The following is a 235,779-nucleotide window of genomic DNA, read 5'->3' as shown; positions in this document are numbered from 1 at the left end:
ATGTTTTCAAAGCACTGATGAAACATTTACTTTTGGAATTTTTGTTCCATTTGCTGTCTGTCTCTCTCTCACACACTCGCAGACTAAATTCTGGTAAATATATTTGTACAAAGACATTAGGTGAGTAAGTGCTAGCCACTTTATTTTTAAAACAAAGGTTATTTATGTTTGGAATTTCAAATCTCTTCTTTAATTTACATTGTCTGTAGAATAATTTCCTCTGTTAAACATCCCCCCATCCAGTCATTGTAAATAGCACCCCTCACCATATAAATAACACCACAATAACGCCCAGAGGAACAATCCATGGCATGAAAAAAACCAAAACTGATTGTGTTTATTGCCTGCTCCCAAACATGCCTTCTGCATGTACCTGTGTCTTTAAAAAGAATGTACAGAAAGGAGGACTTTGTGCACAGCAGAGTATGGATGATGGGGAATTCATTCCACTATAGACTCCCATGAAACTGTGTTGCAGCCAGCAACCAGGGAACTACAAACAGCACCCTAAACAAATTGTTCTTAGACAGCTCTACTGCCTGTGACATTATTTCAACAAGTAATCATGGCAGAACACACCTAGAAATGGTTAGAATTTCTAGGTTCAATGTGCTAAAAGGAGGGTGCTTTGTTCAGCAAAACATGAGAACAAACAAAACTATCATTGATCTCTCCAACAACTCAGATGCCCAGTGGTTTGCTTTGTAAAGATCCCAGTAGCTGCTGGGTGACTATTTGTACCCCTGGCATAAGAGCATAAAAACCAGACTCTACAAAACTCACAATCCAGATCCTGTAATTAGGTTCGTAGCACTTCGGCTAAACCACCAATTTGAGTGCTGCAGGAAAATGTGTTGATGATAAAGCCCTCTTTGGGGCAAGTCAAGATTATTTAAGATTATGCACTCAGAGGGTTAACATATGCTTAAGTCATATACTGTAGCTTGACTGATGAAAACATTCATTGCTTCTATCCCCTTTGAAAATTATATATATATATATATTTATATATATATGTATTAGAAAAAAAGCAAAATAGTCTTAACCCTTTGAGGATCATATTTAGCAGCAAGTCACAATCTAGACAGAACAAAGATGATTTCAGTCATTTAGGAAATTATTATTACAAAGATACTGTAAGCACCCTTTCTGTGGTTCCTTCTTTAAGCAACTGATACAGACAAAAAAAGAAGGAGAAGAAATCAAATGAAACAGTTGCACACAGGTTTGGAGGATTTTTGTTTGTTTGTTTTCAGAATCTCAAAGGGTTAAGCCAAGACTTTCAGCAAAAGTGTTTTATTAAAAGGGTGAATTAGGTGAGCGAACAGTCTCAGATGAACTGGGTGAATAGTCTTCCGATTCGGAGTTGAGATCAGGTGGTGCTTGTTGTGCCTTGCAGCGCCCCCTCACATCCGGGTTGCGTCTTCGTCGGAAAACCTGCCCCTCCTTATCAAGAGCGGTGGTCTGGCAGGGGCATAAAATGAGAATAAATGAAATTAGGCTGTGTATGAAATGCCATATCTGGCTACCATATGTTCTCCATCCCACCCTTTCTTTTCCCCAGGACTGGGGCTAAAATCAGTCCGGGTCAAATCAAAAACTCTTCCTCCATCCACCCTTCTGTTTCAGCCAGTTTTTGCTGGATTTAACTCATAACACAGATAAATTCACACAAAAGGGCATGACCCAAACTATTAAGAGGCAGCGTGACATCGTCAAGCATATACAGTGTGTGTGTGTGTGTGTGTGTGTGTGTGTGTGTGTGTGTGTGTGCACATGCCATATGTTAAACTTCTGGATGCTATTAATTTCTTGGAGTAAGGGTTCAGGTTTCAAGGAGAATGCGGACTGACCCTACAATTATTCCCTTTCCAAAGTAAGCCTCTATCCTGACAGGAAAGGTTAAAAGGTGATTTGATTTGTATGAAGGGGGCAAATATTTGCCAACATTAAAAAACAGTGAAGGTGTCAAAAAAAAACCCAGTCAAACCCAACCCTACATTCTTACAAAACTGTCAGACTAAAGTCAAAGAAAGGGAGAGGAAAGCCAACTTCTAAACAGAATAACCACACACTCATTAGCAAGAAGAGATGTTATTCTACACGTCCAGGGAGCTGGTGTTACCTATATTTATAGTATGTACATCTGTGTCTATATTGCATATTCCCAAATATATCTATATGCAAAGCTGGATTTCCCCTAAACTATGAAGGGCAGAATAGTCAGTGCTTTGCCCAGTTGTTATTAATCCTTAGATCAGCCTTTTTCAACCAGTGGGCCCCCAGATGTTGTTGAACTACAACTCCCATCACCCCTAGCTAGCAAGGCCAGAGCTCAGGGATGATGGGAGTTGTAGTCCAACAACATCTGGGGACCCACAGGTTGAGAACCGCTGCCTTAGATGAAAATGAGAACAACACAATCAGAAGCAGTATGAGGTGTACATGGAGAAAGAACCTGGCCTGGGGAGAACCATCCTGCAGATTGGTTTGATCTATTGCTAAAGAGAGAAACAATGTTCACAAAGTGGTTTGTCTCTTTGGTAATAGGAAGAGCTGCAAGAGAAGTGTCAAGCGAACCCTGAAAGCTATGCGTATTTACTGCCACCAGCTCCGCAAATACATTTTGGGTGTATTTATCCAACAAAACAGTTCCTCTAGCACAAATAATTTTGGCTCCCTCTCCCCAACCCCCCCCCATATGTTCTGGGGCTTCCTCCAACTACCCAGAAGAGATTTAGGTGGCACACAGGGAGAGGACGTTGTGCAGCCCAAAGTGCTTGGGCTGGTGCAACTGTTTTCTTGGATGCCACCCACTGCTTCTGGGATTTCCAAGTTGGCATTAATTGTCCAATTTAACACAAAGCATAAATATGGTGCTTAATTTTCAGAGAGCCTCTAAGTTTTGTTGATTTGGGAGGAACTGTCTACGGTGAATTGACTGCACATGCCAGAAAGATAAAAACTTGGCCTCTAAGCTGCAGATATATCCACTTGGGAGCAAGGGAGGCTAAAAACTACTGGATTGTCTAGAAACCAAATGAATGCAAGTGTTAAGTAGGAAATGTTGGAACGACTTCTCTTTATCATGATGGGCTCTTTTAAAAAATAATGCAATCAAGAGGTTATTCTACTTCAAAGGATGTATCATTTTCTCTTGGGACGTGCATAACTGTTTTTCTTCTGGAAAATTTACCAGTTAACTGTAATCCTGGTTAGAGAACGGAGATATATTTATAGACTGGGCATTTCTGAGAACAAGATGAAAACTAAATCCATCAGGTTAGGGCAGAATAGCATTATAGCAATCCCTGCTCTAAAATAATGCAATCAGGGCTTGAAAATGATGTAATAAAGGCAGAAGACCGAGAGGGTTTCTATAGCAAATGGATTCAGTTAGGCTGAATTGTTCCACTAATAGTTTCATAGTTAGAATCTTTAGAGCAGTAATACAAAGTGGAGGAAAAATCATATTTGGGTTTTAAACAACAGCAATAATTTTAAATAAGAATGCTAAAATTGAATTGCGATGGTTTGCCAAAGGTGCTTTGTTTACTGCTGATCCTTTGGTAAAGGTTGGACCAGTTTTCAAGGCCCCGTGAGATGCTTGGCCTTAAAACCAACTTTATTATTATATTTTAATATGAAGCAGAAGACAATCCAGATCATATTCACGTTGCAAATATAGCATTTACAGTATATAGTTCTCCAAAAGCAATGGAGGGAATGGCATATATTACCATTCAATGACATACAGATTTGCATTTTAAAGTATTTTTTATGCTCCAAAGGCGTTTATTTAAAGGTTTGACCCACATCACATAATTTTTATATTAATCCCAGACTCAAGATGAAATTCTTCCCTTGGTATTCAAGTCTGATTTAAAATATGAAGGCTGCAATTTAGCCTCCAGCGGTGTTCTGCAAGTCTTACTAAAGTCAGTTGCCCTGATCTAGGTAGGGCCATGCAGAAAAACAGATGCAGACTTCTGCAGATGTATCTAGCTGTCCGTCGAAGTTAGGAAGTTGTCTTATACTGAACCATAGCATTCATTCATCTGGCTCATCTAGTCTACACTGACTGACAGTCACTCTCCACTGTTCGATCCTAACCCTGCCTATCGCTGCCAGGAAGTGAACCTGGGACTAACAACGCATACAACGCAAGCACTCTGCAACTGAGCTATGGCCCTTTCCTATAGTATAGCACGATAGGTGCTATGTGTGTAGCCTCCAAACTGCTACATCTACCCAAACCACACCACCTCTCAGAGGTCACGTGCAATATGCGCACAAGTTTAAATGTGCCTAAGTTGTGGGCTTGCTGTATATAAGAGTTTGGAACAATCCAACAAACCTCAGGCGTTCATGAGCACACTATGATGGGAATGACGTTTCTCAGCTGGTGGGAAGTAGCATTCAGAGTTCCAATGAAAAGTCTATATTGGTAGCAACCTAGTAAAATTGCATGATTCTTACAGGGGATAGATAGGCAGCTACCTATTGCGTATTTGATTAGCAGATTGTCTTTAACAGGTCAGTGCTAATGAACTCTAAAGCATCCTTCAGGAAGCACCAAGGTCTGCAACACCATGCAGACATTATGCTGGCCACGGTAGACTTTGCCATAACCAACGTCATTCTGAAAGTTTTCATTGCAGCCCCACAACTTGGCCTATTGCCCTGGCTCTGGAAGACACACCCTCCACCCTCAATTGTAGCAAATGTGAAATACATGGCATATTTTAGCTGTTGCATAATGCTTTGTCTACTAGCTCAGGAATCACTGGAGGGAAAATATTCACTTTTTATGGCCACGGTGACTCCCCCCCCCCCACTTTCCATTGCTTTTGTTTTACTGCTAGCCATGCACATACAAACATATTCGTTTCATTAATAAAAGAATACGGGCGTATGTTTTCCCTCTTAGTGCATGCATTATTCATATTAGCTACAGGGCTGCAGTGAGGGCAGTGCCAGCGAGATATGCAGCTGTTCGTGCATTAATCTAAGAAAGGTTCCCCCGCCACTCTCTCCCTCTTTAATTCTGTAGGATGCCTTTACAGTTTGCTTGCCATTTTGGATATCTTCTGTTCACTTTGCTGAGCTAGGGCTATATTATGTACTGTTGCAACATTTGCTCAGAATACTTTAAAAGCTCCCACAATCACACCATTCTATTCCACTTCCATTAGCATCCAATGGCCAATGCTTAACAGTAAAGGTAAAGGTAAAGGTAAAGGGACCCCTGACCATTAGGTCCAGCTGTGGCTGACTCTGGTGATGCAGCGCTCATCTTGCTTTATTGGCCGAGGGAGCCGGCATACAGCTTCCGGGTCATGTGGCCAGCATGACTAAGCTGCTTCTGGAGAACTAGAGCAGCACATGGAAACACCGTTTACCTTCCCGCCGGAGCGGTACCTATTTATCTACTTGCACTTTGATGTGCTTTCGAACTGCTAGGTTGGCAGGAGCAGGGACCGAGCAATGGGAGCTCACCCCCTTGCGGGGATTCGAACCACCAACCTTCTGACCAGCAAGTCCTAGGCTCTGTAGTTTAACCCACCCGAGTAGCATCTCCAAATTGCCTGGCATTCGATAACCCATCAGCACTGCTGGAATCTTTAAAAGGAGGAACATCAGAGCCCGTCTGACCTGTGTGAAGTGCAAGTAGCTCTCCCAAGAGATGCCTTGTGGGTGGCAATGAGAGATTGGGGAAAGGCAGGTTTAATTCCTAGCATCTTTAGGTAGGGCTGGGAAGTGTAGACAATACTGAGCTAGATGGATCAATGATTTGACTCAGCATAAGGCACATTCCCCACATTCCTAGTGGTCCTTTTCTGTGGTTGTCCTCCAACTATAGACTATTCTCTCACCAACACTGCCATCTTTTTTGGCTCCAGAAGATGTACAGTGGTACCTCGGGTTAAGTACTTAATTTGTTCCAGAGGTCTGTTCTTAACCTGAAACTGTTCTTAACCTGAAGAACCACTTTAGCTAATGGGGCCTCCCACTGCTGCCGCGCCGCTGCTGCATGATTTCTGTTCTCATCCTGAAACAAAGTTCTTAACCCGAGGTAATATTTCTGGGTAGATGGAGTCTGTAACCTGAAGCGTATGTAACCCGAGGTACCACTGTATTTCTTTTTTCAGGCATTTGGACATGGCCTGGCTATGGGTGAATTTTAAGTGCTCATTCTTTTTTGAAATGGTGGCGGGTCTTTTATGCTTTGGGATTATTATTATAACAACATACTGTGGTATATTTGCATTATATTCTTTTAATTGATATTGCTTCCCCACCCCCTGCCACTTTTTGCACTCCATCTGATACCGGATGGCGGGGTTGAGTGGTTATGCTGCTTTTACCTGACCTCCTGGCAAGTGCGTCATTCCTGATTAGTGAGAGGGAGAGTGGGAGGGACAAGGTAATAGGGAGGTTGATCCTGTACAGAGGTGACAGCAGGAGCACCGTAATGCCTCTGTCAAGTGCGCCACCTTGCTCCTTCCACTCTTCCTCCTGGTAAGCAGCAGCGACCCATCTTCTGGGAGGTCAAGTAAGGGCTGCCATCCCACTCCATTGTCTACTCCTGACTCCGTCTTAAGACTGTTACATAAAGCAGACTTTGGAACATCATAGATGTTCTCCCTCTCCATAACTCAGTTTGGCAAACCATTCTGTCCGAAAAAGAGTTCTGAAGAACTCACAATGTTGTTCACTGCTATATGATATTTTAGTAAGTTCTATTATTATTAACATTATTATTAATATACCCCACCTTTTCCTCTAACAGGACCAGTGCTATTTTTCTAGAAAAAGAGGTGCCAGAACTCCTCCCTCGTTCTCTTAGAATGGCAATGGCGCCCACCTGAGAGGTGCCAGAACTGAGTTCCAGTGAGTTCTGGCTGAAAAAAGGCCAGAACAGGACTCAAAGAACCACTAAATTCTGAGTCATCTAGGCCCTTCTCTTGGTCCTGCCACCTTCACAGGCACACTTGGTGGGAATGCAGGAGAGGGCCTTCTCGGTGGCTGCTCCCAGACTCTGGAACTCCCTCCATGGAGAAGCTAGACTGACTCCCTCCTTGTTGTCCCTCCACCAGCAAATGAAAACTTTATCGTTCCAACATGCTTTTGGGAATGGACAGCTTTTAATGAAAGAGCTGGTGCCGTTCTGTTTTTATTGTAATTATTTGTATGGCTTTAATAGATTTTATAGGTTTTATATTGTTTTACTCCTAACAATGCTTAATTGTTTTTAAATTATTGTTTTTCCTATGCTTTTAGCGCTTCTCATTTTTATATGCAAGCTGCATTGAGTCCCATCAGGGGGAAACGTGGCAGTATAAATAAATACATAATCATTATTATTACATTCCTTTGCTGATAAAATCACTTCGACTTGGCCAAACCTGCCCACTGCTGCCTTAGCAGAGTGTGAGCCAGAACTGTCAGAAGTTCCAACTTGGCCCAATTGCATTGGATCATTTTTGCCTTGGATCATATGAAGATGCAGCAATATCCTGTAATATTTGAATAAGGCAGTCGTCAGGTTTCTCCTCTACAGCCCCTCAGAGCAGGAATGACCTGGCAAACTTTAGAAAGTCTAAATACGCAATGTCTACTGGAGAACTCTTACCCATACGCTTGTTGACACTCTCAAAGAACTCCAAAAGATTAGGTAGGGCTTACCCTTGTGGGAAACAGTTCCTCTTCAGCAAAACTTGTTCTTCTATATGCTTGATGATTCTGTCTTTAAAAAAAATCTATCCACTAGTTTTCCTGGAACAGATATTAAGCTATAACTGGCTTGTATTTTCCTGGATCTCCCCAGCATCCCTGTTTAAAAATTGTTACTACTTTGGCCACTTTCAAGTTCTCAGGTACAGAAGCTGATCTTATGGGATAAGTTACATATTTTTGTCTGAAGGTCAGCAAATTCCCCTTGGAAACTTGTTCTATGTGGGGATGCCCTAGAAGAGAACTCAGAAGCTCCTGTTGGTCTAATATTTAATTCCAGCTGCATAGGAGTATATACTACTATTTCCACATAAGAAGCTGCCTTATGTTGAGTCAAGGCCATTGGTCCATCTGGCTCAGGAATGTCTAAACTCAATGGCTGTGGCTCTCGAGGATTCCAGACAGGGAGTTTCCCCCAGTCCTACCTGCAGACTGAACCTGGGACCTCCTGCATGCAAAGCATCTGCTTGAACTGACTAATTAGCTTCAGAGCTCAATTAAAGGTGCTGTATCCTTAAGCTCTTGACAACCTGGGACCTGCATAATTACAGGACTGTCTTTCTTCATATGCACTCCCCAGCTAATTAACATTAGGCGACCTGCTCCACATTTCATCACTCTGCCAGGCCACGTTGATCTCAGCAATATTCCCCCCCTTTTTTTTTTGCAATGCAATGCAGCTAAAGTCATGGAATACCTTTGCTGAAACACATCCCTGTAGGACCTTCTTATTTAGAAAGGATATGGGGAACGGTTGTTATTATTTTATTCTTATATCCCCACCCTCTACTGCTCCCCCCAAAAAGGAGCCCAGTTGAGCTAGGCACTTAACTAGAGAAATTTGGGTTGCTGAAGTGGTGGCCTCTTGTGCCTTCACACCATACCATGGAATGGATATGAGCTGTAGCCCAAAACATCAGGAGGGCAGCAAGCTGGGGAAAGCTGGTATAAATGATAAGCTTTCCTGAGTCAACTTAGCTCCAACCCCATCACCATTATTCACACGTGATGGGGGAACTCCAAAATACTGTTTAATGTTTAATTATGTTTTTGTAAATGCTGGATGGGCTGTTGGATGGGCAGGGTACAGATTATTATTATTATTATTATTAGTTGTTGTAGTAGTAATTTGAACAAGTTTTTTTTTTTATTTCACAGGCCACATGCCATCCACTCAACAACTCTGGCTCCCATGAAAAGAATCTGCCGTAATTACCATTTGCAGTCTCAACGAAGGATTCATTATGAATTAATCAATGCAACTGCCATTGTCATTACAGGATGGAGATAGCTTTCTATACATTGCTTCCCATATTACGTTCATTAGACTTTAAGCAAGGTCAGTGAGCAGGACATACTGCAAGCTATCCAATCTTAAAGAGAAAAGTCGCAGCTAGCCTGCAGTTGCCGCTCTTATTCTTGTGCACCAAAATCAAATCACTAGAAGGAGGCTATCGGAACCAGGTCAAGGTGTTTTTTAAAACTCAGATGTTAAATATGTTAAGAGTAAGGTTGTTCAAGGCTGGTTAAATATTGATATAACTTGCTCAGTGAGGTGTGGGAACTACAATGGAAATGTGAAGGGTTACAAAAACCCTGTCAGTTCTTTCTCTCAAGAGGACAATGTTTTCCCTTCCCTCCCTTATTTTTCTTCGTGTTTAAGCTTTCTTACTTTTATCTTTCTGCATCCTGAAAAGGGCAATTGGGTGTCCCAGCAGAAAATCATTTCCACATCTGATAAAGTGTTAAAAACACATGGTATGGCTCTCCCAACATTGCATCAGTTTAGACTGACATACCATGTTTAAATTCTCTCCACACTGAAAAACAACAACAATAACCCTCTCTACCCATAGAAATCAAGCACACGGAGGCAGGAGGAGGACGTTAGCTAGGGGTAGCCAATGTAGTGCTCTCCATGTATTATGGAATACAAATCCCATTATCCCTTGGGGGGGTGTATGCTAGTCTACAATATCTATGAAGAATAGGGAATTTTTAATTCCTCCACCTGTATTTTGGTGTAATCCCAAGAGAGCATTTCTAGATGTGCGGTTTAGCTTTGATTTTGACCTTCCAAGCAGTAGATGTGTATATATTCTGGTGCATATATCTACTTCCCTCTGGCACGGATAACCATTTGAACAGTGAGAGTCACTCAAAATAAATAGGGGAGGCCCTTCAGGCAGGAAATATTTTGCACCCAAAGCGGGTCACTGGACTGTAAAGTGGGTTATGTTTGGGACTTAAAGGGTCCTTATAGCAGGATGTCAACAACAATTTTTTAATATTAACTATCAAGCACTTTGCCCATTTTACAGATGGACAATGTTTTGGTTGCACTACTTGAAAAGCAGCTATCCACAGTCGTGTGCTGAAATTTTACCATGTCCTGTTTAACATATATTCCCTGGTGTTTAATGCCCTGCTTAATATTTATTTGTATGCATGTACATATGTATGTTTGAATAATCCAAAGCAGAATGTGTATTTGCCTTTGTGTATTTGCACAGTTATGTCTTCCAGAATCCTAGGGGTAAAATGTTGCATTAATATAGCTCCTACCTTCTTAAGTACTAGAATCTTTCCAAAATTTTATCCACTCTTAAAATGAGCTTATACCGATGCCTTATTAAATCTTCATTTACTCTTCGACTGCATGCAAAAATTCAACCATGTTGTCCTTCATACTATAAAGTAGAGGTAAATCTGTCCATATAATACGAAGACATTTCGATGGTTATATTAGGATGTCAGAGCAGTAGCCCGCATAGACATTGCTGGTATATACCTAATAATTTAATCTGGTATTAGCAGCAGTTCCTTGCAAACATGTGAACATTTGCTAGTCTTGGGTCGTCAGAAAAATGTGCATTATTTGTTTCTAACATTGTCCATCGGAAAAGTTAAAATACTGATCAAAGGCTTAGAATACTTAAACAAATATGCCATTTTAAACATCAATGGGATGGCTTACATCAATAGAATGGAAGACCGCTGAGCATCTCCTCTACTGCAAAGCACCCACTCTGATGATTATTTAAGAAACAACATCTGTATATATATATATATATATATCGAGAGAAAACTATTTCTTCTGGCCCGGTCTGCTGCACTTTGATCCATGCATTTTAGTTAAATTCTAGAAAGGGGGGATACTGAATGCACTGTAAATGCTTGCGATGACTGCTGCCACCATTATGATAATGAAGGTAAAATTGCACACACACACACACACACGTGTGTGTGTGTGTAATATACATTTTTGAAATCCTAGTCTTTTGAGGTAAAATGCATTTGACAATCCTCTGGCAATCCGCTGCTGCATCTTAAAAAAATAAAAAAATAAAAAATCACAAGCAGACCTGAGGAATATAAATATTAAAATCTAATAAACAGCCGCTGGATAGATGAAGAAGTGATTAATTTAGGAAAGGCATAGCATCTGTTTCTGTAGCAAGATTAGACGTTTTAAAAAGAAAACACATTGCAAGTAACTACCCCGTTCTCCATAGACATAATCACAATCCTATCAACTTTGTGCATTACAGGATAGTACCGAAGAGGAGGGGGATCCATGCAATATACTCTTTTTTTTAATCTGTTGTTTAAAAAAAAGTATAACAAAATGTGCATACTTTAAAACACAAGCTTACCAGCACATATACAATGCATTTTATTTCGTTGAACTGGGGGAAAAGCTTCTAAATACTATGTTATGTCAATGCATTGTTCAATCTATAAGGCAAAGGTAGTGGTTGGGGGTGGGTGGGAGGGATTTAAAATGACAGTATATAATTTCACATCTCATAGAGAAAAGGAATATAAATCTATACACGTAGGTACTGGTGTCCTGTTGCCATATCGTGGGTCTAAAACAGAAGGGAGCACAGGACAGTAGATGCCTTAAAACCATAAATGTGAAAGAAAACATCGCTTGAGCATATCCATTTTATTTTATTTTTTCTGTATACACTGTCCTTTTAACTATAGGGATAACTTGAATACTGAGCATGTGCAATGAAGAAAAAGCTTGCAATGTCAGTGTGAATAATGGGGTGAGGAAGGGGAATGAGGGGTGTGGCATCTCAATCAAAGGTTAAAATGAAACTGATAAAAGCAGCATATGGACTGGATAACGAATTAAAAATAAAATATAAAATGTTTATCCACTGAAGGAACTGGTTAATGGAGACTGCCAGCACGTTGCCATGGAAACACTGACTGTTGGAGCTGTACCATCTCATACCTTATCCAATACATTCCTGGTTGTTGGTAGTAGTCCAAAGAACCTGATCTCTTGATGGTAAAACCGTGGTCCAGCTGAGCAGAGAAAAACGGGGCAACTCAGTGGGTCGACATTGTGCTAGAGCATTAAGACCTCCAGACCAACACTGTCCCTTACTTAGTGCATATTTAATGTTCACTTTCACAAGATAGTACTCTAACATCCTTTTAAAAAATAAATAAAATAAAAAATCTATGCACTGGAAATGGGAAAATAAGAAAATGAAAAAATAAATAAATGAAAGAAAGAAAAGAAAGAAAGAAATTAGCCCTAAAAAATTTACCTGGCTGACTTAAGACTAAAGTGAGATAGGAGAATGCATTTATTTCAACTTCTGACAATTAGTCCGTTTATATAGCAACAAAAGTAGGCTGCCCCTTGGGTTTCACATACGTATATATCCCTCTCCCCACCCCCTGTTTGATGGCAAAGGGTGTGTGGTGTTGTTGCTTTTTTATTAAAAAAAAATAGCAAATCGTAGCCATTCCTTGCACCGGAAGAGACCAGACTACACAACGATCAAGTTATGCTTCTTCATATTTGTCGAAATGTGCAAAGATAAAAGAAACACATTTTGACATTCCCATCAATCTTTGTATGTCAGGTTTTTGGTTTTTTTTTAAAAAAAAGATCTTGTAGACAAGGGATACTCAGGAGTCCTGAATAACTGTATATTCCTGTACCGTACACATGAGGCAAAAGGAGTAAATAAATGGTTGCACTGTAAAATATTTACTAACTTGTACTGAAATCCAAGTTGTAAGCTTAATTTAATATTTTTGTAGGGCGAAGTATATTGGTACATGTGTAGGGGGTGGGGGGGGAGCACATGTTCCATTTATTTCTTCAGTTGTACGGAGGCTGGGTTAGCAAAAAAAATAGAGGTGTTATTTTTCTAACTTTTCCACAGCGAATTGACACGTAGGTGGGTCACTACTTAACAGGTAATTAAATGTTGTTTTAGTTCTTCAGAGAGCGAGAAAGGCACAATGTGCAGTTTAATACTGGAGAATGCTATAATGCTAGAATTGTTACATGGAAATCTATTAAATCTATATTTATTTTTGTTTCCCTCATTAGACGTATAATGTGGTGACATAATGCTGAATGTTTAGAATTCATATTACAAGAGGCAGTTTGAAACATTTCCAGATTTTTACTTATTGAAGCCCACACCCTGACTCTGAATCCACACAAGGCATAAATTAATATGTTGCTTTGTTTATTTTGTTTCATTAACCCGTGCTTAGTCTTATGCAAAATATTTTAAAACATCCAAAATGATTGAACATTTCCTGCTGAAAATATGAGGCCCTTATTATGCGTGTGTTACGTCCTAGACTGATCCATGATTGCCACCTACTGGCACACTTGTGTGACGCATTTGCCATACACAATAGTCAACCTTCCAGGGGGTTTCCATTCAAAATATTGCATTATTATTTAAATTTCTGAATTATTGTAATGGGGAGACACATTTGACCACATCTCTCTCTCTCTCTCTCTCTCTCTCTCTCTCTCTCTCTCTCTCTCCCTCTCTCTCTCACACACACACCTTTTCTCTATTTGCTAAATACAGTGCTGCTGTTACTTTAAACAAAATAGGCTAAAGGAACAGATTGCAAATAGGACCTGGAGGAAAGCTGAAAACCAAGTAATATTTGAGGAGTGACACCTAAATAGCAGCTTATTCTTCATGCTGACCCCAGCTTCTAATGAGTGGTGCACCTACAAGCTGCCTCCATTCCCCCCTCCCCCCGTTTTATCTCTCTCAGCTGAACCCATGGACATATATTTGCACAGAGAAATTTAAGGCAAATGGCCAGTGAACAGCTGGAAATACAAGGAAGTCCTGCAGATCCATCCACAATTAGAGACATTGGGTGGGATTTCTAAGCCAACCTTTGCTCGTGTGGAGACTTCCAGGCATTTTGGACTACAATATCCATGAGCCTGATTGGTTGCCGAAGGCTGTTTTAAGCTGCCAAATGATCAACTTGCTCTCAAGTAATCACCTCGGAGGGAGTGCACCTGGGTAAAGCTGGTAAGAGGGTTCAACCTTCCAAGATTACTTGCAGGCCTCAGAAGAAGCCATGAAAAATGAAGAGGATGGCAAAGATAAAAGGAATGTGTGGGGTTCTCTGCCTTGTCTCCCTGCCATAAAGACAGAGGAAGTGGAGCCAACACTCTAGAAAGAAGCAGGAAGCCAATGTCCAAAGCACTGAAGAGTTTGGGACGCCCTGCCAAACCCTGATGAAAATCAAAAGCGGAAAGTATCTGCACTAAATATGAGGTGAGAGTCCCAAGTGGGGTTCCCCACCATGCAGACACAACTGCTTAAGTTCTTGCAAGCAGCCTGCTAGGGCCAGTCTCTCAATTCTGCTTGCACTTTACCCCAAGGGTAAAACAACAACAACAACAACAACAACAACAACAACAACAACAAATGTATTAATTATAGCTTGAGTTGGGGAAGGGGAAAGATCTAATCTCTTGAAAACTGGGGTGGGGTGGGGTGATCCCTGGCTCCTCCTCCGATAGAAGTTTGTAAAACTAGACTGACAGTGCCTTTTGTCATTGGTGACCATGCCCTCGTGAATCCTGGCAACACATGATGCTGTCAGCATAGCTTTACTAATGTCCTAGTAGGAGTAGGGAGCCACCCACCACAGATGGCATCAACCTAATCAGAAAAATGAGGGTCCCCCACCTTTTGCAGAGGTCATCGCAGGCACTGGGCTATTTAGCAATTTTTGGGTGGTGAAAAGAAACACTCAAAGGGCCCCCCTGATTATCAGGGTAAAGGCTTGTACTCTTTGCCCATCACTAATATGCACAGCATCATTCTCTGCACAATTCTCTAGATGGGATTGTTTTTTTGGGAATAGAGGTGGAAGCTGCAGTTTCATTTCACTGCAGTTCTCAGGAAAATACTTCAACATTTCAGTGCAGAGTTCTAATAAACACATTTTTGTCTGCTCTTTTGACTAATGTACACTTTGCGCAAGCAATTTCTCCTAATATAATGCATGCTTGGACATTATTTTCACTAATATATTCATTTTTATCCACACTTTCTCCCTATTCATGCATTTTTTTGGAAACATTCTTTGGCTGGATAACCAGATTGCAAAGTCTGGATAGGATGGCTCTGTTTTGGTTCTCACATTGTTTTTCATAGAATACGTGGATATGCTTGATTCAGCTTTAAATGTAAACTGAGTCAGATTCTTCCCCTATTCCTAGCTGGGAGGGACTGTGTGGACTGCTGAGGCTGGCTTTCATGTGTGCACTGGCTTAAGTGCCTGCAGGCTGATGTACACGTTAGAAAGCTCCAAAATAAATGGTTCTTGAAACACATTGATTTCATTTTGAGAATGAAGGATTGTAAGCTTTAATGGGTGAATTAATCAACTCCAGCTTGTTTGGCTAATTAACTAGAGAGGGTTAATTTAAATCAGCAGGGGCTCAGGGGGTGTGTGTGCTCATTTTGGAGACCATGTTGGTTTTGGCAATAGGAAAGAAATATTAAAGGTAGCCTTTCTTTCCAAGAATGAATGAGTCTTAGTCCTTGCTTGTAACATTGTATGTCACTTTGGGCTACAATATCTCAGAAAAGAAAGAAAGAGAGCAACCTTTGAGGTTTCTGTAACATGTAAACTATTTAAATGTGATGAATTAATCAGTTAGAAGACAAATAATTAGTCCACTAAAAATTCTTTACTTGCCGACAGCTGCACTAACAACTCATTAAGGCTGCAGACATCCCTCACTTAAACAGAAGAACCTTTACTGAAGCTACTAAGTTTTTTCTGCAATGGTATATTTTAAGACTGACTCATAGTTTAAGATGAGAGAAGAAGGTGACACAGCAGCAAAACAAGCTAATGCTCTTCTAGGCTGCATCAACAGAAGTATAGTGTCACAGTCAAGGGAAGGAATAGCAATAGAACCACTCTACTCTCCCTTAGTCAGACCACACCTGGAGTACTGTGTCCACAATTTAAGAAGGATGTTAACAAGATGGAACATGCGCAGAGGAGGGCAACCAGGATGATTAAGGGTCTGAAAACCAAGCCTTATGAGGAACGGTTGATGGAGCTGGGTATGTTTAGCTTTGAAAAGAGAGATGATAGCTGTCTTCAAATATCTCAAGGGCTGTCACATGGAAGAGGGAACAAGCTTGTTTTCTCCTGCTCTGGAGGCTAGAAGAAGAGGAGTTTGGATTTGATATTCTGCCTTTCACTCCCTTTAAGGAGTCTCAAAGCAGCTAACATTCTCCTTTCCCTTCCTCCCCCACAACAAACACTCTGTGAGGTGAGTGGGGCTGAGAGACTTCAAAGAAGTGTGACTGGCCCAAGCTCACCCAGCAGCTGCATGTGGAGGAGCGGAGACGTGAACCCAGTTCCCCAGATTACAAGACTGCCACTCTTAACCACTACACCACACTGGCTAGGACCCAAACCAATGGCTTCAAGTACAAGAAAGGAGAGTCCAATTAAACAACAGGAATAACTTTCTGAGAGCAGAAGCTCTCTGACAGTGGAATGGACTCCCTTGGAAGGTGGTGCTCTCCTTCCTTGGAGGTTTTGAAGCAGAGGTTGGATGGCCATCTGCCATTGATGCTTTAGCTAGGATTCCTGCATTGCAGGGTCCCTTCCAACTCTACAATTCTATAGCATCCAAGCCTTCTCCTAAACATACTTGCCTCAAGCCACACAGAACTCTCACAAGAGCCAGTGATAGGCATCAACTTGGATAGCTTTAAACCATGGAGCATAAGTCGATCATTGGTTACTACCCATGATAGATATGCACTGCCCTTGGTATCAGAGGTGGCAGTTCTCTCAATATCAGTGCTAGAAATCACAGCTGTTTGCCCTTAGGTTCTGCTTGTGGGCTTCCCATGGGCTTCTGGTTGACCACAGTGAGAAGAGGATGCTGAACGACATGGACTAAAAATTCTTGGATCTTTGCACTGTTGCCTTGTGTGGCAAGCCACCACATGTGGAAACAGGTTGAAGGGTTCTCTGAGGAGGCTCCTGGAGGTGACTAGGCCCACCCTGTCCATTGGCTTTCCCTAATCCTCTAATCATTTCAGGTCAGGCTGGAAATTTGTGGCTAGCTGAAGTACAAGGTATGGTTCCTAGGGCTTCCAATTCTTGGCATCTCTGGGCCTAGAACTGGCAGAACTTCCTCAGTGTTTCCACCAGGGGCTTTTGCAATGGGATTTAAATATGTCTAATGTAGTAGGTCCTATGGAGCAAGCTTGTGTATCTTTACTGAGAAGGAAATACCCCCAAGTTCAAATAAGTGTACATAGGAAGAGGAAGAGGAGTTTGGATTTGATATCCTGCTTTATCACTACCTGAAGGAGTCTTAAAGCGGCTAACAATCTCCTTTCCCTTCCTCCCCCACAACAAACACTCTGTGAGGTGAGTGGGGCTGAGAGACTTCAGAGAAGTGTGACTAGCCCAAGGTCATCCAGCAGGTGCATGTGGAGGAGCGGAGACGCGAACCTGGTTCACCAGATTACAAGTCTACCGCTCTTAACCACTACACCACACTGGCAAAAACCTGTTGTTTGACTAAGGATTGCAGTCTTAGTCAAACAGCAGGGTTTTTGTTTTTTTTTTTGAGAGGGGTGGTTCATAGTAGCATGATGCAACTTAAGTATGGAAAGACAAATTCATGCAATTTGCAGCTCATGCTCTGCAGAGAGTTCGGCCTTTCCAATTAGCCACTGTCAAAATGGCATTTACATTTTATTTGGTGTTCCTGGTAATACATTTGAAGCCCTAATCCCCTCATACTTCCAATTTTACTGAATCAGTTTGCAATCAGAGTAATTTTCCAGGCAGGATGCCATTTTTTTATCCTACTTTCACCTTTCTCCCTCAGCACCGCTATATGCCTCCTGCAAACCTCAAGCTGAGATTTGCTTCTACGGCTAAACCTAGGAGCTTCGTTAAACTAAGCAGAATGTTATCATTAGCCTATTTTCTTCTGCTTACTCAAGGATGACAACACACACACACACACACACACACAAAATTGTGTCTCCACACAAACACACATGACTCAACATGTTAGCACTCATAACTTTAACTCAAATTGAATTATACTTGGCCAGTACATTAAATTGTGTGTTTATCTATTTAAAAATTAAAAATCACTTGTGTGTATTAATTTGCAAATGGAAAAGTGTTGCTAGTCAAATCTGTGGGGCAACACCATTTTACCACAACTTCTTCAAGACATCTGTATTCAGTTAAGCCATAATTGTCGGCTCTCCTCAGTGAACGGAGACTCTGGCAGGCAGCAGTGAAGCCACTAGTTTGAAACACTCAAAGAAAACAGTGACAAGTTGATAGAAAGCCTATTTATAGTCCTGAAGCAATTACTTGTATTTTTAAAAGCATTTCTCAGGCTTAGGAGGGTAAACAACATAGAGAAGAAAGGAGCATTCATTGACATAGCTTACTCTCTTGTGTAGCTATAAAATCACAACTACAACCCGCAGAGAGAATACTATATGTTTGTTTTATGTAAAGCTATCAATAACAAAAGATTAGCACTGCCGTGGCTGCAGGCCTCTTGTATAAAATTCATACTTCTCAGGTCTGAAAGACACTATTTGGCAACATATTTCATTTATAGGAGATTTTCTAACCAGACCTTCATCATATGACCCCAGGGCTGGCTACAACACACCAAATTAGGAAAACACTACAGTAAAACCAATTCAACACAACTTACGGAAAAGTGCAGCATCATTTTAAAATGCATTACAAAACTACCACTGATACCAAACATTTATTTGCATGAAAAAGCTAAGTGCCGTACATATTAACACCACAAGTTATCATCAGAGTTCATCGCCCTTTTTTTTCTTTCAATGTTTCAAATGGCAAATGGTAAAGATTGGGAACCTGTGGTCCTTCAGAGTTTGCCGGACTCCAACTCCCACCAGCCCCAGCCATTGATCAGGGGTGATGGGAGTTGTAATCCAGTTACATCTGGATGCCCCCTGGTTCATTAACCCTGGCGTATGGGTACAAGAGATACGTGACTATTACCACTTTGCAAGAAATGTCAATTACCTTTCATTTTCAATGAGTAACCCTCACTGGGCAAAATGCTTCTTGTTCTTCGAGGGGGAATTGAGAGGCATGATCAAAATGTGCCTTTACTAAAGCCACAAGGAAAGGCAGATTTAAACACTGTAATTAATATCCTTCATTGTGAACACCTGTTCACTTCTAGCTTATTCATTCTGGTTCACTTCAAGCAGTGCTGGCTGATGCCCATTGGGACTGATAGGGTTGAAGACAGGAAGACCAACAGTAGGAGGTGCCAAAGCCAATATCAAGTCCTACTAATTCTAGTTTTGTCTCCATCACCTGCCTCCTTGCCGAGCTCTCCAAGGGCAACTCTTGAATCCAACAGCCTGGGCCACACTCTCAACTGCATGATAAGAAGAAATGACTGGACCAGCCTCAACTGGCTTCAAGAGGAGCCCTCCTTTCAATAAGAACAGAGGTGGGTTCTGTGCTACGTATGCATCCAGTGCACAAGGATGATCCAATGTAAGCTACAGCCCTTCCCTGTAATCATATTCAGTTGCTACTGAGCTTCACAAACCTTCCTGGTTTCCCCATTTAAAAGCCATCTAAGTCTGGGACATCACCACTTCCTGTATGCTTCCTTGAAGACAATGCCTGTAAGGCTAAATTGGACACACACGTACACAAACCTTGTAAGCATTTGCATGCTGTATTCATCCACTCATGTTTACTGTACGTTCAAACTATTTTAACAAAAAAGGGAGTCAATTAACTTAAGATTTCTTAACACTAAATTCTGGCACTTGTAGAGTATCTAAGTTAAGAATTATACCAAATGCTATCTTATAATTGATTTAAAGCCTATCTGCCACTGCATTTTAATTTGAGCAGCTGGCCTTACAAAAACTGGATTTAGGCAGCATGCCAGCACTTAGTTTCCTAGGAGGAAAAGTGACCTCAATGGGACTAACTTTTGAGTTGCAGGCAACTCTGATTTTATTGCTGCTGAGACTGTGCACTGGAACATGTGGGTTTATTAGCGTTATCTTGCCTGTTAGCTTTTAGAGGTGCCTCACACTACAGAAATCAAATCTCTCTATATTCAGAAGAGAGCATTCCATGAAGGACCCCCTATATTATGAAATACCTTGCCAGAAGAGGCAAAGCACAGTGTGCTGAGAAAACCTTTCTTATTTCTGCAAGCATTTCTGGAATGTTGATTGTACCAGGTCACTTTTAACACTCTACTGTTTTATTTATGGTGTGTGTTATTCCGTATTTTATTTTGTTGCAAATTCTTTAGAGGTCTACTATTACAGGGGGAATCATAAATATTTTTTAAAGAAGCAAACAAGCACACATTTATATATGCATGGTGAAAATTTGTTCTCTGCGTTTTTGGAAAAGTTAGATGAAGTGGCAGGGCTTGTGTGCACATTCATGATAAATCACAGTAGTGAATTACTAGCAGGAAAACGCCAATCTCCAGTACTAAACAGACAGGGTGCCAATATTCAAATAATATAGTGCTAAAAACCAAAACAAAGATCCGCATGTCATTCTATTTCTATGCCGTTTTCGGTTTTCGGCGAGAAGCTGCATTGCAGTGTCTTTCCTCAATTAAAATATCAAAACTACTTAAAGCAATCAGTTTCCAGTGCAATTGGTGCAAATTAAACAAAAAATAAACATAAGCATAATAAAGGCGGCGAAGGATGGGTGAAAAAGGAGCTGGCAAAGCATTTTGAAAGAGCTTTTGAAAAGCTATGAAATCCCTCGTGTAGAGGACCTGAGCAAGTGCTTCTCATGGACAAGCGTGCTGGCAGCCCAATTGAAAAGGTTTTCAGCTGGGCAGTTGAGAACATACCTTATATTTCATATGACGAATGCACATAATGGGATGTTTTAGTTGTGGGAAACAGCTACTGTCGCTTTGGTTTTAATGGAACATTTAAAAAAAGCAAATGCTGACTGTATTTTTAGCCAATGAGATGAATAAAAACAGTGACCAAACCTAAGGAAAGCACGAGGGAAAGATTACCTTCCATTTTTGAGGCAGGGATTATTTATTCAATTTTAACAGCTAAAGAAATAAAATCATTGGTGGGGTGGGAGACGATGAGGGGAGGGACAAACACTTGCAAAACCAAATAACTCTGGAGCAAGCATCCAGAAAAGATGGGCTGAGCCAAACGAGCTGAATTTAATTCATGCCGACTTAAAATCCACCCCAAAAGGGCCAAGCCAAAAAAACTCCCCAAAACCGTGAAAGTGGGAGAGCTACACGAAAAGGGGCTCCACCTGCACTTTATCCAAGCTGGGAACAAATGCCAATTAATCTGGTATGGTCAATGGTTATTATGTTTGATGCATCATTCTGACGGCTCTTTCTGGAGCATGATTAGTAGGCACATTTATGAAAGGAAGCTTAAAAAGCACAAGCAGACGTAAAGAAAGAAGATGGGCATGTTAAAAAACAAACAAACCCAGTGACTGCTCAGTGATATTAATTTAGGGAAACCCAATGACTTCTGTGCATGTTTGTGGGAAATGGATAAATGATAACCCTGTTAGCTACTGTTGGCCTTTCTGTATTTATGGTTGGAAGAAGAGGAAGCGAGGAAGCCTGGTACATTTTCAACTGTGCTATTATGTGCCACTGAGATTTTAACAGGGCTTCTGCAGAGAATTGCAAAAAAAAACAAAACAAAAAAGCATGTGCTCTACCAGAAGCTTTGTACGGAGTTCTGTTTAAATCTCCAGCCAGTTTGATTTCTGTCTGGAGGGAAGCAGCTAGCCAGCTTATGTCCAAAGAGTGATATGTACACTGAATAAAATCTATGGGCACATAGATTTGTATCTTATAATGAAAATGGAAGTTTCTTCTCTTGGGTGTCTTTAAAAAAATGAGAGATTCGTTTAGGTTATTAAAATGCTCCTATAATTCTATCAGACTGTGATGGAAAAATTAGGGCCTAGTCCTAAAACCATATTAGGCATTCCACTATCAGTATCTTGAGTTGTGGGGGTGGGGACATTGCACGGCTGCCATTCATGCACATAGAATGCTCCATGGATCAGCTGTATACATGCCACAGCATGTAGGGCGTTAGGAGCCAATGCAGTGGGCTGCATATTGCTAATCCGTGCAGTATTTCAGTGCCAGTTGGTGTAGGCAAAAATTGCTACTCCAGAAGCAGTTGCATTTCTTGACACCTAATGATTTCTATGTGCTTGGTGTAAGGAATTCCTGCTTCGAATCGGGTTTTTTTGCTCTTGCTACAGGTAAGTATTATAACAGTCCAATTCATGAAACAATTTTAAAGTAAATGATCACAAGCTTAAATGCCACATTTGTGAATGCACATTGGATTTTCTCCATTAAGGGATTGATTTTCAGAAATATATAGGATAGTGTGTGCTGCCTAATATCCTTGGGTGATGATATGGGTCTCAAGATGAAGAAATTGGAAGAAGATGGGATAATTGAAGCTTTGTTTTATACTGCATTAAAGGCATAACTATCTGCTGAGTTTTGGGTGCCATCTCCTCAGCACAGACCCAATATACAGACGCTGAGGGAGAAAAGTTAAGCATTGTATTGCAGATGCTTACTGCTATAACGGAAACTCCAGCAGCTGTGCTGTTGGGCTTGGGGCCTGTGTTGAAATGCTTTTTGATCTTTCCAGCTACAGACAACTGATGCTCATTCTCTGGAAGGCCATCATCCTGCAAAGCAAAAAGAAGCATTTGTGAATTATGATCTTCGAGGAGTTGAAGGACAATTCAGGAGACATTTTCTAGACCACTACCAACAATATATTAATTATTAGGACCTATTAGTTTTAACTGTTTTATTTGGGAACCTGCAATTTGCAAGATCTAAAAGTGCTTGGAGGCAGCTGACTAACTTTCTACTATCATGAAGTTATGTGCTGAAGGTTGCCAAGTGTTACACCATTCTAGTTTTGTACGGTATTCATGAATGACCCAGTTGGCTAATTCAACATGCCTGAAGTTGACAGCCTACATAGACTAGAGTTTGCCTAGGAATAAGGCCTTAAAAGACCAACTTGCTGGGTACTTCCATGCGCTATTAAAATAGTTCTGGAGAATCCCCCCAAAAGAATAATTTCAGGGTATGTGTAATTAATAAACAGGATACAAAGACAGATTGCTCATGGTGGATTGCCACAGTCACTCTTACAAATGGGTTGTATTTTTTTGGTCATCCACAAGTCAGTAATATTCATCCTTCCCCCTCAATGTGCTGTATGAAACATAGACTCATAGTCTCATAAATAATGGCTGAAGTCTTTAAAAAAGCCCTTTAAAATAGATTTGCCCCACTCTTTCAGGTATTTTGGACATATGTACATCGACAACAGACCAGCATCTTGATACTTAAAGCTTTGTGCCAGTATCTCTGCAACATAGGAGTAACATCCTGTTTTGTAATCCGAAGAAGTGTGTGTGTCCTATGCTAAACAATAACGTACTGATGTACTGAACTGGTTAAGGGTCATAAAGCACATCTCTAGTTTTTTTGGGGGGGTGGTGGTTTGGGGGGGCAAGGGGGGAAAGAGGGAGGGGAGGTCCTTGTGCTAACGGGACAACTTTGTTGTATAAAACCCTAGGTCTAAAGTAAAAGGTAAAGGGCCCCTGGATGGTTAAGTCTAGTCAAAGGCGACAATGGGGTTGCAGCACACTTCTCGCTTTCAGGCCGAGGGAGCTGGCGTTTGTCCACAGACAGCTTTCCGCGTTATGTAGCCAGCATGACTAAACCGCTCCTGGCACAACAGAACACCGTGACAGAAACCAGAGGGCATAGAAACACCGTTTACCTTCCTGCCGCAGCGGTACCTATTTATCTACTTGCACTGGTGTGCTTTCGAACTGCTAGGTTGGCAGCTACTTGTGGCATGTGTCATATTTCTAAAACAGCAATTCAAAAGACTTCACAAGCAAATGATAATTTTTTTTAAAAAAAAAGATAGCAATGTTAAAATAAAGCTGTTAGCCTTTAGATTTACTTACATTAACCCATGGGTGTTCAAGGACTTGCAAAGCCGAAAATCGCTGGTCAATCTCTACCTGTAGCATCATAGTAATAAGTTCCTGTGAAATGGAAAGTTCCATAGTTTAACTATATGCTGTATGAAGAAGCACTCCTTTTACCTGTCCTATATATTTCAGTGTTCAGCTTTGTTGGGTGTGCTTGGGTTCTAATGCTAGGAGACAGGGGAGGAAATTTTCTCCATGCCATGCATAATGCTATAAACTACTATCATGTTACCTCTCACTTGCCTTTTCTCTAAACTAAAACATTGCAAATACTGAAACCTTTCTTCATAGGGGAGTCAGTCTTTTCCCTCAATCATTTTGGTTGGCCTTTTCTGAATGTTTTCCAAGTCTACGATACCCTTTTTGAGGTGAGGTGTACGCAGTATTCCAAATGCGGCCGCACCATAGATTTGTATATTGTGTCCTCCCTAAAAGAGGGCACGTGTTGCGGTGAGACCTGGAGAATGACCCCCTGTGTTGTGGGTGGGTTTGATTGGTCAGCCACAACACCCAATTGGTAGGTCCCTCGATGTTGGGTTCAATTTGACCAATGGAGCGCAGTCCAAATGGATTGCAGGACCTATTATACCCATGCACGTGACCCAGAGCTTCCTCTTTCGGCTCATGCATTCAGAACACCTGCCCAACTCTCCCTATTTTTAGGGCATTGTGCTTTGACCTTGCTTTGCCGTCGTGTGTTGTCTGTCATTGGGACAGGGGCACGACAGGAATTTCCCCACTTGGCTGATTGGCTGTTGCCATTTGGGTTTCGCCTGCCGCGTAGCAAATCGTCACAACTTGTAAGTTGCGGATAGGCTCTGGTTCAGGTGATAGGGATGGGAGAATGCTCTCGCCATCCCTATGTGAAGGGTATTCCATTAGAGGAATCCAGGGACTCGATGGTTTGGTCAACCCCTGAGAGGGGGTTGTGCCCGTGCCTGAGTCCAGGGGGGCATCTGGGTGGTGGAACAGTGTCTGTACCCAGCTTTTCACCTTCCCAGGTGTTCACCCTTGGCTGACCTATGCTGGTGCCCTGGGTCAGCGCTGCCTGCAAGAGTGCAGGGAACTAGTCAAATCAGAGCCTATGCAACCACTCACCTTCTGTAATCAATAAAGTTGTGGCCTAAATTCTGCCAAAAACCAAAACTAAAATTTGTGTCATGTGTGAATTTATTTAGGGGGGAGGTCTCTGGGTCTGAACACGCAAAACAGCATAATGATATCAGAAGTTTTATTTTTCATTCCTTTCTGCAGCACATTGGGTTAGCATCTTCATCTGGACTAGTTAAAACTTTTTGATCTGCACCAGTTGAAACTTTACAATAGGCTCCTTGAGAAGGCTTGTAAAGAAGGCTGTCAGTAAGATATAAAAAAAGCAAAGCAGCACAATTTACCTTTGCAGAGTCAGAAACATTATCCCAGTAGGGAGATGGAAAGTCTACTTGTCCCATCAAAATCTGATCAAAAAGGACCTCCTGATCTTCTCCACTTCTACACGGGAAGGAAACAAAAGTGTTAAGTTTCCACCACATGGAAAAAGATAAATACATGAAACAGCAAGACTCTGCTCTTAAAGCCCAGTGCTTGAGGAAAAATGTGTTTCTCCCATTTTGCAGAGTCTACCAATCAGCATGTATTCAAAATGTGAAAGAAAGAAAGCTCCTAAGAAACAGTTGCCTTTGTTAATTCATCAGACTATATCTGAAAATTGCAAGGCTCTGCACTTCTACTTTTAGTAAACATATATTTGATATACATTTTATACCATTCTAAAAGGGCACAGCATAATATTTAAATTCTGGGAAGAACATCATTTTTATCTTGTTTGTTTTTTACCAGCAATGAATTGCATAAATAAAAATAAATCTATGATATCATCATTTCACCTATCATGATACTGTTTAGGTAAATTACATTGCCTCACACAGCAGGGGGGGAGAAGGACGGGGAGAGCAATGAGCATTATACTCGGAGAGAAAAAACATTTGGGTTTCCAATAGCACAGAAGTGCATTGTTAAAAGGGGAATAGAACAACATTGACCATACCCACGGAATGGAGGAAAACCACACAGCAGGATGTAAGTAATCACACCAGCTGCCCAGATGTCCACCTTCAGGCCATATCTACAAGTGACAAGAGATTATGATTAATATTATAAAGAATGTGTGATCAATAGTGCAAAATAAAAGCAAAGAGAAAATGATACCATGGCAAAGACCATCATTAAATTACACGCCGTTGTCTTAGTAATAGCTATATTTTACATGGCATTTTAGAAAGTGAAGTGCAAGAATTAAATCTAAAATATTAAAATTCAAATACAGTGTGATTTATATTCAAATGGACATCCACTATTCACGAGAAGAATATGGATCTTTTTCACTAGATGACAGTCGCTCTGCACACCGGGCACTAACTGAAACAGGATATAAAATGAAGGAAGAGAGATTGTAAACAGCAGTAAGCAGCAACTATCATTAATACTACCTTAGAAACTTGATAAATGTTTGATTGTTGCCTTGGACCTAATCTTCTCAAGATGTTCTTCTCAAGATTTAATTTACAAATTACTAATACATACTAATACCAAATGTGTTACAAACCATCTTACCCAGTTTCTGCAATGATTTCTGGAGCTACATAAGTAGGTGTCCCACAGACGGTGTAAAGAGGTCCGTCAACGATAGTGGCCAGTCCAAAATCTCCCAGCTTCAGTGACTTGCTTCCATCTTGGTGCTCATAAACCTAAACAAACAGTCTTCTGATTTAGTGTGTTCCCTCTAGCAGGAATCTCCCTTTCCCTTAACAGTCAACCTTCTATTCCATTGTGCTTGTGGCAGTGAAGGCCCCCATCCCCAAGCATGCCTGAACACAGCAGATGTGGGGAGGCTAGAGCCAGAGGTGAACAGAGAGTGATAAAGGGGTTGGAGTGAACTTAGCTTGCACTTAATAAACATGAAACAGTAGCCAGAAGCTTTAAACTGAACAAACAGCACAGTATCCTTACTGTAGGGATGTAAGACAGGTTGCTGGAGTTGCTATAGAGACAATCTATTGCCATGCAGGTGGTATAGTCCTCCAGTATTCATAATTAAAATTAATTTAATAAGAGCAGATAGGATAGTTTAGTTCACTCTATGAGGCAGAAGGATCTTTGAAGGTCACTTCCAGCTTGGTCATCACTTTTCTATCAGAAATTGTCCATGGCTGAGAATGAAGTATAGGCCAAGCAGGTTTCTCCCTACTACTTAAGGATATCTGCTTTTGGCTGAGTTTTGGACTTCATGCCATTAGGCACCTCCAGATCCATTATTCTACATTTCAGTGGCCATTGACCACAGGGGGAATTTGTTTTTATTAATAAAATTGCCTCTTATCTCAGATTCTCTACAACACTTCTTTACCCTTTAAATTGTGAGCTAGGCAGCCACCAAAGCCGATTGCAAGAGAAATGCAAACTACACGTAAATTGCACGGCAATGGAAACACACCGTAGCATCAAACACATATTTTGAGAATATGTTTTGCATTCAGAGGCCTATCCCCCCCCCCCCCTTCAACTGGGTTTCAGTGAGCTCATGAAACCGGAATTTTGTCTTCGAAAAGGAGCAGCAAACAGAAATTTTCAGCACACACTGGCTGTGACAAAGCCAGAATGAATATGGGTAGGGGAGGAGGATATTTAAAAATGGAATTGCTCTATTATTAAAAATGCGAGTTGCTAGGCACATCTGGTTTATGAATCTTTAAGAAAGTGTTCGCTGAAGTGGCAGCAATAAATTATTTTTCAATGACATTTTTAATTAGGGATTGTGCACTAGGTTTTGTAAAGACTTTGTGACTAGGACATAGAATGCAGAGCTACCTCAGCGTCTGAATTTACACTAGGCAGAATACAACATTTATTTTTAATAAACAACTCCAGGCATATTTTTTCATTGTTTCTAGTGTGGGGCAGGGCAGGGGAAGTTATTTTGCAAAGTATTCAGGCACTTAAAACATTAAGTTTGTTGGATGTCTATTAAAAGAACCAATTTATCATTTCATCAGGATTTTTTTAACTAAAAAAAAATCCAGAGATGCATTTTTTAATATATATACATAACTTCTCCCTGGAGCTTTTTACAAGTAAGGGTTTATTTTCTTTTTTAAAACCCAACCCTTCAGTCCATTTCTGAAAACAAGTAAACAAGCGGTGGGCATGGGGACATGCTCCCTCTGCCCTGGTAAGTAAGATTAAAGACAAAAATAAGGCTTCAATGTAAAGCGGTAATATTTTAATTGTCTGCCCTGCGAAGAGCAAAGAATGTAGATGATCATTTAAAGCTCATCTTACTAAGAAAGTAAGCTCTTTACAAGTTCTATTTTCCTTTAAGCCCTGAAGGGCAATTAAAGAGATGTGGATTAGTGCAAATTACCCACTATGTAGTGCTTTCACTGTTTTAACTAAGCAATAAAACTGTGTAATTGTACAACACTAATTGAATCCAGCCACACATAATTGTGTGCTACCATATGTATCCCATTACTCTAAAGACTGTCCATATTTCCTAAGCTGCTCTTGTGATCACTGCAGATGGCAACAGTCAGAGAAGTTGTTCTCCTGGGCTTATTATATGGCTATAAAGCTATCCCATGATTTGACAAAATAATCATGTTAAATAGGAGCAATTATGAAAAAATGCTCCAATTAAAATGGAAAAGGCATGCCTTCCAGATGAAGGGAATGTAGAGGTGAAGTATTGCAGCCTTTTCATATGACTAAGGCTTTTAGCTTGGCTTGCTAAAATGGTAAAAGAGCCAGCTGATTAATAGCACATGTATTGGAATGGGATATGAATACCATGCATGGTAAAATCAGCAAAAGAGGTGTGGCCATAATTTAGTAACCCTTTTACACCCACATGTGTCAACCTCTGCCTTCATCCAAATCAAAATCATCCATATTATGCGCGAGCAAGATGTTCAGGCATTATGTTGTTATGATTTTGGGGTGTTAAGATGGGTGCCAGACCCTTCTAACCCCTGGATCCACCAAGTGTTAGAATAGGCTAAACGGGATGCGGGTGGCGCTGTGGGTTAAACCACAGAGCCTATGGCTTGCCAATCAGAAGGTCAGTGGTTCAAATTCCCGCGACGGGGTGAGCTCCCATTGCTCGGTCCCTGCTCCTGTCAACCTAGCAGTTCGAAAGAACCTCAAAGTGCAAGTAGATAAATAGGTACCACTCCAGTGGGAAGGTAAACAGCATTTCCGTGCGCTGCTCTGGTTCGCCAGAAGCAGCTTAATCATGCTGGCCACATGTACGCCGGCTCCCTTGGCCAATAAAGCAAGATGAGCGCCACAACCCCAGAGTCGGTCACGACTGGACCTAATGGTCAGGGGTCCCTTTACCTTTAAAGGCCAGGCTAGCCTCCTGGTGAGGTGATAACCTAGGTAATTTGCCATTAAGGAGGATTAAGGGGCTCAGTCCAAGATGTTAAATGGGTGATGCCACCTTCCTAAGCAGAAAAGGCAGAGTTTAAACTAGAGATTTGGGGAGTGATGTGACCTAGATGTAAAGCAACAAGCTGGAGAGTGTGAGAGCAATGTTTGAGAAGCAATACCATCTTGGGGTGTTTATTCTGTCAATTGCAATAGGACCGAACTGGTGTGGATTAGCTCAGATTAAGCTATTTCCCCCAAAACCCAGTCAGAAAAACAGCTTAGCTTCGTCTAAGCCAAACTGATGGGTGCCAAGGACAGAACGCGCAGCCAACAGGTGTTTCCTGCTTGGCAGGGGGTTGGACTCGATGGCCCTTGTGGTCTCTTCCAACTCTATGATTCTATGATTAACAATTTTGCCAACCATTTTGCCCATGTTTGGTACCTACCCCAATTCAGTGAAAGGGGAGGGGACACACCGCCAGGCCAAAGATCAAGGTGTTACTATTAATATAGTACACATTTTTTGTATGAAGTAAAGGCTTGGGATGAGATTTCATGGACATATGTGTGAACTAGTCCTATATCTAGATATAGATATCTAAATGTGTGATCCTAAGAGAACTTCTATGGAAGTTAAGTCTTAAATCAGTGTACCCAATTTCTATGCAATGTGCTTAGGACTAGCATGTGGCCACGGATATTATTTTAGCTAGTATCCATATTGCATCTGGATAGCACAATTCAGTTAGTGCAAAAAAAGCATACTAGCATTTGGTATGCAATACTAAGAACAATATGCCCCAGGCATCTTGAAGCTGCAAAGGCAATCTTGCCAGTGATAGCTGCTTAGAAATAATCACATCTCAACAAACTCCCATGTGCTTTTGTGCAGTTTAAACTGATGGAAGCAAAATACACAGACATGTCCTTTGAGTGCAATTGTCTTAGTAGGAAAATGTATTGACTAGTAATCAGTGTGGAATGTGCACAATAGCGCAGGACTATTGTGAGTGCTCTGGACTGCAAAATACACGAAAACATGGTTATAAAAAAAATACCCAGCATAATTGCTCGTGGTAGGTCAGTCAATGCTATTTTAAGAGGGAAAACAACCAAGAGGGTGAGGGAGAACTTCAGTCTACTGCTGTCAAACTTGAGAAAAGTTTGAATACAAAAGCATTGTAAGCGTTTCCCCATGAGACCATCTCTGGCATTCTCAGAAACAAGAGTCTAATGAATCTTGACATGTGATTGCACTAGCTTAGATACACAGCAGTGCACCAATACTAACATTCAGACTTCGATATGGCAAAGAATACACTGCATTGTTGAAAAGTGGTGTGTGTGTGTGAGAGAGAAATATTAGTTCCACAGTGCAACTGAGCCTAACTGCAATTATTCACAAGGAACAGGCTAGCAGGGTGAGTGGATGGTTGGGTTCCATTTGTTGTTAACGTTGGACCCAACACTATTATGCTGGGCCCTACACAATCAGGACAGAGCTGTGCATAAAGATCTGCCACCCACACATTTGATTTGGCTCTCAGCCTCTTTCCTAAACAGTAACACACTTTCCTATTAGCCCAGGTAAACAAAAAAGGCAGAGGCAGCAAAATTATACAAAAGATAATTGTCACACTGTACTTTTAATGTGCTGTGAACTCCTATTCCTCTCCCAGAGCTAGAGTTCTCAGAGTGGTTTAGAAATCAATCCCTCTTTGTGGCAAACTTTGGCAACTGAAACTCTGTGAAGGGAATAGGAACCTCCAAACAACTCACAGAACCCTAGAGCAGATTGGAGTGGGTGGGTGCAAGGGGCTTCAAAGGGAAGGATGAAACAGCAAACCCTGGCAATTTTCCCTTTCTCCTGAAGAAGACTCTGCTGGATCAAAGATCAGCAGACTGGGACACAACTGGATACAACTCACAGATTCTATAGAAGCAGCAATACTTTTCTCAGGTCTCCTCACCAAAGGGTTCTAGTTTGCAGGAAGGTCCTACCATAGCTTTTGGTATGAGGGTAGAGGAGAGACAAAGCTGGTAGAAGCAAGATGAAGTTGGTTTGCAGCCTGGTATACTTGGGTTCAGATGGTTGGGGAATAAGAAATGGGCTTGTTTGTGTGGGTTCTGAGGTACAATGGGCCAACTGGAGGCAGTACCAAGGCTACCAAAGCAGTAGATGAGTTGCAAATGATGAAACAGCATGAAACATAGCACCCACAACATAAAAGGTAGACAAGACACTGTGGCTTTTCATGTAATTCAAAGTCAGGAAAAAACCTCTTTTGGAGTCATAGAGAGAACAGCACTGGAGCATCATAACACTTCAAAGGTTTGTCTTTAGAAATAATATTAACAATGTTTGTTGGACTACTTGACAGATTCAGAAGCTCAATTCTCCAACAGCATGATCCTTGAAATATTGCATATAGCCCAATCCCTTTATCTCTAAAATAGAAGTAAACCATTTGTGTTCCACAAGTAAAGCATGAATCTTCTGTAGACAGTGCAATATTTGCTAGACTTGAAATGCTTCTTAGGGTGAGCATTTTTATCTAGAGATACGTATTTCATTGAAGCTGTGAGGCAGGCTGCCAACATCAGCCGTATGAACAGAAATCTCCAGAACATACCAGAGGTTAAACTTACCAGCAGATTCTCAGGTTTGATATCCCTGTGGACAATGTTCAAGCTATGGAGATATTTAATGGCACTGGCCAGATTGTACAGCATCCCACTAGCGTCCCGCTCTGTATATTTGTTTGTGGAAGTAATGGCATCAAAAAGGTCTCCGCCCTGGAATAAAATAATTGTCATGTTTGAACACCATTCCACTAAAAACAGAGAGGACTGAGATTCCAGAAACATACTGTAATGAAAAGCATAATCATATTCTTTGAGAACAGAACAGAGGACCCATATAAAAAGATAGGTCTAATATCTGTGGTGGAAATTTTGTCTATCAGGCTGAACATGATGGAAGAATTCAGTCTGACTGTAGCAGTAGATCATTGTCAGGATCATGGGACTCAGCTACCTCCCCCCCCCTTTGGCCGTAGATAAGCAGGACAAAGCGAAAAGAGTCCCTTATCATTTAAAGAGTCTTTAATGATTGCAGCAGAACATAACACATCCATTCTCGGAAGGAAGGTGTTCCCAATTAAGGATTCCATCCACTTTCCCCCTAGTTTTGACCTTTAAAGCCTTATGTGGCCTAGGACCCACGTACCTACAGGACCACCTCTCCTGGTATGCCCCACGGAGGACCTTAAGGTCCACAAATGACAACATTTTGGAGGTCCCAAGTCGCAAGGTGGTTAGATTGGTCTCAACTAGGGCCAGGGCCTTTTCAGTACTGGCCCCGACTTGGTGGAATGCACTGTCACAAGAGACTAGGGCCCTGCGGGACTTGACATCTTTCCATAGGGCCTGCAAGAAAGAGCTACTTTTAAAATGAGGCTGCATTTTAACCTGTATTTTAAATTGATCCCCCCCCATTATATTTTTACTGTAATTTTACTGGTGTTAGCTGCCCTGAGCCCAGCTCTGGCCAGGGAGGGCAGCGTATAAATAAAATTTATTATTATTATTAGTCACTTCCATCTTGCAACCTGATCTCGCAACCACCCTGCTTTTTGTGTAGCCTCCTTATCTGCTCTGTGTGACCTTGGACACTTTCCAGCGAGAGAGAGAGTCTGTTAGCTCTCTCTTTTACAGTTGTTCTTCACTTTGCTGTTCATCCCAACTTTTGTCGTCAGAACTATGCCCCTCTGCAAACCACTGTTCCAAATCTATACTGCTCCACTGCTCCTGGGCAGCTTCAGAATTCTGGTCAGGAGCAGGGGGAGGGGGAAGGGGAGGGTCCCACCATTCTTCATAAGAGCTGTATTCCTCAGCCTGGTCTCTGACAATCATGTGCTTCAGCTGCTCCTGCACTTGACCACTTCAGGACTCCAGGTGGGGGAGATCCTTGGACTAAGTGCTCTACTGCACACAGAAAACTAGATGCCAGGGAAACATACCATTAGTTCACCCTCCTTGATAATCAGGATTTCCCCTTTATTTAGTTCATTCACATTTTTTTTAAAAAAAACACAGTGATTTTCTAAACCTTTTCCATCTCTACAATATTTTTCTTGAGATGTGGCGCCCAGAACTCTATTCCAAATGTGGTTGCACTACAGATTTTGTAGAAGGGCATTATGATATCTGCATTTTTATTTTCAGCTCCTTTCCTAATGATCCCTAACAGGGATCTTTCCACAACTTTTTCACAGCTGACACACACTGGGGCTGACATCTTCACTACAACCCCAAAGCCTCATCCCTGCTCAATCACTGCCAGTCCATACCACTTGAACATATATCATACCTTGCAAGTGCCCCAGAAAAACCAAGACAACCCGTTTTTTCTTGCAGGAGGGCAGAATCCATTTGGGGCACGGTGATCTTGCGATTTCTCTGGGCCACAATCTCATGTGGTGTCCCAAAATGCACATTTTTGTGCACTAAGCCCCCAAAAGCGGCTTTCTGGGGAGAAATCATGCTGCAAAATCGCATGAAATCAGGATGCCCCAAATGGCCACCATCCTCTTGTGAGAAAAAAGAAAACAGGAAGATGGCATCCCAAAAGATGGCATCCCAGTTTTTGTCTTTGGAGGGTATGACAAAAATGTGAAATGAAGAGTTTTCACCCTAACATGCATCACTTTACACTTACACTGAATTGCATTTGCCATTTTACTACTAATTCACTCACTTTGCAGAGGTCCTTTTAGAGCTTTTTGCAATCCGTATTTGCTTTAATGATCCTGAACAATTTAGCATCATCAGCAAACCTGCCCACCTCACTGCTCTCCCCTAACTCTAGATTGTTTATGAATGTAAGAAAAGCTTCACTGGATCAGGTTTTGAGTCCGCCTATTCCCATGTCCTGCTTTTAACATTTCTATTCCCATTACATATCTATATTTGTTTTATATTGATTTAACTGCTGTGGTTTACCCAGAGAACCCTGGGAATTGTAGTTTCGTGAGGCTGTTGAGAATACTCCAGCAGAGGTCATTAGCAGCCTCACAGCACTACATTTCCTAGAACTCCCTCAAGAGAGAGAATACTATGAAACAAGCTTGTAGTGGGGAAGAGAGAGGCCCCCTTATTGGGCACGAAAAGGCTTCATTTCATGGCAGGCATATAATAGGTAAATTAGACCCTTGTCATATTCTATACGGGCTGTACAAATTTAGAATGCGTTTTTTGTTCCTTTGAGGCACATCTACATTAATATCCTGGTTTAATCCATGATGTGCATCACTGTCTAAGTACCCCCCCCCACTGGCCTTCTCCTTTCTCTCCCTACCCCCCAAACAACAAAATCCTGCCTCTGCCTTGGAAAACACCCATATCTGCTGTTTGTATGCAGAGGAAAGTCTGGATAGCTGCCTGCAGTTAACCAAGATAGGTGTTCATAGCACTTCCGTGGGTTCTCTTCCTATTTGCAGAGCTGTGGGGATGGCTCTCTGCCAAAGTAATAAATAAAGGGACTGAGTTGTGTCAGCTTACACAAGGAAAATACATTTTCACTTCTACACTTGAGGAAAGATTAAAACAAAGGAATAGTAATAGTAGTTCAGGGAGCTATGGTGTTAAACTCTTTCCTAAAACAAGAATGTTGAGTTGTTTTAAAATAAGTCTTATTTAATGTTGGAAATCTAGACCAAAACCCAATTTTTAATCAACACTTACAATCTTAAGTTACCAGTGCTCTAATGGTTTCATTCCATCTTATTTATGAGATAAATAAGAGATCCTATCAAATAAGATACATCTTGTGGGTGTTTCACAGTGAAGGGATATCGTATACAAATGACTTCACCAAAACTCCCCGAAACGGCTTTAAAAAAACCCCCAACCACCTCATGAACACATTTTTTTTTTACAGATTATTTCTTCGTTTGAAGAAAATTCTGTGAAAAATGACTAACATTTATTTTATAATAAAACTACCATCATTTGATTATCAGCTGTCATGAAGTACCAGTGGGAAGTGGAACAGCACACACTTTGTATCCAAATGGCCACATGTTCAAACCCCAATAAAAAAATACCTATCACTCTAAGGCCTTATTTAGAGCGTCACTGCTACTTGCAGTAGAAAATACTGGGCAAGTTGGCTCAAGAGCAAACTTTATCTTCATTGATGGTGGGAAATTTAAACCCCTCACCACTTTCTATTCTGGCCTCAGATAACCCAAACTCAGTGGCAAGTTAGGAAAGAGAGACTGTCATGGAACCTAATGATCATAGTTGTTCTTTGGTTTTCGTCTGATGTCCATTACGAAATACAGTTGACTCGCAACTTTCATGCATTTAACTTGCGTGAATTCAGCTTTATGCGCTTGGCCAAAAAAGGGAGCAGGTGTCTGGGGAAAACTGTGGCAAGAATTGGAAGAATTTGAGGACACCCCTGCTTGTATGGTTGTAAGCAGAATTTAAGATTTGTACAGTGCACCTGAAGGAGGTCCCCATTTCAATTCTGCACACATTGTGCAGTCCAGGTGTCAGTATATGATAGATTTCCTTAGGGTTCCTAAGGAATAATGTTGGTCGGGGCAAATGGTTAACACTATGGATAACCTTTGGGGCATGTGGGGTCGCCATGGTGATTTGTCCCCTGCCAAAGCCGCTTGCTCTCAAACAGTCCTTCAAATTACATCTGTAGCTGGAGAGCAAAAGTCCACCCACTCAGGAGACCCTCATGCGCCAAGAGAATGACTCATAGAATGGGCTTTGCCCCTCACTAGCAACAATAATTTCCCCAAGAGTAACTCTTCAAAGAGGAGGGAGGATTTTGTGTGTGGAGAAAAGAACATTTATTTTGAACACATGCAAAATATCTCAAGTTTTGCAAGTACGTGAATGAAATGCAAATATGTAATGTTTAAACTGAATGGGCCACCATCCCCCTTTTGGATAAAGACCTTAAATAATTAACTTTACAGTCAACTTTCTTGGACAGCACAGAATTCCACCTTTTCCTTCACGTAAGGGATCATGCCAATTTCTGCTTTACTAACTGACATAACAGGTCGCCTGCTGCAGTCAAGGCACTGTAGAAGATGGACCCAGGATCCTTAATGTTTTATCAGCCAACCCCTCCCCCCCTTCTGCATTTTCCTGGAATCAAGACAGACTAACAGAAGCATCTGAATGTATTTTTTAAAAGAAAAAAAGAAGGAAAAGTCTACCCTTATCACCCATGAACATAAGGCACTGAAATCCCGAAGTACAGTAACCAATTATTTATTTACTAGCTAGCAACATAAATGCTGTAACATTCCTTTTCTCATGTGAAATTGAAATTAGATCCTTGAACAGCAGGAGGAAACCCTATAATAAATCATGCTTGTTAAAATAGCTAAACCAGTGCTGGGCTTGAATAATAATTTGGTCTCACTATGTGCAATGGCAGCTCGCCAGCGACCACGTCCTTTCTCCTTTCCACAAGCGCTGCTTGCAACATGCTTTTATTTGTATTTATGAAGTGCTTTCCTCACACTCAAGGCCTTTTACGCAGCAGCGAGTGACGTGCCTGCCATGAAATGAAAACGTGTCTGCAGCAGCAGCCACCACTTATATCAAACTTGTAGCTGCCAATTAATGCAAAATGGTAGTAGCCAGAAACTGGCGCTCCACCACATCAAGCCTTTTCCTCCCAAATATCTTTCCCATCTGTGAACTTGATTTAAACTTGGGTCTTCAAAAGCCAATCCACAGCAGATGGTTACACAATTGTAAGGGGCATGCTGTGCAAGGGATAAGGCCAGCCGTTGTTGAATCAACAGATCACATCTTCCCAAATGCGCTTGCTTCAGTACTTAGAGAATAAATCACAGCAAGGTTTGTTCAACTGTCAAACTTAATGAATAAGAGAAGGTGTCACACCTTATTTAGAATGAACTTGTCACACACAGTTTGCGACAGCTCTCACAATATCTTATTGTAGCAAAGATCCTATTACATGGAGAAATTTCAGTTTCGTTTGCAGCTATGAAAACCTGCTACACCTAACCCCACACAAATTATTCAGTTACGAATCCAGCTTTTTCCATAGCAGGTAAGTGAGAGAACTTTGCAGGCAAAACCCCTGGCATTTACAGCCTTGGGTAGCAAGTTTGGGAAAGATCCCTGCGTAATTCAGGGTCATCCAATGAAGATCAAGAGTGGGAATGTGAGAATACAAAGGAACCACATCTTCAGAGGGTGCATGGTTAAACTATGGAATTCATTATCCCCAGGTTCTTGTAACCAACTTAGACTGCTTTAAAAGGGGATTAACCTTATGCTCCATAAATTTGTCTACTGTTGGCTACTGATCATGATGGCTGTATACTACCTCCAGTATCAGAGGATCCATGACTCTAAATACCAGTCACTGGGGAGCAACAATGGGAAGGGGTTAATGCACTCATGTCCTGCTTGTGGGCTTCCCATAAGCATCTGCTGGGTCACTGTGAAATCAGGATTCTGGTTCAGATAGATCTTTAGTATCTCTCCAGAAGAGCATAGCTCTTATGAGACACTTTGCTTCCAGTTGACAATCCTGGGCTTGATGAACCAGAGCTCTCTTGAGAACAGCCCCAAATCAGACCTAAGATCTATCTAACTCAGCAACTTGTTTCTTGCTGTATTTATTTATTTGACTCATGTATTCATCCCATCAGGATCACAGGGCGACACAATATATATAACACCTAAAAATAAAAAATTATATCCACAAGATCATTATCCACTAAACATAATAAGACCAAGAGCTTATATACCTCATGTCGGTGGAGCAAACAATAAGAACAATTCAGATGACCCAACCATACATCCATGTCACCCAAAAGCCTGAGTGAAATGGTGTATCTTGAATTAGTGACCAAAGCTCAGTAACAAGACTGGTTGACACACCTCCAAAGGGAAGGTGCTGCACTAGTCAGATGCCACCACAGAGGAGGCCATGTGTCACGTTACCACACAAAGGGCTACATCCAGAGGGCCTCCTCTACAGATCACAAATTTCAGGAGCTGAGCAGATGTCTCTATGAAATCCATAATCAGAGCATGAAGGCCACAGACTTCTCCTGTCAATGCTGCCCTGCAACTAATATTGATTAGCTTACTGCTTTTGAACATGCAGGTTCTTCATATCCATCATGACGGATAGCCACTAATAGCCTTACTCTCCATAAATGGTCTAAACCCCCTTTAAAGCCAGGGGAAAGAAGTTCCATATGATTTCCCCATGTATGTCCATAAGAAGTGGGTTAGCTCTCTGTTCTTCCACCCCACCCCATCCGGATCAATCAATAATATGGAAGCAGGGATTCACTCACTGATCCCTATCAGAATCTGATCACCACACTTGGATATCCCTATCTATCTGTGGCATATGTCCTGCAAGTAAGGCTAACTCACAAATCCACCAAAAGTAACAAAGTTGGAAACCTGGTTTATCATGTTTATACAGTGAAAACTATGTATATATTTCAAAAACCTTAGAACAGAATAGCAATCAAGACAAAAACCAAAACACTACCTTGCTGTCCAGAGAGCACCTACTTACCTCTAGTTCATTCTTCATTCTGCCTGCCTGTCTCTACAGGGCTAAACCCTTCTATAGATTCTTCCCTTTAACAGCTGCTGTGTCCAGGGGGTAAATAAAGGCATAGACCCTTCCTAGCTCATGTCAATCTGTGCATCAGCAGCTATCCAGTCCTTTAATTTGAAGCCTAGTGAATGGTTGGTAATCTGGGAAATAGCAGGTGATCCTTCTCTCATATATATATATATATATACATACCTTTACAAGCTCCATGACAAGGTACAACTCAGTGGGCATATCCATTTCCTCAATCAGAAGAACAATATTGGGATGCTTGACCCTTCTTAAAATGGCCACTTCATTCTGGATCATATGCTCCTGCCACAAAACAAAAGAAAACCACATGTAGAAAGACAATGGAAGAAATCTATCCATCTGCTTCAGTTCCCCACATTGTGTTTCATGCAGAATGTGTGGGATAAATATCAGCCTTATAAAACCAGAATGCTTAGCTCAACTTAATGCATGAAGGGGTTAAGACCATAGAGTAAGCAGTCCTTCCAGACTTAGTTAGGCCACACTCCCTCACATAGAAAGGGTTACCAAAAGCCTTTGTTCACTTCCCCACTACCCACCATGAAACCAACCACAAAGGACATCTGGGCTGATTGCTCCAAGTCATCTTATGTTTCTATACAAATAATTTAGAAACATTTACCAATTTTGAAACTAAGTTTTTCTGTCTGTTTTCTTGCTATGTCTTGTCCCTTGGCACACCCCTAAATCTGTTCTGGGGGTCCCCCGGACAGGACAGGACAACCATCGGCAGGATCCGTAGAGGGGGGAAGTTTCACTGACCAAGTGGAAATCCTTACAATGACAGGACATTAGTTGGATGCCACCCACAATAAATATAAAAGAAAACACATTTTTTATTATTTTTATATAGATTATTGTTATTTGTACTGTGTTTGTTCATTTGTTGGGGAGCTTATTTGGTTGTAAGCATTGACAATTTCAATTTTAAAAGAGGCAAAAGTAAATAAATACATGAAAGTAAAACACAAAACCATAATATACAGATAAAATAGATACAGCAGGCAAGTGCCAATAAGATTACCAATATGGCACCAGGCAAGATTCTCTGTTCCATAATTGGATGCCACAATGGAAAAAGCCCTCTCCCTGGTAGGTTACCCACCTCACTTCATTCAGTGGGAACGCCTGGAGCAGGGCCACTAAAAAGGGGGATACAGTGGTACCTCGGGTTACACACGCTTCAGGTTACAGACTCCGCTAACCCAGAAATAGTACCTCGGGTTAAGAACTTTGCTTCAGGATGAGAATAGAAATCGTGCTCCGGCAGCACGGCAGCAGCACGAGGCTCCATTAGCTAAAGTGGTGCTTCAGGTTAAGAACAGTTTCAGGTTAAGAACAGACCTCTGGAACGAATTAAGTACTTAACCCGAGGTACCACTGTACTAAAGTTAGAGTAGGTGAACATGGAAGAAAGAGATACAATGGGGATCTTCTGTACTTACTTTTCCTCTACATTTACTTTTTTTGATGATTTTCAGAGCATATTCTCTACCAGTTGACCTAGAGAGAGACAGAAAGAGAAATCAACAGAGAATAGGAAGATGAAACAATGATTTCTGTTTTCAGTTCAAACTGCCTTCAACAAGTAAAGCACCAACTACTGCTCCTTTTTGTTTCCACGGAAAGGCTGGAAGCAAAGAATACAGGACGGAAGGGTTAAGCTCCATCTTCCAGAGGCTGCTCTCCTCCACCAGATCTCTTGCATCACATCTAACTTGGCCCTAAGGCTCTGCTGCAACAGTATTGGCTCTATTTTATGGGGGTGGTTATGCGTGTGCTCATTTCTGTGATACTATGTTTATGTGGAAAACATTTTCTCTCTCTCCAGATAAAATAAAAGAAAGGAAATTATGAAGGACCTAAAATGCACAAGGGGCTCACTGGAAGGACAGATCCTGAAGCTTAAGCTTCAATACTTTGGCCACCTCATGAGAAGAGAAGACTCCCTGGAAAAGATGTTGGGAAAGATGGAGGGCACAAGGAGAAGGGGACGACAGAGGACGAGATGGTTGGACAGTCTTCTTGAAGCTACGAACATGAGTTTGACCCAACAGCGGGAGGCAGTGGAAGCAGGAGTGCCTGGCGTGCTCTGGTCCATGGGGTCACGAAGAGTCGGACACGACTAAACGACTAAACAACAACAACAAAAATGCATGAGACAAATATGCATATGTAGCAGTGAGCAAAGAAGGAATGACCACTGGGAGGCATGCAGAGAAATGAAATGCGGTAGTGCATCTGCAGCAGCACAACCAGACGCCAATTCTATGATTCTTTGGCTCTCCCACATTGGTCTCTATAGCCACAGATACGCTGCAAGCTTCCAACAGTTTTGCTTCACCCCCAAATGCACACTGCTCCACTGTCTCCCGAGACAGATGGATGCCAAGTATCCTTTATGAAAGCAATGTATTCCCATATGTGGGAAACCAAGTATCCCCCCTAACATAGAGTTTACATTCTCATGTTTTGTTTTGCTGCAAAAGGGCAGATGAATAGGATGGATTATTAATATTAGCAGAGACAGATTAGAGAGACAGCATGTAAAGAATGATGAACGATGTAGTCACATTATTTTGAAGTAACAGCCATATGGTGCTTTTTAGATTTAACAAAAATGATTTTATACAGCACAAATACAGAGGCTCATATAGGGTGGTTACACTATTCACCATTCCTTGAGACCTGCCTTTCCAGTGTGCCACCTGCAGTTGAGGTTTGACTCATGGTGACATGAGATGAGCCATTTTAGTGGCTTCACCAGCACGGCTGCCCAGTTAACACCCCACGAGAAGCCCAACGTTGGCCTAGCAGGCTGCCAGAAAGCAATTCCCAGTCTCCGATTTCTCATTTGCTCCTCCTAAATTCTGAGGGAACTCAGAAGTGAAGCTTCTGCAGGGAGAAGATGGGGGGAGCATAAGTCCTTGCACTAGTGAGCCTATTTAATTGGACACTGTCCTTTTAATCCAGCAGGCTCCTCCCCACCTCAGTACCCAATGTTTTATTTATTATCAGTTGACTTTCATTGAATTTATTGTTTCATACAATAGTGAGATTTTGTAACTGCTTTAAGGCACTAGAAGGGCAAGGCCAAAATTTCCACATAAACAACAAACAAACAAACAAATAAACAATTAAGCTTGCAAAGCAACCCAAAAAGCAGCGCAAAGGGAAATATGACGAGAGAATGTTATAAAGCTACCATTTGACTGCTGTTGGAAGCCACCTTTAGGTTTGACAAGGTGAAGCAGAATGGTTTAATTGAATAAGAAACATACAGTATTCTGCTATCTAACAGGAGTGAAATGAAAACTTCAAAGTTGAAAACCTCAAAGATGAAATTGTAGATTTAAAGCGAAGGCTTGGCAACAAGCGAACAGATGTACTTTGCCCTATTCAGGTTGTTCAAAAACTGAAGCTGTTAGAAAATGGCTCATGTGTGTGTAATTAGCCATTCTTCTGTTTTCCCCACTAGAGGGCTTCTTAGCAGAGCTACGAGAAATAAAGAAGCATCAATAAGCCATCTCTATATGCACAAACTTATTCTGAAGAGTTTCACATAAATATACAATAAAGGGTTTATTGCTTCAAGAAACATTTAAGGCCTATGAACAAAACACTGTGGTTGACCCTCTGTTCACAAAAAAAGCAACTTATTGAACTTGGCTGAACGTAACTACATGCTGGAAAGATTAGCTCATATTATGAAGGGAATTTATATGTGATCAATCCAACAAGCTTGTGACAGCTTGACTGCTTTTAGGTTTGACTCACCTTTTACAACAGAATAGAATAATAATAATAATACTGAGAGTTATAAACTTTTAGCTTAACATGTTTTATCACCAACAGTGATGGAAAACCTAGGAAATGCTAGGAATACCCCACAGAATCAGATATTCAATAAATAAAGCACAACTTGTCTACCATTTACAGTGAAAAATACAAGAAAGACTACAGCAATATCAAGGTGCCAAAAATAGAAAAAGTTCCCTGAATTAGTTAGCTTTCCTTTTCCTTTTTTTTTAAAAAAAGACTTTCTAGGTATAAGAAATAAGAGGCAAGCAGTATTACATGCTCACTAAACAGGAATATAGTTAAATACCTTAAAAAAAATATTATGCTATCTGAATTTATGTACTGCCAATTCTGCTATGATTCCATTCCCTCTTACGTCCCTCACCACAAATATTTGACTCTAGGCCTTATAATATTTATTACTAAACTGACCTAAGAGATTCCAAGCATGGTTGCTTTTTACCAAAGCACAAAACACACAATTTTGCATTTCAGAGCAGGTGCATGACAAAAAACAAAGAGACTTTTCTCCAGATCAGGCACAGGCATTTGTTTAATCTGAAAGAAAAAAACCTGAAAGAAAAAAATAAATATAAAAGAGCCCTGATTGTATTTAAATCAGATTTAAGATTTCAAATAAAATTTCTCTTTTTTTCATTTGGAATTATCTTGCTTGAACCTAAAGTTTTGCATTGCAATCTGTAGTCTCCATTGACTTGCGTAAGAGGAAAGGAATGCTGTCTCCTTAAAAAATAACTGGTGGCAAGACAAAACCCACCCTATGTTAAAGACCTTTGCTGGGGCTTTCTCCACACTAAGTGCTTTTATAATTTTAAAATCAAATTAACTAAATCCAGATTAACAAAATACAAATGAAGGTTTTACAAAAGAAATAAATTAAGAATCTTTTTAAAATCTCCCCCCAAAAGAGATTTTCCAGTGTACATCCTTTGTGTATCTTTAACCTATTGATTACTGTGATTCTTCAACATCAACTTCATTGGACTGGTCATGTTGTGTGGATGCCTGATTATCGTCTTCCAAAGCAAATACTCTATTCCGAACTTAAAAATGGAAAGTGTAATGCTGGTGGTCAACAAAAGAGGTTTAAAGACTCTCTCAAGGCAAATCTAAAAAAAAAAAAGGTGGTATAAACACCAACAATTGGGAAACACTGGCCTGCGAGTGCTCCAGTTGGAGAACAGCCTTTACCAAAGGCGTCATGGGCTTTGAAGACACTCGAACTCAGGATGCAAGGGAGAAACGTGCTAAGAGGAAGGCATGCTTGGCAAATCCACACCATGATCAACTCCCTCCCAGGAACCAATGTCCCCACTGTGGAAGGATGTGTGGATCCAGAATTGGCTTCCACAGTCACTTACGGACTCATTGTTAAAACCATGTTTATGGAAGACAATCTTACTCGGCTACGAGTGATCGCAGAAGAAGAAGATGAAGAAGAAGAAGAAGAAGAAGAAGAAGAAGAAGAAGAAGAAGAAGAAGAAGAAGAAGGGGGAGGAGCAGAAGCAGCAGCAGCAGCAGCAGCAGCAGCTGGGCTAGGACTATGATGAATCAAGATCAATCTCCTCCACAAAGCTCATTGGGTGACCTTGGGTCAGTCACTTGCTCTCAGTCTACCCTACAGGACCATTGTGAGGATAAAAATGGGAGGGTTTATCATGCATGTTGCCTTGAGTTCCTCTTCTGCAGCTGCCTTAGTGATGCCTATGGGAGCTGTCCACGGTCCTGTTCCTATCCTTTCTGCTTCAACTGGGCATTGTCTGCTTCCCCTATGAATTTCTGTGGGCCTCCCTCATAGGCATTCGTGTACAATGAATGTGGAACTGGATACTGCTATCCTAGAAAGTGGCCACCAGGCAGAGTCAACAGTGCTGGGCTAGATGTACAAAAAATTTGACCAAGTATAAGGAAGTATCATAAGTTCCTGTGATTTGTGCACAGAACACTCTTTTAAGTTTTTGGCGGAAAGAAGAATTGAGGCCTGCGGCTCCAGATCTAAATAATAAGAAACTCTCAGCTGAGCAGTCAGAAGAGAAAGCTGAAGGCATTTGTTTTCCAATTGCAAGGAAAATGATTTCTAATGTGTTATTTTAGTACAATGGGAAAGGTTTCACAATCTCCTAGAAGGAGTGTGTTGAGCACAGTCAAGGAAAAAGCCACAGGGATGGGATAAATCAAAGCATTAAATTTATAGATTGTGCCTGCAAAACACTTATTTCCAGGCATAGCTGGCGTAATTTTCCCATTGTGTACACATGGATCTGAGACATTCCTTTGTTCCATATGTGCTGGAAATGAAGATGTGATCCAAGAGAAGCCTGACATTAGTGACTGCTTTAACAGTAATAGGTAGGAAATCTTTCTCACCTTTCTATACACTCCTTTACAATGGCAAAATTTCCATCTCCTATAGTCCGGCCAACTTTATATCTCTCTGCTATAGAGGCTGGAACCTGGAAGCCTTCTTCCAACACTTCTGAAAAGAATCAGTACATTTTTATTGGTAGAGAAGGTAACGCAGATATGACACACAATACATATTTTACCTTATGGTTTAAGACAACTGGAAACCATTCAGAATCAGCATTCTCATTTTGCTGATCAGAGAAACCGTGCCATTGATATTGCATACACTCAACAAGTTTCACCAGGCTAAGTATGAAAACTTGTAGGCACCAGACCCAGTTTCACACATTTACAAACAATTCTTTGGCATGTATGAACCTTTTTTAAAAAAATTATACAAAACAGATGTTTCAGTGATCTGCTCAGAAATAGTTCAATCTCAGGTGGAGACTGCATTAGTTCAACACATCACAATTAAATCTATCTACAAAAGAAGTCTAACACTCGAGCACTTCTTTTATTACATCCTGTAATCGGAGACTGCCATAAACTTGCTCATGTGATAAGTGCTATTTTCTCCTCTGTATTAAATATTTAGTTTTTAAATAAGTGTTCTCAATAATGTCACCAACATATACAACCTGGGCACCAGATGCTTTAAAATCACGGCAAGTCAAAACAGTGAAGGAAAGGGTTTTCTAGTTATTGTATTTTAGTAGCCATTAGAGTGCCATTACTCTTCAAACAGTACTCAAAAGCACAGTTTGCAAGTGTCTAATAACGTTTTAAAAAGCTAGAGCCATAAACCTTCACTTACATGTAAAGTGTTTGGACCAGTTAAATACTGGCAATAGTTACGTATTTCAAATACTACCACTTCAGTTTCTAGCAACTACCAGAAAGAAAGAAAGAAAGAAAGAAAGAAAGAAAGAAAGAAAGAAAGAAAGGCACTTAAATACATACATCTTAAAGCAATGAAAGCAGAGCTGGCTCCAGGTTTGAAGCAGCCCTTGGCAGTGCCTGTTTCTGAGTCCCCTCCTCCAGCAGTGGACCTTGGTGAGTTTACCTGGCACTGGTAGCCATTTTAAGTTATCACAACGCCCCAGAAGAACTCTACATCAGGGACATTGTGGGAAATGAAAAAGGCAGCTAAACATAAAAGGGAGGGCAGGGCAGGCATCAGCAATGGGCTCTGTCTGGGGACTGGGCACCAGCAGCTGCCCAAGGATGCTGAGGGCTGATACTGGCCCTGAATCGAAGTGTGAGCAGCTTGCATAGCAAACATGCCCTTTTCCATTTTGGCTTAGAACTTACAACTTTAATGCATGTGTTTTATCCATAAAAAAATCACAATAAATACCAAAGTAAGGGACGCGGGTGGCGCTGTGGGTTAAACCACAGAGCCTAGGGCTTGCCGATAAGAAGGTTGGCGGTTCAAATCCCTACGACGGGGTGAGCTCCCGTTGCTCGGTCCCTGCTCCTGCCAACCTAGCAGTTAGAAAGCATGTCAAAGTGCAAGTAGATAAACAGGTACCGCTCCAGAAGGAAGGTAAACGGTGTTTCTGTGCGCTGCTCTGGTTTGCCAGAAGCAGCTTAATCATGCTGGCCACTTGACCTGGAAGCTGTACGCCGGCTCCCTCGGCCAATAAAGTGAGATGAGCGCCGCAAACCCAGAGTCGGCCACGACTGGACCTAATGGTCAGGGGTCCCTTTACCTTGACCTTTAAGTAACAAAATAACTGATAAAAGCAAAGTAATCAGCTAGTATAAAATGCTGACAATGACTGTAAGATGGGAGGCATATTTTGTGTGCTGGTGTGGCATATTAACACACACACAAAAACACACACACACACAAACACATTACCTTCACCAGGTCCATCATTTTCATCCATGGAGCTGCAGACTTTGGTAGATGCTAGTGAGGTAGAGGAGCCACTGTGCTGAGAGCTCTAGAAATATGGAATTGGGTTCAAGGGGAGACACATGGGTGGGAAAGGATTGTTAAATTGTGGTTTCAATGAAGCTAGCTAATACGACAAGATATCTAGGCTGTCTACCTGCAAAAAATGATTTTTTTAAAAAATAAATGTGTACCTTTTGTATCATGTTCTTTGAAGGGACAATCTGTTTCATTATTCACCACTGAGCTTCTAAAAAAAAAGCCTTCTACTCAGAAAGCCTAGCCTAACTTCTAAAACGGGTACATTCTTTCATTGACTATGTTGGAAACTACTGAAAGCTCATCTCCCCCTTCCTGGCCTTCCCCACCTCTTCAAATTATTTAGAATATTTCTGCTAATATAATCACTCTTCCTTGCCATTTGCCTCATGCCACACCTGTAGCTCATTAGAAGTATCTGCACGGGGAAGCTTCTCAGTGGTCCAGGAAAATTTTGCTCAAAAGAGAAACGCAACAGAATTTTGTGTTAATTTTTGGAAACCCCTATTTCTAGACTAATTTGACCATGCTGGATTAAAAACAAAACAAAACCTGCTCTTCCCAAACTGCTAACGCAAGCAGAAGCCCAGAATTTGAGGTGGCATCTGAGCTGTGGTCTTCAACAAATGCTTTCTGTTTCCATGGCTGTACAGAAGCTTGAAAGAAACTAGGGGTGTCAGGTACCTATTAAATCAATGGAATACATATCAAAAGCACCCCACAATATTAAGTCATGAAAATAATGCTGCAGTCCATATAGCACTATCAAAAGATAATGCTTTGAAACTGTCTTGTTTTGTGAAATGTTCGGATAACTGGCATCCTAGAAACACAGAGAAACCTTTTAAATATTCCATGTGACTTACAAAGTGTTGTCTCAGCTGAAAGCATATGGCTAGCAATAATTCTTTAAAAAAATATATACCGTATTTTTTGCACCATAACACTCACTTTTTTCCTCCTAGAAAGTAAGGGGAAACATCTGTGCGTGTTATGGAGGGAATGCCTACGGGTGGCATGCCTACGGATTTTCCTCCTCTAAAAACTACGTGCGTGTTATGGTCGGGTGCGTGTTATAGAGCGAAAAATACGGTATATTCATGGGTTTCTGGGCAATCATTTGTTTCTAATGAAAGAGTGGATGCAGCGGGAAGCTGTTTTGTTGGGGAGGCTTGGGAGCAAAAGAACCATCATTAGAGGGCTACCAAGCCTTCATGAGGAGTGTCTAGAAATAGGGAAAGGGTGGGATGTTTAAACTGTGCTTCACTCAGAGGTCACAAATTCCTGAAGGGGTGATTGGTCATGTTCCCTGGGCCATTTATGCAGTCAGCCAATGAGAGGAGAACTGGTGATGCAAAAGTCTTCAGTATTTTAGACAAGGATTCAAAGCCTAGGCATGGGGTGGTAGTGTATGGAAAACAGACCAAAATAAACGAGAACTTGCTCAGATTCCTGAGCCCCATCCCCTGTTGCTATCCTTGGATGATTATATACAGATTTGCAATTTATGCAGCAAGGTCATATTTAGATTTGCGCAATGCTAAATGTGCTGGTTGGGGAGCGGGGAAACTTACCTCAAAATGTCAAAGTGCAAAAAGGATGGAAAACCTACAGCAAAGCTCCATGACCCCATTCAGGAAAAATAACAAGTACTACAAAACGGTCTCTCAGTTGAAAAACATGAAGTGAAATCTTTGCCAGTATTTTTTTTTTGTTGCTATTGCTCCCATATTTTTTAAAAAGATACCGCAATCCAATGCTCTAATTACATAGTGATCTCTGGCTGGGGGAAAAAATGTAATATAGCCGCAGCAATAATTTATTTAGGTCACCCCTTTTTTAAAAAAAATGGATCTCATGTATTTTAATTGGAAGTTTTAATTGGAAGATTTCAGCAGATAAGCACCTCTCCAACATTTTGAATACTATTTCAGAATGATTTAACCCAATGCTCTGCATTCTGAGTAAAACATTAACATCTAAGCAATATTTTGTATGGTACTTTTAAATAATGGAATTTAATTATAAAGCTTATTATAAAGCTGCCTTGGTTCCAAAGCTGTGGGATTCTTATTTACATAGGTGAGTGCATTAATAACATGCAGAATGAGAATCAATTAAATTTAAGAAAATGTTTGAGTTTTTGAAGCCGGTGCCTATTACAGAAGAGGCAGGAGTTTTGTGAATAGTAGGGAGGAGCAGCCAAATAATGCTGCAAATTGGGGTGATTTGGGGATTGCCCCTCCTCTGAAATGAAACATGATGTCAATAAACCTGTCCCACCCCACCCTGGTTTGGACCGGGGCACTCCCCTCTAAGCCCTGTGTTACTTGGGAACTTTGTTTTTCTGCTTTTCTGTGATCTACCCAGTTCTATTTTCTTATATAATATCCTTGTTCCTAAGGGCTTTGCAAAAAGTGAGACTGTCTAAAATGTTATATGTGGCGCACCAAAGAGATTTGGATTATTTTGCTTGTCAGAGTACATCAATGGAGGTGTGGGGTGTTTTTGTTTGGTTGTTGTTGTTGTTTTACCAAAAAAGTCATTACAGGTTTGTTTGTTTTTTAAATCCTATGTTGCTCTGCTTTAACAACAACAAAAAAGTTCCTTTCAGAGAACTTAGGTCTTAGGACCTATCAGAGATCTGTAAGGGCCTATCAGGAGACTGGCAAACCCTACTGGAGAACACAAACTAACACCATGAACAAAAGTCAGTATGACGCTGCAATTCTTTAGCAAGAATACACACCACTCAGTTACCTTTTAATTATTTTAAGGCAGGCAAGAGACAAGCTCCCACTTCCCCTTCACAAAGGACTATGTTGGAAAGTCAATGCTTTCCCCCCCTCCCCAACAAAAATCCCTTTTATTTATTTGTCTGCAATTTGGCAGGTTTAATCTACGCTGGAGAGCCTCCTGTGCCTGAAAAAAAATTCATCCACTTCAGTGAAAAGAGGTTAAAATTGTAGCCATTTTTAAATTCTTGATTATATAGTCCATGGAGAACACGAAGGTTCATTTTACACAGAATGACTTGTAACACAGATTGAAGTGGAAAAGGGTGCACAGCAACTCAGAAATAGATCATAATTTTTATAAACTCACAGAAAGATACAAGGTGAATGAATGTTAGAGGCCGAGCACATCCATAGTAAACAACAAACTTTTTTTTAACCATTTCTATTCTTACTACCAATATTACTGGTACATATCTATAATATTACTACACTCTTACATATCCAATAAAACAGTCCTCAAGTTTTTAAAAGCAACAGTATTATACTAAATTAATAAAGGAAGATATGATATTAATAAAGATTTCATTGTTATATTATTAGACAAGTTTATGCATTTTCTAATTCGTTACTTGCCTTAATTTTTTCAAAAAAATTATTTCAATGATTGCCTTACTCTTCTAATTTGAAGGCTACAGACATGAAAGTTATAAATAAGCAGGAAATCCCAAATCACCCTAATTATCTGAGAATATATTTTATTCTCTTTTTTGCCCCTGGTATTTTAACATTACAAAGAATCTTTGCTATGGAAGCATGATGGCTCTTATTAACATGATATTTTAGCACATCCTATATTATTATTTTGGGGGGCGGGATTCAATAAATTAACTGAATACTGTCAAACACTTTCTCTCAGTTAAGTCAAATTTTAAACACACTGCACCTAAATACGCAGAAAATCTGGATTGCATCTCGCAATTTAAATTGGGAAATATGATTTTCTGTCCAGCATGTAATTAATGTGTTTTTAATATATTTTTATATATCATTAACTGCAGCACAATATCCTATCTTACATAATAATGGTTTATTGAATGGCGACTAATTGATCAAGGGCATTCAATCTAGCAAGAGGTATCAGCTAATGGAAGAAGAGGGATGAAATTTCGGCTGATTCCCTTCCTCCTCCAGAACAGATTTTCCAGGGAGTGTTAGGGGCTCTTCTTCCATGATCTATTAGTGTAGAGTTTTACTTATCTGTTCTCATATCCAAATTCATCAGATTATTTTATATATTCTGTATAGCAGCCCTTTCACTTTTTAATATTTGCACAATAAGACTTAATGACGAATAATCCATGTATTTTCCTTACACACAAAAACAAACAAGCTATAGGTTATTGGCGTACACAAAGTAATCCACATTTCATTTCCTGACAGCATAAGGCAGATAATGCCAGCTAAAATCCAACAGATATAGTTCAAGATAATCAAAGATTAGTTAAGGCAACTAGTTTGAATGAATGGTAGTATTTGTTGTTTGGTGCTGCAAGACAACCTTTAACAGGAAACTCCTGCAATTTTTATCCTAGCAGGCCTTTCTCCCATATAAATGGTTGAAATGTGGCTTGTACGTCACTCAAAAGTTGAGTTGAAACTGCTATCGGAAGGGAAAGGAACAAAAATAAGCAATACAGACAAAAGATACATTTTAACAATATGATGCTAATCTCCCAAGTCATCATTCAGACAGATATGACCGTATTTCAAAAAAAAATTGATGACTTCTTACAGAGAAATCTGGTATTTATTTTCAACAAAACACTCCTTTGAATAAGACGCCAAATATACCAGGATTTGCAATATCTTACCTTCTTCTTGTTCCCAAGTAATGGACTAATATTTGTGACCACATTGGAAAGATAAGTGGAAGTATTTATGCCTATTATTTCATATCTGTGTACAGTTAATTTGCATCCAAAAACCTCAATAATATTTAGAATCAATTTAACAATTTGTGTAAAAGATTGCATTTTGTGGGTTCATGAGATAGCATCACCTGCATTTTATATCATTTACTGTGCAAATACCACGGATATCAAGACTTGATTGTACACATACAGCCAAAATTTAAGTTGAAGAAATAAAAAGTAGTGAAGACAAAAGACACCCTTGCCTCATTCCTCTAATTTCAATGATTTTGATAAATATTATTAGAATAAGGTAATATTTTACATTTTCTGCTTTCAGGTGACTTTTTTTTTATTTAATTCAACTCAGAATCCCTAAATTTTGTATGTGCCACAGCCTAGTTTTGTTTATGTAACCCTGAGTTATTTTTCCTGAACTTTCTCAGCTTTCCCCCCCAAACAGGAATTTCTTGCGTCATCAACATGTCAGTCAAATTTCTTCTACTGATACAATCATTTACATGAGCTGCTTAGCCTTAATGTTTAGAGCCTCTGCTTAATTACAGGCATTCATTATTACTTCTACTTGTCTTTGGACTACTCGTTCAACTAATAAGTCTTTCATTAAAATGCCGTTTTGTGTATAAAAATCTTTAAATAACTTGGAAACATCACACACAATGTTAGGATTCCATTCAAGCTTTTAGAGCTTTGGTGAAGGAGCTAAAAAATACATGGTCATCCAAAATTCTGCACAGATTTCTGCTTTTGAGAGTTGCATTCTAGAGGCACGCACCCTTCTTCCAGACTGGCTTGACAAGATGCTGCCAACATGGCCATTCTTAGGGCCAAAGTGGATGTTATCTTGGTATTGGCGAAATACCAAAGAATGTGGTGATAGCACAGGGAATATTTGCAGGTTGAGCAGGAAACTTGACCCTATCTGTGAACATGGATTCTTCTGCTATTCCCCCATCTCCAACACCACCCCTCTTTTTTCCAACCAGGTTGTCTTTAGTTTTAGCAACTGACTGGGGAAAATATATTTGAAAAATGAGAGGGGAGGCACTTATAGGTGAATGTACAGGTTGGGGGAGGAGTTAAGCACCTTCTCCCACATTCTAATTTCTCCTGAAAAATGCAAATCCCATCCTTCCATCATGTTATGGCTCATAATCAGTTTGCCTATCAGGATATATAAAGAGGAATCTTCATGAAATCTGTTGACTGCTGCTGGTTGTGTCACTTTGAGTAGCTTTTCTTGCTTGAGCACACCAAGTGAGGATTTCCTTTTCCTTTTTCTCCTTTTGGATTTTATTCCTTGAATAGAAAGCCCCACATTATATTGTAAACTGCTTCTCACAGAGAAAGAGAGAAAGAGGGAGAATATTTCTCTCTATTGGGATTTTTAGGTGTGTCTCTTTGCGGATTGGTCATAACGGACCCCAAAGCTTAGGAGATGCTGAACATCTAAAAAGATTTCAGTCAACGGCTATTTTGGTCGAAATGCTTAAAAATCCTGAGTGATGCAGCTGCACTGTGCACCCTATGGCTCAGCACAGCTGTAGATCACATTAGGATCACTACAAAGAGAGAATTCCATGCCAAAGAACCTATATGGAACCTAAAGCGTTTAATATAAATGGCCTGTCTTAATTTTAATTCAGTCTGCACCATGTGAAATGTCATCACCCCTAAACAAATTTTAAGAGGGAACTCTTGCCTCAGTTTCTGGCCACCTGGCTGTTTTTATGGCACACCTACATTAAAAGAAAGTGGCTGCATAAAAGCAGGATTGGGTCTTTAGTGTAATAAGCACTTCACGTCCAGCTCAGGTTCGCATAACAGATGGTCAACATACCACCATTTCTCTATGATGGGAAAGGGAAGATCAGTGCTATAAAGTTTCAACCACATCTTACTGGAAGATTTGTTCGGCAGCTCATTTGTAAACATTTAAAATGGGGACGCCCAGTGACATTCCTCAAATTCAGGGAGCAAAGTATCACAATGCATACAAATGCTCAAAACATGTGTATTATTTCATTCTGAAGATTTCCTCCTTCTACATATATTTGGGCTTTACTTGGACTTTTTAGGGAGGCATTTACAGTGGTTCCTTAGCATCAGGAAGCCAAGGAAGAAAAGTTGTAAAAATGACTATCTAGGAATCTGCCTTTTGCAGATTTCTCCATGATTATTTTTTAAGCAGGGCAGTAAAAATGAATGCTAGATGATCTTTCCCAGTCTTTAAGCCATTTTATGTGTACTTACGCAACTCAAAAAGTTATATTACAATCAAAGCTGCAGAGGAAAGATACATGTAATTGTATCTCCTCTTTATTTTTCTTCTTTACCTGTTAAAATGTGTAGTAACAGCTCCAAAAGGGCAGCTGAAATCAGGAAAAGAGGGATAAAACTCACCTATGCCTCCATGCTGCTGGGTGAGATAAACTGATTCAGTTTGCAATTAAAGGTGAACCAACCTAATTTGCAGTTTGCAAAACAATATGCAAACCAAAACACAACCATCCTTCAAAATTTGAACTTCTCTGAATTTTGCATATTGTGTAAGTTTATCACCCAACCTCTCCCCTCTACTCTCTCCCCCTACCTCTGGATACTGTATTATCTTACAGTGAACGTAACCAAAATACTTTATAATCTGAACAAACAAACAAACCAAACCAAACCAAACAAAAAGAGACATTGCACATTCTTTTGTAATTCATTAAAATCTTTAATTTTTTTTAAAAAAAGCAATTTCTCCAGCCAGAGTGTATGTACAAAAATGCATATACCAGGGTAATGTGCATTTATTATTGGAAATAACTTATCAAAGTGTTGGTGCTGACCTCTAAAGCCCTAAACAGCCTCAGCCCAGTAACCCTGAAGGAGGGTCTCCACCTCCATTGTTCAGCCCGGACACTAAGGTCCTCCTCTGAGGGTCTTCTGGCGGTTCCCTCACTGCGAGAAGTGAAGTTACAGGGAACTAAGCAGAGGACTTTCTCAGTAGTGGTGTCCTCCCTGTGGAATGCCCTCCCATCAGTTTTCAGGGAGATAAAGAACTAAACAACTATAGAAGACATCTGAGGGCAGTCCTGTATTGGGAAGTTCTTAATGTTTGGCATTTTGTTATGTTTTAAAATGTGCTGTAAGCCGCCTAGAGTGACTGTGGAAACCCAGCCAGATGGGCAAAGTATAAACAATAAAATTATTGTTATAATTAGGCAAAATTGCTTTGCAAAAGTATGTATATTAGGCAAACTAACATACAAAAATATGCATATTAGCAGAAATTCACCCTAAAATGCTAATGAGTCCTTATGACTTGGTTGTTACTTTAAAATGCAGACTGATGTGGGCATGTGGAGAACTGAACTTAAGATGGGGGCGGGGGATGAGAAACTGAGAGAAATTGAAATTGCTAGATTTGCCAATTCCAACCTGTGTGTTCTTTGAAGTTAAAAATCATCATTATAATGAGACTCCTGTTTCACATCTATTTTCCTCCCTCTTCAACATTTTAAGATGCATGCATATGACTAATGAGCTAAACTTTATTCTCATATATTGTCAGTGAGCCCCAGCAGCTATTGGTTGAGTTTCTTTGAACATTCTAAATGCTCAGGATGAAAAGGATCATCAACAGAATGCTAATAACAGTGGTGTTTTTGTGAAAGCAGTGGAATACCACTGAGGATGGCAGGGGGAAAAAACTTCATGAAGGCACAGGGACAAGAAAACTGTTAAAGAGAGATAGAATGGGCAAGGGAAATGTAGACTAGGGAGCAATGAAGCTGAAGAAGTGGAGGGGCTGAATTTTATATTGAATTTAAAACTAGGCAAAGTCTCTAACGCAGTTTTATTTTGACAAAAGCACCCAGTACATGAATGAGCATGAAATAATTGCTATCCTATTACCAAACCTGGTCTGCACAAAGCAGAGACAATTCTAGCTAGCAAGGGTTGATGAGCGGCTGCTAAGTTTTCACTGGAAAAACTAGGAAGTGCCTGCAACTCAAGTTATTCTGAAGAAGCATGTTGCCCATCACTACGAAATGATTTTTTTCAGATTTCAGTCTTTTTAGACTCAACAAGCATGTAAAAGGTAACATAAAAAGAGAGCTTCTAAAGGCAAGCTGATAAGAGGGCTAGAACATTTAAGTGTATAACAAACCAATTTCTCATTTCATACTTCCAAGTCCATACATTCCAAGTCTATTCATTGTCACATCTAAAAAATATGTAGTTATGGCTTGGTGAATTTACTATCCAGGTAATCCATTAGAATTTTTCGCTTCTCTCAGCACCCACAATTTACATTTTTAAAAAGCCACTGCCTGCATTTATGTTTAGACCAACCCATTAAGCTCTATGGTTCCCACAGCTCAGTGACACCCCCCCCCCACATGTGTATGTTATAGCAGAGATTCTTTGTCTGGTTTCCCCATTTTCAAAAGAAGCTCACTGAATATTTAGAATAGATTTTCCCATTTATTTATTACATGACTTACAGGTTAAAATCCAGCAAAGGCAATCTGTATGGCAAGGTCAAATACAAAAACACACATACAATGCACTGCATTGATGGTACAAAATGAAGGCAGTTTACTTGATTTATTAGAAAACGAAAACTATTTTCTGCTGCAGCTACTTTAAAAACGTTTCACTGGTTTTGCTGATTATCAGTTACTTTGGAGAAAACAGAGGAAAAACAAACGAAACCAGAAAAGTATTTCCAAGAAAATAGTATAAAATTGTAAACTTATTTCATCAACTAGCATTTACAATACAGCAGTTTTCTTTCATTGGACAATATAAACCAAATAGAGATTATTATACAAGGTAAAGAACAATTATCCCTATATAATATCACAACACACCAGATGAGATGAGTACAAAATTCGTTCAGTACTTGCTTGTCCATACCTTGCTGCACAGCGATTATTTAAACAAATGCAAACAAAAAAGCACAAATACATACACCAAAAGGCATACAAATATGCACATGCACACTGTGTGTGTGTGTGTACATGTGCAGAAAGAAAGAATACAATCCTGGATCACAAAGGGCTAGTTCTCATTAGTAAAGCCTTCCACATGATCATACACATAGGTATGCAACCACACTGAAAAAAAGAAATCATGAAGCAGCTGTACACATTGTAAACTGGCAACCAACTCCTCAATTTCAGCAGCTGGGGGGAAAGTATAGCTTAGATCATAAGGTTCATTATGTGCAATGTATGGTTCAGACTAATCTTTCTCCATGTAGTCAGATACCTGCTTTGATTACTCTACATAAATCTGGCATATTTGGCATGTGAACCATACCACAGAAAACACCAGCATCGTGTACCCACTTTTTCTCATATGAGGCTGGATCTACAAGTGACAAAGGTCTCTGGAAAGTACAGGCTTTGTATTGTAAACTGGGAGTCATCATTAAGATTCAGTATTACATGCACACATATATACAAGGCTTATTTCTATTTCCATTCATCTCTGTATTTGGTTTACAACTGTATATGCCATACCATACCAATAACAGAGGGTTGAAGTAATTTAAACTTTGAGATGCAACTTTTGACATTGTGATGTGGAATATAAGTTCACAGATCTATAATTCAATTATGTAGAATGTGATTTTAATTACAATGTGAACACTGCTGCCTTAGTATTGCTACTTGCTCATCCGTCGGTGGAAGGGGATCTCTGGATGTGGCTCCAATGTTCTCTCATACATACAAGCCCTTGGATGATTAACTTAAACAAGGAAAAACAGTTGCCTGGCAGTTCAAAGCTTCTTTCCACATGCAGGAACGGAACAATAGACCTTCAACTATTTATTTCCCAAAGCCAAAAGCCTTTTTAAAATAATAAAAAAACAGGAGTAAAGGCTTTCAAAAATAATTTGACTTAACTTTAATGTTTGAACTCCCTGTTCCCCATAAAACCTAAACTGAGAGATGGAGGAAACTTTGGGAAAACTAGCAAAACAAACCTCCAGTGCCTGTGAAATATCCAGCTTAATTAATTGTTAGAATGTTACATTAACACACTTAGCAATCTTGTGGTTTTGTAAAACAAACTACCAGATTCTGGTCACTGGAGCTGCAGCATGTGGACAGGACAGCCTTCCCTCCTCAGCCATGATCTTGGTAAAAACTGTGCCCCACATCTTGCAGGGCAAATAATACAATTGTTTCTGCATTTGCATTTTGGAATTTCTACCCACAGAAAACTGGACTTACAGGACTACTGTTAAATGGTAATACTTTCCAGGCACTGAGGAACTTTCATTTTACAAGTGAATAGAATCTCCCATGAACAATACTCAAATTACAATGTTGTGTGAAACTTGTAAGGTAAGGCCTGTCACATCCCTTAGAAGAGCTCATATAGGAAAACCTGGTATGGTACGCACTGTCTAATAATTTTAAGAACATGTATCTGCCTCCACAGCCCAAACAAAGCTATGCAATATAAGGCTTGTGGCAATATTTTACAGTAATAGGAGAAACAATATTGAAATATTTCAAACACCCAACCCCCGGGGGGAAAAACCCCAGACTTATGTCATTTCCTTCCTTCTAGATAAGTGGTGCCAACACATTAGGAACCTATTCTGATCTCCTATGAATTAAAGTACTAGAATGTAACTGGAAAAGGAAACATACCCAGCTGTTCTTATTCCCTTTGCCTGTTTCAGGTACAATATCTAATGGTTTGGAAAGTAGCTGACATTATAGGTTTCTTTTGAACTGAACAGACTCTAATAAAACCCCCTCTGTAAATATCAATATGTATCCCAGGTTTTCAGGGTGGAATGACTCCAATAGCACAAAGAAAGCACCTGTAGTACATCTTTCCCCCTTAATCACATACTTAACATGTGATAGTGTTGTACTGTCCTTTGCATTGTGACATACTAAAACACAACTCACAGGGTTTTAACCACTGAAGTTGTTGAACTAATGCAAAAACTTCCACTTGCTCAGTGGAACTTCCCTTCCCCCTGTCCATGAGCCCCCAATCTGTCCCAGGGGGGAACCTCCAGAAAAGATTTGTGAGGGAGCTACGGGGAGAAGAGGGAAGAGAAATTCCACTGCACAATTCTAAGAGCTCGCACTGATGGAACAACTTTGGTGTACACAACCCATAATACCATACATCAGCATGGTTTGGCCATTTTTGTTGCATGTTTGAATAAAAAACCACTTAAGATATTTAAATGAAAAGACAGAAGCATGGCCCGTAAAACTTGAGCTTGCCTTCCTAATGGTACTAATACATTTCCTTATGGTGCCCAGTGATTTGTAAGGTGATGCTGACTATATTTCTATAGGAATTAAAAAGCCAACATTAAATGATAAATTATTATGTGAAATGTTAACGGTAGGTGCCTCGTTTAAAACGTTACCCAATGTGTAAGCTACAGTGTCTAGAAGTAACAATCATTAAATTAAAAGCAAGAAATCAGTGTCGCAAGACCATAATGATTTGCAATAAAAGCACTGAGCTCTTGCTCTCAAAACAAGGCAGTAGTTGTAAATATCTGCTTAAGGACCAATCCAGAAGAAATTTCTCCTAAGAAATTTCAGGATCTCCTACTAAAAGAGAGATAACACACAAGCACAAAGGAACACTTGTACTTCTCCCATTCTAATCAATGAGGCTTACTGGATCATGCCCATCATCATAATTAGTTTAACACATACATACATTCACACATACATAATTTCATTGCTCTGAGTTCAGCATATTCGTTTTTTTAACAAGTCCCCATAAAAAGGAAAATGAGAAATGGCTGATTAGACCCAAATACTTCAATCACCATAGAGATTTCTATTTTTAACTGGGGGGGGGGGGAGCTCTGTGCTCACTTTTGTTAAGTGTCTTAAGCCTGCAAAACATGTTCCTATATTTACACCTAACAAACAGGCAAAAAGTCCAAAGCAAAAACAAAAACGCATTTCCTAGTGAAAAACCTAAATTTGCAAAAGTGTTTGTGTAGTGTAAATGATATTATAAGCTGCTTAATCTCAAGGGTGGACTTATAGAAGATTGAGTGGAACTCTGTTTGGGTCCCCAAAATGCCACTCCTGAGGGTCAATAGACACCCCTGGAATGGTGTGAAATGGGGTCAGGGGTTTGGAGCAGGGCAAGTAAATGAAAGGAATTCAACAGGGCTCCCTTGCACAGGATTCAACAAGTGGACTTTCCAAGCTATGACAACTCTTTCTTCTTCTTCAAAATTTGTCAACTTCAGCAGTTTATACAGCACACATTTTTTTTATAATGAGGGCGGATTTCTTACAGAGCTACGAAAAGAGCTCAAAAAGGACAAGCAGTATGAGCAAAGTGCATCTGGACTGCACTTTATTTTCATAACAATTTCTACCAGTTGCCGACAGCTCTACAGGCAAGGGGTCCTTTTCCAATAAAAATTGGAAACAAAGTTTTGAGCAGTAGTAAAGATAGGGGCTCGTATCCAGTGCTACTGTGAGTGGAAAGGATGTGCATAAAAGTTCTTCTACTGATATCTGCTCCTCCAGCAACCCTCTTACCCACATCATAGGCATTTATTTACTGAGGGTTTCTTCACCCTCAGGAGAAACTTTTCAGTGAGGAAGGAAGATGTATGTAGCAGTGAGAAGATGCTCAGGCTGCCCCTTGCATACGTATCCCTTCTGCTCTCTATCATGGTGAGTGTTTTGGAAAATAATAGCACCTTTGCACATTATATTTACCCTATCCAAGTTTCATCTCAAAATGTTTACACAATTTGTTATCACCTAGCCTAAGAGCCCTTGTACAGAAATCAAGTCGCACAAGCACATAACACCATTAAAGTTAATATATTATATATGTATATAGGGACAAACGCCGGTGTTTTAATATTAAAATACGCAAAACGCTTTTGTGCAATTCACTAATGTCGGTTAGCAGCTAACTACATTCTCAGGAAAGTGTTAAACCTTCACCCAATCACAAACCATTATGCACTGTTCCATTTTCTGGGGGTTTTTTTACACAGAGTCTCCTACTGAATCCAAATCATCCGAAGAGAGAGGGCGATACAGGTCCTGTAAGATGAAGTGCAGTATAGATTTGTTTACTGTACTTGATTTGCTGCACTGCAACTTTACTTCTTAATTTTTTAAACTAGCGCCAGAGAGGAAGACCGAAATAAATAAATAAATAAAAATAAATAAATAAAATTCAGCATTCCTGTGATTTAAAACAGGCTTAAAAACAAACTACAGCAGTAATATATATATATATATATATATATATATATATATATATATATATGAGAGATATAATTTATATTCTGACATTTTACCCTTTGATAATTTTGACATCTACTTAGTGATGGTTTCTTTAAAGCATGATAGTATGCTAAGAATCCTGATAATGCCATAATGAATGCCTTTACATTCCTATTGTTTGTTTCATCTCGCAGTATGTGAGAGAACGGAAGCAGTTTGGTAGAATGGCAGCATAAGGGGGGGCGGGGAATAGCTGTGCTTTTACTGACGGTCGCCAAGCAACCAGTTCATATGAGCAAAGAGAAACAGAGCATGTGTATAAGTGAGCCTGTGTGCGTGTTAAGACTATCTCCATTCGTTTTCTACTCCTACTGCTAGGATCCTCTGACTGATCAAATAATCTACAAATGCCAGAGATGTGGGAGTATAATAGATGGCCTCGTTCAATCTACACAGCACAACACATGTCTCACAGATATACAGTACAGAAAAATGAAGAGAGGATGTTCAGGAAGAAGAAAGGGATAGAATGATAGCAGCTTTGTTTCAAGGTGAATTACATGGAGGCGTTTGTTTAGTGGAGATGGAGATAATACAGTGTTAATATGACTTGCCATGCCTCCCATGCAACATTGTAGATTGAACAACACTAGAGTGTGATAAAAGGCAATGCACCAGTGGCATTGGAATGGGCACAAAGGAAGACTCCACAGGAAAATGATGAGAGAAAACTCAACACAACAGGTACAATACTGTAGAAGGACACATGAGGAAGCCTTAGACCAACTCTCGCCAACCTGGTCTCCTCCAGTTGTTGGACAACAGCCCCAGCCAGAACGATGGGAGTTGCAGCCCAACAACACCAGGTTGGAAAAGGCTCCCTTAGACCAAGGGCTCACCAAGTCAAACATCCTGTTTCCACTGGTGGCCTGTTAGGGGACATTGCCAGTCTTACAATAAACAAGCACACATGGAATTATCACAAACAGCAACAAATATAAAATGGTATAAAACTGATTCTGACTTCATCGATGAGGTTATATACAGGGGTAGCCAATATGTTGCTGGGCTGTAATTCCCACCAATCCTGCCTACTAGCAATGGTGTCTGGGGTTGATGGGATTTGGAGTTCAACAACAACTGGAGAGCACAGTGGCATAACACAGTTTGCTGGTGCCCAGGATGGGGCAAGTTTTGTGCTGCCCTGGTAGACTGGGCAGCCTGGCAGGGCTGGGCCATCACCGAGGAAGCTGCCTCTGCAGATCACTCATGCACCAGAGCCCAGGGGAGGAGAGGCACGGTAATGTTGTTACTGCAGCTCCTCCTCTCCGCAGCTTCCGCCTCCAGGTCCGGAATTGGTGCTGGGCCAATGCCAAGCAAGTGGCTTCCACAATTCCCTAGTGCGTGTGACACCCTCCCCCTTCAACTTGGCTGGCATGTGGGCGTCCCTTCAATGGCCAGGAAGAGAAGGAGCTGCTGCCACCCCAGCCCCAAAAGTCTGGGCTGAGCACAGTGTACCTCCCTGCAGCTCTGGCCTAAATAAGGGAGCTTGTTGGGGGCACCTTGCTGTGCCCCCTCAAAACTGTGTGCCCGGGGCCACGGTCCTTCTGCCCCCCTTCTGCCTCTGAAGAGCACCACATTGGCTATCCCTGGGAGGAATGACTAATATAAAGGAATGACTAACAACTTACCAAGGAAAAGGTCTGTGCTTATCTTCTTTCACTTTCTTTCCTATTTTCCTCTCACACCCTTTCATCATTTGATATCTTAATTTTTTTAGCCTCCACCAACTCTCCAGACAATGTTTTAAAACTATCATCCATAAAATTCTACTGCAAACTGCCACAGGCGATTAAAGAAGCAGATATGGGAAGGGGAAATAGGGGACAAAAGAAACTCCATACAAGATAACGGAGAATAAAAGGCCAAATCATGAAATAAGCTGAAGGCGCTGCCTCATGACATCAACATGAAGAAAGCTTTAGACAACTAGAGGAAAGAGCTAAGGTAATAAATCCCAGGGGTAGTGGACAAGTCCTGTAATCTTGTCATCTTGTCATATTCTTCCCTATGTCCCAAAGACTTATATCGTTTTGATTGTTCCGGCAACAAATACTGGAGAGGGGAAATATTTTGGTGTAACAGCTGAAAATTTTCCTCAGGAATCTCTTTTATAACTTCCTCAGCCTTTCGCTGTTTGGCTTTGTGAGCCTAACTTTATACATTTATTATTGAATGTAAGCCGCTCAGAGAACTTTATGTTATAGTGTGGGAGCATCTAATGCTCATGCTCACATAGCAACTTATCGGAGAGCAAGTCCTAGGCTCTGTGGTTTAACCCACAGCGCCACCCGCATCCCATAGTGCCACCTGTGTCCCACTCAGCATTTTCCCCGATTAAGCAGTCTATAAATTTGTCTTAGGGATGCGGGTGGCGCTGTTGGTTAAACCACAGAGCCTAGGACTTGCCAATCAGAAGGTCGGTGGTTCGAATCCCTGTGACGGGATGAGCTCCCTTTGCTCGGTCCCTGCTCCTGTCAACCTAGCAGTTCGAAAGCACATCAAAGTGCAAGTAGATAAATAGGTACCGCTCCGGCGGGAAGGTAAACGGCGTTTCCGTGTGCTGCTCTGGTTTGCCAGAAGCAGCTTAGTCATGCTGGCCACATGACCCGGAAGCTGTACGCCGGCTCCCTCAGCCAATAAAGCGAGATGAGCGGCGTAACCCCAGAGTCGGCCACGACTGGACCTAATGGTCAGGGGTCCCTTTACCTTTAAATTTATCTTAATAAATAACTTGGCACCCTGTTGCACTGCCCCACACTTCAAACTATTTAACTTCTGTGCCATAAGTTGATACCACACAAATAACTTATCTGGAAGGGATTGTTTCTCTACACAGCAGGTGCAAGTAAACTTAATTTATTTTATTTTAAGACTGAGCTTTGGAGTGGAATTTAGACAACAACAGAGGAGATGATAATGGAGGCTGCACAACACAGTAACAGTACTCCATTGTTATCTGCACTCCATCTGTACTCAGGGTCATCTTAAATTGGAGGAATTCATGGACATCCAAGCTATATATAGGGCCCAGATCCCTCTTGAAGCTGGTCCAACTACCAGTTCATAATATACTTAGAATAGGTTCTTAAATCTAGTTGTGCTGGAGCCATCTCCTTCCTGATTCACTGAATTAACATAATGCAAGCCCAGACCAAGCAGAAGGAGTTGTCCTCACCACAGCTCTTCCAGACATCAGCACCAAGAAGCCACCACATGAGCTTCTCATGTTACCTTGTAGTACAGGAAGAAGCTGAACTGCTGTGGCTTGCTGCCATGGTGATGAGGTCAAGTGACCCCACGATGTCAAGTGCCTCACCTACAAATCACTGCAAACTTCATTTACCAGCAAGCACTTCCTGAACCCTAGGTCAGAGGGAGATGAGGGAGCAGACAGGGAGGAGGAAGCTAAAAAGGCAACAGGGCTTAGTGAGCAGGAAGAGGCTGGGACAGAGAGCAGTCCAGGCTCAGAGGCAGAAGAGGATGCTGGAGAGGAGGGGAGGCAGGAGGCAATGATGAGGCAGGCTGTTGAAGAAACCGGGGAGCCTCCCCCTCCTGCTGCGACCTGTTGCCCTCCCCCCCAGTCTCCCTAAACACACAGAGAAATGAAGAGCAATGATTAGGCTGCTGGGGAAGGGCCCAGGGGAGGAGCCTTAGAGACCTGTGGGAAGGCAAGGACCTTCAGTCCTTGCAACTGCCTCGTTGGGACAAGGCATACTGGGAAGAACTGCGTTGATCACTAGGCCTGCACTGTTTTGGTTTCTTGAATGAAGAGTTAACTTCACTGACACTGGTGTTTTTATTGCCCTGCACTCTTCTAGAGCAAATCTTATGCCTAAAGAATTTTACTGTAATGCTTAATAAAGGATGACAGAATGAAACAGAATGAAAAAAGAATGGAAGGCAAGTATGCTGACAATGGAATATTACAAATCTTTAAAAAATAATTTCAAATTGTTGCTAATGCCTCATACATTGAGTTGTATTTTATTCATCGTTACAATACATTCATATTAGCCACACACACAAAGTACCAAGGGCCCAATCCAATACCACCACACCCAGTGCTTCATCAGAAAGAAAAAAAGCTGTGTTCAGATGACAACAGTATAACATCAGTGGGCGGCAGGGAGAGTGGAATTGCACTTACAAGCCCCAGCCCTTCACACTGACCATGCCTTCTGAACAGAGCTGACATACATACAACCTGCATAAACACAAGCTCTGTTCAAGATCAATGTTTGGACACCAGAGATCAGATGCACTGGGAGCGATCTCCTTAAATTATATTGATGCACACTGAATTGTCATTTGAAGAGAGATAGAAATGTGTGCCAAGTTTGTATCTCCTCTGGTACTATTGCCTACATTAAATGGTTTAAAATAGGTGCATCATTGATGTGCACTTATCTAAAGATCTCTATTGTTAACAGCATTTTATTAGGTGCCTGGAGGTCACATCAATAAAAGAGATCCATCCAGTAAAACAGGGTGGGGATACTTTATTCTGTCAAGGACCACATTCCCCCAGGTGTAGTCAGCTAGCTCTGGACAGGGCCAGAGCCAAAAGTTGGCAGACACCCACTTTTCTGTCACTCTTTCTGATACCACCTTTCCCCATTTCCCCCTCCTTGCTGCTCACGTGAAATTAGGCTGAGAGTCTCATGTAATAAAAGGGCAAATCAATGTGCCTGAATTATATCAAGCAGCCCTTCTGGAAGTTCATAGGCAAAGAGAGAGTTCTCTAAAATTTAACTAGTTATCCTTTCCTTAGGCCAATCAGACATGGATATCATTTATAGGAATAAAACCAGTGTGGGGATGTAGGTGCTTTTGTTTTGGTTATGGATGGTACTCACTGGTCACCTTTTTTTTTTTTTGCTGCCCATCGCAGCCATTTTGTATTTGCACCCATGACATTTTTGTCAATATATAACTACCGGCACCTCATTTCCACCACAAAAAGTGAAAAGAACTATAGATCTGTGAGGATATAAGCAGGCTTTATTCATTCTAACAATAATTATGCCATTAATGATGAAAGTGCTTTACAAAGTAAGAACAAAAAGACAAGATCCTGCTCTGAAGACATGCCACCTAAAATTCAACACAAAAGGGGGGGGGGCGGAAGGCGTGAAGAAAGAAAAGTTTAAAAGTGTATAACTTTGTGTTAAGTTCAGATACTCATACTTAGGTTGAGTTTCAGTATTGAATGAGGACTACGAAATCATGCTCTTTGGGACTGAAAGGAATATAGAAAGGGAGATAGAAAGGATAAATGTTTATGACAAGAAGTTTCAGATTTACCTCCACCTATCTGCCCAGCCGCCAAATGTATCAAAGAGTTCCACCATCCATGTCCTGAAGCCAAAAAGGCCAGTTCAAATTTAAGGAAGGCGGTTAAAAAAAACCCACACTATCACAAAATGTTCATGTGAGCAGATGGGGGAAAGAACAAAAAGTTAGTTGAAGTCATTTCTGCTTTTATACTGGTACTTTATTGAACTCATTCTGATTCATTCTCTCTGATTCACTCTGATGTTTCTTTACGCTCCCCAGACTGTACAGAGAAGAAAGAGATAAAAGGGTGCTTCCATTTATGAGCTGGTCCAAAGATACTGCAAAGAGATTTACCCCTCCCGTTCACGAATAGCTAATTAATCAGTAATTGTCTTTAATTTTAGAGTGACAGCACCTTCCATCTTCTTTGAAGGAAGGAGTGCATCAAATATAAACATGTTGAAGAGGCAGGTCTAAAAGGAACAACATAATTATTATACTAACTGTATCATTCCCCTCAAAATCATGGTAAATTTATTAAGTACTTCATGAAAAGCTAGAGTCTAGGAGATAAGTTGAAGCCAGTTCCCTGACTGAAAAGCCACAAACTATGATTGCAAACATTGAAGTCTATAAGATTATGGCCTCATTCAGATTTAATGGCTTAGTGATGTGTGAATCAGCCACAGACATCAGCTCCACTCCTCTCCTCTCCTCCTCTTGGCATCCCAATGAGGTGGAGATAAGAACATAAGAGGCGGCTTGCTGGATCCAACCAAAAGCTTATCTAGCTTAGCATTCTGTTCTTACATTCTGTTCTCCTTTTAGAGGTCTACATGCAGGACATGAGATCAACAGCACATGACTTTTGTGATTCCTGGCAGTTGCTAATTCAGAGGCATATTGCCCTTTGATACTCAAGGTGATATAGCCATTATGACTAGTAGCCTCCATGAATTATCCTCTATGAATCTATCTTACCTTCCTTTAAATCTATCCAAGTTGGTGGCCATTACTACCTCCTGGTAGTGAAAAATTCCATTCTTTAATTATGTGCTATGTATTGCCTTTTGTCTGTCCTTAAACTGTTTTTTAATCAACCAGTTTAGCATTAAGTTTGATTGTGGACAAGTTGTGGTTAGACTTAACTATTGTTAGGGAAGCAAACCAACATGAAACCATGGTTCCCTAAACAATAGTTAAAATTAGCAAATCCTGCATTCCAAAGGGCAGGGGTGTCAACTTGAATAAAATATTGTGGGGGCCCAGATAAGCCCTGCCCCACATAATCGATCCCATGACACAGTGCACACATACCATTTGAATGGGAATGCTCATCAACTTCGTGCAGGCCCAGACCCACGGCTCCTAAGAGTTGGCTCCTATGGCAAGGGGTTGGACTGGATGACCCTCTTGGTCCCTTTCCAACTCTACGGTTCTATGATTCTATGATCCCACTTGCCTCTAGTCCATGGGTAGGCAAACTAAAGCCCAGGGGCCAGATCTGGCCCAATCACCTTCTAAATCTGGCCTGCGGACGGTCCGGGAATCAACGTGTTTTTACATGGGTAGAATGTGTGCTTTTATTTAAAATGAATCTCTGGGTTATTTGTGGGGCATAGGAATTCATTCATCCCCCCCTCCCCAATATAGTCTGGCCCTCCAAAAGGTCTGAGGGACAGTGGACCGGCCCCCTGATGAAAAAGTTTGCTGACCCCTGCTCTAGTCTACACTGTAGTTGAGTGCTGGTATCAAGCTCTTAGTGGTTTCATTCATCTGAGGGTGCCCATTTTCTTTATCCTCACCACAGCTGCCACTGCCCATTCACTTGCCTCTTCTCCTGGCTCAATTCACATTACTTCCCAGAGGGGAAAGACAAGATACATTCTGCTGCTGCTCCTTATCCCCCCCCCCCCCAGCATATTTGTTCAACATTGATAAGTAAGTAGGCAGCAAGAAGACAGGCAAGGAACATGTTCAGGAGGGTCCAAGGACTGGAATTGAGGCCCCCTGCTGATGAACAGGCCTCAACAGGTGCCTGATTAAACCCTGATGCCTTCTCCAGCAGTTACTAATCATAGCTATATCATTCTCTCACAACCAACCTGTAAGCTAAACTATTTATTACATTTATTTCTCACCTTTTTGTCTAGGGAGCTCAAGCTGACCCACACAACATTGCCAAGTGATGTCCCATCTAGATATTGACCAGACCCAATCCTACTTAGCTTCAGCAAGATTTCTACATCATGTGCCTTCAAGACCATGCCCTGGATTATTAAATTAGTTCAGCCAAAACACAGAGAAATGATGGGCCTAACCATATTAGTAAACAGAAATGAGAGACATGAGTGTGCTGTCTTAAGGAAGACTTTTTTTTTTGGTTTCAGAGAAGTAAAGAAGATACCTCTTCCAACTAATTAGCGTCAATCGTTGAGATGCCCACAACTTTGACTTGCCCTATAATAATCAATATAATCAAAGGTGTTTTGTACTACTATGTTACAAGCATGAAAATAACTGCTACAATTATTTCAGAATGATTATTGGTTTATGCACATTGACATAGGAGACTAAATAGATTCTTCTAAAGTCTAATAATGGTGATGTTCTCATGATGAACACGGGAATGAGTATAAGGAAACCTTGGGCTCAAATGCTCTCCCTCTTCTTTGTGACCAGGATAAGGGCTATGACCAGTGGTTCCCAATTAGCTAATTGCTGAGGACCCCCTATTTTTCAAAAGCCAAGCCACGGACCCCCTACTTTTGAAATTTTTGATAACTCTATGGTAGTTACCTCTGCAAAGCAATTTTTTGAACAAAATGTGGGGTAGCCCCTAATAAGCAAAGGATTCTAGGTATACTAAAAACAAAAAAAGACCATAAATTTGTGATTATTACCATGCAAAAATGACAAAAAAATAGTTGGGGGCAGGCAAGGGATGAGGCCACAGACACTCTGGGTGTGTTCAGCAGACCCCCAACTGGGAACCACTGGCTTTTACAGTAATAACTTTCTGTTTCTCTTGAACTCGGCTTCTCATTGAGTATGAAAGTTAGATTGTGGTTTATACTCCATATGGTTAAGTTAAACAAGCCAGCTTCATAACCTGTGGTTTGAGGATGGCTAATTTTGAATCTGAGAAGAATCAGTGATTTAGGATAGTATTCAGCTTAGTCCTATTTAGAGTAGATGCCTTGAAATTAATGAACCCAAGTTAGTTGTGTCCAGGAACATCAATGGATCTACTCTGAGCAGAACAAGCACTGAATATCACCCTTGTATGCAAAGACAGACCAAGTTTAAGGGAGATGCTGCCAATTTTCCTCCTGACCAGATGAAAGGAAGTGAGGGAAGGGGAGAGCATGCAAGTCCAAGGCTCACTTGGCCTTGTTCCATTTCAGGTATGGTGTGCTAAACCATTGTTTAGTGTGTTGTGCAAATGCAACCAGAGTGTGCAGGTGTATTTTTTCGAATACTTTTTGTGCATTGATAAATTGTTCTTTCATTATTCTCCACTACTCTTGGCTTGAGGGGGACATACTTTTGTCTCTTTTTGCACCATAGAGTTCATTGTTTTGAATGAAGGGTGGAAAGGGCATTAGTCTTTCAACAGAGAAACGCTTTGCAATATATCATTAAAAATGTAACATCACAAAAGGAGTACATTTCCTTAGAGAGAGCTCTTTCACAAATGCCAAGAAGGGCAGTTGTTTCAATTCAACTGTTGTTCCAGTTTATACAACAGCTTCTAAACAAGAACTGTAGACAAGCTATTTTGACCAGGCATGCTACACCTGTAAGAACAGTGGTTTTCAAACAGTCATCCCAGAGCCCTGGAGTTTCTTCTAAGCTTATCAGGGGAGAAGTAATGGACTGCCAAACGCCCAAAAGACAGATTGTCCTTCATTACCCTGCAAAATTCAGCTACAAGAAACTGTTGGGTGTTTTCCAGGTTGAAGTCAGTTCACGTGGGACAGCAGAGAGGCCCAACAGATTTGGCCAGAACACTGCAGAAACATGTTTTTCTGCAATGCCCCATGGATCTGTGATCTACCTGCAGGGGTTCCTGGGATGCTTACAAAATTTCACCTCCCCAATTTTCTCTCTAAGGTTCCAGGTCTTGGGTGTGTTTGTGATACCAATGCATTAGTTATCTGCGATTACTTTGGATTAGATTTCTAGACCTTGTAGAGACAACCTTGTAGAGAGCTCTTGCCCCAGCTTTCAGTTCCTTCCATTTTCCCCACAATACTGTTTTTTCTTACTGTTATGCTATGCACATGAACAATTGTACAAACTGAAACAATACTCTCAGAGTTCTAGGCAAACATTCATACATATGAGAGCATATGCTCAAAAATATTGCACCCAGTGTTTCAATGCACACAATTGTTTCTGCTTATCAGTGCAGGGTGGGGGAACAGTATTAATGGGAACAAATGGGAGGCTCCAAAATGAGCAAGTACATCAGGTCCTGAGACAATTAATGAAATTTTCCAGAGGATGGGATATGGAAATAGGGCAGAGCAGAAGGCCAAGCAAAGCATTGGGTTGGGGTGGGGAATTCCCTATCCCAAGGGATTTCTCAGCAGATCCCTAAATGAATAAAGTTTGAAAACCACTGCAACAGATTAAGCTATTTAGTATCAATGTATTCTCTTGGACACTCTTAATAACTGCAAGTTTCCTTACCCTCTGTTTCCGCAGGCTTCCTGGGCTAGTGGGAGAAGGGCTTGGAGACTTCCCAGAGCGGGGAGTAGAAAGCTGGCTACCAGGAGTTCCATTAACTAGAAGGACAAACAAATAGATTAGATATGTGCATCGTTGGAACAAAAAACTAGGCAACGTGCAACAAACATGCTTCATATTAACCAGTTATTTCTTATATTATAAGCATTAAATAAAGTAGCTCTCAAGCAAGCACTCTCCACATTACGATTCAATACTAGCCTGCCTTACATTGTGCTTAGACGAGTGATCAACTAATTGGTATTCATTGTGTGGCCTCAACACCGATGAAATTAAAATTATTGTACTCAACTGTGGAAAAAGATGCAGAGCCATATGCTTTCCCCACCCTGCTGCTGCCTGCATAAAATCTCTTCCACTCCTTGCTTTATATATGTTTCTTAATCTATTAGAAATTTAAGATCACTGCTATATTATAGACAATATCAAAACAGTGTTGGTACTGATAGGTCACTACCTTGCAGAAGTGTCTACATAGCACCTTTGACCCAAGCATTATGGGTTCTGCCATTTCTAACAATGTTGCCCAATACACCTCAGTTACTCTCCTCAAAATATGAATGGCTCTTTTAAACGGTGGAAACACTTGTTACGAGTAGCCTTTTCTATTTCCATAAAATCTGCTGTAAAACAAAGAGCAAAAACCTGGCAGAGACAGAAGGCACAGCACAGAGCACCTAAGCAAAGGATGCCAACGATGTAGGGAAAAATCACATAGATAGAGAAATGCCACGGAATAAAATGTCTCCTCAGACACACCACTGCTAGGTTACAATCCATATTCATCAGCAACAGGAAAGGGGGTGGGTAGCGGCAACTACCAGGCATCCGAACTCTCCACCTTGTATTAATATTTACATGTCAGGATAGTAATAAGGCATTTAACTTACCTTCTATGAGTTCTAACATGGACACAGACTTAGTGTTTAATCAGATAATGCCAAGCAGGAAAACGTTTGCCTTTGTACTACACCCAAGCAGCAGCAGAAATGGGAAGCGCTGGGATTAGTTAAGGATAGCCAAAGCTGCTCACAGTGAGAGCTGAATGAGATGCAGGATTCATAAGCCGAAGCCTTTTCTGCGTAAGGCTGACGTCTTCCGAGCAGCAGTGGGAGGTGCAGGTGCTGTCTTAGGGGCTACATCAAAGGTGTCAATTAAGCACAATGCCGCGACTTCAGAATGCTGAGCAACTGCAGCCCCCACTCTGATCGGCGAAGCCCCAAAGCCTTAACCATCTTACATGCTGTACACTGAATCATAATGAGGTGCCTTTGGGGGCAATATACTAAATGACTCATGTGAAAATCACAATGACAATAACTCTTGTAAAGCCACAGCTGACTGGCAGTCTCGCAACTGCTAAACCCATCAGAGAAAACTGGATTTTTAGAGGTTTGTGGGGTGGAGAAGGCGTTCCCACCCCCATCTGCCATATATTCAGAGTGATAAACACCGGTCCCGAGATGCTAGTGCGCGATACATTATTTCTTCAGCTGAGACAAGAAAAGGGATTGGCATGGTAACTAATGATTACAAATTCTGCTATATGTTAGCGCTCATCCTTGAAAGCCTATTTCTTCCCATGCATTGGCTGTGGTGTGGGAAAGGCATGTAGTTAACAGACAGTGTCAGCTAGAATGATGAGGAAAGGTTTAACCTGTGCTTTGGGAAGTCTCTTGTTTTTCACAAGCATGAAAACAGGATTTTGAGTGAATGGATGCCAAGGACAAAGGATTGTGAATCAGCACTCATTCATCAGTGGTATTAAATGGAGTGGAGGAGTACACCTACACGTGGATTTTTAAGAGGCAGGCTAGTCTAGTAAAGGATGAAAGATAGAAGCATTCCAGCCAGCAAAACATTACTACCAAGATTATAAACATCCTGGGCTTGTACATAATTTCTCTCTCTTTAAGTTCATCTGATGCCACACATACATGTCACACATAGAAAACCTCTAACATTCCTTTGAGGATCCTGAATGAGACTACAATATGCCTTTGAAGACAGTTACAGTATCATGCCACCCGGGGTGCAACATAAGACCAATTCATACTATTACAGGTTCTTTCTCCATCATCTCCAGTTTCAAATATTCTCAGGTAGCAAGACTGGGAAACATCTTAGTGCCCAGAGAGCGCCACCAAATAACAGTTTGGGGCTAGGTGAACTAAAGGTACCCATGTAGTATACTCCAGATTATATGGTGGATTCCCCTGCTTTCTCACTCAGCCTGATATCACCACTTTACTAAAAACCGATGGAAAGAGGTATTGGAAAACGAGTTTTATGGTCATCATTCCATCAGGAAAACTAGCACAGAGACCAATCCCTCATCTCCAGTTTTCAAGGACCTGTATGCTAAGGAAAGCCATATTTATTAGGTAATGCCAACACTCTCAGTGGTGCTCTGAGACAACTTAGATCTAGTACATGTCTTTTTCGAGAAGTATTTTAGCACTGCATCCTACAGAACCTTGTAGTTCCATAGCAGTTTGTAGGTGCAAAATGCACACAGATTTTGCATTCTGACAATGTTTTTGCATTCAGTTTCCTTCACAGATATTCCACTCGGATTAAAAGGGGTGTGTGTGTGTGTGTGTGTGTGTGTGTGTGTGTTGGAAGCAGGCATCAGCAATAGTCAGCCTTCAGGCAAAACACCCCACCGACTACTCCACTGTCAGATACTGATTGCCACTCCAATTTCCAAACTGCAGGCAAAGAGAAGTGTAGAGAAAGTGGCATTTGTTGGAACTGAATTTGTTGGTAGTACACTTTCCCCAGCCTGGTGCCCCTAGATGTTATGGACTACAACTCCCAAGAACCCAAGCCACCATTTCACAATATGAAGGCTGCCTTGGGGGGTGCACCTGAGGCCACATATCCACACTGACTTCTCAATGCAGTTATTTGGGATAGGTAGTTACTAGCCAGGAGACAAAGCCTTCTTGCTTGCCTTACCAGTTATGTTGAAGTCTTACTCACTGAGGATGACAGTAAATACTTAAATCCAAAATAAAATCCTTTGTATTGATTTATGCTCATTCTGGGTCTCTGACATTTTCAGACCAAAGAGCAACCTAAATGGAGGATGTAGGAACATGACAGTCTGCTTACTAAATTTCCTTGTATTGTAGGGTTTTAATTTAAAGTTGTAACTATTTCTGTCACAACACACTAAGTTGGAATCTATGGCTCTAAAACAGTGACACCTCAACCTCCACAGCAGGGCCCAACAATACATATTTAAAAGCACATATTCATTTTCTAGGATAATCTGCCAGTTTTCTTAGAAAAAAGCAGAGGCAGCACATTGTACTAAAATTATATTGCTTTTTAACAACTGCTGGTTAGAGGGGAGAACATTTTGTACTTCTGCTAAAACATGCCTGTTCAGTTGTTGTTGCTTCTTTACTAAAATGGGTTGCCAGACACAATAGAGACAAAAGGTGGGGGGGGGGGGGCAAGATGCCAAGGTGAATAAAGTGAAATGTGTTTAAGCAAAATAATAATAATAATATTCCAAGAATTGGTTTTTTTTAAAGTATAATAATGAAAGCGAAGTGCACAACAAGTGTTTACCACACTTATCAGCCAATCACCCTTTCCCACCACCCTTCTGAGTAACACCCCTCCCCACCCTCTCACTATATATAAGGGTCTGGTGACTTCTATTTCAGTCTCTAAGGTGCTACTGGAATTAATTTTTTTATTTTGCACAACAACCATTACCTTAAATGACACAGACGACATCCTTGAACCTAGCTATGGATGCCAAGAGTATTCTGCAACATGTTTTGTTTTGTGTGCTGTTACAGCAAAAGAACCACAAGACAGCTTGTGTAGCTCACAGCTAAGTCTATGTTCTGAGCTGATCAGGACCAATCTAGACACCAGATTTTGTAACATGGCAGACAGGTTATGCATAGGCAGATTTAAGGGTGTGTGAATGGTTTGGTCACACTGTGCTCTGAGCCTCGGGGGCACTACAGGAGATGCCGCAACTATGATTTAGAATGGAGCGTGAGAAGGGGGGGAGGCTCTGAACTTTGGCATTGCATAGGGTGCCATTGAAATCTGAGACCCCCAAGGTCCACCACTAGGTTATGCGAATGTACCATCTCAGAATACAGGTGATGGTGGAAGATGAATGTTTGAATGGTCCCCAACCATAAAGTGCCTCTGATTTTAGAAGGCTAATATCTGGGCTCAGATCCATATAAAAATTGGGGAACCTGAGACGTCTCCATAGCCAGGGGTTGGTACAAAGTAGAGAATGTATGATGAGCTGGATGGACACACTGGTCTGACTCAGGCAGGAAGCTTCCTCTGTCGCAGATCAGACTAAATACTCATCTAATGCAGTATTGTTTACTGTCACTGGCAGTTGCCCTCATAAGTCTTAGAAAAGGTGTTCACCATCACCTGCTAAGCCACCCTTTTAACTGGATATTATTATTTATTAAATTTGTTGTCACTTTTAACCCAGAATGACTTCCAACGAACTAACCAAACAAAACCCACATAGGTACATTTAAACCAAGGGGATAGGGAATATATTAAAAACATCCTGGCCACTTCTAAAAGGCCACAGATAGTTAAAGGGCAAAGGAGATGGTGGTGGTGATAATGCCTAGAACTGCAAAGCATGCATTCTTCCGCTGAATAACGGTCTCTTCTTGGGGGACAGGTATCTGACAAACTCCTGCAGTAGAGATGGGAGTGAGGCAACATGACTGATGCTGAGGAGATACAGCCTTGATCATTCCCTGTATAATTCAGATGTGAATTCAGGGATTCTTTATGAGCTGTAGCATATACCATGAATCTGCAGTGAGGATTCTTGATGTTAGGGTTCCTGAAGCAACTTCTTTCCAGTTCTGGGTATAAATTAAAGCTGAGGCACAACTGGAAACAAAACTGTACTTTATTTAACTTTATCCCACTCAATGAGGGATAATCCCTTCACTAGCAAAGGCACAATACCATAGTGCAAAAAAGATATGGGTCCAGGTACAGCTCATGACAAAATTCAATTAAAAGCACCGGAATTGATTAGTTTATGTCATTGGTTTCACTGGGACTTGGCCATGATGATTTTTTGTGGGATCAAGGACAGAATGTGGAAACTGGTGGAAACAAACCACTATCAGGAGAAACAGCTGGCGATTACAGATCAGCCATTCCACTGCAACAGAAGGAAATCAACTGAGCAAACTAATAATAGTTTTATAACCCTGTTTAAAATCTATGCCATACACTTGTTGTTGTTGTTTAGTCGTTTAGTCGTCTCTGACTCTTCGTGACCCCATGGACCAGAGCATGCCAGGCACTCCTGTCTTCCACTGCCTCCCACAGTTTGGTCAAAGCTATACACTTAGCCATATTTAAATGTAATCATCCACCCACATTAAAAATATGAAAACTATTGAAATCAGTTCAAGGTATTCCATGACAACTCGCATCTTGCAATCATATAAACTAATGGCTATATGTTGTTATATACTGTAATAAATATTTCACAGTGATTACTTTTAAGACAATGCAGGATACCATTTAAAAATAAATCCATTTGGATACCATGGAGCTATCACACAAAGCAGTTGCTTAGCACAGAATTTCTTTCATATATCCCCTCCCTCTTTATATCATTAAAAGAGCCAGCAGGGAGAGAAGAGTACACCGTTTATTTATGGTATTTATATATCACCCAATTAATTATGTCCTCTAGACACAGTTCAAATTTTGACATGGTTCACTTTTGACTGACGTGAAAATGTCCAAAAACAGCAGTGGTGAAAATTAATCTTGACATCTCTAGGACAGCTACAAGTATTGTATCAAGTGTCAGGGGACTACACCCCAGCCTATTCAAATATACAAGGAAGGTGTGGAAAGCTTTGTGATTTGTAGACCATTTGGCAACAAAACTGTAGTCAAGTTAATCGCTCAGCTTCCCAAGGAACTGCAGCCTATTGAACCTTGACTAATGAATTTGACTCTACCTAGTGCCTTTTTTAAAAAATAAAATAGAAAAATAGGTGCCGGAGCTCACCATGAACTTCTCCCTTGTTCTCTTAGAATGGCAATGGTGCCCCACCTGCAGGAAGACTTATACTAGGCTAAGGGAAGAGTCTGAATGGGAAGTTGATCTTAAGGCAATGGTGCACAGTTAACTCACTGTCCCAACCTATATACAAGCAGTGTATAAGGAGAAAATGGGGAAAACAGAGGGCTTTTTTCTTCTTCTAGACCTGTGTTTTGAGAAATGTGTTTTAGGATGGCCTGAAAATAAATGTATGCTTTTAAAAGAATAATCACAACTTAAATGCAAGGAGTGCCAGTTCTATGAAGATGTATATTTTGTTCATTTCTGTTTTCATGGTTACTGTCAGGGAACTGACATCGGAGCTAGAGGCGGAGGGGAGGCTCTCAAATGATGCAGGAGAAGGGCCCAGCAGGGAGAGAGGCAGCTCCGCAGATGGGGAAGCAAATCAGCGCAACACCAGGAATAAAGGGGGGCAGATGGGGGAATCGGCGAGAGGGCTCCAGGACTCTTCACCGGACACCAGCGGGGAGAGCACGGGTCCTCCACTACCCACGCCCTCCCTGCGCAGAAGACTTCCGCGCAGGGAGAGTAGGAGGAGACTTGGCGTCAAACAACTTTTATGTTGGAAAAGGTTTAAGAAACGCCCACTGACGGATTCTGCTAGTGACTGAGGCAGCCACGAAGTGAAGGGCTGCCCAGACAGAAAGGTTTAACCAGGCAACATAGCCAGGAGAGGCGGCAACTTACGCACAAGCAACCCATACTCATTACAGTTACACACAGTCTTAAAACTGGTATGGGCAATAATCCAATTTATAAGACCATAAGAAAAGCTTGATGGATCATGCTAGTGGCCCATTTGGTCCAACATCCTGTCAGTGCATAAAACTGACAGGTAAACAACCAAAATAAAAAAATTTCCTTCCAGTAGCACCTTAAAGACCAACTAAGTTAGTTCTTGGTATGAGCTTTCGTGTGCATGCACACTTCTTCAGATACACAGTGTGCATGCACACGAAAGCTCATACCAAGAACTAACTTAGTTGGTCTTTAAGGTGCTACTGGAAGGAAATTTTTTTATTTTGACTATGGCAGACCAACACGGCTACCTATCTACTACTAGGTAAACAACCATAATTGTAACAAGCCCAGAAAACAATGACACAACAGAAATGACAGTCCGTACAGCAGCAACAAAAATATATTATACTATGTAATATTCTGAATATGCAAGGAAATTACCTTCCCACACCCAAACCAGTCATATGTTAACAAAATCAGAGACACTGGCCTGGTTTGAGTGATGTTTTATGGCCTACATAGCCAGCAATGGGTATCAGGACCAAGTGCTTCCTTTCTGCCTTGCATTAAGCCTGAGTTCTCAGTTACGTCCAAAACCAGGGAACTCTAGTTAAATGCAGTTAAATACAAACAACCAATATAAAAACAATTCAGAAGTAAAACCTACATAACCGAAATAATTTATTACAAGTGAATAAAAAGTACATATAAATGAACAGTGATATGAAATCCTTAACAGGCTGATTCTGATATTTTAAGTTACATTATTCCAGTTTTTAATATAAGTTAAATCCGAGTTCCCCACTTCAGATGTAACAGGGAACTGTGGTTTAATACAACCCAGAAATGAAGCGGTGCTCAAGGTGAGAAGGAGCACTCCCAATTCCCAGCTTTATGAACCACAGTTTATGAAGCCTGGAGCAACTATGCTAAGCAGGCCCTTGAAAGTTTGCCTTCAATACTGTATTTATGTAAAGTTACATAGACTCCTTTACCTGAGCTGGTGGATGCTGGAGATTTGCTGCGTCTAGACGGACCAGGACTCTTGGTAGTGCTCCTACGTGGTGTTGAAGCTATTTTGGTATAGGAAGTGGATTTCACTACCCGACATTCTGAAAGACAAAGAAACACCATTCAGTTAGCAAATTGTGGACAGAATGCGCATGCTTATTTGCCTTTAAATTCCTCCATAAAGAAATATACACAAGTATCCTAGTCTCCAGTGGAAAATTAACTGTTAAATCAAGAATAGACAACAGGGTGACCTCCACATGTTCCTAGACTCCAACTCCCTTCATTCCTGAACACTGGCTATATTGGCTGGGTCTGATAGGAGTTGTAGCCCAGCAACTACTGGAGGACAACACGATGGCTACCCATGTTAAACAATGACCACTTGTACATCATATCAAGGTGCAGCTTGCTTTTAAAATATACTCCCCCATCGCCAACACTCTGCATTGTAATCTTGTGTCAGTGGATGATACTAAATGTCTGTCATACCTAGATAATGTTGGGAATCTGAGGTGAGATACCCATGCAGTGGAAGTTGTCCCCAGTTCCAGTCACTACACAGAGGCAGCTTAGGGTCCAAAATAGTTTACTGCTGCAGAAGATAAGGCTCAATAAAACAGTTCCTGATATTGTTACATCCAACGTGTAGACTTTTGCAGATATAAACATGCAAGTACAAAGTATCTCTGTTGTTCTGGCAGTTCAAGATGGAACACAGACAGACACACTCACTTCACAAGACTGACCCCAACACACACAGCACAAGACCCCAGACAGATGAGCTGGCATGCCTTCATCACTTATATAGTTGGCACTGGGCCATTACCATAACAACTGGATCGGCTGACACTATACCTGTTGGCTTTGCTCATTCATGGAGTGATTTATGCTCATGAAGAAAATTAATCATTTCCCTATGATGCCGCTTTAAACAGTCATGGATTCCCCCAAAGAATTCCTGGAACTGTGGTTTGTTAAAGGTGCTGAGAGTTGTTAGGAGACCCCTCTTCCACTCAGAGAGCTACAATTCCCAGCAGTCAGTTCTGATTTTTGAGGAAGTGTTTAGGCCACATAAGATGATGCAGGTTCCTATCTGCAAATCAGTCATGAGTGGCTTGAAGAAAAGTGAAACAGGTTTGTTGCCCTTACATAATTCTCTGGTGAACTGCAGCTTACAGCAAAGCACACAGAATTTATCACAGGCAGAAGGAAACCCTCTAGTTCTTCCTAAGAGAAATCAGTAAAATCAATGTGTCTATGAAACTGCCATCCCATGCGAGACTAAGATGTTCAGGTTAGAATTTACGTATGCATACACAGCTCTGTGTTATGCCTGAAAATGGCTCTTGGACTGAGAATCTGAGAAATGAAGTGTCCATTAAAGCCAACATATTGCAGTCATGATGAAAATTAAAAATAAATCAGCAGACAATTCAGGTAAAACAGCAAGAAGAAAAAGAAATGTGGGTATTTGGCAAGATGGTATTTAAATGAAACGTTGTGTACTGCCAAGGGAACCTTAGGTTCGAACGGTGGGTTTTAATATACTACTGATGATGATGATGTGGAAATATATATGTATGCCAGCCTTCAGGGGAGCGTCTACCTGTCTGGGCTTACTAGGCACTCTGGTTGAAGTTTCACAAGTTCAATTTTTGAAAGCTCAACTCCATCTTGGAGGGCATCTCCAGCTTAACCCCTGAAGGTTGCTGCTATGACTTATCATCTCCAACTGACCAGCACTCTCTGCTTTGGTCAGGACACCTCCTGGGTGAGAAAACCATCAAAGCTATCCACTCCTGGTGCTGAATGAAGGACCGCTTTATCTGTGACCTGTGCTCTGATTGACTGAGTGTCAGCCGTTGCTCTCCCATCAGATGTCAAAGAGATAAATAATTACCTGACATTCAGAAGACATCTTAAGGCAGCCCTGTTCAGGGAAGTTTTTAATATGTAACACTGTACTGTTTTTAACACTGATTGGGAGCCGCCCAGAGTGGCTGGGGAAACTCAGCCAGATGGGCGGGGTATAAATAATAATAATAATAATAATAATAATAATAATAATAATAATAATAATTATTATTATTATTATTATTGCTCAGTCGAACATGGGTAGGAACCCCTTAAAAATGGGCTGTGGTATGAAGCCCTGTCTCCATCACACCACGGATTCCTTCACCTCAGGGTCCATCGTCCATCAACAATCATAAAACTCCCCCTGCAATTAAGTACCTATGCTATATTACTCATGAGGAGACCAGAAGACTGCCTATAAGTAATTAAACCAGCTAAAGAGCTCCTTTATTTTCCAGTCTGCTTTGTCCATTTGTGATACTCATATACTCTTCACCTAGATAAATCAGCACACAGCGATCATGATCAGACCAGGATAGCGCTTTATTCCTGTCCGCAATTGCAGGCAATTGTATTATGACTTGATTGTGCAACACTGTATTTAAGTTGCACCTCAGCTCATGGAGAAATGGAGTTCTTTTTATGTATCAGAAGCACTAAATTCCCTACTGATTAGGACACCCAGGCCTGTGTTCTAGAATCTAGATAATAAACAGATGCTGACCTAAAATAGTTGTGTGGCTTCCTGTCTCACCTACCAGAGGCAAGCTCTTCTCTGCTCCAGCGGGGTGTACTTTGACACCACGCATGTGGTAGCTGGATCTCAAAGGCTCCAGAATGCCTTTGTTTTGCTAAGTGGCTTGTTAAACAAAATTACCTATAAAATTATGAGCATATGGTGCATCACTCCAGTGCATACTTGATGCATCTGCAAAAAGGATAAGTAGTTCTGTTTGAAAGGCATAACTTTGCTTGTAGAAGGCTCCTAACACTCCTCTGTTTGAGATACTGTTAATAGGGTGGATGGAAAGAAGTAGGTTTCTGCAGTTGTGAATATATTTTAATTAGCATGTTATATTAGTAGCAAAGGTATCTGTGGCCAAAAACTAGAAAAACGCACAATTGCATATTGGACAAATAAACACTATGAGTCACAGAAATCAAGCAAACTATAGCTGAACAGTTCCAAAAAGTGTTTGGAAAGTTGACTTCCTTTTTTAAACTTTCTGACCAGTTGTCTGTCAGTTTGCATTTTTTGGTGAAGAAAGTATTGATCTGATGTGTAGAGATCTTTCCTATTCTAATTTATTCAAGAGGGTTCTGGAAGCTTCTTTGTGTGATGTAAGCTAGTGCAAGCTGGAAGTTTCCAGCCCACAAGTTAAGTTTCTATTCTGCCTAGAAAACAGGCAGGAGGTTCCTGATGTTTGGGTTATTCCTTCAGAGAAGCTGAACAGCTGGTTTGGACTGGTTCTGTTATCTTTTTCACTTAAGCTCATGCTGACTATAATAACAGGCCAGAAGGAGCCTGAGTTTCACTTTCTGACTTTCTTTCCTTCTGGTGTAGTGTTCTGTACAAAGTATACTTAGTGTTCAGGTTTTAGTCTTATTACAAGTTATTGTAAGTTTAGGTTAAGTCAGCTACAACTGGATTTCTTATGGACAGTGCCAATTTGTGACCATTATGCTCATTTACCTTCAGTAACAAGTAGTAAACTCTGCTGGAAGAAATACAATGGCCTCTGGCCTATTTTGGGGGGAATCCTGCAATGTGCTAAGTCTTTTACTCTGCAAACTATATGTTGGAGTTCTGCTCTGGATCAATATTGAGTAGAATTCTTAACATTATTTACTATATATTTTTGATAGTTGTTTGTCTGTTCACTATGCATTTGAACACCATGTGCATTTGGATATCATAACCAATTTTTGCATGATGGCTCCTGAAATCAAGGAACAGGTTTTCATCTATGTTTATTTAGATACAATGGTAATTTTTTTGATGAAGATGGTGGACTGACCCTTTCAAAGCTGCACTGATTTCCTTGAGCTCCCGAGCAATGTTGGGCATGAGAGTGGTAGCAGACAATCAAGGTCAGGACTGAATAAACATAAAATAAGATGTATGGTGCTGTGGGTTAAACCACTGAGCCTAGGACTTGCCGATCAGAAGGGCGGCTGTTCAAATCTCCACGACGGGGTGAGTTCCCGTTGTTCGGTCCCTGCTCCTGCCAACCTAGCAGTTCGAAAGCACGTCAAAGTGCAAGTAGATAAATAGGTACCACTCCGGCGGGAAGGTAAACGGCGCTTCCGTGCGCTGCTCTGGTTCACCAGAAGCTGCTTAGTCATGCTGGCCACACGACCCGGAAGCTGGACGCCGGCTCCTTCGGCCAATAAAGCGAGATGAGCGCCGCAACCCCAGAGTCGGTCACAACTGGACCTAATGGTCAGGGGTCCCTTTACCCTTTACCTTATGCTTAGATCCAGTTTCTTGAGACTGCATAGCAAATACAGTTATTATTGTGGGGAATTATAAGCAGTGTTGTCAGGTGATCTGTTTGGGAATCTGAACCTCAAGCAATACTTCAGATAGCAGTTGTATCAGAGGAAAAGAAACTCTAACCTTAACTTCCTGCAGTCACAAACCTATCAGCTGGTCCTCACACATAAAATACGTTAAAAGGATGCAGGGTCCCCTCCTCTTCTCCTGAACCATCTTTTTTCAATAAATCAGTTTCCAGTCTACTGCCCACCTGCCCCAGCAGCATTGCTGACAACGATGCATATAGACAAATTGAAGAGAGAAGGAAGTCTCCACCCTTTCACTCTGATAAGGTGCACAGTGGTCAGGAATAGGGGAATGAGTAGAACACCCTTCTGCTCCGGATTGGAGCAACAATAGTTGAGCAAAGTTTAGACTGAAGGGGACAGAAAGTTTCATAGTACTTGAAGAGCAAGATTTAATTACATGCTAGCGAAATTTACAATACAAAGGACTTACAGAAAAACTTGAAATAATACAGATGCTAAATAATAATCAGTCTATTGATCCAACCGCATGAAATAAAAAACAAATCAATCAGGCTGCAAAACAGTAATTTCCTGCATTATGCTGACCTTGTAAAGGACACAAGTTCAAACGTGTTAGATCACTGAAGGCTTTTCCCTATAAAATGAAGATGATAAACAATACATAGCAAAGGCAACAGACAGAAAATATGCCAATATGGTGTCAGTGCTAGCAAAAAAATAATGAAACCAGAAGAAAAAGGAGAATGCACTCCAACACTGCAAGGTTTTTTGAAAAAGCTTTAAAATGTAGAGTAGTTTCTAAAATGCTTAAAATCCAACTAACCTTGCTCTCTGCATTGCCCTCTTCTGAAATCTTTCAGTCCTGTAATATCTCTCTAACAGACTATATAATGTAAAGTAAGCAGAATCAAACTATGGTGGAGGAAGTTAGAAGTCAAAAACCCTAGCAGATTTAGATCCCTCGCCTTTCTAGAAGTGTTATCTGAGTTACCAGTGGAACCAAATGCTTATTTGTAAACCAGATCACACCTTGTCACAGAACATTTGCTCTGCTAAAGTCTAATCCTCAGCCATCTTTTTTCTTTCCTTTTTCTGTTTTGTGAAGTTGTTTGTGTGGCAGGGATTAATTTTTGGAATCTCCCCAAGGTTATTAAAAACCTATTTCTGAAAGATGGAGACTTTCTCTTGGTTCTGAAAATGTCTGTAGTACAAAGATAAGCCATACAGAGGATCAGAAATGTCTCTGGTTGCTGGAAAGTCATTTTATTCAAAGTATTTGGATGCCATCTCTGCTATTGTTGAGATAGCATCAATATCAATTTTGCAGCATCTGCAGACTCTGAAGGGCAATAAAAATAAACTTATTATGGCAACAACTTTTTACTTTTTAATTGTGAAGAGTAATGGGTTGGGAACAAAAGAGATCCCCGCCATTCTAGGGTTTTGTTTTGTTTTTAAGCATGCTTTTAATTAAAATATGGTTTCTTAGCAAACTGTTGTTTAATTCTTTGTAATAAGGCTGTCAGCTTTTGACATAAAATATTCTTGGACATGAGAAGGAACCTGGAAGTCAAGGATGCCTGGTCAAAATTTGGAGCTCAGAACACTTCCAGGCTAGAATCCAACGTTAAAGTTCTTTACCCACCCATATTGTCCTGCTTTAAAACAACAACAACAACCTAAAGGGTGGGGGCGCTGGCCCTGTTCCTTGCTTTTCTGGGCATTGATCTGCAAGCAAGAAGAAAAAAAGCAGGCTGGTTTGCACTCCCCCCCCCCCGCCTCAACTGCTGACGCCATACTATTGTTGTCTTTACTACCAACCTTCCAAAAGCAACATAAGACTTGAAAGAACACTTCTTATTGACCTGCAAGAGGAACGGAAGCCATAAATGACTCACAGCCCAATTCTATTCCTTTATTTCTGCAAACACTGTATTCAAGTTGGACTGCTGAGAGTAGAGAGGAAGCAGGGTCACTGCCACTTCACTTACATGAACCCTGTGTGCCATTTCCAAGGGGGTTACCACTCAAATCAGGCCGACTCTGCTTCACTTGTCTCTCAAAGGGTGCTGGCTTACCCCCATTTAGCCAAACACACAACATTATGAGCCTGAATTCAGCAGTGTTTGTTTATTCCTATGGGCTTCAAATTATCTATCAGTGCTAGTGGAAGTGGTCAACTCATGCACACATCTGCTCTGCTCATACTTGCTTCATTTTGTGGGTTCATTTTCTCTCCCCCCCCCAATAATGTAAGCCAGTAAGGTGAGGAAGAAAGCAGCAATTGCTACTTTACCTTGGTTGGACAGGGAGTCGTAAGTTCAGGCAAACAGAGCAAGGAAAAACCTAGGCAAGGCAGGGATTCAAGGGCGACAAGGCCAACCATGGCTACTAGCCAAAATAGCTATAGTCTACCTGGTGTTTCTGGGTGCTCTGGCTTCCATCACAGTGTCCTGTTGCGCTAGAAGCAGTTTAGTTATGCTGGCCACATGACCTGGAAAGCTGCATGCGGACAAACGCCAGCTCCCTTGGCCTGAAAGCGAGATGAGCACCACACCCCACAGTCACCTTTCACCGGACTTAACCATCCAGGGGTCTTTTACTTTAAAAAACAAAAAACCTTTAGTCTACCTTCATTGTCAGAGACATCATTTCCCTGAATATCAGTTGCTGGAAATCGCAGATGGGGAGAGTGCTGTTGCACTCATGTCCAGCGTCCAGACTTCTCACATGCATCTGGTCGGCCACTATGAGAACAAAATGCTGAACCTAGCTATGCCAGTTACAGCAGGTTCGTCCTATGTTCTTAAGGATTTGGAATTCCAACAGCACCCTGGACAGCTGCGTAGAACTTGAGTGTTCTTTCAGCACCGGGCAGACTGAGTCTTAAATACAGTGGTAGCTCTGGTTGCAAACGGGATCCGTTCCGGAGGCCCATTCGCAACCTGAAAGGAATGCAACCGGTGTCTGCGCGTATGCAGGCCGTGATTCGCCACTTCTGCACATGCGCATGACATCATTTTGCATGTCTGCACATGCATGAGTGGCGAAACCTGGAAGTAACCCTTTCCGGAACTTCCGGGTTGCCATGGGACGCAACCTGAAAACGCTCAACCTGAAGCAAACGTAACATGAGATATGACTGTACAAGCGCAGTACCATTTTTGAGGGCTAGCTTTGTTTCTGTAGTTAAAGAGGCCTAGTTTTGACATTACTGACTCTGGAGGATATGGGGAGACTATAATTATGCTAGGGATGGAGATCTCAGTGTCGGAGGAGGGCAATGTGATCTTCTTGGGCTGAAAAGGTACTGGCAGAATGGGTTTCTTGAACACATGCATTTCTGGAGCTGGCTCTGCAGACAGTCCTCTATCCCAGTGCAGTCCCTCTTACGAATCCCTGGTCTCACCCCCCAAAAAGGTGGAGAGGCATGACAGCTACTGAAGTAATCACAAGCAGCATCTAGTTTAGGTTAGTGATGTCATTGGTCCACACCCACAAATTGCACTGCTACCCACTCCCCAACAGGGCACCTAAAAGGTAAAGGTAGCCTTGACTGTTAGGTCCAGTCGCAGACGACTCTGGGGTTGCGGTGCTCATCTCGCTTTATTGGCCGAGGGAGCTGGCATACAGCTTCCAGGTCATGTGGCCAGCATAACTAAGCCGCTTCTGGCGAACCAGAGCAGTGCACGGAAATGCCGTTTACCTTCCCACTCTAGCGGTACCTATTTATCTACTTGCACTTTGAGGTGCTTTCGAACTGCTAGGTTGGCAGGAGCAGGGACCAAGCAACTGGAGCTCACCCCGTCTCGGGGATTTGAACCGCCAACCTTCTGATCAGCAAGAGGCTCAGTGGTTTAACCCACAGTGCCACCTGCGTCCCACACAGGGCACCTGCACAAATGCTATATGTATTCTTCCTTAATAAGGGCCAGGTCACACTGCACAGCAGCAGTGGCTATTTACGTATTACGGGTAAGCAAACACACACAAACCGTTATCAAATTCAGGAACAAAGGCTGAACATGATTCCTGATAACATGAGAACTACAACTATGTTATATACTGTGTTCATGAAGGATCATGACCTGATGCGTAACAATGGGAATTTGTGCTATGGCAGGGAGCCATGCTATACACACAAACACACAGAGCCTCTGGGAAACTGAACATCACAGCACTCAGCAAATAACATCCTGTGGATAGCTCACTCCGTCGAGCATGAGACTCTCAATCTCAGGGTCATGGGGCCAAGCCACACATTGGGCAAATGATTTCTGCATTGCAGGGGGTTGGACTAGATGACCCTCAGGATTCCCTTCCAACTCTATGATGCTATGATCTTGTGGAGAGCAGTGCACAGTACTTGACAACAGGTGCTCCCTGCCCCACAGGGCTCCTGCAGTAACAGACATTTCTTTCCTGAAGCCACGGCATAGCAACAGGGAACCATGAGCAATCGTATATTATTATGCTATATATATGAAGTGCAACAATTAGTCATCACACTAAAACATTTTTAGTCAGAAAGAACCTTACGTCCCAGTGTCTGCTTAATAGCTGCATACTTCATACTTTAAGGATGATGAGAGGGGAAATGGCATGTCAAAATCCTAAACATACTCTTTAGGGTAAGTAATGAGGGTAAGATGCTTTCTATGGGATTATTTCAAATACTTGTGCCTGATGTGTGTAGCCCATTTATTTCCATGGGAGTTTTCAGGAGAAGCTACTAAAACAGGTTTCAACAAACCACTCATCAGTGCCAGACAGAAGAAGCATTAGGTGAAAGCTTGTTCATATATCCCATCTGTGCTAATCAGCTAGCGCAAGGTGAAAAGTCCATGTTAAAACCAGGCTGAGGGAATGAATGGTGGAGACTGAATCTCTCATTTGATCTGCAGCCCTTGCAGGAACTGATAAATGTTAGAACGGAAAGTGTTTTTGCTATCATAAGGGACTAAACTCAAATAAAGAATTTTTTATTTTATTTTTAACAAAGAGGGACTGAGAAAATGAAACAGAGAGGAAGGATACTTCTCTTCTTTGCTTGCATGGGCTTCCTATTTCAGGCCACCAGTTTAACGAATAAAGTTTCTTTGTAAAACTGTTTGTATTGCTAACAGTCAGTGAACCATTGTTATTTTAAGCAATGGTAGGGTCTGCATAGTTGTGTTCACAATACAGAACACCTTCTAATGCAGGAAGAGTCATAAGTTACAACATCAGCCATGATACTGAATGAGAAGATTTGCTTTAAAACGGATGATGTCTTTCTGTAAGAAAAACTGGAGCTAAGCTTCAGGGGGGAAAGTTGGCAAAAGTCAGTGTTCCCTTTGAAGCTGGCGACCTTCCACAAAATGAGTCACTGCCATCAGCAAAGCATGTTATGCCTGGCAGAGTAGTTCACAAATTTACTAGCTACGCAAGATGTCTTTTTGTGAATTAAATGGATACTTTTGCAGCAAGAAGTGATGCTTGACCAAGAAAACTCTTGGCTCAATCCTTTTATTGCACCTTAAAGCTTAAAAAAAATCATAGGAATTATACTTAGGTTTCTATACGTTATATTAAATGAGAGCAAGACCATACTTTGGAAATATAATATGAGTATGGATTTATGTTAGGTGAACTAATTAAAATTGTGATATTCCCCATCCTTTTTGCTATTCCAATGCCCTTGCCACAAGCATTATTCTAGAGCTGAAACTGATTTGGGGGAATTCATTTCAAGCTTAATGCCCCCACGCCCACCTAGCATTTCTAGTTACTCATATTGTTTGATGGATACTGTATGCTTTTGAACAGTTGCAGAATAATAAATAAAACAAGGTCCCAAAATTCTACCAAGCTTAATTTCCCCTCTTCCTCCAAATAACAAAGGAAATTATGGGTTGTATCCAATTAAGTTCTACCCAAAGTAGATCCACTGAAATTAATACACCTAAATGAGTCACGTTCCTTTATTTCAGTAGGTCTACCCTGAGCATGGGACGTGGGTGGCGCTGTGGGTTAAAACCACTGAGCCTAGGTAAGACTTGCCGATCAGAAGGTCAGCGGTTCGAATCCCCGCGACGGGGTGAGCTCCCGTTGCTCGGTCCCTGCTCCTGCCAACCTAGCAGTTCGAAAGCACGTCAAAGTGCAAGTAGATAAATAGGTACCGCTCCGGCGGGAAGGTAAACGGCATTTCCGTGCGCTGCTCTGGTTCACCAGAAGTGTATTAGCCATGCTGGCCACATGACCCGGAAGCTGTACGCCGGCTCCCTTGGCCAATAAAGCGAGATGAGCGCTGCAACCCCAGAGTCGGTCACGACTGGACCTAACGGTCAGGGGTCCCTTTACCTTTACTTTACGCTGAGCATAACTAGCATTGGATATATCTGTTTTGCTATAGAATAATACTCCTTATTTTCCTTCTGTTTCTTTTTCCTTTCTATTTGTCCTTTAGTCATTGTTAGTTCTTAAGCATTTCATTTTTGGTTCCTTTTCATTAGTGTGGCTTACTGGTATTGGATGAAATAATACAAATTGGCTTTGCCTACTTTATTTTTCTTTTGTCACAACTTTGGCAGAAGTAACAGTGTGAATCTGGAAAATGACACCGTTAATTTGTGAGGATGGGAAGGTGTCCAGAAAGTTCATCTCAGGTGAGCTTGGGGACAGTATCACAGCTCTTGGGGGAGCGTACACCCTGCAGAGCCAAAGACGCCTAAAATTTTGCTGGCCACTTCACGCCTGCCTCTTCAAGAAGAAAAAGTTCTCTGCATCCATCAATTCCAATTCTGATTTAACCTTGATGGTGCCAGGTGGGCCCTGTGGCTGGCAATCAGTTTCCCTTTCAGCTTTGTAATTCTTCAGTAAGTAGATTCAGGTAGCCATTTTTAACCCACTATGCAGGAATGGTCCATCGGTCCAAGGTGTTGCACTGCCTGAGGTGAAGGACAAGATGGTGCCCACTTCCCATTCCACATACAAAAGCCAACTGCACTGGAAGTTGAATCTCATTTCAACAGTGGTGGTGGAGGAGCAACCTCCATTGCACCTGAGGCAGCAATCTAGGAAGTTAGGACAGGCCGCATAACATACCCAATTCTGTCCTCCAACAGAGAGGAAGAGCCTGGGGGATTAAGAAGAAAAGTCCAGAGGTTGCTACTGCTGCCACTTAGCATCTGATGCCTGAGGCAGTTGCTTCACTTTGCCTAACGGTAGGGCCAGCTCTGCCAGTATAAGGTGACTTTATTCGGTCCATTTGTATGCCGTTCTTCCAAAATGGTTCAATAAATAGTGATGGTGACTTCACCAGCATGAGCCTGGAATACTCAAATTAGATGTCTTCTTTTGAAATGGCATACCTTATAATTTGCATTGAGTGGTAATAATTTCCTTTTCAATATATGGTTCTTTTAAGTAGTTGTGGTTATAGTTAAGTATCTCAGTAAAAGGGGATAGATGTGATGTACATGTATTCAATTGTATATGTATTGCTGTTTATTATAATTATTATTACTATTAAAATTTAAATTTATATACCACCCTTCACCCATACATGTCGGGTGGTTCACAGCATAAAAATGCAAGATTAAAAAAATACAATAAAAACAAAACAAAACAAAACAATAACCACCCTGCCATACTGTTAAAAGTCCATAGATTGTTTAATCAACCAAGGGCCTGGTTGAAGAGGAACGTTTTCACCTGGTGCCCAAAGGTGTGTGATGAAGGCGCCAGGAAAACCTTCCTTGTTGAGAGCATTCCACAAATGAGGCGCCACTGCAGAAAGGCCCGTTCTTGTGTTGCCACCCGCTGGAACTCTCATGGGGGAGACATGCGAAAGAGAGCCTCAGAGGATGATCACAGGGTCCAGGTAGGTTCATATGGAGTGAGCTACTCCTTGAGGTATTGCAGTCCTGTGCCATTTAAGGCTTTACAGATCAAAACCAGCACTTGGAATTGGGCTTGGATACTAATTGTCAGCCAGCGCAGTTGGGTCAGGATTGGTGTAATATGCTTAAAACGTCTTGCCCCAGTGAGCAACCTGGCCGCCTAATTCTACACCAGCTGAAGTTTCCAAACTGTCTTCAGAGGCAGCCCTATGTATAACGCGTTGCAGTAACCTAACCTAGAGGTTACCAGGGCATAGACAACAGTAGCTAGGCTGTCCCTGTCCAGATCGGGGCACAGCTGGGCCACCAGTGGAAGTTGATGGAAGGCACTCCGCACAACTGAGGCCACCTGAAGCCTCAAGTGACAGCAAAGGATCTGACTTCTCAAACAGAAATGGAAACAAGAACAGCTCTAATAGCATAATGTAATTATGCAACTACTTAACTCCAAAAGCAAATTTGATTCATTTTAATTAATTAATTAATTAATGTTCAAAATGCAGCCAAATCTAGGGACAGCCACTGCTAAATGATTTTAGAAGACATACATCTTTTTAAGAGTGTACAAGTTGTCTTTGTCTTGCTGCCAACAAATAGCCAGCGGGAAATTCCAGCCAGAAAGCTTCCACAGCTAATAACAGGCAGCCTAAAAGTAAGACATCACCACAATCCACAGTTTCCTCTAATCAATGCTTTAATATGATGGAAGATTGCTGCTTTGTTATCAGATGCTGTTTCATTTATTCGTTTTAATTACTTCATACCATAAGTATCTCAAATTTTGCTGCAATGCAGGAGGAAATGAAGGAAAGGAACAAAGCTATAAAACAGACTGCTAATACATCTGTTTCCAGATGGGACTCATTGTACTTCAGCACATAATAAAAGTGGAGAAAGGCTTCTTCTGCAAATGAGTGACAAAAAATCCCCATGATAAAGGCAGCTGGGGGGGGGGGGAGCAGCAGGTCTTTTTAAAAAAATCCATATTGTGAATACAAGGAGTTTGATTTATCTTCATTACATGCTGAGAATTTTTCAATCCAAAATCCTCATACGAGATGAGCTGCATGTACAGTGACGGAAGGGGGGAAAGGAACTTGACAAATTAATGCAATCCAAAGCTCCCACCCCCAACCTCCAGGCCCCCCATGGGAAGGGAAGCCACAGGCCAAAAGGGTAAATTAATCTCCTTGTACCCCCATGGCTGCAATCTTACATTTTGCTGCCAGGTTCTCAGAATCAATCACAACATCCACAGGAGCAAAGGAGAGGCTTGGGTGCACAAAATGGATAGAGCAGGCGGTTGGGTTTTTGTTTTGCTTTGAAAGGAAGGACTTCACTTCGCCATAAAGATGACATAACTCCATTTTCTCCTTAGTATGGAGATTCGTGTTGATGTTGGAAATGTGTCCAGACTTCACCACGCTATACCTGGCTGCCACCCACTCCCAGCAGCATTTCAAGGAAGAAGAAGAAGAAGAAGAAGAAGAAGAAGAAGAAGAAGAAGAAGAAGAAGAAGAAGATTGAAGAAGGGTAGTTTGGATTTGATACCCCGCTTTATCACTACCCGAAGGAGTTTCAAAGTGGCTATCATTCTCCTTTCCCTTCCTCCCGCACAACAAACACTATGTGAGGTGAGTGGGGCTGAGAGACTTCAAAGACGTATGACTAGCCCAAGGTCACCCAGTAGCTGCATGTGGAGGAGCGGGGAAGCGAACTCGGTTCACCAGATTACGAGTCTACAACTCTTAACCACTACGCCACACTGTTTTAGAGTAATTCAGTAGAGCATGCCTGCAGCTCATTCGCCCAACATTGAACAGACATAGTCAAGCTTCTGAAGATCTTGATGCAGTGTTTCAGAACTCTGGATCATCTGCTGTGACTTAAGATAACAGAAGTTATTTTTCTAAGGCCCCTAGACCAGTGTTTCCCAACCTTTTTTGGGCAAAGGCACACTTGTTTGATGAAAAAAATATTGAGGCACACCACCATTACAGCCCTGTGACGTCAGCGCACAGCGTCACGCCGGGAGGGACGCACGAAAGTGTAAGTTTCAATTTTTTTCCCTCCCCCTTGCCGGGGAACCTCCAAGCTTTGGGGGTGGGGGGGGAGGAGGCAGCAAAGCGAGGCAGGAAGGAGAGCGCGGCTTGGCTGGGTGAGCTTTGGCAGGGGCAGGGAATGAGAGCCGCGAGGCGGGCGCTGTGGATGGAGGCGCTGCCCGCCGAGCTCGCAGGCAGCCAGGCAGGCAGACGGCGAGAGCCGCGCGCTGGGCGGCCTCTCCTCGCCGCCGCCGCCCCGCCTCTCGCCGCCCGACTCGCCCGCCTCCCTCCAGGCAACATCTCGTGGCACACCAGGCAACATCTCGCGGCACACTAGTGTGCCGCGGAACACTGGTTGGGAAACACTGCCCTAGACTGGCAGTTTTTTACTTGGTTGCTATGGGAGACAAAAAGCTTGAAGATTAGCAACTGAATTAAAAGTGTTGTCTTCCCCACCCCTTGTCTTCCCCACCCCTTTGCTGAGTCCAGCACAAAGAAAGCAAAAATGAAGTAAAAAATGTGTGTGAATTTAACCCAAGAACCCCCAATATAGCACCCATGGGTGCACCTGCAGAGGTCTTCCCTGGTGTCCACAAAGTCCCTTTCCCTCTGTGAAAATAGCAATGAAAGAAGCAGTCTATTGAAGCCAATAGGACAGTGATATGTGAGGTGCCCATGACAGTTTCTCCAGTTTGAAAATGGAAGGGTCCCAATAGGCAGACAGAGAAGCCTGGAGGGTCACATGTTGGAGCCCAGGCTTCAGGTCCACCAATTAGGACACAAAACGCTCTATATACCTCTTTCAGAATTTCAATCTTAAGCGGCAAAAAAGTGGTTTCTTCCTTTTCCTGGTGCCCTACGAGCAACGGGATAGTGCACACTTCAAAATCTAGAACAAGAAACATTCCAACCAAGGCTGCAAGCCAAGATCTTAGCCGAGGTAGGCAATGTTCAATTAACAAAATTGCTCTGCATGAGAAAGAAAGAACAGCAATGAGTTTATTTAATTCTAGCTTCATTAAGGAGAAAGGAGGCAAAAATCAATACAATTCTGATTTAAGAAGCATTTTTTTTCTTGCAGAGCAGCACACATAAATTCTCAGGTGCAAGTCCTTGTCTTTTCTTAACTGCAGAAGAGTCATTCCTATTTAAGAGCATAAAACCTTTTAAAATATTCAGTGCTTTTGTTAATGGGAGCAGGGACTAGATTAGTACCGTAAAGGTTAACCTTTCCAATAAAATAAGCTGCAATAATAGTTTTAATTCTTCATTTTATTCACTTTTGAAACTGGGGTGGCTAACCTGCGACTCCAGATGTTGTTAACCCCTGTCCGCATCACCATCTTTTTCAGAAATGATGGAGTAAAAGAACAGGGACATAAGACCTTAAGAGGAGCCTTCTGGGTCAGGCCAAGGACCTATCTAGCTGAGCATTGTGTTCCCACAGTCACTGCTTTTCTGCATCTGCATTCTGTCTCTGACAGAGCACAGCCATAATGCCTAATAGCCATAGATAGCCGTCTCCTCCACTAATCTTTCTAATCCTCCTTAACAGTCACCTTTTAGGTTGGCACCATCACTGCTTCTTGTGAGAGCAAATTCCATAGTTTAGCTATGCATGTAGGAACAATTACTTTCCTTCGTCCTGAATCTTCCACAAGTTCTAGTGTTATGCAAGAGGGATGAAATCTTTACTTTCTTCACCTTCTTCACCTCCTGCATATTTTTATACACCTCTATTATGTCTCCTCTTACTTGCCTTTTCTCTAAACTAAAAAGTCCCAAAAGTTGTAACCTTTCCTCATAGCGGAGTTGTTCCTTCCCCTTGATCATTCTGGCTGCCCTTTTCTGAACCTTTTCCGGCCCTAAAATATCCTTTTATGAAGTGAAGCAAACAGAACTGTTGTCCAAATGTGGTCACACTATAGATTAGTATAATGGCATTACGACATCTAGAATGCAAAAGTTTAGCCACCCCCGGTTTAAAAGCATTCAAACCATCACCCCAATCCATCAAGACAGGTGACATGCAAAAGTAGGTTTGATCATTCATATCGCCACTTAGGTCAGGAACTGAGCGCACAAATGTTTCAGGAGTGGGATATGCACATTTAGCTTGACAGCATCAAACAAATAGTCAAGGAGGAAGTCCAGGGTCCTACTCAGCTCACAGAACAGGAGCAGGGCTGGCTAACCACATTTTGAAGTAAAGTGAAGGAATACACATTACCCTCTAGAATCAGACTGTTATAGCCAGTTGTCTAAAATTACGTAACTGCAGCACTCTTAGATGGTCTAATTTTTGACAATGATAGTCTGTGCCCTGAATGAGGGACTCCATTCTGGTCTTAGAAAGACAACGGGAGAAGCCTCTGTCAGATGAAGTATGTTCTATAAAACTCTATTTATGCAACACAAGATCATCACCCTCTGGTATGCATTTTGTCTCCAGATTTAATCCTTGACTTCCTTTGGTCACATACTAACCTGGAAGATCATGCCCTTGGATTCCTGCTAGGGAAGGAGCTGGCAGGAATTGCCTTCAGATGCACATTTATTTATTTATTTTTGCTTTAAAAGTTAAACATGCATAACAACAGAACTATTACTGAAGAATATTTAATCTTGTTGTATTGTTAGAATGTGGTGACATTATTACAGTGGTACCTCAGGTTACGTACTTAATTCGTTCCGGAGGTCCGTTCTTAACCTGAAACTGTTCTTAACCTGAAGCACCACTTCAGCTAATGGGACGTCCTGCTGCTGCCACGCCGCCGAAGCACGATTTCTGTTCTTATCCTGAAGCAAAGTTCTTAATCTGAAGCACTATTTCTGGGTTAGCGGAGTGTGTAACCTGAAGCGTATGTAACCTGAAGCGTATGTAACCCGAGGTACCACTGTATTGACAAGTACTGGGCTCTGCAAACATTCAGTGCATTTTTTGTGCAGAGTGCCAGATGTTGTCATTCAAGTTCATCCAGTATTGGGGTTTAATCTGCTGCAGGCTGAAGCTGGGACATTTAAGTTACCCAGTTAAGAATGATTACAGATTATCTGTTTAGTTTAATGCTAAACTGTAGTTAGTTAAAAATGGAAGTGAAAGCTTCCAACCGCTTTGCAGCTGCACCAGAGGAGGGAAGGGATGAGGGATAGCTGACGAGTCTCAGGCTCATTCACATAACTCTAAACCACAGTTTACAGTTACATTTGAATGAGGCCAGTGTGTGTGGTTACAGTTTTTCAGTTTTGAAAACCCTCTTGCAGATGAATCCCAAGCTTCTTTTGGAAACAGCATTTTGAGGCCGGGGTGAGCAAAGGGTTCCTCTAGCGGCAGATTTCTGAAAAACATGTGTTTCTATTTCTAAATGCTATCACTGACTTTGAGCCAAATAAATATACAGCAATCAAAATGACTATAAAATTAAATTAGAGCCACATTAATTCTTGCCTAGGGAAGCCAACTTGTCACGATATTACAGAGAAATGAAGAGGGCATAAAGTAGCCATAAAAGGTGGTTTCCCCTTAAATTCTATTGCCGATTAGTCAGCTACTAAAAGGAGTATCTGCTGTATCTGCTTCACCTTCCCCAACTTTAAAGAACAGCTTTATGTATTATATATATATATATATTAGGATAATGCCTATTCTGTTCTGGCATAGGGAACCTTTTTCCCAGCTCAAGGGCCACATTCTGTCATACACAAAATTCTGGGAGTCACATGTCAGTGGTGGGTGGAGCAAAAAATGAGTGTCTTATCTTACTGCATTCTGACCAACAAAAGTCAGATGTGCAACAAATTTCATCCTCCATTTGGCCTGAGGAATGGGAAGTGGCCTGAGGAGAGTCCTGAGGACTGAAGAGAGAAGCATGGACCCATGAACCAAAGCTTGATCCATGAGCCTGAACCAGACTCATGCTCTTACCAGACCTGGGATGGTTGGCATACTAAGTATGAGCAGAAAAGAATACAACCAGTTGTACTCCTAGCAAAAGCCAATCAAATAGTGTGGTGCCCTTGGCCTCATCTCAACCCAAAAGTGTTGACCCCCAAAGGGAGGTCATCTCTCTTTCAGCTGGCCTTATAATGTATTTGGGCTGGTCAAGGCACCACCCACCCAGCTCTTGGAACAGCCTCCTCTAAGCTACAGGTCTGACTCAGCAACAAACAGCTGAGAACAACTCCCCCAGTCCTGCAAGCAGCTACATCTAGAAGTCCAACTGCGAAGGACTCATAGAGATACAGGGGCAGTCTCTTTTATAAAAATTATATAAGTGTTCCTGCTTGCTCTTGTCCTCCATACTGAGATACGTTAGTATTTTCTTGACAATGGGAGTTCAGGAATAAGGCAGGACTCCTTAACAAATTCCATCTAACAAATTATTATTATTATTATTATTATTATTATTATTATTATTACTACTACTACTACTACACATATATACAACCTGAGCCTACGATGGATTCCATAAGAAGTCAGGCCCAGTCTGCAGCCTGTGTCCAGCTTCTACCTGTCACACACCAACTCTGCCTTTTTCTTTCTAAGTACCAACAAATTGAGGGAGTTGGGCCCACCCATTTGCTATCTGGCACAGAGCCATACTTAGAGGGTCATTACCTCAACAAGAAGCTAGTCTGGCTATTCCACAAATTGAATCCGTGCTGGATCCAGAAATTAGAAAGGGGTTCAGCCATATAGCCTACCACCCCCCCCAACTCATAGCAATAGTTTTGGCAATGTTTTTCACTGTTTTACTGATCTTTTAAAACTAATTAATGTTGTTTGCTGCTTCGGGCATGATTCACAGACAGATGGAATATGAATTATTTTCTAAATACTGTCTTCAGGATATTTTTAAGAAACAAAAAAACCAAAAACAAACCAGAAGTGTTTGCGGTTTTGCAAAATAGTAACAAGCATGTCCTCAACCAAGCCAGCTCAGGCCGCCTTCAGAATCAGGTACATCATGTTTCCCCCTAGTATGGTTTCCAGCTCATGAAATTAAGTACTTTTCTTATTACCAGCGCAGTGAGAGATTAGTCATCCTGGCAAAAGGTCAAGACCAAGATGGCATCCCAAGTGCCATTTCAAAACTGAAATGAGTACAATAAATCAAAATGAAGCATTGGGGTGGGGTGGAGTCGATGTGTTCAATTGGTAGTATGAAATTTTAATATGGTCGTGGTTTGTAAGTTATCCCAAGAATGACAAGTCTTTCAATCCTGCCTCACAGTAAAGATCTTTTTCATTCTGTTATGCACAGATGTACAGTATGATGCACACTGAGAGAGTCCTGCAGGCATGAGGATGGCATCATTGGCAAAGGTTAAAAATATAAGTATCCAAAACACAAAGCAACTGCCAATTGCCTGCAGCAAGAGCCCAAAGAAACAGCAAAACTATTGGGTAGCCATTCCAATTCACTTTGTATTAAGGAAGATGCCAGGCCTCATAATTCAACTTGCTTCACACCAAAATCTCATCAGTGTGAACCACATAACTATGCAGTCCTTAAGAAGGACTTGGGCGATTCAGAAAAGCCTTCCAGACTGAAAAGCTCTTAAGAATTATGGTGAGAGAAGATGACAGGGTGGGATCAGAAATATCTTCAGCACAGCTACATCATGAACTGCAATCCACATTGTCTAGTTATTAAAAGTGCATGATTTGGCAGAGCATGGTGCAAAAATATAAGCCACAAGTGACATGACTGAAATGCAGTAGAGTAGACAGTGATAACAGGGGTGACCTTGTTTGTTTAGCAACCTGAGGTGAAATGGGAAGGTGCCGTTTCCCTCCCCAACCATGCACCCCACACACCAACTTCTGCTGCCGTTGGAATGCCCCCCTCTCGCCAAACCTGGAGAGAGCCAGGGTGCTCCACAAGGCATTGCTACTCGTCTTCTGCCCCGGGGCCTATCTAGCCTAGCTCTCCTCTTATTCAGTAGCCAATCAGATGCATATGGAAAGTCCTCCAGTAGGGCATGAAGGTATTCTTTTCCTTTGAGATTCCCACCAGCTGGTTTTCAGAGGCATACTGCCTCCAGCCTTGAAGATGGTATATGTCTATCACTAGCAGTCATTGATGGCCTTGTCCTCCGTCAAGGATCTAATAAGGAAGCCCTTAACAAAAGGAAAAATACTAACTACCTAATGGTGAGAATATTCAGTAAAAGAGGTTAGAGATTTTAAACTTAGTTTAATCCCAGTTTTCTTCAGGCCACCTGGCATGTAAATGGGTACCTGACTGAGTGAGCTGGGGAGGGATGGGAAATCAGATACAGCTACATAGCCTCCACCGTGGGCATCTTGAATTAAAAAGGAGAGGTTCGGTCTTTCAAGTAACTTATTTTTACACCACACTTGAAGAAAGCCCATCCATTAAAAGGCTGTAGAGTACAGAAGAGGTTTAGGAACAAGGCGGAGATGCACAGCAAGCTGTTCCCTAGTCTCTCAAAAGTAACTCAAGTGCCAATGTGGTGAGAGCATTCTGTCACAGGTTCCAGCTGTCTCATGTGGCCACTTCCATGTGGAAACATTTCCAGTAACCTGCCACACAGCAGCTGCACTGTAAGAATTGTCCTTCAGTTTCCCTTTTCAAAGTGAGTAGTGGGGGAGAGACTCTATAAGGTCAAACAAAGCTTAGCTGTATGATTGGAGTGATTCAGCACCTTTCTTTGTCTCCCCAACCCAGGCATCCCCAAACTTGGCCCTCCAGCTGTTTTGGGACTACAACTCCCATCATCCCTGGCTAACAGTGGTCAGGGACGATGGGAATTGTAGTCCCAAAACAGCTGGAGGGCCGAGTTTGGGGGATGCCTGCCCCAACCCCTTCTAAGTGCTCAAGACTTCTAAACTTCTTATCCTGACAGAATAGGCAATAATGCTTTAAAAAAAGTCACCCTATTATTTTACCAAGTATGGACACCAAGAAAATGAATTGCTTTCCAATTATCCCACACTTTTTTTTGTCTCCTAACAAGCCTCCAGTAGATTTTCCTAGGACCAACTGCCACCTCTCTCATGTTAGCTGAAAGTCCACAGATATCATTGTGAAGTTTTCTCTTTCTGCAGGAAAGAGGTATTATACCTCTTAACAAACTCACTAAGATCTAAGATATTGTTTTAATCACCACCCTATGCCCTCATCCTCTTAGCACCATGGTAACAGGAAAAAATTACCAGTAATTAGTCAGCCTTAGATTATTCAAAGCATAATATCTACTTTAAGAGTATCATGCAGTAAGCAGTTCCATGTAGGAAGGCTTTAGCTCATGGGTGGGGTGCAGATGTTGCCAGACTACAGTTTCCATAATCTCTGGTTGGGGCTGATGGGATTAGGAGCCCAACAACACCTTCGGGGCCACTGGTTCCAAATCACTGCTCTAGATGGTTGCTAGAGACTCTTATTCTCCAGTGGTGACATGTTCCTGTATTTCTTAAGAGTTATTCTTAGCTGAACAGGGTACTAACTAAAGGGGTCCCGCAGTCCCCAGTTTCAGAGGTGGACGTGATTTTGGAGCCATGTAACCCGAAGTCTCCAGTACGTTGAGTCAAGCATTTTGCAGCAACATTAACATGTCCTTTCCTAACTTACTGATCTTCCTTTGTAGCCACTGGTATTCCTAGGCTCTAGGTACCAAGGGTGAAATCCACAGGTTTCCTTTTAACAGAGAAATCCAAGAGATTGTCGAGTGTTAGTGCTGTGGTCTGTGTCTATGGCAGAGCATTCAAGTTGAAATGAGACCCTTGTCCAACCCACTACAACGCACTGTCTGTGGCCTCTGCAGTTCACAGCATTGTTTTCGCCTGATTTCTGTCTTTATTTTACATTGCTTTGTTTAATTTTGAAACTGCAATTGTATTTTAATTGTTTTAAATCTGTGAACCAGAGGACATTGCTGATTGAGTATGATACAAATGTCAATAAATAAACTAAAGACAGGCAAAGCACAGCCACGCCACAGAACAGGGTAAAGATTTATCAGTAGTTTGATTGTACGCCATATCTTAGTTCAGAAAACAAAATCCTCTAGGTTCCACTCTTCCCTCCCTAAACCAATTCCATTAGTTCCTGGCTTTATGAAATGTTCATCAATTTATTTCAGGTTATTACACTATTTCAGAACTAATCAGTTTTGAAACATTTTTCCAATGAGGTTTTCTTCTCTCCTCTCAGCTGGCATACTGTGACTTTTTTTAATAAGATTTTTCCCCCTTTTAAAAAAGAACTTAATGAATATTAAGGGTGAATATATTATCCTCAAATGCCCCCAGGAAAGTTTGGCACTTTCTGAAAGCTAATGAATTATGGATTTTGAATAATTAGGTTCTATTTAGAAGAGAAACCACCATTGTAACAAGATGTATGTGGACACTTTCAGGAAGAATAATATGTGCTTATCCAGAGCTTCTGGTACATAAAATGTATGTCTAAGTAAGTAGTATGCTGAGCCACTTGCTATTACATGACACACAAACACAAAAGGGGAGCCTCTTATTCAGGACAAAATTTCATTAATTTAATGGATTGTCCTATACACCCACATTTCAAACAAAAGAATGAAGCTGAGAGATGAGCCATTCATTTTCACAATAGAGTTCATAAACTCATGACAAGGACAAGATGGAATTTCAGTGAATGGGATCACTGAGACATGTCCCCATATGCAACTTGTTTGAACCCTGTTTTTCCTCCAATGAAATCTGACAGCTCTTAATCACGGGGAGCATAATAAAGCAAAATATGATTAAGAAAAGACACAGGAAATGACCATAGCTCAGGAATAAAGCAAAAGGCTCCAGGTTCAGTCCCTGGCATCTCTAAGGTATGGCTGAGAAGGACCCCAGTCTGATACCCTCAAAAGCCACTGCCAGGGGAGAGGCACTTGCCACGCCTCCCACACTGCTGCACTATAACTCCCATCATTCCCAACCATTGGCTGTGCTGCGTTGGGCGGATGGCATTGGAAGTCCATCAACCCGTGGAGAGCACAGGTTCGCCAGCACTGATGTAGATGACACAGAACAATAAGATTTATGTTCTTGTTGAGCAACAATAGCGTATTAAAAACTAAATTGTAACAACTGCTACAATACAGAAACCAGAAAAAGGAAACCTCCAACCATGCAAATTTCCAACAAAGCAAAAGGCAATGAACAAGAGTTTTTGAAACCTAAATGTTTCATTATGCCACTTTTGGGAGATTTTGATTGTGACTGAAAAGACTTTTCAAGCAACGACAAAATTGTAGTGCCAGAGCGTGTAGTGTGTAAGCTCACAAAGGGGAAAGGGTTGACTCCTCTGACCCTGTTGCTATATGTGGAGAGGTGCCTAATTTGCCTGTATGCTTAACTGTTTATCTTGATGCTTTGTCACTGAGATACTTCTCCAGCTGTTTTGTGTTTATGCCCACGAATAGATATTTTCGTTTTGGATAGGTATCGCTATAGGTTGGGTGGGTCTCATCCAGGCCTGCAATCCTGTATCTGTGAGACAAAACCTGTGGAATGAGCCAAACCAATTCTGCCATTTACATGTCTAAAGAGGTTGAACTGTTGCAGCAGAATGAATGGATGGGCCTTTTCCTACCTCACCTGGCTGGATGCCACTTAATTCTAGGAGGGAAAACAACAGGCCAAGGGGGACTGTGTGTGTGAGAGAGAGAGGGGTCGGGGTGCCAGAAGCTGGAAACACATATGCTTGCTTTGCTTTGTGCTGGACCCAAAGCTGTGGCTTGGGGCTTCCCTTGAAACCTAGTGGGGAGACCAGATCTGTTGGAGTGTTAATGCTGTGAGCCTCTCCAGCCTAAGTTCAGGTTGTATATATGTGTAAACAATACTATATGTCCTAGAGACACCACAGTTTCCATTGACCTCCATTCCAAGGAAACCAGACTCTGGTTAAGGGCTGGAACCTCTGGAATCTCTCGCCACTCAGAGACTGGGGGCATGTGCAACAGTACTAAGTGACTCATAAAGATATAGGCTTCCCATAGGCATCTGCTTGGCCAATGCGAGAAAATGGATGCTGCGCTAGATAAGCTTTTGATCCAGCACTGGAAATCTTATAAGATACCAGTGTTTAGCTAACTTCCAGTGAAGCTGTGAGGAAATGTTTTCCAGTCTAACACCTTCCCGCAGAATCTTTCAGAGCAGAAATTAACCACCCTCAGCACATCCCACCACCCAATTTCTATATGAGCTGGTACCCTTGATGTGTCTTGAGATGGGGAGGGGGAGTATTGACAGTGACTCATGCCTAAGCTTATTCAGCATCAGTCTCTTCCTGGTTCATCATGTTCTCATTTGTTACACTCCACTCAGAACACAAGTTTTTGACACCTGAGATTATGACAGAACTCTTCAGACCTACTCCTTGAGGACAGGCACAATCTGAGAGATTTCCCAGATGCCCCACCACAGAAATTTCTCCACTGTGAAAGTGTCTTCTCCTGATGTGGGGAGAAGAACAAGCCAGCTGGCAGTGTCTGCTACTCAGAGCCCAGCCAAAAAGCTGCTTAACACATTGGCCAGTGTTCCATAAATCACAACAGATGGGAACTGTTACCATTTCCCATTTCTCTGCCTCACCATCAAGACATATACTATTCAAGGTTACAGAAACCTGACAGTTAAACATGACATTTCTAGCCTTAATAGGTTATATTTTGCAAAAGGAAAGGATTTTGAAAACATGAAGTGACTGCTTTTGTATCAAACTCTGGGTTAACGGTTTCATTTAGCCCACTTGGCCCAGATAATAAAAACCATTCACAAATGTACAACTTGGAAATTTAAAACATTTCTTAATTTAAAAAAAAATATAGATAGTGAAGCATCTATGGAAAATATTGTTTTCTTACCGCTTTCATCTAGCAAGAAGTCATCCTGATAACGAAACTTTTCAGGGCCACATGCAATGAATATGTCATCTTCGCCAAAAAAATCCTGAAGGCACATCACCTGCAATAAGAAAAAAGAACAACAAAATTGACACCAGCTATCTCACAAATGAGAACATCTAGTAAAATGGTTTAAATGCAGAAGAGATTTCATTGCAGGAGTACTCCAAATCACTGGCTAGGGAAACTTTTTAAAATACGAAAGATTTTTATGGAAAACACTGGTATACTTTACCACGTTGCATGAAAATTTTGCTGTATAACTTTCATGTTTTGGCAATCTGTATACAGTATCTCTGGTAGGTTTCAGTTTACTTCGCTTTGCTGTTGGCAAAGATTATTGTTATAATTTTAACAAGATCTATTAGATAACCAGTAATTGGAGTTTCGGGGAGCTTGTAGGACCCAAGCAAACAAACAGAAACAAATTCTGTGATCTGAGCACTGGGATTTCCAAACCTGCTGTTTTTAGAAACAAGCTACCACTGACACCTGACCAGCTTCTCCTCAAAATCTGCAGCTGAATAACTGTGATGTCATTTTTGTGTGACTACCTTTCCTGATTGACAAACCTCAGCTTGTGAAAAATGCAGCTACCTGGATGTTAACGTGAGACCGAAAGTCACAATGTTTAACACTGTTACACTATTACTCCAGACCAGGGGTCAGCAACCTTTTCCAGCTGTGGGCTGGCCCACCGTCCCTCAGACCATGTGGTGGGCTGGACTATATTTTTTGGGGGGGAAATGAATGAATTCCTATGCCCCACAAATAACCCAGAGATGCATTCTAAATAAAAGCTCACATTCTACTCATGGTAAAAATACCAGGCAGGGCCCACAAATCACCCAGAGATGCATTTTAAATGAAAGGACACATTCTACTCATGTAAAAACACGCTGATTCCCGGACCGTCCGTGGGCCGGATTGAGAAGGCAATTGGACCGCATCCGGCCCACGGACCTTAGGTTGCCTACCCCTGCTCCAGGCCCAGTTCAAAATGCTGGTGCTGACCTTTGAAATTATTATTATTTTAATAAGGGACCTGGATACTACTTAAGTCACATGCTCCTATCATAATGCCCAGTGTGGAAAGATAGTTTCCTAAGGCACAACCTTGCCCATCTAAAATGGAAACAAATGGCTTGGTGAGTGCAGTTATATGCGACTGTGTCTGTTGTGATGGCTCTCCCCCCCGGCTTAGTATTGTTCCCTCTTTTCCTAATACTAATAGTAATGTTAATGTTTCTTTCGTATGGTATTTCACAACTGCCAGGTACGCAGAAGACAAGATCTCCTTTGGGCTTTTGATTCTGCTTTGACAGTTTGCCACAACAGATTAGAAATATGCTTCTGCTAAAACTAAAAATAACGAGAACACCTGAGTATGAAATGCAGATAAGATGTGCCATATGCAAACATGGAACAGCCACAACCAGCAATTGTTTTATTTGATTCCCTTGCAAGCTACAACTCCCCCTCCCCATCATCTCCTCATTAGAGCAGTTAAATATTTATTCATTCATTTATTTAAAGCATGTAGGAGCTGCTCAATATTTCAAAAATGTAAGCGGTGTACAGTGCAACAACGCTAAATAATATAATTACAATAAAAATACAATGTAAAAAAACAGTAAAAGAGTAGTAGGTAAAGTCAGTGAACACAGAGCTTCGGTTTGTGGTCACTGGCTGATACACGAATAAAAATGGCCTTTAATTTTATTGATTTATCATATTTATTATATTTATATTTACCCCGAAGAGCTTAAGGTGCCATCTATAGTCTCCACCCCCTTATTAATCTCACAAAACCCCACAGTGGTAGGTTTGGCTGAGAGTGAGTGACTAGACCAGGGCCATGCAGAAGGCTGGAATAGACTATAGTGGTACCTCGGGTTAAGAACTTAATTCGTTCCGGAGGTCCATTCTTAACCTGAAACTGTTCTTAACCTGAGGTACCACTTTAGCTAATGGGGCCTCCCACGCTGCTGCTGCACGATTTCTGTTCTCATCCTGAAGCAAAGTTCTTAACCTGAGGTACTATTTCTGGGTTAGCAGAGTGTGTAAGCTGAAGCGTCTGTAACCTGAAGCGTCTGTAACCTGAGGTACCACTGTATATCCTGTCCTTGCGGTCATTTAGCCTGATCTGATAATCAAAAACGAAACCTTGGTTATTCAGAAGTATTTCCCCCTCATTTTAACTCACTTCAACTTCAATTTTTCTCACTGATTATGAACAGGCAGAAGATTGGAATGGGTAAAAGGCTATACTAGGTCAGATTATTGTTACTGAAACCCAGATTTGGGGGAAAGAATCTCTGTACAAAAAGCACCATGCGAATAGAACAACAAGTAGTAACCTGTTTCCACATCTTTCCCTGACATCCAATTAAAATGCTAAAGCAAGAATATTTAAGAATATCTCTCTATATGAGTGGTGTGCAAGTTAACAGTGATGATTTAAACACTGTTCAGTTGCATGCATTAAACTACATGGCAGGGGACAAACAGATACAGCGTCCAGAAACACAGTATTTTACAGTCGAGATAAGAGGGAAAAGAGCTAGTTTAATCCAGAATGTTAATGACTGCCTAAATGTCCTGGTGTCCCATCAGACATACTTCTAATTTAACACAGTGTTTGTGGGTGTGTGGGTGTGTAAGTGTGTGTGTGGGGGAAATGAGTAAATGACTCTCACAGCAAAGCTAGCAAATCTGTTATCTGGACTCAGTGTGAGTCCCCAATCCTCTTGAGCAGATTTTGAGGGTGTGCAGAAAGATGCAGGGAAAAGGGAAGGGGAAGTTCCTTTACACAAGTCTGTTGTGTGAGTGGAACAGCAGCACTGGATAATAATGCAGAATCAACAAGAGCAGCCGTCACATCTACCAGTAGTATAGGAGCGCTTCTTCTGCCTGTTACCACTGGTGCTGAACAACTTTTGACTGGCAGCTTCAAGCCCCCTCCTGCTCTCTCTTCTTAATGGTCCCTTATTAGCTTCCTCTTCCTCCGACAACAGAAACCCCAATCTCACCAGAGGTCTTCGAGGAACAGGAGGCTGCGTAGCCTGCCTGCTGTTTCAGGGCAGGCCTGTCATCTCCCCCAATTCCACAAACTTCTCTGGTCTGTGCCAGAATGCATGTTAGGCCACATTCATCAATAGTTTTGACTTCACTTACAGTGACTGTTAAGTTGTGGGTGAACATATCAGACGACACAGCGATTCTTCAGACAGCTCTTGTTTATTCACAGGCCAGAACAGAACTGAACTGAAGGGTTCAGCCAACCTGCTTATATAGAGCTCAACGACAAGGCAACAGTAACCACTTTCTGTATGTAACTATCCAATCACTGAACGTCACTTTCAATTCCTTATTTGCATATGCGGACCTGAGTGAAAACTATCTACAGTATCCCCCTGCTGGCCCAGGGTGAGAACTTCAGTACATAACAATGACTCTCTTCTTTTCATGGAAATGACTGATAAAAAGTTCCACAACTTCCTCTGATCTAGATCTCCTACTACATCTTCTACTATATTCTTGAACATTTGCCAGCCTCTTAAAAGACCTAGGACAGAAACATCACCTACACTTGGATTAGCTTCAATATATATTTTGTAGCAATTTGTTTAATTCGGCCACAAGCAATATCATTTCATTGTGGAGCATCATCCTTGGTGGCAAGTGGATTTTTTTTACATATGCAGAATGGTTTCTTATTCCTGAAGCTTTTCATTCAATATGACTCAAGGCAGCCAGATGTATTGACAGTGTCTTCAAAATGGAATGCGTGTTGTTTTTGAAACATTTCAAATGCACTTTTTAAAAACAATAGCGGGTGTAACTTTGATGGCAACAACCTTAAGATGAGCTGTGTGACGATAAAAGTGATTAGCAAAATATTAACACTTGAAAAATTACAGAGTCAAGGGTTTGAATCATTCTCTCAAATTCAGCTAATTACACATCCCTCTCTTCATTGTCTTTGGCTCAAAGTCTTTCACTCACACCCATTTTGTTAATCTGTCATTACGCACACTGCCTTCCATGGGGATTACAGAACATTTACAAGAATAAAATTAATGTGCCACAGACAAATATGTATGTCCTCTTTTCGTTTCCGGTCCAAGTTATGAGACAGGGATTTAATCAAAGGCATTAAAAGTTATCTGCTGTTTACACTTTTTTTGTTTGTTAAAAAATAATAATTCTGCAGAGAACTCATCCTTTTTTGTTGTTGGTAGGACATCTCCATGGTGACAGCTGCATCATCAAGCTAGGAGAGGTCTTTCATCAAAGCAAAGGTTTTTCATTTATAAAGGAGGGGAGGAAATGAGATTGTATTTACAAGAGTGCACTCTGCAAACGAACTGGAGGCTCCACTCAGTTAAAAATTGCCAGAAGCCCCATTGCACTTGTGGGCTCAATCAGATCCATGCGTCACTTCTGGGCCTAACCTCCCAGAAATAGCACACAGTTGTGTAGCATGCACAATTCCGTTGCAGCATGAGGCAGACTCCAGCCAGCACTCTCCAAAGGCACGCTGTGAAGCAAGCTGGGTAGAGGGCAAACAAAATGGGGAATATAATGACGAGCATCTAAAAGGCTTCCCTTGCTTTAGCTCAGCCTTCATAGCAGAGTGATCCCAGGCCAGGGTGCAATTGCATCAGGATTGTTAAAAACAAAAAGCAAGGGCAGATAAAAGGATACAGACAATAAGCACCAAACCAAATGGGTACAGTGGCCTAGTTGCAATAATATATGTACCCTAAAACACATCTGAAGACCAGGTGTGTTCATGTGCGTTGCTGTATTTGTGCACTGTGTATTCATCTTGTTTATTGGTCTATGACTGCTTTTTATTAATATTTTGGAAGGGGTCCTAACATTTGCTACCTCTCTGAAAAACGCGCATGATAGCCAAGCACTTTGGAAATGGAGAGGAAAATCTGTTCAGAAAGAGAACAAAATAGTTGCTACTGTAATTGGCTTCCTCTCCTCCCTAAAATGATGCCCATTAATGTAAATAGCACTATGCCAAATTATTAAAAAGAATGTAATTGTTGCATCAAATTGTTGCTATGCAAGGGGGGGGGGTAAAGGGAGGAAATCCCCAAATTCCTCAGAAAATTTCAGCTCCAACAAAGAACCATTCTTATTATTTTAATGTAATGTTGCATACAAATTAAATTTGTATTTGAGTCCTGTGGATGAATTCACACAATCAAAGAGATGTGAATGAGTTTGCAAATTCAGAGTTTGCTTGGTTCTTATGTTGGCCCATTGGCCTGTTCTTCAAGGAAAGTCAGGGCTACACAGCTGAATAGAAAATGCAAAGAAGGAGAAGTCTGCTTTGTTTTAGATCAGGAAATGCATAACACGGGAGAATCAGGTTTACAGACTCAAGAGTGGGAGTCAGAGGGGTCTATCCAATGCTGTGTGAATGGCTTTTCAATTATGCAACAGGAGTTTCCCTTCCTTACCTCACCTTTCCCTGTGTGTTCCCAAAATCTGCTCCAGATGGTCCCCCAACCCTCTGGGGCAGATTTTGAGGGTGTCTGAGGGAAATTCTATGGCACAAGCAGAACTCTGTTTCTCAAGCAGAACGGCAGTGTTGGGTACAATCTGGAGGTTCTCAAGCAGGACAATTATCTCTCTGCACAAGATACATATTGAAATCAAGTCTTCTCTGGTTTCCCTTTACTGCTGTTTGTTTCTTCCTTTCTCCATCCTCCCTCTGTGCCTTAGTTTGCAAGTGTCCCAAGGCAATTGCACCAATTCACCACACTCTTGGATAGTTTTTGTTTCATTTTAAAGTTCCTATGTTAGGTTTCCATCATTAATCTTTATTTATATATCCATGGTGCAAGCTTCTTGGGACCAGCACTGGTCCTTTTTGCATGTCTAGATTTTTCTTTGCCAGTATTACAAAGAGCAATGTGTTGCTGATGCTGGATGAGAACCAATACTTGCCTTGGACCACCTATTGAGTTTACGTCTGAGAGAAGATCTGAGCCAATGATTTCCCAGTGTACAGCTCACATTCCTAACCGCATCTTAAGCTATGTCATACTGCCAAATTCATTGTTTCGTTCGACTAATTGTTTTGGCATGCGAAAAGACTAGATGTCATGTATCTAGGGATAACAGAGGGCCTAAAAGATCACACAGGGAGGATCATGCTAACGTCCCACTTCTCTGAAGGATGTTTAAGTTATTTCTAGCACGTTCCAGCATAACTGTGTGTGCAATGATGATGCCCTGGGAAATATCACACAGGCACAAATACTCCGTATGGGATCAGTCCACCTCATGAATGGCATTCTAATGTTTTCTCAGCTGTGATGTCTTGACGAACACAAATGATTTTGGGAGACAGCCACAGAGCTATGGCCCCATCTGCACTATATATTTAAAGCTGTATCATACCACTTTATACAGTCATGGCTTTCCCCCAAAGAATCCTGGGAAGTGTAGTCCGTAAAGGGTGTCCAGCGTGGTTTCACAATCAATCCCTTTTCCTAAGGAACTCTGCGAATTGTAGCTGTGTGAGGGGAACAGCAGTCTCCTAACACTTCTCAACACCCTTAACAAACTACACTTCCTATGATCCTTTGGGGGAAGCTGTTTAAAGTGGTATGATACTGCTTTAATTGTATAGTGCAGATGGGGGGGTCTAAGGGTTTTTAGGATATTCATTTATGCTTTAGTATATCCTTACAGCAGAGACCTTTCTGTTCTTGCTCTCCTTTACCCTTGATAAATATTTGGCAAAGCCTAGGAGATACTGGACCATAAAGAAGGCTGATCACCGAAGAATTGATGCTTTTCAATTCTGGTGCTGGAGGAGACTCTTGAGAGTCCCATGGACTGCAAGAAGATCAAACCTATCCATTCTGAAGGAAATCAGCCCTGAGTGCTCACTGGAAGGACAGATCCTGAAGCTGAGACTCCAATACTTTGGACACCTCATGAGAAGAGAAGACTCCCTGGAAAAGACCCTGATGTCGGGAAAGATGGAGGGCACAAGAAGGGGACAACAGAGGACGAGATGGTTGGACAGTGTTCTCGAAGCTACCAGCATGAGTTTGACCAAACTGCAGGAGGCAGTGGAAGACAGGAGTGCCTGGCGTGCTCTGGTCCATGGGGTCACGAAGAGTCGGACACAACTAAACGACTAAACAACAACAACAACAAGGAGATACTGTTGACCCAAAGCCCCTCTTCGTTTCAACAGAATTGTACAAATTCTAGTGCAAACGGCAATAAAATAAATAAAGGCCTGCTGCAAGAGAGGCACTTTGAGGATTGTTCCCACAAAAGATACCGTACTTCCTTTTATAATCCCACAAATATTGCTTCGGCTCTTTCTATCATCATTAAAGGGAAAGGCAAATAACCAGCATACATATCTTACAATTAAACCGCTAAATGCTTCCTCCCAATTGCGAGCCATTTGGTCATGTCCATCACAAAGTTCCTCTGCATGATGGGGAAACTGAAACCAGGCTAAACACTATAAAGTATGCTCATTTTATTGCAATCCAATACCCAAGCAACCTGGCAATTCATCAGCATATGGCTGTGTGACTGAGATTTCACACACCTAAACAATAAAAGGGGAAGGAAGAACACAATACCGCACTGCTATGAGATGGTATTTCAATGCAATCTGTTCTTAAGAAGGGATTAGTTATAAGAGAGCAAAGCATCCTAGGCTGGGCTCGACTAATGTTTCTGAATAGGTGACATCAATAGTCTCTTGCATTTAGAAGGGTTTTCCCCTGCCAGATTTGCACTTTACTTTGCTTTGAAGTACAGTGCAAGACTGCCATTTGGTGGCCAGACATTCAAAGTGATAAGGCATAGTAGTCTACTCAGAACATCAAATGTATCAGTAACTCTTAATAAAACAACTTCTATTCACAGAATTGTAATGAACTAACAAAATACTTAAGCTAATATTTCAAAATAACCCTTATCCATAAGGTTTACATAAGACCCGCTTATTTGATGCCCTGTAACAGTCTAGAAGTTCAAAAACATAATTACATCCACTCTCATTTGAAAAAGTGTGAGAACATCACACTAATTTCTGAGAACCACGGTCTTTTGCTTTTTTTTTGTTTTGTAATGGCATTCCTAGAAACTTCCACTTTTTAAAAAAACAGTATTTAATCATTACAGCAACAAACACTACATCTTTTTGACGTAACCTATGGCTCAGTTTGCATATAATGCTAAGCCAAATCATGGCTTAGCATAAACACATGTTTGTGCATGGCATGTTTGCCCAAAAGGAGATGGTAGCCATTTTGTTTGTTCTCCAGGATCCTGATCCTGCCACAGGACTGTGAACAACACTATAGTTTTGTTAGCATGTCATCCAAACACAGAGTTGTGGTTGTGTCTCGAGGCACCAAGACCCACCCCCAAAATAAATACACACTGACACTTATATTAGTTTAAGTTTTTGGGCAAATTTTGGCCACAACTTTATTGCAATACAATCACGTGAGCGGTATTGGCTTAGGCATTGACTCCCCACTATAAATGACTCCACTTCTCAGGGTGATCATTCAATGAGGTAAACCAAACGAGGGAGGGAGGTCGATGAGGACCAGCCTAAGCTCACCCCAGGGTTCCTGTGGTCCTGGCATGGCCCTAGCCCAGGGGTCTGCAACCTTTAAGACAAAAAGAGCCACTTGGACCCGTTTTCGAAGAAAAAAAAACCTGGGAGCCGCAAAACCATTGCGACATTTAAAACAAATATATCTCCGGAGCCGCGATCTGACAGCGGGCGGGAAGATGACGTCGGGACGGTGCGTGACTAACGCACGCACCGCCCCCATGCGACATCACAGCCAGTACAGTGCCCACCACAGTGGGGAGTGTCGGGGCGCACAATGCGCCTCCTCCCCTCGCTAGTATCCGCCCTGGAGCTGCGGCAAAGGTGTAAAAGAGCCACATGCGGCTCCAGAGCCGTGGGTTGCAGACCCCTGCCCTAGCCCCTCAAGCGGACTTCGGACGAGATCCAGGACCCCCCAGAATCCTTTAACAGAATACCCAATTCCTGGAGGGGCAGGTGATGGCCGCACCTCCCCTCCCCACAATCCAACTGAGCCAATGCCTAACCACCACCTTACAAGTTGTGATGATTTGCTAAGGGGTCGGCGAAAACCAAATGGCTAAAAGCCAGTCTGCCAAATGGAAAAAATTCCTACCCAGCCCCTGTTCCAAAACCAAAGCAAGGCCAAGCGACTATCTAAACTAGGGAGGGTGGGCGGGTGTTCAGCTGTGCAAATGCAAGTGACCCACTTGCATCACACTGCTGCTTTTAAAGCCCCTGGGATCACGCCACCTACTGGCTATTGGCTAAAACAGCCTGGCATGATCCCAGGGGAATGGCCAGGACTTCCTGCTCCTTCCCCTCCCCATGTTAACCCTGTCAGGTGAGCTCTTGGGTCCCGAGCGCAACCAGTGAAGCAGGATCCTAGAGGATTAGTATCCTTAGGCTTTTCATATAAACAGTTATCCATGTAATCAGTTATCAATATATTCACATATATTCACATATAACCAGAGGTTTTACAGTGATTTTATAATCCATTTGAATCATAAAAGCTTTTGCTTAGCTTAACAGCAAAATTGCTTGAAATTGCAAGTTTCCAGAATGAACCCTGCCCCAGTACTTTCTTGCTCTCTATAAAAGAGGATGCTATAAATCTGAGATGCTGGTACATCTCCCCCCTCTCGTCCAGACTAAGTCTGTACACGAAAGAGGAAGGTGCTAACCGCGATGGTCCTTAAATGAACAGATGGTCGTTGGGGAGTAGAAGAATTCCTCCTTGCCTTAAGTTTCTATTTTGCACAGACTGAAAAAGCAGAAGTTGGGAGAAGAACTCTTTGTACAGTCAGGAGCCAGGCTTGAATGCGTTCATTAGCTTATTTTTGCTGGCGTTCACAATTGTATTCGATTATGTCATGATCTGTAATGTTGTACTCAGGTATATAACCCCAGAGCGACAGGCTCTGGGCCCAGTCTTTTGTAAAGGATTCCACTGGGTCAATTATTGCTCAGCAATAAACCTCACCTTCTTTTTCTCCATTTGCTGTGTCTGTCAATTCTTTGACTCTATTGAGTTGGACACTGGTACCTTTATCAAAATCTTTGCAACACCAGGACCCTCTGTTATGAGGATCCCATTTGTCTCCCTCAGAAAACCATGACTTGTAAACAAAGAACAAATCTTGATTAGAGCTCATGGTTTGTATGGAGGAAGACGAACCATGAGCCCAGGTTCAAGTGACACACTAACCCAAACCATGGCTTAGTACTGAGTAGTGTGGCGGCATCAGCACAGTGCCCACACTGTCCTCTCCAGGAACTCATGCATTTACATTAAGGCATGATTTGGCTTAGCATTACATGCAAATTGGATAGTCACATCAGTTAAGAGGCTCCATTTTGGAAGCAGATTATTTTTTGGTTTTTTTTACAAATGTTTATTGTAATCCAGATAGCTTGAGACAGTAGCCATTTTCCAGTTGTTAAAAGCATGTATGGGGGCAGCATTGGGGCAACAGGCTGTATCCAGAAAGATACATGTTTCAAAGTCTGAAGTAATCAGACAAAAAGGAGGAGGAGGAGGAGGAGGAGGGAAGACGAAGAAGAAGAAGAAGAGAACTGCTGTCACAATTCCACTGAACTTGCATGTGTCATCTGCACTTCATGGTGGATGTGTGTATTTTAGTATTATTCCTCCTTATAGCAGAAACGCACTGAAATATTCAGCAAGGTGGGCTCCGCAACATTTAATGGCAACTGATTATCCAAAAGCTAGATTTCAGGCAAAAGCAGTTTCAAACATGGCCACCACTAGGTAGAAAACTCATGTGATATCTTGGATGCATGCAAATGCATTTCAAACGAAAATTAATCTTCTTCCCCTGGAATAAAATGTTAATTGCATAATATGAACCTCACTGCAAAAGCGAGGATCTGACATTTCAATATTAGTTAATTTTTAGGGAGAATATTATATTGCTAACGCTTTTGTAAATTTCATCTCTTTAAAGCTCAGGCAATACTGAAGAGTCTAACACACTTTCTGGAATTCTAACCATTCCAAAGTCTCTCTGTCCAAGTTCAGAATCAGAATGCAACGATACCATACAGAAACGTGGGTGCATTAACAGAAATGGGGCAAGAAAACGGAACACAGATGTCAAGTTTCAACAAGTCATTCCACACCATCTACAGCTGGAACTAGTACAAAAGCAACACACATGTGGTGATAATGTAAGCATTTCATGGAATGATAAGGGCAGTAAAAGCAGCTTAAAGTGTAAACCCCTGAACCTTGAGACACCTTCTTCAAATTCCAAAAGTGAATGTATAATAATAATTCAGGCCGTTTGTACTTTAGGAAAATGAAAACGGAGACATCTGCAATCTTGGGAAGGGTGAGGAAGGGAGAGGTCAGACATACTCCTTTACTGCTCTGTTCTGAAACTGAGGCTGTGCTGCCCCCTTGGCAAGGGAAAAGCATAAAAGTAGGGGAAAAGCATAAAAGCTGGCAGAGCTAACTGCACACTGCAAAATCTGACAGGGATTTCTCCAATGTCATATTCCACCTATATTTTCCTCAAGGCACCAAGAGTCATTTTACTTTATAAAATTTAGCAAGCAAAATCAGGTTTGCACACAATTGTACATCTCCCTCTTCCTTGATAGTAATAAACAAATTTATTTAAAACACACCATTTGAAAGCTCTGTTTACTATAAGTGCTGGAGTAGTTTGTCCCCCCCCCCCCCAAAGTGCACCCCAGTGGCAGCTTCAATAGTTGTTTTAGTTTTATAATGGATTCCGGATTCAGTGGTGTCTCTAACCAATATTCAATCGATCTGCAAAAGGCTCTTGGTTGAGGTTCCAATAAATACTATGGGAGATGATGAGGGTGGCAGACAAGGCCCATTCAGGAGCAATGCAGGAATACCAAAGGCATCTCAGGTGTAATGAGTCCACCGGGCAGCACTGAAGATGTGCAATAGCACCTTGAGTATTCTGATTGCAAGAAAGCAGATAATAAATCTTGATAAATAAATACATTAAGGCTTTCCAAATTTGACATTATTAGTTTTATTAATAATAATAATAAATTATTTATATCCCCCCCCTCCCCAGCCGAAGCCGGGCTCAGAGCGGCTAACAACACTAAAATGATAAAACATTCTAAAATCATTTCATTATAAAATTAATTCAAATCAGATTAATGGCAACCATTGGGCTAGAATTCTGTGAGGATTGCCAAAAGAGGGAGTCAGGCCGTGCCCTGGCCAAAGGCTTGGTGGAACAGCTCTGTCTTGCAGGCCCTGCGGAAAGATGTCAAGTCCTTGCAGGGCCCTAGTCTCTTGTGACAGAGCGTCCCACCAGATCGGAGCCACAAACGAAAAAGCCCTGGCTCTGGTTGAGGCCAGCCTAACCTCTCTGTGGCCTGGGACCTCCAAGGTGTTTTTGTTTGAGGACAGTAAGTTCCTCTGTGGGACATACCAGGAGAGGCGGTCCCGTAGGTACGAGGGTCCTAGGCCATATAGGGCTTTGAAGGTTAAAGCCAGCACCTTAAACCTGATCCTGTACTCCACCAGGAGTCAGTGCAGCTGGTATAGCACCGGGTAAATGTGATCTCACAGCAAGGACCCTGTAAGGAGTCTTGCCGCTGCATTCTGTACCTGCTGGAATTTCTGGGTCAGTCTCAAGGGCAGCCCCACATAGAGCGAGTTACAATAATCCAGTCTTGCTAATACTGCTCTCCTAATACTGCTTGCATTCATCATATTTGAAACTGTGAAGAGTGATAAGGTCCTGCTAACTTACAAGAGGGCGAGAAAAGGAAAGCTTCAGCGGTGTGAGTTACAAATGGAACATGTCTGCAACTGATACTTGCTGTAATTACTTACAAAGCTTGAAGGCTGTTTTAGGAACACGTTTGGTCAGACAGAAGCAATTTTTTTTTTTACTTCTCTGTTGTAAAAAAGGGGAGGGAGGGAAATACTACAACAAATTAACAGAAATTGAGTTTCAGTGATTCATTAATGTTCTCCCTATTGCTATAATGATGGATACAGGATCAACCAGCACAATTTTAAAGGAATTTGTCATTGCTTGAGCATGTTGTACTCAAGCATACCAGAGGGATAAAATAACGGGGGGGGGGGGGCGCAGCGGGAGAAAATAAATAATAATATTTGGATACAGTATATGTATGTTGAATGTAATGTTAAATTGCTAAAAGATGTTTATTTATTTTTGAACACATCATTGTAGTATTGTTGCACTGTAAGAACTAAATAAAATAAGATAAAAAGGCACATCCACAAAAAGAAAAAAGAGAGAGAGAGAGAAAATAACAGGAGGCTTAACATGGTGTCATGAAAAGGAACCTTGACCCAGAATTTAATTCAGTGGTGTTTTCAGCATCATTTTTATGAATTATTGTTTGAACGAGCCAAAATGAAATGCATTACATGAGACTGCATCATGATCCAGAGATCATGAGATGAAATGGTACCACTCTATTCTTCTTTGGTCATGGATGGCATGCATATTTATGGTATGATAAGGTCAAAGCTCATAAAGCATTAAAAAATCATATTGTCAGGAAAGCTTTGTTTAATGTCTGGATAAGATATAAAGATTTGTTAGAAAATAAAACCCCAAGGTGGCTGTCACCAATGGAAGCAAAAGCTTTGAAAAGGCTCAATATGGAGGCCAAATGGCCGACATACTGTGAGATTTTGGAACAAGAAGGAGATAAACTGAAATTGCAGAGTTTTGAAAAATTAAAAAATAAAGTGAGAGACTGGTTTCACTATTATCGGATAATGGAGGTATACAATTTGGATAAGAAAATTGGCTTCCAGGTGGAAAAGTCAAAATTAGAAACAGAACTGTTAGAACCCAAAACTAAGAATTTGTCAAGAATGTATAACTTGCTGTTGAAATTGAATACTCAGGATGAAACGGTGAAATCTGCTATGATTAAATGGGCACAAGATGTTGGACATAACATAATGATGGCTGACTGGGAACAGTTATGGACCACAGGTATGAAGTTTACGGCATGTAATGCCTTAAGAGAGAATATTATGAAAATGATATATAGGTGGTACATGACACCAGTCAAGCTTGCAAAAATCTATCATTTGCCCGATAATAAATGTTGGAAATGTAAAGAAACTGAAGGTACATTCTTTCACCTTTGGTGGACGTGCCCAAGGATTAAGGCTTTCTGGGAGATGATCTATAATGAAATGAAAAAGGTATTTAAATATACCTTTCTGAAGAAACCAGAGGCCTTTCTCCTGGGCATTGTTAGCCAATTGGTGCCAAAGAAGGACAGAACTTTTTTTTATGTATGCAACAACAGCAGCAAGAATACTCATTGCAAAGTATTGGAAGACACAAAATCTACCCACCCTGGAAGAATGGCAGATGAAGGTGATTGACTACATGGAACTGGCAGAAATGACTGGCAGAATCCGAGACCAGGGAGAAGAGTCGGTGAAAGAAGACTGGGAGAAATTTAAAGACTATTTACAGAAATATTGTAAAATTAATGAATGTTAGAAGGATGTTGGATAGAAACTAAGCGGTTTCCAGCTGTAATGCTTTAAGAGATATGAAGAGGAAAAAAAAGGTTTCACAAATGGGTAAAAGTTTAATGGTAAGGATTTGCTGAACTAACAAATTGAACTGGAATACAAAGAAGGAGGTCCGAGGAAATAAGTGTACGGAACTTATGTTACTGAAAATTAATGTGTGTTTTTAACTGTTTTGTATTTTGTATGTTTATTTTTCTTTTTTCTTTTTATTTGTTATATCTTAAAAACTTTCAATAAATATCTTTTTTTAAAAAAATATTCTTCTTTGGTCAGACATCACCTGAAGTACTTACTGTGCCCAGTTCTGGATATCACAGTTTAAAGAGGATATCAGTAAACTGGGGCATGTCCAAAAAAATAATAATGACAAGAGTGGGAAAGGACCTGAAGATCAGGTCCTCTGGGGAAAGTTTCAATCAAGTGAGCATTTTTAGCCTAGAGAAGAGATGATATGATGGTCGTCTTTAAAATTTTGTTGCATAGATAGATCAATTCTGTTTTATGCTGTTCCTAAGGGTAAGGCCAGAATCAACAAGTTCAAATAAGAAGAAAGGGGATTTCAACAAAGCATTAGGAAGAACTTCCTGATGCCATGAGCTGTGAAATTTAGAAGGTGTGTCAAGGTGTTGGCAGTCTGACCAGAAGTGATGTCATGAGGACTGAGTGCTGAGGAAATAACATCACAGCCTGATAGGGGACAAAGATGATGCGTGGGTCTTAGTCACCAAGAAAGAGAAAGGTAAACAAGAGCTGATAAACCGACATACGGGAAAAGAAATGGGAGTGAACGAGGCAACAGCAGAGAGAATGAGGGTGAATGGAAGACTGTGAGAGATTATGGTGAAAGAAAGTAGGCTAGGAGCCTGGCATGAAGGACAGAGTGAGCATGGGGGAAGCTGTAATGGAGGGCAGAAAGGGAGTGTAACTCTATATGGAGCAGAAGAGGAGGAGGAACAAGCAAACAGCCAAGGAGCAACAGGCAAAACCTGGTAAAGTAACAAGGTAAAGGTAAATGACCCTGGATGGTTAAGTCCTGTCAAAGGCGACTATGGGGTGTGGTGCTCATCTTGCTTTTCAGGCGGGGGAGCCGACGTTTGTCCATAGACAACTTTCCTGGTCATGTGACTAAACCACTTCTGGTGCAATGGAGCACTGTGACAGAAGCCAGAGCGCACAGAAACGCTGTTTACCTTCCTGCCACAGTGGCACCAATTTATCTACTTGCACTGGTATGCTTTCAAACTGCTAGGTCGGCAGAAGCTGGGACAGAGCAACAGGAGCTGACTCTGTCGTGCATATGAGACATTGTGGAGCTCTGAAGGCACTTGGGACTTTCACGGAAATAAGGTAGAATTATAAACCTGCTTTACTCTTATTTTCCTTTGGCCAGGGTAATGGAGAAAACTCTCCAAAGGTTAGCTCGACATTTATGCAACTCTTTGGAGATTTGTTCATCAGTATCTGTCAGGAAAGCACAAGTTTGGCACAAATACTGCAAAAATAAAAAATAAAATAAACCCCATGACTGAACGCTTTCCTCTGTCACAGTATTCCACATATTACCTGTTTGGTGTTACAGTTTTGAAACTTTGTTAATTGCCAGGAAGAGAATAAGTGTGTATTGGGCGAGTGCCTGGCTGTACCTATATTCAATGCTGTCTCATGTAGCAAGGTGTAGGGATAGGTGAATCTGTCAAATCTCAGTTTCTTATTTTTTCAATCATAAGTTCAGTCCTTCTCATTTACATTAGTGTGATGTTCCCTGCCCCCAGTCATCCTGAAGATTCATCAGCATTCTAATGTGAATTTCTCGTAATATATAAGTATGTGCACATAGGCCTAATAGACACATTTTTGCAAAGAAACTTTCCCTGATATAATGCATTTTGTGTTATTTTCACTAATACATGCATTTTAGACACCTTTTGCTTTAGCATGCACATTTTGTAGCCATTACTAGGCTAAAGGACCATACTGCAAAATTCAAAGAAGCGTGAAATTTGAAGGGTGGCTGTGTTTTAAGCTCATATATTGTTTCAGAAAGCAGAGATTTTGTTCGTGTGCCTTTAAATGCAAACCAAATCTAATTTTATCCCTCGTCCTTAGTAAGGTGTCATGGTAAGCGTCAAAAGATAAGACAGGCACTGCCTCTGTGATATGATCTCATCGGCTCTTGGAAGGTTTCTGAATCTCTCCCTTTAATCACAGTGTTATCAGTGCTCAAGTGGGAAGGCATAAATTTCTTGATATGAATTTATTTTATGCCTAAAGAAGTCAATTTCATTTATCACAGCTAATATTTTGTTTTCTGCAAATCTGTTGTCACACAATTCCGTGGAGAAGTCTCAGCAGTGGTTATTTCAGGAGGCGGAGGCACGCCTATGAGTGGCATTTCTGGCAAGTTGTAATATTCTATTTGCACACACGGCGGAGCTGCAAGCCAACAAAACAAAACCTGCTTTTAGCCAGCTCCATGCAAGCAGAGAAATATTTTATATCTCAAACAGAATACTTCTGCAAATGGGCAGTGCATTCCATTAAAATGCCCTCATACACCATTATTATTCATTTTTGACAGTAATGAAGCAAGAATTCCAAGAATGTTAACATCTACCAATACAATACATACCATCCACTATACATCTCAGGAAGTTGTTTGTCCTTTTTGTGTTTGGACACTTGTTAGAATACTGCAATCAAATGTTGCACGATGGCTCCTGAGATGAAGCAGCAGGTTTTTGCCTATGTTCGGATATGACTGGATGCCATTTTGAATCAAGAAGCTGGACTGAACCTTTCAAAATTGCAGAGATTTTAACCATGGATTTCAAAACTACATGGATTTTTGTTGTTTCAGCAATGCCAGTACAAGGTAGCTAGTAAAATATATCTTTATCTAGATTGAAATTGATATAGATAGATAGATAGATAGATGATTGATAGATAGATAGATGATAGATATATAGTTGGTTGATAGATAAATGATAGATAGATATAAAGATATAAATTCATTCACTAGCAAATAGAAAGGGATATAATCTGCAAGCATTTTACTGTCAAGGAACGGCACAAGAGTCCTCTAACTTTATCCTCCAGGGGAGAGCTAAGCCTTTCTGTCAGCAATCTGCAGACTGCTGCTGAAAACTGCTAAAACTATTTACGGCTTGCTATTAAACAATGTACTGACAGATTTTTGTATGAGGGCACACATAACTTCAGACGTGAGATGATGTTCATAGTTGGCAACCGGAAATGGGTGAAATTCAAGCAAACTCCACAAACCAACAGAGTCAACTACTGTTGCATTTCTGCTTTCACTCTAGGCTTCAGTCTTGTGTTGGGGTTCCCAACATGGGATCTGTGGGCACCATGGCACCCTCAGACATACTCCTAAGCACATGCAAAGGCCTCTTGCCCCTCCATATTGGTTGATGATTTTTTTGTTGTTGTTGCTTGGCTGGGAGATAGTTGCCTGTTTGGAAGGGAGGGTTGCCTGCCTCTTTTACCTGTTTTCATCAGTTTTGGGGAGGTGTAAGTGTAGGTTGCTGTTTGGGGAAGATTCTGAGCATCACTTTTTCTGCTGCGAAACCTGTGTTTTGAGGTATTTCCTAAACTTCTAATTGCATCCCTGCGCCCACAAAGATTATGGATCCCTTACATATTATAATAATAATGCCTAATCTAAACTAGGCTCCATTTTTATTTATAATATGACTGCTTTGCATTTCAAGCGACACTACACGGTGCACAGTGCATATGCAATGTATTTAGCACAGGAGTGCACAACCCCAATTACTAGAAACCTACTTTGATGTTTTTTTACTAATTCAAGGAGGCTGTTGCTATGTTAATCACATATAAGTGCTGCCTTCCAGTTAACCCCTTTCTCTGTTATCAACCTTTATCTCTGTCCACTCCACCATATGCTCTCTTGCTCCTCTCTCCACCGTAACAGCTCTCTCTGAAGCCCTGTTTTCTCTTTCCACCAAGTGCAACTCTCTTTTCCATGAGCACTCCCACCTCTATTTGCCACCCTCTTTTTTTGTTTCCTTGCCCGCTCTTCTTTCCACAGCCTCGCCTCTTTATCCCCCTTTGTCAACTCTTGTTTTGTTGTTTAGTCGTTTAGTCATGTCCGACTCTTCATGACCCCATGGGCCAGAGCACGCCAAGTACTCCTGTCTTCCACTGCCTCCCGCAGTTTGGTCAAACTCATGCTGGTAGCTTCGAGAAAACTGTCCAACCAATTCGTCCTCTGTCGTCCCCTTCTCCTTGTGCCCTCCATCTTTCTCTGCATCCCACAATAACTTTTGGAGCATTTTGTGCTTACCGTATTTTTCGCCCCATAAGACGCACCGGCCCATAAGACGCACCTAGATTTTGGGGGGGGGGGGAAATAAAGGAAAAAAATTTTATTTCCCCCCCAGGTGCGCTGCGCTACACCAGGAGCTTGGGGCGTGCTGAGCTCAGCGCGCCCCAAGCTTCTGCGTGCCGGCAAGGTCTCCGCTAGCGTGGGAGAGCCGGGCGCCTCTCCCAGGGCTAGCGGACCCCTGCGCTAATCCAGAAGCTTGGGGCAAGCTGAGGTCAGCGCGCCCCAAGCTTCTGCGTGCCGGCAAGCAGTCCGCTAGCCCTGGGAGAGCCGCGGGGCTCTCCCAGGGCTAGCGGATCACTGCGCTATACCAGGAGCTTGGGGCGTGCTGAGCTCAGCGCGCCCCAAGCTTCTAGGTGCGCGCAAGCAGTCCGCTGCCGCCCCAAGCTTCGCGCACCCGGCAGGAGGTCCCACTGGGTGCGCGAGGCTTGGGGCGGCAGCGGACTGCTTGCGCGCACCTAGAAGCTAGCAGTCTGCTGCCGCCCCAAGCCTAGCGCACCCGGCAGGAGGTCCCACCGGGTGCGCGAGGCTTGGGGCGGCAGCGGACTGCTTGCGCGCACCTAGAAGCTTGGGGCGTGCTGAGCTCAGCGCGCCCCAAGCTTCTAGGTGCGCGCAAGCAGTCCGCTGCCGCCCCCAAGCCTCGCGCACCCGGTGGGACCTCCTGCCGGGTGCACGAGGCTTGCAGACACTCGCCCGAAGCAGGGGGAGCCCTCCCGAGGGCTCCCCGTGCTTCGGGCGACAGGCTGCCGCCCCAAGCCTCGTGCACCCGGTGGGACCTCCTGCCGGGCGCGCGAGGCTTGCAGGCATTCGCCCCATAAGACGCACCCCGATTTCCTCTTCATTTTTGGAGAGGAAAAAGTGCGTCTTATGGGGCGAAAAATACGGTATATGCTGTTCCTGTTTTTTTTTTTTTAAAAAAAAGTTTTTATTGCGTTTCTTTTCCATTAGTTCACAACATCTGTTACAAAACAGTGAGCAAGAAACAATTTTTATAAATAGACAGATATAGAAAGATAAGGAGTAAGAAGAAAGATATGCTGTTCCTGTTTTGACCGCTCTTCTCAAAAACTGTCGTTGCTGTTGGGTTTCTTTAAAAAAAAAATTGTAACATTGGTGTTTTAGGGTTGCTGCCATTAATAAAGGCAGATGCAACATATATTGCTTTTTAATATTGCATGTTGTTTTCTATCTTGAGTTCATTTTGAGGAAATAAAGGGCAGGGTATCATTAAATATAAATAAAGTAGTACTGCAAGGCAGTACTCCATATAGATGGGGTGTGATGCTTAGAGTTGTTCTGAATGGATGTCAAATCTTAAACAACAATAACAACATGGAACTGCTTGCGATCACTCCTCTACAACTATCTCCTCCTCCCACGTGGACATGTCACTGACCAACCTATCTGGAACATCTCATCCCTTGCTTTTTCCTGTAAGACTAATTGCAGTCGTTAACAGTAGTCAACTGGTTTACCACACCTATCAGCCAATCACCCATTCCCACCACCCTTCTGAGTAATACCCCTCCCCACCCTCTCATTATACATAAGGGCCTGGTGTCTTCTGTTTCAGTGTATCTGAAGAAGTGTGCGTGCACACGAAAGCTCATACTGCTAACAAACTTAGTTGGTCTCTAAGGTGCTACCGGTAGGATTTTTTTTATTTTGTTTCGACTATCTGGAACAGTGTAGTGTAGTGTTTAGAATGTCTGACTAGGACATGAGAGAGCAGGGTTCAAATTCCCACTTGGCTATGAAGCTCACTGAGCGACCTTGGGCTAGTCATTGCCTCTTAGCCTAACCTACCTCACAGGGTTCTGTGGGGATTAAATGAGAAGAGGGTGAACCATGTATCCCACCTTGAGCCCCTTGGAGAAAAAGGTAGGCTGTAAATGCAATCAGTCTATCAGCAATGAACTGCCTCACTTCTCCAGTTGGCAAGCCATTTCTCTCTCCACAAATCCCTTCTCCAAATCTATTATCTTCTTTAGCAGTGCCTTTTCTGGACCATCTGCCACTTTGTCTGCAACTGTGCTGCTTCCTGAGCCTCCCTCATCCCATCTTTTACTGCTTCTTTATCAATCCTTGTTGTTCCTATCAAGTCAGGCAAATCTCATGTGGTCTGAAAGCCCAGAGGCAGGGAGACCGCTAGTCCTATGGACTTACAGTTGAGGCCAACACACACTTGCTGCTGAATATCTAGTGTTTATTCACTACATTTCTATCTCTCTGCCCAAAGCTCTTAAAGAAGCTTGCAAAAATAGCAGATCAACTTTAGCAAATGCAGTTCCTTCAATCAATAGAATCTATGCATGGCTTTATGTTATACAAAAATGGACTGGTCTGGGTCATGGCTTTAGAGAGGTTCTATTTTTCTGGTTTTCAATTTATGTTTCTATTGTTTGATGGGCTTAAAGCAAAACATTAAGATGTGGGGAAACCCAATTCAAATGGCTGCTCAGTTGTGAAGTCCACTGAAGCAGTATGGGGCAGCGAGGCTTGTGTACATCTCCCTCTTTCAGCCTAATTCCTCCTTTTCAAGACCCCTACAAGGCTAAATAGTTGGTGTGGGCTCCGTAGAGGAAGGATATTATAGGGATATAAGACTGTTATCTTCTGATATAGATATCTCTGTTTAAACTGCGGCTTAGGGGTAGCAGTGCCATATATATATATGCTACCTCAAAGCCAGAATATTGTGTATTAGACAGAGATGCATTATTTGCATTTTAATACATTTTTATTTGCATTTTGATTTTAAAGTGTTGTAGTGTGCGTGGTGCATGGGCACTAGAAGGGTGGGAAAGAAATGTTTATGTGCATAAAAACACACACAAATAAATTAAGCTAACAGCTAAAATAAGAGAATCTAGTGATAATTGTGTGTTTTTTTTGAAGAATGGAAGCCTTTTTCATGTTATTTGAAGAAATATGATAATTCTCAAGCAGGTTTTGAACTATGAGCAGCAGAACAATTAAAATTATTCTGTTGTGACTATGTTAAGAAAGAAGGAGATCAGAGCGTAGCAAAGGGGGGATAAGAAAAACATCATGGAAAATGGGAAGTTGGTAATATCAAAGCATGTTTTTAAATATGTATTGGAATTTTATATGGAACTTTTGGAAACTTAATAAAAATGTGGGTTTTGGGGTTTTTTAAAAAACCCAAATAAATTAAAGACCAATTGGGGAAAAGATGAATTCTTCATGTGCTTGTATGCCCATAAAACAATTAGTGCTGTAATTATTAATGTGTTACAGCTTTCCGTAACCAGATGCCCTCCAGATGTTGTTGGATGGCAACTTTTGTCATTGCTGATCACTGGCCATGCTAATTGTAGACCAAACAACATCTGAAGGGCAACAGGTTGAAGAAGACTGGCATATTGGATTATATTGATCAGGCCCTATTCAGCATCCTGCTTCATAGTTGCCTTCAGAATGCCTGGAAGAGTCAGCTGTTTCTTGATTACATGGGAAGGAAATGTTTACGAGGGGTATGGAGTTATTTTGCACCCTCTTTCAAGTTGTAGAGAGAGCACACAACCAGGCAGATTGAGAACAGGCTTCAATTTGGCTGAAACTTTAGGTAGGTCTGATGTTGACAAAAAAAGAAGAAGAAGGGAGAAGAAGAAGAGGAGGAGGAGGAGGAGGAGGAGGAAGAAGAAGAAGAAGAAGAAGAAGAAGAAGAAGAAGAAGAAGAAGAAGAAGAAGAAGAAGGGAGGCTTAGAACTTTTCTTTATAATAAAAGGTTTGTTGTTTAATGGCAAAGGGCTGTAGACTAGTCTGAATGCTGCTTCTGTCAACAGTTGCCAAGGCTCCAGTTCTCAACACGAACTGAAGAAATAATTATTTACTTAGCACAAGGTCTAGCTGGGACTGAGAACTGGGAAATGTATGGGCAACAAGATACCATGCACCAAATCAGTTAGAAAGGCTGCAATCAGATTTCCCAAAATAAGGTCCAGCTCAATGAGGAGTTGGAAAGGAAGCCAACAAAATCAACTCAAGATTCTCCTTCTAATACGTATTGCCTGCTGAATCAGCCAGAACAAGGTTCTTCAGATACCTGTTCCCAACATATGTAAGATATCTATTGGTCATGGAGAACAGAACAAGCCCTTGTTTTTCTGGGGTGGAGTGTCTATTTGACAGCCATCATCATCATCTTAGATTTATTAATTGCCTTCTAAACCTCTGTTTCAATGTGATTTCCAATGTGGCTTGCAAACCCACCTACTCCAACTCCAAAACAAACAATAATCAAATATAAATTTACTACACATTTGAATATAAAAGCCTAAATAAAGTACAAGCCACAGCCATCTCCCATCATCCTTGCAAACTGATGCTGCTTTATCCATGACAAGTCTGTTGTTGTTGTTGTTTAGTCATTTAGTCATGTCCGAATCTTCGTGACCCCATGGACCAGAGCACGGCAGGCATTCCTGTCTTCCACTGCCTCCCGCAGTTTGGTCAGACTCATGTTTGTAGCTTCGAGAACACTGTCCAACCATCTCACCCTCGGCCGTTCCCTTCTCCTTGTGCCCTGCAACGTCAGGGTCTTTTCCAGGGAGTCTTCTCTTCTCATGAGGTGGCCAAAGTACTGGAGCCTCAGCTTCAGGATCTGTCCTTCCAGTGAGCACTCAGGGCTGATTTCCTTCAGAATGGATAGGTTTGATCTTCTTGCAGTCCATGGGACTCTCAAGAGTCTCCTCCAGCACCATAATTCAAAAACATCAATTCTTCAGCAATCAGCCTTCTTTATGGTCCAGCTCTCACTTCCATACATCACTACTGGGAAAACCATAGCTTTAACTATATGGACCTTTGTCGGCAAGGTGATTCTCTGCTTTTTAAGATGCTGTCTAGGTTTGTCATTGCTTTTCTCCCAAGAAGCAGGCGTCTTTTCATTTCGTGACTGTTGTCACCATCTGCAGTGATCATGGAGCCCAAGAAAGTAAAATCTCTCACTGCCTCCATTTCTTCCCCTTCTATTTGCCTTCCCCTTCTATGACAAGTCTATGTTTGCTTAATTCTTTCTCCTATACTGGAGAGCCAAAAGGCACAGCAATTGGTTGCTTTCTTGCTACTGTGTTAAACTGCAGTATCTTAACAAATAGCTGTTTCCATGGAGATGGCAAACGAATATTACCCATGCTGCAATGAGCTACTGATTTCATCTTTAACCATTAGCTGTCAAGCCACAGCTCATTCATTATTCATTTGCTGTAAGGAAATGGCTAAAACCCAGAACACTGGAGCAGATTAAAATCTGTTCATGCAGGCTTGCAAGGGATGGGGTATGCACCACAAGTTAACTACTACGCAAGAGTCACCGAGTCCGAGTAATCCTTCTTTTTGAAGATTTTTCTAAGCCTCTTGTGCATCATCCGTTCAGTTTAAGGAAAGCACACACAATGTTAAGTTGAACTGATCTGGATGAATACATAGGCTGATTCTAAAAGAGCCTGTTTCTGAATGTCAATGTTCTTATACCACAATTAAAATTGGGTGCATTTTAAAGGGTATGGCACAATACAGGAACACAGTATATTTCTGACCTGTGAGCAAGCCTGTAAGTATGTATCTTCACTTTGACTTCTTATTTCCAATATAAAATACCTATGGGACAGAAGTGTTCATCTGACAGGTGCTTTGGGACATGCTACAGATTTGGAAACAGAAAAGCAGCAACAGAACATGTATTCAAAATGAGTATGTCTACAAGTATTATCAAAACGGAAATGAATACATCCATTGATTTGTTTGTTTGTTTTAAAAAAACAATTGTAAAATTCTACTTCAGTTCTCTTCTGCCAAGTGAATAACTTCTGCCTCTCAGATAAATCACCAGTTTTTAAGGCTTCTGAGTTGCATTTCCTGATACAGGTTTTAGTAAAACAACTCAATCTTTGGTTATGATATGTGTGTGTTGTGCAAGAGAAGCATTGTTTTGACTAAACTGACAGATTCTCATTTACCACTCATGTGTAGGTGGTGATAAGTTTAGTAAAGTGTCCAATCCCCCCCCCCCGGTTGGGATTTATAGTGCTTTCTTTTGGGAGTTACCATAGCCCTGGAAACTTTCACATCACCAAAGGGAACAGAAGAACCTATAAAAGTGGGAAGGGCAGCATGGGTCCAATGAAGCAGTGGCCCTTGGGGCTTTGAACGTCTCCCTTCCTCTCTCACTATGACAGTGAACGTCTGAAGTGGAGAGCCTTTGTATTTGTGAAGGCTCCTTGCACAACCGAGAGCCCTGATCTTGCAAGGTTCTGAACGATTTGGGAGGGAGCCACAGGGGATACATAAGGCTCTCTGCTGCAGATGTTAACTCTAATCATGTGATTTTAGGATGAAGGGCAGTATATAAATTTAAAAATCATGATGAGCCAGGAGAGTCATGTGACCTTGGGGTGGAGCTAAACATACAGCTTCACAGCCCATGTTGCCTCTTCCCCTTTTCAAATGCCTGAATGGAGTTTTCTTCTCATTTGAAATAAATGTGTGCTCAGCCTTTATTTCTGCTAGGCTACACACCCAGACACACACCATCGTCACCACTAAATGAGATCATATTATGTACCTTCATTTGAATTATTGCCAATTAAGAAATGATCTGTGACACGCTTAATTGGTTCAATGCCGAGGTGAAAGGTTTTTGTCAGGTAATGAGGAGAAGAGGAATTACATAAGGTGACAACATAGTGGAGAATCATCTTGCCCTTCTCAGAAGCAGAAGCAATTTTATAGATTAAAGATTTCACGTATTTTGTACTTCTATGGGAATTATTAGGGGTGATTTGCCTTATGCTACGTAGCCTAAACACAGCCATTTATTCTTTAACTGAAGGATTTAATTTTAAAGCCTTATAACCCAATGTCTAAGAGAGCAAGGAAAGAGTGGGAGGTTTTTTTGTTTGTGAATTACAATTCTTTGCCAGCTGCCAGCTCCCTAGCCATCACAACACCTCTGATGCAATTATTGGCAAGTGAGATATTTATGCACCCTTGCCTTCCTTATGATTCAGTGCCTGACGCTGCACCTCATGCCCCTCTTGGTTATCAAAGGGAAGTAGCTATTACCTTTTCAGTCATTGTGGTGTCTGTAAAAGATGCAACAGCCACTTTGAATGAAGAGATGTGCAGCTGCTCCCAACAAAACCAATCTTTTGACATCTCCCATTTTAAACCTTTTCGTGACAGAGATGCAACTGAAGAAAAATTTCAGCTCAGAATGCCACTTGGAGAAAATTTAAGTCAGCTTTCCAAACGCAGTATGTACTGTAAAGCCTTAGGATACAATGATTACACTAGTTCAAGTACAGTTAGCTATTCTGCTCATGCAGGACCTCTGCCCATTAACCCCAAAGCACTAGGCTTAATAAAAAAATGGCAAGGAGCACAATGGGGAATACAGCCAGGACATATTGAAATTTCACTGCTACAATGGGTTCAGCTGCCCAAAGGTTTTCTATGCAATACCTACAAGCAGAGGCCAGGGGTCCCCCTTCTTCCTCCTAGCTGTGGAAGTAAGCTTAGCTTCTTTCCAAATTCACTCCTCAAATGACACACACATGCCCTTTGAATTCAGGACCAAATTCCTCTTCTACTTTCTTATTTAAAGTACCTTGAAGCTGAATTTAATTAAACACTTGTCTGGTACTTAAAAGAAAACTGTTTCAAGGGTGGGGAAGAGGTGGCTTTATGGTGGTTGCAAGACCAGCTATTGAGCACACTTTAGGAGACAACAGGATGGAAGGATGGAAATCAATTCAGGATTAAAAGACTACACTGATCAAAATAAGGTGAGTGCATTTCTACACTTGCCACTCAAATTATGAATATCTGAGCATGCCCTCGAGTACATTGTATTCTTTATATTTAATATTTATATTTAATATTCAAAAAATCAAAGTCTTCCCACATGTACCGAGGGCCTTCTGGCGGTTCCCTCATTGCGAGAAGCGAAGCTACAGGGAACCAGGCAGAGGGCCTTTTCGGTGGTGGCGCCCGCCCTGTGGAATGCCCTCCCATCGGATGTCAAGGTGATGGACAACTACCTGACATTCAGAAAACATCTTAAGGCGGCCCTATTCAGGGAAGCTTTTAATGTATGATATTTTAGTGTTTTTTGGTTTCTGTGGAAGCCGCCCAGAGTGGCTGGGGAGGCCCAGCCAGATGGGCGGGGTACAAATAATAAATTATTATTATTATTATTATTATGTACTTTCTCTGCCATTGCACTAAATCTAATGAACTGGATCTCACTGCTTCAGTTGACTTCCCTTTGTGTAGAATGTTTTTATACCAGCCTTTACTTACCTGGTGTCCCCCTGAAGCTTTGAATTATAGCTCTCATCATCCCTCACCATTGACTGTGCTGGCTGGGACTGATGGGGAGTTGCAGTCCAAGACTTCTGAAGGCCTACCAGGTTGGTGAAAGCTATATGATACCATCACTTCTTACAGTATGGAATAGCTTATGTATAAGATAGCTTGGAAACAGTCCTGGAATTTGTTGAAGAGCGATGAATGCATGTGAGTTCTTACTACTCTGACCAGGTGAGTGACAAGCGAGACATACTGCCTTGTGCTCTTGATGCCCTTCAATGCATCATAAACTGCCTGTTCTCAAAACCATTAGCGATCACTATCCTCAAACATATCTGGTTACCAGAGAAGTGAATAAAAGGTTAGAGTAATGCCCCAAAACTGTTGACATTTTTTCAGTAATTCTTGTGAGCTCTGGGTGTTCCAACAGGAAGCGTAAAGCTGTGAAGCTTTTCAAAACATTTTACACAATCAATAACTTCCACCATGGTGGAAATGTAGGATAAGGTTTGGGGTTCACTGGTAATTATCAAAATTTTCTAAGTATAACATGATGTTATGCACAGGGGATTCATGGGAAGAAAATGGTATGTGAAGGATGGTCTGTTATATGATTATGAGAAAAATGAAGTACCTTAACGTCTTGGAGAAGAAATGGAAGGACTTTCTGAGTATGTAAACTGCTGCTTACCCTAACCTGCCAAGTTTTTTAAAAAGGCTATTGCATATTGCTGTTTAGGATTCTATTAGACAGGAAATGCCACGGATGTCCTGAACAGTGTGTCAGCAACTAAGAGTTTCCCAGACTGCCCCCTCCCTTATACCACCAAGTGAAAGAAGCAACTGTGGTTAAGCATACAGAAGGTGGGGTGGGAATCAGCCAAGTGCAGCTGACAGCACTCAGCACAATCCCTGCAGAGTATTGCTCAGCAAGGGAGACATTAACAGCAGGGTGCATCCTGTCACTGGCAAGACTTTACCAGTTCTTCAGTCGCAGCAAAGCAAAATTTGCTAAAGCATTGCTTTTACAGGCCTTGCACCCAGGGTTGCTTGTGCTTACATCTGGTTTAAAGAACTGAGGACAGAGAGAGACTTTTTAAATTATGGACTGAGTCACACATTTGGGACCCAGGAGAGCCAAGGGTGGTGTGCGGCATCATAAAAATGCAATAATCACAGAACATTAATTGAAACCTTTTCAAAATTACATTTCTGAAAACCTTAACATACTGACACTGCCGATCCCCAGGGCATTCACATCCCAATGCCCTGTGTAAATAAATATATACCATTTGCGTCCCTGTTGTGAGATTTGCCCTATTTCTGGATTACTTTGTGAATAGCTTCCCCACAAAACCCATGCAGAAATTGGCAGTTAAATTAGCATTCTCCCTCAAAATTAGCGGTAGGGAGAAATTCAACTCAGTTCACATTTAAAGGTCAACTTATCTGATTCACACTTCTACGTGGCAGGAGCTGAATCCCTAGTGTTTTCTCTCTTCGGTCACAAGACCAGCACATCAATATTATTTCATCTTTATGTCATGAGCCCCACAGTGCTGCTGCTCTTGGGCTGACAGAAAAGGAAGAATAAACAGATATTGGGGGGAGCTAAATTGTGGGAGCCTAGGTTGGAGGAGGTGGGGAAAATCTTCTCTTTCCACCAGTTGTTGTGGAAGGGGGAGCAGAGCTTTGATCAGTTGGGATGGGAGGCTGACCAGGAGATGGTTAAGACTGAACAAGATGGTCTTGTCACCTAGAATCAGGCGCTGCCTTCATTGATGGGAGCAGAGCCACCTGCACCAAAGGAGTGAGGACTTGCAATCTCAATATTCCCACAAAGCTATGACGTCTCATGAATGAGCGTACCACGCCTTATCTTTAAAAGTTTGGTGGGAGATGTGCTGAAACTGGCTGGGGCACCTTCACAACTTCCGTCCAGTACTGAACTTCTTGCCCAAATCCTGAATCGTAATTCCTGAGTGCTGTGTCTGCTGCTGCTGAGCCTGTATGGCTACCTGCGGTGAATAAAGATCTGTTCTTCACTTCCAAGTAATGGAATGCATGTGCTGGGAGGGAGATAGGACATTAAGTTTTAAACAAATACATCCAGCCAGGGCTGGATTTAGGTTTGATGAGGCCCTAAGCTACTGAAGGTAATGGAGCCCTTTTTATGTCCGGCTGTCCTTTGTCAACAACAAACTGTTGCTGTTTTTTGTGTTGAATATATGCTATATGGTAATTTATGGACCTAATAGGTATCTAAAGTCATTTGTACATAACAAAATGTGTATTTTATCAAAGGAATTGTTGAACTGAAATACAATTAAGAAGAAGTATATTAAAAACACTGTTGCTGTATGTAGGTTTTATTTTATTTGTTTCTTATCTTATATTTTGGAAATGTACATCCATTTTTGTTCTTTTAAATTTTTGGGGGGCCCCCAAGAGAGTGGGGTCCTAAGATATAGCTTGTTTAGCTTATACGTAAATCCGGCATCGCATCCAGCCATTGCATAAACACTGTCGGGTTAAACAAGGAAAGGCCAAGATAGGTCCTGTCAATAAGATGTTTAACATTACCAAATGATACAGACTGATAATAAATAAATATTTAAATGATGGCATTTGGTGGGGGGGGGGAGGAAGTTCAGAGATTATGAGAATCCACTGCTTCAGACCAAAACGCCAAATGTAATATTAATAGCTGGCCAAAAGCACAACTCAACAGAGGTGGTTGTTGGAATAAGGCAGTGTTCATTGTTTTTCAAACTGCAGAACAACAACCCACCCTACATTTCCTAGAAGCTAACGGGTTATAAATGGAAGAGCATCTGAAGGACAAGTGGCTAGCCAGAGATGTCAGAATTGAATCTGAACAAAACATATTGCCTGTTATTGGCCGATGTCACACCAGGAGCAGAGCCACTGAGTGAAGTGGATTCTTGTGATGGGCCCATTCCTACAAGGCATAGCTGTCAACGTTTCCCCTTTTTTAAGGGAAATTCCCTTATTCCGAATAGGATTCCTCACAAGAAAAGGGAAAAGATGACAGCTATGCCTACAAGTCACCACATGAGTTTACTGTTGAGCGATATTTGAAATGCAGACTCATAGGCTTAACTAAAAGATGCACCTTTCTAGACAGGGTGGATATACTGGTTTAAAGAGTACAGTGGTACCTCAGGTTAAGTACTTAATTCATTCCAGAGGTCTGTTCTTAACCTGAAACTGTTCTTAACCTGAAGACCACTTTAGCTAATGGGGCCTCCTGCTGCCGCTGCACTGCCACTACACGATTTCTGTTCTCATCCTGAAGCAAAGTTCTTGACCCGAGGTAATATTTCTGGGTTAGCGGAGTCTGTAACCTGAAAGCGTATGTAACCTGAAGTGTATGTAACCTGAGGTACCACTGTACTGGACTAGGATCAGGGACTGCATTCAAATCCCCACTCAGTCATGAAGCTCACTGGGCGATCTTGAGTCAATCAACATAACCTACCGCACAGGGCTGTTGTCTGGATAAAAATGACGGAGAGGAGAACAGTCTGCATTGGCCTTGAGCTCCTTACAGGCAGGATTAAAAACAATGTAATAAATAAATAAAATGCATCCCACTGTAAGCCACTTAATTTTAGTCCTATAGTAAGCTTAAACACATGGGACAAAGATGAAAGTCCTCCATAATAGCATGATATCATGGTTTTATTTTAGTATTTTTATTTCACTGAGAACAGACAGACTCCATGTTCTTTCATTCTGCCACATCTCCTCCTCAGCACCCAGTATCTGCAGTCATTTAAAAAGAGGTGCAGAGAGGCAGAAGACCTGCTGTTCGTTGTCTTGCAGCAGTGCATTTTCTTGGACTGTCACAGGACCCACTTTATCAGTGGTTTATATATAGCCCACCCTCCCCATTCCATTCCTCCCCTCCTTCCCACATATCCTCCTTGTCAGAAAGACAGTTGGAAGCAACAGTCTGCAACAATGGCAGGTGCTCTTCCCACACATTCTCTCCAGAAAAGATTTCCCTGACTACTGCAGCAGCCTTCATTAGCGATTTATAAGTAGTAACTGCATATAGGAGATAGTTATCTCAGTCTGATTAAAGCAGGCAGGACGTCATGTCTTCCGAGGCAGCACAGTTCAAACAGGAGCTTATTTCACTTCAGTTCTGAGCAATCTTCTGTGCTTCTGTTCTGAGGTGAAGTCTCTTGAACCGTGTCTCCCAATTAGCTAAGTACTCCAGAACCCCTGTTTTTCAAATGCCAATCTATGGACTCCCTACTTTTGAAAACTACTCTATGGTAGTTTTTGTTATGTGTGTGGTGCCACAGACCCCCAGTTGGGGACCACTGCTCTGGAGCATAAAACCAAGGAATATTTCAGATATTATGAGGAGTGAGTAAAAAGAAATGTGAATGTCGCTTCCGATCTTGCAACATGCATACATACAGGAACATAGGAAGCTGTCTTATACAGAGCTTTGATCCATCTAGCTCAGTATTGTCTACACCTGTGTTTCCCAAACTTGGGCCTCCAGCTGTTTTTTAACTACAATTCCCATCATCCCTGACCACTGGTCTGGCTAGCTAGGGATGATGGGAGTTGTAGTCCAAAAAGAGCTGGCAATCCAAGGTTGGGAAACACTGGTCTACACTGACTAAGGCTCTCTCCAGGATTTCAGAGAGGAATCATTCCCAGCCTTCCTCATCGAAGGGGAGTATACAAGGGTCAGTAAGAGCACCTCTGTACATTGTTACTCCTACATTCAAAACTGCCTTGTACAAAATCAGATCATTGGGTCTGCCTTATCAAGGATTCTGGATCATAGCTGTCAACTTTTCCATTTTCTTGCAAGGAAGCCATTCGGAATAAGGGGATTTCCCTTAAAAAAAGGGAAACGTTGACAGCTATGTTCTGGATAGGCAGCAACTCTTGCACACACAGGTAATGTTCTCCACCCCATGACTTGTGGTCCTTTTAAACCAAAGGTGAATGACAGGAGTTCCCAAAGTAAAGCATGTGCTCTGTTCATTATCATAAACCTGTAACCTTCTCCTTAAAAGCGTGTTTTTCCTCTCCAGTACTTATAAGGGGTGCTACTGAATCATGGGATTCTATTGGTTAGTGGGTGAACTGATTCAAATAAAGCTTAGCAAAAATGGCAAGAAGAAATATTTGTTGGAGTCAGCTGTTTCTATCCCATGCTACATCCCAAAACAGATATGCCCAATTCCAGGAATGAACTCAACTATGCGAAAGTTGCCTTCCACTCTGCAGTTGTTCCAGAAATTCTTGAGGCTTAAAGAGCAACTGGGGGGAAATTATCTACCAGGTAGAACAATTTGTGTGTGTACGTGTGTGTGTGTGTGTGTGTGTGTGTGTGTGTGTGTGAGAGAGAGAGAGAGAGAGAGAGAGAGAGAGAGAGAGGCTATTAGAAAGATTAAATAAGTATCTCCAGATTAACTGCTAACTGTGTATTGATGAGAGTGGGAAACCTCATTGTAGTCATGCAGAGTAGCTGTCATCACCCACAGCTGGGGACATAATTATAGGAGAATTTCCAATATGAAAACAAAATGCAAGTACAACATAAAAGGAAAGCATACAACTGAACACAAAAGGCCAATCCAGTTGGTCCCTTATGTAATATGCAGCTGTCTCTTGGGAGTGCAACTCTCTGCTCACAGGAGGGTTGCTGACAGAGAGAGGGGGGTCAACAACAGGAAATTTGTCTAAGCAAAGAAGTTCCTCTAAGCACAGTTCGAAAAGAAATAATGCAAAGTATGGCTGGGTCAGGAGGGATGCGGGTGGCGCGAGCGACACGGGTGGCGCTGTGGGTTAAACCACAGAGCCTAGGACTTGCTGATCAGAAGGTCGGCGGTTCGAATCCCCGCGACGGGGTGAGCTCCCATTGCTCGGTCCCAGCTCCTGCCAACCTAGCAGTTCAAAGCACGTCAAAGTGCAAGTAGATAAATAGGCACCGCTCTGGCAGGAAGGTAAACGGCGTTTCCGTGCACTGCTCTGGTTCACCAGAAGCGGCTTAGTCATGCTGGCCACATGACCCGGAAGCTGTACGCCGGCTCCCTCGGCCAATAAAGCGAGATGAGCGCCACAACCCCGGAGTCGGCCACGACTGGACCTAATGGTCAGGGGTCACTTTACCTTTACCTATGGCTGGGTCAGGGTGCCCGCAAATATAAAAATTGTTGCAGTATAGGTTAATTTTCCAAGTTCAGCCTGCAACTTTATTCTTATGAAGCACTTAGTTTCTAAAGCATTGTACATAAGAATATTTTATTTATTGTAACAGTCTGTTGATGGGCACAAAAGCTTTAGATCACAATCAAGTCAAATGGAGGCGGCTATCTGCAGCTTCCAAGTTTCCTACATCATGTCACATTCAATTACACTCCGCCATCAAGGGAAAACCATTATAGAACAGAGCTCAGCAGGCAAAAGAAGCTCACTCTGATGATAATTGGGATAGAACTTTGCAGGCATTTTCTTTTCAAAACTTCCCCAGGTTCCAGCAGTGCCAATTACTATGCAGAGAAAGTTTCCAGTGGCAATTAGAAGTGTCATATGAAAGTGCCTTGTATTGAGGTCAGGCCATTGGCTCTACTGGTCTCGTGCTGTGTGCTCTGAAATAGCCACTGCCAGCAAGGTCTTCCTGGTGTTTTCCATCACCTCCTGGCTGGTCCTTTGGCTGGAGAGAGTGGATTGAATCTGGGTCCTTCTACATGCCAGCTCTAAGCTGTGGCCCCTCACATGAAAGGATAGCCTCTTGGCTCTCCCCCGTGTAGAGGAAGCCTTGGACAGCCAAGCACGTCCAGAGGCAGCTGCCACATCCACATGAAGCATTTTGAACTCTTAAAAAGTACTACTCAAATGTGAATTCTTATTGTCCCATGATAAGCTGTAATATGGCCTTCTAGGCCAATCAAGTGCCAGCAGAACAGAACCCTGGACTGGTTCCCAAATACAGAAGTATCTCCACAGCTGGAATTCTTAGCACCTTCTGCACAAAAGGCATTTAAACCAATACTACTCTTTGGCCCTGTGCTTGCTTCTGGACCTTACAAAGAGGTAACTGACATCCCTAAACAACAAATTGGCAAAAGGGTGATCGCACGCATTTCAACAGCTATCACGTCTACTTTTGTAATGGAAAGTGTACAAAAAAGGGACAAATCAACAAAGAAAGAGTCACCACATAAAGAGAGAGTCTGATTAAAAAATGGCATAGCATCTGCAAAACAGAGAAGTATGTTACCTGCTTGGTAATAAAATGGGTAGGGGGAGAACCATCTATGCCACATTAAGGAGGAAAAGGGGAGTGATAATGATAGACCTCATTTTTTTTTTAAAAAAGAATGGTATTACAGTGGTACCTCGGGTTACATACGCTTCAGGTTACATATGCTTCAGGTTACAGACTCCGCTAACCCAGAAATAGTACCTCAGGTTAAGAACTTTGCTTCAGGATGAGAACATAAATCGTGCTCCAGCGGCGCAGCAGCAGCGGGAGGCCCCATTAGCTAAAGTGGTGCTTCAGGTTAAGAACAATTTCAGGTTAAGAACGGACCTCCAGAACGAATTAAGTACTTAATCTGAGGTACCACTGTAGTAGCATTCTGTTCTATAGAAGATGTGTTTGCAACTGTTATATATTTGTAGTTCCCCACCTATGATAGCCATCAAAGTGGATGGCTTTAAAAGAGGGTTAAACAAATTCATGGAGGGAAAGTTATTATGGCGATGTAGCATCTCCAGGACTGAAGGCAGGATGTCTCTGAAAAACAGGTGCTGGGAACCACAAGTGAGGAGAGTGTTGTTGTGCTCAGGTCTCGCTTCCCATAGGCATCTGGTTGACCTTTGGTCTTATCCAGCAGACTCTTCTGACATTATTAAGGAGAGGTTGAAAAATAATAATCCAAAAACAAAATACCGTACTAATTGTCTTCACATACGCAGCATTCCTCTACCCACTTACTCAGGAGCAAAGCCCCATTGAACTCAATGGGACTTGCTTCTGAATACACATGTATATATCTGGAAGTGAATGTTTACATGGCTCTCCCCTGCCTGAATGTAGTCTGGGCAGTGATCAGGGAGACAGTTTTTCCCAAGCAAGTGAAATCACTTTTTAAGGTGAAGCCTTATTTCATTGTTAACTGCTAGAGGCAGACACATAAAAAGCAGATGATCAAAAATGTGGAAAGTGTGAGATGAATTAATTAGACGCTATGAACACTCATCCAAGAGCTTTTTTGAGAATCTGTTTCCTTCTCATTCCTTATCCTGCTTCCACCATTTCATTCAGACTACAGCAAATGAAATGCATTTATTTTTAGACCAGCATTTTCATGATGGCTGTGACATTTCAGCGTGTATTGCACTCGTTTGCCCTTTTGGTTGTCTGCCTTGCCAGTCACCTCAGAGCACAGACTCCTTGGGGAATCTCTTCAGAATCAGGCCATGTCTCAACTGCTATTTTTTTTTTTTTCAAATCCCACCTTCCACTACACTGAACAATGTTCTCTTCCATCCTCTCCCAAGGACTCAGCTTCTACTTTCTTTGCTTGACTAAGTTCCTGAAAGAATTTTTGGGCCAGTGAACACATAGCTAAGCAGCTAACATCCAAAAAGAGATGAACCATGCATGGAAGGAAATTGAGCTCTGAATGCAACTCATTTTAATCTCTAATCCCCTATCACTGAGCATCATGTTCAACTGTTGCATTATGAGGAAACATTTTATCTGGTTTCTTTAGCACCAGGGTTTCTTCCACTGTTGCAGGCCATGATTCCTCTGTGTGCCCCACACTGTGTCCCCTTGGAAGAATGATTAAATACAATATTTCAGAACGAAAAGGTGTGGGGTTTTTTTAGTTTAGAGAAAGATGTCACATATCATAATGCATAATGTGAATATATACAAATCATAAAACACATCTATAGTTTTGAAAAAATAAATAAATTATCAAGTGGATGGAGCAATTCCCTTATGAAGAAAGGTTTGGGGCATTTTAGTTTAGAAAAAAGTCAAGTAAACAGTTGTATAAAACTATGCAGTGTGTGGATAAAGTTTTCCTCCCTCTCTCTACTAAAACTCACAAACATTCAATGTAGCTGAATGCTAAAAGATTCAGGACAAACAAAAGTACTTCTTCACGTGGTACATCACAGCCACTAACTTGGGTGGCGTTAAAAGAGACTTAGATGATTTCTTGGACAAGAAGGCTTTCAATGGCTATTTGCTGTAATATCTATATTCCACCTCCACCTCCACCATTGAAAACCTTCAGGAGGGGCTTGCTTACTTGCCGACTTCCCATAGGAATTTGGTTGGCCACTGTGAAAACAGGGTGCTGGACTAGATGGACTGCTGTTCTGACCTAGAAGGCTCTTGTGTTCTTAAAACAACTCGGGCTTTTAGATAATACAATTTCTCCCTTTTCCTCCTCATTTGCTTGTGCCTCAGTAGAGGCAATCATATGGTCCAAGCGTCCGAACCTTTCCTTCTTTGTTGTTCAATAATACAACATTCAAGCAAGTGTTTATGTGGAACTTTTAGTTTAATTCTCCTGTGCTTGGGGGCTATTGTGTGGAAGCAACAACAGCTTGCTTTGCAAATCTGCTATGCAAGAGCTATAATTCAATATACATTCTTTCTCTTTCCTCTCACCCTCCCACAACTGTACTATCTGTGAAGGAAGTCCTGCTCAGAGACCCATCTGGAGGAAAACAATAGATGGAGTCTGCAGAATGACTGGCCAGTGGAGGGGCACCAAGTGAGCATTGCTTGTAGCTTTTTACAAGCGACACAAGGCACATCTGCTCCACCAAGTATTTTGAAACAGAGGTTTTATATGGCAGATGGTTTATGTGCCCTGTGCCATTTCCACTGCCAGGATTTACAACTGTGTTTGTGTTTTTAGACTTTTATGTAAAGCTCTATGTCTCTTGAACTTGGAAAGGGAAAGGCGGGATTAAAAAATTAAGCACAATATTAAATAATGTTTGCTCAGTCGTTTCCCCATCTTACACTTTAATAATCATTGTGGAGGAGGAAGTGTTGCCTCTAACATTCAAGCAATGGCATGCTTCTCTGCAACTGCAGCCACATAAGCTTTCTATTTAAGGATTGTACAGTTGCCCTTGTGGGAGACCCAAACTCGTACACTATGGCCAGAATACTTATACACATCTATTAGCAAGAAAGAGCTTACTGCACCCATTGCATATTTCAGCTCTGACTCTGAAGTCAAAACTAGTAGACCCCCTGAGGTCAAGTGGAATAAGAGTAGGTTTGTCTGCAAAACAGCCAGCAATCTTGTCACAGTGGGCAGACAGAGCCTCACAACATCAAAGCAAAGATTAGCCTGGATCCACCTGGCTAGTTGCCAGACAGAATACTTCTCCCAAATTGTGATTTGCAGAGGCATCAGCTGGGGGGAGGGGAGATATATATATATTTTCTCCCACCTGCGGTCATGGTAAAAAAAGAAAGAAAAAAAGATGACATTTTAAAAGAAGATAAACCATCCAACACTTTGATTCAGCATCTTAGTTAAAGGCCAGAAATAAAAGTTGTCATGTAGGAGGCACATTCCTTGGCTGCTTCTATCTTCCCATTACCCATTCCATCTTATTCTCATGGTCAATCTGTAGACAGCTTCTGCTAAAGACAGGAACAAAGAAAGATGCCTTTGTTGTTGTTGTTGTTTAGTCATTTAGTCATGTCCGACTCTTCGTGACCCCATGGACCAGAGCACGCCAGGCACTCCTGTCTTCCACTGCCATTATTCTATCTAGCTCTCTATTGATGCAAGTCTGATTCCTGCCACTGTTTGTACCATCAAGAGAATTTTATGTGTTATATTAGGTAGCTTAAATACATTTAAGGGCTGTGTACACAAGCTAATTTTTCTTAGCAAAGTTCTCCGTAAGTGATCTGTTCATATCTCTGGCAAGAGCAATCTGTCCCTTCCTAACTCAGCCTGCTGGGTAGGGAGAGAGAAGAGAGGGAGGCAGCCATTGCTGTCATATGGGCCCCGACAGATTCCTCCAAGGGTATGCAGCCCCCAACATTAAAAACATCTCCACTCCTGCACTGAACGATAGTCTTGTTGTTTGAATGAGTCAGACCAAGCCATTCACAGTGAATCATGATTTCAAGTTGGCTTACCATTTGGACAACACAACAAGCTGGAGTTAGGCAAACACTTCTTAACTTATCCTAATAGCCTCACAAGGTGTGGGGGGAGGAATTTCACAAGCCCAACGTTTTCTGAGGCTTACTAGATCCCACTATACTATGGTTAAATGTAGGGCTGCCATACATCTGGAATTTCCTGGACATACCCTGAATACTGCAGTCAGAAGCAGTGTCTGGGTGGAAATCAGCATAATGTCCGGGAAAATCTGGACATATGACAACAACTTTGCCAAAAACTCTTAACAACTTATGTGTCCGGATTTTTACTTTTTGAAATATGGCAACCCTAGTTAGATGTGACATTTGAACATGGCCACAAAATTCTTATCAACCTTAGTATTTTGAGAGACTGCATTTTATCTTCCAGTACTGAGTTTAATTTGGTATTTTACCACTAAAATTATGTATTTAAGAAAGCAGGTGTTAAAAGGCTAGCCACTGTACCACCTGGATATGGTAGGGACCGTTGTTCAATCCTGTATCTTGTGTCTCATGTCTTCTTTTAATTTAATTGCTGCATCTTGTTTTATCTTTTATCCAGCTTTGACAACAAAACCCCAACAACTATATTCATAGATCCATTATGCCTCTTCATTAGGTGATAGCACAAAATCATCAAACACAGCAGCTGCAGGCAACAGCTAGAATTCAGGAACTAATATAATTATATTGCCATCATTAAATATTTTGCTGCGGTCTACACCATGTAGCTAATACAACATTACAGCTGGCTTCATGCTGCCATGACACTTCAACTAAACTAATACCCTCTAATCTTTGACAACTTCCTAATCTACCATCTTACTTATCTGTATAATTTGGAAAGCTGTCTGTCCACCCATCTGCTCTCTCTGTGTTTGGATGCCACTTGAAATATTGTTGCCCCATTTGTCATGAAGGTTCCTGAGATTGAGGAACAAGTGTTTTTGTCTATGTTTGAATGCTGGACATTTTTTAGAACACAGATGGCAAACCAAACCACACCAAACTGTGGCGATTTGGATGCCTCTCAAGATCTTATCACCCAGCCTGGTACGACGGTTCCAAATTGCACTGATTTGGACAAATATCCTCATTCCAGTTTGGTGTGATGGTTCTTAAGATTGAGGGATAGGTTTTGGTCTTTGTTTGGATCCTATCAGATGCCATTTTTAATCAAGATGGTGGGCTCGAACTTTCAAAACTACACTTGGAAGGAAATTAATAAGTCTGTGCAGTGCTTTTTTCAGGGAGTACTCAAGGGTACACAGTACCAGCACCTCATTATTTTTTGTTTAAAAGTGTGGCACTTACTGTAACAACTTCATGGTGAGTAGTGGCACCTATTTTTCTAGGGGGGGGGGAAGCACGGAGTCTGTACAAAATATTGGGCCAAAGCTGAAACTGCAAAAGTCCCATTGTGGGAAGAGTAAAGTGAACTCTAGGACCAGCAGAGAGAAGAGGGAAGAATCAGTTTCTGCACCTGTGTCAGGCCAGCACTGATCTATCACTCCTGCTTATCGTGTCCATGGTTATAGCATCTTTTGATGCTGGAGTTTGTTCATTAATAACTGGGGGGTCAGGGGGGCACAGTCCCGCATGTGGTAGTGGTGGTGTGTCTGGAGATTAGATGAGGAGGTAGGTAAAACTCCACTCCCAGGTCCTCAACATAGGGCAAAGCTGCTACCGTCCCATTCACTTATACCCATGAGTGGCAACTTATGCCAATGGAAACTTATTGTCTGTACTAAGTGCATTGTTTACATTGGTGGAAATCCATAAGTTGGCTCTGGAAAGTCCCAATGTTATTAGTATATCCCATATTTGTATTTCCCACCACCATCTATTACAGCTCTTTTGTGCCTGCTTCTTCATATCTATCACTTCTAAGAATAGCTGTAAACTCATAGGGATGCATTGCCCTGGTGGTGCATCACATAAAATGCTACAGTTTAGATTCTAGGGTAATGACAAGACACAGCTCTACAACACCACAGGACTTTCAGTGAAATGATTCTGTACAAATGCACTCGTTCTTCCAGCTAAATTGGAATTTACACACACACACACACACACACACACACACATGATTGCTCACCAAGTCAACATAAAACCCTTCTCGGGAATCTAGAGATAATGTTTCCCTTCCACATATATTTCTTTTCTTATGTATAATTATTTGTCACTCTTTTTTAACATCTGGGGAAAACCTTCTACTCAGAAAAATAACAATCAAGAATTGGTATGTCTTTCGAAGCCTTTGGTATATTTCAGCACACACAAACACACAAATTATTCTGACAGCGCTGCAAGCCATTTCTTTGAAATGAAATGTAGAAGCATTTTATTTGAGTGGAACCTTTAAATTAAGGTGACCTTCAAAACAGAAACAAAAAGAGATGGGGGGGATGCCTAGTGAATGAACTATTGAGAAGATTCTTTAGCATCCCTCAAGACTGTGACCTCCCATCCTTATGGGTAGAACTTTTTACTTGTGCCACTCTTGTTTAGTGCATACTTCAAATGCTACATCACTTATGCCCATGAAAGAACTGCAAGTGCACTGTGAAAACACCACCACCAAATGATTCTAATAACTAAAGTCTCTCTGCCAGTCCAGGGAAATCCAAGGAGGATGCCTTCTGGGTGTCTGCATGACTAACTGTTCTGGCACTGCTTTCCCCTTCCAGTCTCAGCTGTGGCTGAAATATTCATTTGATCACTCTCAAATGGAGGGACAAGAAAATTACCCACCCTCCAATAAGGCCACCTGTTGCTGGGTCCATGTGCAGTTACCCAGCATGGTCAACCACTATATTTCAAGAGGCAGCTTCTCAGTGAAGTACCATCAGGCCATGGACTGACTCCACCCATTCAGAGGGATTTTCCTGGACAGGAAGGAGTATAAAGGGCTTCCTGTTCCAGCATGAGCTCCACACGTGTTAATGTGATCTTGTATCATTTATTATTGTTTGCTTCTCACTTCTGGCTTGTGCCTCAGTCCTATCTCCTCTACTTTGATCCTGACTACCAGCTAGTCCCACAACTTCTGGCTCCCGGCTCCCACTAGACTGCTGCCTATGGTTCAGCCCTGACAATGAGTCACTGGGCAGAGTGTCAAGGCTATAAGAGGTAGGAGGCATGCTCAGATCAAGTGACTCATGAACATGACTTGGATCCTCCAAGCGTGCCATGGAGTGATTGGAAGCAAAGGAATAGTGTGAGGAACCAGCTGGGGAACCCCCAAGAGGAGAAGGCTCAGGGCACAGAGATTGGTGGTGGGACAATGATGAGTAAGAAGGAGGGAGAAGATTGGGAAGGGATGTTGGAAGCTGAGGAGGCAGCAGAGCTTAGTGAGCTGGGAGAGTCTGTGGCAGAGAGAAGTCCAGAGGCAGAGGCTGAAGGAGGAGAGTGGGAGGCCAAGAGGCAGAAATGAGTGAGGCTGGTGCAGAGTCATGGGTGCCTCCACCTCCTGCTGTGACAAACTTCCCCTCCCTGCTTGTCTCCCAGATCCAGAAGAGGCATAAAAAGGGTGTAGGAGAGGTTGGCTTCATGCAGGCACAGTCTCGGATTGCTTGTAAGAAGCCCTGGAGAGGAGAGAACTTAGACAGCTGTGGGGAGGCAGGAACTTTGAGTCTCAGCAAATGATCCTTGGGGCCAGACCTACCGAGGATGAGCTGCTGTGCTCATTAGGCCTGACTCTCCACCAAGTCTGTGCAGATTATGTTCTTGCTAATAAGAGTTAACAGTGCTGGCTCACTTCTGTCAAAGAGTTACTTTTGCAATGCAAACATTGGACTGGATTGGAAGTTGCACTGCCTTAGACCACTTTCCTGTGTATGGTGAGGAGAGCCCTCTCTTCCCACCTTCTGCACTATCAGAACATGTGGGCTTAATGGTATATGCCTTCAAAGTCCACCCCAGAACTTAGAAGCCTGGCTGGGATGAGCAGAGGTGCCCTGGGCCTTAAAGTAGTCTTTGGACATTACAAGACAAACATAAACCAATCTGGCACTGAGAAACATGCAATGACACTTGTGGGTAACACTTACAAAGTGTTAGTCCTTGCCAGTAAACACAACATAAGTTTGATCGAGATGCTTTACTCCCACGGAATATTTAAAAACACTCAGAAGGGGACAGAAAACTCCCAGATGTATTAGTTGGTCAAGAGAAAACACATCACGCAACTGCTATAGGCTAAGAGATGGTTTATCTGCATTATCACATACAAAACTCATTTGCAGAGCTACTCTTGCCTCCATTCAAATTAGTCTGATAGATGATTCCGAGCCCTTTCAGCAGCGATGCAGACAAGCAATTATTCTAGAGGCACTCTCTCTTCTCAGTTTGCACAAAGTGTAATTAACTAGCCTACAGAAGAAAGCAACAGGTCATAAAGATCAATATCCCTAGGTAGATGCCAGTGGAGGAAAAGGCACACCTAGCTGAGAATTAGAAACTAGCAGGAGCAATAAATGGGAACAGGATTCTCATTCTAAAGAGCAGCTCTAAAAATAATTAGAATAAATACTACTGTCTAGACATGCAAGGAGCACACAGAAAAGACTAAAGTGAAAAATATGCACATATTCTGAAGCATGCTAAGTACACTTTTTTTTAACCCAAGTTTTGGGAATTCTGATTGACCGATTGTTTTGATGCTGTTTTTTACTTATAAATTATGATATTCTTCTTAAATGACCAGTGGAGTCCATTTCAGCAATGGGTCGACTTAGTGTGGGATAACTAGCCTCATATAACCAACACGCTTAAGTCTAATTAATGCATGAAGGGGTTAAGACCACAGAATAAGCTGTTCTGCCAGCCTTAGCCTTTGTTCCCCTTCAGCCTACCTGATGAACTCAGTGTGTGAGGAGGCTAAGCTGGCTGCTCCAGCTTAGCCGCATGGCTCTAACAAGCCTCTCTTGAGTTTCTATAACAATAATTTAGGAACTTTCACCACCAAAACCAAGCCAATTTTTACTGCCTGAATGCTGTACAGAAAATCATATGAATGTGACCTTTGGAGAGTTTGTAAGTAAACCATTTTTAACTTAACAAATATGTGTTCTTTTTCCATGCTGGGGAAGAGGGGAGTGCTCCACTTTTTACTTTGCTACATATTTTGTGGCTTTAAATCTCTCCTGGGGTTCTCTCACCAAAGAGTACTTGCCCCAACCTTGGATCTTGGAATCCAGAGGATTTTCATTTTTATACCTATATTTTTCCTTGCCAACAACACGTAGAAGGTTTTGTAACCCTTAAAAAATATTCTTTTAAATTGTCTGGAGTGCAATGGACCATTGTGGTGATCTCTGGGATGGGTAGAGAACAGAAGTGGCACAACTGCTCAGGTTTACGTAGGAAGGCATTATCAGAGTCTGGATTTTAACACTGCATCCCCCTGGATAGTCAACGTGGTGCTCTCCATATGCTGTTGGACAGCAACTTCCATCAGCACCAGCAAGCATGGCCAATGATCAGGGATAGTTTTTGTGCAACAACTTTTAGTAAGAACCATACTGACTACAGGGGAAAGGGGGTCGTGGCTCAATGGCAAAGCATCTGCTTGGCATGCAGAGCACACCAGGATCAATCCCCAGCAGCTCCAGGTAAGACTGGGAGAGACCCCTGTCTGAAGCCCTTATGAGGAGAAGCACACATTTGTTGGGCTGGTTTGAATGTCATGATAAACCATGGTTTATAGTGATGGGTATGAGCCACAAAAGCATCATTGCCACATACCTCCTTCCCTCTCCTCTTCTCTTCTCATGCTGGAAAAAGAGGAGCATGGATGCTTTCACTTTAAGTTTTTTTTTTTTTTTGAAATTAACTGCACTTGTCATTTCTTCCAAACCCAACTATGGTGAAGCTTAGCTATGGTTTGTTTGAAATGGGCCCAGTGCAAATCATGGTTTGCATCACTTCTCCAGCAGAGGCCACTCTGATCAGCTGGTACTTGGATGTTTTATCTGGAAATTCTGATGACTAGACCTGGCAACAGCTATGTGCAAAGTAAGTGCTCTACCTCCCTGTATGTTCAAGGCCTCTGCTCTTTCCAGCAGGACAATCAACCATCGCAGGTTAATTGTTGTAATGCATGTGAGGCTAAAGAACCAAAATCTCTGAATCAATGTCAGTGAATCAATGCCACTTGAAAATGTTGACTATTCAGAGGTATGGCAACCCGGAATCCTGAGCCTGTTTGTTTCCATGGTGACACACTTATATTTCAGTGAAACGGCACAATGGTGCTTGGCAATTAAAAGGGTATCTGTAAATAGGATGTTTTCTGATCTAGCACTTAAAACATTTCATAATGGGTGGGGACAAAACAAGGTTACCTATGAAAAAAGATTGCAGATTAAACAACTCTGATACACGTTAATTTTGGAAGAGGAAGTAAGCAATCAAAGAGAAAAAATTACTTTTCTTCCCCACTGATAGTTTACCTTCAAAATGTTAATGGGAGCTAGGAAGGGGGAAATGTGTGACTGACTCATATCTCCCTGGAAGCATGAAAGACTCTTCAGTCTGTTATTAGTGATGCGCAATCTGTAACATTCTGAAAACACCCTGGCATGGCGCATGGGGGGAAAACGGTCTTTCCTTATCAAAAAGGATATATGCTGCAGCAGATTCAGAAGAAAAGAATGATTGCGACTGGTGAACAGACAGAGATTGCATCAGTAACTCATCCAATATTGATTTTATGAACTCTTCTCACTTTCATTACATACTGATAAAACCATGAGGCAGCTATTCCATTCACGGATTCTGTATTAAATCAGCTATTATTCCAATGGAAAGAGCCTTCCTTCCCATTTTTTTTGGGGGGGGGCTTTCCTTCCCATTTTGAAATCAAATTTAAAAATAGTTCTCAAGGTCTGCAGAGTTCTTTAGGATCCTGTTTTGGTCCTATCAAACTAGTCCCCCAGTTTCTGAAGAACACTTCAGGCAGTGCCTCTCGCTCCATTATGATTGTGCCTCATCACGGAATAGGGGTAGAATATTATTTTGCACCCCCTTAACCTCTAATCCAGACATTTTCCACTCTACAGCTGGCTGGGGGAAAGCTACTCTTTATTGTGTTGGTTATTACTACAGTTTCTCAAAACTCTAAATTCTAACAAAACTAGCATAGTTTGTTCAGTATTACAGTGGGCCCCAGGTGATGCTGTGGTCTAAACCACCGAGCCTCTTGAGTTTGCTAATTGTAAGATCAGCAGTTCGAATCTGTGTGACAGGGTGAGCTTCTGTTGCTTTGTCCTGCCAACCTAGCAGTTCAAAAGCATGCCAGCACAAGTAGATAAATAGGTACTGCTGCAGCAGGAAGGTAAATGGTGTTTATGTGCGCTGTTCTGTCTGTCAAGGTGTCTGTTGCACTAGAAGCAGTTTAATCATTCTGGCCACATGACCTGGAAAACTGTCTGCGGACAAACACTGGCTCCCTCGGACTGAAAGCAGAGATGAGCGCCACACCCCATAGTCGAATTCAACCATCCAGACTCAACCATCCAGGGGTCCTTTACCTTTACCTTTTACAGTATGAATAGTACAGTTCCCTTGAACACACTAATATCTCAAGAAGCTCAAGACTGGAAGACTATGGAAAAGATCACCAGCTTTGATCCTAATCATCGGGTTATTCTTATAATACTTGGATATAACTCTTCAGAGTTTCCAAACTTTACTACCCCAGCCTTGATACTTTCCCGTGGATTAAAAACTCCCTTCACACACTGAAAGTTAATACAAGAGAAGTTTAAGCTGAACCCTTCTCCCTGTCAAACTAGCTTTCTATGGTATAAAGAAACCTTCCCCACCCCCCACTCCAATATGAAAGGCAGCACTCAGTCATGCATCCACAATCTGAAATTGTAACATCAAGGTCAATACTAGCAGGCACCTTAATACTTAATTCTGCTGAATGTATAAAATGGTACTTAGAATGCAGAAAAATGGGGATTGGGAAGATTAAAAATCAACGGCCACAATTCAACACAGAATTTTGGTGTACTGAGACAAACAGATTTAAAGAACACTCAGCTCTGTTTTGGATTGTGGCCCTGAATGTTTTACAGAAAAGAAAAATCACACTAACTCAATCTTGACGCTTATAGGAAGCAAGTGGTATCAGATTATCCATATAAATCACAATGGGGAACCACTGAATTTTTTATCCCTGAATGTTACTTTCTCAAATTGTGTAAATATAGAAAACTATACAGTAAAATCTGCTTGTCGCTCAAATACATCTCCCTCTACAGTAGGGATCAAAAAGAATATTATTTATTGTTCCTTACTTCACTAGCTTGAATACTGAGGCCGACACTGCCTAAAGAAGAATTCATCTGCAGAGACAGCAAGAGTAGCTGAAAGGAATATTAAACACCAGATATTATCCAAAGACCTTCAATACTGCTAGCTCTCAGCATATTCCACATGCTTCTTATTTTATCTGAAATGCAGGGCTGTGTTATGAAACAACTGCTCATTCTAGTTTATATTTCTCCTGTTCATTATCCACATAGCATTATAATTTTCACACTGGGAAATAATCTGAGAAGACTCTTTGCTCTGAAAATATTACCTAGGTGTTCCTTTCCTTGACCTATTTTTTGAGCATTCATCCTGTTTTGTTTTCTGGTGGTTAATACATCTTCCCCTTAATCATCTGTTCATCCCACACTTACTTTCCTATCTACAAAATGTTGGTTTCTTTTTTTCTTTTTCAAATGTTCTTTTGTTGCACTGGGGCAAAAGAGTGCTCTAAATCGTTTTAACTGCACAGACCTAAATTTCTTCCTTTAAAATACGGACAGTCAGAAGTTCCCCTGAGTAAAAACTTCCACCCTAAGCCAAGTGATAAGGGCCAAAGCACATAATAAGCCTTTTCTAATCCTTACAGATGGGCAATATCATATTATCTGTTTGTTAAACTTGCATCAACCACCAAATGGTTCCCAGCAAAGCTAACTTCAGTAATAGTACAAAAGCTAAATGTTGCCAGGTACACATCTAAACCATGCAGAAAAAGCTATGCATAGATTGGAACACAGAGTAGAAAACTGTGTGTGTTTGTGGGAGGTAAGAGAGCTGAAATCACATCTAGCTATCCATCTGGCTAAGGAACCTATGTACTTGTTGTTGTTTTGTTGTTTAGTTGTTCTGCCGTGTCTGACTCTTCGTGACCCCATGGACTAAAGCACGCCAGGCACTCATGTCTTCCATTGCCTCCCACAGTTTGGTCAAACTCATGCTTGTAGCTTCGAGAACATTATCCAACCATCTCACCGTCGGTCGTCCCCTTCTCCTTGTGCCCTCAGTCTTTCCCAACATCAGGGCCTTTTCCAGGGAGCCTTCTCTTCTCATGCGGTGGCCAAAGTGTTGGAGCCTCAACTTCACGATCTGTCCTTCCAGTGAGCACTCAGGGCTGATTTCTTTAAGAATGGAGAGGTTTAATCTTCTTGCAGTTCATGGGACTCTCAAGAGTCTCCTCCAGCATCATAATTCAAAAGCATCAATTCTTTGGCAATCAGCCTTCTTTGTGGTCCAGCTCTCACTTCCATACATCACTACTGGGAAAACCATAGCTTTAACTATACGAACCTTTGTTGGCAAGGTGATGTCTCTACCGTGGTTCAATTCCATGGTGGCACAGTGACTTTTGGGGGAAAGGGCCACTGTTCTGCAATAGAGCATCTATGCCACATGCAGAACGTCACAAGCTCAATCCTCAGCACCTCTAGGTACGACTGGGAGAGAGACTCTTGTCTGAAAGCCTGGAGAGCTACTGCCAGTCAGTATAGACAATATTGGACCAGTAGTCTGACTTACGGTACTTATAAAGACACCTTCCTTTGTTCCTAAATATTTCTAGCAGCGGTATTTCTAGGAAAAGGCTAAAGGGAAACTAGGTTTTTTTAAAAAAGAGCAAGCTGGTAACATGATGTGCAAGACCTCTCTCTTAGTATAAATAACAAAACCTCTGTGGGTGAATTCAAAAGTTCGTCTGAAATGGAGACTGACATGATGAAGCAACCTCAGAGGGGATTTCTTTTTTGGGTGCAGTCTGAAACTTCAACAGTCACGTGGCAAGATAAGAAGTCTGCCAGGTACTGGTGCAGCCTGCTTTTAGAAGGTAAGGTGATGTACCTATTGGCATGCCAGAACATATAAAGTAATGGTCATCCTGCCAGCTGGACCCAAAGAACCCCAGGCTTCTTTACATCAATCACTACCACAGCAGCTGTGCTGCTGTTGGTAGATAGTAGCACCAGTAGCATCACTATTTGTTCTTCCCCCTCCATCTTCCACTACAATCCCTGCCTTCTCTGCTGTCATCGTCCTCCCACTACTGCCTCTCAGGAGGCTATTCATTTGGAGGTGGCTTCAGAGACCACCTCACCACCACCACCACTTTGCCACAACAATGGCAAATGCCATCTAATGTTTAACAGTCTCTGTTAAAAGCACTGCAGGAAAGCATCAGCAGCTCAGGTGCTCTTTCAAGGTCATCTCAAACACAAGGACTGACTCTGAGGAAGGGCCCCATCTTCAGAGGGAGGAGTGGAGAGCCCCTAGATCTCTGGCAGTGGTGCAACAGAACCCTGAATTACTTCTCTGAAGCGTTAACAGCACTCCATAGTGGGCATGCAGGCTAGCAGCAACAGCCACAACCACAGCAGCAGCGGGTCACTAGCAGACGACAGCTGTGGCAGGCACTCTTCTGCCTCTCTTGATTCCCTGCCAGAGTAATGGGGCTCACCATGGCTCATTGCAAAGCTCATTACTTGGCCAACCCTGACAAACAGAAATGGGAATCCACTCTGCTTCCCAGCTATACACCGAGAGTTCTAGAATGATGCAACATTTGTCATAATAACAATAAGAAACTCACCGGGGGAGGTTGGTACTTGTCAAATCAGAGGCCAAATTTAGCCAGAATGCAACATTACATTTGGAGGTCAAGACGGAATGTTATCAAGATCCTGGGTCACATCCAGTGCCGCAGTTGCTTGCTAGCGCCACAGACTTCCACTTGTGCAATGGAACTTCCCTTTCCTCTCATCTCCCCCCGAGCCCGCCACGCACCCTCAAAATCTACTCCAGTGTTGGAGGAACCCCTGGACAGATTTGGGGGGCACACACAGGAAAGGGGATTTTGTATCTGCAGCATTGGATACAACCCACCTTACAGCAGCTCAACACCTTACGTGGCAAGACTGTTTACTTTTCAGAGATGACTCAAGACATTTTGCTGCCTAATGCAAATGACCAAGTGGCATCCAGCCCTTTCACATGCACAGACTGACCCAGCAGCCTGTTGCATCTTACTCCAAAATGGCTGAAAGGACAGCATCCTCCACTGCAGCTAAAGATAGCTGATTAGCTGAACGGTCTCTAGGCAGGTTGAATAGCACACTTGCTGTCCTCAGACGTTCATCTCACTCTGTCTAACGGTGTGTCTAATGGTGTGTTTCCTGTCTAATGGTGTGTCTAATGGTGTGCCTGTCAGGTGTGTTTCCTGCAGATGCACTCTCAATTCTGTGTGGATGATATATCTGAAAATACATGCATTTAGGAATCATGTCTGAGCTAGTTTATACAGATATGCATACTTACATATGAAGACCACATTTTTACACATTTGCTGCAGGAAACACTATAGTAAGCATGTCTAGAGCTGCTAGGAGATGTTTTCAGAGATGCTTCAGAAAAACAGATAGCAGGAATGGGGGGTTTTCATCATGGAATCTGTGCAACATGTTGCTGAAGGAATAATCACTGTTCCTGACAGTAAGTCAAGAAAGTCAAGGAAGCAAATACTTTAGAGAAGCCCTTTATTCCTTTTCCATGACTGAACTACAGCTGCTGCAGGAGGCCATGTGTTCATTTCCGTACATGCATGTATAAAATCTGACATAGTCTCCACAACCTCATACGTATTATATGCCTTCAGAATGAAAGGATGCCCTAAATGGGTCCTTTTTGTTGCCATTTCATAACCCCACCCGCCTTTGTACTGAATTAGGTAAAAGCTCAGCATTTCCAGAGCTGATGCCACAGCAAGTCAATGATGATAAAGGTTGATATGATTCCATGAATCTTTAAGCAACTGCCTGGAACTAGTCTTCCATGCTTGATGCACTCTGCCTACCTTTTGTAAGATGCCAGATAATTTTAGCTCATGTTGTTTGACCCTTTTTGTTTTTCCTGGAGGCAAAGAATGCACACGTGTTCTCACTACATTATGAATCTGCTCTTTTTAATTATGTAAACTTGGCGGGAGGTTAAGACTCCTCATTTGTTTCAATTTACAGCTCACCTATCACAGAGGAGGTTGATTCACAGGAAAGAAATCAAAGCTCTTCTTGAAAGCTGATGATCTCCAGCGGGGCTAGGGACAAAGCTGAGAGCTGTTTCCTAGTTCTGCTGGATCTCTCAGCAGCTTTTGATACAATCGACCATAACATCCTTCTGGACCGTCTAGAGGGGCTGGGAGCTGGGGGCACTGTTATGCAGTGGTTCCACTCTTTCCTCCTGGGCCATGTCCAGAAAGTGGGGGGGGGGATGAGTGTTCAGAGCCCTGGGCCCTCACTTGTGGGGTGCCTCAGGGTTTTGTCCTCTCCCCCATGCTTTTTAACATCTACATGAAGCCGCTGGGAGAGATCATCAGGGGGTTTGGGCTGGGTGTCCATCAATATGCGGATGATACCCAGCTCTACCTCTGTTTTAAATCAGAAGGTCCTGTGAAGGTCCTGTGTGAGTGCCTGGAGGCGATTGGAGGATGGATGGTGGCTAATGGATTGAGGTTGAATCCTGACAAGACAGAAGTACTATTCTTGGGGGACAGGGGGTGGGCTGGTGTGGAGGACTCCCTGGTCCTGAATGGGGTAACTGTGCCCCTGAAGGTGTGCAGCCTGGGAGTCATTTTGGACTCACAGCTGCCCATGGAGGCACAGGTCAATTCTGTATCCAGGGCAGCTGTCTACCAGCTCCATCTGGTACGCAGGCTGAGACCCTACCTGCCCGTGGACTGTCTCGCCAGAGTGGTGCATGCTCTAGTTATCTCCCGCTTGGACTACTGCAATGCACTTTACGTGGGGCTACCTTTGAAGGTGACCCAGAAACTACAACTAATCCAGAATGCAGCAGCTAGACTGGTGACTGGGGGCAGCCACCGAGACCATATAACTCCGGCCCAGTACATTTCCGAGCACAATTCAAAGTGTTGGTGCTGACCTTTAAAGCCCTAAACAGCCTTGGCCCAGTATACCTGAAGGAGCATCTCCACCCCCATCATTCTGCCCAGACACTGAAGTCCAGTGCTGAGGGCCTTCTGGTGGTTCCCTCACTGTGAGAAGCAAAGCTGCAGGGAATGAGGCAGAGTGCCTTCTCAGTAGTGGTGCCCACCCTGTGGAACGCCCTCCCATCAGATCTCAAAGAGATAAAAAACTACCTGACATTTAGAAGACATCTGAATGGATTGCTCTTATATCAGAGGAGCTTTCAGTCACGAATTCTCACCTGCATATTAAAGTGACACAGCCAAGGCACAGATTTACTATCTCATCTGTTGTTTGTGAAACTTGGCCTTAGCCACCGAGACTTGACCATCAAACTTAACAGCCCTGAAATATCTCCAATCATTGTGGAAAATTAACACTCAAATGCCTGAAAAGAAAAATATATCTGCCAGATGTCAAAGGGATAACAGTTTCAGCACCAGGCAAGCTTCCCTGGAGACGAGAGGCCACTGGTGAAAATCGGAACCAGGTATTCCAAATCATAAGGCTAAACAACATTACAATAATAAGTAGAAAAGAACATTTTTTTTAAAGCTCATGCTTCTGTTATGCAATGGATATCAATTTCCCCTGGCTTTAAAAACACTTCTATATGATGGCAGGAGACGTTGCCTTGGAAACTAGTGTGATCATAAAGCAATAGGCCACAGCTTCTCAAATGTTACCATGTGTGGTGGTGGTGGCGGTGGGGGAATTGCACATCTCTTGTCACAAAAATATCTGCTAAATATTTCCATATAAAGTGTTCTGACCACATATGTTCAAATTAAATTCTTAAGTTAGCGTTGCCAGACGTGTGTGTGTGTAATATGATATGTGTGTTTTCTGTTTTTTAGCATTATCCAGCTGAATTGTTGCAGACACACTGCCAAATGACAGGCTTAAAAGAGAGTGGGGAGGTTATTTTTAAAAATAGTGAAAAAGGAAATTAGGTGCTCTTGTCTTTTCTTTCTATGAAGATAAAGGGCTGTGCAGGACTTCCCCTTCTCCTCCCCCTGTGTGGCTCCAAAATATGTTCTAGGGGTTCCCCCAAACCTCCGAAACAGTTTTTGAGGATGTGGAGGGGCTGTAGGGGAGAGAAGAGGAGGGGGAAGTTCCATTCTGTGAGGAAGTCTGCTGCACAAGCAAAATGGCTGTGTTGGCCATTTTACCAATTTGCAGCTTGCTCTAAAAAGATTCAGCTAGATTACAGTAAGGACAACAAGTGTCAAATACTGAAGGGTTGAAATAAGAGATTTTGCACAGTGTAGCAAATGTAAAGTATATGCAGTAAAGTATATACCAGGACATTTCAGTCCTCTTAGTTCCATATAAAGCCTTGAACAACTTGGGATAAGATAACCTGAAAGAGCGCATGCACCTGTATAGACCTATAAAGATCACTAGATCAATAGGGAAATTTTACTCACAGCATCACCCCCTACAGAATATCACAGGGCAGTGACCAAGGCGTTTCTCTGACATTGCCCCTGCATTATGCTATGCCCCTTTCCCCTTGCCATATGTGAAGAATCATCCATCTGTTGCTTCAGACATCTTGTAAAGAGATAGCCTTTTGCCCAGGCTTTCCCTGACCCATAAGATTAGAATCTGTTATTACTGAATTCCTGTTTGTATCTGTTTTCAGAATACTGTTTTACTGGTTCTTGTGCTGTGTCTGTTTTCAGGATACTGCTTCACTGTTTTTGTATATATTTATATGATAGTTTAAAGAAGCTTTGAAATGTTTTAAATGATTAAATAATGTACAAATGGAAGAAGAAAATTCATAGATGGAAAGTTTTCAATCTTTTCTTTTCCCCGTACCCCTAAAAAAAAAGTCTCCAGAGACTGAACAATGTGGATTGGGCACAGGAGGCCTCTTGGGGAAGCACATCCCACCCTAACTAGCCCAAAACTGTTCAGACAAAAAACCTGTATCAAGAGCAAGAGTCTGCCAGACATAACCATCTTTCCAGCTGATACTGTAGTTCAGTGACTCTGAAACAGGAGACTGCCTCTTCTTATGAGGCAATGCAAAGAGTAGTCTAGGTGAAGACTAAAGTACCTGCTAAAGACATAGATTTTGAAAGAGGGCTCTAGACACATTAAAGCCATACAGCATGGGTAGGCAAACTAAGGTCCAGTGGCCGGATCCGGCCCAATCACCTTCTAAATCTGGCCTGCGGACGGTCCGGGAATCAGCGTGTTTTTACATGAGTAGAATGTGTCCTTTTCTTTAAAATGCATCTCTGGGTTATTTGTGGGGCCTGCCTGGTGTTTTTACATGAGTAGAAAGTGTGTTTTTATTTAAAATGCATCTCTGGGTGATTTATGGGGCATAGGAATTCGTTAATATCTCTCCCCCCCCAAAAAAAATATAGTCTGGCCCCCACAAGGTCTGAGGGATAGTAGAGCGGCCCCCTGCTGAAAAAGTTTGCTGACTCCTGCCATACAGGATTTGCCAAGACGACACCTTTGAAAGGAATATAGAATAAATATATTTCAAATAAATATATTTGAAAATGGCAAAGTTTTGCAAGAGGCTAATGATTACCGTGAGCCACTTTGACAGCTGACCCAGAGGAAGCAGAGTGGGCCCAGTCAGAGAGTAACCAGCAGGCATTTGAGAAGATTAGGATATAAGATAAGATAAGGACACAGCAGCCCAGAGCCTTTGACTCAAGTACCAGGGACCAGCTGGCATTACAGTGTGACACATCGGAGACAAAGGTAGCAGCTGCCTGGTTAGAGGAGTCTCAGACAGCACCAACTGCATTTACGACAGTCAGAAACAGAAAGAGAAGATGCACCAATTGAGGGTGACTCATTGGTCACCCTCTTTGGGATGGGACCATTCAATCAATTCACATTTGACCAGACTGAGCAACATGCCAAAGCCATTACTGTTGGCTGAAGTCAGCAACTTGTGATTGTTCCCTCCATCTGTGTCTTCGCCAGTATCATTGAGTTGTCTCCCATCTGCTTCCATAGTTCTCCCACTCAGTTCAATCTGCACTAATGGTGAAGCTTTACCTTGCGACACATTTACTTTCCTGGTAAAGGTCCTCTGGAAGCACATTTTGCCATCTGGAATTTTTGGAATATAAAGATGTGAGGTGTTTTCAAAATGAATCAAATAATTTTGCAGCACCAGCCCAAGACACTTTGTTGTCTGACCTGTAACAGCAAATGGCGTTTGTGGCACCCAAGGCCGGTCTAGTTAATTTTGCACCTGAGCCAGGAAATCCCACAAGACAAAAGATACAATGTTAATAAAGAAATAAAATTATTTACAATTTGCTACCCTTGGACTGCAAGAAGATCAAACCTCTCCATTCTTAAGGAAATCAGCCCTGAGTGCTCACTGGAAGGACAGATCATGAAGCTGAGGCTCCAATACTTTGGCCACCTCATGAGAAGAGAAGACTCCCTGGAAAAGACCCTGATGTTGGGAAAGATGGAGGGCACAAGGAGAAGGGGACGACAGAGGACGAGATGGTTGGACAGTGTTCTTGAAGCTACCAGCATAAGTTTGACCAAACTGCGGGAGGCAGTGGAAGACAGGAGTGCCTGGCGTGCTCTAGTCCATGGGGTCACAAAGAGTCGGACATGACTAAACAACTAAACAACAACAACCCTTTCATGACACCCCAAAGCAGCTGCCCGAGGTGGCTGCCCCACTCTACCTAACGGTAGGTCTGGCTATCTGGTGGTTTATAATCTTCCTTTTACCTAATTTTCTCAAATAAGTTTATGGCGCCAGGGTCACCCTCTCCCAAGAAATGGGTACTGCCAAGGTTCTTGAAGATTGAGATACAGTAAAGCAAGAAAACTGTAGCAAGCAGCTGACATCATTGGCAGTAATGTATTATTAAAATATCAGTAAATGCAAGAGCAGCAACAAATGTTCACTGGCTGATCTCACTCTGTTGGGCTGCTAGTCAAATGCAGGAAATTTTCAAAGCTTTCAGTTCCTAATGAGTCTCTCGGGTTCTCTATGAATGAGTTTTCAAAAGTATGTGCAGGAGGTGCAAAGAAGAGGGAATCAAGGGAGTTTTAAAGGACCGGTGGTGATATCAAGCAGTCTGGACCATCTAGGGAATACGGTAATGCCTTAATAATACACAACTCAGAAGTACTTTACTGGTAACATAGAAGGTCTCACTTCTTGGCCATTCCACTCTATGTTCACCCAGAACTGAACAATGGCTGCTATGGAGGAATGTGTTTGCATTTTGCATTTTCTGTTTTTTATATTGTGATTTTATGTTGGGAACTGCCCTGAGATCTATGGGTATAGGGTGGTACACAAATTTTAAAAATAAATAAATGAACATGTTCACACAGCAATTACATGAGGAAGAGTATCTTCATAGGTCAAGTTCTGGAATTGCTTCTAATACCAGTTTTGTTGTTTTGGAGTTGCTTCTGATACCTGTTTTGTTGTTTCTCTGGGAAAAAGCACTACAGGTGAAAGCACTACAGCTTAAGAACAGTAGTTTCACGTGTACAATTTAAGAGCAGAATTTCTACCCTTTTGTTTTCTCATCTCTGTGCTTGACAATCAGAATGTGGGAGGGAATCTATGGATTGTCCGTTTAGAAACAAGTGATTCTGGAACCTGATCTTAGAAATAATGAGTTCTACTTAGCCACTTCTTCCATTACATAAATAAAATGCTAGCATAGTATTAATTGAATGCTTTTCCAGGTGTCCAGTTGTTTTAATGAGCTGCTTTCATTTTACTGGGCAGCATTTTAAAACTCTATGCTGCCCAAAGCCTTAATAGTAGAATATGCTAGAAATCTAAATAAAAAATTACTCTTCCATTACTCATTATTTAAAAATAAAATTGTGTAAAATGAATATAAGCCAGATTGTTCTAAAAGACGTTCAAGTCAGATCAAATAGGGTTTGGATGATTTTTCTAGCACCACCACATATAAGATTTCATTAAAAATGACACTGCATGAGACTAGCATAATGCAACTTGAATCTTTGCAATCATTTATAGGTTATTTGATGCCACTGGAAATTTCTCCTTCTTCCCAGTCAAGGGATTCTTAAAGCAGGTTATGGAAACAAGTCATGCACACAAGTGGTTGACTCATCTCAAAATTATATTCCCGACTGCCACTGCAAATCCTCCTTCCCCAAATCCAAGACTGGATTACTGTGCCTTCTCATCCCTCTGCATGCAATCAGCCCTCCAAGGAAATACCTCCATGATCTGCCCAGTTCACATGTTTGCACATTTCCCAGAGGATGGAGAACTTGTGGCTTTCCTGTTTAGGGAAGTTTTTAATGTTTGAAGTTTTATTCTGTTTTTAATGTTCCGTTGAAAGCCGCCCAGAGTGGCCGGGGAAACCCAGCCAGATGGGCGGGTGGAAATAATAAATTATTATATTATTATTCCAGATGTTGTGGACTACAAATCCCATCATCCCTGACCATGCTGGTCAGGACGGATGGGTACTGAAGTTCAACATCATCTTGGAGGGCCACAAGTTCCAGCAATAGAGGATCTACCACTGAAAGTCACAGGAAGATCACTCCTTCTTCAATGTTCAAATCAGTCCAAGATCCCCACCTCAAAACAGAACAATTCTTCCCTTTTCTTTTTTTAAGCTTGCTTAAATGTGCAGTTATCCTTTTTCTAGGATGACTGATGAAAGGGGAGGAATATTCAGTACCCATATAAAATAAAGTCTACAGAATTATCCTCAAAGCCTGGGCAGCCAGTTTTGCTCCAAGAGAAAAGGGGAATAGTATTTCCAATTCTCAGCCTCCACCTCCTTCTCTACCATATTGCAAAGCAACAGACTTTGAGGGTCATACCATGTCCATCTACTGGAACAGACAAACCTCACTAACACCACTTAATCCCTCAAAGCTCGTTTCCCAAAATCTTTATTAAGGGATACACCAAGGCCATCTGAATGCATGTCACGATAAAATGCACTGTCTAACTTAATTCTTCTATCTTACGGGAAAAGCCAGATCATTGAATAATCAGATTTAGCTATCAGTACAGCAGAGGATCTAAGGTTTTAAACCAATTTAAAGCCTGCAAATACCATATGCCAGCTGACAAAATAAAGCAGCATAATTGATTCTAATACTCACCCGCTATAAACACCAGCATGACAAAGAGAAATGGTTGTATCAAGTCTTAACACAATGGCAACAGGTCGCCTGCGCTTCAGGCCCTATGCCTGGAATGACACATAACAGTCAGCACTGCTATCAAATCCTTCCTAAAGGATTTTCACCCATTTAAGTCCCCCACACAGCCATTAAAAAAATGACACAAAATGTTTTATTAATTCCACTTTCAATTACAGGGCAATATGTTGCTCTTGAGAATGACTATGAGGTGTACCTGTTGAATACTATGTAGTAGTCCCATCAGTTACAAATCTGCTGATCAAAATAAAAAAAATTCCTTCCAGTAGCACCTTAAAGACCAACTAAGTTAGTTCTTGGTATGAGCTTTCGTGTGCATGCACACTTCTTCAGATACACAGTGTATACTTCAGTGTATCTGAAGAAGTGTGCATGCACACGAAAGCTCATTCCAAGAACTAACTTAGTTGGTCTTTAAGGTGCTACTGGAAGGAATTTTTTTTATTTTGACTATGGCAGACCAACACGGCTACCTATCTGTAACTGAAATCTGCTGATGAGAGACTGGTACTATTTTACAAGGCCTGGCTCAAGTAAAATTGCCCCTACCTTCCTTTATTCTACTTGCACATGAGCAGGTTCTTGTGTTTAAAAAAGAACACCTATAAGCAACCTAAATACAAAGGCAACCTGAACACCATACAGGTTTTGGTGTCCAATGCATTTTTGCATTGCTTGTTGACGATGCGTTTATCTATATGCACTCTGTTGCCATAATTTTCCATATATACAATGTCTATAGCTACCTTCTATTTACCTCTTCTCTTAGGGCAACCCCCTAAAAAAAAAAAAGGCAGGTCCAGTTTGCACATAACGCTTGACATCAACAAATCATTGTGCAGACTCTGGAGAGAAGAACACAGTCGTTTTGCTTCTCCTCCAGTCCTGCTGTTACTACTTTACTGTAGGTTAAGCTATGGTTTGGCTTACAATTAAACCGCAATCCCAGGTTCAGATACAGCTCCCCCAGACAAACCACAAGTGGTAAGCCACAAAACAAACCTTGACCACAGGGCCATAGCCAAGACAGGGTCATAGAGACGTAGCTCAGTGGTAGAACATGTGCTTTGCATGCAAAAGGTTCCAAGTTCAATCCCTGGCATCTTCAAGTGTGGCTGGAAAATACCCATTGTCTGAAATCCTGGAGGGCCATTACCAGTCAATGCAAAGTACACTGAACTAGATGGATGAACTGTCTGCCTTGGCACAAAGCAGCTTCCTTTAATGATTATAATTCTGACCACATGCACATTAGCTAGCCTGACACTGAACTACACATGGCTATTTTGTTAAGCTACTTGATGATAGAAATATATGTGTGTGTGTGTTTTGTTGAGAAGACCGCAGGACACAAAGATTCAGACCACACAGGAAACCTGGCATAGACTCAGCAGAGACTACTTTAAAAAAACAAAAACCCATTGCTGGTTAATTACAGTAAAACCTGGAACCAGAAGGTGAAGAAAGAGCAAATGGTTACATTTTCAATTCAATGAGCTTTACAGTTTGTTTCATTATACAGTCATACCTCGGGATAAATGTGCTTCAAGTTAAGTATTTTCGGGTTGCGCTCCACAGTGACCCAGAAGTAAAGGAGCGCGTTACTTCCTGGTTTCGCCGTGTGCACATGCGCAGACGGTCAAAATGACGTCACGCGCATGCACGGAAGTGGCGAAGCACGACCTGCACGGATACAGGTTGCGTATGGGGCTTCAGGATGCGAATGGGGCTCCGGAACAGATCCCGTTCGCATCCCGAGGTACCACTGTATTTGAGATGCTACCTCAAAGGATTCCTCCCATTTTTTTGGCTGGCTGAAGGTGGGGGATTACAAAATAAATAGCAAAAAGTATATTAAAAATATGGCTTAGCACATGCATAAAACCATTTTCATGCCTACTACTCTATGAGTTAAGCAATACAGGACTCTTGCTACAGTACTCTGCTTTATGTTGTCCATCTCCAAAACTACTGCATGCATGTATGTTGCCTAGACTTCATGCCAAATAGTTGGGAGAAGCTGTATAGCTCAATAGCAGCTTTCAGGTTTGGTAATGCACAGTAAATTTAATCCTAGGCCTTTCCAGATGTAAGAACTCAGGGAGCAAGGCTGGAAAGACCATGAGAAACCATCAGAGTCAGCCATCCAGGGCTAGATAGTTGGTTCAAAGTAGTACAATGCTGCTCCTTCTAAAACCTTGCTTTCCACAAGCAGCCTTGAACTCAGGGACTTAGTAAACCAATCAGATGCTTACCAAATGAATCAACATGCAAAAGTATCCTGGGAGACACGACACAGGTACAAGCGTGTCAAGAACATTTTTGGAATTCATTTTAAAAAACCCAGCCATCCCCATCTTAATTCAAATCTCTCTGAATCTACACAATTAAAGCCTTTAATTAGGAGACAGTTTTCACAGGAGAGAGAAGTAGCTTTTTATAGAACTAAATAACTTTACGATGAGCACATCTGCATTGGAAAGGTCAGCTATTAATTTTGTGGGAGCTGCTTGTCATTCTATCACCTGGAAGAATAGCTTAGAAGAATCCAAGACTTAATTATAGCAACAATTCAGTCTCCCTCCTTTTGTGGGCTCATAAATTTAGGCAAGTGCAACAGTCTACAGAGCATACTGTTTGAAGATGTCTATTGGCTAACTCAATGAAACACTCCATCAGTGCTTCCAATATGTTTTTTTGATGAGCACGAAGCACTTCCAGTGTTTACAGATTAGACATCCTTAACAGGAATTTTGTTTGATTTAAATTGATTTCGCTGTGTCCATTCACAATGAGCATGGTCTGAAGTGAAGATAATGACATTAGCATGACTTGGGTATTGACAATTATATTAGTCACCGTGAACAGAAACTAAATATTCAGAGAACAGAAAAGGCTTCAAGGGAATTTATTCTCTCCTTATGAGTAAGCCTTCATAGACCATTTCCAGGAGAACACATCATTTATTTAGGAGGCATAAGGTCACATTGACACAAACAAGGGGGGAAAGGGAGGGGAGGGGGAGAATTTTCTCTATGAAAACCAGATATATAAAATGGAATGTTTACCCATTCACTACTAGGACAGATGAAACTGCCTTATACAGGCCACACTATCTATCCAGCCAGTGTTTCTGTTTTGCATAACAGAAGTTCTCAAAGGTCTCAGGTAGAGGAAATAACAAATGGAGAGAGTGTTGTTACATCTGGGTCCTGCATCTGGGCTTCTGATAGACATCTGGCTAATCAGGATGTGGAAGAGGATGTGGATGGGGCTTCTGACCTGGTCAGCAGGACTTTTTTTATGTATCCTCAACATCAAGTGGTTTGTGAGTACCTGATGCTAAAGTGAAGCTAAGCAGGTGTGGATCTGGTCAATCCCTTGGATGGAAAATAATTGCAAACCTCATATAAAGAGTAGAACAGACATAAAATAAAACCATTTTAAAGGAATGCAGATCAGAAGCAGTCACACAAGAATTGTGATGCAATCAAATGGTGGCTGCTAATTCAGAAGTAGAAACCTCATTTTCAAACTGACTACATTACTGATATTTTATGGCACTCTTCAGAGTATTTTCTTTTCAAAGTGGGAATACACACTTGTAGCAATCAAAAATACATCTAAGAATTTCCTTGATTCCATTTATGTGCCGGCAGATTTACAAATGCATATTTAACAGAATCACGTTAAACACACTATGCTCTAAATAATGCATACTGAGTCTGTGATCAAAGTCTTTTTATTATAAAAGATGGAGAAATATATGTAATTTTAGTATTACACTGAATTTGATTTTACACTAATAGATTCTGCCTTATTTTTATTTATTTAGCTCATTTATATACCACTCCATGTATCAAAGAAATCTCTGAGCATCCACATTTTAAAACAGCATCAACCAATTAGATATGAAGTCACTAACAGTAAGCACCATATACAAATACCAGCACATATACAAATACCATTCACATTGTTGCAGGTGTTAGAAAAGCACAGAGTCTAGGTCTTTAACGCAGTAAGTCAAATAAGATGAGCAAATGAATTGGCCTTCTACCAGATGGTACTCAGTTTTAGAGAAAACCCTTTCTTGAATACATTGCTCTTGAATAAATGAAAATAATTGTTCTAATGTGGTGCCTACTTCCACAGCTTTAACCACCATTAGGCACATTTCAGTGGAATAATTTCCCACAAGGGAGTTCTGAAAAGATCATAACACACACACATATTGCCCTTGCTCATCACAACTGCACCATTTAGAGCTTAGCATTTGAGATATTCCCTCATTCCAACCTCTCCCCTCTTAAAAAGCAACAACTTGCATTCTGTTCATCGACTTCTTAAGTGAAAAGTTTTCTACTATTTTGTTTTAATTGTCTTGTCTCCTCCCCTAATTCAGCCATAGGTTCTTCCAGGTGGGTCTTTATTTTGGGGATTGCTGCTGTTCACGCATGTATGCTTTTTTTTTTTTTGGCAGTGTCCAATATCATTGGCATCAAAATGACACTTCACATTTTTTCACCATTTAATATGAATTTTCCCTATTCCCCCTCACAGAGCTACAGTTCCCACAGTTCCCTTTGAAGAAAGACTGTTAACTCATTCTGAGAAATGGAGCTCTGTGAGGGGAATGGGGGGGGGGCTCCAAACAACTCTCAGCACCATTAAATGGCAGTTCCTGAGATTCTTTATCTGTTTAAAGTGCTATGGCACTGCTTTAAAAGTATAGTGCAGGTGAAGACTATGAAGATTCCTCCCCTTGTCCCCTGCTTATGAGTAGGGCTGTTCCAAGCTCTCCTAGTTAGTCCCCGCAATATGAAAATACAGACACCCATCCAATATGGCAGTGCTGTTAAAAAAAATAAATCCAATTCTTTTGAGAATTATAATAACATCAGTAGGGTATGATCCCTTTTATCAACCTACAGAGAAACCAGGGCTTCAAGTAAAGTCTCCATGCCAAACCTAGATCCAATACCAGACTGAAATACACCTGAATCATACTGCTGGCAAACTCATTCCCCTGGGTGCCAATTCTTATGTAGCCAAATCTGTTTCTGAAATTGCTTAACACCATTTAATCTACAACTTCGACAGTGCTTTTCCTCAAGATGCCATGCCTAAAAAGAAAGAACCTATTCAATAGGGATGGGAGAGGAAAAATAAGTCTAGGATGGGACTCTGTGCACAATAAACATTTTGTTAAGGCAGCCTGGCTCTTTCCCACTCACTAATCTTGAATATAAATGTGAACAATAAAACATAGCTGCTGTCTTAGCCAATTACTTTGAAAATCTCAGCACCGCTTAAGCATATGATGCTTAAGTGTATACTTTAGCATTTCCTCTTCAAAGGACTCCAATTATGTTCTCCACAGAGAATTTCCCCCTTTTACTGTAGTTAACAGGGGCAAGTCAGTGCTAAATCAGCTTCCAGGAAGGATACAGGTTCACAGATATGGTAGATTAAAAGTGTTTCTTAAGCGAGGAAAGGGCTGCCAGGGCCGGCCCAGCAACAAGTCACAGTGAAATATGTGCTTCTGGTGGCAGACCAGGAAGGGTGACAAATTGCACCCCAAAAGCCACACATAGTGGGGCCCACTGAGGTCACAACTATTGGGCCTGCTCAACTATTGGTCAACTCTCAGCTGCAGCTGTGACTGCTACTGGTATGTCAGTGTGGCATAGCAGTTAAGAGCGTTGGACTGTGAGACCAGGGTTCAAATCCCTGCTCAGCCATGAAACTGACCAGGTGACGTTGGACCAGTCATAATCTCTCAGCCTAACCTACCTCACTGGGCTGTTGTGAGTATAAAAAGGGAAGGAAGAGAGCGACGTGTGCCACCTTGAGCTTCTTGGAAATGTGGGATACAGAGGGAATAAATATATAAATCCCACTAGTGCAGCCAGGCCACCCACCTCAAAGTATAACACTGCAGGGTGAGAATGGCCCCCCAAATCCTGTGGTGGAAGGAAAGGAGGGAGGGGGCTGTCGAGGAGATAGCAAGGGAGCTGCAACAGAAGGAGGCAGCACAATGTATAATCATAGAATTATATAGTTGGAAGGGACCAAGGGGGTTGTCTAGTCCAACCCCCTGCAATGCAGAAATCTTCTGCCCAACATGGGGTTCAAACCCATAAACCTGAGATTAAGAGACTTATGCTTTACCAACTGAGCTATCCCAGCTGTAGTGTTGCACTAGGACAAGGACAGGCTTTGTGACCAGTGCGTCACTTTCCATTTTATGTTAGTTTAAAATCATTTATAAAATTTTTATTTTTTTTTAAAAAAATATCACTTAAGCTGTGTGCATTACAAAATAAACAAAATCATTAAAATGAAACAGCGGTGTTGAAACAGGTAAACACGCATAAAAAATAACGAAACAAAAATGCAAGGGAGCCAAACATATAACAGGATCCAATAGTTCAGTGGAAGCATGGGCAAAAAGATAAGTCTTAACAGAACACCTGAGGCAAGTGGTGACAGTTGCATAAGGCAGATTGAAGGGTGTTCCCAGGCTACAGTGACAACAGTATTATGGGAAACAGAAGTGGGGACACACAAAAAGAAGTGGGGTGGCAACACACGCCACGCCCACAGATGTCAGTGAAATTCAGAGCAACATGGCAATACAGTGGTACCTCGGGTTACATACGCTTCAGGTTACAGACTCTGCTAACCCAGAAATATTACCTCGGGTTAAGAACTTTGCTTCAGGATGAGAACAGAAATCGTGCGGTGGCGGCACGGCATCAGCGGGAAGCCCCATTAGCTAAAGTGGTGCTTCAGGTTAAGAACAGTTTCAGGTTAAGAACAGACCTCCGGAACAAATTAAGTACGTAACCAGAGGTACTACTGTATACCCATCAAGAAGCCACAGTTCCATAATGCAACAGGTAATGCAGTATAAAAGGAACATTGGAAACCAGGACAGAAGTGCTAGAATCTGGGAGGATATTGGTTTCTTCTTGTTCTTTTTTATTATGTATTTTGTGTATTTTTATATTGTGAACTGCCCTGAGATCTACAGATGAAGGGAGGTATACAAATATAAAAAATAATAATTATAAATAATAATTATAATCAGGTGGATTAACACAATAATTCCCACATCTAAATATGCCCTAAGTATTAACATAATGCAGTTTTTGACTAAATGTTGTTTTCTTTTAAGTTGGCACAAGTAACAAGTTTTCTGCACGAACTCTAGAACCTCAGGCATGAGCATTCTTGACCTCCTCTGTTCCATTTCCAGGAGATTTTCCCACAACTGTTGCAGTGTACATTTCCTTATAAAGAAATGATGACTAAGCAAGTGCTGGATTACTTGACTGGCATAGTACAATGGACCCTTGTATGCCTTTTTCTTGGTTGTGAAAGGGGAAAAACCAATGCCACCACAGTCCAGTAACTCACTTAACATCTCTTAAACTACATTCTATAATGTTTCACAGTGATTACCCTACCCTTCTCTCAGCAGTCCATTGAGGCACAAACCAGCATTGCCTAATTCACAAAGGCCAAATTAAAAGAACTAAGCTAGAAGTTATGAGAAGATACAGTCAAGATCACACAGAGTCGTGCTTTTTCATGTTAGTAAATGGTGACAGAGAGGGGGATGAGTCTATTTTGAAATGTTTAATTCTTACCCACTGCTCCATTTTTTCAGATTAAAATCTCCCTGCAAAGTTGGCAATCTGTGGAAGCTAGCTTTCTACAATAGCTGTAAGTGCTCTGGATGCAGAGAGGGATATGAAACCCATCTAGGGATTCAAGGAAGCACATCACAGGATGCAGGAGACAAGAAAAGTAAATGATTTTTGTCTTCTACCAGACAAAGGTTGGAAGGAACAATCAGAAATATATTAGAAGTGAAGAGATATTGGTATGAGTATAAAGGTAAAGGTACCCCTGCCCGAACGGGCCAGTCTTGACAGACTCTGGGGTTTGTGCGCCCATCTCACATCTATAGGCCAGGGGCCAGCGCTGTCTGGAGACACTTCCGGGTCACGTGGCCAGCGTGACAAAGCTGCATCTGGCGAGCCAGCGCAGCACACGGAACGCCGTTTACCTTCCCGCTGGTAAGCGGTACCTATTTATCTACTTGCACCCGGGGGGTGCTTTCGAACTGCTAGGTTGGCAGGCACTGGGACCGAGCAGCGGGAGCGCACCCCGCCGCGGGGATTCAAACCACCAACCTTTTGATCGGCAAGCCCTAGGCGCTGAGGCTTTTACCCACAGCGCCACCCGCGTCCCTCGGTATGAGTATAGAGGGGAAATAAACCAACCTTGAATTAACAATAGAAGGACAACAGTACAAATAACATCAAAATTCTGGCAGTTAAACTGTTGGGACACAGGTGAGAGGAAATTACCAAAAAGAAGAGAGGGGGCAACACAGAAATTTGCAGTAACCAAGGCATGATCTGGCTATAGCAGAGAGGATGAAAACTGAATGTATTTATATATTCTTCTCTATATAATAAAAAGCTAAAGCTGTCATCATGCAGCTCCCATCTGGTACCATGTGCTGTCTTCAACATGAAGTCCCAGATTCATTGTAGTAATTTAGAATAGCTATTTTATTAACAAGCCCACCCTCATATAGCCTTCTCCAGCTGAATAAACCAACTGGCAGACCTGTTCTTAAATTTTCACTCTTCTCAAAGTTACATATTGTCACAGGTATGTGTTCAAAAAAAAGGCTGCTGAATAGGAGGCAGGAGGAAACACAGAATGGGGAGGGGGTTTCCATGTGTAAGGGGGAGGTGAAAAAGGAAGGAGGAGGGTGGAGGAAAGGGTTGAAGATAAGAATTGGTGGTGGTTACCAAAAAAAGAGAGGAAGGAATAGGAGGCCTGGGAATGGGGGTAAAGATGAGAGTGGAGATACAAAAGGGGTTACGCAATAGGAGGAGATGATGGCATAATGCAGGGCTGCAGAACAGAAGACAGAAGTAGCTCCAGAAATGGGGTTAGGAAGGAGAAAGGGGAGCTTAGTAATTGCATGGGGTAGGAAGGGAAGCCTCTAGGGCAGCCTTTCTCAACTGTGGGTTGTCAGATGTTGTTGGACCACAGCTCCCATCATCTCTGACCACTGATTAGGAATGAAGGGGGTTGCAGTCCAACAGCGTCTGATGCCCCAGGGTTGAGAAAGGCTGCTCTAGGGTGTTAATGCGGAGTGATGGGGGTGAGCAGATCAAGTGCAGCCCCTAGGTCTAACAAAGTTCTCAGGACATGACTGCAGGACATCAGTACAGATAGTGGGAAACCAAGGCAGATATGTACGCATACCAAAATATTTATTCTTCTCCAAAGAAAGGCAGCTTCATCCTTATTGTTTCACATAGATGGACACCCATTCAAAATGGCTTCTTCAGCTAAACTGCTTCAGTAGCAACAAAATACTGACATTTTATTTCAGCCAGTCAATTAAAAACACACATACACAACCCTCATAACAGTATGTATTGGCTGCTCTTCATGAGTTGCGCTCTCATATAGGTTCATTTTTATTATTCCAATACAAAATGGAAGAAATTGATTTTAAATTTTGACTTTGCCAGACGTACACTGGAATTAAGTTAAATCACCGTAAATACATAGTGACATGCATGGCCCACAGCTGCTAATTTTACATTTCTGTTTACTAAAATGACCCGGATTATAGCTTCTCCTTCCAACCCCCTGCAAGTTTATTATAAGGAATACGTCAGTGAGCAAGAGATAAATTTCATGGTAATCCCAAATGATGTAAGCAAGCCAACATTTTATTCCAAGATAGCCCATTATACTTGATACATGCTACTTATTTATTTTAAATATCACATTTTGTTTATTTTCAGGCTGCCAAATACAGGAACCATATCTGAAAGGAACGTGGAAAAACCTTCCACTGTTATTTTTGTAAAGTGTCAACTGGCAATGCTTAATCAGCCCCAAGTAATTTTGCCTCGTTTAGAGCAACAATGCTTTCCTCTGCTTACTTCCAAAATAAAACAGGCCAATTAATTCAATGGCTAGGAAGCATGCTAGCTTTGACACCAGCTCACAGTAAAATCTGAGCTATGCTTGTTATAACCTATGTATTAACACTGCAAAATAAATATAATAATAGAATAGAATAGAATAGATTCTTTATTGTCATTACACAAGTGCAACATTGCACAAAGTGCAACGAAATTGGATGCCATCCCTTAAAACAGTGTTTCCCAACCTTTTTTGGGCAAAGGCACACTTGTTTCATGAAAAAAATCTCGAGGCACACCACCATTACAGCCCCGTGACGTCAGCGCGCAGCGTCACGCCGGGAGGGACATGAATTGCTAGCAAATTACATAATCACCTCCTTGAGGGCTGGCTCATCTTCTCCGAAGGCAGAACCCCATTAATTAACAGCACAGACTCACACCATAGCCAAGACGAGGGGGGGAAACCTCAGTCATGCACAGTCATGCACATGTGGGGGCTAAATGAGGACGAAGACCGGGCAGAGAGCAGGGTTCAAATCACCCCACCTGGCCAGGACAATCTCTGGGTGCTCCCTTGGGCCACTCGCCTGACCCACCTCGCAGGGCTGTTGTTGCGAGGATAACACGGGGAGAACCACGCGCGCCCCCGGGAGCTCCTTGGAGGAGAAAGCGGGCGATGAATGCAATGCACGAAATATATGAGAGGCGACCAGGTTTTGCAGGTGAGGGGCCCCCGCCAGCCTCCGCTTCCAACACCCGGCGCAACGACGCCGAAGTTCCCCCCGGGCTCGGCTCAGGGAGCAGCGCTGCTCCCCCCTGGCTCCCCTTCGCCCTCCCGGCTCTCTCTGCCGCCCACTGGGGACCCCCCTCACCTGCCAAGTCCGGAGCGCCGGTGGAAGTTGCATGCATGCATGCAGGGCGCCGCGTTGCCATTGCATTGCACTGCACTCCATGCAACGCCTGCACGCATGCATTGCCTTGCACGCCCGCCAAGGGGTCTCCCCGTGGTCCGATGCGTCCCCTCCGGCGCGGATGCAGCATTGCAAAAATAACCCCCCCCCGACACAGCCCTACCTGGGGGGCAGCCTCCGCCTCCGCCGCTCCGCCTCCGCGGGGATCCCCGGGCTCCATCCTGCCGCCCGATCTCCGCGGGGGCGCAGGCAGGCTGTGCGGGGTCTGCGCGGAAGAGCCCCTGCCCGCCCGGCCGCCGCTGTGCTCATTCCATGGCCGGGAGAAGAGCGCTTCAAACAAAACGCCCGGCCCGCCAGGCCACGCTGGGAAACGTAGTTTGCGCACCCCGCGCGGGCGCGGAGCCCAAGGGCGAGGGGACTACGGATCCCGGCAGCCCCCGCGCCAGGGACGGAGGGGGAGAGGCTGGGTGCAGGGATGGAGGGACGGGTGGGCGAGCGAGTGAGTGAGTGGCAGCCGCCAAGCCTTGGCCGAGAGCCAGGAAGGGCCTCCCCGGAGGAGGAGGAGGGAGGCGCAGAGCGGGAGGGAGGGAGGGAACCCCAGGGGTCATCTAGTGACGGCGCCCCAATCGAAAATTTGACTTTAAAAAAAAAAATCTTTCGAATTTTTTAATTTTTCCCGCGGCACACCAGGCAACATCTCGCGGCACACTAGTGTGCCGCGGAACAGTGGTTGGGAAACACTGCCTTAAAACAACAAAAGCAAAACAACAACAACAACCAAACAAACCACATTCCAGCCACACCCACACCACACCCATCAAACTCCCAGGTCACACTATCGAGTTACAGCATTCAAAAAGGCCACAGCTCTTGGATAGAAACTGTTTTTCAGTCTATTTGTCTTTGACTTGATGTTTCTATATCTCCTGCCAGAAGGCAGTAGTGCAAACAGACCGTGTCCCGGGTGAGATGAATCCTGCAGGATGTTATTTGCTTTCCTAAGACAACGGGAACCGTACAGTTCTTCCAAAGATGGGAGAGGATGACCAATAATCCTTTGGGCTGTGGTTATGACCTTCTGGAGCACCTTCCTCTCCCTAGCTGTACAACTGGAGAACCAAGCACAAATACAGTATGTAAGAATGCTCTCTATGGAGCCTCGGTAGAAGGACACCAGCAGTCTCTCACTCAGATTGTTCTTTTTTAAAAGTCTGAGGAAATAAATTCTCTGCTGGGCCTTCTTCACCAGAGCAGTGGTATGTGCGCTCCAAGTCATGCCCTGATCGATAGCTACTCCCAAAAACCTGAATTCCGCCACCCTCTCCACCCGTTCCCCGTTGATATACAAGGGCTGAATGTCCGCCTTTTTTTTTCTGTAATCCACCACCAATTCCTTGGTCTTAGCCGTATTAAGAGCCAGATTGTTCTCTCCACACCAAACACAGAGCCGCTCCACCTCGTCCCGATAGGCGGACTCATCCCCTCCTGAAATGAGCCCTACCACCGTAGTGTCATCAGCAAACTTGATGATTTTGTTGCTGGAATAGATGGCTGTACAGTCATACGTATAGAGAGTGTAGAGCAGGGGACTCAACACACAACCCTGTGGTGAGCCGGTGTTAAGGCTAAGGGCTGTGGACATGTGTGACCCTACTCTAACCCTCTGAGAACGTTCTGACAAAAAATCCAAAACCCAGAGACAGGTGGAGTTGGAGAGTCCAATCGCCTCTAGCTTGGACACCAGTCTATGGGGGAGGATAGTGTTAAAAGCAGAGCTAAAATCCACAAACAGCAGCCTCACATAACTCCCCGGCTGCTCCAGATGGGACAGAGCAGCATGGAGAGTGGTATTGATGGCGTCTTCTGTGGATCTATTTGCTCTGTATGCAAACTGGTAGTTGTCAAAAGTTGATGGAAGACAGGAAATAATGTGACGGCGCACCAGTTTCTCAAAACACTTCATGATGATTGGAGTCAGTGCAACTGGTCTATAGTCATTCAAACTACTGATTGTGGATTTTTTAGGCAGAGGGACAATAGTTGACGACTTCAGGCAGGGTGGGACAATAGACTGGTGTAAGGACTTATTGAAGATCTTAGTAAAGACCCTCGCCAGCTGATCCGCACAGCCCTTCAACACCTTTCCAGTGATGCCATCAGGTCCAGCTGCCTTCCTCGGATTCGCCATCCTCAAAACCTGTCTCACCTCATGTTCCTCTACCGTGAATGAGGGGCCCCTATGGGCTGGTGGCTGTAATACCGGCGTCTCAGGTGGCTCCTTCTCGAAGCGAGCAAAGAAGAGGTTAAGCTCCTCCGCCAGCAAGGGGTCACCGTCGACAGCACCAAGGTTAGGTTTGTAGTTGGTAATATGCTGAATCCCCTGCCACATCTGTCTTGTGTTGTTGCTCCTTAAATTATCCTCAATCCTCAGCCTATAATCCAATTTTGCCCGTCGAATACCCCTCCTCAAGTTTGCTCTTGCTACACTGTAAAGCTGCACCTCGCCTGACCTGAAAGCCCTGTTCCTTTCCCGCAACAGGCATTGGACCTCTCTATTCATCCAGGGTTTCTGATTGGGGTAAAACCGGATGGATTTATTTACTGTGACAGTGTCTGTGCAGTGATTGATATAGCACAGAACTGCCGCCGTGTGCTCCTCCAGGTCTGAACTATCGAAAATATCCCAATTGGTTCTCTCAAAACAGTCCTGCAGCTGGTGAATAGCACCTTCAGGCCAGATTTTAACAGATTTTAATATTGTGGGAGCCCGTTTCCTGAGTGGGATATATGCTGGTACCAGGAACAGAGACATATGGTCGGACTGGCCCAAGTGTGGCAGCTGTAAAGCCCTATAGCCGTGATTTACATTCGAATAAACTTTATCCAGTGTCTTGTCCCCTCTTGTGGGACATTTCACATGCTGATAGAGCGTTGGGAGCACCGTTTTAAGTTCAACATGGTTGAAGTCTCCCGCAATGATGTGCACAGCTTCAGGATACTTGTCTTGCTGGCTGCTGATAAGGTCCTGCAGGCATCCCAAAGCCAAGTTGGCATTGGCATCTGGTGGCACGTACACACCAGTTAACATAACAGCTGTGAACTCCCTAGGGAGATAGGCTGGTCTACATTTAACAGCCACATATTCCAAATCCGGTGAACAGTGACTGCCCACAGTCTTCGAATTATTGGACCAGCATTTGTTCACATATACACACAGCCCCCCTCCTTTGGTTTTTCCGAAGTCCATGCCTCGGTCATGACGATGTACCGCACAGCCTTCCAACTGAATAGCTGTGTCTGGTATGGACGGTTGAAGCCATGTCTCAATGACAAATAAAACGCAGCAATCTTTTACAAGGCTGTTCTTTGCTACCTGCAGCCTCAATTCGTCCATCTTGTTGGTAAGAGATCTCACATTAGCAAGAAATATGCTAGGGAGCGGTGGTTTAGATGGACTCCTCTGCAATCTTACCAGGACGCCAGCCCGACAACCCCGCTGCAAAATAAATATAATAATGCTATACCACTTCAGCATTCTCTCAGAAATGAGATTCTCTCAAGCACCACCAACCTCCTCTTCTGCATACACACAGCCATTTTTGGCCGCAGAATTTATTTCTATTGTATAACTACTGCTTATTATGCAAGTTATATAGATTTGCAGCATGATTAATTTGTGACACCTTACATTTTTTAAGCAAGGGTGGTGATTTGGAAGCAGTTTTTTAAAAACAAAAAAATAAGGTTTGTTAATATGAGGACCTCATCTGAAGCAATATGAAAATCTTCCACGGTCTACCAGTGCCAGGAATCAAATCCTTGGGTAGCAGCAGCAACCTTGCAGTTCTTTGTGCTAAAGAAGCTAGTTCCTTAGCAACCAATGAAGACAACTGTGTTGCCAAGGAAATGTGAAAGACATTTATAAAAAGTATGAAAGAAAGCAACAGCAGAAGACACACACACACACACATACACACAAACACCCTTCTAGTCATTTTTTTACAACAAAAAAATATTTCCCTTCTTAAATGGGGCTCATGCTGGGTCTATGGAAAGTTGCTTTACCTTACTGTGGGTTTCTTTGTTTTGACAAATGTCTATAACAAATACAGAACTTTCGGCCTATGCCTCCATCTCTCAAGCAGTAGTGGAATTCCAAAAAGTACTTTACGCAAAAGGATATGTCTCAGTAGTAAATCACATGCTTTGTGTACAAGAGGTACAAGATTTCCTTTATGGGCAGCCAATAATGAGTAAAGTGGTACCTTGGTTCTCAAACTTACCGGTAATCCATTCCAGGAGTCTGTTCAACTCCCAAAACCATTGGAAAACCAAGGCACGGCTTCCAATTGGCTACAGGGGCTTCCTGCACTCAATCGGAAGCCACATCAGACATTCAGCTTCTGAAAAACGTTCGCAAACCAGAACACTCACATCCGGGTAAGCAGTGTTCAGGAGCCAATTTTTCGGGAGCCAAGCCGTTCATCTAGCAAGGTACCACTGTATTGGCCCTCTTCTGTGTGATAGCCCCTCTGATGTTTGAAGAAAGCAAACACACATACTCTAGTCTTCTATTCTCCAGGCTAGAAATACCAGTTCCTCCAGTCTTTCATCACTGGAATTGTTTTCAATATCCCTGGTAATTTCCACAGTGCTCCTAAACCTGTTCCAATTTATCCACCTTAAAGTGCAGTACCCAGAATAGGACACAATACACCCAATTAGATCTGGCTGCTTGGAAACTACTGTTATTTTATTGCTAAACCACAGAGCATAGGACTTGCTGATCGGAAGGTCAGCGGTTCGAATCCCTGTGACGGGGTGAGCTCCCATTGCTCGGTCCCTGCTCCTGTCAACCTAGCAGTTCGAAAGCACGTCAAAGTGCAAGTAGATAAATAGGTACCGCTCCGGCGGGAAGGTAAATGGCATTTCCGTGCGCTGCTCTGGTTCGCCAGAAGCGGCTTAGTCATGCTGGCCACATGACCCAGAAGCTGTACGCCGGCTCCCTTGGCCAGTAAAGCAAAATGAGTGCCGCAACCCCAGAGTCGGCCACGACTGGACCTAATGGTCAGGGGTCCCTTTACTTTTACCTATATCATGCTAGCCATGTTTGCAAGCTGGCCACAACCCCCTCCCCCCCAACTGGCTGTAGCCATTTACTCTATAATCATCACAATAACTGGTATGGCAAAAGAAACAGTTGATATAATTGTGCTGTTCCTTCCTGGAGATGTCCAAGATGAAACAAAACAGCCACAATGGTAAGGGATTCCCGAAGCACTCTAAAGTTCAGACTTCAGGCAAGTTGGTAAAAGCAGCAATATCAAGCTGACAAAGTAAAATTGTCTTTTAATTGACCTCCATCTCTTAGCAATTACCATGTCAGATTGCTTTCAACAAGCATGTCCAAGCCATAAACTCCTGCTGACGCTGGGAATATAACCCTCCAGGGGAGAACAAATCACATACATTTGAGTTTTCATGCTTTGGAGCTGACTAAACATTTCTACCAATGTTGAGAAATGGGAACATAGGACCGCACTGCCTTACCCAGAGGCAGACTATTGGGCCATGCAGCTCTGTATTGTTTGCACTGACTGACAATAGCTTTCTGGGGTTTCAGACAGGGGTCTCTCCCAGCCTTACCGGGGGGTGCAAGGGTCCAAAACTTCTATATGCAAACCAGATGCTCTACCACTGGGCTACAATGTTTCTCCTGAAATTCTTCTGCCTGAAGATGAAAGGCATTTCCCAGATTAAGTAGCCTTTATTATAGATCAAGGTCCAGTGTTGATTACAGCTATACAACATGGAACAAAACCTCCATTGTGGACAAGACTGCATTTGTCCAGATGAGATTTACAGTTTAGGGGTGCTATAGGACACAAGACTGATAACATAAAAATAGATTTGGGAGTGGGACACCATTACAACATCCCCAAAGGCCTCGTCCACAAACCCCTCTGCCTCTCCTAGCTTTTCTAGGTCCATTACCTTGGTCTCAAGGGAACAAACTTGTTCTCAGAGAGACAGGAGCTCATTGCATTGAGGACACACCCATGACTTCTGTCCAAAAAGCAGCTTGTCGTACATGGGACAGGCAGAGCAAAACACTGGGAAGCCCCATTATTCCTGGATGCCCATTCTGCAGCTGTTATTGGATTCAATAACACCTACTTCTGGAAGAGTGAGACCCAGACACTGTCATTTATGCACTGGTGATGTGTGTACCGATATCTGAAAACTCTTCAGAAACTTCAGCTGGTACAAAATCCTACTGCTTGCACCTTGGTGGGATCGTGTCCACACAAGTATTGTCTGTTCTGAAGCAGCTACACCAGCTGACACTTCATTTCTGAGCCCATTCAAAGCCCTAAATGGCCAGGGAGGCTCTGATTTAGGTGCCATGTGGCATAGAGGTTAGGTTTAGAAGTAAGACCTTTTCCATCACAGTCCCAGTATTATGGCATGCACCCATGCCTGCTTTTTCTAATTAATCAAGACTGTTGTTGCAAAGGGTATTTGACTATTGATTCAATTCTGTAGCTGTTCTGTCAAGTTTAAGGTCTATTTTGACCGGTTTTCTACAGAAACCCCTTTAGCCAAAAGGCAGGCTGCGTGTTTTCTATTATTATTTTTTAAAGAAAGCTTACATGTATTATATATCACTTGGAAAAATCATTCCCTCTCCAAAAAAGTGGCATTATTTCTTTTTTTAAAAGAATAAATTGCTCTGAAAACTAACTATGGGCTATTAAAAAGCTGCAAACATGATTAAGAACAGTATCTTACAGTCTCTGTGCCAATTAACATTACATTTTCCAGTCAGATGCTGGCTCCTGTGAATGATCCCGAGAGACACATAAAATATTACACGCATATTTCTTCCCCAGCAAGTGAACTGTAATAGTCTAGCTACACAGGACAGTAAGCTCAACAGAATACTTACCTAGCTGACAGATAGTCTGCATACTAAACTTCAAGGAATGGAAGTAACAGCTATAGCTACAGCTATAGATTTGCTTCTAAAAGGAAGAGTCTCCTGGCAAATACACTAGTCATCCAGTGCTGTGTTCTAAAGCAACTGTCCACTTACTGTTGCTGGAGACCTGTTGAATATGGCTGCCATGTGCTGATACGATGCTGCAGCTGACAAGGAAGCTGCAGAACCATGGACAGCTCCAAGTGAGCCATTTGCTCAAAGGAAGGTTGGGAGCAATGCCTCTGCATCCAGACTACTTCCTCTAGGCTCTACTCCCTCGAGAGAACTTCAGAGCCTTAAAGGTCCAACCCTCTGCCCTGAAGGCAGGTTCTCCTCCTTGTTCCATAGCCTCCCTTCTGGTGCACTCCCAGCACTGCTGGACTAGTGATGTGCGGTGGGAGGTATTTTGTTCTTCAGACACAGGGAAAGGTGTCTACGAGGGTTCAGGCTGTGGGCCCATAGGGCCTGGTAGGTTCTTCTGGAAGTTCTTGTCCAAGCTCCTCAGACACAATGGTCTCCCTGTCTTCTGCATTCAGCTCTCAGCCCTGACCCTGACCTGGCTTCCCACTGGATACTCCTGCAGCTGCCAACTCTGCATTCAGATCACTGCTGGATACTGGGTCGCGGCAAGGGACAGAGTTTCCCATGCCTCGTAACTTCTTGATTGGACCACTGCAATACATTTACATGACGCTGTCCCTGAAGATTTCTCAGAACCCTCTGTTAGTAACCTAGCAACTGTATTTTCAGTTGGAATAAGGAGCATATTTCACCAGTATTCCCTGCAAGTAAATCACGCAAGATTGTTTTAAATGTGCTGGTTGTAATCTACAAAGACCTGAATGGCTTATGACAAGGGTGGGGAACCTCAGGTCCAGGGGTTAAATGTGGTCTTTCGGGGCTCTTTCTCACACCATCAGGACTCTTGCTGGGCCATGCCCTGTGCCAGGTCAATTCTGCTCCACACTCTTTTTCAGGACTTTTATCTGGCTGGAATATGGCATGCTTAACTAGGAGCATGCCACTGGCTTGCCTGAGTGGAGAGTGGTGTGTGTATAAACCTCTGGTTTATATTAAAGTCACATCCACTTATCCACCCACTTGTCTCTAGCCCTATCAACCACTGGCATGTAGCTCCTGAAAGATTCCCCCGAAAGGAAGTGAGACTCTCCGTCTGAAAAAGGTTCCACTACTGGCCTAGGACTTAGTTATTTTCATTTATTTGGCTATGTAGGCCCACCATCACCCTTCAATGAATCATGAAGGCTGCAACTATCGCAGCCTACTTGTACACTGCATTGTTCAGCAGCTTTCCTGTGTGTCACCCTACCACCTGAAGTTAGAGAGCAAATAAGGGTCTTCCATATCACCCTATCATCTGAAGGACAGCAATCAGGGAGAGGGCTCTCTCAATCACAATATGTCACATACAGAATGATCTCTGTGGAAAAACTCCTCTGGCACCAGCATCACTGTCTTTCTGAAGCTGGGTAGAAACTTTGGGTTGTATCCAGAGTAGGACTAAGATAGAGTCACTTAGTGGTCTTCTTGTTCCACTGGTGAATTATTTTGCTCCAGTGGAACATTATGGAACAAGAGAACACATAATCAGGTTGCTGATAACTTCTTTGTGCAAAAGACTGCACAGTCTGTTGCACAATGAGTTTCTGCTAGCACAAATGTTGTGTCGGATTCTTCTGTTGCGCATCCAGTAGTAGAAGAGCACTTGCGCCAGCTGCCAGAGAACAATGGACACAGCCCTTTATTTGATCAGACATTCCATTACGTTTTGCAGCTGGTTTAAATTTATCATCTGATGGCTCTCTGCTGGATGTTGTCAATGCTACTGATTTTATGGCTGATGCTTTTACGATTTTTGTACCGTGTTTATTCTGAGTTTTATTTCTTATATTGATCTCCAGTTATATGCTACCCTGGCCCTGAAGGACAGCCAATAACTTGAATGATTGACTGGTGACAGAAAGAAATAAGGACATTGCTATTGCACCTGGAGATCACATAAATGGAATGAGCCCACATTTAAGAGAGGCCTGCTATTTCTACGGTGAGGATCCGGGCCAGATGTGTTTGTAAAGTGATCAATGGTGCCTTCTATCCTTTTAATCAAAGACTTGACTTACTGGTCCATTATTTTCCTCTGGGTCCTTCCAGTCTATCAGCTTTAAGAAAAATGATTGCTTAACCCAAGTCAAAAGATAATTAAGAATAGTTCAAACTGAGGTTTGCCTCTCACTTGATGAGTAAATATCCTTATATCGTTAAGCCCTAAAGCCTTAAAGGAATTCTGAATACTTGAAGCTTCCAAGATGCAGCACTTAACAGAGAAAGAGCAAATCCTCCATATCGAGAGAGAGAGAGAGTTGGGAAGACCAACTCATTCTAAGGAGTTTATACTGAACTCTGCTTTCAAAGTCTTATCCTCCTCCACCAGTCTTGAAAATGCTGTGACCTTCTGCCACATTCTCCATAGTTGTGAACTTCCCCCTCCCTGCCAATTTCATACTCCCTCTTTATGCCCTTCTTCCTGTGCATGAAGGACTGTAGGCTACTGTAAAACCACAGTCCTCAAGGAATATTTCCTCCAGTATCTGAACTTCAAGGACTTGTTCCCGCTGAAAATCCTGATTAAAAGTCTCAGAAGCCAAAATTTCATCAAGGAGGAAAAATATCCCTGTAGCAAATGCATTAACCTTCAAAGAGGCTTTGTAGGGTTCTGTAGTAGAAGCAAACCGGGGGGGGGGGGGGCGGAATATGTACCATATGTAAAAAAAAAAAAATCACAATAAATTCAATCAATCAATAAGTTTAGCCAAAGGCCAGGACAATCAGAATAAATTATGTAGGTGGGGGGAGGGGAATACACAGATACAAAAGATCTCATACCATACATTAGTTTTAGAGCAAATCTGAAAAGTGTAATTTAGAACTCATCATTTACTAATATTGGAGCAGGCCCCTTTTAAGGGAAAGTACTGGAGGCAAATGCATCATGGCTCACAAATGGAAGGGGCCCATTAACACTGACATTGCTGCCAATGTTTTTTCCCCTCAGAGTCTCCCTAATATGGACTCCATAGACCTAACAAGAGAAGATAAAACATACAGCAAATCAGAATGTGTATCAGAAGAAATGCTAAGTTGCATCCTGTTGACCCAATATATCCATGACTACTGCTTACAGGTATGGTTGTTGTTGTTTGTTTGATTGATTGATTTCTTAACCACCCTTCACCATGTGGTGAAATCCCAGTTAGGGGAAAAGATTGGATATGATAAATATAAGGAAGTCCCAGGGCAGGTTACTGCCAGCCCGCCAGCCCCAAAGACTCAATTCCAGTTGTGGATCTTTTTTGGTACAGTATTTTTTATCTGGATTGGAGAGAGAGTGGCAGAGAGGACATTTACGTTATTTTCACTTACGTGATTTTCACTTATACACACAGGATGCCAAAACATAACCCCTCACATAAGTGGGGAGGTGTGTGAGGTTGTGTGTGTGTGTGTGTGTGTGTGTGTGTGTGTGTGTGGTATCAGGCCAGGTAAAGAGGTGTGTCTTCAGCATATGATGACATATAACAAAGGTGCCACCAAGCACACCTCCACAGGGATTGTGGAAGCCGTTAATGGTGTATTTGTTCACATAATCTTACCAACTACTCCTGAACCCTTAGATTCCATCAAGATAGCCTAGTGGAATCTCATGAGCACATGAGAGAGGCACAGGACAAGGTCAAACACAGGTTAGCCAATAACACTTCAGCAAAGTTGGAAAATTTAAGAATATCATACTGTTTAAAGTATTGCCTGGGGAGAGAGGTGGGGTGAGTATGTTGTTCTCAATAAGACTGGAACTGGGCAATAAAAGGTTACATTGACTTCCATGTGACCTGCAGCAAAGAGGGGTGGCAATATTTCAATACTTAAACTGAAAAGTTTTCACTCAAATCTCTGTTTCACAAGGAGATTGATTGTACTAGAAGAGCTTTATCCTCTGATCCTCAAAAAACAAAATTACATTTTCCAGTCAATAAGGCTTTAAGGTTTTAAAAGTCCGATCTAAGAAATCTCCAATTAAGGCTTAGCCACTCAGAGCAGGGAATTTGGAATTTTCTGGATGCCCTGCAGGAGCCACAGATGGGAATTTATCCACAAGCACAAGTGGAACAAACTTTTGGATTTACCATGGATTTCCTCCCTTTAATCACACTCAGCAAGGAACTTAGTAAGCGACAAAAAAGTAAATAAATCCATCCTTCTACTTCAAATGCCACCAAGAAGAAAAGGGCTCTGGCAATGTAAATGGAACATCAATTGCTTAAGTCAGATGGAAATCAATGGCTTCCCTTATACACACATACACACACGCAGAGCTGACCAACAGGTTATTCCCGCTGAGTGCAAAATCGCTGAGTGATGTTTCTGCTTGCTAAGCAGCTTTGTTTACTCACCAGACATAGTGGTCTCTGTTCAAGACAAAGGGGTGCAACACTCCCACCTCCCTTGCCTGCTAAGGTTAGGCAGCAGACCCAGCCACTTCAACAGAATACAATTAGCAAGAGAGGAAGACATGCATCAGGAGAATTGTCTTGCAGCAGCTCAAGTAGACACAAAGTTTCCAAAGCTCTTACAAATCAAATGCAGTCACCACATTGATCCAAAGTCATCCCCTTGGAATTACTGAAGCCTGCTGTCTTGTCTGCAAATAAACTCTGGTTAGTTCTCCCTCGGTGAGAAATGAGAAAATGCAGACTACTTCCAATGCACGGTCATTAGGCAATTGGGGCCATAATCACAGTGCTTACGCTGGAGTTGATGGGAAATGCTGCCGAAATCCCAGTGCAGGTTATGGAGAACATTGCAGGAAGCTCTTGGAGTTCCCTTCTGGTTTAGCGCTAACCACTGACCATCATAGAATCATAGAGTTGTAGAGTTGGAAGGGATCAGCATGGGAAGCATCCACATGGGTGAAGAGTTGTGTTTGAACTTTTGAGGTGGAAAACAGATGTGTGTCGATTTTATTTTTAGACATTTAGGAAGTCAGTTGCTGCAACTATCTAAATCTCAGTTAAGTTAGGGTAATAAAGAACTGGAATTTGCTATTTCAGTTGAGTGGAGTCCTGGAATCCATATCAGAAGCAAATCAGCACAACCCCTTCATCTATGAAACTCTTGCAGGTGGGGTTGCTTCTATGACAAAGACAAAGACCTCTGATAGCAATTTCTCCTGAGAGTTTCATGCTTTGGTCATGTTCTTGATTGTTGCCACTTCACAAGACTAGGCTCTTCTGTGGCACTGCCATGCAGAATTGTTATTTTTTGTGGTCTCCACATTGGGAATGGGCAATGTGCTTGGATTGGTCCTTAGCCCCCATGCCAGTTATTCAAAATATATCTGACAAACCAAACCAATAGCAGATGGGACAAAGACAACCCTCACACAACAGTCATAATTATTATATTATTACATATGGAATTTCCAACTCATATTAGCCAGAATGCTTTTCAGTAACCTGCAACTCATTGATGCTCAATGAGGAGAGAGAAAACCTTATCCAGCACTGCATATACTAGCAAGTGAAGGTCTAAAGCGAGGAACTGACATTTGTTCTGATATCAGCAAACTATTAAATTTGTATCCCACCCTTTCAGCCAAAGATCCAACTAAATTTTACTCAGAGTAGACCCACTGAAATCAATGAACATGACTGAGTTAGATTTATTAATTGCAGTGGGTCTATTCTGAGTTAAGCTTAGTTAAATACCACCCCAGAGCGGCTAATATGTTTCATGACACTGTGTCTGCCCTGGCATTAATCTGAGAAACCATCAGTAACACTGCTGGAGATCAGTGATGCATCAGCTCTTATGACAATGCTTACATCATCATCACCACCACCACTACCACCACCATTATAAAATATTATTAAATTTGTACACTCTAGTAGAGAATATAAGGAGCCGCCATCACTGTAATTGGTTTGATTGGACTATGTGTGGTCCAGAGGTGCTAGCCAGTTGCCAAAGTGATTTGATAAAAATGGGGGATACAGAAGGGTTAGATCTGTGTTCCCCACAGATGGTTCTTGACATATCTAAAATCTTGGTACAAGCCCAAAACGAAAAAGGCAGGGGGAACCATTCCCTACCAACAGTCTACATTTCCTGTTATCCCAAGTGAAAAGTCTGTGGTGGACTGAAGCATGGAGCCCCAACCAATCAAAGAGACAATGCTCAGCAGCTGATTCAGTCCTTACTCCCAAGTCTGCCTCTAGGATCTTTCTGTACTACAGGAATATATTGTGTGTGTGTGTGTGTGTGTGTGTGTGTGTGTGTGTGAGAGAGAGAGAGAGAGAGAGAGAACTACATTTCCCCCTATGGCACAGCTGGAGAAAGAAAAGGCAAACGTGTTCAGAACTGTAGAATGAAAAGGAGCCCAGTACAAGAGGTAGAAGGGGGACTTTCCCCCAAATAGCAGTAACGTTCATACTGTTGATAATGTCTACACTGGCAGTTGTCTCACAGATGACATAATACAGCATAAAACACTTGAGAAAATATTTTATGGTTGCTGCTTAAGCAGTTCTTGAAATATGTTGAGCTTTTATTGCATTGTATAACACACACACACACATTAAAATAGTAATTCAGTAATTAAATTCAACTGAGTATTGCTATTTTTTATTGTTTTAAACTTAAAAACACATCAACATGTTTTATAACTTGATTTTTTTATAACAAGGTATGAAATTATATGCTTTAGAAATGTAATATTTTGTTATTTATGTATCTGAATTCTGAAAATAACTAAATTTAAAGACTAAAGTTAACAATAACTACTTTGTGAGGTATGGAATTTCGCAAGGTGTTAAATTAAATATGGCTTAGGTCCTTATTACATCAAGGTTGCAAGATCTTTGGCCAGAGAAAAGGGAGTTTTCATCAAAAGAGCCACCAGATCTAGCTAGACTTTTGTGAGGTTGTTGTTGTTGTTGTTTAATAAGGTAGCTTAAGCTATTCTCTTACCTGTTTCCCATCCAGTGTGTACAGGCGCTTAACTACTCCGGAATCCAGCTTGATGGCATCAGTGATATCAGTGAGAACCTGCTCAAATGAATGCGCTGTCTTCTTGTTAAGCAGAATCCGGACTGCTTTACGGGGCTTCACACCGCTCCTGATGATTGTGACCAGTTTAGGCCTAATGAAATCCTTGTTCTCCTTCTGGTCTGAAGGGCTTCCTTTGGCCGAGGCAAGAGAGGCCACTGTGCGGGCAGCGGAGGTGGTTTTCACATTCACTGACCAATTGGGATTTACATTCTTTGTGTACTCCAGCTTCTTGAAGGGCTCTATCGAACCACACACATAGCTCTCTCCTAAGAAAAAGAAGGTGCAGATCATTAGCTCAAATGTAATTTCCTACTGCGACATTTACATCTTTTAGAGTGAGCACTCTCCGTTTTACTTATGACAACCTAAGCAGAAGATGTAGGCATACAACTGTTGCAGAGAGTGGGGTGATTAATAAAATCAGTCCTCCTGCCAGACTGGGAATATCCCCTCACTCACACAGTTTAGGATATTCTACCATTCTTCAGCAGAGTTTCTTTTCTTTCAGCAAAGTAAGCAGCTCACATACATGTCAAACAAAGCTTTAATAATAAAGAAAACTGTAACATAATAACATACTGTCTGAGAGAAACTAAAACAACATGAGGCAAGAACAAAAATGACAGTTGGTCTCTCTAATGAAACTTAACTGAACACACAAAGGGAGGGGCCGATTCCGGAGCACAACACAAAAGCCACCAGATGCCAGACATTCTACTATTCAAATTAGGCCCCAGTTTTTCCCCTAACAACTACTACTTCCTATGTCCCAGAGGCATTTCCTTTTTATAATAAATAAACTACCCTGATTGTTATGTGAACTGTCCTGAGACCTCCGGGTATAAGGTGGTATATAAATTCAATAAGAAAGAAAGAAAGAAAGAAAGAAAGAAAGAAAGAGTATTGTTTCAAAACTCCTGGAGGTTTTGAATAAGAAAATTAGGAGCATCCACCACATATACTCCAGAATCTGAGGAACTCCAAGATTTCAGGAGGAGAATGTCTGGGAGAGAACTATAAGCCCCTGGAAACCTTCTCTAGAAGATGCAGTTATGGAATAGCCATGCATAAAATGCAACCTTCAATATTAAACACATTGGCTGTGTTCACATGCCATAGTTAATGGTTTACAAGCAGATCACTCCTGCCTTAACTATTTTCCATTAGAAGCAACGAACTATGATCCTTGACTGAGTGCCATATCCAAACCAGGGATTACGCTTCGTTTTGCTCTAAATGAACTACAATCTGAAGTCAATGTTTGTTCCTGGCTTACCAACCATGGTTTGCTTTGGAGCAGAACAAAAGACAATCCCCAGTTTACATTTAATGGTAAGCCAACTGTCATGGTTTGCTGTTCCCACTCACTAGCAGGGAGAAGTAATGTGGAAGTGATCTACTTGCAGGGAGGAGTGAAGGTAGAGTGATCTACAAGTTCTTGGCAAAACCATTGTGCCATGAGTTAACCTAGGAGGTGGAATGCACTGTGTCCATGGTGAAAACATGAACACACCTCACAAACATACATCTAGTGCAATTGGGTGGGTATTTTGTGGTTTTGCTATTTTATATTGTTTTGATTGACTTGCATTTATCAGTCATCACTTTGGGGCAGGGGGGTCTTTGGGCCAAAAAGTAGTAGTATAAAACCATAACATAAACCACAGCTTATCATGCTGTGTGAATGCAGCCAATGTTATCTGAGAAGACATAATTGGTTCCTTTAAATTGTTACTCTTAAAATATAAAACTGATTTTAAAGGAGAGAAAGGAAAGCGCTACAAGCCAAGCCTTAAGCTAAATAAAGACTAGTATGAACAAACAGAAGGCACTGCTGCCTTGGGCTTGTTTGCTTTTTAATGTCTGTCCTAATATATGCAAAGATAAACAATAATACATATTTTATAATGGTAACATACACTTGCAGACACCTTCCTGTTGAAACAATGGTGTAAGTTGTTAATGTTTAGGAGCTGGCTCCCATGAAGAATTTTTTAATTATTAGTTATTATTTATTTGTTGCATTTCTATCCCACCTTTTTTTTCAAGGAGCTCAAGGTGGCATACATGATTCTCTCCCTTCTCATTTAAACCCCACAACAATCCTGCGAGGTAGCTTAGGCAGGGACTGCCCCAAGTCCACCCAGTGAGCCTCTCTACACCACACTAGATCCAAGAGTATCAATATTGCAGTGCGCTATGTGAAGAAGAGCGACAGCATTGGTATCTCTTCCAAACTCTACTACAGAAATACCAGAAAACATACGGCAAGCAAAATAAACCTTACCAGCAGGAAATACTTTTCTAATTAATATAGGATTGACAGAAAACTTCCCCCCTAATTTTTTTTAGTTCTAATAGAGAGCTCTATTTTTGGAAGGCAATGTTAAGCTCCTTTTAATATCCAGTTTATTCTGGTGAAAGCCTTGCACAACATGAAGGCCAAGTGATGAACTGTAGTAATGATCCAAGAATGATCAAACGGGACATATTCTCTTTTATCTGTGTCTCTATCCAGCATTTTTAGCCCCAACAATTCAATTGCCACAAGGTCAAAAACCACATAAGTGCTCCCTTCTTTGTATGCAAAATGAGTCATCCACGGATTTCATTGATTTGGAAATACCATTTCTTGTTTTTGTCGGGAGTGCTTTCTTAAAAGTGCTTTACCAATACTTTTAGTGTACTGGTGCAGGGGAGGAGAACTCATTTTGACCCATTATATTTTATGTACCATCAGACAGTTCTTTCTTTCTTTTTCTTTCTTTTTTACTGGTCACTGACAAATACAGTGGTACCTCTGGTTATGAACTTAATTCCTTGGGAGGTCCGTTCTTAACCTGAAACCGTTCTTAACCTGAGGTACCAGTTTAGCTAATGGGGCCTCCCGCTGCCGCTACGCCACTGGTGTCCGATTTCTGTTCTCATCCTGAGGTAAAGTTCTTAACCCGAGGTACTACTTCCAGGTTAGCAGAGTCTGTAACCCGAAGTGTTTGTAACCTGAGGTTTGTAACCCGAGGTACCACTGTAGGTCTGAAAGACAAAAATACTTTTTGCAGCAGCCTAATTAGCATTGTTGAAGTGACTAAACGGCAGTATTCAAAAGCCACTAAAAAGGAGTGCCAATATATTTTGAATCAACAAATTACCCCCATTAGGTTTGTGCAGTTATTTGAACTAGTGAGGGTTCTTACAGTCTAATTCTACTGTGGTTCCACTGGTACCAAGTGCTGGTTTGGTCCCCCTATGCTGGCAGCCACCACCTCTAAAGCAAACAGATAAAAGCCACACCAGAAACTGAGTCTAACTGGAAGCTAGTCCTTCTGTAAAGCATTGGATAAAAGACAGTCCATGGGTCTCCCTTGGGAAGAACTTCCATAATTTTTAGAGCCATCACTAAGAATGCTTCATTGCACACCCCTTCCTGATCTTAACTGACACATGGATGATGTTTCCAGTAGGCCATCCCCTGTCAGTTTTAAAGGGCTCACGTAAGTAGTGTTTTCCCCTAAGGTATACAGGACCCAAGTTGTTTAGGGCATTCAGAAATCATCAATGTCACTTTGAATTGTGCCTAGGAGCAAACTATACGAGTCATATTTTGCAGCATGTAAATGCTTCACTTCCAAGCAAGGTCTGCTAGATATCAAAGCAAAAATATCCTGTCATCTAAATGACAACGCAGGAGAAGAAAAATCTCAATTGATAAGAAAAGTCTGGCAAGAAAGTAGGCTGAATAATTGTACTACTAGTCAACTGTTGCACAGAAGATTCTCCCAAGGTGGGAGGAAACAAACAAACCATTTAACAGTTGCTAATCAAGTGTCATGTTTTGATTAGAATATTAATAGCTCGTAGAGATTTAGAAGACTCTATCTACCTTTCACTCATGAGAGACATACAAATAAGATAAAGATACATCACAGCAGAAAATTCACCCAATAGAAAGAATGAGCTTACAAATAATGTTCAGACACAAGCTGTAGCTTCAGAACATACTGAGCTTGCTATTTTTCATGTTTTCATAGATCAAATTATTAATGGTGAAATCCAATGGCATCTGCTTGCTGGCAGAACAGACAGCATTGGTGAAGTGGATTCTCCTTCCCCTTGCAGTCCTGCAGACCAGATTTTTGGTGGAGAGAAGGGAAAGTCCATTCATGCAGTATTAAGATCTCCCGCTAAGTGTATTCACTCCCTTAAATTTGGTATTCATTTGACTGACAAGTTCAATTGTCTTTTTAAAGTTGGAATTCTTATTCTTCAGTGAGCAGAGATTGGAATTTTATTACAAGAGGTTGCTTTTCCCCACACACAGTGGGTTGCCATTAGCATAGAGTGCAGCCATCAAGAGATGCTGCTTATTGTTTCCGACTCAACATTCAGCCAGTCTGTCTAGGTTAAAGGAAAAAATAACTCTGAACACCTGCAACAGCACTCTCCCGAGAACCATTAATTAATAATTACATCTATGGGACTAGCAGTGGGGCATGCTCACCAACCATGGAAGAGCACACACTTCCAAACCGTTTCAGCGGTATCTCTAAGTAGCTGTCCAATAGGTTCACTGTTGTTTGGAAGGAATCAGATACCATTAGAAAGATTTCAGTGGTCTCTTGTGCTTTTTATACAGCAATGATGTGGCAGCCCTTAGACTGCTCCATTGATCAATATTTAATGGAACATCACTCCTTTCTGCTCTCTAAAGAAGTTTTTTTTTTTTTTTGTCCTCTTTGCTTCGCATCTATTATATTTTCTGTCAATCAAAAGGTTTCCTTGGGGAACAAGCAAGGAGGATAGCTCCCACCCAAGTAAGAGCAGCAACTGGAACATGTCGAATACAAGAGTTTGGCTGCTCAGAATAAGAAGCTCTCTTTTAACCTAAGAAGTCAACCAGATCAAATAATGCGCTAGACCTCGTTATAACAGCCAGAAGAATATAAAGGGCCTTTCAAAATTTACAAATGAATAGCTATTTCACATTTGTTGCACGGGATCCAGATTATCCTTCTTTAAAATCAATGTCAAAGATGGCACAGTTTCCCAGCATTCAACCTATCAACATATTATAACAGCTGGGAAAATTTAGAATACGGTTATACACTTCCTGGATAATGCCTATAACATCACTTATGACAAATCCTCCAATGCCAGTACCTATTATCTTTAACAACACTGCTCAGCCTGCAAAATGGGAACTTGCAAAACCAAATAGTTTCAAGGCACAATAAAAGGGGCCTCTCTTAAACTTCACTTCAGCATAGCATTAAGATACTGGTCTAATGCATATGTTACTTGAACTGGTGCAGCCAGGGCCGGCCCACCCATGAGGCAAGGTGTGGTGACAAGCGGCAGAACCCATAGGAGCAGCAGATCCTGATTTTATTTATTTCATAAAATTTATACCTCCCTTGGTTAGAAAAGGGGGGGGGGGGAGAGAAACCCTCAAAGCAGTTTACAAAAATGCAGATCTTAATTCCCCCTTGTTCCTGATATAGATCTTCATTTACCCCTTCTTCCCAAGCAGGCAGGAGGACACCATTTTGTGGTTTGCCTCAGGCTCCAAAATGTCTTGGGCAGCACTAAAATGTCTTGGTTACAGCTGCCGTTCCAATTGTGGCTATTTCTGCACACTCCAGGAATATACCATCATAGGATTTTTTATGGGGGGGAGCGTAATCTGGATATCATCTGTGGGTCCCCTTCAAACATATGTTTTTATATCTGTAATGTGGGGTTCTTCAGAAAGAGGAGCTGCTAAAGGGGTCACATCAGCCTCAGTTAAGTTAATATCTCTAGCCAAATATGTGAAGTATCTCTTGCATGACTAAGGAGTACAGGGAACTGATAACCACAGAAGCTACGAGCTGGAGATGCTTCCAGAAGGCAGGCACCTTCCCCAGCTGGAGGTGATGTCATCAGCAAGTGTAAGAGAAGAACAGACCTGAGCCAGTCTCATCTGGGGCTGGGAAGAAAGAGAGGTTTGGCCTGCTCTCTGTCCCGAAACCAAAGCTTATGGCATTTGCAGGGGGCTTTCTAGAAATCCAATTGGGGAGCAAGATCAGTTGGGAGCATTAAGACTGTGAAGCCTTTTATCATATGCTCTGTTCATGTTATCTGTGTAAATAAAACCGTATTATCACAAAGACACCAATGTCTACAGTGACCTTCATTCCAAGAAACTCAAGCCTGAGGTACATGCTGGCACCCCTGAAATCTACCACTGCTCAGAGACTTGGTTGCACATAACAATATAAAGCATCTGTCCTTAAGGTTTCACTGTATGAAACCTCAACACTCCAGTGTTGCCCAGAATCAGTGCTGGAGGGTCCTTGCAATCTCTCACCATGGCAGGATTCCCTAGCCTAAAATCATTCCTAAAGGTTGGTTCAGTGTCAAAACAATAATACAGTAAAAGCTCAGAGAGAGGAGGGAGAAAGAGAGAGAGAACCATTCTCTGCTGCCTAATATTTCTGAAGGGTTTCGGCCCAGAGACAACTTTACCACAGTCAAAGAAGCACTGGTCAGATCCAGCATTCGGGTTATATGGGCCAGATACCTAACATCCCATTCAGACAGGTAAATCATTCCTCTCACCTCCAGGCAGAGCTTGGGGAAAAGAAAAGAGAGATTGAGTGTATTGCTTTAGGTAACAGGGGAAGAGAGCCACTAAGGAAAAGTTAGAATCAGAGTTGTAGAGTTGGAAGAGACCCCAAAGGTCATCTAAGTCCAAACCCCTGCAATGCAGGAATCACAGTTGACATTGCTGAAGGAGGCTTGGCCATTTCAAAAAGCCAGGCTCTTCTCCCTGTTCTTTGAAAACTGTCGGCTTCAGCAGAAATGTAACTGGAGGAGTGGGACACCACCAAGTGATCGCCCCAACTGTTTAGATGCAACACACAGCTGCAAGCTAATTGTATCTATAATAAACTTGCAGCATCAGTTTAAAAAAGAGAGAGAGAGAATGTAGGAGGAGAACACTGCCATGAACTGTCAGTTTGTGAAATATATTCAGGGGAAAAAATATTCATTTATTCTAAATAGGTGTTCCTTTCGGGTAGGCCAGGAGATTGATTTCCAGTAAAGCAGAACTCACTCCTTCAAATTCCAGTAGACAACTGGCAAATGGGGCTAAAGCTAACTCTTTAGGACAGTTTCTCTTTGCAAATGCAGAATGAAACACAGAGTTGACAGCTGGCCACGGCTCATTGTAAGAGCTCTGTATGCACAAGGTCCCAGGCGTCTCCTGTTAAGGTAGTCTTAGGATGTAACTAGGAAAAGAAGCCCTTCCTGTAAAGCTTGCAAAGTAGACAATGCTGGGCAAAGATAGGAAGAACAGTCTGAAACAGTATAAGGCAACTTTATTATTTGCTAAAGCTCAACATTAGTTACAGATGAATAAATGTGTTTTCAGAGCTGGCTTGTTTATGGCACACTTATTTTTCAAGGTGATGGCTGACCAAGCATTGTTGAGGATCAGTTTCACATTATATTCTAATTTGATTACCATACCCTGTTGCACTCAGTTCTCTCCTCCGAACACCAAGATTTTTAATAGATTTTGGCAGCCAGTCAGTACTAACAGAAAAAAATTCCATAGCAGGCGATATTAATTTCAAAAATTAATTTAATTTTTTAAAAAACAACTATGAGGTCTAGTCCCATTAAATCTAACTGCATGATTAAATGTTAGAAGGTTGAAACTCCACTGAACTTTTGATATTTAAAAAATAATAATTAAAAAGGACAATCTGCAATATCCAAACAATTTTCTACGACCAATTGCATGTTTAATTATTTTGCAGCAGTTTTTCTTCACTTTCCTCATTATTTATAATCCCCCCTTGGGTCTAACAGGGTTCTTCAAGACAGCTTACAATAAAAAAATGTATGTCATATTATTAAAAAAACTAGAATGTTCAGTAATTTCGGTGAGTTACTGAAGTTATGGACAGTCTGTTACACCATTCAGCTGACTGTGCTTGTTTCAGTTAATCCATGCATGAAATACCTGAATGTTTCAGCATCTTGAGAGTGAAGGACTTATGTTTGGCTTTCAGTGCTACACAAATCAGACTTGAGGTGTTTGATCATTGGCTAAGTATAGAAAACACCTTAAGAATAACCAAAATAAATTGAAGCCTGCGAAAGAGAAACATGAGGGCTAGAAACGTAGATAAGAATGATGTTGATATAGGATTTTCTCTGAAGCCCATTTGATTGTGTCCAGAGATGCATGCATAATAATCAGCAAGAGGAACTGTTACATCTTCTTTGAATTTTAGAGAGAATCATAAGATCGATGCAAGTTTTCAGACATTGGTTTTGCTTTGTGACTTTAAGTATAACTATTGGTTTTATCACATTGTAAGAAGCCAGTAGCTTAAATTGAATAAGGTTCTATCAAAGGGAAAGGGTCAAGACAGCAGGATCTTTGAGTCAAATCTATTTACAAAAACCACTGTCAACTGCTTGTTCCAGAAAACTTGGATAATCTGATTTGCTGCTTGACAGTTGCTAGTGCATTTCTTACCCTACAAATAAACCACTGTACACACATTGCCCTTTTGGGGGGAAAGCCTGTATTTGCACAATTTGCATTCTGCCACTTTCTATAGCGACTTGGAAAGTTGACTTGCACTTGAAGATCGACGCCAAGGAGTTGTCCAGCAACATCTTGGCAGTAGTTCTCCATGGAGGAAATGCCAATTATGCCTGGCCTATAACTGCTAAATCTAAATCTCAACTTTTAAGTACTAATTTGAGATATTAAGTACTAATTTGAGATATTCTAAAACACACAAGCTTTAGAATAAAGCCTATGCATACCCCCTGCATTTCAGCAGACTAATGTGAAAGACAGGACAATGTATTAGGCTGCCGGAAGATCTTAACCAATAAGAGAATATTTTAGGACACGTCCAGGATAAAGCAGTTTGCAGGTAAACAGCATACCAGACATCTAGATCTGGTATTTGGATATTTAAATTCAGTATGTACACCAGCTCTTTCTTCTGTCTTTTCATTTAAATTTCTCCTCTGATCAGATTTAAGAGACAGTTTTGTTCCCACTTGTTCCCTCTATTGCTGATTTTCAGGCATGAGTGTGGATCCAAAGTGGTACACACAGAGAGAGTGACTTAGAAAAACCTGAAGATTTGCAAAAAAAAAAAAAAGTGGGGGGGGGGGTCGTTATGAAAACAAAACTCCTAACTGGAGGAAACCTACAAATTAACTCAAGGAGGATTGAGCAAATACAGAGACCACAGACTGTTATAATGGGTATGTGAAAGTGGAAAAATCATAGTGCACTGTAGCTGACTGGAACAGAGATAAGGCATATACTATACTGCAACAGGGTTTACTCATTGGTCCCACTAATTGGACCAGAGTGCTGCATGCTCTAGCTTCTCCCGCTTGGACTACTGCAATGTGCTCTATGTGGGGCTACCTTTGAAGGTGACCGGGAAATTCCAACAAACCCAAAATGTGGCAGCTAGAGTGGTGACTGGGAGTAGCTGCCAAGACCACATAACACCAGTCCTGAAAGACCTACATTGGATCTCAGTATGTTTCAAAGCACAATTCAAAGTGTTGGTGCTGACCTTTGAGACCCTAAATGGCCTCGGCCTGGTATATTTGAAGGAGCGTCTCCACCCCCATCGTTCTGCCCAGATGCATGCATAATAATCAGCATGCATAATAATCAGCGCCAAGGGCATTATGGCGGTTCCCTCACTGCGAGAAGTGAGGTTACAGGGGACCAGGTAGAGGACCTTCTCGGTGGTGATGTCAAGGAAATAAACAACTATCTGACTTTTAAAAGACATCTGAAGGCAGCCCTGTTTAAGGAAGTTTTTAGTGTTTGAGGTTTTATTCTGTTTTTAGTGTCCTGTTGGGAGCCACCCAGAGTGGTCAGGGTATAAATAATAAATTATATGATGATGATGATGATGATGATGATACTGACCTTCCACCAGCTGGTCTAAGGTGGTAATCTTCCTGACTCCATCAATGGTATAGATTGTTCTCACACCCTGGGGCAGATTGACATTATCAGAGAGAGTCCGAGTCAGATCAGCCAGCAGGGCCTCGAAAGATCTAAACCGGTCGGGAGAGATGGCGTATACAATCCCTTTGAAATAGCGGTCCCCGTTGCGATAGAAGCGGACTTTCTTGGCTTTCTTCTCGGAGCTGAGGGTCTGTAGGGTGCGGGTACGGTAGAAGCTGCAGTGGGCACTGTGGGTCGGGCTAGGCAGGCCGTTCACCCGCGACCCTCGGCTGTAGCGCTGTGCTTTGTCGCGCTCGTCAAAGTGTTCCAGCTCCATATCTCTCCCAAAGGACATCTTGGAAAGTTAATCTGGAAGGGGCGAGAGAGCAGACGTGGCAGAGACTGATCAATATGCACTGTAATTATGCAGCAACCATATTAAAACCCCGAGGATTTAGGGCTTTGCTACAACCAACCTGAATTTGGCCAACTCTTCCCGCAATGCAAGAATATTTATACACTGCTTAACGGCAATTAAAGAAAAACTCTGAAAGTGGCTTGTAGAAAATGTTATAAAATATTCATTAAAAGCAGCCATAAAAAACAGACTTTTTAAAAAGCAGACATAATAAAATTATCAGAATATAGATAAAAGCCAATTGATATATTTTTTAAAAAAAGATAAAATAAATGCATATAATTAAAATTCATGTCTGAGTAGGTTTGCCTAATCAAAAAATGATTTTAGCAGGCATCAGAAACAATGAGTGCTTAATATCAATGGGCAGGGAGTTCCAGAGACTGCCACATTACTATTACCACTAATATTATTATTATAACTGAAATTATATACTACCTTCCACTTCAAGACGTAATACCAAGCCAATAGCAAAATAATAAGAATAAAACCAATTGAAAAAATACAGCTACCCATAATTAAGATACACAGTAAAATGATAAGTCTTCTCGCAAGTGAGGAACGGACATTATGTGTGGCCCTTGTAAGAGGATTTAGCTTACTATAGAAAGGCATGGGCCACCAGGTACCAGCTAAGCTGGGGAATGGAACGATATATTTTACATTAGATGGCACATAAAAACAAGGTAGAGGGTCATTCTTTATTCATTATTGGCTTAACAACCAATCTTGCATTTTTATTAAAACAAATAAAATGTTTGCTCTGTCTCCCAAGCACATACACACACAAAAGGCACCTGTCTGCTCCTCAGTGAGCCTTGAGTTAGCTTCTGTTGTATTACCAGCAGTAGCTGAGATTCTTGCTAAATGAGACTCTATCAAGCCTACTAGAAAGGACTTAAACACGACTCTGCTCAGCACAATCAAGATACAGATTTTACTCAGGTGCTGCTGCGACTCCAGACTTGTTCTCCAATTTAATGGTCTTGTGGATTTGCCACAATTTCCCCAGACTTTAATGGAGAACCTAATCACCAAGAAAGTGAGTCTTTCAAGATCTAGCACATTCAATTCTGGACGGGGGCACAATCCAGCAGTGTGGTTTTCCACTAAAACATATACAGGACCAATGAAAGCGTGTTCAAGAGTAGATAGCTGGCAGTGCAGTCCTATGCATATCTACTCAGAAGGAAACTCTGTCAAGACTTACTCCCAGGGAACTATGTAAAGCAAGGGGACCCTTTGGCCCTCCAGATGTTCATTTGCCCTGGACACCGGCCATTCCTGCTAAGGCTGATAAGAGCTGTAGTTCAGTAACCTCTGCCCCACTCCTGCTCTAGATTTTGTTGGTCAGTATGGCCACTGATCAGGTATGATGGGAGTTGTAGTCCAGCAACATCTGAAAGGCCATAGATTCCCTATCCCAGTATACAGAATTGCAGCCTTATCTGGTAATATATAGGCAGAGGGTAATTATTTTTTTTAAGTTGTCTTAGGGCAGACTCTGCTAACTTGGTGCCCTCCAGATGTTTTGGACTACAACTCCCATCAGCCCTAGCCTGCGCATAAATTTGGCAAAGGCTGTCTTAGATCAAGGGTTTTTTATGTTTGTTGCCATCTAGGTTCACTGACTGTTCAAAATGTTTTCATGGCAAACAGCCTGTGGGTCAGAGACAACTCTGCCTAGACCAGTTCACAGTTGCCATGCATTTGCAGATCCCCAACCTGTTAGCTATCGCCATTCTTATCTCACTAAATGAAAATTTACTCCCATCTCAACCAGCATGTATACTGAGGTCATCTTTGGAGGTACTCCTCCAGGTGTCCCTTTTATCTGGAGCGAGGTGGGTAGTGACTGTCTTCTCAATTGTGATGCCCCACTTATAAACTCCCTTCATTGCTCTGCCCAATTTTGCCTCTAGCTCCAACAGGCCAGGGACCCATCTAGTCAAGCATGCTGTTCTCAGTGGCCAACCAGATGCCTACCAGAAATGTCATTAGGAGGGCCTCAGCGCAACAGCTCTCTCTCCCCACCTGTGATTCCCAGAAACTGGTATTGAGGAGCATCCTGCCTCCAACCATGGTAGGAGAACATAGCCATCATGGTTGGAAGCCAGTGACAGCCTTACCCTTCATGAATTTGCATAATCATCTTTCACAGCTCTGCCCACCACTGGTATATGGTTCCCAGAAGGCTACCAAGTAAGGAATGTTGCCTTTGGGCAGAAAATGGTTCCCCCATCCCTGATTTAAAGCAAATACAGTCATAGAAGAATGGTAGCCTATATAAGGCTCACAGTATATAAGGCCCCCGCTTTATTTTGAAAATGCAGGCAAACATATGAAGGGAGTGGAGACTACCCCAAAAAAGCATTGCTATCCTATACCAAGTTAGGTTATTAGGCTACCTCATTTATCATTATCTAGATCAGAGGTTTTCCCCTGGGACCACTTGAAAATGGCCTTGGCAGACCACTTAACCATTTTTCTGCCTGTTGTACTAACTGTAACGTGCTGTGCAAGAAGCAGTATGATTTTTAGTTATATTTTTATTGCTTCTTTTATTTCTCATATTGTATTTTATTGCCATTTGAGTTCTGTGGACTTCAACTTCTAATGCAACAAAATACAGTATAAGAAATAAAAGAAGCAATAAAAATACATTCAAAATAAATATGAATAATTAATGCAGACATGCCAGAGACCACCTGAATGAATCTTGCAGACCACTGGCAGTCCACGGCCCACGGTCCAAGAACACTTGTACTAGATGCTGTCTAGATCAGTGCAATCTAACTGGCAGTAGCTCCCTAGGATTTCAGACAGGGATCTTTCCCGCTCCTACATGAAGATACCAGGGATTAAACCTGGGACCTTTTGCATGGAAGGTTGGTGCTGCAGCACTGAGCTGCAGCTGTTCTCCATAGGGAGGTACAGGCCCCAGGGTAAAGCCCTGGCAAAGCAAATGTATGTCCTACAGGGTTCCACTTGCCTATTCCTCCCAAGGTACAGAAATAATACTAGAGTAATGCTTCAGTCTTCAGAAGGGAAAGCCATAGGGACAAATTCCCACTCAGCCATGAGCCATGAGCTGGGGGCACTGTTATACAGTGGTTTCGCTCCTTTCTCCTGGGCCGTGTTCAGAAAGTGGTGGTGGGGGATGAGTGTTCAGACCCTTGGGCCCTCACTTGTGGGGTGCCTCAGGGTTCCGTCCTCTCCCCCATGCTTTTTAACATCTATATGAAGCCGCTGGGAGAGATCATCAGGGGGTTTGGACTGGGTGTCCATCAATATGCAGATGATACCCAGCTCTACCTTTCTTTCAAATCAGAACCAGTGAAGGCGGTGAAGGTCCTGTGTGAGTGCCTGGAGGCGGTTGGAGGATGGATGGCGGCTAATGGATTGAAGTTGAATCCTGACAAGACAGAAGTACTGTTTTGGGGGGACAGGGGGCGGGCTGGTGTGGAGGACTCCTTGGTCCTGAATGGGGTAACTGTGCCCCTGAAGGACCAGGTGCGTAGCCTGGGAGTCATTTTGGACTCACAGCTGTCCATGGAGGCACAGGTCAATTCTGTATCCAGGGCAGCTGTTTACCAACTCCACCTGGTACGCAGGCTGAGACCCTACCTGCCCGCTGACTGTCTGGCCAGAGTGGTGCATGCTCTAGTTATCTCCCGCTTGGACTACTGCAATGCGCTCTACGTGGGGCTACCTTTGAAGGTGACTCGGAAACTACAGCTAATCCAGAATGCGGCAGCTAGACTGGTGACTGGGGGCGGCCGCCGAGACCACATAACACCGGTCTTGAAAGACCTACATTGGCTCCCAGTACGTTTCCGAGCACAATTCAAAGTGTTGGTGTTGACCTTTAAAGCCCTAAACGGCTTCGGCCCAGTATACCTGAAGGAGCGTCTCCACCCCCATCGTTCTGCCCAGACACTGAGGTCCAGCGCCGAGGGCCTTCTGGCGGTTCCCTCATTGCGAGAAGCGAAGCTACAGGGAACCAGGCAGAGGGCCTTTTCGGTGGTGGCGCCCGCCCTGTGGAATGCCCTCCCATCGGATGTCAAGGTGATGGACAACTACCTGACATTCAGAAAACATCTTAAGGCGGCCCTATTCAGGGAAGCTTTTAATGTATGATATTTTAGTGTTTTTTGGTTTCTGTGGAAGCCGCCCAGAGTGGCTGGGGAAACCCAGCCAGATGGGCGGGGTACAAATAATAAATTATTATTATTATTATTATTATTATTGGAGGGTTTATCCAAAGCAGTGCTACATGAACAAACACCGTCCAACTTTTTCAGACCCAAAAGCTGAACAAGCATCTTCCAGGATGCACTCCTGGGTGAGTGATGTGACCAGTGCCTCACAAAGCAGACACTTTTTCAGGACAAGAGAACAGCATGAAAATATGTGAGATCGTGGTGCCCAAAATGGCCACCATGACCTCACACACAAAAAAGGATGTCCTGTTTTTTCCGGGGCACTTGGCAATTATGTGAACATTCCAAGGATTTCTACTTGCACAGGAGAACATTATCCACCTCTCCTTCCCAGGAGTGCCCCCTAAATCTGTCCTGGGCTCTTCCACAATCCCCTGGAGCAAATTTAGGAAGGGTGTGGGGTACATGCAGGAAGACAGTTCCATTGTGTAAGCCGAAGGACTTGTGCTAACAAGACACATTAGTTGAATCCCACCCTTGATGAACTTGGGCCAGTCACTACCTCTCAACCTACCTAACCTACTCCACAAGGGTTTATGAGGACAAAATGGGAAAGCAGGAGAACCATGCACTTTGAGCAGGATCTATAAATGTAATAAATACATAAGCCTAACATACTAGGAAGTAAGGTCCAACTACATATGCAACAGTATTAGGTGATAAACGTTTCCTGGACTGTACCAATTCAGACAGCAGGTGGGAATGTTGTGTCACCTTTATGGAAAAATAATAGCACCATCTACCAATATACCATACGAGGGTAAAGCCTGGGATTGGGGGAATTTTCGGCTTTGACTTCCCCCAGTTTCTCATTGTTCTACTCATAAATTCTGTTCTCCTTATTTCCACATCAGTTTTGAAAATCCCATAAGAATCCACCAGTATTTCAGGGCTAATTTCTCCTAACATACATATTTTGTATGCATTTTTGCCTAATATACACATTTTTGCTAAACAATTTATCCTAATCCAATGCTTTTATATGTTATTTCCACTCAAATATGCATTTTCATGCATACCTTACCCTAACATATACGTTTTTGTATACATTACTTGTTTGGAGAACTGTACTGCAAAATTCAGGGAAGTGCAAATTTCAAAGTATGGCTGTGTTTCATTTTCATATATTGTTTTTAAAAGTGCAAATGTAGGCAGGTTTGCTTTAAGTGCAAACTGAACTGAATTTCTTGCCCATCCCTAACAAAGCCTAAGTTAAATCCCTCTCCCTGGTGCACTGCATTTTCGACATATATGGAGGCCTCATTGTCATTAGGGGGTGGGGATGCATTCAGAAAGATTGCTGATTTACAGCCTGAAGTTGTATAATCCAGAAAAATCTTGGCATTTGATTTTACTGCATGAGTACATTGGGCCTATGTATCATGGGACTTACTTCTGAGTAGACAAGCACAGGATTAAGCTGGAGGATACAAAAAGAAGCACCAGAAGTCCCTATCTATAATAAAAGGACTATAAATGAGCTAATCTTTTATGTTTAAACCTTCAAAAATACTAGCCATCACTGGTATTTTTCCCCTTGAAATGAGAAGGAATTGTAAGCATTTGGATTAGCATAAACTGCTGCCCAGCTGACAGCTTCAGAATCATAAAATGAATTGACTGGTGTCAAAACATACAGGACAATTAAAAATGATGTCAGAATTCTGTCCAAAATGAAACAAACATGTTCCTAATACAGTGCATACATTAAAACATTGCAACCATTTTATTATACAACTGCCTTTCCCCCAGGATCTATTTAAGGCATTTTGAGAATGCCATCTTCCCAACTATGTAAAGCCTTACTTGTTAAATAAATAAATCCAGGAATCAATCATTTTGTTTACAGCTGTAGCCTACACTTGTAGCTCTTTTAAAAAGTTGCAAAAATAAAGCACAGCAAAATGTATTTATAGCACAAATATACAAACCTAATTTAAAAGTGTCTTATCCATCACATTGATTTCCCATAAAGAAAGGAAAATAGCAGAACCGGGCAGGCTATATCACTAATCATTAGGTGACAGCTATTTCTTGGGGGTGGGGGTGGTAGGGAGAGGAGAAAAGCAATCAGTAGTTTGGGAACCTTAATGTGTTTCTTTGAAAGACCCTCCGATTTCAACAGGACCTGGTTCCACATCATTGTGCTCAAGGCTACAAGCTTTTGATGTACCAAAGACATACCAGTAGTGCCCTGGGCCCACGTTTAAAACTAGATTGGCATGCATCCCACCTCGACATTTAGCATACAGGTAAATAAAGAACAAGGTGTAGGGCTGCTAGATCAAATTAGAGCCCTGTCCAAGCCACAGTGATTCATTATTCACAAGAGTGGGGGTTTGACATGCTGAAGGGGGGGTGTACCACTGGTCCCACTCCACCCCAACATCCATGGATGTTTCCATTAGGAATGGAAGGCTATGCATGCAAGGATCTATGAAAGCAGGCTTGCCAACTACACACAACCACACTCAATGTGTGGACACTGAGGAGTGGGGCTGGAGAGCTGAATGGGTTTAAAGGTGGGGCTGATAGTGTGGCCCTATTGCCCTTTCAAAGCATCGAAACCCCTTCTTGCATTCAACAGTGGCTAGCCAGGTGCTTCTGAGAAACTCAGAAGCAAAGTATGAAGGCAGTAATCCTCCTCTGCTGGTAGTCTCTAGCATGTTGCAATCACAGGTACAGTGCCCCTGAACATGGAGGTTCTATTTTGCCATTATTGCTAATAGCTACCGATAGACCTGTTCTCCATGAATTTGTCTAAATACTTTTTAAAACTAGCAATCTCTGCATCTTAGAGGGATCCTTAAACGTGTCCTGATGGGCTTCAAAGAGGAACATATGCCTCCTGAAAACTTCATCTAGAACACGTGGTGCTCTTATTCCAGACTTCTTATAGCTCACGGTTCACATCTGCTTAGCATGAGCATCCCATGTTATGGAGATTATCTACCTTAGAATTTGCAAGTTATGGAACACATTTGTTTACCAAAAAAAAAAAAATAGAGCTACAAGTCTGAAATCCCATCTAATCACAGATGATGATAATATCTAATCATAGCCATGACATGGCATTTGAAAGCATGATAGAGGACCAGTTTAGGCCCAAGATCAGACACCAGCATTTTCAAAGCAAACTCCACATTTTAAACTCCAAAGTGCAGATTTATACCAAACAGCCTGGCACCATCCTAGTATTATACATGAAAGGCCACAGAATAATAGCCTTGCATCTGAACGTGTGAGCCTGACTGCACAGTGGAAACACAGTGGTGGGAACTAGCAGAATCCTGCAGAAGATTAGATGCAAATTTTAAAAAATTACAGAAAAAAATTGAAGAAGAATGCTTAGGAGATGCTCTGACCCAGCATGAATAATTTTACTTCAATAGGAAGCTTTAAAGAGGAAATGTGATGCTTTTCAATCGCAGCATGGCCATGTCACACCAACTACTGCCACCCCCGCCCCAAATTCTGTGTGTCCATCATGAGGAATAGGCCACAGCTCTCAAGCCACTTAATCCAGAGAAGGTCCATAGAAGACCCACACACACACACTCAGAATAAACGGTTTAAGGGCGACAGCCTAACAATTAAAATTTGTAGGCAATAAATCACTTTGCAGACCCTAATTGCAGGCTGCTGTATAATGGAACACGCCCAGCTAAGACCTTCATGCCCCTACCGTGCACACCACATTCATCGAGTGCAGGAAGGCGGCACTGCAAATGCGGGTGGAGAGTTCCACAAAGCAATCAAACACAGCCCCAAATACATGCCACAAATCAATATACAAATCATTCAGAGAAGACTGAACAATAGGCTCCGTTTGGCCAGTCATTAGGAAAAGCTACCATCCTCAGTTACATAATGGGCTTTTTTAAAAAAATAAAAAAGGCATCCTTTAAAATGTAGCTCAAGTGATTAATATAGAATAATAAGCCACGTGGACCACCTCGATGCACAGATGATAATGGACTTCAGAAGAGAATCACCCTGGCCACATTTTTGCCTATTTCCTTTCTTCATTTTCTCTCTCTCTCAAAAAAAGAGGTGACACCATCTGCCCCCATGTTAGCAGATGGGGCACGTTGTCCCTGTCTCCGCCTGCACGTTTTCCCAAAAAAAACCGCTGTAGCTATCAATGCATGAAATAAAGGTGTCTCCCCAGCATGCTCAAAGCAAGTGGACAGACATATCAGGATTCATTATTATTTTTTTAATGTAGAATAGAGAATTTCCCTAGTGCCTGGTGCCTTTGGCCAAATGAGGCAAGAGAAAGCCCAAAGGAGCCGGTTAAAGGGAGGGGGGACGTTTTGCCTCTGCTTCCACACAATGACAGGCGCCTTCTCCCCTAGACAGAGAGGGAACCTCCGCCTCCCCATCTCAGCTGTAGCCAAGCAGCCCAAAATGGTGCAAAAAAAATCGCAGAGCTCCCTAATTTGGCAAAGCAGGAAAGGGGAAAGAGAGAGAGAGAAAGCCCCGGAGCAGCCCCCTACCTAACCCAACCCGCATCCTTCCAAGATGCTCATCCCAAGACAATGGGGAGAGGTGTGTGCTGGGGAGGGGGAGGCACACACGCTTTTGACAGCCAGGACCTTTCTTTCTTTCTTTCTTTTTGCATTACAGGGACAGAGTGGGGGGGGGGCGCGAAAATGCCTCCCCCTCCCCGAGAAAGGCGGGCGGGCGGGCGAGGAGCTGCTCCTTTGCGCAGCGCTTACCTGTGCCTTGCAAATCGCGCAGCGTCCCTTCTCGCCTTCCCCACAAGCGCAGGCAGTTGCGCGGGCTGGCTGGCTGGCTGGCTGGCTTGGCGCAAAGGGGGTGGGTACCACCGGCGTCTCTCAGCAGACAAAGCCCTGCTCGGCGGCCACGAGCAGCAGCAGCGCCGTCCTGCTCTCGCACGGAGCTTGGCGGCTGCGGCTGCCTGAGGGGAGGGCTCGGCTGGCTTTGTGGCGGCTCCGCTCCCGGGCACCCTTCCTGCTGCCTCGCGGGCTGGCTGGCTAACGCGGCGGCTGAGTCGCTCCTGCAACCGCTTCGCCTTTCTTCTCCCTTCAGCCGCTTACGGGGCTCATTTGCATTCTTAGCCCGGCCCTCCTGGAAATGCGGCTCTTCGGGCTGGGCGAAGCGCGAGCGCGGCCTCTGCCCAGAGGGCGGCGCTGTTCCCACCGACACCGCCCTGCCCCGCCCTCCGCCGCCGGGGATGGTAGCGGCCCGGGAGGCTGCAGAAGGCGCCGGAAGGGAGGAAGATCTAGCCCGCCTCTGTCCCACAGGCTCAAAGAGGAAGTTAGAACTCGTCTGGAACGTGGGAAGCATAGGAGTCACCTCCTAGGGGCCGAGGTCCCTTCGCCCTCCCCAGCAAAATATTGGGGGGGCTGGTCCCCCCAAAGTTGATGGGCAAACTATTCAAATAGTGTGGGTGCGCCCCATTATGTGATCAATTATGTGGAGTGGGGCTTACCTGCCGCCCCCAACTGTCTTATTCATTGGGAGGAGACACTAAATACTGCCTCTGGGCAGGGGTGCCAACTTGAATAAAATGTTTTTTTGGGGGGGGACCTGCCCCACAAAATCACAAGACACGGCACACACACCATTAAATGGCAATGCCCATCAATCTGTAGAGAGAGTGACCCTCTCCAGTATTTTATGGGGGCGGGGCGAAGGGCTCTAGGAGTTGGCACCTATGCCTCTTGAGCATGCAAAGAGAGGCAACGGCTTTTTTAAAAGTGTGGAGGCCAAAGCCTGACTTTGGGGAAAGTTTCCCCCCCCTCCCTCTCTCTTTTCAAAGGTGATCCCTGCAATATTAGGAATGGTGTGTGGGAACAAATGCAGCGCAGCTTTTCCTGACCAACCCACAGAATCTGCCAGGGTGATGTAAAAAGGTAAAGGACCCCTGACCATTAGGTCCAGTCGCGGACGACTCTGGGGTTGCGGCGCTCATCTCACTTTATTAGCCGAAGGAGCCGGCGTACAGCTTCCGGGTCATGTGGCCAGCATGACTAAGCCACCTCTGGCAAACCAGAGCAGCACACGGAAACACCGTTTACCTTCCTGCTGGAGTGGTACCTATTTATCTACTTGCACTTGGACGTGCTTTCGAACTGCTAGGTTGGCAGGAGCAGGGACCGAGCAACGGGAGCTCACCCCGTCGCGGGGATTTGAACCGCCGACCTTCTGATCGGCAAGTCCTAGGCTCTGTGGTTCAACCCACAGCGCCACACGCATCCCTGCCAGGGTGATGTAGGGGCATCCTATAGGCAAGAACAGGATGCTGCTGGACTAGATGGGGCCTTTGGTGCAGCAGGCTCTGCTTACACTCTTAGGGGTACCAACCAGCAGTCTGGCATCCCTGTAGAAACAGATATGCACATGCTAATAATGAATACAAGCGCTGCTTCAGATTAATGTTTCTATGTGCACATAGTCCACTGGTTTAGTCCTTTTGCTCTGGATTAAATACTGTCACCTTCCCATGCTAATTAGCCACTCACTATATCCTAATAGCAGGGTTAGCCAAAGACATTTTCTTGCCTGAGACAGTGTACAAGATGGCATCCTTGTACATCCTTGTACACTGGATGGCATACAGAAGCTGACCAAACAGAGTCCTGTTTCATTACGGGTGTCAAGAGGGTCGCTTCCAGAGCAGGTTACCCAGGACAGACCATGGGCAACAGGCTGTGTGGCTAGTGGAGGGTGGTAGGGGTTATTTGCTAGTTCAACAGCTGCCTCTGGTTAAAGCCAGTAGTGGTGTGGATGACCACCCCATGACAAATTCCACCTACTCTACAGAGGCGTCTCTTTATATCATTGTTAGATGGTCAACCGACTCACAAACTATAGAACGCCATCAATGGGATTGGCTAGTGGATGGATGAATGAGTGACTGATGGAAATGATTCAGCTCCTCTGGATTGTAAGAAACAAGTGGGACCTGCAACAAATAGTTGTGGTGCAAGCTCCTTTCTAAAAGTGCTATCCTGCTCAGGCTTCTAGCTAGCCGTTGCTCCCAGCAGACGTGAATTCCTCTCCTCCTACACCCCACGTCACGGTTTTCTGGTCCAACTGACACACTACATTCCGCTGCTCACTCCTCGTTGGGCTATTTTTCAAGGGGTTGCCCAACTGCGTGTGTTTTTTGTTTGTTTGTTTTTCACTTATACAAATCACAGGGTTTTCACAAGCATGGGACCTTCTGGATGCAAAACATGTGCTTTCCCGCCGAGCCAGGGCCCTTTCCAAACCACACCCCCATGCCACCAGGAGGAAGTGGTTCCTACCCCTTTATCCCAGAATTCAAGTGGTGTAACCTGATATTTGAAGCACACAGGAGGGACTTTTTCAGCCTGCAATCTCCATTTCTAACAAAGTCTATAAGCTGACCTCATGGCTACAACATCCAGCCTAATATATGTCCTTGTTTTGGTTTTTATTCTTCCTCATCTGCACCCCCTATCTTGTTGCAGCACCTAGACTGACAAAGAGTTCTTTGGAACCTGGAAGCTTGCCACAATTTTCTGACATTTTAGTAGGTCCTGAATCTGATAAAGGTATTGGTCAACTGTGGATTTTGGATGGTCCCCTCCCCTTATAGCTACCTTTGCTTTTTATATAATAAACATTTTCTGTAATGCACATCTAAGGTATTTCATACCAGGCATAGCTACAGTATAAATTTATATCAGTTGTGTGACACCCAGTATCAGTGCCGGATTTACGTATAAGCTAAACAAGCTACAGCTTAGGACCCCACTCTCTTGGCCCCCCCCAAAAAAAATCACTATTAATATACTTCTTCTTAATTGTATTTCAGTTCAACAATTACTTTGATAAAATACGTATTTTGTTCTGTGTAAATGGCTTTTGATACCTATTAGGTCCATGAATATATGCTATATATACACAAAACAGTGACACAAACACAAAAAAGTGACAATTTTTTGTTGACAAAGGACAGCTGGACATGTAATGGGCCCCATTACCTTCAGTAGCTTAGGGCCTCATCAAACCTAAATCCGGCCCTGCACAGTATCATGTCCTTCCCAAAGAATCTTGGTAATTCTAGTCTGACACACTACAGAAACTCATCTGTTAGAGGGTCTCAGCCTTCTTGCAGAAATACAATTTCCAAGTGTCCCCAGGAAAGAGGAAATGACCATTGAACTACTTGGTCTTGTAGATATGCTTCTTTATCGGTGTGTGCCTGAACCATCTGTTTGGGAGAGTTAGGCCTTAGCTCAATGGTAAACCACATGCAAAAACCCCTGGTTCAACCCCTGACATCTGGTTGGGCTGGGAAGGCTGTTTGAAACCATGAAGATCTGCTGCCAGCTGAATGGGTTGCGATACAGAAAAGCAGGTTTTTTCAGCTCACACTGGTCTGTTTGTTTGCATAGGAAATGGCCACAGTAATTGAACCAGTCTCCACATAAGAGGGATTAGTATTTGTATAAGTTATCCACATTGTTCCAGTTCCCAGAGATGAACATCAGCCAGGCAAGCAAGGAGTAAGAATTTAACACACCAATGTGTGTGGATGCCTGTTGTCTTTGTCCATGGAGTTTTCCTGGTAGGGATACTGGAGTGGCTTGCCGGTTCCTGCTCCACCTTGCCAACAAAGGTCCGTATAGTTAAAGCTATGGTTTTCCCAGTAGTGATGTAGGGAAGTGAGAGCTGGACCATAAAGAAGGCTGATCGCCGAAAAATTGATGCTTTTGAATTATGGTGTTGGAGGAGACTCTAGAGAGTCCCATGGACTGCAAGAAGATCAAACCTATCCATTCTTAAGAAAATCAGCTCTGAGTGCTCACTGGAAGGACAGATCGTGAAGCTGAGGCTCCAATACTTTGGCCACCTTATGAGAAGAGAAGACTCCCTGGAAAAGACCCTGATGTTGGGAAAGATGGAGGGCACAAGGAGAAGGGGACGACAGAGGACGAGATGGTTGGACAGTGTTCTCGAAGCTACCAGCATGAGTTTGACCAAACTGCGGGAGGCAGTGGAAAACAGGAGTGCCTGGCGTGCTCTGGTCCATGGGGTCACGAAGAGTTGGACACAACTAAACAACAACAACAAATGTGCGGATGGCAGGAGACAGATGTTCATAGCATGTGAACTTGTCCGTCAAAAGTGTCTTTGATTATAATCATTTAAAAAATAAAAAATAAAGACCACATTAAAGCTAAGGCTTTGATCTTATGGGAGATCCGATAACTCAGTGGTAGACCACAAGCTTTGCACACAGCAGGTCCCAGGTCCAACCTTGGGCATCACTAGTTAAAAGGATCAGGTAGCAGATGATGTGAATGAGCCTCCACCTAGGACCCCAGGAAGCCACTTCCGGTCAGACACAAGACGAGCTGGAGAAATAGACTGATCTCTTACAAGGCAGTTTCCTGTGCTCACGTTTGTAGGTTTATCACTTGATTTTTCAACAACAGATGACTGGCAATTGAACATGTGAACCCTGGAAAGCATGGGCGATGCAATAAGCCCTACATGTAACCCGGGTTTGCTCAGGGCCAAGAACATTTCTAATTTGTGTTCTGACTATAGGTAGACCTTAAATGTGCATAGCTGGTGGCTTTCCGCATTAAAATGCATCCAAGCATAAGTGCTTGAAGGATCAAGACTTTGCTTGTAAGGATTTTGAGAGAAAACACCATGAATTATATATGTGGGCGTGCTCTCCATAAGTGATGCAGTACACGTCTGTTTGTACTTGGGTGCTGAAAATGCAGCTAAAATTTGTATGTGTGGCTGGCTAGCAGGGCCTGTACCACCTTTGTTTTGGCTGTCTGCTCTTTTAACAGCTGCTGAATAAGTGAGCATTGTTTTATGCAGCAGACAGCTACTCTGTGTCCAAAACATGGTTCTAAAGCTTTGTCAGCATCGCTTTCCCCCCCAGTTCTGCTGGCAGTGTTTGGGCTTGTCTGTCATCCTTATAGATTGTTCTTTTTCTCTCTCCCTCTCTTTCTTCTCATTGTAACAGTCTAAAAGAAGAATTACAGCATTATAAAAGGACAACCTAAGTAACCCGCATTCCCTGAGAACCGGGAAGATTATTGGCTTGCTTTTGGAGGCAATGTTTTTGAGTGTCAGGAAGAATGAGCAATAGTTGCAGAAGAAGAAGGAAAGAATGAAGGAACATGGATAGCCAACCTGGGGGGAAATTCAGCAACTCTTAGCTAGCTTGTATGGTCAGATCTACATATTCAGGCTTGAAAACAGCGCTCTATGCATGGTGGATGGGGGGGGGGATGCAGACCCTAGGCTAAAAGGAATCTCCCACCCTTAAGGTAAATGATTCCTCCAGCACCGCTGTCAACATTTCCAAACATTTCCTGCAAATGCTGGTCACCTGTTAGGTGGCTGAAAAAGAGAGGAAAGTGCTTCAAAAAGTTAAACACACGAGTGTTCTCTCTCTCATATGCCCACAGGTGGTTAGTGCTGTTAGTAAGGGAAGCGGGTGGTGTTGTGGTCTAACCACTAAGCCCCCTGGGTTTGCTGATCAGAAGGTCGGCGGTTTGAATCTGCATGACGGAGTGAACTCCTGTTGCTCTGTCCCAGCTTCTGCCAACCTAGCTGTTTGAAAGCATGCCAGTGCAAGTAGATAAATAGGTACCACTGTGGTGGGGAGGTAAACGGTGTTTCCATGTGCTCTGGCACTCATCATGGTTCTCCATGGGTCAGTAGCTGGAAAGCTGTCTGGACAAACATCGGGTCCCTCAGCCTGAAAAGCGAGGTGAGTGCCATACCCCATAGTTGCCTTTGACTGGGCTTAACCATCCAGGGGTCTTTTACCTTTTACCTTGACTAAACATCTCATAAGCAGTAGATGTGAATGTATGAACAGTGCATGCATATCCTCTACTCAACTGCACCTGCCTTTTGCCTTCGCTTGGGGAGATTTGCCTGCTGAAATCAGTTTTTACTTGATGATCTTCCTTGCTTTATCTAGGTGTCAGCGCAAGAGGTGTGCCCCCATGTCCACCCGAGTCAGTTCGCATATGATGAAATTTGCTCCGACGTGCACAGATAACACCTCGCACAAATGACTTGCTTGCAAGAGTAATGTAGGCTGCTGTGAAGCATATCTACAGAAGACGTAAACGCAGTTCTCTTTAGCAAAGTTTCACCACCCACCATGGGACACAGTGAAAGCTACCAAAATGGTCTCTTTTTTGCTTTCCCAAAGCTGTGCAGCTCACACAAAGCGTCCATTCATCTAAGTGGCGTGTTTGAACATCTCAGAGACAAGCCATATTGCATACAAAAACTTACAGGCTGTGAATACGGTATCTTCATTGGCAAATAACTGATCTGTTCTGAAATCTCTTGGAGTTTGTTGCTCGGATGTCAGAAGTTTGTGCCAAGGGGAAATAGACCTTGAATTGCGTATTCTAAGGTCTGTGAACATTAGTTAAATGAAGCTATTTCTATTCTTAGAGGCTACAGACCATACATTTTCAAAGGGCATCTCTCTTTTTTGTTCAAATTGGGACCGTAGGGTGTTTTCAGAGTCTTTGATGAAAATGGACAGATGACACGCTGTGACTCAGTCACATGGCTCAGCCATCTTCCACTAAACAACATAAGGAGGAGTATACAGTTCTTCTATGATAAATCAAATATGCAAACAATGGCAGTAGTTGTCTCCCAGAAACTGAACTGTTGCTTTTGCCTGGCATGTGTCTTACAGGTCATATACAGTAGGGGAGAGGCCCAGTGTCTATGAAACAAGCCCTCTCTTGATATACTGTCCACGTTAGGACAGAAACAAATGGGAGGAGGTTAACACTTCTGCTGTAATCCAGAATTCCAGTTAGGTAGATGCAGTTAATTAGTGTAGCTGTGGTATAGCTGGAGTTCACAATAGTTTAATCTCCATTAATATGTTAGGCGTGTAATAATTTGATAGCCATATCCAAATTAATATTTCTCCCACATACTTAGTTGGGAGAAACACGCTTTTGTCTGCTTCATGGGGTGGGGGGGGGGGGGAGAGGCATCAACCCCTTTGTCAGAAATCAGTAATCACATTTTTCAGGATGGATAATAATAATAATAATAATAAATTTTATTTATATCCCGCCCTCCCCAGCCGAAGCCGGGCTCAGGGCGGCTAACAACAATAAAACAGTACAAAAGTACAACATAAACAACATTCTAAAATCATTCATTATAAAAATTAATTAATTCAAGCCACGGGCCACCATTGGGCCAGAGCTCTGCGAAGATTGCCGAGGGAGGGAGTCAGGCTGTGCCCTGGCCAAAGGCCTGGTGGAACAGCTCTGTCTTGCAGGCCCTGCGGAAGGATGTCAAGTCCCGCAGGGCCCTGGTCTCTTGTGACAGAGTGTTCCACCAGATCGGAGCCACAGCCGAAAAAGCCCTGGCTCTAGTTGGGGCCAGCCTAACTTCTCTGTGGCCTGGGACCTTCAAGAGGTTTTTATTTGAAGACCGTAGGTTTCTCTGTGGGGCATACCAGGAGAGGCGGTCCCGTAGGTACGAGGGTCCTAGGCCATATAGGGCTTTAAAGGTTAAAACCAGCACCTTAAACCTGATCCTGTACTCCACCGGGAGCCAGTGCAGCTGGTATAGCACCGGGTGAATGTGATCTCGCAGCGAAGACCTCGTAAGGAGTCTCGCTGCAGCATTCTGCACCCGCTGGAGTTTCTGGGTCAGTCTCAAGGGCAGCCCCACGTAGAGCGAGTTACAATAATCCAGTCTGGAGGTGACCGTCGCGTGGATCACAGTGGCTAGGTCAGGGCGAGAGAGGTAAGGAGCCAACTGCTTAGCTTGGCGGAGATGGAAAAATGCCGCCTTTGTTATAGCTGCAATCTGCGCCTCCATGGAAAGGGAGGTGTCGAAGATTACACCCAAACTCTTAACGGACGGTGCTGGCACTAATTGCGCCCCCGCAAGAGATGGGAGTTGCCCCCCCAATCCCATATCGCCCCGTCCCAGCCACAGGACCTCTGTCTTCGAAGGATTTAGCTTCAACCGGCTCCCACGTAACCATCCAGCCACAGCTTCCAAACATCTGGTCAGTGTGTCTGGGGCCGAGTCAGGATGGCCATCCATCAACAGATAGAGTTGGGTGTCATCGGCATACTGATGACAACCCAGCCCAAAACTCCGAACAAGCTGGGCGAGGGGGCGCATAAAGATGTTGAAAAGCATCGGGGAGAGTATCGCACCCTGAGGTACTCCACACACCAAGGAGTGGCGCGATGACAATTCCCCCCCAAGCGCCACCCTCTGTCCCCGACCAGAGAGAAACGAGCGCAGCCATTGAAGGACTGTGCCCTGGATCCCCACGTCGGCAAGGCGGTGGTCCAGAAGTTCGTGATCGACCATGTCGAAAGCTGCTGATAGATCTAGAAGAATCAGCAGCCCCGACCCGCCTCGATCCAGCTGTCTCCGAAGGTCATCTGTTAGGGCGACCAGAGCCGTCTCGGTCCCATGACCAGCGCGGAAGCCGGACTGGAATGGATCCAGAGCCGATGTTTCATCCAGAAACCCACCAAGCTGTTCAGCAACCGCTCTCTCAATCACCTTACCCAGGAACGGAAGATTCGAAACCGGGCGGTAATTGGATAGATCTAAAGGATCTAATGATGTTTTCTTTAAGAGCGGGCGCACCACTGCCTCCTTCAGTTCCCCTGGGAATGTCCCCGTGCCAAGGGACAAATTGATGATATCCCCCAGGAGGGCCCGCACCTCGTCTGGACACGCTCTAATCAGCCAAGACGGGCACGGGTCGAGAGGACAGGTGGTGGGCTTTCCAGCTCGGAGGAGTCTGTCCACATCGGCTGGGGATATCTGGTCGAAGTGGTCCAATACTGGACCCGAGGACAGTCGAGGGGCCTCCAGTTCCTTTATTGTATCCAAATTGGCAGGGAGGTCATGGCGGAGCGACAAGACCTTCTCCGCAAAAAAGCTCGCAAATGCCTCACAGCCGTTTGTCAATTTGTTATTTAAATTTGGCTGTCCCTCAAGGGACGTTAAAGACCTGATTATGCTAAATAATTGCGCTGGGCGAGAGCTAGCGGATGCAATGGAGGCCGAGAAGTATGACTTCTTAGCAGCCTTCACCGCCATCTCGTAGGTTTTCATAAAAACCCTATAAGATGTTCTTGAGGCTCCGTCACGGGCACCCCGCCATACTCGCTCTAGCCGTCTGAGGTCCCGCTTCATTTTCCGGAGCTCCTCGGTAAACCAGGGAGCCCGGTTTCTGCGGGGTCGCAGAGGGCGCTTAGGTGCGACCTCATCGATGGCTGCCAGGAGCTGGGTATTCCAGCCCTCAACAAGCTCAGTCAATGAGTCGCCAGGGGGAGCAAGGTCCCGCAAGGCTTGACGGAATCTATCGGGGTCCATCAGCCTCCGCGGGCGAGCCCAAATCGGCTCGCCACCTAAGCAGGGTGGGGGTGGGAAGTCAATCCTGGCTTTCAGAGCGTAGTGATCAGACCATGGCACCTTCATCGAAGGAGACATGATCACATCTATACCGACGCCAAAGATCAAATCCAGCGTGTGGCCTGCTTGATGTGTGGGGCCCGAAACAAACTGGGAGAGCCCTAGTGTCGCCATGGAAGACACCAGGTCCAGAGCCTGTGAGGAGGGAGTGGCATCAGCATGGATGTTGAAGTCCCCCAATACCAATAGGTTAGGGAACTCCAAGGCCCAGCCGGCCACCGCCTCCAATAGGCCTGACAGGGTGGCTGCTGGTGCGCTAGGTGGCCGGTACACCAGCCAGACAGCCAAGCTCTCCTCGGAGCCCCACACTAGGCCAACACATTCGATGCCGGGGATCGATGGCGATGGTAGAGCCCTGAAAGAACAATCTTCCCGGATTAATAATGCCACCCCTCCCCCCCGGCCCACAGTCCGCGACTGGTGGAGGACAGAGAAACCCGGGGGCGCCATCTCTCGTAAGGTAACTGTTGCCCCTTCGCGCACCCAGGTCTCCGTCACACAAGCCAGGTCGACCCCCTGCGAGATAAAGAAATCTCGCAGGGTGGCGGTTTTATTGCCTATAGACCTGGCATTGCACAGCACCAGTGACGGAGGTGAGTAATCCTTGCTCACCCTACCCTCGTCCCTCGGGATGGGGCGCAGATTGGAAAGGGTACGAGCGTATCCATATCTCGATCCCCTTCGCCTGTAACATCTGCCCCCACCGCCATACCTCCCTCGCCCCTCCACGGTAGCAATCCCAGGCCTCATAATGGCCTCCATTGATGGCAATTAATATTATTCTTTCGCAGCCTAAACCAATAAAACCTTAAAACAATAAAAACAAAAAACAAAAACAACCCAGAAAACAATAAAACAATACAGACAAAAACTGCAAAAATTACAAATTCATCAAAATCTAACAAATTCCCCAGCCCACCCAAACATCCATCCCACCCCCATATATAAAATCGAAAGGGAAAGGGAAATATTAAAAAACAAAAACAAAACAAAACATGTTAAAAAGAGCTCTGCACTCCTCCGGGTCCTCCTGGGCAGTAGCAGCATCAATGGCAACAACCATCCTTGTGAGGCCCCACCCTGGGCCAGATAGTAAGTGGCAGGAGCAGTCCTTGTGAGGCCTGTCAGGCCCTCCCTAGGCCAGGTGGTAAGTGGCAAGAAGGAGCAGGGCCCTCAGGCACTCACCACAGGGAAGTCTTCCTGGGCAGCAGAGCAGTCCTTGTGAGGCCCCAGGCCCCGCCCCAAGCCAGATGGTGAGTGGCCAGAGCAGGGCCCTCAGGCACTCACCACAGGGAAGTCTTCCTGGGCAGCAGAGCAGTCCTTGTGAGGCCCCAGGCCCCGCCCCAAGCCAGATGGTGAGTGGCAAGAGCAGGGCCCTCAGGCACTCACGCAGGAGAGTCTTCCTGGGCAGCAGAGCAGTCCTTGTGAGGCCCCAGGCCCCGCCCCAAGCCAGATGGTGAGTGGCCAGAGCAGGGCCCTCAGGCACTCACCACAGGGAAGTCTTCCTGGGCAGCAGAGCAGTCCTTGTGAGGCCCCAGGCCCCGCCCCAAGCCAGATGGTAAGTGGCAAGAGCAGGGCCCTCAGGCACTCACCACAGGGAAGTCTTCCTGGGCAGCAGAGCAGTCCTTGTGAGGCCCCAGGCCCCGCCCCAAGCCAGATGGTAAGTGGCAAGAGCAGGGCCCTCAGGCACTCACCACAGGGAAGTCTTCCTGGGCAGCAGAGCAGTCCTTGTGAGGCCCCAGGCCCCGCCCCAAGCCAGATGGTAAGTGGCAAGAGCAGGGCCCTCAGGCACTCACGCAGGAGAGTCTTCCTGGGCAGCAGAGCAGTCCTTGTGAGGCCCCAGGCCCCGCCCCAAGCCAGATGGTAAGTGGCAAGAGCAGGGCCCTCAGGCACTCACCACAGGGAAGTCTTCCTGGGCAGCAGAGCAGTCCTTGTGAGGCCCCAGGCCCCGCCCCAAGCCAGATGGTGAGTGGCAAGAGCAGGGCCCTCAGGCACTCACGCAGGAGAGTCTTCCTGGGCAGCAGAGCAGTCCTTGTGAGGCCCCAGGCCCCGCCCCAAGCCAGATGGTGAGTGGCCAGAGCAGGGCCCTCAGGCACTCACCACAGGGAAGTCTTCCTGGGCAGCAGAGCAGTCCTTGTGAGGCCCCAGGCCCCGCCCCAAGCCAGATGGTAAGTGGCAAGAGCAGGGCCCTCAGGCACTCACCACAGGGAAGTCTTCCTGGGCAGCAGAGCAGTCCTTGTGAGGCCCCAGGCCCCGCCCCAAGCCAGATGGTAAGTGGCAAGAGCAGGGCCCTCAGGCACTCACCACAGGGAAGTCTTCCTGGGCAGCAGAGCAGTCCTTGTGAGGCCCCAGGCCCCGCCCCAAGCCAGATGGTAAGTGGCAAGAGCAGGGCCCTCAGGCACTCACCACAGGGAAGTCTTCCTGGGCAGCAAAGCAGTCCTTGTGAGGCCCCAGGCCCCGCCCCAAGCCAGATGGTGAGTGGCAAGAGCAGGGCCCTCAGGCACTCACCACAGGGAAGTCTTCCTGGGCAGCAGATGAAACTGTATTATAACAAATCACACAAAGGAAAGGCCCTTAAAGGAAAATAGGGCTGTTAGCATAGAAAGACAACATACATTTGATTGAAACAAATTATGAAAATCTGATTCAAGGTTCCGTTTCAGAGATGGCAAGCAGTTTAATGGATAATGTTTGTGCAATCGACAATAAAGAATCATAAGCTTGAGCGTTGGCTTTCAGATATCCTGGTCTAACATTGCAAAAGACAAGTAAACTGCCTCAGAAGTAAAAATAGTTTTTTTCAAAGGAAGTAAGACAGATTCAAGGAAGCTAAGGCTATCAATGGCTACATGTCCTGATGGTTGTCTATTACTTCCAGCATCATAAGATGCCTCTGAATCCCAGTGGTTGGAGGAGGAGAAGAGCAGGAGAGAAATATTGCTTTCATGGCAAGACTGTGAGCTTCCCATAGGAAACTGATGGCCAGTTTGGGAACCAGGATATTGGAATTAATAGGGCTTTGGTTTCATCCAGTCAGGTTGTTCTTATGTTCTTATTACAAAATTACTCTCTCTATATATGCCAGCTATAAACATGTATTTTCATACTTGAGCATTAAATAAGGGTAAAATAAACATTTTAACCACCTATGACTTAATTAGGAGTCTATTAATGCAGGGAAGACTTTTCAAAAGCTACTTCTGGGAGGGAAAAGCAGTGACACAGGCCATTTTAGGGGAGCAAGGATTTAAGCCCTGCTGTATAAGGACTTCAATATATATGACAAAAAGCTAGAGGAGTGGATGAGGCAGTGTGAATTTTCTTTGGGTGTGGAATACCCATTACTCCTCACTACCCTGCCACCCTGGGCTTCTTCAAGAGGAAGGGCAGCTATAAACTGCATGAATTTGTGAGCAAATAAATACCCCCCCCCCCTAGAAGCACCCCAGAGTTAACCAAATAGGAGGTTAAGAAAGTGATGAGGAAAGGTTGGGCGGGCAGGAAGGTCATAAATTAAGCAGATACAACCAGTCACACTTCTGATTGCAGGTCTGTAACCAGATGCTTTCTTTGAAGTCTGAGTACATCCAGAAAGCTGAACGGAGCGTCTCAGCACCAGCAGCAATGGACAGAGCCCAGCTGCAGCAGCAGCTAACACCAGCATAGAGGCAAAGAAGGCCCAGCGTTGAGAAGTAGGAGCCAAGTTTGACAGCCAGGATTCCTGAAACTGCTGAGCTGTGAACAGTGTCTGCAGCAGCGGGGTGGAGAGTTGAAAGACAGAAGCTGGGAAATCGGCTTGCAGATTTGCAACGGTTGGAGAACAATAGGAGACACAGTAACAACCACTAAGGAACTTCAAGCAGCTTAGAAAGTGGGCAAGGCAAGAAAAGAGAGGTAATATTTTTGCAACTGGGCTTCACAGGTCATCATGAAGGTTAAAAGCTAAACTGTTAATAATGCATTTGATTTATTGCTTGCATTTATACCCCCCTTTTCCTTCAAGGAGTCCCAGCGCCAGCTGTACCATTAGGCGGAGTGAGGCAGCAAATAGTCCCTTCTATTACTCATGTACAGTAAAAGTAGCCAGAGGAACATGTTCTGTTTTTGGAACAGCGTTTTAACCACGGGCGGCATGATGAGTTAGAGAGTCTGCTCTGGCTGGAGTTCTTGAGCACTTGGCACTTCTGTAAAGGTTTTGTGAACCAACGCCTAGTAGAACAAATTTAATTCAAATTTTCCAGGGCTAATCTATTACCCAACATAAGCCCTTTATGTGCTCCCACTGGATGTTGCAGCAATTGCTGGTTTGCAGAAGAGAGATTTCCTTTGTTAAGGGGATTTTCTGCCCTAGCCATTATGAGAAACTAAGAACAGAACAACACATCAGACCATTTGGTTTAGCAAAAACACAAACGCTTAGCAAAACCACTTATAATGATTGACTTGTCCCAGTAGCAGTCTAAATTAAGTTGCTTTGCATCAAACTTTTTATTGCCCAAGAAAAATTGTATTAAAGAATTTGTATGGTATATTTTGCTTTCCAATAATCTTTGAATTAGTGCTATGAAGCTGACTTTTATGGATTACTTCCTTAGGCAAATACATTCTCTGCTTGAATAGCTCAATGAAACAGAAAGACTTCATTTTAAAGAGTCGTAATAGGGGCCTCCAAACCAGACTTGTGGTACTGGTTAAAGAGGTGGGGAAGATAAAGATAGATTTGTCTCCATGTATTTCCTGTTTCAGTGGTCTCCAACCTACAATCATGTGATCAGAGGCAATATTAGGCTTGTTTACATCACACGTTACACTGAATATGTGTCCACACTGCCTCTACTCATGTACAAATGTTCATATGAAATGTTCTGTGCTCCTCAACTATTGTATACACAGGAATACAGCCAGGAGCGGCCATTGGGGAGAGTCACCACTGCACACCTGGCCTCCTGGCTGTTGCATTGACTAGGATGGAGCGGGGAGGAAGTGGAGCCTAAGCAATGTTCCTACTGGTGCACCCACCAAGTGTTGACCGCCTCACACCTTGTCTGTCTCCATCCCAGGAAGCAGTGGCACCCCAGCTGTGTTTCCCATCACTGTCCACTCCAAACACAGAGTGTACACTCATTGGGTTTTATGTGTAAATGACTGTACGAGCCTGCAGCTCAACTATTTGTGTACACAGATTGTATATTCACTGAATGCCACATGTGAACACTCCTATTAGCAGCACAGTGTGTCCTTCAACTAAATATTAGTTGAAGAAAAGCAGCTAGTGCTAATTAAATAGGCCATAGCAACTTGGAAGCTACTTTATAGCAGGTCTGTTGCCCGTCCAAGCCAGCATTGTCCGCTTTGACTGACAGCGAGTCTCCAGGGTCTCCTGAAGAAAGAGGACCTTTGCATCACTCACTACCAGAGCATTTAAACTGGCGATGCAATGAATTAAAACTGGAGCCTTCAATGCAGAAAGCAGATGCTCCACCACTGAGCTATGGGTTCATCTCCATAATGAAGAAAAGATCAGTGCAGAAATATTGATCATTTCTCTGCCTCTGTGCTATTGAAATGATCTCCCTATATAAAATCCCTTGCTTGTTCAAACTGCAGCTCATTTCTTAAGTCAATATTTTAAAAGGGGGGGGGTGGAATGTTGTGCTTACTCATTATATCACGGCGGGGCATATATTTTATTTGCTTATGTGCGAAGTTCAAATTTCAACTATTGCAATTTAATTACAATGTATTGTTTGCAGTCAGTGGACCATAAATAAATTATATTCGGATTACAATCTATCAAAACAGTGGATGAGTTTTGAATTTAAGCAGCAGTTTGCCATGGAGTATGGAGAGACATGCCTGAAACTTTTTTTTTAAGGCCCAGTGCTTGTAAAATATTTGTTGTACAATTCTTTGGTGTGGAATTCTTTTTATTTCCCCCCATTTATAAGGGTTTGGAGTAGTACTCATGTCTGTTGATCAGCAGGAAAAATGTGCAAACACAAAGGCTGTGTACACACTCCAATGCACTCCCTACACTGGTTTGGGATGTTGTGTACACACAATGTTAGCCACAATCCACATCTATCATACAGGGGTGGTCTGGCCTTTTTTGCCAGCAGTAACGTGTACACACAGTCAATATTTCTCTGCTCCTGCCTTCATCTATCATTGACATTTATGGACTTGCAAACATTTTGCAACAATGGCGGAAATGAGGATTGCACGAAAGAAATATAAACAGAAGAAAGGGGTTCTCTGGGAGATCCAGGAGCAAGTTCCTTGCCCAATATCTAAAGGGAATTGCTGATGATACGAATGAAGCCAAACTGAGATATCTATTAAATGATGATGACCCCCTAAGATCACTCACGGTTGCCAGATTCTTGATCAGTGTCCTATCCCTAAAGAAGAGAAACGGACTCCTGTGTGGCTCGGAAAATCCCTTTAAACCATGATCTATGTTTTAGGATGTAACTAGGTGAATCACCATTGATGTCTTCTATTGATTTGTGAGCAGAGGGTGATGGTTATGTTACAAATTTATTGCAATGTATGATGTTGGTCTTTTGTTTTTGTTCTGCTTTGGTTCTTGTCTGTTTTTTGTAAGTTTTGATGGTTTTAAATTTGGAGGTTCAAGTACATTATGTTGGTATGGGAAACTGTCGTGTGACGGGCCAATGGCCGTAATAAAGATCAATCCAATCCAAAGGGGTTCTCTGGGTTGCAACTGATATCAAGAGCTGTAATTGAGGGTTTTCCAAATTCCTGTAATCATGCTGCAGAACTGGTTTGCTTTGAACAGGGACTCAACTTCTAGCATTCCTGCACATACACCACAAACACCAGTTGGTGTACATAAAGTCTTGGGTGTACACTGTACACTAAAGCAGAACACACACAATGAACTTTCAAATGTGTTTGCTGCATCTGCAAGATGGACACACACACACAATCTGCTGGCAAATTAATTACTGGCAAATTAATAGTGTGATAGGAGATGAAGCCCAGAGTAAGAATTGCCTAGAGTAAGAAAAGCATTTCAAATGATTTCACTTATCTTCTGGGTCTGACCCAACAGCCTGAAATTTAACTATTTGAACTTGCAAATTAATGTATTATCTAAGTGAGATGAAATCTGACAAAAATATTGTAAGTAATAATTTAACCTTATCATATACATGCATTTCAGACATGGATATTTGGATAAATGAGGCCCTTTCAGTATTTTTTTAAAAAAGAAAACCCTAACTTCATAACTTTACACTAACTAAACGATCAATAAATTGCTATTTTATTCTTTCTGTACTGGTCAAACACACAAATGCCAGTGTCCCTAACTGAGTAGGGAGGAAAGTGAAATTGTTGATCAAAACCAGCAAAAGCTTACATGATGCAAAGGGAGTAAAACAAAATCAGGAGTATGATTATTATTTTTTGTAAAAGAAAAGAATTCTGATACTCCGCCTATCTATTTATAGACTTATGCAAAACACTTGCTCCAGAGTATCATCCAACTCTTCTACTTTCCATATATACCAACCTTTTTTCAGTCTTGAAACCCAGATATCAAAAGTTCATTTTCTTTTATTAATAAATGTCAACAATGATTTTTCTCGAATTATTATTACTATTAATTATTTCATTTCTATACTGCTTTATATTTTAAGAAAAATATCAAAGTGGTTAACAGCATATTAAAACATCAATACACAATACAGAATCAAACATTTCTGAAGAAAGTCAGATATAGAGTATACAGTCAAAGAAACATAACTAACAGAAAACTAAAAGATTATCTTAAAGATTTCAAAATAAAACATTACAAATGAGGTCAACTATGAGAATAAAATATTATCATAAGCATGACACAGCTGTTTGGCAGGCACAAAAAGATGGAGCAAAAGAATCCAATAGTTAGGGTTTGTTGTGAGGCAGAGCAATGTACCTCTGGTCTCACCAGGTGCCTTTTTAGTAAGTGCTGGGTGAGTCTGGGTCCCCCTGGGGGGACAGGTGGAAAAAGGCCTTGCAGGGAGTGGCCTTCACGACCGACAGCCGGGTGAATTAAATACCTCAACTTCACCATCTCAGCCAAATCCAATAATTTCAATAACCGTTATTCCATAGTAGGTGATAGTAAGTCCTTCCATCTTTGTGCATATAACAATCTCGCTACTGTGAACATATATCAAAATAATCTTCCATAATCTTTTTCTACTTTTGAATCTATTAGTCCCAGCAGGAAGAGTTCTGGCTTCAGCTGAGTATCAACTTTCAATGTGCATTTGCATCCAATATTTTCCAGCTTTTTTGCACATCCAGAAAGCATGGACGTCCATTCATGTTCCTGACACTTCCATCAGACGTTTGGAATATTTTTGATACAATCTGAGTAACTTCTCAGGAATTAGATGCCAATGGTACACTGTTTTGTAAAAATCCCCTTTTAATCATAACACAGTGGGCCCTTTGGTCTACATGGGTTCCCACTGTTCTATCTGTATATTATAACCAATATATTTTGCCCCTTTAAGCATGCATTCTTTAACTTGTTCCTCTTCCATTTTAAATTTCAAGAAGAGTTTATACATGCTCCTCATCACTACCCAATTGCATCTCAAAATCCACCTTACTTTGTTTCATACCCCTAGTCTTCTTATCCAACTTAAATCGCTCTACTAGTTGTAAATTAAAAAAAAAAAACGCACTGAAAGTTGTGGTGCTCTGTTGTTATTCATGGTTCCCTTGTTTTAATTTTATCATCTCCTTGATGATTAAATTTGCCTGTCACCTCTTTTCTGATGAAAGCTTCTTGTGGTGAAATCCATTGAGGGGTCTTTCCGCATAATCTAGATTTATATCAATTCCAGATTCTTAGTATGGCACATCTAATAAAATGATTATTAAATTCCACATTTAAATTGGGCAAAAAGATTCCTGTATTGCAGGGGGTTGGACCAGATGACCCTAGGCGTCCCTTCCAACTCTACAATTCTATGATTCTACAGCTTAAATAGTGATTTGGATTCCTTAAGAATTGTGTGCCGTTCTGGATTGTGCCTCCAGTGTAGCACAGAAGTGGATGCATCAATGGTAATGTCATTGCAAGGAAGCCAGAGAGCGGACATGTTGCTAGTGCTGTGATGTGCCAGAGGAATAAGAGCAGAAATGTGGGGCCAAAGGAGGCTGTTTTTAAAAGTTACATGAACAGCATTTTCTGAAGCATAGTGTGTAATAAAACTGCCATGAATTAAGGATAAAATGTACAAGTTAATCTTCATAATGCCAAAGGATTCACACTGATGGCAGGAAAGCCATGCAAGACCCAGGCTAACTATAGCTTTCTACAGAAGACTACAGGCATGACGACCATAGCTAACTTCTCTGACCTTCACGAAATTAGCTAATCCCTTTTCTCTTAGGCCAGAGATGAGGAAAGCGCAGCCCCCCCCCCAGTTGTTGTTGGTCAACAACTTCCATCATGTCTGACAATTGGCCATGTTGGCTGAGGCTGATGGGAGTTCCTCATTTCTGTTTTAGGCTTATCATATACTTGAAAGTGGGACGCGGGTGGCACTGTGGGTTAAACCACAAAACCTAGGACTTGCCAATCAGAAGGTCGGCGGTCCGATTCCCCGCGACGGGGTGAGCTCCCATTGCTCGGTCCCTGCTCCTGCCAACCTAGCAGTTCGAAAGCATGAAGTGCAAGTAGATAAATAGGTACCGCTCTGGCGGGAAGGTAAACGGCGTTTCCGTGTGCTGTTCTGGTTTGCCAGAAGCGGCTTAGTCATGCTGGCCACATGACCCGGAAGCTGTACGCCGGTTCCCTCGGCCAATAAAGCTAGATGAGTGCCGCAATCCCAGAGTCGGCCATAACTGGACCTAATGGTCAGGGGTCCCTTTGCCTTTATCTTATACTTGAAAGTAGATATTTGTAGTTAGCTCTTAGCTCTTTTCAGTTTGTCATTCTTCTGTGTACTTATGTGCATTAGCCCAGAGGCCTTTCAGCATATTTCAGAAATCTGAATAATAAAAAATACGTGATGGAGTCAAATTTGGTGCAAGAAGTTACTCACATTCTAGTATGCCAATGTGATTGTATCAAATCAAGATAGGCACAAGCCAGGCTACCGTATCAAAGTAAATGAAACTTGGCACGGCCTGTATTAAAAGCAGCGAGCTCCAAATTAAAAAGACTTATGGGCAGCCTGCTGTAACTTTATACAGTAATTGAAGCAATGACAGCTTGCTGCAGCTGTCACTTGAGATTTTTCAGCAGCAATCTGAAGAATCTAAGAGGATTTCCTTCATACTAATATACATAGGATTGGGCTGTTAGGCGGTCATTCCCCACCTCCTAAAAAATCTGGCAATTTATCCCATAAAACCATGGCTGAGCCTTTCATTCCCATTTCCCCTTTATATCAGACACATTAAATGGGAACATAAGCAATGCAGAGAAAACGTAATTGAACTTCATCAGTATGTAGTGCATCAACAAGTAAATACTGCTGAAAGTATTGCCAGCTTGGAAAGAGGAAGGCAATAGAAAGCTTACTGCAGAAAAACAAGAAGTTGGCCATCCAAAACTGAAAATGTTATTCTACTTTCCCATCCAAACATTCTGAATTTATTGACATATTTATGGCACTTGCTATTTCATTGGATTATCTTAAATTTTTACCTTTCCTAAAATCATACTGGGTGATATCCCACTGTAGTGTCCTGCTTGGGCCATGGACTTCCATTCATGCAAATGAGATTTCCCCTTCTACCCTCTGCTCTGAAGGGTTGTGGGAGACAAACAAGAATAAATCCATTTTCCATACATAGGTCCTGTTCAACTGCATGCATTTACACTATGTTGGAAGCAACACTTGTGCTGGGTTGCCTCAAGATCCGTTATTCCTTCTCAGTGGAGCACATTTCATCACGGGACAGCATGAGCATATATCACTCAAACTCAAAAGGACCGTTGTCCTACAACTCAAGAACCTTGCAGATGGCCACTCTCCCCTACTATAGTTCGGACTGGATTCCGTTCACAAAGCACTGCTGTAATTCCTCATTACATTAGTGTCAAATGGTAAGCTGACCTCAGCAACGCAAGACTAGTTGCATAAGTAGGCAAGAAGAAGGGGCTGCCCAGAGCTTGCTAGTGGCTTTGCTTTCTCCTTTGCTCGTGGGCTTCTTTTCTTCAGGAGTAGCATCCCAATCTGTGAAAGGATTAATTTGTTAACACAGCCTTGTCAAGAGGCACTGCCCCTCCAGGGATGCCAAACAGCAATCACTCTGAAGTGCCAGAGTTTTATTGCAACGTGTTAAGATAAATGATAGATAATCCTCATGATAGGAAACAGAGCACAGGCCCACGGCTGTCAGAAGGAAGACACACACACCCTTCAGAAGTACCTTAGGAATAATTAAAGAGTGCTCAGAGACACCATCAGAAGAGCACATCTGTCAAGATCTTCATACACTCAGGGACTTTATAACTGCTTGTTTAGTCATGCAAGCAAAACAGCTCCAGCTTATACAAGACACACTTAAAAGTTATGTCTGTACTGACGCCCCTCTCACAATCCTTACCTTTCCATTTGTTCCTTGTCTCCCCATTTCAAAGCTTTGCATGCTTAGAAATTCATATGCCTTTCCTTCTACTGGGATTATGGACTCAGGGTTTTATGTGTGCAGTTGTACTCACAAATCCAAACATTTTGATGCATTTGAACAACAAAAAAGGGTGTGCTGGGAAGAAATCCCTGAACAGGACCAAGAAACACTGGAATAGACACAAATTGTGAACGGTCAGAAGTTACGGACTGCCATATTTCCCCAGTTATGCTCGTTACATCTGATACAAATACCAAGATTATTATTAAGTCTGTTCACCAAAGGATGCTCTTTCACGGGGCAAGAAGCTCAATCTACTCTACAAACCAATTCACCTAGAAGTTGTGATGCACAAGAGGGTGCTTTTTTTAACTTGTCTGCAGGACTGCTGCATCTACGCTTTCCTGTTAAAATATAAATTTAACTGTGCTTTTGTTCAGCAGAAAGGCAAACATCTGTCTCTTTGGGTGCCAACAAACTTGGGGATGGGGTGTAGGATGGTGAAATATATCTTAAGCATATTAATTTGCACTCAAAGCCATCATCACATAAAGCATGAATTGCATATTCCTATAAGGTACTTCACATGCTTATGGTAGAAGCAGGATGCCACTAAAACTTTAGTGTGTATATTTGTTTCTACCTCATAATGTCATCTGGCACCATGTCTTTTTATATCACATCCCTGCCTTGGGATACATTGCAGCTCTCAGTGGTACAGTATGTAAACACAGCAGGAGAGGAAGATTACGTGTAGTTACTTCACAAGCTGGCATCTTGGAGTGGCAGTCATCTACCATTACTGCTAAGCAGAAAGAGTCTGTCTTAGAGTAGTAAAACTTCAGATAGGTGGCAGAGCTAAAGGTACCCTCATCCATAACTGTTCTGCATGGGGTTTTTTGTAGGAGAAAGTAATTGAAGTTGGCCTGGGATGAAAGGAGGTGAACTCTGTTGCCAGCAGTTATCACTTGATGCTGCCTTGCAAACTGTAGAGCAAGAACCTTCTCAATGCCGGCTTTCTCCCTAGATTAAGATCACATTAAAAAAGAAAGTAGAACATTGCATGGCAAAAGCTTTCCTGTTTGCAGAGGAGAAACTGGTTGACATACTCTCTTATAATTGGTGCCACAAGACTCATTTCTGCATTCTGCTGTAAGAGGCCAAAGCTGCAATCTTAACAATCTACTAAGATGTAAGCCCCACTGACATTGAGAACGCAACACACGAACGGGCCTTTTCTGTGGTGGCTCCGTTTGTGTGATGCTCTTCCCAGGGAGACTCGCCTGGCACTTTCATGACATATCTTTAGGCACTGGGCAAAAACGTTCCTCTTCAACCAGCCCTTTGCGTGATTGAACATTCTGGTCTTCCAAATGTGTTTGTGGGAGGGGAGGGACTTATAGGTTTGTGTTTGTTCTTTTTATTATGTATTTTGTGTTCTCATTTTGTATTTTTATGATGTGAACTGCCCTGTGATCTTCTGATGAAGGGCGGTAGGCAAATTTAATAAATAATAATAGCCATGCATGTAAAAATTCTGCTTGCCCCCCCCCCAAAACCACCAGTCTACTTTGCCTATTTAGAAGAAATACTAAACCTGAAGCCAAATTTTAGGCCAACCTTTACATTCAGTTCTAAGACACAGCAAAAAGATTGCTTCTAGCCTCATGACCTTCCAAGACGTCCAAGTACAGAGGCAAATCCCTTCTACTGTTCGCTCCCCTTCCTTTCCCGCCATACATGTGGATCAATTTATTTTTGCTCTTGTTCTCTCAGTGCATAAAGAATTTGTACTCGAACGTTAAATGTCAAAATCTTCTTGGGGAAAGGGGGCTTTGACTGTGAACTACAATTAAAAAAGCACTACAATAGCGCACACAGATTTAACCCAAGCACAAAAGAAAGCCACATGGATGCAAGAGCACAATGTCTTATATTCTAAAAAACCCCAAAGCACTCAGTAAATAACTATCTCTCCACACCGCACCCCGCCTCCTCCTTCAGTTCTGCCGCTAACAGAATGGAGGGAGGGGCCAGATGGGTGGCTTGGCTGACATTCTCAAGAAAGCTGTGGCAGAAGGCTCTGGAGCTAAAAGCTGCTTTAAGTGGGCGGATTGCTGCACCCACATTAAGAGACAGGGATCGGGAGAGGGCCCTGTGATTGCATAAAGCTATTTAAAATTACGTATTATCTGTTCTGTGGACAACCCCCCCCCCCAAAACACAGAAATACACCCCTGCCTGCAACAAGGAAATAAGAGTTAAAAATAAGCTCAGGAAGTGGTGCTCTGTGGATTCATCAGATCATCATTTCTTAAACTATAGCTTTACAGTGCAGTCCTGTCCATGTTTGCTTGAAAGATTACGTTCAGCGGGGCTCATTTGAAAGCGGACACTTACAGAGCCCATGTTTCTTGTGGCATACATGGAATGGGCAGCCCTTTCCACAGGTAAAAAGGGTGCACATACCCAAATCTGCCCCAAATCTGCTCTGGAGGGTTGGGGAAAACCCAGAACAGATTTAGGGTGAATGCAAGGGAAAGAGACAGGGGTGATTGTGTCATGGTGCAACAAAAATATGTGATCAGTGCTACACTGAATACAGCTCATCTTCTGGTTGGATCCCAGCTTTCTCAGGCATAGAGGGTCAGCTGGGAGTCCTATCAGAGTCAAGCCCCTGCTAAGTTGATAAAATACAAGCAAGGTAAAAGGTTGCCCTGAGTGTCTTCACTAGCCTGGGGATCACTAAGCTCAGGGACAACCCTATCATTGGGCAGATGCTGGAGGTAGGAAAGGAGTAAAGTGCTTGACCGCAGATCTAAGTGTGCCACATAGCTGAGGGGGTATAGGCCAGGCAACTGATTTAAAATAGAACAAGCCGCAGTTGACTGGATAGTTCATTCTTCCTGCTCTGTCAGGTCAATTGAGATATTAGCATTGCTCTCAGTTCCAAAAGGCCTGGAGGAAGATTTTCAGTGTTGGCAGCAGCCACACCTCAGGGAAAGGAATGTTTCTCTTCCAGGGCACCACCACAGAGAAGGCCCTATCCTAAGCCCAAGCACCCTGGATTTCATTCAGCAAAAGTATTTCTCTCTCTCTCTCTCTCTCTCTCTCTCTCTCTCTCTCTCTCTCTCGTGTGTGTGTGTGTGTGTGTGTCTGTGTCTGATATACCACCCTTCACTGATAAAGTATTAAGGCAGTGTACACCAATACAAACATAAAGGCAGGACAATAAATTACAGGTCAAATGTAATAGTAAAAATGATCCGATAACCCTAGGATACAATAGAAGGCAGAATTGTCACTTCCATACAAATCCAAATGGGCAATCAATATGCCACACTAAACAGACTTATCCATCCATTCCTACACACGGGTTAAATTTACAAGTGGGTACAGTTACACAGTACCAAAAAAGAGGACATGAATTTGCTTCAAGGCTTTCACTTCTTAAGGTTATTTATCTTTCAAACCAGACTTTGAAACAGCCCTTCAAATGTATGACACCTTCATACAGAGTTCCTGATTGTACAAACACCTGGTCTATGCAATTCTTTTCCCAACTCACTGTGTGCGGCTTGGGAGGGGGAAGGCCTCCAGTATAAACTGGGCCAATATGTGTGGTAAGAGGGGACAAACTACTCCACCAGTTTTGTTCCTATCTGAATGCATGAGCCAGGGAGGCAACTCTTTCTCCCCCCGCCCCCCGGCCCTAGGGTTACCACTTTAATTTTCATGGAAACTTGGCACCTTATCTTGACCTTGGGAAAGAAAGGCAACTCTAGCCAGCTCTTCCTTCCCATGGAGATACAAACAAATGCTAATTAAAACAAAGTATGAATAGATGCCTTTCATCAGAGATGCCAATATAGTTAAAGAAAATGATTTAATACTTAATTAGCTGCAGAGCTCCTTGTACTTGCACAGTGGCGGGCGAAGGCTTAGAAGGAAGAAAAAGGCAGCGGACGAGTAGCTTCTCCAGGAATGTGGCCAGATAGGGAACCTCATTTGCTACAATGGGGGCAGCAGCAGCTGTTTTCTGAAATAATTCCTACAAAGCCTTGGTTGCAGCATCCGCAGCAGCACTGCTTCTCATTGATATGACGATTGGCTCAGTTTTAAAAATAACTCACAGTATAAACATGGCTGGCCCACCCATTGGAGGTTTTTAAGCAGAGGTTGGTGGGTTCGAACCCCACGTTGGTAAAAAGATTTATGCATTGCAGGGGGTTGGGCTAGATGACCCACGTGGTCCCTTCCAACTAAACAATTCTATGATTCTATGTCTACACTCCCTTATAACTGTGCATAGAATTTCTGCCGTCATCAGGAACAAGCTTGTTTGACCGTTTTCATCTTTTTCCAAATATATCTTATGATTTTCTAACAAGTGAAAAAAAATTAAAAGTGTCTTGTCTATTTTGATTTCAGGATTTCCACAATTAGCACCCCCATGAAGTTTATGCATGGCAAATTCCTTTTGTTTTTAACCTTTGTTGCCTTGTACTTCCTCAGCAGGGAAAGTCAGGCTACTTAGCTGGGACACCACATATATATATTTCTGCCAGGCAATTAACAGTTGCACAGCTGCAAGAGGTTTAGCACCAGACAGCTGCGGGAAAAGAAACCACATGCCTCATACTTTCTTGCAGTATTTTGAAAACTCGTAAGAGCATCATAACAAAACAGAAAATGAGACAAATATATATTAAAAGCATTTCCAGATGCACTTGCTTCAAAAGGCAGCTTCTGACTATAGCCTTTTACTTTTCAAGTGCCAATTTAAGCCAAAATCACGCAGAGAGAAATCTGGGTTTGCCACTGAGCATACGGCCAACAGGCAAACCCAGCCAATTGTAGCTCCTCAATCAGCATCTCTATGTATGATACATGTGCTTGTCAACTTGACATTTTACAGATAAATCTTTGGCGGAGATGCATGTTTGAAATGGTGCCATCTTACTCTGGGGTACAGGATTAGGCCAATTATGAAGAAAGGGCTCTGGAGCGCACAGACACATGGTTTTGGTTGAGTTATGAAATTCCTGCATCTAAAAGTTCGCTTTAATGGCTATATTTGGGAAATGTTTTCTGCAGCACTTTCCCCCCAAGAATGTCATGTGGAACTGCCACATCTAGATACCAAGTGTGAATGGTTAGGAATGGCATCGTTTTTTCCAAGAAAGGACTATCTGATATTGTTGGTCTTTATGGTAGTTTAAATTATGCTTATTACTTGCAAAAAAGCAATTTTAAAAATTGGGGAGGGGGAAGAATTGCATAGAATGTAGCTTGTGAGGGAAAAGGCTGTAGCTTACTGGAAAAGCATGTTTTGCCCACTGAACGTCCCGGGTTCAACCACCAGCCTATCAAGGTAGGACTAGGACTGACTCTCTGCCTGAAAGCCCAGACAGCCATTGCCAGTCAGAGAATTATAGAATTGGAGAGTTGGAAAGGATCCCAAGGGTCATCTAGTCCAACCCCTGCAATTCTGGAATCTTTGGCCCAACGTGGTTTCGAACCCACGACTTTGAGATTAAGAGTCTCATGCTCTACCAACTGAGCTATCCCAGCAGACAGCATCCCAAGCAGACACATTCTCTCTCTCTCCATCCACCCTCAGTTCATCTCTATCACTTTCCCCCAGGATCCTCACCTAAGCCCACATGCACACTCTGTCTCTCCTGTTTTGCAAAACACACAGCTCCCCCTCCCTTCATGGCTGCAGCATCATTTGACCCCATATTTCTCCTCTGGGCTGTTCTGTTTTCTGTCCCCACCACACCTCCACTCATGAAAACTGGAGGTTTTTGGGGACCCATCTCTGCACTGTCCATGGAGGCGAGGATCAATTCTGTGTCCAGGGCAGCTGTTCATCAGCTCCATCTGGTATGCAGGCTGAGACCCTACCTGCCCATAGACTGTCTCACCAGAGTGATGCATGCTCTTGTTATCTCCTGCTTGGACTACTGCAATGTGTTCTACTTGGGGCTACCTTCGAAGGTCACTCGGAAACTACAACTAATCCAGAATGCGGCAGCTAGACTGGTGACTGGGAGTGGTCGCTGAGAACATATAACACCAGTCCTGAAAGACTTACATTGGCTCCCAGTATGTTTCCGAGCACAATTCAAAGTGTTGGCCTTTAAAGCCCTAAACAGCCTCGGTCCAGTATACCTGAAGAAGCGTCTCCACCATCATCAGCCTGGACACCGAGGTCCAGCTCTGAAGTCCTTCTGGTGGTTCCCTCACTGCAAGAAGTGAGGTTACAGGGAACCAGGCAGAGGGCTTTCTAGGCAGTGGTGCCCGCCCTGTGGAATGCCCTCCCTTCAGATGTCATGGAAATAAACAACTACCTGACTTTTAGAAAACACCTGAAGGCAGCCCTGTTTAGGGAAGTTGTTAATGTCTGATGTTTTATTGTGTTTTTAATATTCTGTTGGAAGCTGCCCAGGGTGACTAGGAAGACCTGGCCAGATGGGCAGGGTATAAGTAATAAATTATTATTATTATTATTATTATTATTATTATTATTATTATTATTATTATTGCTGCTGCTACTACACTGCTTTATGGTTTGGCAAGTTTACAGAATGGGGATTCTGTGTTTTACATTATTTGACCATTGAATTTTATTGTGTTGGTTTATTCTTTTAACTGGAAGCTTAAGGGTCACTCGTAAATAGTCTAAATAACCTGCCTGACACCAAGCTTTCAAGATAAAAATCCATTTTTCTTTTTAGATCTAGTGCTGTTGTCTGCTCTGCACCTTGATTTACAGTGCAATCTTATGTGTCTTTTCTCAGGAGTTAACATCTGATGAAGTGGAGTCTGGTCCATGAAACCGTCTGCGATAATAAGTATGATGTGCCAATGAGATTGTTCCATCAGCCCCAGCATTTCTGCTTCTCTCATGGAACCACCTCCCCTCTTCTCCCCCTGCACAGTTTTGTGGTATCTCCTGTACTTCAGGGGCAGATGTGGGGAAGACACATGCGGGGGGGGGGGGAGCCCCATTATGCTAAGCAGGAGTCTTTGAACTGGCTTCTGCTACTGGAATGGGGTAGTTAAATCTGGCCCACATCAAGATGTTTAAAATGTTTAAAGATGTTTATGGTGCTAGTGTAAAGTCAGGAGGCTTTGTGAAGAGGAGGACAGAAGAACAGCTGTGAATTCCTGCTTCTGGATACTACGGCACTACAAAAAAATTGACCATGAACAAAAAAAGTACAAGTTGCTTTGAACCCAGGTGTAAAATGGCAGGGGCCAACATTTCCCAAACAGTTTATGCTGTTATCACTTGTTTTCCTGCACAGAAGCAGTGACATCATGCTCTGCCTGTAGGAGTTTAATTGCAGCCTCACTTTAATGTTATCCGTAATAAGAGCCAACCCTGTTAACGTTGCCCCTAACAAGACAAACAATTACAACACAGTAATAAATACTCTTCCATCAAAGCTCTTAAAATGCTTGAAGACAGCCCATCCATTAGGTTTGCACTTCTGTGTGTCTTTTAAGGTTAACCTTGG

At 42.5% G+C, this 235,779-nt stretch overlaps 1 protein-coding gene across 5 annotated transcripts; it reads right to left on the bottom strand.

Annotated features, from left to right (window-relative positions):
* Nucleotides 1–307: 307 nt before the first annotated feature.
* DCLK1 (doublecortin like kinase 1) lies at nucleotides 308–207,442 on the bottom strand. Of its 5 annotated transcripts, XM_083498895.1 has the most exons (18): nucleotides 206,884–207,256; nucleotides 197,501–197,890; nucleotides 187,450–187,796; nucleotides 104,441–104,540; nucleotides 79,245–79,361; nucleotides 71,343–71,437; nucleotides 47,304–47,388; nucleotides 45,458–45,566; nucleotides 40,714–40,771; nucleotides 39,431–39,550; nucleotides 32,233–32,379; nucleotides 26,770–26,903; nucleotides 26,204–26,281; nucleotides 25,551–25,647; nucleotides 24,130–24,210; nucleotides 22,708–22,821; nucleotides 11,987–12,060; nucleotides 308–1,464 (listed from the first exon to the last, which is right to left on the bottom strand). In XM_083498895.1, the coding sequence occupies exons 2-18, from the start codon at nucleotides 197,874–197,876 to the stop codon at nucleotides 1,407–1,409; spliced, it is 2,190 nt and encodes a 729-aa protein (XP_083355021.1). In that variant the 5' UTR covers nucleotides 197,877–197,890; nucleotides 206,884–207,256; the 3' UTR covers nucleotides 308–1,406. The 5 variants fall into 5 exon arrangements, with proteins under 5 accessions (XP_083355021.1, XP_083355020.1, XP_083355019.1 ...); XM_083498894.1 differs by lacking the exon at nucleotides 11,987–12,060 and having other exon boundaries at nucleotides 45,458–45,563; nucleotides 206,884–207,257; XM_083498893.1 differs by lacking the exon at nucleotides 11,987–12,060.
* Nucleotides 207,443–235,779: the final 28,337 nt, after the last annotated feature.

Source organism: Podarcis liolepis (genome assembly GCF_965112155.1).
Source record: "Podarcis liolepis genome assembly, chromosome: 4".
NCBI classification, from domain to species: domain Eukaryota; kingdom Metazoa; phylum Chordata; class Lepidosauria; order Squamata; family Lacertidae; genus Podarcis; species Podarcis liolepis.
The sequence above is the reverse complement of the archived record's forward strand: the minus strand, read 5'-3'. Positions and strand labels throughout refer to the sequence as shown.

Bases quoted from the DNA above. Each gene is read 5' to 3' on its own strand.
- DCLK1 (XM_083498893.1), bottom strand. From the start codon at position 197,876: ATGTCCTTTGGGAGAGATATGGAGCTGGAACACTTTGACGAGCGCGAC. The intron at 71,438-79,244 runs GTAAAGGAGTCT...TTGTCCTTCTAG, and splicing joins TCCAGCATCCACCAGCTCAG to TTAATGGAACTCCTGGTAGC. The intron at 40,772-45,457 runs GTGAGAAAGATT...GTCTCTCTCTAG, and splicing joins GTAAAGGAGTGTATAGAAAG to GTCAACTGGTAGAGAATATG.